General features: G+C 45.5%; 9 protein-coding genes and 1 long non-coding RNA gene across 24 annotated transcripts; 5 read left to right on the top strand and 5 right to left on the bottom strand.

Moving 5' to 3' along the window:
* Positions 1-8,529: 8,529 nt before the first annotated feature.
* Positions 8,530-29,899, top strand: ASIP (agouti signaling protein). 5 transcript variants are annotated; one of them, XM_085557935.1, is made up of 5 exons: positions 9,037-9,120; positions 17,637-17,667; positions 22,114-22,316; positions 24,393-24,454; positions 25,706-29,612. In XM_085557935.1, exons 3-5 carry the CDS (start codon positions 22,136-22,138, stop codon positions 25,880-25,882), a joined length of 420 nt encoding a protein of 139 aa, XP_085414061.1. In that variant the 5' UTR covers positions 9,037-9,120; positions 17,637-17,667; positions 22,114-22,135; the 3' UTR covers positions 25,883-29,612. The 5 variants fall into 5 exon arrangements, with proteins under 5 accessions (XP_085414059.1, XP_085414058.1, XP_085414061.1 ...); XM_085557933.1 differs by lacking the exons at positions 9,037-9,120; positions 17,637-17,667 and adding an exon at positions 8,530-8,823 and having other exon boundaries at positions 25,706-29,899; XM_085557932.1 differs by lacking the exons at positions 9,037-9,120; positions 17,637-17,667 and adding an exon at positions 8,573-8,813.
* Positions 29,900-39,266: 9,367 nt separating this feature from the next.
* AHCY (adenosylhomocysteinase) lies at positions 39,267-62,347 on the bottom strand. The gene is made up of 10 exons (XM_021540441.3): positions 62,260-62,347; positions 61,290-61,480; positions 58,568-58,643; positions 56,672-56,824; positions 52,272-52,384; positions 49,458-49,665; positions 48,566-48,653; positions 47,568-47,685; positions 43,229-43,423; positions 39,267-40,250 (listed from the first exon to the last, which is right to left on the bottom strand). Exons 1-10 carry the CDS (start codon positions 62,285-62,287, stop codon positions 40,119-40,121), a joined length of 1,302 nt encoding a protein of 433 aa, XP_021396116.1. The 5' UTR covers positions 62,288-62,347; the 3' UTR covers positions 39,267-40,118.
* An 11,722-nt stretch (positions 62,348-74,069) lies between these two features.
* On the top strand, positions 74,070-118,453 carry MMP24 (matrix metallopeptidase 24). Of its 3 annotated transcripts, none has more exons than XM_077787033.2 (9): positions 74,070-74,227; positions 76,605-76,753; positions 82,655-82,729; positions 84,733-85,037; positions 101,022-101,183; positions 111,822-112,036; positions 113,349-113,487; positions 114,392-114,658; positions 115,937-118,453. In XM_077787033.2, the coding sequence occupies exons 1-9, from the start codon at positions 74,129-74,131 to the stop codon at positions 116,272-116,274; spliced, it is 1,749 nt and encodes a 582-aa protein (XP_077643159.2). In that variant the 5' UTR covers positions 74,070-74,128; the 3' UTR covers positions 116,275-118,453. The 3 variants fall into 3 exon arrangements, with proteins under 3 accessions (XP_077643159.2, XP_021401975.2, XP_021401976.1); XM_021546300.4 differs by having other exon boundaries at positions 82,655-82,777; XM_021546301.4 differs by lacking the exon at positions 74,070-74,227 and adding an exon at positions 82,275-82,484 and having other exon boundaries at positions 76,614-76,753; positions 82,655-82,777.
* A 2,523-nt stretch (positions 118,454-120,976) lies between these two features.
* Positions 120,977-127,273, bottom strand: EIF6 (eukaryotic translation initiation factor 6). 2 transcript variants are annotated; one of them, XM_021546292.4, is made up of 7 exons: positions 127,223-127,273; positions 126,878-127,192; positions 126,714-126,799; positions 125,816-125,991; positions 124,424-124,600; positions 123,378-123,559; positions 120,977-122,282 (listed from the first exon to the last, which is right to left on the bottom strand). In XM_021546292.4, exons 2-7 carry the CDS (start codon positions 126,982-126,984, stop codon positions 122,273-122,275), a joined length of 738 nt encoding a protein of 245 aa, XP_021401967.1. In that variant the 5' UTR covers positions 126,985-127,192; positions 127,223-127,273; the 3' UTR covers positions 120,977-122,272. The 2 variants fall into 2 exon arrangements, with proteins under 2 accessions (XP_021401967.1, XP_085414050.1); XM_085557924.1 differs by lacking the exon at positions 124,424-124,600 and having other exon boundaries at positions 126,878-127,273.
* Positions 127,274-127,280: 7 nt separating this feature from the next.
* On the top strand, positions 127,281-134,273 carry LOC116184355 (uncharacterized). The gene is made up of 4 exons (XR_014949618.1): positions 127,281-127,358; positions 129,629-129,751; positions 131,829-132,175; positions 134,043-134,273. It is a non-coding gene; the product is annotated as an uncharacterized LOC116184355 (long non-coding RNA).
* Positions 128,027-157,728, bottom strand: SACK1C (scaffolding CK1 anchoring protein C). The gene is made up of 5 exons (XM_085557919.1): positions 154,357-157,728; positions 150,097-154,249; positions 142,987-143,154; positions 138,703-138,827; positions 128,027-129,384 (listed from the first exon to the last, which is right to left on the bottom strand). The coding sequence occupies exons 2-5, from the start codon at positions 150,649-150,651 to the stop codon at positions 128,454-128,456; spliced, it is 1,779 nt and encodes a 592-aa protein (XP_085414045.1). The 5' UTR covers positions 150,652-154,249; positions 154,357-157,728; the 3' UTR covers positions 128,027-128,453.
* Positions 157,729-158,524: 796 nt separating this feature from the next.
* UQCC1 (ubiquinol-cytochrome c reductase complex assembly factor 1) lies at positions 158,525-205,471 on the bottom strand. Of its 6 annotated transcripts, none has more exons than XM_085557922.1 (12): positions 205,181-205,471; positions 204,648-204,725; positions 201,196-201,300; positions 199,882-199,986; positions 195,043-195,150; positions 192,689-192,761; positions 192,279-192,380; positions 187,319-187,376; positions 181,358-181,466; positions 164,314-164,391; positions 162,831-162,944; positions 158,525-159,779 (listed from the first exon to the last, which is right to left on the bottom strand). In XM_085557922.1, the coding sequence occupies exons 3-12, from the start codon at positions 201,214-201,216 to the stop codon at positions 159,645-159,647; spliced, it is 903 nt and encodes a 300-aa protein (XP_085414048.1). In that variant the 5' UTR covers positions 201,217-201,300; positions 204,648-204,725; positions 205,181-205,471; the 3' UTR covers positions 158,525-159,644. The 6 variants fall into 6 exon arrangements, with proteins under 6 accessions (XP_085414048.1, XP_085414047.1, XP_085414049.1 ...); XM_085557921.1 differs by having other exon boundaries at positions 205,425-205,471; XM_085557923.1 differs by lacking the exon at positions 192,279-192,380 and having other exon boundaries at positions 205,425-205,471.
* Positions 205,472-221,596: 16,125 nt separating this feature from the next.
* On the bottom strand, positions 221,597-228,113 carry GDF5 (growth differentiation factor 5). Its single transcript, XM_021546294.3, has 2 exons — positions 224,776-228,113; positions 221,597-223,237 (listed from the first exon to the last, which is right to left on the bottom strand). The coding sequence occupies exons 1-2, from the start codon at positions 225,407-225,409 to the stop codon at positions 222,369-222,371; spliced, it is 1,503 nt and encodes a 500-aa protein (XP_021401969.1). The 5' UTR covers positions 225,410-228,113; the 3' UTR covers positions 221,597-222,368.
* A 1,262-nt stretch (positions 228,114-229,375) lies between these two features.
* Positions 229,376-261,887, top strand: LOC110479205 (uncharacterized). 2 transcript variants are annotated; one of them, XM_085557914.1, is made up of 31 exons: positions 229,376-229,527; positions 230,159-230,215; positions 230,909-230,991; positions 231,545-231,710; positions 232,369-232,475; positions 233,710-233,904; positions 234,465-234,561; positions 235,038-235,136; positions 235,891-236,052; positions 236,344-236,522; positions 236,964-237,146; positions 237,273-237,417; positions 237,695-237,841; positions 238,022-238,252; positions 239,587-239,780; positions 240,141-240,268; positions 240,447-240,616; positions 241,334-241,513; positions 242,123-242,257; positions 242,533-242,676; positions 243,139-243,419; positions 251,607-251,766; positions 252,346-252,658; positions 253,096-253,223; positions 253,486-253,606; positions 254,220-254,374; positions 255,317-257,833; positions 259,226-259,381; positions 259,771-259,884; positions 260,049-260,099; positions 261,123-261,887. In XM_085557914.1, the coding sequence occupies exons 1-31, from the start codon at positions 229,411-229,413 to the stop codon at positions 261,411-261,413; spliced, it is 7,206 nt and encodes a 2,401-aa protein (XP_085414040.1). In that variant the 5' UTR covers positions 229,376-229,410; the 3' UTR covers positions 261,414-261,887. The 2 variants fall into 2 exon arrangements, with proteins under 2 accessions (XP_085414040.1, XP_085414041.1); XM_085557915.1 differs by having other exon boundaries at positions 229,377-229,527; positions 259,229-259,381.
* LOC146765696 (uncharacterized) lies at positions 261,268-274,788 on the top strand. Of its 2 annotated transcripts, XM_085557917.1 has the most exons (5): positions 261,268-261,409; positions 267,238-267,375; positions 267,460-267,621; positions 267,965-268,054; positions 268,350-274,788. In XM_085557917.1, exons 2-5 carry the CDS (start codon positions 267,283-267,285, stop codon positions 269,457-269,459), a joined length of 1,455 nt encoding a protein of 484 aa, XP_085414043.1. In that variant the 5' UTR covers positions 261,268-261,409; positions 267,238-267,282; the 3' UTR covers positions 269,460-274,788. The 2 variants fall into 2 exon arrangements, with proteins under 2 accessions (XP_085414043.1, XP_085414042.1); XM_085557916.1 differs by having other exon boundaries at positions 267,238-267,621.
* Positions 274,789-284,221: the final 9,433 nt, after the last annotated feature.

The raw sequence follows: 284,221 nt of genomic DNA, 5'->3' as shown, positions 1-284,221 counted from the left end.
TTCTTTTTCTTTTTCTTTTTCTTTTTCTTTTTCTTTTTCTTTTTTCTTTTTTCTTTTTCTTTTTTTTTCTTTTTCTTTTTCTTTTTCTTTTTCTTTTTCTTTTTCTTTTTCTTTTTCTTTTTCTTTTTCTTTTTCTTTTTCTTTTTTTTCTTTTTCTTTTTCTTTTTTTCTTTTTTTATTTTTCTTTTTTCTTTTTCTTTCTTTTATTTTTTTCTTTTTCTGAAAACAGGATCAAGTCAGACAAGTTTATCACACAAATTTGAAACATTCAGTCTTCAGCTAAAACTTTTCCTGATTAAATATGAAAGTGAAAGAAGGTTAGGATTAACTGTTCACGGGCGGTTGCCATTATTAAATTGCATAATGAAAGGCATGATGGATAAAGTTTTTCAAAAAATGCTTTGCCTATAATTATTCCAATCCTAAAGTTCTGACATTCTCAATATTTTCATCATCAATACATTCCATTTCTTTTCTCAGTGATTTAAAGTATTTAAATTGCTGTCCGAGATTGAGAAGCAGGATGTTTTCTATTGCCATCAGTGTAGCAGTTGCATCTGGGCAGTTTTCCTTATCTCCTGTTAATGGGCCCATCAATGTCTCCCACATGGCTCAGAGGTGACACCCTGCAGGAGACATTTTCTATTTAATGGGTGATCAAGGACCCACCAGTGACTCAGAATGACATCAGCCCATGGTGAGATGCTCTGCCCAGGGGGGAGGAGCCAGGCATTCCCACCTAGATATATTCTGGGATTTCTAGACTGAGAAACAGCCTTCCCACAGGTTTCCAAGAGGACACAGCTGGGGTTTTCCACTGGACCGACTACACCTTTTCCACAGGACCACTGCTCCAACAGAAACCACATCTGCCACTCCAAGAGGACTGCAGCTACTCCAGTTTGGACTGGTACCAACACGCTGGCCAAAGGGGTGTCAGGTTGTATTCTGACTTTGTCAGTGGTCTTCCTTTTTTATCATTGCATGTATTTTGTCTCTTTTCCCTTTTCCCAGTAAATTGTATTTCTGACTTGGATTATCTCACTGGTTTTGCTTTCAAACCAGAACAATTGCAAAACAAAATCTTATATTGACCACAAAGTTCTAAAAATGAGGGTGACAGGTAAAGAAATTAAGACAAATCTGGCAGAAATATTTTAGATCATAATGAGAGTGAAAGACAACTCATGTTACAAATTTCCAAGCAAAGAAAAGGAATGAGAGAAGATGGGAAAAGAGTACCCAGAGAATATCAACAGGGAGTTTTACTGTTGAGATGGACACACACACACACTTGTGCAAAGACAACAATGGCTTCTCTTTGTTACAAGTTGTTCTTAAGTTTTATACCCTTAACAAAGTGTGATCGCAAGTCATTAGTTACATAAAAACAGCTCATTATATTCATTGGACAAAGCAATAGCTCATTGTACTTTATTGGTACAAAGCAATTAACATCAATAATTAATTGGTAAGAGTTTACAACAAATTATTTAGGCACATATGCTGCTCACTAAGGCATGTATCCTCTAACTCAAATATCCCTTATGTATCTATTTTATTGGTTTCCATGCTAATGGCCTTGCTTTCTTCTTTGCTATGGATAAACTCATATTTTATCAATTTCTTCTTCTGCTAATTCAGTTGTTTAGCCTGCAGACCAGCTGCTGAACCTATCCACAGGGAGTGGGAGGTTGGGGGTTTTTATGTCCCATAAACCCAGCAGTAAATCCAGTACCAACCTGTAGCTATGTGGATTTCAGCCCTTTTGACTGCTTCTGGTGAAAGAGCATCCTTTGATTTCACAGACTATCAGAGCAACGATTGGATACCAGAGCCTAAAGGTAAGACATCCACCTGAACTGTAGAATTATTACACCAAAATGCAATGCTTCAATTCACAATATTTTACTCAAAAGTGTATATCGGATTGGTTTCGCTTCCACTTCATGTGCCACTTCTCCCACTGCTACTGCTGAGGTTTCTCAGTGGTCTTCAAACATGTCCATCTTCTCCATTACTTATCACAGAAAAAAGTAATTTTACAGCAGTGCAAGTCTTCAGAACCAGCAGCAAGGGATGTGCCACTGAAATAACAAAGGTCTTAAACAGCTTTCCCCTGACCTTTGCAGAGACTGATGTGCATAACCTGATGTTTCTGGGATATTTGTTACATCTACTCCCATGCAAAAGCAAGAACTTATCAGATATAACCTGTTTAACCAAGCTGGCTGCTTTCAGGAGGGATCAGGAGCTCAGCTGCAAGAGAATGGGAGACCTCACTGAGTGTTGATAACCCTTGTGCAAAGGAGTTCTAATGACTCATTGTATTGTTCAAACCTCATCTTGTCATGATGCTTCAGATACTTTATCCCTCTATTTTTAATTGTTGTTACCTGTTATAAATGAGAATTTATTTTAGCCGGATTAAAAATCATTTTATTTGCGGTCAAATTCTATCTAGCCAGCCACACAGAAAGGACAGAGCCGAGCCCGGGCTCCACCCTGGGTGTGCAACAAGGAGTCAGCTTCAGCAGAGGTTTTCCCCTATGCCCACACACCTCTATCCTGGCACAGGGAAAATTCCTCCTGAGGCCAAGATTTTAGCAATCAGTCCTTTCTTCTATTCGGAGTCCATATGTTAATAAGGATTTCTTTTTGGTGATGAGGAGAAAAAATTAAATGTTGAGCGTTTAAGGGAAGGCTTCATTCACATGGATCTGTCTGAGTATTTCCATGATATCCATCTTGGATGATCAGCACAGACGATCAGCACAGACATGGCCCATCTCCCGGCCGAGCCACATCCGTTTACTTTTAAATCAGTTTCCAATATACACCCAGTCTCGCCTGCAAAAAAGGGGGGTTTGGGAGGGGGGGAGGAACTAATACAACGGGCATAATTTAACAAGCATCCAATATTACATATTTCATACAAGGAATGGCGCGAATTATATTTACTATACATAACATTACCCATTTTCACACATATGGATAAGGATTTTCTTGACAGTGATAATTTGCTCTTTTTAAAATATTAGGTGTAAAATCTGCATGTTTCTATTCTGATGTTCCTTCTACTGAAATGCTTTTGCTGTTTGGCAGCTCTTTCACGTTTGCCTTCCCAAGTCTCTAAGGAATGTCTCATTTGACATGGCACTGACTTCAGCTGATTCTCAGGGCACTGGGACCCCTAGGTCAGTCATTCTTTTTGAAGATGGAGGCAAAGAATGGATGATGGACCAGGGGGGGGTCTCAGGGTCCTCTGCTGAAGGACCATGACTGTGAGATTGACCAAATCCCAGCTGAAACTGTGTGTGATGTGTTACCCCAGACTGATCCCTAAAAATCAATGGGCCCTGATGGAATTTGTCCAAAGTCTTCAAAGAGGTGTTAATGTCATCATAAAGCCCCTCTCAATGATTTTTGAGTGATTTTGGGAATCCAGAGAGGTCCCAGCCAAGTGGAAGTAGGCAGATGTTGTCCTGATTTTCAAGAAGGGCAAGAAGGTGGACCCTGAAAACTATGGGCCTGTCAGTGTCCCTTGAATGCCCATGGAAAAAGGTTATTCTGGAAGTATTGAAAAACAGCTGGAGGACAATGCAGCCATTGGTCACAGCCAACTTGGCTTCATGAGGGTACAGTCCTGCTTGTCCAACTTCTATGGAAGTATGGAACAACACCTGGTCAATCTAGGAAAGCCAGTAGATGTAATTCTTTTGGACTTCAGCAAAGCTTTCCATACCGTCTTTCACAGGATTCTTCTGGGCAAAACATCCATCCCAACACTGGACAAACACATCATGGGAGGGGTGAGCAACTGGCTCATGGGTTGGGCACAAAGGTGACAGTGACTGGGGTGCCATCAGACACAGGTCATTAGTGAGGTTCCAGAGGGCTCAGTCTTGATCCCTGTGCTCTTCATAACTGACCTGGCTGCAGGACTGGAAGGGAAACTGAGCAAGGTCACAGATGATGCAGAATTGGAAGGAGCTGTTGATTAAAGAAAAGGGAGGCCCTGCAGGGAGAGCTCAACAAATGAGAGAACTGGGCCATCAGTGACCACATGGAGCTCAGCGAGGGGAGGTGCCAGGTTCTGCACCTGGCATGGGATAAACCTGGGTGTGTGGGCAGACTGGGAATGGGATGCTGGGAAGCAGCTGCAGGAAGAGCTCCTGGTCGATGGCAAGTCAGATGTTAGTCAGCTGTGCCCTGACAGCCAGGAGAGGCATCTCTGTCCTGGAGGGCATCAGGCCCAGCATCTCCAGCCAGGGAAAGGAGAGGATTGTCCTGCTCTGCTCTGCAGAGGCCTTACCTCCAGTACTGGGGTCAGTTTGTGCACCACAGGACATTAAGCCCTTAGAGAACATCCAGAGGAGGACACAAGGATGGGGAAGGGTCTGGAGGAGCCATATGAGAAGAGGCTGAGGGGGCTTGGTCTGTTTCGCTGGAGAACAGCCTGAGGGGAGACCTCATTAGGGTTTTCAACATCCTCATGAGGGGCAGCTCTGATCCCTGCTCTCAGTGACAGTGACAGGACCCAGGGAATGTCTGGAGCTGTGCCAGGGAGGCTGAGGCTGGAGGTCAGGGCAAGGCTCTTCCCCAGAGGTGCTGGCACTGCCCAGGGGATGGGCACATCCCCAAACCTGCCAGAGCTCCGGGAGCGTTGGGACAGCGCTGCCAGGGGTGCCCAGGTGGGGCTGTTGGGGGGTCTGTGCAGGGATGGGGCTGGGCTGGGGGGTCCTGTGGGTCCCTCCCAGCTCAGGACATTATGTGATTCTGTTCTATGGCTCTGTACACAAGTATTTTAAGTAGAGGACTTGCATTGTGCCTGGGTCTGGAGCACAGTGCTTATGTATGCACTCACTTTTATCTTTCTCTAGAAACCTTATATAAAATGAGATAATAATGCCTGGCCTGCTTATTTTCTTCTGTGATCCCTGGCTTAGACTGAACAGTTTCAGAGATGTGTTTGATCTCCATTACAGTGGTTGGGATTCTTGAAAGCCACCAGCACAAATTGATCTCTTAAATTACCCACAGGTCTTGATGCTTCTGTCCTGCCTTGCCTAGCAAGTTTTGACAAGTAAATTATCAGATTAATAGCTCTTCTCAAATGAGGCTGATTGAGAAAATGGGAAGCAGCTTCAAAGCACAAATGATCAATTGTCTCAAGAAACACAGGAGATCTTTGGAGGTGCTGAACCCAATTATCCATCCCTTCTTTGGTTAATATTTCAAGCCAATTACCCAGAGTTTACACCAATCTGGATATGAATTTTGTCAAGTTCTAATCAGCTAGAACTTTTGTTCTTTGGCTTTGTTAATCTCAACTGCAGTGAATTTCACATATGAGTTAATGCTGGGTTTATTTACATCACATCAGACTCATTGGATGACCAGGACAAGATGCTTCATAACCTGATATTGCACATTATTACTGCTGTCATTTAATATTAGAGGATGAAAGAAAGTTATTACTAAGTACAGAGGTTTGAGAGCTTGTTCTTCCAGGAGAAGATTTCAGCCTGGATTTAAAAAAAAACAAACCAAACCAAATATCAAAGCATGAAAATGCTGAATTTTTACTTTGCTCTGCCAGCATTTCCCATCCTTGTACTGTTTGACTGCCCAAAGACATACTTTCTTTTTCCTCTTAGCGGTGAGCAGCACAATCATATGAAATCTCTAAAGGTCCTTTCAAATGGTCCTTCCAGTAAATATCACCTGCTGATATTGGCACAGAAGCAGAGAACCTTCTGCCTACTGAAACCTGTGGCAGACTTGTAAACAACAGCATTTTAATTTAACTTTCTTATTTATATATTAGAAAAAAAACCCCACCTTTTAAGCCAAGATAGGAAGTTTTCAGAATAGCAATGTTTTCCTAATAAAAACATTTGCAACAGAGATTAAAGTTTAAAAAAATTTTAATAATAGATTCTTGCACTGTGCAGATGCAGCAAATCAAACTGCATTCTGTCAGGCTCAGCTGCTTTTTGTCACAGGAACGTGACTCCAAAAATCAAAGAGATGTTGCTGATAGAAGTCAGATCTCATATACCCATGAAAGATATCAAATCCTTTTATAAGATGGTACAAGGCCATTAAAACACACAATCTATAACAGTCCACAGACTATTCAAAGGGCTTTGAAGATGATGGATGCACACTCACCCTGGTGTGAATCAAACAGACCCCACATGTACCCAGATCCTTGTGGGGAGTCTTTTTGTCTCAACCCATTTCCAATGCCACCAATTGCATCTGCAAGAGATGCTCAGGGGAAGGTGCAGAGGGGAGGTGGCACAGAGGAGTCAGAGAACAAAGAGTGATGGAGGGCATGGTGAGGGAGCCACAGGAAATTATGAGGAGATGGAGAGGTTGACAAAATGTGGGGAATTGAAAGAGATCAAAAAGCATGGATATTGGGAAAAGTGATGGGAATAAAGGAAAGACAGATAAAGACAGGTGGATAAAGAAGAGTGTAAAACACAACAGAGAGGAAAGGAAATTTGGCTGGAAAATTTGGGGAAAACAAATAAAATAGAGGAAAACATTTGTGTACAGAACAGGAGGAAGAAAAGCCAAGATGTGCTAACTGTGGAACAAGGGGAATAAGAAAAGGCAAAATACATTGATTTTGTTGTAATGCAAAAGAATGGAAAATAAAAAGAGCCAAACAGGGAGAAAATGAAACACTGAGATAAACCCAAGAAAATAAGCCCAAATGTGCTCACACACTAAATTTTTACAAGACTGGTAGTGTATGCAAACCAGGTGTTCTGCATCATGTCTGACAACCCAAACCACAGTCTACCATGACAGTGGAGTTTCTTTACAAAGCAGCACAGAACAAATCCCTGGGATCTCTTTCTCTTTTAAATGAGAAAATTAATTTAATCCCATAAATGTATGCAATATAATGAGATTTAAATTCAGGGTCTCAAGGCTGGAAGGTAAGCTAAGAACAATTTGTCCCTAATTTAGATAACAGCAGTGTCAGAAAAACAGGGGGTTTGTAATGGGTAATTTAGACTAAGCTTTTATTTCAAGGGGGATTAAAAAATAAATTTTCAACATGAACTTTGAAATTGTACTTTCAAAAGGAAGACTGCTAATGCTGTCAATTCCCCTGCAGATATCAGCACATAATTCTGTAATTGGAATGCTTTCAAATTAAGTATTTGGTTGCTGTTAAAGATTTTCATGTCATAAATGCCAGTTTCAGAAACCAACATCCCAACCCTCTGAAATTCACCCAGTTCTACCAGTGTGCCCCATTTCAAACCCATCACCCAACAAAAGTGAAGCAGGAACAAGGGAAATACATCTCTCAAGAACCTCAGAAATTCCATATGTTCATGCAGGTCTGTGTCCGCCCTGCTGTTCCACGTGTCTTCACACAGCTCCTCTGAGAAGCTGCTCCGAGCACCACTCAGGTGTTTTTCTTCAACAACTTCCTTTCCACCTGGTCCCTCCAATGTTGTTTCTCAAGCACTCAGAGAAGTCCCTTTTTGTCCCTAATATTTCTGGTGACTGGACACATCTTGCCTTCACGCAGGAACTCCATTGGTGGGTAACCCCTAAGTGTCCCAAGATCCAAGCTAACATCCTGGATGCTTTTTGGAAAAAAAACAGGTTAAGAACTGTGTATCTCCTTTAGCAGACGTTCTGCACTCTAAAACAATGCAACATCATGAACTACTAGTACCTTCAATCAGAAGTAGTAAAAACTAAAATGAACAATTTCAGATATTTATGGAATTTTCTAGTTTGGGGGATGTAAGGAGTAGTCCTTGCTCCAAGGCAGCAATTCCCATGGCCCCATGTTTCTTTACAAATTTTTCAAGTCTTGTAAAGTCAGCTTGTGTTACCTTTCTATGATCTTTCTCACCTAAACTGCCACAGTTTGGCAGGCTGACTGAGAGAAACATAAAAAAAAAAAAAAAAAAAAAAGTAATAAAAAGACCTCCTAAAGAAGCATTTTTCCTTCCCCAGAATAGTCCAGATGAGATCCTCAGCACTAAAAAATACAGACTTGCTCATAAGACAGAAATGCAAAGGGGCTACAGTTTTATTTCATATCAGAGCTTCAACCCCTCAGTCAGTTTTTATTATACAACCATTCTGGAGGCTGTTAAATCAATTTTGATCATTCAGCTTCCTAAAAACTCATTGCTGCATTGAAATTCCTTCCTGTCAGAAGCTTTTGGTGCCCCAGGCAGCAAATGGGAACAGCGTTGTCAGCAGCTGAAGAGCTCAACCATTGCTTGTTTCTATCCCCTTGCACAGAACTCACCAAAGTAGGCATAAAAAAGCCCAAAAACCCAACCCTCATGGCACACATGACATGCACATGGCTGCAAAATGGCCAACAAAAAGCATTAATATACCATGGAGATGTATAATGTAACCCTTGAAATGATAAAGGGACATTTGATATGTCTTGAATAATCACACCCACATTCAGGTAAACTCATCTGGTCTTCATACATGCTTTTATCAAGCTCAAGAAAAATAGCTGTTCCTCGCATTTTGGCTCTTGGTGACTGCGCAGAACTATCCCCCTGGAGCGGAGCTAATGGGAACCTCCCAGCCCTGCAGCCTCGGGGATGGCTGAGGGGCTGGTCCTGCAGATGCCCAGCGCCCACAGGGATCGTGGCCCCTGCAGCGAGGAGCCCGAAACAAGCATTGTAGAGCACGACGGATGGGGTTTTAGCAGCAGGCCTTTCCCGCTATCTATCCTCTTCTACCTGAGTGACAGGAAAATCCCAGCTGGAATCGCCTCTGCCTGAAGACGGCCGGACCGGGTCTGTCCTGGTGGGTTTCAAATGGGAGGAAAAGGAGGGGCTGAGGGTCAACTTTTCACTGGATGTTTTTACGGTAAGACAGCGAAGAGAGAAGGAGGGGAAGGAAAAAAAAGAAAAAAAGAAAAAAAAATTGGGGGGCGGGGGTGGGGGGGAGGAGGTCGAGGGGAGAATGATAAAAAGCAGGAGTTGAAGCGGGGCAGGCTGAGCGTCGGGGCTGCGCTCCGCGGCGGCACGAGCGGCGGCCGGGCCGGGCCGGGCCGGGCCGGGACCTTCTGCTCCGGTAGGACCGAGCCCTGACCCTCGCCCTGCGCTTCCCCTGCGCTGCCCTCCCGACCCAGCCGGTCCCCTTGCCCGCAGAGATTCGCCTGCCTTCACCTCAGACCAGTCCTGCAGATCTCCCTCACGGGTCTGGCAAGCGGCAACGTTTTCGAACTCTCTTAACTTGGTTATTTTACCATTTTGTTCTGCTGCATTTATTTGCTCCACTTTTCTGTTCTGCTCCAAAGCCTTCTGTTCCAGGCACTGCCTGCGATTTAGGTTGTTTCGATTCTGTTTGGTCTTTCTGTCTCTTCAAATTTTTTTTTCTGGGTGCAAATTTTGCTTTTTCATTTAGTCTGCTTCTAAGTCTTTTTTTCCCCCTGAAATTATTTTAGCTATTACATTATCTCTCTTCACTCTTTTATTACATTATTTCAATAACGTACATTTGAACTAACTTACATTAAAATTAACAACTTACATTTCCTAAGCTGTATTTCTACACTGTTCCAATCGATTAGCTATATTATTTTCTTCCCCTGTTGAACTGCAGTAACTAAAATGATGATATAATGCTAAAATAAATCTCTATTTTCCTGAAACTTTCATAACTCCAGAAAGATAAGGGATTGAATTTTATCTATTTTAGGAGTGATAATATTTGTCTTTGAACATCAGACTGTAATTATTTTTCTGACTTTCCCTGTCAGCTTTTGCTGTAGCACCTCACAAAACGAATCCTACACTTCACATACCCCATTGTCCAGTCTTCCATTAGTATTCTTAATATTCTTTAATTTTGTGTGAGTTCAGCAAGCAATGGCTTCTTTACACTGTTAACAAGGTACAAAATGCAGAGATCATTTCTGACTGCTGTTTGCAGCACCAGAATTTTTCTTTCAACATCAATTTCTACTCAATTCTATCAATTTTATAGACCCTGCAGTCACTGGAAAATGAACAATTTTATTGGTAATTTTATTGTGGTTGTTATTTTCCAAAAAGGACTAATTTCTTTCTGTTGTCCAGATTGTTGTCTACTTTTCCCTGCTTTATTCTCTAGCTATACTTTACAGCTTTCTCTTTCTGCTGCCCTTCAGCCAAACCACGAAGGCAAAGGAGAGCTGTCTGTTCTGAAGTGCCTCTGGTGCTGGGCCTGGAAATTTTGGAGTTTCTGGGCATCTTCTTAATGTGAGAAAAGCTCTGACCAAAGCAGGGAAAGTCCTGCAGTGGCATCACTGGACTGTCCTCCTGCCTGTCCCTTTAAAATTCCAGGCATTTCATTTGGATAGGCTCAAGTTTGTCATTTTAGAATAAATCTCTTTCAGAAAGGTCTTTTGAAGCTTATTAGGGCTCAGGGGGGATTTTTTTGTTGTTTGGTTTGCATGGTGGTTTGGAGCCTTTTTTGTTGCTATTTTTAGTTGGGTTTGGTTTTTCTTTGGTTATTTGTTCTAGTTTGGGTTTTTTTCCCTGAGAACATCCCATGTTTGCTTTATAAATATCAGAGTTTCATTTCCTGATGCATTTCCCACTTCACAGAATAATTATTTTTTCCCCACTGAAGGAGGCTCAGAAAGCTTTCACAGCATTCTAGACCAAATGCAAAACTACACAAAACCCAGAGTGTTTTCTCTAATTATCTTCCCTTTTTCCTGTACATAAAAAACCCCAATTCACTGAAAACTAAAGGATTTTGCTGGCTTAAATACAGATTTTTTTTTTTCTTTAGCATTCCCTTCAATATGTTACACACAGACATAGGAGCAAAGATACACATTAATCAGTCCCCAGTATTTTGCAGACTGAACACTTACGAAAATCCTTGAATAAATAATTAACACCTTGTAAATTAAGTGTGCATGCTCATGGAGGATATTTCCATAGAAGAAATATTAACTTATATTTAAATTATTAATAACATTCCTTTAAAAAAGCAAATCTAATGGAAAAAACCCAACATAAGTGGAATACTCATATTTTTTTCTTTCAATCAAATCAGACAACTTCTCTTCAAATTTCTTTACTTGGGCAGTTAAACTTTTATTTAATTTGCAATAAGTATATTGAATTTGAGTGATCAGGAGACAAAAGGCAGCACTTTCTGCAGGGAACATTCACTACACCTTTTCCATTTGCTTCTCTCCGCATTTTGAAATGCTCATGCCATTAAAGAAAACAACCTGGGATAATGAGAAAGACATTACATTCCAAATAGTATTGAATTAAGTGTTTTGAATCCGTTCAACAAGATAACTTTAACTGTTTAGCAAAATATGAAGTATGAATTTTGTCCTGAGAACAGAAATATCCCAGTTAAAAATATCTGGGTGTGCACATCAGCCTCTTCGTATCTCCCTAGAGGGCGAAACTTTAAATTAATTTTGTCATGAACTTTTCAAAAGTTCCCATAACTGAGGCGTTTCCTGTGCCAGGGGAAAGCAGCCCTGGAAGGGGGAGCTGAGCTTGGGGCAGCTGGAGGTCCCAGGCCCAGCTCCTGGTGGCAGCAGGGACGTTCTTGTGGGGGAACACTCTGGGAAGGCTCAGCTGGCAGAGACATCCATGTATTTTGTGGGTGAAAATGTATTTGCTTAACAGAAAAATTAAAAAAGTGGCCAATTCCCAGTGGGGAACCATCCAGAGGCCCAGAGTGAATCATCAGATGTAACATATGTTACCACATATATATATAAAATTACATATATATATATATATATACACACACATATATACATATATGTATTTATATAGATTATATATATTTTATTATAATATATATTTTTATTCAATATAAATATATAGAATATATTTTATATTTTATTTATTATATATATACGTTTGTATTTTATTATATATTTTAAAATATATATTATATATGTGTGTAATAATATTTATTATTTACATATAACAGTAACAATAATAATAACAATACAACAACAATATGTTATTTATTTATATATATATAAATCATATCTATGTATTTATTATTTAAAATTCATGCTGAGCTTATATACATTTATATGTTGAATTTCAAGGCTTGTTCATTCAGTATATTCTTAAGATTTTGAAATGGACTGCTTCAATAGGTCTGATTCAATACCTGAGACTCTGGAGGTAAGTTTTGTTTTCCATGACCTAAAGCAGTTTTAGAGATATCAAAATGTAAGATATAAGAAAACCCAAACAAAACAAAAAAACAAAACAAAAATCAGAAAAAACATTGACCAAACAAAATAAAGCAAACAAAAACAAACATAAAAAGAAAATAAAAATTAAAAAAAAAAAGAAGAAAACACTTGGAAATAAGTAAGTAGAGAGGTAGGTCAAGTTGTAGGAAAACTGTAATGCCATAAGTGTAAAAGCAACATCTTTGTTTTATTGATTTTATGAGTCCCCAAAATTCCAGAGTTGAAGTGAACATCCACACTTGGCACTTGGGCACAGCTTGAGACTGGTAAGATGATAAATAAAACTGAAGTTCTAGTCATTAGTCCATAACACAAACAGTGATGTAATATCCAGCAATTTTGCTTAGAAGCTGTGTTTCTTAGAAAAAAAAAACAACCTTAAAAATCAATTTTCTGTAGTAGAAAGGCCAAAGGCAGAAGTTCTAAAGTACAGTTATTACTGAACCAGAATGGTCCAAATCCTGGAAATGTTTTGGACCTGGCTCCTACTTCTGGCAGCTTCACCCCATTAGAGCTTTGTCATCTTGCTTGAAAACTCATTTTTCACCCCATCCTCATTCCAATGCTGCCAAGCACATTCAGGAAGTGAGACACTCTCCGTTTTCCCACTGGAATTCCAGGAACTGAGCGCTGAGGCTCTTTTTAGACATACTTTTCAATTTCTTTGGTTTATCCAAACACTTTCGTGTTTGTGGAGCATCTTCCAGACACAGCCACACTGATCTCAAACAAATATCCCCCTCCTACTGAAGTTGTTCCAATTTTCCCATTTGAGAGCTCCATTTGCACTTTTGACAGCAGCGCTACACTGCGAGCTCATTTCTACATCAATGCCAAAACCTTTTGCATTCCTTCTTCCCAGAACAGCATTCCTCAGCCCAAATGCACAACACATTTTTTCCTGGATGTTTGTCCATCGTTACTTTGTTCATAGAATGTTTGCTATTTTCCTGTGGGCAGTTAGTCCATTAATAATGCTACTTGCAGAAATTTGTCTTCATCCTTACTTCCCACTTACGGGCTACACATGGATTTCCCTCCTTCCATGGAAAAGCTGTGCCTCACAGAGCTTTGTAGAGACAGTCCAGATCTCTCACTGATCTTGGACAGATACCCAAGATTGCTCCAATGTCTTCCTTTCGTATGGGACACAGCATCTGAGTCCCTGATCCCAGGATTTTCCACACACACAGACAAGAGCATAGCAAATAACCTTATTCTTGTTTTCTTTTTTCCTCTTTTCTGGTGGAGGCATATGAGTACAGCAAATAAAGTTTGCATCTACTCTATGTGAATCCAATGGCTCCAAGTGTTCTCAAATGTCTGTGCCACAGTCAGGATAACACAGCCTTGCTAGGATGTGGAAGGGGTGTCCAGAAACCTCCTTTTCTCCCCATCAGCAGCCAGGAAGGTCTCCCCTCCCTGCCACTCAGCACTCTGAGCTGGGACAGGCCAATATGTGTCACCAATATGCAAGTGGTGCCCTCAAGAAGAAATTGTGTTTACAAACCAAGATTAATTAGAGTCAGACACTCTCATTGAGGATGTCAAGGATACAGGCAGGGATAAAAATATGAAATTTAGAAACCCCATTACACATGGAACACAAAGACTTTTAGCATTCTCTTTTAAATTCAATCCCTTAGTCATAGCCCCTTCAAGTTTCCCTTCAGCAGGTGTATCTGCCATAAGCTAAGCAGGAATTCTTCCCTTCTGCCAGGCATCCAAGGGAAGCAGGGAACCCTGGGGGGCTCTGCCCCTGCATCCTGATCCCAGGGTACAGCTGTGCTGTATCAGAGCCAGCCCCATCACCTGGAGCAGGGAAGAAACACCCAGGGCCCCAAGAATCTGGGATGCAACATCCTGGATGGATCACCACGAGCAGCACAGCTGCACCCCATCAACCTCTGCCAACAGCACAGCTCCTGTTCCTCACTCTGCTTCCCACCCTCAGCAAATAGGTATCACATGGACCTCGGCACCTCTCCCAGCTCTGTCCTCTGATTGTCAAGCAAGATGCTTAAAACTGATCAGCAGGAACAGCCAGCAGCAAATTAATTTTGTTTTTACCCCCAGATATAAACTGATCATTGTTCTTAGTTGTCACATTAACCCATGGCCAGAAGGCTTCTTGTTGCCCAAAGGATTTCTGAGGTGAATCCACCATCAGTCTTCACCAGTCACAGACCAAATATTCCATTAAAAAAACAACTTCACATTTTAGATGTCTGGATTGTAACATAAAAGCCAATTTGTTTCTGAATGTACAAATAGAACAAACCCCAAAACAACAGAGCCTTCAAAGGGAATGCCAACAGGAAATCTCACATATCCATGTCAGTAAAGCCTGTGTCTAGTCATGAACTGGAAGAGAGGAAAAGGACCTGTCAAAAAAGTAATGTCTTACAAGACAAGGCAAGCTCTTACAAGATAGCAGAAGGATAAGTATTTAAAATAAGGGTTTCTCTGGAAAGTGAAAATGAAGCAGCAATAGCTTGACAACTTTGTCTTTCATACAATATTCCAAGGCACTTCCCTGGTTTCCCTTCTTACATGTTCACTCTTCTAGAGACAGTTCAACAGAGCTGGAAATCATCATATTTTAGATTTCCTCCAGATGAGCTAGAAAGACTTAAACATGCAGAAAATGAGGAACAAGAGAGAACACATAAAGAATGTTTTTAAAAATCCCCTAAATCTCAGTATGAAGACATGAGTACATTTTCAAGCAATTGAAGAGTCCTGTCCCTCAGCTCCAAACAACCCTGGGACCAAAATATTATATGAGGTTGATGGTATTAAAACAGAATGTTATAATTACTTAAAAGCAGGAAACAAAATGATACTGATCAGAGACAGCTTAAATTCCAATCTGCACCTTGAAGGAAGGCTAAACAGCCACCTCAGATCAAGTGCTAATTTTAAACTGGTGAAGCTGGGTGAGAAGCTTCTTTTCAGTGCAGCAGGGAATAGCCAGGTAATTATCACAGACTTAATGGCCCTGTCGATAATTAAGCCACAGGGATGTAAGCCCTGTGGATAATTAAGCCATGTTGTGGACATTGGCTTGACTCAAATCCTAGCAAAATTTTGGAGTAGAAGGTAGAGAACTTGATTAAAGATGACTTGAGTGGAGTAAGGAGATTTGGCACAGTCAAGGTCACTACCTCTGCTTGTAATGAAAAATTAGCAAGCTGCACAGTAGAGCCATGTGGATAACTAAAGAACTGGAAGAGAAGTAATTTATATTTAGCAATTCTACAGGCTCAACCTGTCCACCTGAGCTGGGAGATTATTAGGAAGTTACTTGCTCATCCAAGCACCTTTTAGGAGAGAAAAAGAAAGTAAATATATTTTTCACAACAAAGAAGAAGGTTTAGAAGGATTCAGTTCCTAGGAAATGAAATGAGACAAATTTACTGCAAAGAATTACCAGAGGTGTTCTCACTTGGTTTGGTTAAGCCTGAAATACTGAAATCTAGGCAGGGTCTCCAGCCTGTCCTGGAAAAAATCAGACCATGTGATCCCAATGGTTTTGTTTGCTTTTGCAAGCTGCAACTTCATTACAGCTTTTCCCCCTCCTAGGTATTTAGCAGCACTTTGTTTATCCAGTCCTGTTCTGGGGATTTCAGGCTACTTTCTCAAGGTTCCTCTAAATTATGGGTTCAGTAGTCACTGCTAAACCCATTGCAAACAGTAATGAGCTCTGGTACAGGCCATATCCCTGCAACCATTTACAAGAGACACATCATTCATCCCCATCCCTGCAAACAGGCGTTAGAATTCTTGATTCCCTGGGCCTTTTCTACCTGGGTAGAGCCCAGCTCACATCAGAGTTACTTCTTTCTAAGTATTTCTGTTATTTACCTGTTTCTAGTATTAATATTCACTCTTATCCTCAGTTGTGGCATCTGACCTCAGTATGGAAAGTGAGACAAGGATCCAGCCCTTGATGGGGCTTTAATGCACCATCACACTGGATAGTTCCTGGCCGAGTGCAGTTTTGTCTGGTTTGGGAGCTCTTTTTGAACCTGTGTTAGTTTTGAATATGAGAAGTGTCAGAGCAGACTGACTGACAGACATTTAATTTATTCCTAAATCTCCCTGACTTCAGAGACTGAATAACTCTATCCAGGCAAGGATTGCAGTGCTGCCCTACCCTGCACGTGGCAAAGGTTTCCCTTACATCTCCGCTGAACCTTTTCTCCTGTAATTCAAACTTTGGCTTGTTGTTCTGTCCATCCTGAACAAAGAACAGATAATCTGAGCAGGGATGGCTCCAAACAGGCAGCAGGAGAGAGGAGAACAAGCAGAGTCATTCATCCTAAGTTCTAGAGGCTGTGATGGACAAGTTTTCTTCTAAGAGGACTCCTTCTTTTCAGTCTGACCACAACTGTTTCTGAAAGCCAGTGAATCCGGGCTTCTCACTGCCATGAAGGTGATTCCTACCTTTTTCACTTGGAATTTGAGCTATGATGGCACAGAAAACTCAGCTGGAAATCCTCCAGAGGGAAATTTGTTTTCTTCATTTCCAGCTGATCCAAGCTCAAGCGGTTTTGGTTTAAACAGACTGGCACATGCCTAATTAGAGGGGGCTTGATAAACCAGCATAACTGTCAGAGAAAAATACAGACAGGATGGTTTGAAAGAGTGTGTGCTGAGCTGTCCCCTCCCTCACATACACACGCACAGTTAAAAATGGATGCATTTATACTTGTGTACACAATAATATATACAGCATCTCTAAATCAGGGGTTTTAAATATATGCAAGCCAAATTATACCTTTCATTGCATATTCCTGCATATGGCAAATCTTTTTCTATTGTCTGACCTTCCTATCTGCTCTGTAGGCATTAACGAGCCCCAGAGATTTGGAGATTATAGGAAGGATGATACAAAAAATGAAACTTTTGTTAGTGGAGTATAAGGAAATTGGGTGTAAAGCACAGGACCACCAGAGGTGTTGCTGGGTCACCTTTTATCTCAAGCAATTATTATTATTTGCTGTCATTCATTCTGATGTACACAGATGTTTGCTCCACATGGGTGACCAAAATTGGACATAATTCTCTAAATGAAGACCAGTATGTGCATAAAATTTTGAACATGTTCGTATTTCAGTTATGAAAATACTTTTATATTTCAGTTATAAAAATACTTCTCTAGACACACTCTAGAATTCAATTGTCTTTTTATACACAGATGCATCACATTCTCACTTTTGGTCATGCTGTGAACAATACTACCAGTTCTTCTATCATTTGAAATCCAGAAGTCATTACCTTCAGAAATTGGTGGCTTTTTGCTCTCAAGCTAAAGTGTTTGACTGTGGCCTCTGCACTGTTGCATCTCATTCAGTTTCACTGCTTCATTCCTCAGGATTATCCAGCTGGAGATGCTGAGGACAAAGGTAGGGAAGCATTAAAAGTGTGCAAAGGAAAAAGAGCTAAATACACGGCAGGCAGGAGAAAACTGCTGAAAGGAAATTCTGTCAAAAGTAACAGGGCACAGTGGATGGCTGAAAATAAAAGAAAACAGAAAGGAGGACTAGAAAATTGAAGTAAAAGGAGCAAGAAGGGTAGATTGAGTTCAGTAAGTTTAAAAAAACTTTGAAGGTCAAATTGCACAGAAACAGCATATAGCATCAAACACTATAGAATTCTCTCTGGTGCACTTCTGTCTGTGCAACAAACACAATTCATTTTAGTGAACTGATTGTGGGTCAGGATAGGAGAAACAGAGAAGAGACAGGGCCTCTTGGACCAGGCCCTTGTTCTTGGGAATGACAAAAAAATACACAAAAGACCAGACGGAGTCTGGAAGAAAGAACGAAAGGAATGAGAATGAGCTGAGAGAAGGCCTCCAATGCCACTTGTCAGTTTGACTTTGGTCAATAGTATGTTACAGGCTTTTTTTCAAGTTAAGGGTGAAAAGGAGCAGAAATCTGGGTGTAACACACTGGCATCCCATAGAAATCCCAATGCTTTATTTACATATTTAATATAATAATCCAAAGCAGAGAGGCAATGGCACAGAAAAGGGTACTGTGATCTCTGGTGACAGTCAGCAAACTTTCAAACTTTCAAAACTTTGTTTTGGTTTCAAATAAAATTCTGTCATTCCCTTGATAATCAAGACCACTGCAACATGTTAACTATTTCCTGACATAATGTGCTAAACTGCAGCTAAAGTTTAGTGCTTAAATTTCATCGCTGGGCAAGACTAAATCTCCAGAACCAAAAATGTAAAAATCATATGTTAAAGTTCTCCTTGCTCATTTTAATAACATTAGGGAAATCAGAACCCTCCTCTCAAGATTCCACTATTAAAGCTATTTATTCTAAATTTTTAGGGGCTCAAAAGGAAAATAAACTTTTAAATGTAAGTGCTTAGAGAGAAACAGATGTGAAGACAGCTAGAGGTAAAGAAAATAGTTTAATTGATTTAAGCAGCCTTTGATGAGTCCCAGAAGGAAATTAATGGGTAAAATGGAAAAGTAAACCCCAAATATGTGCCATTTCCAGGTTCAAACACTTACCCCAGGTCTGTACAATCCCTAGCACCCAAGTGCTTGTGATTAAAAACTCCCATGTGCACCAGGGTTCAAACCAAGCCAGGTTTGTATTCTACCCCAGCCATGGTTCAGGTGTTGCTGTTTGAAGTAAACAGATGTCAGCTGTAAAATTTTACTGTTTGCTTAGACAAAATCACATCCATTGTAATTTTTGCTGATATAAAGACATGGAAATGCAGAAACAACATTTTGGGGTGGAAGCTTGTTTAAATGGTACATTGGGGGCAGGCCAACGTAATGTCCATCAGGCAGCTTTGTGCCAGACAAAGTTCCAGGTGGGCAGCACGCAGTGACCTGAGCATCACAGGTGTCTTACAGAGCATATCCTGCAACAAGGCTAAAAAGTTGCTTTAAAAACTAAAATCTGCAGCATGAACACCACTATGTGCAAAGCAAAACAGCTTCCAGCCCACAGCTTGCTCTTATCATTCCAGCTCAGAGCAGGGAAAGAATTAGAGCCCGAATGTCTCCATCCACCTGCCACAGATAAGCCCTCAGTCATGGAATTTTGGAATAGATTGGGTTGGAAGTGACTTTTGAAAGTAATTTAGTCCAACTCCCCTGCCATGAGCAGGGATATCTTCATCTAAATCAAGTTGCTCAAAGACCCTCCTACCTGATCTTAAATGTTTTCTGGGCTCGGGCATGACTACTTTCCTGGAAAACCTGTGCCAGTGTTTTATCACCCTCACCATAAAAAATTTCTTTCTTCCCTTTAAACCTAGATCTGAAAAATCAGGAAACTTTAATGTATAGCAGACTAAAATTTTTAGGCAAGATATTATATTTGACCAACTGTATATTTGGAAAACATAACCAAGCTTTTGGGCACACAAATCATTATTTAATTCTTGTATAAATCGTGAATATCTGCCTAGAATATGAACATCACCAGGGGTAATCATGTTGGTAAAATCTGTTAGATGAAAAGAAGTTCCAATTGTGAGCTGAATGGCTGTGACCTAAGGGTTATTCACACACGTAGGTATGAATAGGAGCACTTTTTTAGGAAGCATCAGGAAATCTCAGTGAAGTTTGGGCATCTTTTATGAAGGGAGATGGGGAAGAGCAAATAAAAGGGAAACTCTTCTGAAGATAAGAAAAATATGAGGGTAGGATCCTGACCTAGCAAATATTTTCACATACTCCCATTAAAAATGGGCAATTTACACAGGCAAGGGTTGAGCTTCTGTACCAGAGTTTGCAAGATCAGCGTAGGTAAAGAATTAACACAGAAGTGTCACCTTGTTACTTGTTACTAAACTGCAGTAATTGAAAATTCCAGCCCACGATTTTACCATAACTACAAAAAATTCTCATGGCAGGACTTGTTCCTTTTGGTTACTGGAATTTTTAGAGCCTTCTAAACAAGGTGCACTTCCTCCTCTCAGATTCAGAATCAAATCAAAGGCTCTTCACATCTGATATGATAAAATTTGAATTAACCTATTCAAAGGAGACTCCTACCCACAGCCATGACTCTGGGGTCTGAACTTTCCCATCTGCTTTGAATGACTCCAGCTGTACAGCATTTCAGACACAGCAGCACTGCCTCCCCAGAGGTTAATCCTCCCCTGTAATACTTCAGGCTCAACATCTCTTTCAGTTGCAGCTCATGCAGATGTACAAACCACAAAGGATCCAGCACATGCATCCCTGCAAATTCCAATGGAGCCCAGACAGATCCAGGAGTGAATTATGGACTCTCAGAACAGTTTGGGTTGGGAGAGACCTTAAAGCAAATATGGGCAGGGACACTTTCCACTGTCCCAGGCTGCTCCAAGCCCCATCCAAGCTGGCCTTGGACACTTCAGGGATCCAGGGGCAGCCACAGCTTCTTTGGGCAGCCTGTGCCAGGGCCTCAGCACCCTCTGAGTAAAGAACTTCTGTCTCCAATCTAAATCTCTCTCTTTTAGTTTAAAACCATTCAGGTTTGTCCTATTACTCTCTGTCTGGATATGCAGTTGCTCTCCCTCTTTTTGATGAGGGCTGAAGGGGTTCTCATGCATCCCTGGAGCCTTGTCTTCTCCAGACTGAACCCCCCAGCTCCCAGCCTGGCCCCAGAGCAGAGGTGAGCATCCTCATGGCACAGCTACAGCCACCAGGGGAAGCAGCCTCAATGCCCCCAGCACTGATTTGTCACATGAACACGGGGTGCAGAACAGACAATTCCAGAACTGATCCCAAGCACTTGGAATTAGCAGCATAATACTGACCATCTCCCAGGGAGGCGTGGGTCAGTGGGGCTATAAAAGTAGGTGTAGAAGAGACCTGATGTAGCAGCAGTGACCAGACTAAAGCCCTCCCGAGGCAGAAACTTCATCTTTTAACTCCCCAGTAATGAAGTCATTACAACCACATTAATGGCACAAAACACTTGGTTTCACTCGCTCTTTTTATTGCATCCAGCAGCTTTTCACTGACACAAAGCCACCCGTAAATCTGGAGACTGGCAGTGCCTCTGGGGAGACAAGGCTCCCATAACCCTGACACCACAGAAAACTGATGAATATGGAAATAGAAATCAGCTTAGAAATACAAGGGAGCACAAGAAAAGGAGTCCAGGCTGGTGACACGCCTGGTGTACCCTGCAGGGATTGTCACCTCAGGTGAATGGCCATGCTCCACAGCTCAGGTGCCTCCATGAGTATCCCCAAATCCCAGACTCTGCCACATTTTGGAAGTTATTCAGTGTATAACCCCAAGGCACATAAACACTTTACAGCACTGGCCTTTTATATCTCACATGAGTTATGGATGTGGTTTATATGGGATTAGAGCAGTCACTTGGAAGTCTAATAAAACATGACACTACTACATGATTTATTTTTAAGACCAGAAAATTAACAGGAAACACAATTTCAGAATGGGGGGGGGAAATGTGAGAATGTGCTAGAAAACATAAAAAATAATGACAATTAAATAGTCATTATTTTTTATGTTTTTTAGTACATTTTTGTAGACAAGATTTCCTAGAAAAAAATTGATGATGTGGTTGAGTTTCTGCCCTTGGCCATATAATAACCATTATAAAGCTCAGTTGGGAGGACCTTAATGTCTTATGGGAAGTAAACCCTTTGAGAGAAGAATCAGGAAAAAATAACATCTCAGGGAGTTGTCTTTGAAATAGCATTTTTCCATTCTTACAACTACAATCTTAGGTATTCCAGTACCAGAAGCAAGGTACTGGAAATAAAATAATTGTTAGAGATTTGTTGCTAAAGCTTCACAACATGACAGAAAATCATTGCTGAGATTCATATCCCTGTATCACTTCTACAGGTTTTGGCCAACTTTGGTTTTCATGACAATGGAATTTTTCCTCTCCATGATGGCAAGAAAGAACCTCTTCCTCAGCCTCCTGCTCTGCTACAGCCTGTTCAGGCCTGCTGATTCCCACTTGGTCATTGAGGAAAAGACAGAATGCAACCTGTCCAGGAGGAGCAAAATGGACCTCTCAGATCTTCCACCCATCTCCATAGTAGGTAAGTAAAACCTGCCCTTCAGTGCCAAATTAACAAGATTTGCAGGAAACACTGCTTTTGATTATTATGAATTATTTGGATAACTTTGCTTGTCTTCATAGGGTGCAAAACTGTGGTGGCTGTAGCACCCAAGAATGACAGTGTGGTAAACCTCAGTTTATGGGAAAAAATACAATTTATTTCAGTTTTACAGGTTTCACTTCAGCTCCCATCACACTATAAGCCTTTTTATATTGAAAAGAAGTGGTCTTGTGCTAATAGGGGAAATAATCTTACTTAGAAAATCTTACGCATATGAGAAAAAATAACAATGTGATGGTTTAAAGGGTCAGCTCTAGTGGTAGAAAAACTAACAGTATTAACAGGTATTGATATAACCTCAGTTTATCTGGCCTTTAAACAGGGGAAGAAAAGAGCACTGCAAGGGAGGGCCAGGGGTCCTTAATTTATCTGTCCAAGACAGGACTAGCTCTGTCTCTACAGATGACCACCTGCCCTGTTTGGGAAGAGCCTCTTTAGGGTGATACTTAACTCTTTTCTTCACAAGATTCTTTCCTCATGTCTGCCTTAACTCTTCCATGTAATTTGCATTTCTCTCAAGAAACTCACAGGTGTTTGGAGATAATCAGGTACAGAACATTCATAACTGTGTCAAAATTCTAATAATTAAAAAAAAAAACCTTATCTTGTTTCACTCCTTTCTGCATGGTTTTAGTTTAAAGCACTGTGGTTCTTGTTTCCTGTGTTTGCTCCATGCTCTTGCTCAGGAAAACATATATTTAAGGAGAAACTGTTGCCCCACATACATTTCCAAAGAAATCTGAACCTTTGAATCCCAAGTTAACTCAGTGTTGTTTAACTGAGAGTTTAGCAAAGCTTGTGCTGTTCTACAGCCTCCCAAGCTGTACCATTTCATGGTCCTTGGGATCTTTGCTGCCTTCACTCTCACAATTCCCATACCTATTTTATGGCCCAGTTAAAATCAGAGTTATAAAATATCATCCCTTCAGCTGATCTCTCCATCTTCTCAATAAGTGAGCCTGTGCTTTTAACATGGCAGACAGGCTGAGCTGTAACACATTTCTCCCCACTGCTTCTTAGAGATGCATAACCCTAACTTAAAATGATACAAGGAAAATAAATGACGCCCCCCCCCCCCAAACCAGTTCAAAATATTTGTTCTTTATTCTGCAACTCAGTAAATCCAAGCAATTAGAAAATATTCAAACATATATTGATAGAGGATGCTGGAATAGATAAGGAGCCACCATTCATCAGTGGGGATTTGGATGTTTTTTACCTCCATCATCCATTACATACAGGTAGTGCTTATTACAAAACTCACACCCAGAATAAAGGTATCAAAAATATCTTGGTGAGCTGGGAAGTGTCTCACACTTTAATAGTCTTGCTATGTTAGAGCCCAAAACAAGCCCCAAAACAAGTAATGGAATTTACACACTTATAAATATCTAAAATTAGATATGGTGACAAATACATAGAGGGAGCAAAGTTACAGGCATGTGAATGAAACACCTTTGCAAGGAACATTATGTAAAACAAGGTCGTAAGGGGAGAAGAAACAAAGAATTGCAGAATGAAAGGTGGCATCACAGATGCAGAGTATATGGCAAATCAGCAGAGTTTTTGCTTGTGGAAAGCGGTGTACACTTGTAAATTCCTTCCAAAATTATGCATGTAGCACCACCTTTTAACAGAAGAAATTATGGAATTCTAAAGATTTTTCCTATTTTTGTTTTGTGACTATTGTGCCCTAATCTTTTTCACAGAGACCTTTAATTTTATTTCTCTGAAATAATTAATTGTTTGCATCTACTAAACAATGTGTAAAAAAATCCCTTCTAAAATACAAATATCAGTTGCTCTTCTGCTTCACACAAGCAGCAGTGACATAATTCAGACACTCTGAATTGAGATGCATATCACTGCAAAATATGTAGAAATGAGGTGGGAATGCAGGTTATCTGCCTCCTCTCTCACAAAAATAGGATTATCTCATTGAAATAAAAATCTCTAAAACTAATTCCACATTTTCCTGTGCTATTCTCATTGAAGATTTAACTAGAAAATCCCAGAAAGTCAGCAGGAAAGAGGCAGAGAACAAGAAATCTTCCAAGGTAGGTGGTTGTTCAAAAAACTTTGTACTGATTAGAACAGTTTGTTACTTCTAGAGTTTCCCTTGGTGCATTCATTTGAAAGGCTTTTACTGTCACTCCCTGTTTTAAGTAATTTACATACAGTTTAAAGCTCTAAATGCTGTAAAAATAGATGTTAAACAATAATGGTGGAAAGAAGATTAGAAGCTGTGGCTGCCCCATCCCTGGCAGTGTCCAAGGCCAGGTTAGACAGGGCTTGCAGCAACCTGGCATAGCAGAAGCTGTCCCTGGCCATGGCAAGGGGTGGGATGAGATGGGCTTTAAAATCCCTTCCCACACAGAAAATTCCATAACTCTGAGTTTCAGAAGTGCACAGGGTGCCTGCAGCTGCTGGGCTTCAGAGATCCCTCCCAGGTCCCAGGTGAGCAATGTCACCACAGGACATGTGAAAGCACAACGTGAGCCGCTGCTGTTGCAAGATGAAAAAGAGGAACTTTATTTTCTGACTCCAGCATTTATACTTTTTCAAAAGTGACAGTGGATTGGAGGGTGAATGTGCCACCTCTCCAATGGCATTGGACAAACTACTAGTACATCAAATTTCTCTGCCTCTATGGAGGAATGGTAAACAGATTGTTTACAGAAAGTTGTGTGAGAAAGTTCTCTACAAGAATGTAAACTCAGAAGACTTTAGAAAATCCTAAGAATCGGGGCAACATTGCAACCCAAAATTTTCCACCTTTCCACGTCCCTAGCAGAGAAGCTGCACTCCTAGGGGAAATGAGAGGCCTTTTTCCACTCCCTGAACTGTGTGTGCAGGTGAGGATTCCCAAGGATGCAAGACCACCGGGCTCAATGAGGTGGAGCATTGCCAGGTCACTGCTCTGCTCTCTCAGAGTCAGCCTAGCAAACGAGACTGACAGGGAGTTTTTGCTCATCTGAAAAGCTGAGAGATCCAAACATAACACCTTTATTAGTTTTATTGATAACTTCACCATCTGAGTACATTTTGGCACCCCTTTCTTCACTGCTGCCACTCTCCTTCCTAGAGACCCTTTCCAAAGCTCCATCCAGTAATGGTCAAATGAGGTTTGTCATTTTGCTCAGGGTCTTGTTTTCAAGCCACTCTTTCCCATTTCCCAGCCCCACCACACCTCTGCATTGCTAGCACAGCTCCCACTGCCACAGCCAGCTGCTCATTGCCCCGGAACCTCCCGCTGTTCACCACCCTCATTTCACCTGTCTACGAATTCTCATGTTTTTATCTTCCAGAAAAACGCTAAACGCAAGATATCTCCAAAGCCAAGGCCTCCACCTGCTGCTAACTGTGTGCCAACCTTCAAAACCTGCAAGCCACACTTGAATTCCTGCTGTCACTACTGTGCTATGTGCAAATGCCGAATCTTCCAGACCATCTGCCAGTGCCTGATGTTAAACCCCAAGTGTTAAGCCAAGTCAGAAACACAGCAAGCCTTCTGTCTTTCATTAGTTTCTCAAGTGCATATTTCAAATTTCCCCATGTCTATAGTAATCAAAATAGAGAGCTCTGAAGCTTGAATTTACGCTTCTTAAAATTTAATGGACAATCATTATTATGGGGTTCGTGTTACCACAAGCTGGATGTTATTTCAGGGAGCAGACAATGAGGGAGATTGGCACTGATTAAGCAGTTGTAGCAAAAGCGCTGTGTTTTATAATGAATTCTGGATTCCTGTGGGTTTGAGCTTTTATTTGAAGGGTCATATTAATGCCAGTCTGCAGAACTGTCTAACCAGCAGCACAAAACCTGCCCCCCACAGCACCCAAATGGCCACTAAAACAGGACTGGTTAGGCCAGTGAGGGATTAGAGCTTATCTTTGCCCACAGGGACATCACCAGCCCTCAGCACAGCCAAAGTATCAGGCTAAAAATGCAAGGATTGGGTTTAACTCCATTTTCACATACTCAACAAAAATCAGGACAAGAATTTATGTAGGTTATTCCGCCTGAAAAGAAGGACCCAAGGCTATAAGGACATTTTTTAATCATTCTCAGCTAAGCATCCACCATCAGGGCTTTCAGTCATTCTGCCACCAGGAAATGGTGTCATACTCCCGAGAGACATACATATATACTTAAAGGTATCCGTGCCTTGGAATATAAAAATCAGATTTTTTTTTTTCTCTAGACATGTCTGTAGGAATCAACTCTTCAGCCTTTCTTCCTCTGCCAAGAACACTTCCCAAAAGCAGGAAGACATATCTGGGACTTTGAGGAAGAAAGGAAAGCTCAGCAAAAGATGAATGTATATCCCACATGTACATCTTGAAGCAAACCATTCCGAGCAATCAATTATTTGCCCTTCCTTGCTGCAGGAGCTGCAATTCTGGCAGGAATGTCCAAGAGTTGCAGCAACCAGGGGAAAAACTTACATCACATGCTGTATCAAGAGTTAAGGGCTCAGAAAGAGATGGCTGAAGCTCAAATCAACAGAAGATTTCTTTATCTTGTTCTGGAAGCTCTTTGCCTTAAATTTGAGGTATCCAAATTGCATAGAAGGAAAACCCTTCTTGGTTAAACTCTCAGGAGAGCAAGGAGGGAGCAGACCCAGAAAACATCCCTGCCACTGAAGACTTTATTTGCCAGACTCCAGCTCTTGTTTTTTACCTCCTCTGTTCTGTACCTACAGTGTCTTTCCCCTGCTCCCTTACTGTTTTTTTTCTTCTGTGCCACTTCCTTGGTTTTAGCATTTTCCCTTTATCCAACTGCTATTCTTAGTTACCACAGGAACACTCCAGGGTTGACCCACATCTCCCATGTTCTCTCCACCTGCCGGCACCAGGGTCCCTTCCAGTGCTCTTCAGCTTTCACAACCAGGTTTTTCTAGCCATTAATTTCTAATCACGAAATCAGGAATTTTCTAATCCCCTATTCAGGTCTAATTGAGAAGACAGTTGTTTGCTGATTTATTTCTAAACACAGTTGAAGGCTACAAAAATTTTCCAAGCAGGCAGGAAATGATGATACAGAGGACATTCCAAAGGGGTCAAGCCATATAAAGGTTTGGTTTTTTTTTGGTTTTTTTTTGTTTTTTTTTAATTCTAATAATTAGTCTAAAGCCCAGAACTCAAAACTAAGGTCAGATATTGAAGAAATTTTTGTTCACACTATATATATATATATATATATATATATATTTCTCAGATTAATCTAAGAAAGAGCCCTAATGATGACAGGATGTCATTTTGTTCCTTATCTTTTATAAGGCACATCAATTGGCATGTCTGATATACACTTGAATTCTTGTAAATATATGTAAGTGTGTCTTTTAGCCAGATTTCTTGTCTCGGGAATCTGTAAGCCACTCCGTTATTATGAAAAAGGAGATGAGAAGGAAGAGCAATATATTATAATGCATTTCAGAATGTGGCTCCTTCTTTTGCTAGGTAAAGGTTTAGGTTCCATCAAATTTTTTTCAAAATTCTCATAACTATAACAAACTGTTGTTGATTTGATGCCTTAAGTTTGAGCTTTCATGTTTTCCAGATTCTGTACTGCATTAGTGTGTAACTCTGAACTTCATATAAAGTGGTGGCAAGTTCTCCTCACAGTCAGTCAGACAAAACAATCCCTGCCCAGCCCCAGAGCCAAGGACAACGCTGCAGCTTCAGGCCCAAAAAGTGTAAACAACAAAAAGGCCCAAAAGGCCCAGAAGGTGTAAACAGCAGCAAACTGAGGAGAGCAGTCTGGGAGATGGGACTGCAGAACCTGGAGCTGTAGTTGGACAATTAACACCAATATGGAAATGGATCAAAACTTATAAAATGTGAAAACTCGTGACCCATCGTCCATCTTGGCCAGGCTCTTGCACTGCCCAAGGTGCATCCTTTGAAGGCCTTTTAATAAATCCTACTTCATTCCTTTAACACTGTCTAGCTCTGTTCCAGGTAACCTCCCAAGGCATGAGATTGATACTAAAACCACACCAATAAGCACATTATTTCTTATATGGAAACAAGATCATTTTCATAACAGAAAGTCCAGCTGATCAGAAAAATTACATTTTACCATGGTCAAGGGGCATGGGAGCAGAGGGAAGGGAAGAAAGGAGAGCCCAAAATCCAACAAACAGCTGCTCTCATCTGCAGCTCCCACTCCAGCTTTGCAGAACCTCAGAATGGTTGAGGTCAGCAGAGACCTCTGGCAGCCATCCAACTGGACCTGCTTGCCCAGGACCATATCCAGGCAGCTTTTGAACATCTCCAAGGAGGGAAACTCCATCCCCTCTCTGGGCAACCTGTCCTGGTGCTCGGTCACCCTCACTCACCATTAAAAGCAGAACAGGAAATGTTTCCTAATGTTTGATTCTCTCCAGTATGTCCCTGTCTCTCTCGCACTGGGGAGCCCAAACTGGACGCAGCAGTCCCGGGATGAGCTCCACAGTGAGGAGGAAGGAGGGATCCCCTCCTTGACCTGTGGTGACAATGCTCCCAGCACGGCCCAGGGCACACTTCACCTTCTGGTGACTCTTGGTCAGCTTGGTGCCCCCCAAGTGCCCCAGGGCCTTTCCTGGCTCCCTGCTGGGTGCCCCCAGAGTGTCCTGGGCTTGCTCCTCCCCAGGACAGGACTTTGTGCTCCTCCTTGCTGAGCTGTCCAGCCTGGCTCGGTCCCTCTGGACAGCAGCACATCTGTCTGGCAGATCAGGGCTGCGTGAGCTCTGAGAGCTCCCTCTGCCCCACCATCCACATCATGATGGAGATGTAGCACAACCTGGGGCTCTCATACAAGGAAATCAAAGTGCCAAGACCCACCCAAGGACCTCCAGAAATGGCAGCTGACCCAGACAAGGACACGACGGCCTGTGCAGGCAACGAAGGAAAAAGCAAAAAGCTGTCAATGACAGTAAAGGGATTTGTTTTTCAACATATATGGACATATTTTTTAATATAGCATCTATTTGTAGTGTATTTTTTAAATTTGATTTACTAATAAGCCTTTTTTGTAACTGGAGTTAATTAGAAAGAGGCTTTGCTTTCTTTGCTGTTCATCTATCACACCAGAGAATACATATAATCAAATACTCTGAAATTATTAGCCTTAGTGACTTGACTTTTCTGGGTAAAGATCACATTGTATGAGGTACTGACACAGGATGCAGAAATCAGCAAAATATGTACACCAAAAATTTGTTTCAATGTGTTTAGTCTGAGCAGTTATTTATCCTGAGGGCATGTTTGTCAGTGCAGGAGTCTCCCCAGGGTCCCATCTGAAATGTCATCACAGATGATAAAACATGCACATGACAAAGATGGAGTATGTAACTTTTACACACACCAAAATGCCTCCACTGAAAACTTACTGGAATTCAAATGTAGAGACAGTCTCAGGAATGCTCTGTGACAGAGTCCTCTTACAGACTAATGGAAATTTTACCCCAATTACAGGTTAGCAGGATGAAACAAATAAATTACTGTTAGCTTTTCCACATATTGCCTGCCTTGTGTAAATTTAAAACAGATACTGTATTTTCTTGGCTTGATTGCTTATTGTCACACCCAAAGGCCATAAAATCCAAGTTTATCCTGATGGATAAAACATGTGGCAGAATTAACACCTTAATGGCTATACCAAACTACCTCTCAACATGTCATAGTTTTCCAAGCTAATCACTCAAATTCTCTGGAAGACTGCAAAAGGAAACCAACCAAAGCCCTCAGGAATGGCTGAGAGAAGGGAAGATTTGATGGAAAGTAAAATGACTTTTTCCAAGTTCTCTAGAAGAGTCAGCAGTGTCTGTGATGCTGCTTTGGCTGAGGGTGGTGAAAGACTGAATGAGACCCCTTTGAGAGGAGGACAGCGTTAAACCCATGATGAAAAGAAATATTGGAGCAGCAGAAGGAGATTTGTGTAATCAAACCAAGGGGCTGAAGAAGAACTTGTGATGTGCCAAGCTGTGATTCTGCAGGAGCTCTATTTTACAGGGCACAAATGACATTGTCCCAGTGCTACAGGAGGACTCTCAGAGCATGGTGGGACACGCTCCTTGTGAGGTACTGCAGCCTCCGGCTCACTCCCTGCGTGGGTGGGGACATTAAATGGTACTCAAGGCCAATGCAAAAAAACATTCAATCATAATGTATTTCAACAGAGCACTTTAAGATGAATTAGACTATTCTATAGCCAGAAGTGACTGTATAAACATGCTGAACAGACCAATTCAACACTTGTCCACATCCAGCGATCTATTTAACTCCAAGACATGCCTCCGAGTTGCACACTCAGGGCTGGAAAAGACAGTAATTAACAACGGATTGCCCTAGCAAATCCAGGAGCAATTTTTTTCTGTCTATTCCCTAACTCCAACCTGCTGCTCTTCTGGACAGTGCTCCCCACACAGTGATCTCCAGAACCCAGCAGGAAACACGAGATGTCCCTCTGTGGTTCCTGCACTCCAAAATCCCAGTTACCCCTGTCGTACCTGTAGAAGATTTGCCACAGGCACTTTATTTCCAAAACCAAGAATGCACAGCAAGCAGCTATTCATTGCCAACCAGAAATACAATCTTACATTTTTGTAGTACATTTAACAGTTGGAAAAAAATAATTGCTTTCTTGGCCAGCTGCAAACCACTTGAAGCACCATGTGCTTTTCTAACTGTGGGGATGAGAAAGTCACCAGTCACTTTTGGCAAGCTCTGGCCAAAGGCAATGAGTGAAGTCTCCAGCCTTATAAAGGCAACAGTTGGCAGGTCACAATGTAGTAATAAAAACACCACTGGGGACATCACAGGTGGGCAGACACACATGGGCAGTGCTGAATCTTGGCACTCCATGAACCATTCTTTCCTCTCTTTGTACAGCCTCCACTGTTTCAGCTTTCATTTTGCCAGTGTCCAGACTCCAACAGGTATTTTTCAAAGGCATCAGCAGCTCCTGGGATAGCACAAAGAACAGGAATACACACATTGGTCCCACAGTGCATTGCCTTGCTCTTAGAGTCACAGAATGGTTTGGGTTGGAAGGGACCTTAAAAACCACACAGCCATGGGCAGGGACAGTGGAAGCTGCTCCCAGCCCATCCAGCCTGGCCTTGGACGCTGCCAGGGATCCAGGGGCAGCCCCAGCTTCTCTGGGCACCTGTGCCAGGGCCTGCCCACCCTCAGCATCAAAAGCAAAGATCTTCTTTATATCTAATTTAGATCTACATTCTTCCAGTTTACAACCACCACCCCTTCTCCTGCCACAACAGGACCTGCTAAAATGTCTGACCCCATCTTCCCTTTAGGCCCCTTCAAGTACCAAGAGGCTGCAATTCGATCTCCCCAGAGCCTTCTCTTCACCAGGCTGAGCTCCCCCAGCTCTCCCAGCTCACCTTTGTGGCCTCCTCTGGACTTGCTCCAACAGCTCCATGTTCTTCTCCCATTTGTTATGGATGAGTAATGAGATGGTTTGCTCTCACAATTAAAAGGTGAACATTTCATGTATATTAAAAGAAGTTTTATAAATGTACAGTTATGTTACTGCAATGTGTTCCCCCCAGTATTGTTATCATGGGCTGGCCTTGGTGCTCAGGGCATTTGGGGAGGGTTGGCTTGTGGCTGTGGTAACACCTGACCTCCAACCAAGGTGTAAGAAAGTGATCTCCACCCCTGGACAGCAAGGAAGGAGCTGACTGACAGGACTTTAGGAGGGACTAGAGGTATGAAAGGTGGAGCATCCATTTTGAAGATGAGTCACACGGCTGGCAGTCATGGGGGGGACTCCCAGCACTGTAATTTTTCCTTATTTAGTCCTTTTGTAGTATTTTTGTTCAGGCTCAATAAACCTTTACAATTTTAAAGAGTGAGAGGTCATTTCTCACACATGTGAGCCCCCAGAGCTGCAGGCACCCCACAGGCAGGGTGTGCTGAGAGGGGAGCAGAGGCAGGGTCCCCTCACTGCCCTGCTGCCCACGAGTGGGGTGAGCCTGGCACACGGGGGGCTCTGGGCTGCCCAGTGCATGTGGCCACCCACAGTAATAGCTCTTAGACCTGTACAATGGAGTTTCACAGCTAGAAAGGGGTTTGGTGGGACATTCTTCCCCTTCAGCAGCAAATTATCCCTGATCTGGGGATGAAGACACCCCAATGTCAGTCTGGCATGATGGGTTCACGTTCAAGTATTTCTGTTCCTTCAGAATCAACATAAGTATTTTCTGCCTCTTGCACAGTCACGTCAGAGAGGGCTGGGAGAGGGAAATGAAATCCTGTCCCTTGCCTGACTTCCAGCAGAGGCCTTGTGCTGTGGAGGGGGTTTTACTTCTGTCAGCCAGAGAGAAGTTTGATAATCCATATTTACCCCTGAAAGAATTTTCTAGCAAGGTCATTGACATAGAGACCAAGAAAAAAAAAGGATAAATAAGAGAAACCTGCAACTGCCTGTTCCAGTGAGCACTTTGTCTTTCCTGACCAATGAGTAAAGTGTAAACTTCTGAGTTTTTAAAGACTGTATAAAAAGCATGAATACTATAATAAAAATGGGTTAGAAGCCTTCTGAAAATGGAGCTTTGCTTTGTATTGTGACTGTCTCAACTACAACACTGTGTCACACCAGGAGCACCCATGCCAGGCTGGCAGGTGTGACCTGGGACCTGGGGGACACCATTCCCACCTGGAGGAGCAGCACCAGGCCAGGGACACACGGGGCTACCTGAGAGCACAACCCCCCACCCTCAAAGTGCCCCTCTGAAACCTGTGGGGCCTGCAGATTATTTCCTGAGGTTTTAATGGCAAGGTTTTAATGGCAAGGTTCTCAGACGATATGCAGATGGCCAACATATGGCCAAGTCACTCTCCCAGAATAAAAAGGAGGTTTTAGTCATTTCTGCAAATTTTTTTTTTTTCAGTGAAATGACAAACTATTTCAATTGCTGCATGGCATATGCATATCTTTCCATCCAGGAAATCCTTTAAGATGAAACTCTGCCTGAAATATGGGAGCCCTAAAATGGCTATATTAATGTCATAACACAATTCACATGTGGTTTCATTTAATACAGATAAAGGCAGGAAAAAACAAAATACACCATTTCCTAGTGATCCACTGCAGGTCCCTCTGAATCAGTGGAAATTATATATTGACTTTAATATACTCTAATATACATTACCCCTTCATCACTCACGCTCTACATTTTACCTAATCTATTAGATTTACGTAACAGTGTTCATGTGGTACCCTTGTCATTTTGGGTAGTTTCCTCAGCTAAAATGTCATCTGGAATCTCATATCGGCTCCCCTTCACTGTGCAAAGCTGTCTCAAATAGATGAACAACAGTATTATGTAACTTACAACAGTAACAGCCAGAAATGAACCATGAGAATACACAGCCTCATTCTTCCTTGTGTTCCATAACAAATAAGAGTGGCATTAAAAAAAAAAAAAAGTATACAACAATTCATTAAAAGAATGGTCTTTCATTTGTTGGCAAAAAACCTTAGAGTCTTCTAAAGTGGAAATAAGAACATTCAAAGTAATTCTACACCCGGGGATCCCTCCTCCTCTGAAAAGACCTCAGAAATATCTGACAGAGCCAGACCACTCTAAACATGAAGGTTTTAGTATTTCAAAGATTTCCTTGCTATAAAGCTGTGATTCAATTCATATTAATTTCTCAGCTTGGGAAGCAAGTATTTGGAGCACTAAATGAGCAGAGCACATGGTTCGCTTCCCTGTATTCCCTTCAACATTTTCTATCACTGCTCCTTTAAGTTTGGAGTGTGGTCAGAGATGTTGGTTATTTATCTCCAAAATGACATCTCAGTGGCAGGACAGACCCCAGAAAGGGTCAAAGGAGTCTGCAGCCAGTTATTAATAAAATACACATAGGACATAAGTTTTGGAGAAAAGGAAGAACAGGACCACCAAATGTTTGTTCTTACTGGAAACAAGTTAATAAAAAGGCAAATGCTGACAGTAAGCCCTGGCTCAACCCAAAACCTCATGCCCAATTACTAACTACTTAAGGTGCCTGAACCTCTGCATTCTTTTCTGTTTACTTCCAAAATGCTGCTGCTTCATCAGGGAAAAGGAGCACATACCTATGAGGCCCAATAAATATTCCCTTACAGAAATGATTTTCCAATTAATGAAACCAAAACCAGGGTGCTACAGAAAAGTACCATGTTTGTTGAAAAATATCTCTGGACTTTGCAGATGGAACAAGAAGTAAAAACTTTACTACAAACTTTCTAAGTATCCAAAATAATTTAATCTTTCTGCTGTGCAGTTTCAGGAAATTAGACAAGAAGTTGGGGTGTCCCCATCCCATGAAAAGGATGCCGCAGAACCTTAAACCCATTTTTTTATCCCACTGTCTTCTGGAAGTACTTTTTCACAGGGTTGGGATGTTTTTTATTATTGTTCTGTCAGTCTGTTGTTTGTTTCTGCTTTCCTCAAGCTGGCATGCAAACCACAGGCATGAAGGAAATTTTAAAAGAGAAGAAAAATAATTGTAATTGTTACAGTGGTGCAAAGCTGTCCAGTGGCAAACAAAGCTACTGCAAACCCTGCTGAGGCTTCCCAAACTACATTTACTACATTTATCTTAGAAAAAAGCCCCACGGGCTAAAAAAAACACAATTAGCCTCCAAGAGGCTTAATATCATCTGCAGGAAGAACCACTGCTATGAAAACAAGCTCAGTCATGAATCTCAGAGTCATCAGTGCAACATCCATTCAACCCTGCCTTGTTCCCCTCTGCACTGATCTGTATTTCCTAAGGCAACCTGTGCACCTCCATCAATCTCCATTTCACAGAACTCCAGCCTCGCAGAAAAATAAAAGAGTAGGGCCTAGGAAGATGATATTGCAAATTTAAGAATCATAGAGTCTGGTATTTCTGGTTGAGATAAATGGAGAAAAATGTACAGCTTGTGCTCCTTTACCACTTCTGACTCAACCGTGGAGGGAAAACAGAGGCAGGAGGTGCTGTATGTACAAGAGAAAAGTATTTTCTCTGGTAACAATAAGGAAAGCATTAACAGAATGTAAGTCTGACAGACATTTGAGAAATACTTGATTACTTTTGGCCAAATCAGAGCTGTCTGATTGTACCATGAGTAATCTTTCATAATTAATTTCATTTCATCACCAGATTCTATCAATTTTCATGGACAGATTTGCCAGGATGACAGTGCTTGTTACCAGCCAGAACAACCCAACCCCACTGAAGGCAATGGGACAGTAAAAACCACTTGAAGGTGCTAAATAGTGACCTGAAATTGGACACAGCATGAAACAATAATTTTTCCTAGCATGGAAATAAATCTGGTTTAAACCTACTTTACAACTGAGGGTTTTTCCTGATCAAGTAGAAAGAAACAGCAGGAAAAGCCCTGCTAAATTAATAGCCAGGAATGGCTAAATTTAAGGAACAGCTATTAACTAGAGTGGACTTACTATTTCACTTCTCAGCCTGTGGTTGCTGGTATTGGGGAGATAAGGGGTGGGAGAAAGCTGCAAATCTGAGGCAGTTGCTATTGTACAAAAGAGAGCACACACAGCTCTCCTCATTCCTCACCCAGTACCCCACACCTTCCCAAACTGCACCTCTTTTGGACACATGGAAATCTCACTTCTTGCATTTTTGCCCTGCAAAATGAGCCTGCAAAACAAGGCTGGGGAAAGAGGCTGCTGAACTGTAGGTAGGGCTGCTTTGGGATTTTGTCCATTTGCCCAGCCTGGATGGGACAGGGGCCCGAGGGCTGCTCCGGGACAGCCTCTCACCACACCTCACCCAGGGAACAAACACTGCTCTGTGCATTCATCCCCTGCTCACCCCGACACCAGACCTGCTGAGCTTCACCAGGCTGAGACTGAATCTCACCTTTGCTCCCCACTGCCCCTGCCAGCCCTCCCTGCACTCACAGTGACCCAGCTCCCCATCTCCGGGATCCCCAGCCGGACCCAGGGAGCCCGTGGCTTGCATCTCACCCAGAGCTGGGACATCTGCAGTGCAGAGGCCCAGACGTGAGAAAAGCTGGAGCCAGTCACTGTCCTCTGACTCACCAGCCAGATGTGGGATGCCAGAGGAGCCCGTTTGAGGGGTTTTGGTGCTGGGGAGGGGACACTCCCCAGCCTGGGCACCTACAGACATCAGACTCTCCTCAGCGCTATTCTTCATTCATTTGCTCCTGCTAAAACCATTGTAAAGCAGCACAATGGCTCTGGCAATCTGTAGTTAGGCAGTCTAGATGCACAACCTCAGGCTAGAGTGAACTCTGAATTAATAGCATATGGATTGGAAACAAAGAGAGAAGAGGGGGAAAAAATCAGTTGTGAATGATTTAGCACAACTCTGCCATCAGCTGTGCTCTTGCCAATGAAGAGCAAGCAAGCAATAGGGCTGAGTGATTTCAGCGTCATTGAGGCTGGAAAAGACCTTTAAGACTTTGGACCGTGATGTCCAACCACACCCCCAGAACCTCCAAGTTTGCCACTAACCCATGTCCCCAAGTGCCACACCCATACAGATTTTGAACCCCTCCAGGAATGGAGACTCCACCACTGCCCTGGGTAGCTGTGCCAATGCCTGGCCACCTTTTCCATGAAGAAATTTCCTCCAGCATCCACCCTGACCCTTGCCTGGAACAACTCAAGGTCATTTCTTCTTGTCCCATCCCAGTTCCATCGGAGCAGAGCCCAGCCCCCTGGCTGTCCCCTCCTGTCAGGAGTTTTGCAGAGCCAGAAGGTCCCTCCTGAGCCTCCTTTTCTCCAGGCTGAGCCCATTTCCAGCTCCCTCAGCCGCTCCTGGGGCTCCAGCCCCTTCCCAGTTCCGTTCCCTTCCCTGGACACGCTCCAACCCCTCAATCTATTTCTTGTGAGGGGCCCCAAAACTGCCCCCAGGATTCGAGGTGGTGCCTCAGCAGTGCCAGCACGGGGAGCAGTCAGTGCCCCGCTCCTGCTGGACACACCAGGTCTGGGACAGCCCAGCTGCCCCTGGCCTCCCTGCCCACCTGGGCACGCTTTGGCTGTAATGTGGATTGTACAAGTTAAGAAACCAGTATGTAGTCACAACGTGGAACAGCAGCATGTATGTTTTAAAGGAAAGCAGCTGCTACACCAAAGGTCAGGTTTCAAAGACTTCCATTCATCCTGGAAAGCATCTGAAATGGAAGAGAAATCTGTGTATTTTACTGCAAATTATTCAAAATTGCCCTTGAGAAAGAGTTCAAACAGCACATATCACAGTGAGAACTAAGATGACCCCACTGAGGCTGAACAGCTGCACCTAAAGAATATGAAGTGCACAAAAAAAAGGCTGAACAAAAATATTCAACACACTCGTTTCCAAACCACTCTGCTGACAGGTACTGACCACAGCAGGGCTGCAGCCACCAAACCACAACTGCACTGGGAGGGAGGCAAGAAATTCTGCCAGTGGTTTTATTAGGGCCTGTGTCTGATCTGGTCCTCTTCAACAAATAATATAGCAAAATAATATTAACAGCATAATTAAAAATAAGCAAAAAATAAACACAAAACCTAATAAATACATTCCAAATATAAATTCTGCATTTTATCAAACCATTATAATCCCACACTGCTAACTTGTTCACAGTAGTGGATTTTCTGCAGCAGATCACATTTGCATTAGTTTGGTTAATGAATATGCTGTGCTGGAAGTCACTGGACAATTCTTGCTCTCACAGTGGTACTTTAATGCCCTGGCCCAGGGCCTTGAAAAGCAGATGAGATCTTTTTAGAACTGCTCTGGGCACTTCCCTGATTTGTCTGTGGAATCATGAATGTAGTGAAGATGGAATTAGCTCCCTCCCAGAGCCACAGAGGGAGAAAATGAAGCAGCCAGCACAGGTTGTAACACAGGAAATTCCAGTTAAATGTACAGAAAAATGCTTTCCCCAGAGGGTGGTTGCATTCTGGGAGAGAAGCCTAAGGAGATGATGTGATCTGACCCAAGACAACTGAAACTCTCCTGGGCAAGTTCATCTCAGCATGGCCCTAGTATGAGGACAGGGATGAACCAGAGACCTCCAGGTGGCCCTTCCTAATTTAATTTTAAGAACCCATGATCCAAGAGCAGAATTACAGCCTTGCACTTCAGCACAGCAGATTTCAGCAGTGAAATGGGTTGAGAAGCCAAAGCTCAAGTAGTGGAAACTAAGGAATACGGAGAGCAGCAGTCCTTATTTTCCTACTGCATTTTTTCTACCACAGTGACGTTTCATGTTACTCTGTGCCACAAGCACAAGGTGCACATCTAGATGTGTACTCAACTGTTGTGTCTCTTGAAGGACAATCACCATAAATGATTATGGAGTCATTTAATGGGACCCTAATTCAGTACAAATTGGTGCTTTTTAGAGGTCAATGCAAAACAAAACTATGAAAAAAGCTGAACACTGAGCAACATCTTGTGTACTCATCTCTTTTGTTTCCTCCTCCAACACTTCACACTCCAGAGCATCTTTTCCAACTGACCACGGAGGTTTGGGCATGAATCTGAGAATTCCAAGTACTTTGTAACATAATTCCAAACCTTCTATCTTCTTACATCCAGAAACAGAGGTGGCCTGCAATACAATGCTGGACTGAAGAAGACATTGGCAAGAAAGAGCATGGCATATGGAGGTAATTCTGTGTGGGCAGTGACCATCCTTAAGATTTAACCCTTCAAGTATTTCCTGAGAAGCAGCTTTTCCCAGCCCCAGTACAAGATGCAGAGCAGCCACAGCAAGGGCTTTTGCCTTGAGGACACCCCATGTGGGTACATTAAATATTTTCAGTACCTTAAAGATCACACAAATATAAACAAACCCATGACAAACCCCAAAACATCTCACTGCACAAAACCAGCCAGGCCACAGTCAGATCTTTAATAAAAGCACTTGAAGTCAGTGACAAACATGGTACAGCAGACATGACAACTCAGAGAAATCAAGTTGGGGGTAGCACTGTGCTGCTGGTGTCTGCAGAGGATTGAACAAGACCCCTAAACTCAGTGATCCCCTCAGTGGCTCCTCAGCTGCTCACAAAACTCTTGAAGGCCGCTAAAAAAGTCTTTCTTGCCTCACCCCTCCTCAAGCTGGTATAGCAGAAGCACAAAATGGTCTTAGTTCTAACCAAAATCAATGGAGTAAATTAACCCAGGAAAAAGCTCCAGCTCTAATCTCTGAACAGGAGGCTGAGTTGCTTTTACAGCAAGGAGACCAAGCAACCCATATCCTCCTGTTTCACAATATGCAATATTGTGAAATATTACCAGGGCACTGTTGTGGAGAGGGCCTGACACTGCCAGTCTCCTGCTGGAATTTACCTGACTGGAGCAGGGCATGGCAAAAGCATCTCCCTGTAGAAACCGTTCCCCACCTCATGGTGAACCTGTTCAAAGCTGTCAGCCACTTGTGTGGCAAGACTACACATTCTCGTTTAGCCACTCTGTCCTGCTCTCCCTTACTGGAGCATTACAAACCAACAAAAGGTGCAGAGGATCCTTTTCACTGTGACATTAGCTAAGTAACCAATTCTAATTCCAAGAGTCAGTGATCCTCGTCCACTGACAGGGCCCTGAAGGCTCTCTGGTAAGGGAAGGGGTTGTGCAGCACTGAGAGGAAAATGGCAAAAGGCTTGTCCTCAGAAGCCCAGCACACACAAGAGCTTTGCAAGGTTGTATCCCTGCACTTTGGTCTTTGGGTAGTGCCACCTGCTCAGTATCTGTAGTGGTCTGGCTTGAAGGGCCCATCTCTGGACAAGCCCAGGTATTTGGCCTGTTTGTCACTCAGCTTTGTCAGCTTCACACTCAGCTTGTCCAGATGAGCAGCAGCCACAGCTTCATCCAGCTGGAAAACAAAACATTGAGAAAAGAACATTAGAACAGAGTTCTATTAGTTCAGGAAGTCACAGTCCAGAGGGAAAAATGAATATGTGGAAAACAACAGCAGCAACAAGGGGGACTTACACTGACACAGCTTTTTTCCTGCCAACATACCTCACACCTGTCTGAGCACTGACCTGCACTCACATGAAAGAGCCTTGTGCTTTTGAGGGAGTCAGGTTAAGTGAGACAAAATTTTATATAATCAAACCTGTTTCAATCTCATTTACACATTCACATTCATCCAGCAAGCAAAGAACAAAGAGCAAACTCTTCAGATAAAAGAATATCCAGTTTGGTAAAATGATAAAGCCCCAGTTTCCACTACAAAAACACCTGGACATACTACACTGTCATCCTACAGTATTATGCACGTCCTAACACTGGAAAAAAATTCCTGCCCTCTCCAAATATCCCATCTTAGGGGCACATGAACAATGAAAGTCATTCCAGAATCTCCAATTCAGCAAGATTACTTGTATCCATTGGCACTGTCTTCATGAAGAATAGAACCAAGGTGGGCTGTAGGACACAAGCACAGAAAGGTTGATATATTTTCTCTATCCCAGAGGTGTCAAGCAGATATGTAAACTCAAGAAACTGAAAAATGTATAAAGTTATAAGGCAGTTAAGTGCTCCAGGAGCAGGTACAGGAGGGTCAGAAAACAAACAGGAGCATGCTGACCAAACTGCTGTGTCAGAGGGGGATGTACAGCCACAGGGGATATTCAAAGGTAGAACGCACAGCACAAGTAGGGATCAAGGACAAGTCTGACCATTTGCAATTCCTGCAAAAACCAGGCAATTACTTCAGAGGATACAGAAACAAGTTAAGTCTAAATGCCAGCAGCACAGAGAAGACCAGTAATGTTTCCCTCATATTAGTTAAGTAGACATGAAAGACTGCAATATAACTGAAAGGCAGTAGATCAACAAAACAATCAAGGGCCAAACCTGCAGCTTGTGTGAACCAGGGCCTAAATGATTCAAAAACTAGTCCTGGATTTCCCCCTCCAAGGACCTGTAGTAACAAAGCCACTACTCTGAAGTAATCCCATGCCATGAACCAGATAAAAAGCTCCATCTGCACAGAGTGTAACTCACTGCAGCTCAGCCTGCACACTGTGGACCTGCCTCTTGGGAACCAGGACAGCCAGAGGTGACAAGACAAAATCAGAAACCTAAGGGGAAATGGTTGAAATGGTGGCAGTGAACCATGAAATCCCCCAAAGAGTCAGGTAAATGATGAAAGAAAGAAAACCTAAGGGGAAAATCAGTGTTTAGAAGGGAAACAAGTATTTAAGCCTAGTATATCCTGTCAGGATGCCATGAAACAAAAAAAAAAAAAAAGAGGGGCAGAAATTGTATTCTCATCTGGTTGATTAGACTGAGGTGAAAAGCTCTCACAGGTGCATTCCCAGTGAATTTAAGACAGATTCCACCTACTTGAAAAAGAACTGAGTCTCTGACAATTCCGAGATGAGGTTTTCAAGCAGCAGCGGGGATCAATTGTTTCACAGCTGCTTCAGCTTGTGGACTTCAAGACTTAGACATAGAGATACACAAATTCAGACAAAGGTAAGCAGACATTCTCACCTTAAAATCAAAGCTAAGCAGGACAGATTTGGTGCCAAGAACATAGAGACAAGAGTTTTCCTGGATTTCCAGGAACACATATTGCAGAAATGTGCGCACATTTGTAATGGCCAATCAAAGCAATATTCTTGCAGTCAAAGAAACTGCACTGTAAAGTACCTGGTAATTGTTAAGTCTTGCATCTGGACCTTAAAGCAATTGCACAGAGCAAGGAAAGACATCAATCCAGAAAATTATCACAGGAAACTCTTTTGTTGGTTCTGATAAGGTGAATGCTTTACTCTTTGAATAAAGCCCTCTGTGAGGCACAGAGGGTCAAAAGTGTTTTGTCACAGTGGATGAACCTGAGATCACTGCCATATGCTCCCCTAACAGGCAAATTTACATTTAACTTCTTTGCCATTACTTCTCATTTCTATGTATTTCCAGTTCAAATATGCTTACTAAAAATTGTTATTCAGTGAGAGGATGAAGTCACATTTTATCAGCAATACTGGGATCTCATTTTCAAGAGAACTGTCAATAAGACTATTCCTTTGAAGACAATTATGTGTCCGCTCCTACACTGCATTTCTGGTATGCTTTGCTTGATCCTTAGCTGATGAGTCTGTAAACTTAGGTTCTTCAGGAAACACCTCCTTGGTAATCCCAAACATACACATTCTACTTCCCAAATGGAAAGTATTTTCACATTTATTCTCACACCTGGTTGTGCTCCAAAAGCAGTGGGATTTAACTCCAACATCTTTTTCCATGAGCAATCTCAAATTCTCAGGCTTGTTTGGGAAAATTAAAACCATGCTAGTTTTCTAAAAAGAATATACAAACTGTGACATGATCCAGACTTTTCCAAGAAGAAAGAATGCAGAGATAAGTTAAAAGGGAAATCTGAGGGAGTCTGTCATTAATATTTTGTGAAGTTATTAAGACCAGATTGTGATAAGTTCTCTCAAGTGCAAATGGAATCAGGACTCTATCAACCACAGTAAAAGGGATTCAATTTCACTCCAGCTTCTACTCTGCCCACTGCACTGTGCTGCTGGACAGGTTTGTAGAAGGAACAAGCTGGTTGACAGAAGCTCTCCAATTACCATGAGGCAGCACAGGGCTTCCCAGCACCTTAGAGAAGTCAAGAAGTGCCTGGATGTTGTCACAGGACCAGCAAGTCCCAGTTCTGCACACAAAAGAACAGCTCATTCACACCCAGCATGCCCAAAGCCAAACATCCTCTGAAGGACAGAACCACTTTGCAACAAAAACCTTCAGCAGGAAAATGAATTCAAGCACCAACAAAGCCACACCCAAAGTTGGCCTCCTGTGCAGCACCACTGTACGGCTGTCACTCACCTTCTTTGGCAGGAAGTGCACCCCCACAGCATATCTGTCACTGTGGGTCCAGAGCTCGATCTGAGCCAGGACCTGGTTGGTGAAGGAGTTGCTCATGACGAAGCTGGGGTGGCCCATGGCACAGCCCAGGTTGACCAGGCGGCCCTCGGCCAGCAGGATGATGTGGCGGCCGTTGCGCAGGGTGTAGCGATCCACCTGTGGGAGCAGCAGGGCCACGTCACACACGGGGCAAGCCTGGGGGCTCGGGGGCCTCCCTGCCCCTCAGCAACCACACAGACACCCCTCTCTCCATCCCGCGTGTTTGCAAAGCCTGCAGGAACGCTGGGCTCCACAGCACACATGTCCTGGCATCTGCTTCGTACTCAACCAGCTCTCCAGTTTATTCAACCAGCTCTCCAACTCTCCTGGCTTTTCACATGCCTGTAGTCCCTGCCAGCTGTGATGGGAATTTGCTGCTAGTAGTAGATTCCATTTCATCTGCACCCACTGGTGAGTGATGACAGGGAAGAGGGAACACCTCTGCATGAAGCAGTCCAGAACCTTGGCATCCTGAGACAGGGTAACAGCCAGAGCCCTCAGCCTGATGAGGGCCCCCTGGAACTGTTCTCACCTCTGCAAGCCCAATACATAAAATAAACAGCTGTCCTGGCTCCTGGTGTACCCTGCTTTGCTCTTGGGTCCCCACCGGCATGATCCTCTCCATGCCACCCCAGGGACAGCAAGACTCTGCACACAGAATCCAGGCTCAGATGGGCTAAGGAGACAGATAATGTCATTTAGCATGTGCCTCAACTGCCTGGCCAGACTGGACTCCTGCAATGTTAAACTTAACTCTACTTCTCCTTTCCAGCTCTCATTAGCTCTTCCCTGCCCTGCCTTCACCCTAGAGGAGGTTACAAAATTAAAGCAATAATGAAACACCAATATGGCCCATAAATTGCAAGAATATTCAGTATTAACTGGTATTTATTGCTCATGTCATAAAAGCATTTGGGAGTAGAGCACTTTGGAAATACTTAAAACATAATCAGCAACCAACTTTGACAAAATCTACTGCTTCACACCATTTATCTTCTGCTAGCACAGCAGAGCAACTGTGACAGACTTAAAAGGGTTTCTCCTCACAACTGTATTTAAACTTCAGAGGCTAAATGTTATTTAATATGTGTTTTACTTAAACACAACTTTCAATTGGCCTGGAAGTTAAAAGCCACATGTGATGAAGCTGTAATTGCAACAATACCCTCTTCTGAAAAAACATCCTTGTGCAAGACTTTAGCAGAGATGACAAGAGCAAACCAACCCAAACCATGTTTTCTATAACAGGTATTTTGCCTTCAGAGCAGATGTGTGCCTCCACCTGCCTGCCCCAGCTATCCTTCAATCACAGCACCATTTTCTGCTTAGGTTCACATGACAGATTATTATGATTTCAGCACAACACATGCAGGCAGTAACCACCTCGAAGAGCAGCCCTAAATTAATCTTGATTTCTCCTCCCCAAAAGCACTCAGAAGGTGGGATAAGAATGATCCCCCCCTGAGCAGCTGCAGTTGTTATTTTGGATGCCAATTCACCATTGTGGACCAGCAGTAACAGTGCTCAGTCCACCCAAAAAACACCATATGGACCATCACAAGATTATGAGAGGAAATAACAAAAGAAGGAACCCGATGAGAAGCAGAACATGAAAAATCCTGAGAACAGCTGCAGTATTACTTATAACAAACATTGCATTAACAGAGTGAACTACTTAAAAGATAGTTGAGCAGTTAAAGTAGCATTTCAGTTTTGAAGTCTCCATTGGGTGGTTTGGATGTCAAAATCTTATATCCTTACATAATATCCACACCACTTGGACAGCTGGTGGCTTGTGCATAGAACCCCACACCTTCAGCAACCTGTCCTGACATACTCAACGTGCAGGGGAACACAGAAAATGTAAAATTAATGCACAGAAATAAATACAAGATAGTAATGGTACCAGCAGAGGCCTAAGTCAGTACTGTGGAAACACATCTCATATACAGGCAGATAAAACAGTCTGATTCATAAGCTCAATAAATTGCTCCAGAAGTGAAATTCAAGTCATCCAAGCAATAAGCTGCTCTCTGCACTTAGACAAATGCTTCCTCCTTTTCCCCACTGGAATTTGTTTGGCTCTGGACTTTCTGGCTGCTTTGCACTTTCCTTCACATTATATGGGACTAATTTACAAGCCAAAGTTCATTGACTGACCTTTCCTTGCCCTCTCGAGTTGAGTTTGTGCTGCAGGTCAGTCTGATACTCAAACACAGCTGAGCAGGGCTGCAGTGCAAACCCAGAGGCAAACCAACCTGCCAGTTTTTCAGTAATAAACCTATTTCCTCCTTACCTGTCCTCTGAAAGCAACACATCAGTCACAACAGTACAGTAAGATATTTGTCTTATGGAAGTATTAAACATCTCTTACATCAGCACAGCACTGGTACTGAAATTTTCATGTTGGACACAGTCTCAATTACTTGGTACCTCCAGCTGAAGTTAACCACCCTCAGCCCTGGCATTAATCCTCTCATCACAAGAGATGCTCCTCATAGAAAGTGAACAATTTTTGCTCTTGTACTATGTTGCCCTCTCTGGTTCAGATACAGAAACTGCCAGGTTTTAGTAAAAATGTGAATATTTAGAAAGTTAGATTTCTTCAGCATTAATCTATATGGACAATCCTTGACCCCAATTCCATCCTTTTCAAAACATAATATTTTTTTTAACCAGAAACTTGTTACAATTTTCATACCTGGGACCACACTGCACCTTAATGCACTCTGTCATCAATGCCAGACTGGCTCCTCAAAGCAAAGCACTTAAAAAGGGATTTACTGCCTCTGTTCGGGGAGCTTGACTGGTGCCATATTAGCACCCAATTAAATCTTCAACAGTGTTGATTCTTCGATCAGTCCAAGGTTTAGTTTTAAAACAACAACCTAAGCTAGCAGAAAGCAGACTCCTGTGGAGAAACCTATGGGCTCCTCTAGGAGAAGAGCTCCTGAGCAGAGTCAGCTCCACTAAGGCCATAGGCAAGAACAAACCTGAACACAGTGAGAACTTGAGAGTTTAACTCCAGACCTGGTCAAGGCCATGCAAAGTGTCCCAACATACCTTTCACAAGTGCTTAGTAAGATTTTGATGTACCTGGCCAATAAGCCACATGGGAGTTATGAAAATTGGAAGGGCAGATGGAGATCTGAGAGGTATGTTTGGGTGTGGTGTTATTAAAAATGTACAAAACCTATCCCAAAATCGTGCTATCAGCAAGGGCACTCCCTCTTCAAAAGGTAACCAAAAGTCCCACACCAAGCCAGATAACACCTGGTTTGCTTTATGTGATGTTCTCTCTCAATCTGGGGTCACAAAATAGTTTTGATCTAGTTCACTTTTGTTCCTCTGCTTTAAGACACACAGTTGAAAAGTTGACACGTTCAGATTCTGATTTTCCTTGTGTAGCTACAGCCATAACTTAATACAAATACATGGTGGGCATGCAAGCTGAGCAAGGGTAAAACATCTTGCCTGGTCTGCCCACACAGGTTTCTAAAATGAAACCACCAAGCTCTGGAAGAGAAACCCAAGTTTGGCAGAGCTCCAGATAGGCTTTCCCGAGGCTTCAACTTCAGAGTAGATTAAAAAAACACACCACACTTTGAAGACAAAGAGGTGTGAATTTTTTCATACCTTGACAGAATCCCCAAAGTAATTCCATTGAGATTCCCTTAGGACTGTTCTGTTGCAGAGCAGTACATGAGCAAACGCTCCACAAGAGAAGATTCAGGTCAGGCACCAGGCAATCTATGGGTTCTGCTTTTAAGTTTTATAGGGTGTCTAATGGTTTGCTCTGTCTTTCTCATCTACCTTGCTTTTGGAAGCTGAGCTAAGGCATTGTTTTCAGCTCAGGGATATCAAAGCAAGCATATTTGCATACCCCCTGCCCATGCCCCAAACATCAAAGCTGAATGGACTTGATGCCATTAATTGTCTCTACAACCAGCACTAAGAGTAGGCTACTGTCTCTCAAGGAATTGGGAGCAATAGAGAAAGATGTGCCCATACCAGGCACCTCTCCTCAGAAATCACCCCGAGGGACTTGGCACTGGCTGGAAACAATTTCTTTCATGCCAGCCCAAGACAATCATGTGCAGTTTGTTCCTGGTTAGCAGGATCTGAATTCTGACTAGAGCAACAGTGGCTTCCAACAAAGCTAGAAACACCAAAGAACCTGAAGAGAAATACTCTCTAGAAATGGACACTAAGTAGCTACTGCTTTTTTCCAGCAGGAGAGACTGTGGAAAGGCCGCCTTACCTGAGGTTTGATATTCACTGCCTCCACTGCATTGTCATTCAGCCACTTGGCATCAACTTCCACATCAAAATGGCCAATATTACACACTATGGCATCATCCTTCATCTGCTCAAAGTGCCTGCAGAAGAAAAAAAGCTATATTAAAAGTTAATCCACACAGTTTTCCCCCCTCAGCAGATGCTCCAAACCACAGCCTGGCAAATGCCCAGCTCAGTAACTGCATTGATTCTCACAAGGTGTGGTAGGTAACCCCTCCAGGCATGGCAAGTCCACCAGAAAAGACTCTCAAGCTTCTGGGGAAAGGCATTTCCCAAGGATGTAAGAACTTACTGGAGATAAAGTATTTTCCCAGTATGGAAAGTAATAAAATTTTAATTGGTCAAAACAAATACCTACAGTTGTTCTCCTTCTTACAGAGAAGAAATAATTTTCTTAATGAAAACTTTCTTTGAAGTTCCCAGCAGTTTTACATCTCCTCCCACGTAATCTGATCTTCCATTACAACAACATGTACAGTCATCATGTACAGTCATCATGGCAAAGAAAGCAAGGAGTCTGTGTGGAGCTGGGGCTATAAACTGAGATCTAAGAAGCAGTAACCAAACACTGCAGGGCAGTACACTGAGAACAGGCTGGTTTCAGCTGCTGATATGCACCCACAGATGGAATCACTTTCAACCTTTACCTGCCTCCTCTTCTGTTCACACTTGTCTGGCCTAACACAAACTTCAGCCCTGATGCCTTCATTCTCCAAAAGTCAATCTACCTTTCTGCAACTCTTGTTTCTCCATCATTACATTCCATAAGCCAGGAACAACTGCAATGTGTCAACATCCAACCAAACTGACCAAAGACTTAATTACTCATTAAATTCATACTAAATTCTGATGTCCAGAAGTCAGACTGTATGCCAACTGCTGACAGGTTATGATTGTATTTTAAAAAAGAAATCTAACTGTACAGGCATGCTTTCAATAAAGCAAGTGTCTTGGCCATACCTCCCCTGCACAATGTCAGTGCAGCCAGTGGTGGTGACAAAGATGTTGCCCTCTTTGCAGGCCTCCTCCATGGTTGTAACTTCATAACCTGAAAAGAGAAAATGTTACTTCTCTACACAACCACCACTATTTATTAACAAGTGGGCTGTAATATCAGAAGTAGAAAAATACAGAGAAAGAATGAGTCAAATGATTCTGCCCACACCTGGCCTAGAAATGATGCAAAGTAGTGGGATACTGGTCTTGCTATACACCAACATGATAGAAAAACCATCCATCCCTCACCCTTTTCAAATCTGTGGATCTGTGCATTCAGTGTCCAAAGGTATATTCTGTTACAGCACTCAGACTGGATTCAGGGGGTCGAATTTGCAAAAGAAGTGCCCTGACAATACCTGCAGTTTTTGGCAGGTATGAACACAAATGGGATAAACTGGTACCAAGAGGCACAATTACAAGAGGCACTCACAGAAAGAAAAAAGCTCCAGAGAATGCCCTGAGCTCAGCTGGAGAGACAGAGCATGGCATTGCTCTTCAAAAAAACATATCAAAGGTAAGGTGTTTTTTAATATTTTAATTCCAGTCAAGCCTTGCCCCACACTGGAGATCAGAACTGCACAACTTGAGGACAATCCCTCAAGCCCTACCCCCTACATGGTCTCTGAATCTCTGAATCCTTGATTCCAAACACACTTTCAAGGCCTCTAGTAACAAACTCCTTCTCTAACTGCAAGAAAGAATTCCTACAGTTAAACTGGATTGAACTGTACCTCAGCAGGGACAGGGCTAAAGCCCACAGAGCCTTTCTTGGCCAGCTCTCATTTACTGCTCTACACTGACATGCAGAGACCCTGTCAGATGCCCCAGTTCCTGTTCTGCTCTCAGCTCCCACCTTCCATGGCTGCCTGGAGCGCGTTGATGGGATCGATTTCGGTGATGATGACTCTGGCTCCGAAGCTCCGCAGGGCCTGGGCACAACCCTTGCCCACGTCCCCATATCCTGCCACCACTGCCACCTTCCCAGCAATCATGACATCTGTGGCACGCTTGATGCCATCAATGAGGGACTCTCTGCAGCCATAAAGGTTATCGAACTTGCTCTGAGGGAGAAAATGGAGCAGTTTCAGAACAGATAAAAGCCACTCAACTGGAATTTCCTTAAGGAAAAAAAATGGACTTATGTGCAAGTACTACAAGAGTCACTTAAATACTTTAACCACCATGAGGGACAGGAAGCAGACATCCTGGTTTGATGTTTTTATTTATCCAGTTTCAATCTATGGAGTTACATCAGACAGGCTTCAACATGGTGAGAAGCATTTCATAAATACACTGTATCAACTGACCAGGGCTTGGACTTGCTAGAAACTTCTTAGAAGTAACCTGAGTGTCCTTCACACCAATGTAGGTCTGAGCTCCTAAACCAGATGCTCACCAGTTCCCTGCTGCTGTTTATCGGACAATGAACTGAACCAAGTGCCACAGGAAGGCAAAACACACCAGCAGCACATCATTTTATCTTTGCAAGACACATCCAACCTGCAGAGCAGCAAGCTGCCCACACCAACCAGGAGTAACTGGTTCATGCAGCCCCAGAAGATCCAAATTACATCTTCTCCCATGAAGAGTTACCCTAACACTGTCAGGTTACCCTAGCGCTGTCACTCACTATTGCTCAGACTTGGAAAAATTCAGCAAGAAGCCACTCACAAAAATGGTCACTGCAACCAGGACCCCCTGGATTTCATCTCCTAATGCCCCATCACACAACATCTTCCTACTGTAACACTGACACTAACAGCCAGACCCTCCAATCAAAAGTGCCCAGCTAAGTCAGACATCAAATATTGCCTTACCCCTTAAACACCTATCTAAACTCAAACACACATTGCTGTGCTGACTTTTGTAATGCTCCTTCTTCTTCTGAAGCCTTTTGTTTTGACCATGAGGAGGGGCTGTACAAACAGATTTGATTATGTGGGGAGTTACAGAGACAAAGAATTTTTAAAGAAGCTGGCTACTAATGTTGTGCTGTGCTTCCCAAGGAAGCAATACTAAAAAAACTCCATTCACAGCAGAATTCTGGTCTCAAAGTCTGTCCTGGCTTTCTATAGCCTTAGGGCACCAATCTTTCTTGCTTTTACTTAACACAGCACTGTCTGCTACAGGCAATCCTAAAATTAAATTCCCAGAGGCAGAAATCTGGTCTAGTGGAAGGCACACCTTCACCACCTGCAGTTCTTTTAAGTATGAATAGAAACGGGATGAACTACCCATGGCAGGAACTGGCCAAAGTGTAACAATTGTTACAGAAGTTCCTGACTCAGTGCCTATAACAATTGCCAGAGGCATAGCTGCCATGAATGTATCAAAAAATTGTGTTACCAATCCTTCAAATTCTAGAGCTAGTGCCAGTTGGTATCCCTCTTTCCTAGTCCTGCAGATTTTCCTTGTAGCATAGAGGAAAACAGCATGGTCAGATTTGATTCCTCATCACCAAATCCCCCAACTGCAGTCAAAGCCTTCCAGGCATCTGTGCATTCCCATGCAGGTAAGAGAGCAGAGTGTGGGATGCAGACAGCTGCCCCACCCAAAATACATTTGAGTGGCAGAGGGGAAGAACAGAGCTGGCTGCGCACCTGCCTTCTCTCTCCAAATGTTAGCACAGGAACCTGGCACCAACTGGAAATATCAAACTGGGAGAGCAGAATTTGTCAGCTCAGTTGTACGTTTTCTCAGAGATCTGTAACTGTGGTGAGTACAAATCTTGTACTGTATAAATACCAAACAGTACTTGAAAACAAGCACTTGCTTGGCACTAGAACCCCAAATCCCTTCAAGAGGCTTTGTTAGAAACATCTGAATTTCCAAATCAACTAAACAGTATTAATAATTATTATGCAAGTGGCACAAATCTGGGTGAAAAGGATGTGAAGAACTTCTTTCAACATTAACTGGATTCCAGCCCACTACCTATGAAGTAAGTGTCAGGTACATCTTAGTAAGCAGAAAGGAGACAGCAAACTGCAGAGAAGGCAGGCCAAACACGAGAACTGCCAACCCAACAGGATAACGTCTGTATGGGAACTTGAGACAGAGTCAGTAACTAGATTTAAAAAACATCAAGATGCATAGTGCACCTTTAATTCCCACTATAATTCATCTGCAGCCAAAAAGCACCACGACCCTTTAAAAAACATTCCACTTCGTTCTCAATTCACCAGGGTTTATCCTGGAAGCAGTACTAAAGCTAAGCAAGGGATAAAAATCTCCCTCCTGCCCTCTGTTTTGCATGTGCTGCTCACAAAGATCAGCCACAGGCTCACCAAGCAACCTTTACCAGCTCAAGCTCAAGGAGGTCACACTCCCTTTTCCAGATGGTGTCTGACATCTGCCTGAGGGGTTTAAGCTACTCGAGTGAGGACAGGCTTCTTGTCACAGGTACTGACTCATGATCTCCAAAAGTGTGTTCACATTATAAAACAGCAGAAGAATGGATGTCCTTATATACAAAAAAACACCCGATGTCCTGACAACAGGGCACTTACAGTGACATCAAGGGCTCACTTTTAGGATATGGTGGAAGTCTCTGTTCAGAACTAAATCAGGAGAAGCTCAGCAAGAGAAGGAATACTTTCATGGGAATGACAACATCCTAACACTAAGCTGGTCAGAGAGCAGAACACTGCAGAAAGGTCTGTATTACCTTGGTGACAGAGTCATTCACATTGATAGCTGGCACTTTCAGGGTCCCATTGGCCTTCATCTTGTACAGGTTGTGAACACCAGTGGTTGTCTCTTCTGAAATACCTCTAATTCCTGTTAGAAGAGTAAAAGTATTCACCTTAGTTGCAGTCAGTGCTGTGCAAATCAGGCCATCCAGGTGCTGGGAGGATCCCCCAGAGGCTTAAGTTAAATAATCGGGATCGGGGCCGGCCCGGCCGCGCTCCGCGGCGCCGCAGCGCCCTCTGCTGGCAGCGCGGGCCGGGCCGGGCCGCCCGGACTCGCGGAATGTCCTGAGCTGGGAGGGACCCACAGGACCCCCCAGCCCAGCCCCATCCCTGCACAGACCCCCCAACAGCCCCACCTGGGCACCCCTGGCAGCGCTGTCCCAACGCTCCCGGAGCTCTGGCAGGTTTGGGGATGTGCCCATCCCTGGAGAGCCTGGGCAGTGCCAGCCATTCCCTGGAATCCTGTCACTGGTCGCAGAGATCAGCGTCTTCTCTTCCCCTCACAAGGAAGTTGTAACTGCAATGAGCTCTCTCCTCAGTCTCCTTCAGCTGAACACCTCAGCCACTCCTCATATGGCTTCCCCTCAAGGTTCTTCACCATCCTTATGTCCCTCCTTTGGACACTCTCTATTAGTTTAATACTTTTTGTATATTGTGCTGACCAAAAACACACAATATTCAAGGTGAAGCTGGCCCAAGCCCAGAGCAGGGCAGGCCAATCCCCTCCCTTGACCAGCTGGTGAAGCCACCCATGACAGAACTGGTCCTTCTGGCTCCAGGGCACTGCTTACTCACAGATAGCAAGTGTGGTCCAAATCCATCCTTACTCCTCCAAAAATCCAGCTGTGAGCTGGTCCAAGCCCAGGCAGGAAACTCTCAGAGCAATTCAACACGGTTTTCACAACAGAAAAGACAGATTCCCCAATGGAGCCTGAGACTAAGCCATGAGACCTTCCCGTTGCTCCCCAGACCATTCTGTAGCACATGAAGGAAATGGGACCAGCAGCATTCAAATTGAAAAGGCTGATTAACTGGAGAAGGCTCCAGAGAGGTCACTGCAGCTTTTTAAAACTTGAAATGGGCTTACAAGATACAAGATGTTTAATATAGCCTGTTGCAACAGGACAAGGGGGAATGGTTTTAAATTGAAATAGGGTGATTCAGACTAGATATAAAGATACTTTTTTTTTTTTTTACAATTAAGGTGAAATAGGCTGCCCTGAGAAGTGCTCTAGGTCCCATCCCTGGGAATGTTCAAAGGGCTCTGAGCAATCTGAGTTGAAGATGTCCTGCCCATTGCAGGCAGGTTGGAATAGATAGCCTTTAAAAGTCCCTCCCAACCCAAACCATTCTGTGATTCTGTGATTTGGCTGACTGATCCTCACCACTTCTATCTCTCCACAGAACCCTCGACAGCCCCAGTCCCCTGCTGGTCACCTGCTGAGGGAATGCATTCAGGCTTTGGAATATTTAGGGCTTGCTTAGAGGAGAAAGGAGAGTTTAAAGTTCACAGTGCAGCCTTGTGCACAGTGAAATGGAAGATCTGTAGACAGTCTCCCAAAAGCATCAGTTTCCAGAACAACTGCCTGGATCATGGACAATCATCTCCTTGAAGAAAAGCTTTTGGAGGTCACAGCAGGAACCTCAAGTTCAAACCTGCCCTCTCTCTTCTTATGTATCTTGCAAGTAAGATATACATTCAACCTTCAAAGGCTCTCTAGATGAATCCTGAGCTTAGCAGATTGATTTTCCACAGCATTAAGCAGACCTCACAGCCTGTATGCCATCAGCTTCCCCTCCCTGGAGGCACCTCATCCCTGCCCCAGGTGCCATTCACAGCTGGTCTAAACCACTCTGCAGCTGCCCCAAGTGCTGCCTACACTACTCATGGTCAATGCCCGAGGGACTGGAGAGCAGAGAAGGGCTTGCAACAAGGACAAGTTTGAGTTAAATTGACACAGCCTTGCTCAATGCTCAGACCTGTGTTTGTCACCTGAGCAATGAGCACGTCTATCAATGAATCACAAATGAGCCAGTCTTCCCCACACAGGTCTTTTGCACAGATGCCAGAAACCTCCTTTGCACAGATCACTTTCCCCACTGGTCAACTCTCATTTTCCCCCTTTCTTCCTTTATTTATCTTGGTATTAAGGGCATTGGACTTAATGGAATAAGCCAATAGTACAAAGGCCATTCTGCCCTCTAACTGCAGGCACACTTCAGGAGAGAGGAAGCTTACTGAGCAGTTCCACACACACATCTAACACATCTCCTAGCTGGAGGAATACTACTGTCAATGTTAGCTGCACACTAGGAGCAAGCTATTTAAATTAGAAGCAGCTGAAGCATGGAAGACAATTCCCTCTGAAATTAGCCCAGAAAACTTATCCAGTCTTTAAATGGCAAATGGCATTTTCAGCTGCCTCATGCCAAAATGTCTCCCATGCTCACAATCCACACACTGTGCATGCTCTGCCAAGGTCACTCTCATTCCACCTCCACAGAGGTCAGATTTCCCCACAAGCCCTTAGGATATATTAGCCCCTGTTAGCTACAAGATATCAAAACTGGATGCTACACTGCTTCATTTAAACAGACTTTGCAGCAAAGGGCAAAGTCTCACAGATCTCAGATTAAGGAGATCAAGACTCTACTCCATGAGTCCCATTCTGGAAGTTTTTCTGTTTCCAAGGAGCAATTGACTGGAAGGTAAAACAGATCAAGTTTGTCATCCTCTACAGAGATCAGTCTTAACTTACTGAACTGTTGCAAGAAGCTTTTCAACTGCAGCCAATGCAGACAGCCACACATTTTGGGAAAGACTGACAGGTGTTGCATCCTCCCTAGACTCTTTAAAACCCCAGAGGAAGAGTAATTTCTATGAATTTAGGAAGCAAACCCAGACAGGCATGTTTTTTATCAGAGGCAGGCTACACATATATGCCAATACACGAGACAGTTTAAGAGCCATTGTCCTATACTGCAATGTATTACTCTGGTCCCTTCTCCACCAGGAGCACAAGACCAGCAGGAAGGTGAAAAGGGCTGGAGAGGAGAAAGAACGACAACAGGAGGGCTGAAAGTGTGAAAGGAGCTCAGCTCAAGTACCTCTGGGAACAGACACCAACGAAGGTGTATATGGTAGGGAAACAGCCCTTCAAAACAGAGAATGAACATGGGAATACTTTCTTTGGCCTCTGACAGCACCAGGAAGACAGATGACCAATTGTATTCCCGGGCATGAAACATGGGAAAAGTGAGAGGTCATGCATATCACAAAGAGGCAACCCAGGAAGCACAAGACCATTGATGGAAGAGAGGCTGAGCAAAGACCAATGAAAACCTTTCATCACAGTTTAAATAACACAAAGATGTTGAGTGTTGGATTATGGGTGACATCAGGCTGAAGATGAAGGACAAAGTGACGCTTTTCACAGAGGAAGTTTCCCTTCTTCTGGTGCCCCTACCTGTAGCAGCACATGGATGAGGAGCAGAGCCTCAGACTCCCTACAAACAGCCCTGTTCACAGCCTGACACCTTCAGATTATTTTCCTCCTATCTTCCTACTAAAGCAGAGCATGAGTCAGAGGAGAGCTGATCCAGCAGGCTTCTACACCAACCTCCCCTCTACAAATCCACCAACACACCCCACTGTATCACCACCCAAATTCCTTCACATCCCAGACCAAACGTGCCCTTTAACAACCCTGGGCACATGTCTTGCTGCAGCACAGCTGATGGATACTGGCAGGGCTCAGGAGAGTCTGTCATACTCACCAGGCACAGATCACCCTGGTCATGTCCACTTCCCTTCACATAAATTTTTTACATAAACACATGCTAGCAACACTACACTGATCAGTTTTACTAACTTGCACTGAAGGCAAACCAAGAGTTCCTGACTCCATCAGCATCTTCACTGACACACTGAATGGGTATTTAAGGTAGAAAAGTTCCTTTTCCACAGAAGACTACAGGTAGTCATGACTTCATTCAGAACTGCACTAAGATGATAGGTAAGAAATGCATTAATGTAAAACTGTTAATTGCAAACAGACATTGAGCAGTTCTAGAACAAAGCCCTCTTCCAGGAAACTTTTGGCATGACAGCAGAACTAAATGGCCATTCTCAGGTAATGGGCACAGTGAAGTTTGGCCAGGACAGGTCACTGCAACTACAAAGCAGAGGTGGAAACAGCCCCTGCAGGTAAGAGATTCTGTTCTTCAACGGTAAGGAATTTTTACAGCCTGTTTGCATATGCCTGTCCCTCTTCTCCCAACCGTTTTTACACCAGCAGCAAAATCCTGCAGAAACACCCCCACCCAAACAGCCTCCCAGGCAGAACTGTGCCTGCCAAAACAAAACACAAGTCACCTTTCAGCAGCTGTGGGTATTTGGTATGAACTAGGTTGGTAAGATCTCCACCATCATCCAGAATCATGTTGAGGGGCTGCCCATCCTTGAAGTACAGGGTCTGCTCAATGCACCACAAGTATTCCTCATCTGTCTCCCCTTTCCAGGCAAACACTGCATGGGAACAAACACAAACCATTAGCCAGTTTCTTACTTGGCAATTAGTGAAGCAGCCAAAGGAAGATTTCATCTGCAGCTCCCAGTAGCAGCTGACAGACAGATGATTATCTGCGCCTGCAGGCCAGCAAAGACATTTGCACTGAAAAATAGGCCTCAGAATAATCACTGTTCCAGGCCAGAAACATGGTCAAAATTTTTAGACTTCGTTGTTCTCCTTATTCTTGTTCCATGTTAGAAAGGAGAAGATAAAGCAAACTAAAGCAGACTCACATCCACAGTACCCCACTCAGACATAAAGATACAGATAAATGAAAACACAACCACAGCATTTTCTAGCACAGCAGAAAACTCAGAGTTCAGTGTGAGCTAAGCAGCAGAATATAAACACTTCAGCAGCTCTGAGTTTAAATTCTAGTCTCTAGCCCAGTACTAAAATCCAAGCTGAGGTGCCTCATCTGCTCTAATCGGGGTGTATTTCTACACCAGTACAGCCCCAGCAATAGGCTGCCACCTGGTATGTTGCATCTACTAGGATTTGTTTCTTTCCAGGCATCTGTACTGTCTTCATGCTATACTCAGTCCTCAGAAGTACTCAGCCACTCAAATATGTATTGGGCACATACGTATTTACACACCCCAACACTTGGCTAAATTGTCATGTTTTCAGTGTTTACACAGAAAACTGACCTTGAGCCATGAAGAGCCAATCATGCAACTGCCTATTCTGTAGTAATGTGTGTTAGGATCTCATATTGAAGCTAAAGGACCAGCATTCCTTCAGGGTTTCATAAATTCAGTATGTGAATTGCAATATTAACAAAAAGAGCAAGTTCTATAAATAAGGATACAAAGGGCAATGGCCACACACTTTGACAAACACTCAACCTGTAAATGGCTCTTCAGCTGAGTTTTGGGTATTGAAAGCAGTGAGGAAGACAACCCAAAGTCTAAAGAATCCCACGTGGCCCTCTGATATCGCATACCAGGGGCAATGCCTGATGCTGGTAGTGCCAAAGGAACTGATGAAAGGATCTCTTTGTTGCCATAGAATGTGCCACAGTTAGGGAACGACCTGTGATAATAATTAATTATAATAGAAATGAGAGACCCCTCCCAAAGCAGACTGCCAGAAACCAAATTTAGCCTCTGCCAACAGCTGGGCTCAGTTCCCAGCACTGAGGGTTACATTTCATTCAACTGAGTTACACAGCAGACAGCGTCAGGTATTTATGCTGATCCATGAGGAATTGCTCCTTATTGGAACATCACAGTAACAAGACAGTAGCATCCTGATACAGCACTTAAGGGATATTAGGCAGGAACACAGCTGGGCTAATACTAGCCTAAAAATATCTTGGGTATTGACCCTGCCACTGTGACAGGGTACATGGCAGTTCCCTTACCTTTCCCAATCCCTATTTAGTATAGAACTTGCTGGAAAGCACCAAACACCTCCAGCTATACACACCTACCTACACACCACTCCATTTTATCACCCAGCCCATTCCATCATCTTAATGAGATGTACCAGAGCCCAACAGCAGCCTTTGCTGGGAGACCTGTGCACAGGCTGATGCAACACAGCCTGAATCAAATGTCCTGGTTTGTAAAAACTATGCTTCTGATGGGCTGTTTCAACCCTCAAGCTTGCTCAGAAGATCTTGATGTGTACAGTTTCATTTAGCAAGAACAGGCAGTACAGCCCAACTCAGCCAAACCAAAACATGGAAAACTTACCAGGGATACCAGCTTTTGCAATAGCAGCTGCAGCATGGTCCTGAGTGGAGAAAATGTTGCAGCTTGACCATTGTACCTGGAAAACAACCAAGTTTTGTTTGCTGAACAAAGTTCTGAGATATCAGGGACTCTCTATCAAACACAGGACTTAAAAAGGGAGCAAGAGCAGAAAGAAATTAGTGCAGATTCCTGCCTTTTTCAGTAGCTCTGCAAAAATAAGGTGAGAACTAAGAGCCTAAGTCAAGGAAAATTATGCCACATGGAGAGAATGTGAATGAGCTTTAGCTATGCCATACATCCAGCAATCTCCTTGCTCACAAGCACTTCTCTCAGACAGCCAGAGCATACTCCAGATCTTCAGGGGTGCCCAACAGGCACAGGGTTGGGAAGTTTTAGTGAATAAAGGTCAGATTTTCAGAACAGCCCCATAGCAAGTGTCCACTGAGGGTATGGACATGCAGCAACACACCTGCTGGCATTCACAAGAGTCAGAAATGCAGCTGAAACATTACACTCAATCCAGGCATTCTCTAAGATTATGCTCACCCACCTCCCACTCTGTGTTCCAGTCAAGGAAGCTTTTCCAGCTGAGCTAAGTGTTTTCCTCAGATTTCATAACTAGGCTCAGGCACCTAGAAAAGCAACAGCATGTTGCTGAGTTGCACTGGAAAGGATCTGAACACCTATCTGCAGCTCACAGCACCACATCCCAGAGCCACATACCCTCTGCTCCCCACAGGGCTGACTAGCAGCTATTTGCATGTTCACTGGTTATAGAGCCTGAGTAGAGAGGGCAATAAGGCACAGTCATACCATCTGATCAGAGTGTGACATTTTGAAGTAAAGGGTGCAGTAGAAAGCAGCCTACACTACCAATGCTTGTCATGAAAACACACCTGGAAGGAGCACAGGAAAACTGAATCCACAACCTAAAGCTGCACCTCCTCACCTGGGTTTTTACAAGTTCCTCCCACACCAGCAGAGGCAACATCAGGAGGTGTCATGACATTCAAAGTATACAAAATACCTATATACTGTTTACCATTCCAAGGTGATCTAGACTTGAGGTAGTGACATAGAGCCTAGAATAATGGGAACACCTGATGGGCTCAGACCCTAGTATTTACATCACTGGTTATGGAAAGTATTTTTTTTTTTTTGTTACAAATGATGAAGCACAGAGTATTTATTCTATCCTTATTAACCCAACCAAAACATGGACACCAAGGTTACCATGCTGCAGTGAGCTACATCCTTATTACATGGGGTATGAGTTTATCAGTTTCATTCATTTGGTACCTCCCTCCCTGGCACCAAAGTTCTGACAGAACAGGCGAATCAGGGCTGAATCCAAACTCAAATCAAAGCCTAAACTAATCCACAGGCATCAGGACAAGGAGTTAACACAGCAGCACACACCTTTAAAGGTACAACTACATCTTGGAGAAACCATATGTCTGCAGGTACCTCCCTGAATGACTTGGATAAATCCTATATAACACTGATCTGGGGTTATGCTCAACTTCAAGCAGCTTGGCAATGTTTAACTAAGCACACAGCTCCTCCTAGGCCAGCCATACTGGGATGCAGCAACCAACAAGAGCAGCAAGGAGCTTTCCCAAATTTCAATAGCTACTGCTTATTTTTGAATCCTGTGGAGGGACAGGAGTTCCACACGGAGTAGCTGGAACAAAGCCAGGACTGTACCCCCACATCAAAGTTCTCCTTCAGCACTGCACCATTCGCAGCCACAGGACAGCTCTGCACAGGCTGGGGAACACCTGCATAGCAGTATGTACCTAGCCTAGGCTGACCTGGCACAGTGTCCATACCTACCTCCTCCTCTTTTTGAGGAAACACCTTCACTGCTATGGAGAAAACTCCTCCTCCCAGCACCTTTCAATCAGCATGACACTGCTCAATTCTTAACTGTTCCCAGAGAGGGATTCCACGTAGGGCACCTCTGGGCAGCCAAACTGCAGGAAGAAGGAACTTCAGATCATACACATACTTAACAATCCATCGAAATTCCAGTCAACTCCCTGCTCAGCACACAAGCAACATAGATTGTGCTCAGATACCTGGCTCTCCTCATGCCCTGTACAGCAAACACTCAGCTGTGATGTCTGGACTTCATTCAGCAAGTCAGTAAATGGCTTCTAAGTATCTCAGACTTTAATACTGATGAGAGTAACTGGTCCATAATCACACAAAAAATTCAGTGGAGATCCCAGCCCTCGGTCCCTGAGCCACAGTGCATCCCTGCTCTTTCCTGCACAGCTGAAGGGCCAGCATGAGCTCTCAGTAAACTTCATTAGATTTTGCTGACTTTACCAGAGCAGAGCAGGGTTCTTAATACAGGCTAATCTGTGCTGGAGGCAGTCCCTAGAGCTGCAGCATGAACACCCACAGCACTGCAAGCCTGAGCACAGCATGGGAACAGCTGTGGGCACTGCCCAGGGCACTGCACACAGGGCACAACAGACACTCAAAGCTGCAGCTTGTCCACAGGGAAAACACACACCCTACACCCCAGAGGTGCAGAGGGAAAGCAACAAGCTTCTTGCTCAAGGAGAGAAGACAATCCATCCACGTGGAGATTGCATCCTCACCCAAAAAGCATAGACATTTGCCAGGATTCTGTAAGGTGTTACATAAGCAGGAGCAGTGACCTGGCAGAGCGTTATCCAAGAGCTGATGGAGAAACTCAGAGCCACGTTACCTCAGCCCCCAGCACGATGAGGGTCTCTATGAGCACTGCTGTCTGCACAGTCATATGGAGGCAGCCGGCGATGCGGGCGCCTTTCAGGGGCTTGGATGCAGAGTACATCTCCCGCATCTTCATCAGCCCTGGCATCTCATTCTCTGCAATCTCAATGGCCTTGCGACCCCAGTCTGCAAGGCTGATGTCAGCTGCAAGAGAAGCAGGACAGGTGTCAGAGTTTGAATAGCTGAGACCTTGGTATCCGTTCACACACTTGTGGGTAGGCACTGGCTGCAACAGCTGAACTGAACACCCAGACAGGCATTTTGCGGCAGAACGAAGTCTGGGGCCACTGAAGTTATTGCACGTGCTAAAGCTGACTGGACCAGTCTATACACCACTAGGACTGAAAACAGGCAAGGAAAGGACCACAGAAACAAATATATCAAGAGGAGGAGGTTTAATCTTAACCCCGCTAAGGGCTTGGTAGCTTTAACACGGCTGCTTTAAAAATATCCTGCAGTATTTTGGTTCAGAGCCTCCAGGGTAAATTATTTATTAATCTGAGCCTTACACTAATGCTATTTGAATGAAGCCTCCAAGAAATACCCAACCATTTAAAAAAAACGGGGTTCTTTGTGAAGTTTCAGGTCTACAGAAATACGCGCCAAAACCTTCAGGGCGCATGAGTCAAAGGTTCCAGGATGGGAAGCGCTTTCACCTTCGGAGCTAAGCCTGTTCCCGCCAAGGGCTCCGAGCAGCGGGCGAGGGACGGGGCAGCCAGGCCAGGAGAGCGGCACAACCGCGAGCGGGAAGCCAGCGGCGCCGCGCCCGTTCCCGCAGGGCGGCGCGGCCGGCGCACGGGGGGCTCGGGCCCGGCTCCGCCCGGGCAGGACCCCCGTCCTCCCGCCGCGGCCGCGCTTCCCGCCCGCGCCCGCCCCGGGGAAGGTGCCGAGCACGGCGGAGCCGGATCGGGGCTCGCACTCACCCACTTTGTAGGGCAGCCGGTCCGACATGGTGCAGCCGCCTGGCCGTGGGCTGGAGGAGGCGGCCGCCGCGCTGGGCGCGCTTTAAGTAGAGGCGGCGCCGCTTGCGTGAGGCGGGGCCGGGCTGCGCTCGGCGCGGGGCCCGGCCGGCGCTTCCTCCGGGCCGCCCGCGGGCCCGCCTCCTCTGCGAGCAGCGCGGCGGAGGCCGCGGGGCTGGGCTGGGCTATCCCCGGAGCCTGCCCGGCCGCGGCACCTGCGCCCCGGCGCGCTCTCTGCCGCAGCGGCGGCCCCGTGCCCGAGCAGGCTGGCGGCCGCTGCATCCACCGCTACCGCTGCCAGCACAGGAGCCGGTGTTTAAATATGTGCAGCGATGGCTCGGAGCGTGGACCAGCTTCCGCTCCCTGGGACCCGGAGATAAGAGGCAATGAGCAGAACCTGAAGGAAGTTACACCCGAACATGAGGAAGAACTTCTTTATTTTGCAAGTGACCACTCAATGGAACATATTGCTAAGAGGTTATGGAGTCTCCTTCACTGGAGATACTCACTTCCAGATCCATGCTGTGGGATGGCTCTGTTTGACCCAGGATGTGGGACCAGAAGCCCCATTGTGGTCTCTTCCAACCTCACCCATTCTGGAATTCTGTAACCCAGAGCCACATGAAGCCACAGCAGGTCCCAGGACAGTGCCAGGAACAGCCCTGATTCCTGATGCCAGGCCTCGCCACATGGACACTGAGCAGACAGCACTCCCTGTCTCACTTCCCAAGGGGATCCCAGGAGATGATCAGTGTGAAGTGTTACCTGGGGCACACAGACCCCTCACTGCAGCAGGACCCAGGCAACGGGCAGGATCCAACTGGTGAGATGCCAGGCAGAGCTGGGGCCAAGATGTGAGCAGCTCTATCACCCTGGACCTTGGACTTGGCTGCAGGCAGTTCCCCTCCCCAGCCTGCAGCCCTTTGCCAGGTTCTGGGCAGGGCTGCCTGCCCCCCAGGCACAGCCAATGCCTGCTGCACATGCAAGAGGCACAGCCCCGCTTTGGCCTTGCCTGCAGGTCACATACACGTCTGCTTCTGTTCTAACATCTAAAATATGTTTTTCATAAGCCTCAGTCATGAACTGGGATGAACTTTTCAGTCACACTGTTATACATGTCTCCTTTAACCCATGAAATACATAAGAGTGAGGATTTCCTTATAATTACACAGAAATTCTAATTGAATTATTTTGAAAAGTTTGAAATAATTCTCAGTGCAGAGTTTATCCTGAGACCTCAGTTCCCAGCTGAGCCTGGGAAAGTAATTATGATGGTAATTATTTTTTCAGGTGAGCAGCAACTGATCTTCAGTGACTGTCCTACAGCGAACAGACCACAGAAAGACAGAAATCCCAGTAGAACGCCTGGACAGACAATCAGTACACATGAAAATGGCAGGATTTCTGTCTAATACTCAGAGTGCTGCAGGTGCACTGGCACACCTGACACCATACAAGAAGTTCTGTAAATCAAAAGGTTGATTTACAGAAATGTAAGGCTGAAGCACAGGCTTCATTCCTTTTATTTTATCCCTCAGCATCCAAGCACACTTAGTTCCCCTCCAGGGATAACACAGAATTCCCTGCTGGTGCCCATGATGCTGCAGCCCCTCCTGGGCTCATCCCTCCCCAGCTCTGGCATCCTGAGCATGGGAAGCACCTGGAGCTGTTGGAGGGAGTGCAGAGGAGGACATCCTCCAGAGATGATGCAGGGGCTGGAGCCCCTCTGCTCTGAGGAAAGTCAGGGAGAGCTGGGGTTGCTCAGCCAGGAGGAGAGGAGGCCCCGGGGAGCCTCACTGCAGCCAAGCAGGACTTGGGGGGCCCTGGGGACAGAGTGTTCAGCAGGGCCTGTAGCCAGAGGAGAAGGGGGCATGGATGGAAACTGGAGGAGCTCAATTTAGCTTTGAAATGAGGAAGATGTTTTTCTCCCATGAGGGTGGTGAGGCCTTGGAACAGGCTATGCAGAGAGACTGTGAAGCCCCATCCATGGGAACATTCAAGGCCATGTTGGAAGGGGCCCTAAGCAACCTGGATTGGTGGGAGGTTGATGAGGTTGGAACAAGATGGTCTTTAGAGACCCATCCAAGCCAAACCATTCAGGGATTCAATCATTTTACTAGAAAAAGCACCCAATCTGGAGGGCCCCTGGAACTCCTATAACTTCACAGCTCCCAGATTCATTGTATCACAGACAGCGTTCCAGGAGGAACTTCCAGAATCTCTTGATAAGCACAATGCAGCCATTGCCCTTGTACCCAGCAGAGCCTTCAGTCTGCTTGGAGACCACCCTTCACTCTGCTTGCGTCAGACTCTTCTCAGCTGCTCCTTGCTATTTACATCAGTCCTGAACTTTTCATGCTGCCTGGATCTCAGAACTAATCCCATCAAGATGTGCACTCCTCTCCTGGTGAAAGTACAGTGCCATTCCAGGGAGGGGGACAGTCCCTGACCGCCCAGGCAGGCTGGACCCCTGAATGGACATACAGGAATAACAGAGATGATGAACACAGTCTCTTCTGTATTTAGATATCTAAATTGTTAGAGTCTTCTGTAAATATGTTTATTAGATTCCAGGTGTTCTATAGGTCCCCTATACTGTAAATACATTTCTAAGGTTGTAGTTTTTATAGATGTCCTTTAGTCTGTAAATACATTTCTTATGTTACTCTTTTAGATAGATCTTCTATATTGTAAATATTTTTATAGATTGCTTTTGTCATAAGAATTCTTATACTATGTATGTTCTGTAGTTTGTTGTTTTTTCTGCTCTTGTGTAAATACATTGTCTGTTGGGAAGGATGAAAATTTGACAAGAAAGTCTCACAGATATGTATGCTTGGCAGAAAGATTTTTGAATGTAGAATATGAAGAAGGAATAGAAATGAAAGCAAGTTTTGATATAGAAGAAAAGAACTGCAGAGGCAGTCTTACTGGATAACTATGAAGGCAAAGGCTATGTTAGTTAGAAGGGTTTTTTTTGGCTTAGAGCAAAGATAAGCCCCTGCAGTGATGCCACCAAACCAGGCAGGAAACCTTCGGCCACCCTTCCTGCTGGAGCCACCCAGACTCCTGGGCTGAGCCACCATCGGGCCACAGGGATACAAAATGCAGATTCACACTCTGAAGCTCATGACAGGCTTTGAGTACTGCTGGAACCAGGATCTGGGGAGCAGCTTTTGCAGCTGCAGGGGCAAAGGCTTGGAGGAGCTCCTGCACAGCACACTCATTCCTTGCTGACCCGGAGCTTTCCTGAGGCGTTACTCCTGCGGGTGCCCTCAAGGGCAGACTGTGGCATTTGCTTAGCACAGTCCTTGATGAGGAGTCTCCTGTCCTTGTGGCTGTAGCCCTTGAGACCAGAGTGCAGGACTTGCTGTCCTGTAACCTTGCCAAGACTTCACTCTTGCAAGTGCCTTCAAGGAATGACTGCAGCACTCGCTGACTCGGACATTTTCCGAGCCACCTTCTCCTGCAAGTAGCCATGAATCCAGGCAGTGACGTAGAGCACAGACCTGCGAGCATGCCCAAGCTGGCCTGGGGAAAGAGGAGAAAGAAGGCCCTGGAACTGCTCCAGCACAGCGGCCTGAAGAGGTGGAGCAGTTCCAGTCACTGCAGAAGGGTGAGTGGCAGAGCTGGGCTGCAGGGCTGGTGCCTGCAGCCATCTTGGCTCCTTCCCTTCCCTTCCCTTCCCTTCCCTTCCCTTCCCTTCCCTTCCCTTCCCTTCCCTTCCCTTCCCTTCCCTTCCCTTCCCTTCCCTTCCCTTCCCTTCCCTTCCCTTCCCTTCCCTTCCCTTCCCTTCCCTTCCCTTCCCTTCCCTTCCCTTCCCTTCCCTTCCCTTCCCTTCCCCAGCCCCATCCCCATCCCCATCCCATCCCTTCCCTTCCCTTCCCTTCCCCAGCCCCATCCCCATCCCCATCCCATCCCTTCCCTTCCCTTCCCTTCCCTTCCCCATTCCCTTCCCCAGCCCCATCCCCATCCCCATCCCCATCCCATCCCATCCCATCCCATCCCATCCCATCCCATCCCATCCCATCCCATCCCATCCCATCCCATCCCCTGGGGCCATGCCCATGGACAGGATGGAATAGGGGCCGGGCAGACACCCCACAGCCGTGCTCCGTGCCCTGGGCCGTCGCGGGGCTATCCCTGCCTGGGCAGCGCAGGGCTGGGCTGTGTTCTCCGGCCTCTCCCGCAGCCCCTCAGCTCGGGCTGCGCTCGCTCTTTGCCAGGTGCAGCCGTGCAGCGCACACAAGAGCAGGAACGCAGCCGTGGCCGCTTCCGCAGAACAGCGCAGGTACCTGCAGCCATCCCCACCTGGGCTGGGCCTGCTGGCACTGCTCAGCCCAGCACTGTGCTCGGAGCACTCCATGCAGCATCCCGGGCTTCTTGCCCTTCTGCTGCAGATGGTTTGCAAATTCATGAAGAGGATTCGGGAAGAAGAGAGCAGCGCCATGGGCACCGTGCTCAGAGCGTACTCTCCCATCTTCAAAACCAAGACCAGCGCTGCCCTGCTGGATATGCTTGTAGAGGAGGGTCCTTCCAGCCCAAAGCAAGTGAGCAGCCTGTGGCCTGGCTTTTCTCCTCCCAGCAATTGCTTGGCCTCCTGAGCCACACCTGCTGCTCCCTGGAAGCCTTTGAGGCCATGGCAGTGTGGTGGCAAGGGAAGCACTTCTCTGGGGAAGCTGGGCACATTCTTTCCTCTGGCAGCTTTCCAAGTCTCCCCTGCCTTCTCCAGGTGCCCGCCATGGTGAGGTACATCCACCAGTGGCTCGTGGCCAATGAGTTTCCTGAGTACAATCTGTACAGGCCCCTTCTGGATCTGACAGAGGCACAGCCCTCTGACGTGGTGATGGCTCTCCTTCGTGTGGCCCCATTGTGTGACAGGTACAGGGCCCACCTGCCCAGAGGGCTCAGCAGCCCTTTACCCTGTACAAACTGTCCCAGGTGTCTGACAGAGAATTCCAGAGCCCTCTGGCTGCTCCCTTTGCCAGCCCTGGCTTGTCAGCCCACCAGTGTGCTGCCATGCTCCCTCCCTGCTCCTCAGGGGCCAGTCCCTACAGGGCTGGGCTGTCTGCATGCTCCCAGTGAGGGGCAGTGGGCAGAGGCAGGGCTGGCAGAGCAGCTCAGCTCCCTGCTGGAGCCCAGGCCACGGTGCTGTGTCCTAGAACCCCCTGAGACAGAGCTCTGACCCCCCAGAGCTGAAACCACTATGTGGGAGACCAGTGTTGCATCCCAAGACATAAAGAGGGATGCTGAAGTAAGGATGCCCTGGGAAGAGACACCCCTTTAAATTAGGGTGACCCAAGAAGATGTTCTCCCACAGTTCCTTGCACCTTTATGTTAATGATCAAAGTTATGTCATCCCTTTTCCCCTCCCCAGTTTTAGAAGGTTCCTCGCTCCTGCTTTCCTCCTTCCCTACAGCTCCTCCCTTGGATCCCAGGTGGTTGTTGCCCTTTAGTCCTGCCTTTTAACTGCCCCTATTCCCTTTACCCATTGGCCCTCCGACCTGATGCTCAGCCTCCCTTGTCTCATACATAACCCCAGAATTTCCTTTGTTCTTGGTTTTTTGTCCCTGGTTTCCTTCAGTGTGTGTTAATAAACACCACTGGAATACCATATGTAGAACCCCTCAAGCTTGTAGTTTCTCAGTTGACCTTTGAGTAGCATCATGTGACGTGAGCATCTGGTGCGTGCTGAGCTATCCCTTCCTCAGAGGGACGCTCTCTGGAAGGCGGTGGTTTCGGCAGCTCCTGCCGTGCCACTGCAGCTGGCACCCAAAGAGAGACCTTTTTCAAGTCGCCCTGAGAGCGTGTCCAGTGGACTCTTGTCCCTGGACACAAGTCACCTTGGAACTCCACCTCCCAGAAGGGCTCACCTCAGTTTTCTGAGGTGCTCTCCAAAGGGCCAGCCAACAACCTTCCATGATGCAGTTTGTGGATTCGCTGCAGAGGATTGGCCGGTGTCACCAGACCCCCATGAGACCTTTTCTTTTGACTTGTTGGCTTGGTGAGTGTTACGGGCACTAGGGGAGGGTGCCTCCACAAGTAATTTTCAGTTTTTCATTTTCCTTTGTTTTGTGGGTGGAAAATTTTAGTTTAACCACAATGATAACTAAATTATTTATTGGGTAGCGGGAGGTTTATGCCCAAGCTAAGGGGACCCTTGTAGCGGGAAATACTAAGTTTTCTAAGGGGGATTTAAAGTCTTTCATTGACTTTTTATTTAAACTCTTTATTTAAACTAGTCTGGGGATTACCCAGGAAGATATTGTTTCAATTATGTTTTGGGACAAGGTGGAGAAACGTTTATACTTTGAACGGGTTAAAGGGGATTTTAAGGCGAGGAAATATTATCCTTTGTGTGTTGCAGTTTGTGTTTATTTTAGTAAGTTCTATTAAGTTGATTGTTGAAGTGGTATGTTCTGTTATCCCCCATGTTCTCCTTAAGTTGATATTCTGGTTTGAAAACAAAAACAGTGAGAGACTCCAAGTCAGAAATACAATTTACTGGGAAAAGGGAAAAGAGACAAAATACATGCAATGATACAAAAGGAAGACCACTGACAAAGTCAGAATACAACCTGACACCCCTTTGGCCAGCGTGTTGGTACCAATCCAAACTGGAGTAGCTGCAGTCCTCTTGGAGTGGCAGATGTGGTTTCTGTTTGTGCAGTGATCCTGTAAAAGAAGGGTAGTTGGTCCAGTGGAAAAACCCCAGCTGTGTCCTCTTGGAAACCTGTGGGAAGGCTGTTTCTCAGTCTAGAAATCCCAGGATATATCTAGGTGGGAATGCTTAGCTCCTCCCCCCTGGATGAAGCATCTCACAATGGACTGATGTCATTTTGACTCACGAGGTGTGTCTTTGATCACAGAACTGGCTCCTGGAGAGTGTTATCTCTGAGTCATGTGGCAAGACATTGAGGGGCCGATTAAGAGGAGATAAGGAAAACTGCCCAAAGTGCAACTGCTACACAGATGGTACTAGAAAACATCTCATCTTTCAATCTTGGACAGTTGGTTTCTCCCTAAGTTGTATCCTTCTACCCAGCTGTCCCTCAAAGACTCTCCTCCCTCTTTTCCAGACCTTTCCCCTTCTGTCAAGGCAACCTGGCCCCTGGCCCCTTTGCCCTGTAAACCTAAATCCTACCCATTGTTCTAGAAAGTTCCCTGTCCGTCACCTCCAGGACCTATTCCAGATTGAACCCTCTCTCCTTCCTTTACCCTGATTTGTGACACCCCTGAAAACCACACCCTAAGAGTTACTCATTGGTTATCTCATTGTGTCCACTCCCTGTTTTTGTGAAGTTTTAAAAACCCTTGCACATCTGTGCTCAGGGCTCTGCTTGCCTGTGTTCCCTCCAGATGTCCTCTTTCATGTACCCTTCCTTCACCTTACCCAATAAACCTGCTGGATACCACTAGAGAGCCTCTGTTGACTTCTTTACTTGATCCCTGCCACACTGCTGTGGAGTCCTGAGTGCAGGGCACATGTCTCTAAGGTTCTGGCTCTGGCAATACACTGGCCAAGTCAGTTCCCCACACTTGCTGTTGCCTCTGGAACAATAGAGCAAGCCTGGGCTTTGGCAGGCAGTGGCATTTGTTTAATTAAATTTATAAGTTGATCAAGGAAAAAAGGGGAAAGTTTGGGAACAAGTTTACCCCAGTTGTCAACTTCCTCCCTCCCCAGTCCTAGTCTCTCTTCCCCTAAGAGTGGGTCAGGAGATGGGACCTGCTCTCTGGCACAGGAGCGTCATCTGCCTCCTGCCACCTCCTACCCCTCTCTGTCCCTTTCTCAAGTTGGCACTGCCCATGCCAGCTTGAGCCCTAGCCTCGCTTACTGCCCACCTGCACCCCCTTATCCCAGTTTTTTTCCCTTCTCTGTATTCTATGGGCCAAGATGGTGCTGCCCTTGGGAGAGGTCCTGGTCAGCTGGAAGGCTGACCAGGTCAATCCTTTCTCATCCTCTTCTGAGGAGGAGGACAGTGCCGATGACTCCCCAGGCCCTACCACCAGCCTGGGAGAGGTTGGGCATGAGTCTGGAGAGAGGCTATCAGGGTTGGTAATCTGGAGATGGCTGAGAAGCTACTGAGAAGCTCATGGCTCCAGTTTTCTCTGGAGATGAAGGAAACCCAAATGGGAGCAAGTGCCATATTCTGAACTAAACTGCAAAACAATCAAAAATTATGGCAGGAAGTCACCCTGCTTTAAAAATGTTCTTGAAGTGACTCTTCCGGGCCATATCCTCATCCCACATGATATCAAAGATATGAAAGATATCATGTCAGTCTTGTTGTCCGCCATTGAAATACTGTTATGGGAGTCTTTGTGGAAGAAGCAGTTAAGCCTTTACTATCCAAACACAAGACCAAGGATGAGAAAGCCTCATTGATGTTGGAGGAATTATGTGGAGAATGTGATTTTGATAAGCCCAAAGACCAGGCCAAGGATCTCACTATACTTGTTCTGGAGGACATTAAAGCTGCTGCTTGCACTGCTCTGTTCCAAACACCTGATGGCTCCCTATCCCAACAAAACATTTCTGACATCTGCCAAGGCACTGAAAAAAACTTTTATTAAGTTTATCGACAGGCTTAAGGATGCACTGGAGAAGCAGATTGACAACCCTCAGACCAGGAAGGAGTTGCTCAAGAAGTTGGCAGTGGTGAACACCAACACCGAGTTTGAGAAGGTTATTAGAGCACTCCCCCTGGAACCTGAGCTCACCATCTCACAGATGGTGGAGGCATGTATGAAGCTCAGCTCCATCAAGCACATAGTCACCCTGTCCATGAATAGGGGTATGTGGGAAGCCATGGCCACTCAGAACAACATCATATATTTCAATTGCTGCCAAGTGGGGCATGTGCAGGCACAGTGTCCATTCCCTTTCCCTGGGCCAAACAGAATACACCATTAACGCTACCAGCATCTGTCAGGAAGTGGCTTGCAGAGCACGACACAGCCCCACACAATGACAGGACATGGCAGATTGTTCTGCCCTCAGGAAGACAATGGTTTCGGCAGCTCTTACCATGCCACTGCTGACCATCACATGCTTGTGCAGGACTGCAGAGCCAGCCAATGATAGTACTCCTTGATGTGCTGGGTAACTGGCCAGAGCACAGCATGTGCACCTCTGATGGGGACCACACGGCTGTCCTTGCCCTGGCTGTGAGTTTCTTCAACTGGCCTTTACTCAATCCAAGCTCACCTCTCCATCAGGTCTCCATCCTTCCTCTACCACAGTGTCTCCCTGCCTCTCCTTGCTGGGGTGAAACCTGGCCTAAGGGCAGCTTCAGGGCCACCAGGCCACGTTCCCCTGCACCTCCCCTGGTTTCTCCCTCCCACGTTTGGGCCCTACCACATGGATACCTTGGCACTGAGCACTGTCTTAGGCTGCTCTGTCCTTTGCAGGCAATTGTGGTGATGTGGAAGATCCTCCAGATGCCTTGCATCCCACATGTAGTGACTGTGTATTTCCCCTGCCTCTTTGTGCATCTGCTCTTCCAAGTGCTCTTCAGCACTCTGGGTATGCCAGAGGAGGTCGATACCTTCTGGAAGGGATGCCAGCAGCAACACGGCCTTGTGACCAACCCTAACAGGTGCTCCATGCCAGTCCTCCTGTCCCTGCCATGTGCCCAGGGCAGAAGTCAGTGCTCCCAGCGTGACCTGGGCTTTGCTCTGCACACAGCATTGCAGAGCAGACCCTGAAGGCCCTGCTCTGCCAACTGCACTGTGACGATGTGGTGGTGGCAATGGAAGACAGGCATGCTTGGGAAACACTACTCTGTGCTGACACCCACCACTGTGCTGTGGGCGTGCTGGCCAGGTGAGAACCCCTGCTCCCAAGCTGCCCCTGGCATTTGTGTCCTTGCTACCCTCTTGAAGATGTACCCTTGGGCATCAGAATGCGGCAAGGGCCCAGCCCTTTTTGTTCTTCTTTAGGATATAAAGATAGTGCTCTAATACCTAGACTCCCAGGAGCTTTCTTTGGTGCCCAGTGTCCACAGGACACAGGGGAAGAGGGGAAAGCGGGTCCTTGTGCTCAGCAAGCTGCCCAGAGGTGCAGTGGGGAAGGGAAAATGGCCAGAAGCCCCTTGGCCTTTGGTGCTTTGATGCTGAAGCCTTTGTGCCCAGAGCGGCTGGGCAGGAGCCGGAGCTGCAGAGATCCCTGCCAGACTGGTGCCTGGAGATGGCCACAAGCCGTCGTGCCCAGCCAGGCAATGCCATCTGTGTCCTCCTGCCTGTGTTTGGCTGGCTGCATTGCTGAGGGCTCCGAGGTGCCTCTCGATCCGGCTCCTCTGGAGTTCCGTCAGGGCTGCGCCGCTGCCGAGCAGGTTGGCCGGGCTGGGGGAGACCCTGAGGGGAGGACGGGGCGGTGGGAGGCCGTGAAGGGATGAGGTGCTGTGGCAGCCCTGACGGCACAAAGCAGTGGGAAGGCACGAGGGCCATGTGGGAGGGAGTGGGTGACAGGAGCTCCAAGGGGACTGGAGGCCCCTGAGGGGCTGACCTGGTGGGAAGCCCTGAGGAACTGGGTGTCGGGGCATTAGGGATGAGGAGAGAAAGGGTGCTTCTGCTGAGGATCAGACAGGACAGAGTGGTGCCATGAGGAGCCCCTGCACAGCACACTCGTTTCTTGCTGAGAAAAAAATGAGTTTAACTCACACTCCCAGGTAGGTTTAATAATTCTATCATTTTGAAAAGAAAGATCAGTTCAGCCTTGTAGTCCATTGGGGTCACAGTAAGGATTCTCAGAACGGTCTGATAGCTCCATGTCAGCTGGCACAGACTGTGCTGTTGAGAGCAAAGGGTTGTTCCTGCAGAGCAGAACTGCAGGAGTTCAGTGAGAGTGGGAGGAAGTTCTCTGTCCAAAGTCCTGGAAGAGGCTGATGGTCAGAGAAGATAGAGGAACAGAGTGCTGCCTGCCTCCGTCTTCACAGCCCCTCTGGTTACACAGTATGCCCCAAATGGAATGTGGATTTGTCATTCCTATTCCACGACAGGGCATGAAAAAAAGAAAACTCAGAACAGAACCAAGAGTGATCTTGCTGAGCTAAAGCAGCAAAGGGAATATCTGGCTGCTGGTACTTTCCAGTGCCCACCTGGCTGAGAAGAGACTCCAAGGTGTCAAGCTGCTCAGGAGTAGAACTGGCTACCTGCAGCGAGCAATTCTTTCCCTGCAAGCAGACCAAATTACTGGGGAACAGGAGGGAGCTATGATTTGGCCTAGCAGGAGAGAAGGGCTCCTGCAGCCTGTGAGAGACAGGGCTGGTTGTGCAAGTGGGTAGTCCTGCTGATCCTGATGTGCTGGAAGTGTCCTGGGAAATGGAGTGCAATTGGAAGGAGAGAGAGTGGTGAAGTTCGGGGCTGAGTTTGAACGGCTGACCGCTACATCTGGTACAAAGCAGTTCGTCTGGGAAGGCCTTCCACAATCTAGAGCTGGTAAATACCTGCACGGCACAGCCCTCATTCCCTGAGGAATGTCCCTGCTAACTGCCCCTCCAGCTGTCCTGCTGTCGGCTACACGCAGCTGGCATTACATTCTCTTCGGAGATGCTCACACCAAAGAACAGCCTTTCTTAAGAAAATTTTGCATATTCCACGCTCTGCAACACGCCGGCCGGTCACGGCGACCCGCGGCCGCAGTCCCCGCGGGGCAGCCCCGCGCCGACCGGCAGAGGAAGCAGCAGATTCCGCTGCCCGCCTTCCCTTTCCCTTTCCTCTTTCCCCGACCCCCTTCCCTCTTCTCCTTCCGGGCAGCCGCGCAGCCGCAGCCGCGGCGCCGGAGCGCTCCGAGCCCCGCTGGTGCCGAGCCGGGCCGGGCCCCGCCGGGGCCATGGCGCGCTGCCCGCGCCGGGCGCTGGGCGCGGCGGGGCCGCTGCTGCCGCTGCTCTGCGCGCTGCTCCGCGCCGCCGCCGACACCAGCACCGGCCGGGTAGGTGGGCGAGCGGCGCCGGGCGAGGCCGCGGTGTGCGCTGGGTGTCTCGGGGTGGGCCGGAAAGCTGGGCGGTCAGCGGTTCCTTCGGTTCCTTCGCCTCCTCCGACAGAAGCCTTCCATCATCTCCCGCAGGGCCGGGCTGAGCTCGGGTGTGCGGGCACAGCTCCTTCGGCCACGCCTCGGCGGGTTGACCGGCCGGAGAAGCGGCCGTGCTTCTGCTGTGTGATCATAGGCTTCAGTGTCCGGGAGCAGCTCTCGGAGTGTCCGGGTGGCCCTCGTGTGGTGCCCCGTTCCCGCTGCCGCCTCCGAGTGCGGCCGGGAGGGAAGGGGCTACGCGAGGGCAGCCCTACTCCGAGCTGTTTTGGTTACTGTGCTCTGCTCTCGCTGCTCGAGGGCAGCTAATGTTGGTTCTAATGGAGTGTCCCAGCATTGTTCTGCTTGTCGGAGGCCAAGGCAGGGGTAGCAAATGGTCTTGGAACAGTTTTGCAGCTTGGCTTTGTCTGAAGCCATTGGTGATGTTCGTGTTTAATAGCGCTGTGTGTGTCCGTGGTGAATTTTGGCATGCCCAGTTCAGGCACTCGCGTTGCTTCTCTACCCGACCTGGAGCGCTTCCTCCGGCTCTGGTGCGCCTAACACGAGACCATTAAGGAGCTGCTGATGCAGGCCAGAGGAGGCCACGGATCTGAGAGCTGGAGCTCTACTGCTCTGAGCCAGGCTGGGAGAGCTGAGGGTGTTCACCTGGAGAAGAGAAGGCTCCAAGGAAAAGCCCCTTCCAGTGCCCAAAGGGGCTCCAAGAGAGCTGGAGAGGGACTTTGGACAAGGGTCTGGAGGGATGGGACACAGGGACTGGTTTCCTACTACCAGCAGGCAGGGTTAGATGGGATATTGGGAAGGAATGTGAGGGTGAGAGGTCCTGGCAGAGGTGCTTAGAGCAGCTGTGGCTGCCCCTGGATCCCTGGAAGTGTCCAAGACCAAGTTGGACAGGACTTGGAGCAACCAATGAGACCATAGTGGAAGATGCCCCTGCCTGTAGCAGGGAAGTTGAATGAGATGGGTTTCTAGCACTTCTATGATTCTTTCTCCTGCTTTGGAAGCAGGGCCCTTCCCTCTCCCTAATGGCTTTGGCATCTTCTTGTTGCCACAAAGAAACAGGGATTGTTCTCCCACTTTTTCTTCTCCTGACTTGAGCCCCTTTCCTGCTGCTGTGTTTTGTTAAGGAAGAGCAAGCATCTTCCCTCCCCCTTCCCTGAGTGATCATGCTGTCAGTGGGAGAACAGGTCATGCAGATGATTTATCAGTGCTTATGTGGTGAAGACTGTCCTGTGGGTCAGATCGATTGGGGAAAAGCTTATAGGATATATGCTAGTCTCATAATAATTCTGATCTAAGAATTGAATCAACCAGAAGAATGAAGCACTAAATGTATATGAAAAGTTAGGGGGAAAAGTTTATGAAAACAATTTTTTATTCTATTACTACTATTATTATTGTTGTTGTTGTTGTTATTGTTACTTAATATTCTGGTTTCTCCTCATGTCAAAGTGAGGGAGGGGAAGAGAGGAGAGGAAAAAAATCCTGGATAATTATATGTTTTTAAAAATGCAGTCCTTAGCATTTTGACAAGTTTGATATACAGTTTTATCTAAAACTGCATTTTAGGGTGAAGGCAGGGAAAAGGGACAGAAATCCTTGAGGAGAGTTGGCTATTTTCTGTTCTGACAGTTTGCTGGTATTAGGTATTAGTTGAGGAATCACCCACCTAATCAGGGTCTTCAAACTTGTGGAATGCGGTTTTTTTAATGTGTATTTTAGGTCTTTTTGGGGTTTTGTTGGTTTTGTTTGTTTGTTTTGGTACATTTGTTTTGGTTTTTTTTTAAGAATTATTCCTGTGCTCATTGCAAGGGCAAAGGTGAACTTGTGTTTTCAGGGATTTCTCAGGACTTTTAAGCTGTTTTCTCAGAATGATGGTCGAGAGACAGCAGTAGGTAGTGGGCTCTTGGGAGCTTGCTGCTGTGGGGACTGAGGAGTCTCATGATGGCAAGAGAACAGGGTGCAGAGGAAGTCCCTGGAACAAGAACAAAGCTTCTTGGGCATTTCTGGTGCTCCAAAGACTTAAGTTTGCCCCAGTTGCTCAATACAGATGATGTTCATTTTTAAGTGGCAGGTCTGCCTTGTCCTGTCACAACAGGTTATATTAAGCTGGGTCTTCAGCCCTTCCTAGGAATTATCTGATATTACCAAACCTAACAAAAAAAAAGAGAGATGGCTGAATTTTTTTTGGCTAGTTTGTCACTTTTTCTTTTGAGGAAATATTCTGAACTGTTATGCTGAAAACTTACTGTGGCATCTTACCATCTGTTTCTTTCTTTTTCAGGGTTGGTTAAAAACTTATGGCTACTTACTTCCATCTGACAGCCAAATGTCTCCCTTGCAGTCAGGAAAAGCTGTGCAGTCTGCAGTTGCCACTATGCAACAGTTTTATGGAATCCCAGTAACAGGAGTTTTGGACCAGACAACTATTGAGTAAGATTAATATAGGCTACTTTTGTCTTTCTATTTCTTAATGCATTGTCATATTTCAGTATGAAATATGTATTTCATACTGACAGTATTTTTTGTGAGTGTGAGGAGAAGCTCTTGTTACTGTTGTTCTTTGAGCACAGATCCCCATTTCTGGTGCACAGTCAAAGCGTGAATCCTGTGAGCTTCTGGAAGTGGAGCACATCAAGGGTTTAATTTACTTCCATCTCTCTCTGAATTTAGGTTAAAATTCTGGCTCCAGAAATGACTTCTAATCTATTTCCTAATTAATTTGATTTGTGTATCTCCACAGATGGTATTTGTGGAGATCCATAGTTAGAACCGAAGTGAATTACTGTAGTCTGATGACAGTAGTTAAAGGTACTTACCTGCCCGTAGTTGCCATTTGTTGGACATTAGATGTTCTCTGCTGTATGTTGGCCGTGTGTTGTTGTTTGTGATCACGGTTTTGATAGCTCAGAAGCATTAGTGTAAATCACCAGGGCAGGAAGGGCTTTGTTTTTTCATCTTCTCTTTAATGTGGGCTCCAAAGGGTGATGTGGAAGTGGCTCCTTGTCTGGTTGCCGGGGTGTCGTGTAGTGGCTGGATCCACCTGCTATTGGTTTGGGGTGCATCTGCTAACTAAAGCAAAATGCAGAGGAAGTCTTCCTAAGGCTTTCTGGGGAAAAAAGCGTATCATGGTGAGCAAAAAGAGAAAGCCCAATGGAACTTGCTTGGGCCCTCCCTAGTTGTCCCTTGCCGTTGCTACATTAGCAGACCCTTTCAGAGCATGCTCTGCCTTCATCTCTCCTCACAGGGCACACTGCTGGTAAAAGGGACATGGTAGCCCAAAAGAAAGGCCCATAAAGTAACCAAATAATGTAAAGAACAAAGGTTTTATGCCTTCTGGGCCACAAGAAGAGGGAGAAACAGAAGAAATTAGTGAATCGGACAGGAGGGGATCATCCTGGGTTGGGACTACCTCTCCAGTGAATGTAACATTCCCTCCTTTAGCTCACAGGAAGAGCCCCTTGTTTTCCATTGAGGGACAGAGAAAATCCTGTATGCTTTTCAAATTACTTGAAAACAAAAGTGCTTTTTAAAGGTGAGGATTTTCCATCTGAGATCTCTTTGCCATTAATAACATGGTTTGTAGGTGAATGTTGAAGCAGAGCCATCGAGCAATGCTCTGTGTGTGCAGTTGGTGTGTAGAAGCTTGGATTTGGGATGCTGATGATTTGGAAAGGAATGGGAAAAGAAGGGGCAGTGGCTGTGATATTGGGGTGCTAGTTGGGAAAGTTAAGGAGCTGCTTCTGCTGCCTTGCGGGTGACAGGAGGGGCACAAACTGTGACTGGCAATCCCTGCTTTATTAAGTAAATTTTTTCTGACAGAAAGGAAGGTGTTGCCCACGTTATACTGAGTTTGTATTTATGGGCAGGGCTTGATCAATGTATGAACATGCAAAGGTTGATGAGTGAAAAACCCAGATGGTTCCCTCTTCTGTAACTCAAATCTTGAAAACTTGAGACCTCAGCTCCAACCAAACACTGGTGTGCTTGGGAGGCATGTTGAGTTGCTCTGTCTCCATCTCTCCTGAGTCAGTGGGTCCATATGTTGTATGACAGGGTGGAATTTGCCTAGAATTTGCATGAATGGAAAAAGAGGTACAGATTGCTGTTAACAGTGAGCCTGTCGTTTGAGCTGGAGGGGCATCTGCCTGGGCTGTGTTGGGCTGTCACTTCTCAGACCTGGTTTTGGAAGCTGGGCAGAAGGAAGAGAGTTGCCAAGGCAGGCTGCCTCCAAGAGTTCTGAATTACTCAAGCATTTACTAAGCCATTGTTTCAGTCTGTGTTAGGAGTTCTGAGATTGCAATTTGGAATTTTTCTGTCACTTCCATCAGTGTCATAAGTTCTGTTTTGAAGTGATTTTAAGAATCAGAGTTATTTACACTTACTATGGAAGCCTAAAGTTTCTCATTTCCTTTCCCACATGCCCTCAAATCTGGAGCTTTTTTTTCTCCTCCAAAATTGATACCCAAGCATGTGGAAACTTCCATGCAGGTGCTGCTAGTGGGAGATGGAAAGAAGCACCACCACTGGTGATGCTTTTTGGTACCTAAAAGGAAGTTTGGGTGAGGGTCCATGGAGAATGCATAAAACAGCCTCCTCAGACCCTGCAACTGATGATGCCTCAGCAAATTTTGTGTCTGCCTGCAGCTGATGGGCTGAACTGTGGTTTTGTGAGCAGCTGGGCAAGGATATAATCCTGGAGCATGCTGGAGAGAAGACACACTAGTACTGAACAAAAATGGTGATTTGTCTTTGTCATAGTCAATCACGTGGCCTTGGAAGGGACCAAAAAATAATCTTACTTGTGTTGAAAGCATCTTGTGCTTTGTCTTGAGCCTGTTGTGCAGATCTCTCACCTTGGGGTGCACCACAGCTGTTGAAACATACCATTCCCACCAGCTGAAAAGTAGGGGATTGAGAGTAACAGCTCCCTCTCTTTAGGAGAGTCTTGTGAAAGGCTTGGAGCCTGAGCTGGGGAGAGCAGCTGTATCTGGACAAGAACTAGATGTCTCTGCTTTTGGAAATTGCTTGTTTCCTGATGCCAGGCAGCTGGAGGAATGCAATAGTCTGTGCCTCAAGTGTGCCAAGTATAAATTTTGATGATCCAGTGTTACTGGTGTTCCCATTTAAAAAACTAAGGAGAGGGGAAATCAACCATAAGTATCTGAATCTTGCTTACGGTAATTGTCTTTTGTTGTTTCTGATGTGATGATTTCCCCTGGAACATAGAGTGCACTATCCAAACTGCTCAGTAGAGAATGACTATCATAAAGCTCAGCTACAGATGATTAACAGCAGCAAGCTACAGCTTTGTGGATATTTTGCCACAGACCTGCCCTGCTGAGTGGAGGAGAGATGGCTGGATTTGTACCATGTGATTAGACCAGGGCCCATATGTCTGGGAATTAAACTGAATCAGGGATCTGATCCAGATAAACATTCTCAGCTTGACATTAGCTCAGGCTGATGACAGCTTGGGTACTGCTGAATTCCAACCAGGTAGCTGAGCTCTGTTCCTTCACTTCAGACAGGCAGTATCTGAGCTGTGGAACAAACTATGGTAGAATATGAGGTTCAGACAGGCCTAAGTGAAATGGGGTCTTTATATAGTTTAAATACTATATAATGAGGAGTTAGGGGCCATGGGCAGCATGAGTCTCAGCAGCTCTATCTTGGAATCTTTGGCTCAAGAAATCCTTGAAAGCCCCAGGGGTTGGTATTGCAGCTTCCTCTGGAATGGCCCCATATCCCTGTGCCTGTACCTGGAGCTGGCAGAGGGGCAGGGAATTTGGCTGTTGGAGGGAATTCTCTTTCTGTGGTGTCTCTGTGTAGTTCTGGCTTTGATAATAGAGGGCTGAGCTGTGTGGGGGTGAATTCATGTGGCCAGCTGGGCATGGGGCAAGTGTTGAGAACTTGGCAAGGTGTTCTTACAGGAAACAGATGATGAGATGTGAGGTCCTGCTGGTGTGTCAGCACTGCCCTGGACAGCCCCAGTGACTTCTCCACACATGCAGGCTGGTTTGGTAGTACTGCTCTGTTAATTCTTTGTCTTCCAGATGATACTAGTAAGGATGAAACATAAGGTCATTTTCTGACTATAATCAGGGCCTGATGACAGTAATGTTCAGACTACCGGGGTTTTCATGAAGCTAAAACGGTGAAAACCTGATTCAGACTATGGCTTGTGTAAGGTTATGATGAAAACATTGTATCATAACATATGAGTGGAACTAAAAAAAACCCTGAAAACTCAGGATATATTTAGGAGCATACAGGTGACAGTAAGCTTGAAGTGTCTTTAGGAAAGTGCTAGAAGCAATGCAAAAGAGCACAAATAAAGGACACTTAAAAATCACAGTGTGTTCAGGTTGTATTTATATTTCTAAAAGTAAATCTTAGATGTACTGCTTTTCTTTGAAGGTGGCAGCAGTTGTGTGGGCAAGAAAGATCCAATTTCCACAGGTTGCTTGGATTTCTGAAAGATGTAGAGTGCTGATAAATGTGAGGTGATGTAAGTGGGGAAGATCTGTGCTGGCTTTATATACACAGCTTGGGTTCTTGTCAGGTACAGTGCAATGTGTATAACAGCTCTCATTTGCTCTGTTCTTGGTGGGGAGATGATGACAGATGATTGCACTGAAATTTATAAGCAACCAAAATTACATAGAAGTGGAATCAGGAAAGGGTTGCGTGGCTGCCTAAAGAGCGAGCAGATGTGTGTGGTCTGAAAGAATTTTCTGGTGAGGTACAGTGTCTGTGTGTCTGGTTGGTTTTTATTTAAAATTGGTTTTTATTTAAAATTGTCCTGACAAAAAGTCTTATAAACCATCTACTGGTGGTGGGAGACTCTCCCTTCCTGAAGGTCTGGGGTTAGTATTTTTTAGTGAATAAGAGGTACATTGTTTAGGCACAAGTGTGGACTACTTGCCATTGGCTGGCTGCAGTTGATGGAGGAATGTTTGCATTTGGAGGCCAAAAGTTGTCCCCTGGGTAGCCAAGAAACCTTACTGAGGAGGGTGGAGAGAATTTGGTGTCCTGTGGGAAATGGGCAAGCACTGGTTAGAATGCTTTTCAGTGGCATGTCCTGCAAAGTGTTCTTAAGGGCTTTGTGTCACTTGCCTTTGCCATCAGAGTGAGTGGATCAAATGCATGAAATGCCTGAAGAAGTCCAGTGGCTGAGGCAATGCCAATCTGCTTAGGGGGAGGCTGTGGCCGGAGGTTGCTTGCATTATTCCTGGGCTCTGCTCTCCTGTCCTGGGATGCACTGCAGAGTCTTAAAGGATGTGACTGGGGACCTGTGGGGTGTAGTACCTGTAGTTCAGTTCCTCAGTCTCTGCCCTTGTCTCCTTCTTCCCCAGCTGCCACATACAGTGAGGGGCAGATTTGTTCCTCCATAAACCACTTCCAGCTTCTGTGGAGTGTGCCCACACAGGCAGGTGTAAATTAAGGATTTATCCTTGATTCTGTCTGAGAATCATTGAAGGAGTGTCTTGAGTTCCTCTACTCCAACCCTTTGCTAAAACAGGCTGCCCAGGACCATTTCCAGTTGGGTTTTGAATATCTTCAAGGATGGAGGTTCTGCCAATTCTCTGGGCAACTTCTGCAAGTGTTTGACCACCCCAAGCTGCTGTAAGAAAGAAACAAAAGATCTGTCAAGGCTGGAGGTAAAGGAGATAGAGAGACAGAGAGTGGACTTCTGTGATAATACTGCCTGGATCCCTGGGCAAGGGACAGCATCCTTTGCTCTTCCAGTTCACTTGGCAATAGAGACTAGAGTTTCCTACATCATGAGTGACATCAAGAGTCAGGGGTTATGGGGAGAACCTAATGGAATTTAGTGTGTGTGACCCAGAGACTGGAGGGATCTGGTGAAAACCTTAGTTATTATCTGGGAGGGTTGTGTTTGCACTTGTTCAGTTCTATCTAGTGAGATATGAACTGGATTTTTTTTCAGTGGCACAGGACCACTTTATCAAATGGAGAGTAGATCCAGTAGGTAGTAAGTGAGTTTGATCCCAGAGCACAGCCACCTGCGATTTTGATTTGGATCTCTCGTGGCATTATCATCATTAAGCTCTTGTCAAGCATAGAGACTATCTGACCTGGACTCTGTGTTTCCACAAGGAAAAATGAAGTGGATTTGCTGTATGGATTGCCAGCAGAGGTGGGTAGCACAGCCTTGTGCAGAGGATAAACTTGACAAAGGGAGGACTGAACCCTTCTTTGTGTCAGCACTGGCCATCTCTCAGAGGTCTTCCAGTCACCTCCTGAGTTCTTTGAAATCTCTTTTCCAAACTCTTAGTGTAGCTTGTTGGTTTTTTACTTTACTTGCAGGTGGATGAAGAAGCCTCGATGTGGAGTTCCGGATCATCCTCACCTACGTCGCAGTCGCAGCCGGAGGAAAAAGCGGTATGCACTCACTGGCCAGAAGTGGAGACAGAGGCACATAACCTACAGGTACAGCCTCCTCCCTCCCCCTTTTTGATGGGGAGAAAATGGTCTGTACTTGTTTGGCATGCAGAATTTGTAAGTACTTTTACATTGAGACTGGATCCTCCCTGTAATGTCTAGTCTGGGCTTTTGTTCTCAGAATGTGGTGGAGTAGAATACTGTCAGAGCACTGGAGTACTGAAGAGTCTGTTATCAATTAGAAAATAAATGTTCAGTAAAAGCACCTGAATTGCAGCCATTAGTTGTGTAATTTTGGCAGAAAAATCTTAGTAAAAGGCTCTTTTTCTTCTGTTAGAAATCTAAGGCTCTAGCCTTTAGATCATGTGTCACCTTTAACAAACCATTAAAGCAGAAGGAACATCACTGTTTGAGGACGAGTTGCTTTCTCCTTCTACTGATTTGCAACATTTATTTTTGCAGAGGTTTTACTTTTTCTCCTCTAGTAGAGCTCTTGCTTTTATACAGACTTAGGCCAGCTAGGGTGAGCTGCAGGTGTCAAGGGAGTGTTGCAGAGGGGCAATTGTTTCCCAGAGGTATTCTGAGTCAGGCTGTGAGGTTTTGGAAGGCAGTTGCTGAAAGATAGTCAGTGCAGATTTATGGCAATAGGAATGTCACTTCAAATTAAAATTAACCCACCCTCTAGTTGAAATTGCAGCCTTTTAAGTTTTTTGGAGGGGGAAAGGAGATTGCAAAGGAGTGAAAATTAGATGTGTAGTCATTAAGGAGAAAATCTGGGTAAGACTAAGATAGAAAGAAGGTCTGTGGTGAAGAGGTAGAAATGTGAGTGACCAGCATGGGAAAAGTACCAGAATGTGTAGGAAAGGACATGATGGTTTGAAGGGAAAGAGGATGAGGGACTGGGGCCCTCTGTCTCTTCTGTCAAGAATTCTGAGAAAGGAGGAGGATGCTTCAAGTTGCAGTGACAAGCTGCAGAGACTGGGAGGAAGGACTGGTTCTGGGGACTAGTTCAAAGCTTCCACCAATAATTGTTTTAACTCAGATTGTAAAGGGACATCTTCTGTATGCAAAGGTCTGAGAATCAGATCCTTCTGACATTTTTCTGGACCCTTGGGGAAAGTGGTATAGAATCATATAAATAAAATAAGTATATGCATAAGCAAGAGAAGCAGCTTGGCAGATGGCTGCGCTGCTGTCCTTGTCAAACTAGTAGTTGTTTAGCTTTCCAATTTCAGTATTTGCAGTGTGCATTCAAGTGATGGGTGTCTTGATTCACCACTGAATGTGTTACAGTGTGTTTATATTAAATTGAACCAGCTTCATTAAAGACTGAAAATTGTTCCCATTACATAGATACTTTATATTCCCCAAGTGAAGTTTAATAGATCGTGAAGCTATTATATGCACACGCACAAAACATCTCCTAAATACCATTTTTAATGTAAGGCTTAGAATTATGGGACATTTATGTGCAGTAAAATGCCCCTTACTCTCACCACATCTTTAGCTGTCATGGACTGGGCTGCACAAAACTGGCAGATCCATCACTCTTATAAGCTCTAGAATATTTAAAGTAGTTCGGAGAATGAAGCAGGTCATATAAGTAAGGTTGTGTAGCTTACTGGAAGTTTGCTTCTCAAAATGAACTTTAGTGGTCCTTTTTTTTCATGTAGTAGATTCCATCTTAGCATAACTTCAGACAAAATCTGAAGTAATTTATATTTTTTTAAAAAGTTACTCAGCTGTCTACACCCAGATTTGAAAGGTTTTTAGGAAGTGATCCAAAATCAACCAAAGCATTATGAGGATTCTTGTTAATAAATGTAGAATTCATATCAGGGTGGTAGTTCTGTTGATAACTTTATTTGTAACAGCAAAACTTTGCATGCAGAGAGTAGTGTCTTCAAAAAACTTCCCTTCGGAAGTTGAAACTGTGGTTATGTATTGATAAGTCTCAAATGTATTCTGCAAATTGAAACATTCCTTCTTTCTCATACCAACAGTGTACACAACTACACCCCCAAGGTTGGTGAGATTGATACAAGGAGAGCCATTCGGCAGGCCTTCGATGTTTGGCAGAGAGTGACACCACTTACCTTTGAAGAGGTCCCTTACCATGAAATTAAAAATGACAGAAAGGAGGCAGATATTATGATCTTTTTTGCTTCTGGTTTCCATGGAGACAGTTCCCCATTTGATGGAGAAGGTGGATTCCTGGCTCATGCTTACTTTCCTGGACCGGGAATTGGAGGAGACACTCACTTTGACTCAGATGAGCCATGGACCCTGGGAAATTCTAATCATGATGGTAAGAGTGCAGGTCATCTTTCCCAGCAAGGATAAGTTGGATGCAGACACACTGACAGGGTTTCAACTAGAAAGTATTTGATTGGTGGAGCTTTCGCCTCAGTACACTGGTTCAGATGGCTTCTAAATATGTATTCTATCTTAAATGGGAAAACAATAGTATTAATTTGTTTTTGGCTGTGCATGATGTGAATTTTAGGAGTAAACAGAAGAGTGTGTCTGCTGGCTTCTTACATCTCTCAAGATTTGGGCCTTAATTGCTACAAAAACCACAAGTCTGGGAGGGAAAAGATGAATAAAAGTGTGTGGAAATTGTATCAAATGGAATACTTTCCAAAGGCAATTGAAGTTAGTTGTAAAGGTGAATAGAAATTTGAGAGTGAAGACATTTGAATTGCCAATTTGTTTTGATCCATATTTGTTTTCTAACACTCTGGAGTTCCTTATCCTATCAGAGTTTGAGGCTGTCTGATTAGTTAAGGGTGACTGATGATTGGGACAACTCTTTTAATCTTACTAAGCATGAAGAGTTTCTGCATCTTTCTAGCTTTGTCTTACTCTCTAAAGTCAATGAGCTCTTTCTGTTCTATTTTCAAACCTTTGATTGAGCATAGTGATGCCTTGTAAAAAGTTTAGGCTGATAATCAGAATTTCACAGTGGCCTCACAGCATATGTCTCCAATTTCCACAGTCCTAATGGTTTGGGAAGAGAGAGGTGTCTTTAAATCTTTAGGGATTCAAAATCATGTTTTGATATTTTGATAAGGACTAAAAGTTTACTTGGACTGTAAATGTCTTGATTTTTAAATTGTATAAAAGCAGTAGTATAGTGCCCATGATGCCTAAGGACATATGCAGAGGTGATGTCTTTCTGTAGACCAAACAGTGTTGTTTTAAAAGAAGAAAAGCTTTCAGGCACACAAGCTACCTTCAGGCCTGGCTTAAAGGTGACAGCTTGCTTTCAGACTGGAGTGCAAATGGGGGAAATCCCTCAGAGTTGTGAGGAGGTATCAGATCATCTTTGACAGGAAATGGAGCTGTCAGGTTCAGCAAGGAAATGCTAATTTGTAGGAAAGCAGAAATCATACGATATTTGTCTTTGTAGGGAAAGAGAAGTAATGCTTCCTGGCATGTGCAAATGACTAGCGGAGGTGTAGGCTGAGAAAGGGAGGTGAGGTGTGGAGAGGGGAAGAGTGTGGAGACTGTGGGAGATTATAATGTGACTGAGAAGGAGTGTTCTGCTGTCTTGAAATGTTAGGAATTTTTATTCCTAAGTTTGTGGCTGGAGGGCTCCCTCCAGATTGGGAGTGACAGACAGAGTGAGTGGTTATCTTGTGAGAGCTGCAGCAGCAAGGTGTGTTTTTGTGTGTCAGTGCTCTGTGCCACTTCTGTCTGGTCTCAGTAGTTATTTGAGCTCAGCTGTGGGAGTGTGATAGGCCTAGATATTGGATATGACTTCCCAGGAAAGTTAATGTATGAGACCTGGGAGTGCTGGTGTCTGGGGTAGAAGGTCCTTCCAGGAAGGTGGAAGGGAAGGTTTTGAAAAGTTGTACTTGCTTTTTTCTCTTCTCATTCTCTGCACAAAATGCATCGTTCTGAGATAAGCTTAGCAAGGTTGGGAGCCAGCTTAAAGACTGGCAGGGATGGCTCTGCAGAAAATATTCCATCATTTGCTAGGATGTTCCACCACAGGTGGTTACTTCTTCAAGGGTTTTTTTTAATGCAGTTTTTAGGATGGTGTTTGAGTGCAATGCATACAATGAGTAGAGTGTCTCTCTTTTTAGAAAAGCTATTCTTATGCTATTCTTATCCCTGTGGCTCTTTCAAAGACATTATGTATTTCTCTGCTGTACTGAGTGACTGTCATGAGTGGTGTCCTGAAAGTTCATGAATTGGTATTTGAGGGGCTGGTGTGCTCTTTGTGTAAGAATTGTTAGAAGAATTGAGATTTCCTTTTCAGAGGATGTCACCTGTGCATTTGCTTTCAGATTACTGTGCTGCATAGACTGGGCTGCACAGTCTCTTTTAAAAGGTCACCAGTGAGGATGTTGAGAATGATGGGGTTGTATTTGACCCTTCCATCTGGGGGAAGTGTTGGTGGTAGAAGGGGAATTTGATGATTTGAGGGTGGCAGGGGTAAGGCTGTAGTCAGAGCATTATAGATGTGTTGTGTGAGGAATTTGGTTTTGCCTGCATCCTTATCTTTGGTGTGCAATTGTGAAGGTGTCCTGCTTCCTCACTGGATGATCCAAGCCTCTTTAGGGAGGGGTTTCCTTCTGTTTAACTGTTCCTTGTCACTGGAGCACTCACTAGCTTCAGGTTCTCACCTCTGATGTGTTCCATTTGAAATGCTTTTAGCAGGACTTTGAAGAGTTTCTTCTTGGTCAGAGGTTTCCTGCTCAGTTCACTGCCAATTTTCATTGAAAATAAAGTATTAGAGGGAACAATGTAATCTGTTTAACAAGAAGTGTTTCTTCAAACATGTTCTTGCTTGTCATTAAGATAATGCATTTTGTGGCAACAGGGTTAATCAGTCTGGAGTTGAAGAAGCCTCAGTGAAAGAATAAAAAAGCCCTAGCAGTAAATCATTAGCAAAGCTCTTTTTTATTCGCATGCAAAGGAGGAACTGGTTTGGCCATTCAGTATCTGTTCAATGATTATAAGAGTCTTGAAATAAGATTGAAGTAACAATAGTATCTTTTCATCAACTCATAGAATACCACAGTGTAAAATGTTCCATTCCTGATAAGAATGTGTATTAGTTGAAGGGAAAAGTTGAGCCGTCTACCTTGGAGCTCTCTTAGCCTTGCAATTGTGAAGGTAAATCTCCTGTCAAGAGAGCAGAATGCTGAAACTGGTGCCATAGATCCTTAGAACATTTTGCTGACCTCTCACCCATATAGTTTTATTACAATTATTCCAGTCTGAATCCTTGTTTTTGTGTGTCTGCATATGTTACGCTGTATTGTGGCACCTGCAGAGGTCCAGTCTGTGTTTGGAATCAGCTGTCACCCCACAGAAGACATGCTGTGCAGTCTTCACTAGCAGTACAAATTATACGGATAAAAGTGAAATGTTTCATATGTAATTTCATCCACTCAGGAAGAAATGAAAACGATTTGAGCAGATCTTTTTATGCAAACAGCCATCTCCAATTTGTGTATGGAGAACGTGGTGTATCCTGTTGATAAAAGCTTCTGTCTTGTAAAGAGACCTTGTGGTAATCCACTGAGTTATTGACAACTTTATCATCCCAGCCAGGATATAGTTGGTTGGGATTTATATGCTCATTATCATTTTGCATTGTTATTATTATACTGCTTTTGCCCTTGTGGACAGCATGACCACTACCATGTCCCTTAAAATTATTGGTGTAATCATAATAGCTGTGAGCTGTTGGTTGTCCTCTTGAGCCCTTGGTAATAGGAGCACATGCACCAGCCCTTCTATTTTCTTTTGCTGTGAAGAATGACCCCTGCATAGGCTTTCAAAGTGAATGTGAAGTTTCCTTCCCCCTGGATATTAGTTACAGTTCCACTCAGGCATTCAGTTTCTTTAGCTGAGTAAAACTGTACTTTCAATTTATGGTTGCTGATTTATCTTCATAATTGTACTGTCTTCTCTGGCGTTTTCATAAGCAAGTTCTGGAAGATTAATTTAGGTAATCTTATTACGAAGATAGGCAAAACCAGGTGTAAGAGATTAAACTCCTGGAGCAGCTCCTGGGATCATGGGATGCAGAATATTCATTTGTTTTCTGGTAATGGTGTTGATGAGAGCAGCTGGAAGCATGAAGCAGAATGTTGGAATTTGTAGGAACCAAGGGAAATCAGAGAAGTGATGCAGCAAACAAGATGCAACTGAAAAAGAGGGGGTGCATTTAGAGATAAATCATCCACACAACTATACATGAGGAGCAGCTGGCATGGTCACAGTGGTGGGGACTGACCTCCTGTTTTTCCTGGAAGGTGCTCTTCAATAGGAATGAAAGCAGCTGTTGGCTGCTTAGCTGGGCCCAGACTTGTTAGGCATTGGTGCCTGGCACATGGAGACAGGTGAAGCTGTGTTTGGGGTCCCTGTCTTTCAGCAGAACCTGGGGTGTAGCTGCTGCCTGGCTCCCCTCTTAGCTGCTCAGGCGCAGCACGTCTCAGCGCAGGCTCAGTGTCCCAACTGCTGGTTTTATCAGAAGGAACACCAGACTTTCCTGTCCTTTCTTGAAGTTTTGGGTATTTTCTACTTGAAATGTGCTGTAGAAACAGCCAAGCAGGCTTTGAACTGCCCACCTCAAGACTCACAACACTGACACATTGCTCAGGCAGAAAAAGCCTGAAAGGGGGTGCTTGAAGCCCTAAACAGACTTGTGAGTGCTGGGATCTCTCTCTCTTGGTTCCTAACTTGGCTCAAGCATACAGGTGATGCATGAAATACATTATTAACTGGCTAAATAAAGGACTTACTAGTCTTTATATGGAAATAATAATTATAGATGTGTATAACTCCAAAGACAAGAGGAAAAGTAATCCTGAGTGACTGAAAGTTTGTTCTGTCAGTTTAAATATCCACATGACACATAACAGCTCTTATACACCTCTGAATCTCAAGCATGATTTTAATCCAGGTTAATTACAGAAAGTAAATTTTTATCTCCCATTTAACATTACAAGTAGTATTAACAATAATCCCAGGCAAATCTCCCTTCTGGTATTTTAAAAGCAAAAATACATTGCTGTTGTGCATGTCACTAACACCATACCATTAAATCTGTGGTGTCTGTCAACCCCCTGCAGGTTGATTAGAGAATCTTTTTAATACTAAAGTGAGGTATCCATACTCTGCCAGGGATCACCAGATTTTATTTCATTCACCATGCCCAGAGTTGGCCTCTAAGACCCTCTCTATCATCTGTTGTCATGTGGCATTGTAGGCAGGAGTGTGCCCAGGGCAGCCACTTCAGCTCCTTCAGGAAACACCTGCAGCTGATGAATTATTTCTGTACCAACTTCAGTGTGGCTCAGCTTCACATCATGTGGTCACTGTACAGACCAGAGAGTTCATCTTTCAGTGTCTCTCTTTCACACCTGTACCAAGTTTTCTCTCTAAATGTTGGATGACCACTGTGGCAGCTTTTTAGATCTTGGCAAGAAATGCTGAGCTTTGCTAACAGCAAGTAAACAAATCTTAGAATTGTTCCAACTGATTGTGTCCCCCATAGATCCCGTGGGTTCCTGCAGAGGCTTCTTTGGAAAGCTTCCTGTTCATGGCTTCTAAAAGAAAGCAACCAAAAATACTGCCAGAGTTTGCAAGCCACTGGCAGAAGCAGTACAGGAGATGAGATTTCACAGGTTACCTTCAGTTAATTCAGTGCTAATTCAGAGCAGGAGCTTCTGCAGAAGGAGGAAAGGGCCTGAACCACTTTTGGGAAGGTTCTGTCAGCCACAGATGGAGAGGAACTAGACAGCTTTTTCCCTGTGATTCTACCACAAAGTGTAGCATTTTGTCAGTGGACATCTACCTTAACAGCAGAGCAAGCACTCCTGGAGTTGCCATCTGGACATGGCATATGTTCAGGAATCTGACCAGGACAGCCAAATTTTTCAGGACAGCCAAATATTGTCTAGGCAGACAAATGTGAATATTCAACAAGGATCTGAAGGAAAAAAAAAAATTATTGGGGTAGCTAATTTTGGAGCTTACTGACAGCCAGTGATCATGACAGACCTGTTTGGGAGAATGCAGAGCTTTAAGCCAACATTTATGCTGATCAGTGTGTTCAAAGCATTGTCTTCACTGGAGGTATACTGTTTTCTGTCGTGGCAGTAGTAACATCACAAACCTTGATTCTTTGGACATTTGTGTCCCTGTGAACAAGATGAAACCAGGGGAGCTGGGCTTGGTCAGCCTAGTGAGGAGAAAGAGGATGGGGAGGAAGCATCTAATAGCAGTCTTCCACCTGAGGAGGTATTAGAGAGGAGAGAGGCACACTCTCTTGATGGAGGAGGAACAGGAAAAGGAACAAAAGGCAAGGGGCACAAGCTGCATGCAACAAGAAAAACTCCACCTGGGGTGTATGGTAAAAACTTCTGCACCTACAGAGTGGTAGAACTCAGAGGCTGCACCTGGAGAGGTTGTGGGGACTCCATCCTTTGAGACTTTTGGAACGTGGCTGGATGATGTCCTCAGCATCCTGATGTAGTTTTGAGATTAGCCCTGCTTGAAGCAGAAAGTAAAACTTGGTGGCTTCCAGCCATGCATTTCAATCTACATTTTTCCATAATTCTTTAGTACTGCCATAGACAGAATTTGAGTTCCTAGAACTTAACAGCAAATTGTAGTTACTTCTCATGGCAGCTCTGAGCCATAACAAGATATTCAGCTCATAAAAATCTCTGTTTCTTTCGGCTAGTTCCCTTCTAAAAACAAGACTGTTAAACATTGAAATCTTTCATGAGAGAGGACCAGTGATGCTCACAGGTGCATGAAAAGGTAGCAGGCAATATTTTTTGCCAGCTGCTTGATCCTTTTGAATAGCCTGACTATTTTTTTGTTTGTTTGTTTGTTTGTTTATTCCATGCCTGAATGTTCTGGAGCATTGACTAGACTAATCCTATAAACATAGAATGTATGTTAGAATGTCCAACAGATTCCCTGGTATTAAGGGGGATGTATCAGTAGGTTTTGCTTTTTCTAGGTAAAAACTAGTCATACAATTCTTTGTTATCAAAGACTTCCAGATGTTTCCAGTCACTTTGGAAATATTGCTGGCTAAACATTATTCTATATTTTTTGTTTGATTACAGTTGTGCTATTTTATGTGGGGGGAGGGAACTAAGAGGAATGCAGAATATCCAGCTGTAGCTTTCTTTTTGTGTTTGAGATTTGTATTGACATCAGTTTTCCTAGGTTGACTCTCTGCTCTCTGCTTGCTCACCACTTAACTGACTTGTGTAAGTGCAGCACCTGCTTGGAAAAGAAAATGCACTTTAACCCCTGTACCTTCACCCAGAAAATTACCAGAACTTGGTAGTCTTTTCTCCTCAATTAATTCTTATTTCCTCTGCATCTTGCCTCACTTTGTCTCATTTCTTTCTTATTTTGTCACTTTTTCACATGTTCATTTTCTACTGAAGTACTGAGGCTGGCAATCTACAGAGTGTGAGTACAGTGAGTAACTCACAACAGAGAACATGTGTAATCTTTTGTGCTGTTTGGCTGCTAAGTAGATTTTTAATTTTCTTTCTTTGATTTCTCAGATACAGAACATCTGCAAATTTAAGAGTCTTGTTCTAACAAATGGCATTTTGAATCCATCATTATTTTTCAGGCTTTTGACACTGTTGTTGAAAATGAACATCAGCATTTTCCAGAGTGAAAACCAGAGCTGCTTTGAAGTTACTCACGTGTCCTTTAACACAGAAGACCTGGAAGACTTTCATGTACACGTTGGAAGTCAAGTGGGGCATAAACAGTATTAAAATTTCAATTTATTCTCTCAGGCCTTTTGATGGTACATCACCAGGTCATGCTGTTGCTTGGTATTTTGTTTATTGAAGACTAGTTCAGTGTTTAATCTCCAGGACATACCTACTTAACACTGGTTTCATCCTGTAGCTGCTTGGAGAGAGACTCCTTCCCATAAGCCAGAGCTGTCTCATATCCTATGCTAATGTTGAACAGATTTGAGCAAGGATATAGACACATGATTTCAAGACAGCCAGCCAAAGTAAAAGAAAATCAAATCAGGCAGCTTAAATGAGCAGCAGTTTCAGATTACACCCCTCTCCTGTCATCTGAAGGAGAAGAGAAGAAGCCCATCAGCACACAGGGAAGATTTCTGTCTTCAGATTCTCCTCTCCACCCCTGGACAGCCTCTCTGTAAGTAATGCTTTCTTTTAGTGTGTTTGCTGTCATTCTACAAACATGGCAGTTGCTTCACAATACAGGCTGGATTTTAAATCTTGGCAGTGCTAGTTACTGATTACAGCTGAAATTCATTAGTAAGGGTCATCTCCAAATTCCAAATTTTCAAAACACTGTACTTGTAAATACACTTAATGGTAGTTGTCAATACCTGAAGTTCACAGTGTTCTTTAAAGAAAAATGTTATCCATTGCATTTGTTAGTAGCCTTTCAATAAACAGAGTATGAATATAGTTAGGTAGGTATTTGGAGTCCTATTGATTTATGTATAATCAAAGTAAAGTATTTTACTTCTTTTCACAGAGAATGAAGTACTCTGGGATTCACAGGAAAGAGCCAGTAAGGATCAAAATGATGTGTCATTCCCTTAAAAAGGAAGAAAAAAAAACTGTGAAAAAAACAGGCCACAAGAATCAAGGTGAGCCAGAAAGTCTCTTTTTATCACTTTCTTTTTGTAAAGTCAAAACTGATGATGTGAAATGAGGCAAAACGGAGCCGTGTCTTTAATAAAGTTGTGGCATTCCAGTTGCTGAAGGGCAAAGGAGAAAAACAACAGGCCATCAGGAAGAAAAAAAGTAAAAATAGAGGAATTCTTGAAAAGAGTTTGTAGCTTGTAGCATCAGGCAGGGAAATGGCACCCAGTACTCTGATTTTTGACATCACACGTGAGCAGCAAACTTGGGAGTTGCTTAGATTTCTTTTTTTCTTTTCTCTAGTGTTTCTGAAGAAGAGCTCACAGTTTGAAAACAATTTTATTAGTATTGCCTTCTCTACCCAAATCCACCAAAAATATAACTCTGAGGGGGAGATCTCTTCCATCCCAGCTCTCTTATGTCTCAGTCCTACTCAGTCTTTACAGGCCCATTAGGAACTTCTGTGTTGGGGAGGACAGTGACAGAAAGTCTCCTGTTCTACAGAACACCCTTGCTGTGGCACAGAGCTACTCTTACAGCTTCCAGAGCACCACTTGCTCTATTGCCAGCATCAGGAACCTGATGTGCAAAAAAGGATTCCACATGTCACAGACTGGATTGTCCACACTGCCTATGCCAAGGCCTGGGGTTTTTTAGTTACCTTCCAGTGTTTCCACAGCTGGATCAGGACTGAATTGTGTCAGTAGACTCTACTGTGTTTAAATACTTCTAAAATACAAACAATAGCTCATTTTCAAGACTGAAACTAAAAACTAAAACTTTACTGTTTTACCATCTGTTCTATCAAATTCTCTGCTGGTATATGCAAATAGAAATTTTCATTTCGGGATTTGTTATTCTTTGATATTGAATTGTTTATGGAATTACAACCTACATTTGTGAAAGATGGGGTTAATTTCTCAGCAGAACACGCTTGCTCCACTGACTGTCAGGCTGCTGAGCAGCTGAAATGGCACAACTGCCCTCTCTTCGGCTGTCCACTCTGTCAATTTTGGTCTTACCATTCCAGACCATTAGTCTGTATTTTTCCTCTGAGTTTCTACAGGAGGTTGTCCTCATAGTCCCCTCTGTGCATGTCAAATAAAGCACAGCTTGCACCATTAGTAAGATGTATAGCACAGCTACCAGCTCTGATTTGCATGCTGCCTTTTGGTCAAAAAAGGCAAATTACCGTTCACATTGGTAATATAATGTGGTTCTTTGTCTTTCTGCAGTCCCTTGGTCTTGTGGGGATCAGTTTAACATGGTCCAGTTGCTGTTAAAACTGCAGATCACTCCTTCTTTCACCAGGGAAGCTGTTCAGACACTTCTCAGAGTTTTCAGTAATTCCTTAAGAAGCAACACGTGAAAATAATTGCATATGAACAAAGGAACACCTGTATTTCTTTTTAACATGTATTTTCTTCCTTTATAGATAGAAAAGCTGTTTTCCACAGAATTCTACTGAGCAGTATCACCTCATCTTCAGGGTCTTCAGAAGACTGGAAAGCTTTCCTTGAGCAGAGCGTGTTGTGGAGGTGAATGGAGGAGCACAGACAAATCACATGTTCTTCTGTTGGACAGGTCAGACCTACCAGGTCTGAAGATGCAAGAACCAAGGCATAGCTTAGAGTAGCCCTAAAGCTTCTTTAAGTTGTGCTTGGGAAACAGTTGTCTTTACGTGGCTTTTGGGGTGGAAGGAACATAAGCATGTTTAGTTCATACCATCTCTTCTGTAATTACCTGAGGCATGCTATTGTCACACACAATCAATCATCTGACTTCTTAAGTATCATTCTTACTTTAATAAAATTTCAAAATATAACCCTCATATGTCTTTTTGTGTCTTAGTACACTGCAATATGTAGATTTGTTGGCAGGGTGATACAGTTCATAAAATATAAAACTAACGTGACAAAGAGCAGAGATTCAGCCTGTTCAGATTCTGCTGTTAATCAGATATGCAGTATTATTTGTACTTCTGTTGTCATAGAAGCTGTGTCCTGGACTTACAGTCACCAGTACTGTGTGCTCTCCGGGGCGTATCCACATGCACAGCTGTGCTGAGGAACAAACACTGATGGCAGTAACTGATAGCACTGCCCTAATGGAGTCCTGTGACCTGCTGCTGTGTACTGACAGGCATTTCAGCAACCTACAGGAATTATTCAGTGAGTTATGTAGACAAATAAAGTGTTTTGTTATGGATTTCCATAGTTAAAAGGAATGACACTGTACAAGAAGGCATGTGTGGGCAACTTCACAAAGAAAAGCTGTCTCAAGGTGTTTGTTACCTATTGAATGGTTTTTCCACAGGAAGATTAAAATCAAAGGATCAGGAGGGGTGGATTTTGAGAGTTGAAGGAGGAAGTTCATACATAAATAGTTTATCTGACTCCAGTGTTCTCTGTTGCAATAAAACGTGTTTCTTTACTCTGCAGCGAAAAGTAGAAAGTTACAAACAATTTGAGAGTCCTTTCCCCAAAGATTGGGGTTTCATGTGGGATTATATTGCAGTTTATCTAAAGTAAGGTAGCTCATCGGGGAGCACACCAGCTAATGAGGTTTATCCTGAACACAGATTGTTTTTAATTAAGAAAATTAAACCTATGTTTCAAGTTGTATAGCGCCATTGAGCTGGATGTAAGGTAATGACACACCTGGTGTGTCATCATGATAATGGAGGATGCTTTTGTAGTGCTATAGGTGTGTCCTCAGTTGTCATTTTCTGTGGTGATAACATTGTGCTGGTAAGGAACACACATCAGCAACTTCAAAACTAAATTAAATGTATTTCTTTGTGTTTAGTATAGCAGGTCATTTAGTATTTCACTCAATGAGCTGACTTACTTCCACCAGTTTTACAGGGTCATCCTCTTTCTGATGCTTATTGGTGGACTTTGGCTGCCTCCTGAGAACTGGAAAGGAGGAAGCTCAGACAGGTCTCTGACCAGACCTATTTGTTTTGTACAGATGGTGCAAATGAGCAAAAATTGTTGTATTCCTCTTGGGACTGTTTCCTCCAAGTACAGATCCCTTCATAACCCTACTGTTTTACCCAGGTGCCTGGGACACTCTGGGTGCAAGTTTTTCTTGTTACTTGGTCTTGGTGGGGAGTGGGTTGAGCAGGAAATTAAGGAGCTGTATCCTATTCCTTGACCTTGTTTGCATAGGTAAGCATCAAGCTAGGCTGTTAGTTCTCCTCGTGAATCTTTCTGTAAGAAGATGGATGCTATGGGGAATGCTGTTGGACAAGAAATGTGGAGAACTGGGAGGTCAGAGATCTTCCTATATGTTCAAGAACCAACAGAAACAATGTGGGAGGTACAAGCTCCATTCAAGGTTTCTCCAGCTCAGCAGAGAACAGAGTTCTCACTGCTGAGAACTCAGCAGTGAGTGAACACAGAGAACACACAGAGGCTGAGTGCTGTGGAAGGAGAGAACCACTGAAGTGGTTTTATACCTCAGTATTTTCTTTTTAGAGCAAATCCTAGCCTACCCCTTCAAAAGGAATGTGTTCTCTTCCATGCTATGGAATTTGCTATCATTAGCAAATTAAAGGGAACTAGTTGCTTAACAATATTATTGAGTGAGCAACCCTTCAAGAGAACACAGGATGATTAATCCAGAGCTGGATTTTTGAGAACTCTGGGCTTCTGAAATTTTCTTAAGACTTCTTTCTCCCATCTCCTCCTCCCATGAAATGCTGTTTCACTTGTTCTCTGAGAATGATGTAGTTGTTTCAGACCTGGGACCCCCTTAGAGTGTGCAGCAGGATAGAGAAAGGTGATAACGGGCATGCTGGAAGGAAAAGATCAACAGATGTGTCTGGAAGAAGGCCAGAATAGAAAGATGAGAGCATTAAACAGTGGTGAGAAATTTTTGGCCAGGGCAAGGAACAGAAGGAGAGGGAGCTGTGTGTGCTTCTGCCATGACTACCTTTCAGCAAAAGGGGATGAGAAGCAACCACAGCCCTGAGAATCAGGGTACTTGGAGAGAGCTAAGATGAGCTTCTTGTCCTGCTTTCTGTGGAGGTCAATTCACTTTCTAGGAATTCTCTTGAGCTCTACTTCATCTGCTCCAGCTATTGCCCTGGGTTTATCCCTGCTTCGGGTGGGGTGGTCTCCTGGCCATGGAGGAGGAGGACTTTTCCATTCCACTGCTGACTTTCCTGCTGTGGCTGTGCTGGAACTGGGACAGTTAATTTCTTTGAGAGTTTCTTACCTCTAGTTGCCACAAAGCTTCCCAGCCAACATTTTCTGTGCTCTGTGACCTCCTCACACACAACTGCCAGCCAGAATGGTGGTTTAAAACTGGACAGCAGCAGCTGTTTTCCACAGCTGTTTTTCCAGGATCAAGTATTTCCTAAGCATAGCTGGGAAAAGGTGTGTATCTGTTCCATAGTGGAAGAGCTGGCTGGCCTGACCACCATGGTAGTTGAGATACTTCTTCAGGAATGAGCTTTCATCTTGCTGTTCATTGTCGCTATAGGACACATGAAAGCACAACGCGAGCCACCTGCTATTTGCAAGGCAAAGAAGAAGGTTTATTTTCTGACTCTAACTTTTATACTTTTCCAAAGGTGACAGTGGATTGGAGAGTGAACGGGCCACCTCTCCAAAGACATTGGACAAACTACTAGTACATCAAGTTTCTCCACCCCCATGAAGGAATGCAAAACAATATGTTGTTTATAGAAATTGTATGGGAAAGTTTTCTAATAGAATGTAAACTCAGAAGGCTTTAGAAAATCTTAAGAATCAGGGCAACAGTTCATGACAGAACTCTTACTGGTTATCTCACTGGTGATCAAAGAACAAGCAACCATGATCTGCTGGACCTGACAGCTGAAGAAATGTGGGTAGTGTGAAGATCCTTGGCTGCAGTAACCACAAGATGGAGAAGTTCAGCATTTGTGTCAGGGGAGGTGCATGAGATCAGTACTGACTAAAACTTGATGAAATTACATCAGTGGTGCAGCAGAGTGCACATTCAGCACGTTTGAAGATGACAGGAAAGTTGGAGAAGTGTTTAATAAAACTGCCCAGTGATGCTGTTCAGAGACCTCGAGAGGCTGGAGGAGCAGGCTGATAGGAACCTAAGGAAGGTGAGGAAGGGGAAATGCACAGCCCTGCCCCTGGACTCTTGGTGGCCCAGAGGCTGGAAGCAGCTTTGCAGAGAAGGACCTGGGGCTCCTGGTTGACAACAAGTTGAACATGAGTCATGAGCACAGAAGGCCAACAGCACCCAGGGCTGCCTCTGGAAGAGCGCTGGCAGCAGGTCAGTGCCAGCAAGGAGATGATCCTTCCTTTCCACTTGGCACATCTGGAGTGTCCTGGACATGGCTCCCCAGTAGGAGAAACTTGACATTCAAAACCTGAGCAGAGAACTTGCTTTATTTAACTTTGCTTGAGGTGGGCATTGGACCAGACAAGCTCCAAAGGTGCCTTCCAGCCTCAACCATCCTGTGCATCTGTGGGATTCATTTTCCATCTGTAAAGGGGGCTGACATTTATTCTGGGCAGAAACAAATGACTGAAAGCTATTTGAAACTAATTTAACTTAAGATAGTGCTTAATCTTACACTCCTGGTAAAGGATTAGCACATAGAGGCAAGTCACTTCCATAGATTTATATGTAGTTACATAGAGGCAAGTTCTACGTCTGCTGGCAGCACAAATACTGCAGGTACTTTAGCAAGGAAGAAAATGCCACCAAGGGAAGGTGAGCAGGGAAGATGTCCCTGAGCACAGGGACAGACTGTGAGCCTGTGGTGAGCAGTCTCACAAGGGCAGCTCTGTATTGAGTGACCTTTACTATGGACTTCATGTATGAATAGTTGTGGTAGCAGTGAAAAATTATGCTTTCATGAGCATTTAGGTGATACAGGAGACTAAGTTTATTCAGTTTTGCAAAAGGTCATTGATTCTCTGAATCCCATTTGGAGTCTGGGTGCATTTTCTAAGCTTGAGTGTTTTTGAAAACCTGTGAAGAATGATCAATCCTCCAAACTTTACCATAAAACTACTTCATGGATTTTATACTGGGCTGTTGGACATTGTATTAACTTGTTCTGCACACACCAGATTTTTCAGCAACAGATGAGAAAAAATTACTAAGTAGGTCTTTATTTGAATTTCCCAAATACAGAAATTCTAATATTTTACATATATATGTGGCTAAATTTTAGGCTATATATGTTTGGACAATGGTATTTGAAAATTTATTTGAAATGCATTTTTATATTGTAACATGTCTTGCATATTCAGATGCTTTCACCATCCAACTCAAACGTGTAGAGCATTTAACCATTTTGGGGTGGTATGTGTAGCTGGGGGAGCACTCTTTGGTACTGATTTCAGGTATCTTCAGATGCTGGCAAAGCTCCCTGCTGAGGAGGCTTGCAGACCCCTGAAACTGCTTTGTCATATTTTTCTGGGTAACAGTAAAGCAGTAACTATTTAAGAAAAAGAGATGATTCTGTGTGAGTCACTGTTGCAACTCCTGACTCAGGTAGAGCTCAGCACAGAACTGAGCTTTGTTCAGCTCGAGCTGTGAGAAAGCTCTTTGGAGGCTGCAGAGCAGCCACTGAACTGCCACTGACAACTGATTGCAAATGTCTGATTGCAAATGCTCGATTTCTGCCTTGCCATAAAAAAACAAAACCAGAGGAGCCCAAATTCAGGCACAATTGAGGGCTCAAACATTTTACTGCCATGAGGAGACCCTTACATCAGTCCTTGTCGGCTGTGTCTTCATCCCTACCTGGCATTGCCTGGATCATTTTCCAGTGCCCTTGTGGAGTAGGACATCCAAGGACCACACTAGATCAAAGAGATGATGGTCCCAGGGCTGTGGGACTGAAGAGGAATGTGTGCCTGTAGAGTTGAAGGTACCCCTACTCAACACTGCTCCCAGCTTCTGCACCAAACAGGGCTCCTCATCTCTTCTTCTTCCTGTCAGGAACAGTCCTGACTCTTTCCTTCTTCCTTCTGTCTTCTGCCACTGGGATCCAACCCAATCTTTTCCCTGTGTGGGAGTGGGGCAGGATGGAGCTACCTGTGCTCAGCTCCTGCACACATGGCAGTGCCAGGGTTCCAGCAGAGTAAAAGCACATTCAGGAGCTGCCCACATGGGACAGTGGGTGTTACCCTGGTCTTCTCTGTCCTTCCTTCTGCCTTGCCAGGTGCCTGAAGACCTCCCCTACCATTTGTTGGTCCAGGGCTGATCAGAGCATGGCACTAGAGGACCCGGAAGGGGCAAAAAGCACTCGCCCCACCACTGATTAGCAGACTGTCATGCTCTCACCTCTCCTGGCAGCACTTGGATAAGGAGCCAGTGGTATCAGAGTGACCATTTTGTTGGCCATTTTCTGTAAATTCTCTACAAGGGAGTCTACAGTCAGTATACTTTCACTCCAGGCACTGCCTGTTTTACCTGCTCTGGGGCTGGCAGCCTCTGGCCCATTCTTTGACAATGGCTAAAGGCTGTGCAGGCTTTTGGGACTAAAACCATCTCCAGGAGCTGACCCTGGCACTGTGACCTGCTGTGCAGTAGGAGAGCAAAGTATTAGCTTCTGGTTTATGGGCAAGAGGGGCTTGGGATGGGCTGAGGCTGTGGCTGTGTGCTCACCTGGCTGTGCCTTCCTCCCACAGGGAATGATCTCTTCCTGGTTGCCGTCCATGAGCTGGGGCATGCGCTGGGTCTGGAGCACTCCAATGATCCCAGTGCTATCATGGCTCCTTTCTACCAGTACATGGAAACACACAACTTCAAACTGCCTCAGGATGACCTCCAAGGAATTCAGAAAATCTATGGTGAGCAACCCTTCTTTCCTCCTTCCTGCTTCTTTACTTACACCAAGTTTGAGCCTAGTGAGTATTTTACAATTAGCCCCCGCATGCCTGCAGATGGTGGGCTGCATTTCCAGCCACAGCTGAGTGGGGAACTCTGTAAAGCCCTTGATCCAGGACTAAGATGACTGCACAAGTCAGGATAATCAAACTTCTGTGATCCCACTGCTGCTCCATCCCTCACTGTCTCCCCAAATCAAGGAGTACTGCAAAGGGGAAAATAGGCTTTGCTGTACCCAAGGTTTGTCCATTAGGAACAACCAGTGCAAATAAAGGAAAAGAATGCAAAGAGCCTGGAACATCAAGGAAAGGTAAAAAGTATTTTTACTCTTTTTTTTTTTCCTCATTATATATAAGGTAAGGAAAAGAAAGTTTGGATCTGCTTAGGGAGCACTTTGCTTCTTCAGTCTCTAGCTGAACATATTGTACAGCATGTGCTACAAAGATAATGGGCTCAAGGAAAATAGAAAAAGGGCGGACAGATTATGAGAGAAAACCTAGGGGTTGCAATGATGTGGTGCCATGTGATGCAATCATGGATACCAGGGTGTGAGGACAGGAATTCTCAGAATTATTGGCAGAAGGAGACTCTGAGAGGAAAGAGAAATCCAGGTTTTAGGAGCACAAGGGGAGACTGAGACTAATGGCCACAGTCTGTGGCAACCTGTGATAAATAGGTTTCATCAAACATCCCTGGTTTCATTCTTTGTGGAAAGTACAAGGTTGACAAGAGAGGTTACTTAATTAATGCAACACAGAGCAGTTGTGCTATGGAACTGTGCAGCAGAGCAGAAAAGGTATGAATTCAAGGTGAAGAAAATACTTGTAAGATGGTTGTCAGTGGGAAAGCTGGTGTTTCTCAGGGCTTGCTGCAGAGGTTGGTGGCAGGCCTGACACTCAGTGTTTCCATCAATGGTCTGCCAGTGAATCTGAAGTTGCTGCTAATAAAATGTGTGCAAGACCTGTAAGACTAAAGCAGTGTAGCAAGACATCTAAATTGCATCTCATCTGTTTGAGTCAGATTTGGTGTTTGTTTTCTGTGGCTGGATTGAGATTCATTGTTTAAGTGCAGATGCCTGGAAAAGTCTTTTCCTGGGCTAATTTCTCTGACTTGTGAAGGCAGTGGGAAAAAAACAGGCATTTGTAGAGAGCAGTCCATCCTCAGTGTGAGGCAGATATCCAAGTAAGGTCCAATATGTAAAATAAGATGGCTTAAAGTACACCCAGGGAACTATCTTATCTCATTAGTGCATCTTCTTATTGATCATTACCAGGTGAAGTTGAATGTTAATTGTCCTATGGTATTGTTTAATTATGAATACTTTAACACAGTTCATGGTCTGATGCTCAGGATAGCAGAGACTCTGGAGGGTTTTGAAATAAAGTGCTGGGGTAGTCAGTGTTAAACTTTCATTAAGTAATAGATCTGAGTGTTAAATTTGAAAGCTGCCAAAATGCCATTATGCTGTTTCTATTTTGAAATGTTGATTTAGTTCCTGTGAACTTTTATTAATCAGAAAGAAAAAAAAAACAACTTAATATATTGCAGACAGTGGAAGTACAATCAAGAAAAAATGATGGGTTGGAAAGGGAGCACATAAGGAACTGACAGCCTTCCTGCTTCACTTTTGGGATTCAAGCCAAGATCAGCAGGGGCTGAGCTGAGATCAGCGCTCTCCAGAATGGGGCTCTAAGGCCTTTGAGCTGGAATGGCTGGGGATGATGTTAGGGGTTGTAGAGATAACTCATCCTCTGGGGAGAGGAAGGAGCAGCTTCTGTAGCAGGAGCTTTCTTCCCCAGGTAAAGATTTTGGCCCTTGGTACAGAATTACAGTCCAAAAATCAAAGTTGAATTTAAAAACAGGTTTTATGCTTACGATTCACAAAGAAATTGTGGAAAATGCAGGTGATGTTTCTCCCTGGAACTAATGGTGAAAAAATAGAACCCTTCATCTGATCTCAAAACTGAGAAGGGCCTGCTGAAGTATCCTTCTCGTAGCTTTAGCAGGAACATTCAGCTAATGTATTTTATTTGTGCCACACTGCTTTGTTGTGCCTTGGGAATACCAAATGCCCATCTACCAGAGAACCTCTCCAAAAACCAAAATCTCCTGCTTTCTTGCTGCTTTGACATTCTCTTCAGTGCAGCAGCATGTGCTCAATATGTATTATTTAGTAACCAACTCTGCAAAGTCAGACACAGAGCCACTGTCTTGCCTGTAGCGTCCTTTTTAAAAAATAGTTATAATCAAAACTTCCAATTTTCAATTCCACTGAAGTTGCTAGAACAAAGAACAGAGGCTTTACTAAAGCTGAAGTCCATTTTGTCGCCTTTTGAGAATGAAGCATTTCAAATGTGGTTTATATTGTATCTGTGTTTATCCATTAGAAAAGAAACATGTCCACATCTCTCATATAATGATTTGTTGAATTTTTAATGTATTTTTTTTTCTGGATTTCTTTCAAAACTCACCCACAGAGACAGTAGGTGATGTGAGCTCTTGTTTGTGCTTCATGCTGATAAGTATAAGATCAATGTTTAAAATGTTACTTCAATTTTAAGCTACTGAGAGCAAGGCCAGCAACTCCCTGCATGACAGAGCTGTAACACAAGTCAATAATATTCCCATCTCCTGAGAGCTGCTTCCTGTAACATATTCCTTGACAAAACAAGGAAATAGCAGGGCTGTACTTTATGTGTGTTTTTCAGAAGGGTATCTCCCTCTGTATTTATGTGCCTGTGTCACAAGTGACATGCTCAGGAAGGAATTAAACTGGAAGTGATACCAGTTTGCAGGTCCCCTGGCTATCCTGTCGAGTTGCCGCTGAACTTTGCTAGTGTTGAAGCCAGGGCTGCAGGGAGCTGCACTGCAGGTGGAGAGAGGAGAGATGCTCAGCTGTGGCTGTGTCACAGAGCCTGAGCTGGTCACTCTGCAGCACTGGGCATCCTGTCCTGACGGGAGGGGCTCGGGATTCTCCCAGGTAACAAGTGACAGGAAAAAGGAAACAGCCTCAGGTTGTGTCAGGGGAGTTTTAGGCTGGGTATTAGGGGAAATTACTTTGCTAGGAGGGTGGCCAGGCATTGGAACAGCTGCCCAGGGCAGTGGTGGAGTCACATCCCTAGTGGTATTCAAAAAATGCATGTATGTGGCACTTGGTGACATGATTTGGTGGTGGGCTTGGCAATGCTGGGTTAAGGGTTGGACTTGACCACCTCAGAGGGCTTTTCCAACCTGAATGATTCTGTGATTCCATGTTTCTTCACATCCTGCTCTCCATACTGGTTTGAGGTGGGTGATGAAGCAGCCTCCCATGGGGAGTGGTTCTTGTGACACTGTCTGTGGAGCAGTTCCCTGACATGAAGTACAGGAAAAGCTCATGTGCACTGGGCTGGTTAACCAGGCCATTACCTTCAAGGACCTTTTAAAGCCTGAGGTCACAAAGGGGAGGAAGGTCTCCTAATCTCTCAAAGGTAAACAAGGTCATTAACCCTGGAGACAACCTCAAAGATGTGGGCCATCCCAAATCTCACTGAGGAAGTCTCAGCCTGACACATCTTCTGTGCAGTTGAAGAGAAGAGATCCCAGTCAGTGCACATGCTACACCCCTGAGGGCTCATGTCCAGAGTGGGCGTGAAACCACTTCAGCCCCTGGCTGAGGAGCTGGACAACACCAGCTCTGACATCCAGGAACAGGGGATCAGCAGAGCACAGTGTCATTGAGCAAGCAGGACCTTCTGCTGGCCTCACCCCCTCAGTGCAGCGTGCATGGCTTCCATCACCTCCCCCCCTTTTCCAGTGGCAGCCCATAGAGATTCTTGTAACCTACAGACCCTTGTGACCATGCCAGGTCACTTGTAAGCTACACCTAGGTGTGAGATGGCATGTGAGGGGACAGCAGAAAAACCTGGTGGAGAATTTCCATGTGGTGACACTGCACTGTGAGTGGGACCATCAGAGCAAGCTTTGTTGTCATGTGGGACCTGGAAATGTTCTCTGAAAATGTCCTCTTGGACAGGAAGAGGAAACAGTAACATCCAAGACCTCATCTGTGGAAGCTGCAAGATTTGGGACTTGTGGATCTGTGCCCCATGGTACTATACTCATTAGAGGAGAGAGGAAGGAAAATGCTTGGCAATCAGGAGTCTGGAGGGATGTACCCTGGTGCCACATCTCTGGCACATTGCAGAGATACCAGACACCCTCTCTATATTGCATCACTTCATTTGCACTTTTCTCCTGTCCACAGACTCTGTTGGACCCAGCAGGAAACACCAGACTTCACCTCTGGTGCATCCACAGATCCTCACTTGCCAAAAGCCAGATCTTCATTCCCACTCCTCTGAAACACTGGGAGCAACTGCCTGGTTCCCAGTACTGTCCTTGGGCTCCACATGATACCTGGAGGACTCTGCCAAAAGGGAGGCTGAGAGGGAGCCTATCTCTCTTGGGAGGTTTCTCAGCTGATGGAAAAACACTGGCGTGTGTTATGGCTGGGTGGAAAATACTTTTCTCATCCTACAGATTCTTCCAAGTATAGAAAAATGTTCTGTTTTTCTGTAGAGCAGATGTCAGGCTTCTGAAAGTTTTACCAGAAGGAAACTGGAGCATCTTGCAGAGCCCTAACGTCTCACCATTTGCCTGCCTAAGGCTGGGAATTTTTGACCCAGTTTTCTGGCACCCAAAGCAGAGAACCTCATTCCAGATCCCAGGAAAGCATTCCTTTGGTTTAGAGCAAGGATATCTGCTGTGGACACTTGTCTCTCAGGTGAATGCCCTGTCACCTGGGTGGCAGCTGGCATTCAGAGGAGAATGTCTGTGTGAGAAGGGCTCAAGAAACCCTTCCTGCCGCCCAGTGATGATCATGGGGGCTTTGACTGTCCACCCATTGTTCTGTGGTGCTGGGGCTTGTTCTGCACTGTGACAAGGACCCAGGCTAAGTGTGACATCTTAACTCACTTCATTCCTGAAGGCTGAGCCCAGAAGTGCAAAGTGTTCTGTGGGTGAGTCTGTCAAGTGAGTGAGGGAAAGGAGTCCTTCCTGCACTTGGAGTTTTGTGGACAATCTCTGGCCCCTGAGGGTAGCTTGTTGGCAGCTATATCATGTATTGTGAACAGGGGCCTCTGCAGTGCCCTGGAGCCTGCAGAGCAGCCAGGTGGTTTCTCATACTTTGCCTGGCTCTCTTGGATCATAGGCTTTAATTGGAAGAAGGCTGAGGAGCCATGTCTATGTACCTGGACAGCTGCTTCACTGCTGCAGAAACACGCGGGCAGCTCAACTTTTTCAAACCAAAACCCTCCTATGAGTTATTCAAACCATAACTGTAGTCTGGAGGATAGTTTTCTTCTTGGAGTGAATATTAAGAAGATAAAGACAGGCCTTTGTTTGCAAGTGGATGGTTCTCTCCCCTGAACTGACCCAAAGCCTCCTCTGTGCTGCAGGTTTGAGGAGCTGCTAGCTGGGACCAGGTGAGCCAGGAAGGTGCTGAGCCTCCAGGCAGGTGCTGTGCAGTTGAGGGAACACTCTGTCAATAGCCAGGAGGACAGTAAATTATATTTTGTCCTCAACTATCGACACAGTGGCTCCTAAATGCCTCCTCTCTCTGTGTTATCTTCACAGGTCACCTTGGTATTCAGATGGTCTGCGACAGAGGAAGCATGAAGGGAGGAGGCTAAGTGCCAGTGGTGGAAGTCACACTCTAAAGGTGATCTGCTGTGACCCAAAAGCTTTCTGACATTCTTTGCCTTGCTTCTGATAGAGAGGAAGAAACTCTTCTTCTCCACACAGTGTCTGTAAAGTCCCAGCAAGTTGCTTCCCTCCAGAATGTCGAGTTTCCAGCTCCGGGAGATTTCTTACCTGCTTCCCATGTGGAAGTGGCTGCAGGATTAGTCCCATGGGAGGACTTGGCTCTGGTGCTGGGATCACATATGATAACTAGATGACTGTGTCAGGCCCATTTGCAGACTCATGCAATAACCTCTCTCACTTAGATTTTTCTCATTAGATACTTTTCCTCTGTCTCATTCTCTGAAGCTGCTTGGAAGTGTAGCAGCAGAGGATATGGTTTGTGTGCTCTGCTGCCTGCTCACACTGGTGGATGTGATCAGTCTCTGTATTAATTACCACAGTTCCAGCACATCTTAAGTGACTCTTTGTTCACACACTCACCTCTGCTGCTGGTAAACCTGTTCCATCCTGCCTTGAGCTGTTTTGGAGGCAGGTTACTGTGATGGGAGTCTGGAAATAGGAATGACCACTGAGCTTTCCTAATGGATGGGGTCTGCTCATTCTGCTTTTGTGCCAGGTTGGACTCTCAGTGTCTTAGGTCTTATGAGGGAGCACTTTCTCCACCAATAGACAGGCTGTGGGTCTGCTTCCCATCCCCATAACTGTACACCAAATTCTGCCTGAATAGCACTTGGACCTGAGGATTTCCATGTTTTCAGTGTACTCCTCTGCTCTTTGCATGTGCACAGCTGAAGGATCACCTCCCGCCTTAAGCCACACTCAGGGACTAAGTGGAGGCAACAACTAAAAATGAAAAGGCAGTCTAGAGAGATAAATCTTCAATCAGAATAAATTAGAAGGCCTAGGTTATAAAAACAAAAATGAGTGAAAGGTAGCAAGGAAACACCTGTGCCTAGCAGAGAAGGACAGTAAGAGGAATATTTGAACTGAAATGACAAAGTCTGCATCCAAGCAGGTTGCAGACCACCTGCAGCATGTATGGGAAGCCTTGCCAGGGCTGATTTGGCCATGGCCAGCTCTGGTTTGGCCATGGCCAGCAGTGAGTACATACAGGGTCAGCTTCTCTTGTTGGGCCTGACTTGAGATCTCTCTCCACTGATCTAGCAAATGTTTTCCTTAAAGCAAATCCCTGGTTCATCTGAATCCTTGCTGCTTGGCATCGTCTTGACCATGGTGTGTACAACTGCTTCAGCCATGCCAGTTTATGTGGGCTGCTTCAGTGGAATTTTAGGGCTAATTAAAACCTTTACATCGGTGCCCTGGGTTTCAGGTACTGTTTGAACTTTCCTCTTCTCCACAGATGACTGTGACAAGCCCTGGGCACTGGAGGTGAACAGGGGAGCTGTACAGGAATGCCTGTACAGGGCAGGGCAGGCTGTGGCTGGGTACACAGGTGGTCCTCACTTGTGCAGAGACAGTGAATTAGTAACTCTAGTCATGGAGGTGTTAAATTTCCATCCTATAAGCATAACACTACAGTCCCTATTTGGCACCTTATGGTCAGATTCTTTGTGTGTCAGATTCTCTGCGTCCAATGGGTCTTTGTCAGACACATTAATCTTTTTTTTTTTTTTATATAGGTGCTACTACCGTCTCACCCTTTTTTTCTTTTTAAAGAGAGAAGAAGAAATTAATGTCATGTCCTCCTCTTACTGCTCATGGTCATCTCTGGTTTGGCATGGCAGCATTTGCTCCTTGCAAAGCGGGGGGAACAGCAAATTACACCTCTCTTGTGTTTCTGCAGCAATGGGCTACAGCTGACCCTTGTGCCAGGCTGTTAGCAGGGGAATCCTCTCAGGCAGGACAGGCATTAGAGGTTTTCCAGTGTTATTTACCAGCCACATCCACTCAAATCCATGGGGAAAGCAGCACAGGAGGGAAGGGGTCATGCTGCTGTTTAATGAGCTCAGTAAATCACTGAGGGGATTTTTGTCCCCTTGCATAGGCCCCAGTCAAGACTCCTCTTTCCCAATGCAGGCATGTTCATCTTCACTGAGCATGTGAATTGTTGGTTTTCAGGCTTCATTTCCTTGGGTTCTGTCACTGGCACCAAGTGCCATTTTTGACAATCAAAACTGGTGGTAGACCTCCTGCTCCTGCAGTTGTCCCAGGCAGGAGCTGAGCCCTGCTGCCACGTGAACAAACCAGAACCCCGGCTGTCCTTGGGCAGGGTCTGCCTGGGGCCTCTTTCCACTCCCAGCCCTTCCTGTGCACGTCCCACTGTACCGAGTCCTGCCTCCAGGAGCTTTCCAGGAGCCTCCAGGAGCCTGTGCCAGACATCCAGCTGACCTGCTGCTTTTGGGGAGGTGCCTTTGCTTCATGCCACAGGAAGGTCCTGTGGGTGTCAGCAGTGTCAGCGGCTGCCAGCAGGAACAGCAGCAGCACATGTGGACATCCAGCCACACGTAGGCATTGTGTGAAATAAATAAGATCCTGAGAATGGAGACACCCATGTTGTATATATTCTGAGGAAGGAGGTGGTTTTCTGAGTCAGCTCTTGCCATGCCCTGTGGTACCTGCTTGCAGCTGCAGCATCCTGGATGCACTCCAAAAATGCAGCTTCAAGTTTAGCTTGGTCCAAAAAGGATGTATTTAATGAACTTGAGTGTGACTAAAAGCACAGCAACTGCAGAGGCTTGGGCATGTCTCCAAAAGCACCTCCTGAGCTGCCCTGCATCACTGCTGTGGATGTGCCCACCCTGCCTGGTCCAGCCCTGCTGCTCCTGTCACAGACAATGTGTGGAGACCTCAGCTGCATCCCATTTGGGGGAAACCCACAGATCTCTAGCAGTAGCAGTAGCAGAGTTTAGAAATTTTATGGCCAACTAGAATACTGGGCACTGCCCTGGTAAGATTGGAGGGGATGAGAAATACACATTGTCACTATAGTATTTGTATCCATTTCATATAGAGAGCTTTCCAAGGATAATCATCATCAGCGAGTCCTTATGAAGTATTTCTGTAAGCAATAGCATGAAGTATTTCTGTAAGCAATATTTGATGTCTTTCATTAAAGCTCTGGAATAAAGTAAATAAAAATAGTTGGTAATAACTGCACATGGCACAAATTATCACATGATGAGGACAAGTTGCCCTGAGGAAATAGTTATCCATTTGAAAAGCTTTAGGAAAGAGGTGTAAGTCTCAAGATCTGAAAACCGAAAGCCATTGCAACAACAGACCAAAGGAACTGCTCTATTTAATTCATTAAGGAGAATTTTAAAAGCATTCCAGTCAAGATCTGTAAATGATTAAATGTTGAGACACTAAACATGAGAAAGAAAGCACTGAATTTAAAGCTGCACAAACTCACGTAATAGGTAAGGCAGACATCAGCTGCAACAGGGCTTAATCATTAGAGCTGTTTACTGTGCATTGTAGAGGATATTCTATGCTTGAAATCTGTATCTGCCCTGGAAACATTGTGCTCATTACAGGACTTGCTGGTGGAGGTTTCTGGCCTGGTACTGCAGGAAGTTGGACTTTACCATCCAAGTGGTACTTTCTAAGCATCATATCCATGAAACCTGCACATGAGATTCTTACTGTTACATCCTTATTAACAGTTATTGAGGTATCTTTCTCTGATGGCTTCTTTGTCCTTAGCTGTGAGGATGTTCCTAATCTGGACACCCTTCCTGGGCATGTTAAGCACTCATCCATTTTAGGAACCCTTTGAAAATGGAGCATTTAAGAGTAAAGCTGTCATGGGGACTCAGGCACCAAACCATTACTTCAGATTGAACAGTTCAAAATGTTTATCTGCAAAAGCTCTCTTCTAACTCTGCAGATGTGTGGACTCCATGGGTGCCTCAATCCTTCTTCATAAATCCCTTCCATGGCTATGGAGAACAGCCCAGCTCAGGGTGGCTCTTCCAGGCTGTGAGGATGAGCCTTGTCCAGGGCCAGTGTTCACCTCCAGCTGGGGTGCAGCACCTTGACCCCAAACTGTGACACTGAAACAGCACCTGTAACACCAGCCCCATTCTGCCCACAGGTGGGGGTTTATCCTACAGCCTCAGAATGAAATTTAAACCATGATCCCTGCAAATAAACCATATTCACATCTCAAGCCCACTAAAATCTTTGCTCTAGTGGCCTTCTGTTTATTGCCATCTTAACTCATGGTCTTCTCTGAGAAGCAACAAGAAATGTGACTCTCTGAGTGAGATTTGGTCCACATTTACCACTAACAGTTAATTAAAACATCCTACAGCAAGAGACTGAACCTCTGCTCCAGTCTAACTCACTTGTATTTTTATTTCTCTGTCCTTGTCAGATCCCAGAGCTGAGTTGGGGAAGGATAGAAAGGGAGAGCTGTGCTAGGAGGTTATCAGCTGAGTGGGATAAGGTCCCTTGTCACAGCTGTTCACCAGGGAAAGCACAAATTGGTCACTGCTGTGCAATAAAGTGCTCCCTGCAGTTCCCCTTACAATGTAGCATTGTTTTCCACACCCTAACTTTTTTTTTTTTCCTTCCTGGTTTTGCTTTGGTTTCCAGAGTTTTTTTGTTGCCTTTTTTTTTATGGTCTGCTAAACATTTCTATTCAAGGGTTACCACCTTTCATTTCAGTTGGGAACATGACTGGTGTGGCTCCTCCTTCCTTTTAGCTCCAGCCTCCTTGGGAAGACCTACAAAGACATTATGGCTCTTCTTCAGTTCTTATCATATTTCTATTTTGGGATAGTTTTCACGTGTGGATGCATCTTGTTCTGCTCCCCATTTTTAGGGAATGAGCTCTGCATCAGGAGTACGTAAATCCCTGGCAGTGTTGTCCATCCAGCCTGGAGCCTTTTAAAGCTTACAGAAAAAACAAGCTTGTCCACCTTGCTAAATATATTCCTTTTCACTTCTAGGTCCTCCTATAGAGCCCCTGGAGCCAACCAGGCCTTTACCAACTCTTCCTGTTCGCAGAATTCACTCCACTTCGGAAAGAAAACACGAGAGACAGCCACGACCTCCCAGTCCTCCTCTGGGTGATAGGCCAGCTCTGCCTGGCTCCAAACCAAACATCTGTGATGGCAACTTTAACACTGTGGCTCTCTTTAGAGGAGAAATGTTTGTTTTCAAGGTACTGAGAATTCCCACTTACCCATGAGTCTTCCCTTCATTTTATTGCTGGAAAAGGTTAATGGAAGTATTTGGTAGTGAGATTTGAAATGTCTGAAAATAGCTCTGTTCCTCTGGGGGTGATGACTGAGCAATATTGGAAGGAAGTGTGAGCAGATTGGTTCTGTAATATTTGGAAACAGTGCCTGTTGGGATTTACAAAGTGCCCAAGCATCCTGTGCTCCAGAGTGTGAACTGGGTGCATTGGCAGAGAATTCAGACACCACCAAGCCTGAGAGGAACCACCTATAAAGCCAGGAAGCAATACCAGTACCATGAGTAACCATGGAATCCTAGAGTGGGTTGGGTTGGGTTGGGAAGGACCTTAAAGACCACCTTGTTCCACCCTCTGCCACGGACAGGGACACCTTCCACTAGAGCAAGCCCCAACCAAGCTGGCTTGAAACACTTTCAGGAATGGGGCAGCTGCAGCTTCTCTAGGGGCAGGCCTCATTGTCTAGAGGTGACATGCATGGAACTGGGGCTCTGGGAGCACTCAGCCTACCTGGGGAGTTTGAGTCAACCTTGTAAACTACAGTCCTTTGCTCAATAACCCATTAGAGTACCAACAGAATATGGACATCCATGATCTCATTCCCAAAATACCACTAGTTTTCACTCTGCCCAATGGGTGTGAAGTGTGGAAAGGGACATATTGAAGGTTATTAAATGGACAAACCACATAAGTTGAAGAAGATTCCTGAAATTAAAACTAGTTGAAGGTGGGGATGGTATGTGGGAGAAGTGTCAAAGGTTCTGTCCTGCTCATGCTCATCCCTGAGCACCCACTGCAGCTTTAAGTAATGATCAAATATCTAAAGGGATATTTCATACTTCCTTTGTGCCTTTAAACCTTCTGTGTTTCACACAGTCACAAGGTGATGTTCAGGCTTTCTGGCTCTCCTGGGCTCCAAGAGCTAAGCTTCAACTGAACCAGGACAAGCCACAACACCTCAGTGACAAGACATGGAGAGGTTACAATGCTTACAGCTGTGGACTCGCTTTCCCCCTGCTCCTTTTCCCTCTTCTTCTTTCCACCCTTTTTCATAGCCCCATCAATCAACATTTCCCCCTTTGTGCTGCCATCTTTCCCCTACAGCACTTCCCACACTGGAGACAGTGTTGGGCTGGGTTGGAGTTGTCACCTGAAGCAAGACTCGTGTCTGTAATTGTTGTGGGGCCTAGGCAAGGATTAGCAGTGCTGGATGCAGGACCCAGCCAGGTCTGATGCAAGACAAAAGTACTCAGTCTCAAGAGGCTTCTGGTTTCCTCAGGATCGCTGGTTCTGGCGTCTGCGCAACAACCGGGTGCAGGAGGGGTATCCCATGCAGATTGAGCAGTTCTGGAAGGGCCTCCCTGCAAAGATCGACGCAGCCTATGAGCGCTCTGATGGCAAATTTGTTTTCTTCAAAGGTACAGTACAGTTCAGTATGAGCCAGCCACTCCTGCCTCAGCTCAGGCTGCTTTCATGGCATGAAAATGGTGAAAACAAGTACGCTGCACCCTTGCCCTTTTCTTAAGGGGGCACTTCAAGCAGCCACTGATCCTTAAAATACAGTTCAGTGTGGGCTGGCCTTGCCAGGACAATCTCTGATTAGAGTTATCATCAATTTGGGGATGTTTGCTTTCATGTGATAACAACAAACAGCTCCTATTTCCCAGGGAGTGCCAGTTCCCTGCTTATCTCCTTGAACACCTTTTGCCAGGTCACTGAGGCCTCTCCAGGTGCAGGGCACTCCCAAATCTCATTTCTGGACAATTGTCTCCTAAAGAGACAAAATTACCAACCTTGTGCTGGGGCCCTTTTAGCTCCTTGTATGGTGATGGCGCCTGAACAGGATCCTGTAACTTGAGAGCAAGTTGTGAGCAAGGAAGGGTGGCTGGAAAATATGGCCAGTGCAAAGCCACAGTACCTGGGCTTCTGGATTAGTGTCTGCAACTTCAGTACCTAAGCTTTCTAAACTCCTAAAATTTGAGAGGCTCAGGGAAAGGTGACAGAAATGTCTGAAAAGCTTGGGCTGATCAACTCCTCAGCCTGAGCAAAGGATGGCAGCCAGGGAATGAGACAAGTCTGAAATCATGACTGCTATGAGAAGGTAAATGGGAAAGGGCTGTTCAACAGCTCTCCCAAAACAAGAGCTGAAGAGCAGCAGATGAAATAAAGTTCAAAATTAAGTGGAGGAGCAGCTTTTTCACAGATTACAGTTAAGCTTGGAAGCTCTTAACATGATGCAGTTCAGTGTGGTTGTTTACGTTCATATCGATCCGACTCCTAACAAGACAATCTGTTTGTTGTTTGTGTCCCCACTACCTCTAGGAGATAAGTACTGGGTTTTTAAGGAAGTGACAGCAGAGCCAGGCTACCCTCACAGCCTGGTGGAGCTGGGGAGCTGCCTGCCCCGGGAGGGCATCGACACAGCGCTGCGCTGGGAGCCCGTGGGCAAAACCTACTTCTTCAAAGGGGACAGGTACTGGAGGTACAACGAGGACAAGAGAGCAACGGACCCAGGCTACCCAAAGCCCATCACCGTGTGGAGAGGAATCCCTCAGGCTCCTCAGGGGGCTTTCATCAGCAAGGAAGGCTGTATGTGTCTGCAGTCATTGCACCTGTCAGATCCGGAAGAGCTGGTCTGTGCTGGGAGCTGGGTGGTTGGATGTGGAGTGTTTTGAGTATTTTCTGATCCAGGAATCAAGTCTCAGAAGCCCTGGGGTCACCTGGGCTTTGTGAGCAGCAGCAGTCTGAGATCCTTCCTTACCCTCATCCCAACCCACACACTTCCTCAGCTGCTAAACTACATTGTGACAATCCAGCTCTGTGGGAATGGGACTTTTTCTGCCTCAATAGACCCTACCCAACTTTTCCTGGGCTCTGGTTCTGGGGTTGCTGGAACTTACATTTCCTCCTAATTTACCTGAAGTGAGCTCTGGCTCTCTGCTAAAGGCTCCAGCCTGTCTGATGTTAGTAGTTAGCCTTGAAGTTATGCTCTGAGTAGGGGATTGGAGCTCCAGAGGCTCCTTCAAACACATTCCTTTCTCTGATTTGAAAATTTCCTCCTCCTCCAGTTAGGGAAAGAGCCAACAGAAGGGGCTTGTGCCATTGAGGCTGTGTTCAAATTTGGAGCTGCAGTGTGAGAGGAGGGCTGTAGGGCTGGGCCAGGCTGGAGCGATGGCAGTGAGAGTCAGCTAAGCTGGGGAACAGTGCAGGAGACCAACACTTTTACCACAGCTGCCTTCTGTTCTCTTTTTTTCTAATATCTTGAGAGTCATTAGAAAATGGGTCATCTGGGGAGAAAGAGCTTCCAACAACACATAGCATAAAGCATCACCCTTTTATTAGCAGCAGGACAACACTGCTCCTTAACACATGCCAAATCCTTGGGATTCTGTGGCGAAAGGACTCATCTTACTCAGCATTTGCTCCCTCAAGCTGAATGAACTGAAACAGGGTGTTCTTCCAAACACAGTCATGCCCAGGCACATGCTGGCACCCTGCAGATGATGTTAATCACTTAGTAATGATGAACACATACTTACAGATGCCTTAGTAAAAAATAATTCACTGCAGAACCCTTCCTTTAAAGATAGTAGGGTTTTCTTTTTTAATTCTCAGCTTGTCTTGGCCAAGGGAAATGGTATTCCATGGGCAATGGTGAACATGCTAGCCAGGGTTACAGCTTCTCCTTTAAATCCCAGCTCCAAAATCACCTTCACTTTCCAGTGGCTTGGGAATGTTCTGGGTAAATGTGTTTTATTGACATAGGTAGTGTCCATCTTCAGGTTGTCCATACTCCCTTAATGTCCTCCCACAAGCACAGCTCATTAATGGGAAATAGTGAGAAATACTCTCTGTTTTGTCTCCTAGTTTACACCTACTTTTACAAAGGGAAGGAGTACTGGAAGTTCGATAACCAGAGGCTGAGTGTGGAGCCAGGCTACCCCAGGTCGATCCTCAAGGACTGGATGGGCTGTAACCAGAAGGAAGTTGAGCGGAGCAAGGACCGGCGCCTCCCGCACGATGACGTGGATATCATGGTGACAATAAATGACATGCCCAGCACTGTCAATGCCATTGCAGTGGTGATCCCCTGCATCCTGTCTCTGTGTATCCTTGTCCTGGTATATACAATCTTCCAGTTTAAAAACAAAGAGGTGCAGCAAAATGTTGTGTACTACAAAAGACCTGTCCAGGAATGGGTATGACACAGCCTGCTGCACATTTAAACTCACTGAGCTGATGAGGACTATGGACACACACAAAAAAGAGGAAAAAATGCATTGAAAAGCCTACCAAACAAAACTACTTCAGTGACCTACAAGTTTTGGACACCCTGGGATGGAAATAAGCAGGAAAACTGGAAAAAATACAGGCAGGCAGCCCTGCAGCATGGAGCCTCTTTCCTTTGTACTGCTTTGGTCACCTGCCAGTCACGGTGCCATCCACCGGCTCGCTCTGCCAGCACCAGAGTCTTCAAGACAGGTTTCAACTGATCTGGGAAACTCCTTCAGTTCCCTGCACCAGTGCTCCCTGTTAAACCCAGCATTCTCCAGTGTAGCTAAACCACCTCTGAACAGAACCATTTTTTAATAGCTGTCTCATAAATGAATTAAGATCATGAAATCTATGAACACGAACGATTTCAGTGTCATAAGAAGAAGACATTCTGATGCTGAATCATTCTAAAAAAACCTTCTTAGTTTATTAAAAAATCCAGGGATCTACCTGGATACGATTTTCCAATACCTGCTGGTCAGATGTTTTGTACATCCATAACTAATCAATGCTGCCACTCAGCACAGTGCACGAGGAACCACGGAGCACTCAAAGAGGTACCGGAGTGCGGAGCAGAAGCTCAAGAAGCACCAAACCAGACCTGGCAACATCAATCCCTAGACTGGGACAACCTGAATACAAAAAAAATTGGGTCTTAAAAAAAAAAAAAAATCATGGTTTTTGTTTTGGGAGCCACTCATGAAAGAAATACTTAAATGTCATGTAAGTTGGTTTAAGCTCCCTCCAGCAAGAACCCAGGAATCAATGGTTACCAAAATATGGGGAATGTGTATAGACAGACTGCACTCTGCCCGTTCAGATGCTGGGAAAAGATGAGTTGTTGTTCTGTGGCATGTGTAACTAGATTGTGGAATTTGTATGTTGGGTTTCGGGAGAACGGAAATGTTTGTTTGGAGTGAGGTCGTCATTATATTTTGCTGAAATAATCAAGGTTCCGTAAGTATTAGGCCTGTTTATAAAACCAAATCCAACCCCTGTAGATGTTACAAACATTGTATGCCTTCAGAATTTGGGGGTTTGTTTCGCCCACTTCTTCATAGGCAAATATTTGGCAAGGACCAAAGGAAGCATGCCACACAGTAGAATGAGTTTACCATGCTTGACAGAGCCATAAGAATCAGGTAAAGGCAAGAAAAATACCTTAACTTTCAGCTAGTGACTTTCCACAGATCTCTTCCTACAACAGTAGCTTCTGCTTATCCTTCTTACAGTTGTGAGTGGTTCAGGACATTTTGCCCTAGCCACAAAGTTTTGATTTTCATGTTGATGCTGATATTTTTACCATGTTGAATAAGAGTGAAAGAGCCTTTTGCAGTGCAGTGTTAACGGTGAAGTCCAGCACTACACAGAATGCCATCCATGTCAGCACAGGAATTGCTTTGCCCGCTCACCATGGGGAACAGGTGATTAACCTAAACCCTCTGCCTATAACTGAATTTTATTGAGTGCAATGAAGTGCAATGCACAGAATGTCCACTTAGTATAGAAAAAGTACAGCTTTGTAATGTCAGCTCTGAAAAAAAAACCCAATGACAACAAACACATTAAAAGTATTCCTAATTACAATGAGGAACAAAGCAGCAGAGAGATCGTTAGCATTCCAGATTGCTAATTAGTGCTCAAATATTGCTCTGGTGAAGCAGGATAGACACATAGATTAGTCTGGTGAAGCCCACTAGGACTGCATTAACATGTAGTCTCAAACTGTATTTTGTCCTTCATAACTGATTTCCATAGCCAAGCTGTTTATTGTGTTTAAACATAAACTATTACCAACATATTACAAAGTAAGTGAGAAGCTCGTAGATGCGAAACTTTGAACTGTAGTGACAAAATGTGCTAACGTCTCATGATGAGTGAAGGAGTGCGAAGGACCAAACGAAATCAGAGCTCCTGATCAGACACCCCACGCTACTCCGCGTTGCTCTGTGTACCAGGGGTGTGGTGGGACACCCCACGGCCACCTGGCACCTCGGTCTCATCTGTACGCTGCCATCTCGCCGGGACTGCAACAGCCCAAACCTTTGAGCAACTTCCAACAGCCATCATTTAAAAAAAAAAAAATATTAAAAAAAAATTGACAACTGAGAGCAATGTCTGGGTTTGTTTGTATTTTCTCCCCCTTGCCCCAAAGTTAGGTTTTTGACCTGCCCAAGGAACGAGCAGTGCAGTGCCTGGGCAGGCAGGAGGATGAGCCCTGTGCCCATGGTGCCTGCAGCAAGGTGAGCTGCTGCCCTGGGCTGCCAAAACCCAGCCTCAGCTGCTGTTCCACAGAGCCACAGAAATACCCCAGGGCCTTTTTTGCGTGCCCCGTGCCTGGCTCCTGGAGCAGGTGTTACATATGGGAGTTCCCAGAGGGTGAGGTATTCCAGGTGTTCAGGGTGTGACAACAGCCCTCTGCAGCCACAGGGGGCTGCAGGAGTGGAAGAAGCTTTCCTCCAGCACAATCCCGTTCATTATCACCTCTGTTTTGCTATGATCATCCCATGGGCAGTCCTGGGGTAATTTCTTATGTAAGAGACAATTCCTACCCGTGAGCTCTTCGCTGGGATCCTGTGTTGTGCTACAGAAGCACTGGACTCACTGCCCATCAGCCTGGCCAAAGCTCTCTGTGGGCTGGGGCTGTGTTCCAGCTCCTGTCCAGAAATGCAGGACATATTGTTCCCACACGGGAGCAGGGATCAGCATTGCTAATTTAACTCTAACAAGCAAAAGGCTGTTGTGTGTTCCTGTGATCTTGCTCTGCAGCACGGGGATTTGGACAGCCCAGGGACCTTGGCACACTCTGGACGAGCTGCCAGCCACACCCACTATACTGCACTCAATATTCTATTTTTTTCCAGTTTTTGACTACTTTGAATAAGTTCATCACCATTCAGGATCATTGTTAAAGACATTTGCTGGGATACATGATCACTACATTCACAAAAGCTGGTCCTCCACTAAGATAGATAAATTATTGCTAACTTACAATGCGTCATTAAACCTCAAGATCTCCACTCATAATGTGAGGACTCGGACATTTAGAAACCTCTGTAAAAGATCCTGACAAGTTTTTGGCTATTAAAGCACACACAGCTACACACCCCAAGACCTTCCCACTGAACCCAGAGTTATGAGGTTTCCATTTCTCCCTCCTGTCACATTCACCCCAGGGCTAAATTCCAGCCCTTCTCATAGTATCACGTATTTGTCCAGCACTCCTAAAGTTTCTCTGATCGTTCCTGCAACCCTTCCCAGCACCCAAAGTAACACGTTGTCTTTGACTGCCTGATGGCAAAGGTGCCAGGTGGCTTTACTCATGTTACATAACCCACACCTTTGTAGCTCAGCAATTTAAGAATCCCAAGAACCTGTGGGAACCCAGCCCTGGGAACGTACAATTTGATTTTATTGACTATTCCTTAACACCTCATGGCATCAGCATCACACATGCTGTGCTGCCTTGAAGATGAAAGCACATGGAAAAGGGGCAGTCAGGGGCTGCACTGTGCTTGTGTCCCAGGCTGTCATGCCAAGGGCCTGTCACCTGGAATCCTGCCTTTCTGGAACCCATCACCTGGGCTCTCATTTCACCCTTGCTGTGACACAGTGCTGCACTCAGCCTCCTCCTCAGCATCCTGCTCCTGCCAGCTCTGGCACTGCAGGGCAGATTTCAGGGCAAGCAATAGGCAGCAGCATGAGAATATCACCTCTCCCTTCCCCAACCTCTTTTGGACTTTGAGACCCAAAATTTAATGGAGATGAGCATTACCCCAAATCTATTTGCAGAAACACTTGGCAACCACTGTGCAAAACTTGCATCTCATCTATATATAGAGTTCAGGATAAAGATGCATCATGGATTTCCAGCTAATGCTACTTTGGGCTGTTTGGGCTTTGCTTTCCTAATTAGCTCCAGACATTGGTTGCTTTCTGGACCATTACTGAAGCCAGAGCACACCTGTTCCAAGATGGACCTTCAGGCAGGAATGTGCTCTTGCACTGATCAGAGTTCACCACTACTGGGTGAAATTTGGATTCTTAACCACAATGTGCTTCACTTCACACTCAGCTGCACTGAGTTTCCCCTTCTATCCAGTCCTCATCCTCACTAGTCAGTCAGTATGGCAGAAATTCCCTGCCCCAATCCATGGACTTTCCTAAACCAAACAAGAGTGCTTTCCTCATTCCATGGAATCACTCCTCCAGGGTCCCCAAATGCCTTTGAGCAACTTCCAACAGATTTTCTGGGCACAAAATCCTGCTAAATGCCTTTTGAAAATACAACAGTACAAGAGACCTTCTCCCTATCCCTGTGGACTCTAAATTTAAAGAGCTGCACAGATCTTCTGCCACTTAACTTGCTATTTAACACGTTTATCCTCTCTCATGATACATGTTTCTAAATTCATCTTTATTATAGTTTGTTTTCCTTGTACACAGGTCCATCTCACTAGCTCAGGACACCCACAGACCCACATTTAAAACAGGTATCACATTTGTTCCACCCAAGAGCTAAGCCCTGTGAGGTAGCCAAGGGGAAGCAGCTTCTCACTCTAAATACTGAGAGAGGCTGAGAGAAGACCTGGAGCCAAGACAGGTGGTGCATATTAAAGGTTTGATATCTGATCACAGACAATCATGGCAATCTTTATTTTGAAGGAGTAACCTTTTATCAGCCAAATCTTACAAAGCCTTCCCTGAACATGCAGACAGTAAAACAAAAATGGAAATTTACTCAATTTTCTACAAAGCTCAAAGCACCTGGGCTGAAAAGAGTTCTGCCCATACAGCCCACAGGTCATCATTCCCCAAGAGAACTCAGCTGAGAGCAAAGGCAACTGTGTGGAGACAAGCAAGAGCTTCCTCTTACCCTCAGGATGGGAAATGCAGGCACTTCTATGCCTTCAGTACATCCTTAATGGGCAAGCAGGAAAGCAACTGAAATGAGATATCACTGAGCAACAGCTGTGTAGAAAGAAATTACAATCTTCTGCCTGAAAGTAGCACCTACAGCTGCTTTCATCTGGCACAGACAGAGCTCTTCATGAGGAAGCTCCCAAATCTGTAGCTTTTGACTGACTGCTTAAAACCGTGCTATTTAACCTTTGTCTCCAAGGTAACTCCAGATAAGGTGGTCCAAATCTATTGGGATTTGCTGATTTCTAAGAGCTTCCCATTGTAGGAGGTGAACACCTGCAGGACAAATTAAGCCAACTGGCAAGTGTGCCTTTTGAGCCCTCTCCTGCAGGTGCCTCAGAAGCAGCACAGGTGACACCAGGTCAAACATTGGTCCAAGGACTCCCACATTGTTACTGTTAAAAGTCCTTGGATTGACACTCCAGTTTTCATCCAAGCTAATCACTTCAGAATCACCATCCCATGGGAACAGCTGCAAGTCAGGGCAAAAGAGCAGGTGATGATTTTTGAATTTTGTGGCAAGTAAACTACTGTATTTTTGGTGCTGGAGATACAAAGGGGTCTTACATGTACCTAGAGCAGAAACACCACTCAAGCAGGAGTGTGGAAAGAGGGCAGCACATGTAATGCCAAAACAAACTGCTGTGCAGCACACACTGGTGCAAGACTTAAGGCAAAATAATCTCTAGTGATCAACACCCAAGAGCCACAAGAGTAAATAGTGTGGGGGAATTTGAGAGACTCAGTTGGCATCACAAAACCAGAAAGCAGAGCTGAAGAACTGAGAAACAGGATAGAGAGCATTCCTTATTTGTATCTTATGCATGTTATTTGTCAGTTTTTGTGGTAACAGTTTACAAAAGATGACAAAAATTTAGTTTTGTAGCCTCTCCTTTGGGCCAGGCCTGTAGAAACATCATCAGAAGGTCTGGATGTCTGTGATCCAAAGTGCAGCTCAACACTTCACTCCTTAGGAGCTTTCTGGGAAGTAGGAACCAACACTGCTCATGTCAGGCTAAAAGACAAAACAGAAAGAAGGTTTAGTTATGTCAGAATGCAGAAGGCATTTCAAAATACCAGTTTCAGTCAGCTCTCACTTTCCCACTACAAAGGCGCAGAAGAAATTTCCCTTCCTAGGAAAGGACTTATGAACAGCCAGCCACAGGATCAAACCTCTCAGGCTGGCAAAGGCAAAATGCACATTCAGCCTGGCCCAGGTAATGGTCTACAGCTCAGAGCAGGTTTAATTACAGGTCTGATATGTTCAGAGACATCAAGACTTTGTACCCAAACTGTAACAGAGCAAAGAATAATTTAAAGTGCTTTCCACTGAAGGAACTCCTTATGACATAAACAATTCCCTGATTGTGGCTGAGAACTCAGCAATCAAGTTACAATGCTCAGGAAGTTCAGGAACGCACTTTCAACACCACATCAGTTGTGCTCAGGATTGTAACTCAAGGCCCAAAATCAGTTCCCACACGACATTCATCTATGTTTATGCCTAAATGTAAAAACTTTTGCTTATGAAAAACATTTACACACATTAATGAATGGGGAAGGTCCCATATCATTATCACTCCAGATAGAAAACAACACCTGCCTCACATTAAAAAGTAACTTGAACAAAGCCTTTAACAAAAAGGCTTAAAAAAAATTCAAATTAGCAGTTTTAAATGTAAGAGGTTTATGGCAGCAGCACCTGACAAGTTCCACAGTCTTTTTGGCTCCAGAAATGGTTATAGCAAGCATTTGAAATAACAGTTGAATAACTACAGTGATCTAAAGCCAAGATGACAAAGTCACTGCTATTTTAACTTCTCAAACAAGATTTGTTTTTAAAAAAACCATTCATGCTATAGCTGAGCACTGAACAGTTAGGAAAGATCTGACACTGAAATCTGAGGCAGATGTTAGTTCTCACAAAAAGGACTCTCACTACAACAGAATATTCCATAACCCAATGAGTAACTACTGCCAATAACCAACAAAAGGGGAGAAGTGAAAAAATTATAATTAAAGCAGATAGATAACTGTGAAACCAGCTGCTTTTATAATAAAATCTTGCCTGTTCTGACCACGATTCTGCCCAGAGGTGGATCCTCCCTACCTGTCAATCAGGGAATCCCTCATGTTGGTGGCAATGGTGCTTGGCTGAGCCTCGTTGAGCCTGAAGATGCTCTCGATGACAGAGAGCTCGGTGCTGGTGGTGTCCAGCCCGCAGAAGGCGCACCAGTCGTTGACCACCATCCCCGCTGCGATCACCTCGCTGCCGCGGTTCACCGTCCCCGCCTGCCGGACACAGCGGCCGTGAGCAGGAGCTGGCACAGCTCCCCACACTGCCCTGGCACAGCTCCCCACGCTGCCCTGGCACAGCTCCCCACGCTGCCCTGGCACAGCTCCCCACACTGCCCTGGCACAGCTCCCCAGGCACAGCTCCCCACACTGCCCTGGCACAGCTCCCCACGCTGCCCTGGCACAGCTCCCCACACTGCCCTGGCACAGCTCCCCAGGCACAGCTCCCCACATTGCCCTGGCACAGCTCCCCACACTGCCCTGGCACAGCTCCCCACACTGCCCTGGCACAGCTCCCCACGCTGCCCCGGCACAGCTCCCCAGGCACAGCTCCCCACACTGCCCTGGCACAGCTCCCCACACTGCCCTGGCACAGCTCCCCACGCTGCTGAAGAGAGTAACTCTGCCACCAGCAAAGTTCTGAAGGTGTCAGATAAAATGATTAATGAACAGCCTTTACTCTCTGCTGAGAAACTGGTGTGGCATTCAGTGACAGAGAATCCGATGAGCAGGAAGAATAACAGCATTCACACATCCAGCTGAGCAGGCACAGGAATTTCTTACTTCATCTTTTTAAACACCGGCTTCAGCCAAACTACAAACAGCCTCACATTCTGTATCTGAACAATGTGCATAATCCCAGCAGAGCAATATTTAAGAAGGCAAGTAAAACCACTGAGCAGCTTATCCAGACTCAGAAAAGACAGGAAACTGTCTGGAAGACTTGGTTCAAGTCTTCTCCTTATCTCCCATTCAAAATCACTTCACAGAAAAACAGTATCTGGGAACCCCTGAGTTGGAAAAACACTGCCCCTGAGTTGGGAGGGAATGGGAGGAGCAAACACTCCACAAATGCCTTACCACAAGTGGGACCTGCAGCAAAGAAGACAGCTCATCCTGGTCATCGATTGAAGTTTTGGGGTGCACAATTCCTCCTTGGTTACTAAAAACACAGTAACTTCCAACCAGCACCTGGTCTGCTACTGTTTGTCTGAACACCTCCACTTTCAGCACATCTGCCAGGATCTCTTCTGTCTCCTGCAAATTGAAGAAGGATAAAGCCTTCACCCAAACAGTACTGTGGAGTAGGAAGTCAAGCTATTCCTGCACACAGCCCTCTGCTGGGAGCCTCCCATGCTGCACAGCCCATTGCAACCTAGCCACGCTAACACACACAGCCAAGCTCCACATCCATGTTCCCAACTTCCTGTGTCACTATAAACACAACCTCATGCCTCTGCTGAGAAATGCCCAAATCCCTCCTCTCTGTTGGCAGTACATTGCTTGTATCAATTCTCAGGAGTCCTCTTCGCTCACAAACCACTGGGACAAAATGGTCTTATGCTCCTCATAACTCTAACAACCTCCTTCCTTCTCCAGATTTCACTGTGAATTATTTCCATTTCTCTCTCTCTGGCCATCTTCCTTTACTTTTTACACTTTTTAAAAACATATAGTGCAAAGCCTTCTCCCATTCCCTTATTTTTCCCTTTGCACTCCTGCCACCAAGTCTCATTCCTTTATCACCTTTAGCACAAACTGGAAGCAAACACTGTCAGGGCCTGCAGCCACACAACACATCTCTCTCAATGGTGTTAAGGTACCTGTTCTCAGATATAAAATAGGAGTGATGTTGTCTCCTTTGCCCTTATTTTAAACTCTCATACAAGAACCCTCTTTTTTTCTTTCAGGCCCCTGTAATGATGCACATCCATGGTCTCTTTCAGCTATAACATGCTCTGGCTCACTCAGATGTAGCTTGTAACTCCTCCTGTGGCCCTCACTGCACTCCTCCTTACGCTATTTATTACACCCCTGCACACTCTAATTCACCCAATTTTATGCACCCAAAGCAAACTGCACCCAATGATCACTGATTCACAGAATACTTTGGGTTGGAGGGACCTTAAAACTCCTCTCATTCCATCCCCTGCCACAGGCAAGGACACCTTCCACCAGACCAGGTTGCTCCAAGCCCTCTCCAACTTGGCCTTGGACACTTCCAGAGATGGGGCTTGGAGCTTTTCTAGGCAACCTGTACCAGGGCCTCACCACCCTGTCAGAGAAGAGTTTCTTTCCAATATCCCATCTAGCCCTGCCCTCTGTCAGTGCCCCCTTGTCCTGTCCCACGTTACACAGGACCCCCCCCAACTCCTTCCCTTCTCCAAAGCACATTCACCACCGCTGCAGCCTCAGCCTGGGCAGCGTTTCCCAGCCCCACTCTGCATGTGAAAGCATCCTGGAGCCCTGTACCCTGTCCAGATCCGGGTGGACCAGAGCCACGTAGTCATTGCAGGTGGTGACGTTGCCCAGGGCCGACAGCCGCTCCTCCACGCGCTGGATGCGCACAGAATCCGGGAGGCTGTTGCGGATGTGCTGCAGCTCTTGGTCTGTCGTGCTGCTCGGGACCAGCAGCCCGTGTCTGTTCCCTAAAATGACAAAAGGAAATAGAACAGAATGAAAATCATGTCTCCACAGGGTGTGTTAGCACTTCCCTGCTGTTCACACATGGCTTGAGCTGCTCTTGCTCTGTGCATTTCTTCCAAGCCCAGAATTTTGCCCAGGAGATGTAAAAATAACCAGCACCTCAGAAAAAGATGGGCACTATCAGTATGCCCTCAGTATGGGCACTATCTTTACTCCCTTCTCTCTTCCAACAGGACTAAAGGAGGCTCGAGGCTCTCAGTGGGATTCTTAACAAGGAACTCTCTGTGCAGATGCCATCTGCCCTACAAAAGGCCCAGTGCTACTGTTGTGTGACTGTGGCAGCAGAAACAAATAAGCAAGAAGCTGGTCTGACCTAAGGTGTCTCACCAGGAAGAGACACGTGAAAGGCTTTTCCCTGACTTTCCCATTCGGCAGTGCCTCCCCCTCCCTGGGCACCGAGGAGCAGCCGAGCTTCCCTGGCCCCAAGAGCCGACACTCCCGCACCCCGGCTCCTGGGCGAGTCTCTGTTTCCCTACGTCCTTCACAGCATCAGCCAGGTTGGAAAAGGCCTTTGAGGTCATCCTTCCTCCTCCTCACACACTCGAGGCATTAAACCAACCCTGGAGCGCCAGGGGCGCTGCCCCACGGGCTCCCCGGCCCCACTCAGCCCCGACCCAGCCGCGACCTTTCCCCGTTCCCCCGAGGCTCCCTCCGGCTCACGTACCCACACACATCCTGCCGATGATGCGGCAGCCGGCGATGGAGGCGTGAACCACCGGGATGGTCCCGAAGAGCTCCCCCTCGAACACGCTGCAAGGAGAAAGCGCCGCGTCAGGGCCCCGCGGGGCCGCGGGCCGGGCCGGGCCGGGCCGGGCGGGCCCCGCTCACCTGTAAAAGTTCTCGGAGCCGCCGATGGCCACGAGGCAATAGGCGTTGGTGAGCTTGGCGAAACAGCCCAGCTCGTTGTTGTTCTCGAAGCTGGCGCGGACCGCCATGGCAGGAACGGGAATGCGAGCGGGACCGGGAATGGGAAAGGGGCTGGAAACGGCAACGGGAATGGAGCCGGGAACGGGACTAAGAAGGGGGCCGGGACGGGAACGGAACGGAGCTGCGTCCGGGAAAGAAGCTGGAATGGGACCAAGATTGGGCTGAGAACGGGAACTGGGCGGGGTCGGGGTCGGGGCCGGGAAAGAGCTGAAGCGGAAGCGGAAGCGGGAGCGGGAGCGGGAACGGGAACGGGAACGGGAACGGGCCGCAGCAGCTCCGAACGCCTCCCCCGGAACCACGAGGCGGCGCAACTTCCGCTTCCGGCGGGGCAGAGCGGCACCGGCCGCCCTCGTTGGACACAGCGGCGCCTAGCGGCCGGGAGGTGAGAGCGCCCCGGCCCGGGCCGAGCGAGCGGGACCGGCCCCGGCCCGGCCGAGCGAGCGGGACCGGCCGCGGCGGCAGCGCCGCCCCAGGCACCGCTCGCCAGCCCGGGCCCTGTGGGACACAGCTCGTCCCCGTGTGCCCGGATCCCACCCGCGGCTGGGCCGGCCCGGGTGTCCCCACAGCCCGGAGAGGCCGCCGCGGGCCCAGGTGCGGCATCGCTGTCCTTGTCCCTGGTGTCCATCCCTGTCTCTGTCCCGGTGCCAGTGTGCTGTCCCTGGCCACTGTGGGCCCCCCCATTTGTGTACAGCCCCAGCCCATGTCCTGGTGCTCCCCAGGTGCTGTCCCTGTCCCAAAAAGAGCCATGCCTGGACACCCCTGCCTGCTCCGTCGCGGTGTAGGACAGCGGACATGTCAGGTGGCAGGCCGCCCACAACCCAGCTGCTCCCGTATAGAGGTCACCTGTGTCAGCTGCCACCAGTGTTCAGGTGTGCCCCGGAGCAGCCCCCATCCGTGTGCTGACACCCACCGATGTGACAATGTCAGCTGTCCGCAGATGCCAAACGTGTGCCCAGACATGTCCCTGTCCCCTCCTGGCCTGGCATGGCTCAGCACGGCGGGGTGCTGGCCACACTCAGTGCTCACCCCCTCCACCAGGACCCAACACAGTTTTTTCCAGCAGAACAACTCCTTTATTTTTCACACCCCCCTGCCTTTGCCCATTTCATTTGCACCATATGGCTGCAGGGAGAGGAATTGCTCAGCATGGAGAGAACCAGGGCTCACCCTGAAGACCTTAGTGGCCATATTCCAGGTGTAGCAATGGCTTTGCTGTAAGTTTAAGGGGAAATGGTTCTTTCCCAAATGTGCAAAAGGAATGTGGATGATATTTATGTGCTTTTCTCCCTCCTGCCACAATCATGTATTTGAAAATTTGAGCTGCAGTTGCTAATCTCATCTGAATCAGTCATGTACATAGATTAGACACCTTTTAACGGGAACAAGACTAATGTTTTGATTCCAAGCCCCAAGCATGATGATTGGCAGGGAAAACAACCCCTGAAAAATCAGAGCAGAGGCCAGCTTGAGGCCCAGGTCAGAGTTCGAACCGACTGTGTATATGTTTGGATTTCAATTTGTTGTACTTGGTGATCAGGTCCAGCTTGCTGTGCCCCAGAGTCATTCTCTTCTCCGCCCCGTACGCACTGTTCTTTTCCAGCAGCACATCCTCTGGGAACTTGTCATAGCAAGGCACTACAGACTTTTTATCCCGTTTGAGGTGATTGTATGGGGAGAAAAGGTCAAAATGGCCATGTTCAGGGCTTTGTCTCTTTTCCACCCCATAAAACACATTCTCATTTTCAGCTGGCAGCACCCCAGAAGTGGCCACAGGAGCTCTCTGCTTCAAGCTGGACCCATTGCTACTGGTGCCCTCTGACAGGGACTGCAGCAGCTGCCCCACTCTCGGCGGGGAGCAGTGGCTGCTGTTGGCCTTAGTGTCCCCCTGGTTACCAGGTTTATTGGAGGAAGTCTCCAGGTGCAGGAATGTCCTTGCTGTTATGAGGTTTGATTTGGGATTCAAGGCTGGGGTGGGTTTATTTGGAGGACTGTTCGCTGAGTCTGGTGGTTCTTCTTGCTGTTTAGGGCAAGTGGGCTTCAGGAATGTGTCCTCCTTCTCCTTCTTATTGCCAGAATCAGAGCTGGAATCTTGCTTTTCCTGGTGTGCACTGCAGCTGGAGTTTTTCATGAAGGGAGACACTTTTATGCTCCTGATGCTCGCATTGGAAAGGCTGCTGGAGGGGCTCAGGGTCTCAGTATCATTCCCCTGAGTGGGTTTTAGAAGACAGTTGTCAACTTTTGAGGTATTCCAGGAAGAGAGACATGTCCTGGGATCTGGCACACAGAAGCTGGTCACTGCTCTGGACTCTGCGTACAAGTACCGGAATTCCTTCTCAAACTCTGCAACAATTTGCCCGCGGAAGTGGGTCACCAGGCCAGTGTGGACTTGGCTGCAAAGCCAGGTGAAACTACAGGAAAAGAAACAAAACACATGTTAACTTCAGTTCACAGAGTGCCAAAATGCCTAGCATGGATTTTCACATTCCAGTGATGGAGTGCTACCCTATTTGTGTTGTTACAACTTTCTCTAAGTAGGCAGGTGGGAGATTGCTCATGGAGATGAAAGTGCTCATCAATAAGTACGAAAGAACAACCCTAAAGTGATTGTTTGATTTCTGCTCGGGGTCCCCTGCTCTTCTCTCACTTTGGCAGGAGCTGTGTTCTCATGTCCTGACATCCGTGATGGGCTTGTTGGAGCTGCTTGGGCAGGCAGGAAATAAGGAACTGCCTTGAAGAGTGGAGGTGTCCAGAATCCACAGGAATACCTCAGGACAGGTAGGCTGGTGATGTTTGCTATTGGTATTGCTGTGGGATTCCCAAATTCAATAGAAGCTGATTCTTGGCTCAACAAGTCCAGTCCCTGCCCTCACAGTTAAGTGTTTTTGGGATCTTTTCTGGGAGCTCGTCATATTCTACCTTAAAACCAAACTGGTTTTGCCTTAGCTGGGGAAGAACTTCCATTAATAGCAACTCTGCAAATTTTCCTTATGTGTTTAACCCTACCTCTTGTTTGTGCCTAAACTGTAACCTAATTAGCTCTTCCCCAGTATAGCTACAGATTGTAACCATATTCTCCTAATCTTCCTTTTCCTGATTAAGCAGGGAAGTTCCTCTTCAGAGTGGGATCCCCAGGCTCCTGGTTATCCCAGTCATCAGCTGATTTTGTATTCTTACTGTAGTCAGACCAGATCAGCGCACTAAATGTGTCAAATAAACCAGAATTTTCAAAGGTGGCAGTACCAGCTGAGAGCTGTGTTTGCTGCTAAAGCAAGACGCTGATTCTGAAGAGCAGGGTAAAATGACAGGAGCTCCAGGAGAGCAATTGTCATGGAAGATTACATTCTCAAATAAATGTCATTTCAGGACAAGATACTGGCACTGTGTTTTGGGACCTCATCAATGTTTAGCTCACAAGAAAGCTATTTGGGAATTTCTATAGGAAACCCACCTCCTGACCAGTCTCTGAGCACTCTGCAATTGTTTTAAGTCAGACTGATGTTTGGTATGTTTACACTCAGCAATCACACCACAAACAGAAACATAATATGGAAAAAATACTCTGCTGCTTCATATCATACCAGATAAATTAAATAAGAATGCAGAAGTAGTAAAAAACCAAAAATATCTTTGTGGGTGGCATGAAGAGTAATCAGAAATACCATGCTGGAGGCTCAAAGCAAATGCATCCCTTCACAGAGATATTAGGGTGAAAAAGCCAAAGCAGAAACTACCTGGGATGGGTAAATGACAGAGAAGAAGCTCCAAAGCCCAGAGAGACCATCTTTGAAAAAGGTTGGGTCATACAAAAGGGGAAAGAAGAAATATGCAGCTCTTTTTGAGGCACATGGCCCATGTGCAACAGGAGCATTCAGATAATTCCTCTGCATCCCTTTATTGTACAGGAGTTTGGGCTGCCCTGAGCCCTCTTTACACAGAATACAAGGGAGAATCAGTCTTCTGTAGAGGTCTCTGTAGATGAGATTAGGAAACATCAACAGAGCAAATATCAGTGACTGGGCAGGAGCAGGGATCATCAACATAAGAGCATCCAGGGAATGCCAGGATTAAATAGCTTAGATCCTTACCAGGATGTGCTGTCTCCCACTTGAAAGGGCTCTGGCTATCAGGAGAGCGGCAGGATGCTAATGTGATATAATGTTTTTAATGTTCTAGACAATTAAGTCTCACAAATTAGGTAGACATAAGTTGTGTATATACACAAATTAGTAGAGACTCTTCTAAAGAATACAATTAATGTCCATATAGGAAATAGGAGATAATAGGAAAGGCAGCTTTGGCAAAGGAATGTTATCTCTCAAAAAGCCCTGAGAGTTCTTTGAAGAAATCCAGTAGTCCAGACAGGGGAGATTTCATGGTTCGACATTGTCAAAGGCATCTGTCCCAGGGCACTTCCTGGCTCCACTGATGCCTCTTGCCCCAGTTTGGGCATTCCTTTGTCCCAGTTTCCCATGCTGATCCAATGGGGTCCTGCTCACTCTGGGTCGTGACAAGACCTGGAAGGAATCATCCAAATCCCCTTGCCACAGCACAGGTTTCCAGGATAGGACAATGTGGTCTTGCCAGCCATGGCTATTGCCATCGCTACAAACTGATAAAGATCTTTTCTTCCCTGACTGGCATAGCCAGGGAATGATTTCTGGTATAAAAATGAGGCACTGGATGAAGTTCACAGGTTAAAAATCTAATACAGACAGGAAGAGGTACTGCCTTGCACAACACAACACCCACGTGGGCTTTGGGTCTCCTCCTGCTGCAGGCCACCCTGGATGCTAAAAGATCATAAGAGCTTCTGAGAGCGGTAGGGCTTTCCTGACATTATTTTTCCCTATAGCAAACTGCTGCCCACAGCCGTTCTAGTCCCCCCTGGGTCACGAAGGAGTCTGGGAGAGGATGGCTGTAGGACAGGATCCCGTCCCTGCCCTGCTTTCACTCTCCGGGAGTGCAGCTCAGCCCTTGGCCGGGAGATGGAGGTGCAGCATCAGCTCCGGGCGGCGGGGGACAGCGCCCGGTCCTCGCAGCGCCCCTGCCCTGGGGCTCCGCCGGGAAGAGCACCTGCGGTGTTCCACAAATCTCCGTCTCAGCAGCATTTTCGACACCCGGATTAGTTCCCTGCGTGCCCCTGTACAGCTCTGCTTTGGGGTCACGGTGGCCTTTGCCTTTCCTCAGCTGTTTGAAAAGGTGACTCCGCATCTCCACATTCAGCCTCCCTGCTTCAGCTCTTTCCAACACACGAGATACCAATCTGCAGCAAAAGATTTTTTTTTCTTCTTTCAACAGTTTCTCAAACTTATTTTTATTGCTCTTCTGTCACTTGGGCTGTCACAAAGCCATTCTTTTCTTTCCATATGTCAACACAAACTTCTTTGTTTTCTTTTTGCTCATGTACCACATAACACTCATTACTAGACCTTTCATTTCAAGTGACATTTTCTTTGATAAGGTAACAACAACCTGCCTTTATTGCAGCAAGCTCTTTTAGCTTGCACCCAACACACCTGAAATAATTTCCATTCCTTTATTTTCATCTTCGTTTTGATCAAAACCAGTGTAATGTACTCAACTAATTGGGCACCCATGTCTGTTATCTCTTATTTCTTATTCATCCTTCCAGCAGCAGACCTTGTCTCTTTCTCCTGGATTCACTTTTTATTTACACACCCGAGGACTTGCTCCTCCCTGCTTCAGTGTGCCCAGCCAGGCTGTACATCACTCATCTGGCAATGTCACTGCATTGCTGCATGTGTCACTGGGGTTCCCTTGCTGATGCACTGTGCTTCCCACTCCTTACACACTCCCTTCCTGCTTCATTAGAATTTCTTTCCTGAGGTGAGTCCTCATCCAGCTAGATCTAAAAATCCCTCTTCAAAGCTCATTCCTCTTGCTTGGACCATGGATACCTGTGAGTATAAGCACCTTTCTTTGAAAGAAATTCCAGACTTCCTGGAACTCCTTTAGCTTCAAACCCATGTAACTTTATCTGTCCATTGCCAAACACTTCTGTACTTCAGTTGTATTTCTCCTGAAGCCATGTGTGGAAGCTTTTGTACTCTTGTAAACTTTCACCTCTCATTTTTGAGTTTCATCTGCTGTGTCAGATTCAACCCCAGATCTTGAGTTTCTCCCTATAGCAAACACTGGGCTCCTTCCTCTCTGTGCCCATGGCAGGACACACAACGATACCGTGACCATCTGTCATTTTCAGCAGAAAAATTTAATCTCCTCTAAGGCAACTCAAACAGCCACATGACTCCCTTTCAGGCTGACAATACCAGCTCTTTTCTCTGGTTCTAGTCTATATTTCCTGTTCAAGATCCTGTTTAGCTCTAGCTCCTATTGGCCCTTGGGTTCTTCTCACGTGCTGAAACAGTAAATATCTTAAGTGCTCAAATAAACACCCTACCAGAATAAACCTAAATAGCTATATATTTAATTACATTTAAGATTTTAGATTATTGCTTTGCCTAGATACCTTAATCTATTTTTTTGTCCTTCATTTAGAAAAAATATAGTGTTAAGCATTTAATCAGTATACACATAAGAGTTCAAGGGTCTAACCTAATTTGCCTACATTTGTTTAAGATAAGTGCTGTGAGCTTGGCTTCCATATTTAGAAAATGCTGCAAAAATGTGCTTGATGTGTACCAATTGGCAGCATTATTTAATTTATGCTCATATATTTATCAGAACAAATTAAAGAATCATAGAATTACAGAACATCCTGAGCTAGAATGGACCCACTGGGATCATGCAATCCAGCCCCATCCCTGCACAGACCCCCCAACAGCCCCACCTGGGCACCCCTGGCAGCGCTGTCCCAACGCTCCTGGAGCTCTGGCAGGTTTGGGGATGTGCCCATCCCCTGGGGAGCCTGGGCAGTGCCAGCACCTCTGGGGAAGAGCCTTGCCCTGATCTCCAGCCTGACCTGCCCTGGCACAGCTCCATGTGGTTCTTGTATGAATGAATAAAACCTGGGAGAGCAGAGGGACAGTTATGCTATTTCTGCATATTTGGATCCTTTTCTTCATTGCTCATCTCCTCATTGCAGAGCTGCCAGGCTGGAGTAACCCAATGGATAGCAGGGTGCCGTGGATTGCTGCAGACCAAGGCTGGGATGTGTAGAAGATCACACAGTTAGGGATCACCCACTTCACTTTAAAAACAAATGCAAGAAAACTGTATTCTGGTAAAAGGACAGGATAGAAATCAGTGACACTTGGGTAAGGAATTAGAATCATTGGAGAACATCTGAACAAATAAAGCTGTGTTTGGAAAAGTGCATGGTGTCTGTACTGAGAACTTTCTGACCAGTGCTGATGGTAAATAGGCCACATTGAGGGGGTGCTACGAAACTAAGAAGGCGGAAAGTAGAGGGATAAATGGAGATCCTGCCAGGTTGAATGGGGGCCACAATGAGGAGAGTTGCCAAAATTGCATTTTAGACACTATAAATGACCACTTTTTCGAAAAACTAACCAGAAAGGTAACAAAAGGAGAAATAACACTACCAGTTCATAGAGTTTCTTTGGAAAGGCCACTCAGCAAAAAATAACCATGACCTAGCCATATCAAATATTCTTTCAGGACCAAAATAATCCACAACAGTAATGCTTAACTTCAAAGAGAAAGTGAGGAATGCTATTAAAAAGAAATTTAAAAGAGCAATCAAATAGGTTAAATGCTTGAGGCGGCAAGAAGATTGTTTAAAGATGCTATGTTAGAGTCTCAGAGAAAATGTACCTATCAAAGACATTTTAAATAATCAGAAAATCTCACCATAGTTAAAAACAGGTACATTAAATGAAAATATTAAAGCAAAAAGCCTTCATAAACTGGAAGTCAGCGATTTTCAAATTATAAACCAGGGAATAACCTATCATTTAATATTGAACATAGTAGCAGAGGAATGAAAAGTTTTAAATCTGAACCTTTTAAAGAGCTCCTGGAAAACTACAACCCAGCCACTCCTATTTCCATACTGAACAGACTGGTAGAAGCAAATAGAGAGTAAAATTATTAGATGCATAAATAACCATAATTATAATGCTGAAGACTCAGCATGTTTTTATGGAAGGAAACCATACCTCAAAAGCCTCTTGTAGATCTTTGAGGGAGGCAGCACGCACACAGATGTGCTTGATGTATCAAACTTGAACTTTCAAAGAGATTTTGACATGGTCATTCAGCAAAGACAATTTTTGTTGTTAGAAAAATTAAGCAATCATGGAGTACGTACAAAGGTAGGTCTTCCCAACAAGTAGCAGTTGATTAAAGATACAAATGCTAGCAGTGGGTTTCATTTACCCACCAGAAACCCACAAGACTTGTGCTGGGATCCATGCTGTTCATCATGTTGAGGAAAGTATTAAAAAACTGTAGAAACTGTCCATGCCAGACCTCATGACAATATTATTGTGGATCAAAAGAAAACTGGATAAACAGAAGCTGCAAGAGGATCCTATGGTAAGGGGTGGAATTGTTACAAAATGATTGACAATTAAATGTCAATAAATTCCAACTCTGGATACAAGAAATTACTGAAAAGCCAAGGATACTTCACCTGGAGAAGAGATGGTTCACATGAGGGATTATAATGGAGAAGGACAAAATCATGGATGCAGTCAAGAAAGTAAATGGGAAACAGTGATTTCCTGTGCCCAGGTTGTGGGAATTTGGGGACATTAAATATAATTATCTGGCAGTATATCTACTGTAAACACCACAGACCACTTCTTCACACAAAACATAAACTGCATAACCCATTGCCAGAGGGTATCATGGAGGCCAGGCATGGTGGGAAAGAGTGTCCCATAGCAAACCGAACATAGAGAAGCACATACAACATAAAACCCCAGAGTTCTGAAACCTCTGATCCTTGCATACAGCATTGCTGAAGTGCAAAGCCTGCTGCTGGGTAAGAACACTTTTACCCTTGTCCCTGTATCATCCTGAGACACCCCTGGTTCCACCCTGGATCTTTGTTTTACTCAGTAAAGCCATTTTCTCATCCTTTGCATCTGGTTTTCCATCTGCAGGGATGGTAATCTGAATATCTCCTATACAGGTTGCACTACACCAGAAGCAGATATCCTGATTTTCTGCTGTGAGAGTGTTTCTGACAAGTGAACAAATTCCTCAAGAAGAGACCGTTTCTGTTAGTCCAGAACATCCTGTGCTTACTGGCACAGCACAGAATCAGATGTAAGACTCTATTCAACTGAAATCCTATCTTCCAGAATTCCAGCAGTTTCAGCTCTGCAGAGATTGTAGAAAGGGACCACATGACAGCCCCCAGTCCCTGACCTTAACAGCACAGGGACGAACTGACCCAGAGAGCTGCACCTGCATTTTAAGCAATACCTTGTCTCTGGGCCACAGGGAGATCAGATGTTCCTCCAGCTGTGCAGTTCAATCCAGCTGACACATGCTCAGATTTAGTCATCCAAAAATGAGTGATCCTGATGAGTTATGTAATGCCTGCCCCTGCAGCCAACGGAGATGGATAGAGGGATTTAAAAGACAAGTATATGTGACATGGGCTACTTGTGGGCTCAGCAGTGCTGAGGGAACAGCTGGACTCAAGGCTCTTAAAGGGCTTTCCCACCTAACCCATTCTATGATTCTAGCATCCTGTGTTTCCACACAGTGATTCACTCAATTTTTGTAAAATGTCTTAGTATGGTAAAAATGCCACCAGATACTGCTCTCCATGTTGTTTAGATATTTGACACAAGCAGTTTCAACCATGTACTCCCATTTTTCATTCATTTTGCCAGAGTTTGATGAGGTGAGACCTCCACTCTTGGGAGATGATGAAGTCAAGACCAGAGCAGAAGGTGCAGCTTGAAGTTACAGTGCTGATGAGGACACTGGTAGCCTCAGGGTCCAGGGTGTGCTCACAGAGAGATGGAAACTGAGAGAAAGGGAGAGGGAGAGCAATGTTCAAGGAGATCTGGTGGAAGGAGAATAAAAGTATTTCTCCCAAATTTGCCCTAAACCAGGACACCAGGACAACAAATTCACAGAGCAGGCTGTCCTGATGAGCTGCACTGTTTGTGAAGGATAATATAATGTTCAACAGTGTGAAAATACTGTGGGAAGGATCTGCACGTAGAAAACTAAATAGAGTCTAGTAATAAAAATACAGGACAAGAACAGTAGTCCTGACCCTCTGATCAGAACTGTGTGGAACAATGTTAACTGAGATCACAGGGGCTGCAAAATTAGGATGGGCAGCAACAGGGGGAGATTTCATCCATTGGTACACATACAGGTTAATGCTTCACTGGGATGAACCATGGAGAAAAACTTTTTGGAAGCAATAAATGATTACATGCCAGAATTAACTAGTCTAAATTGTTTGACCCACAAGAAAAGATGTGATTCAGGATGTGGTCTGGAATGGGGCATAAGACTTGCTTCCAGAGGCAGAAGTGGAAGAACCTGTTTGTAAGAATGATCACAACACAATTTTAACTCTTTAGTGGACAGCAAACTAAATAAATGCAGCATGTCAAGGCTCAGTTTCAAGAAAGGTAACTATGTAAAAATGCAGCAATTGGTCAAAAAGAGTTGAAAGGGAACAGACCAAAAATCCCCAGGATGACTGGGTGTAGGTTGTTCACAAATGCTGAACTGGCAGTCAAGGAATCAGTGGGCTCATTTGAGGCCTGGGTGTCAAAAGGGCAATGGCAAAGCCATAGCTGAGAACCTCAGTGGACTTCCTACATCCATCACGGTGCTGGTGACACTGAGATGTGCTTCACTCCTCTGTATCAGCACCACCAGAGGTTTCCCATATGATCCCACCTTACAGAGAGGGCTCTGAACACAGGCTTGAGGCCAACACACTCCTGGAGCTGCCCTCTACCCTGGGGTATGCAGAGCTTGCTGTGAAGAACAAGCTTCCTGCTAGCATGGAGAAGCACATACTCTTGGAAAAGGACAACAGGGCAAAGCCAAACCCAGCTCACCAACCCGCTGGAGTTTGGTGAGGGAACCACTTAGCACATGGATGCCCTCAGGCATGGACAGGGTGCAGTGAAATTCCCCACTTTGCAGGTGATCCTCAGGTCCTTCAGGTGGATGGATACTTCACTGAAGGTGAGCATATCCAGAAGAATCTCACTGAGCAAGTGGACAAATATGTGGCAGATGAACTTCAGTAAAGGAAAATGTTGTGTATCCATAGGGGGAAATCATCTGTATGATGCTGAACCTGGAACCGCTCAGGAAGTTGTCTGACATCATCAGCTCAGAGTGCCATGGCAACTAAAACATGCAGTGAGTATTTATCCCCACCAGCAAGGGCCACAATCACAAACCAGAGTCTGGGCATCTTTTACCCCTCTTGAACACCTCAGTGAAGTGTATCAGGGGGGCCACATGCAGTTCTTGTCTCTGCACCTCAAGAAGGAGGCAGTGAGGTCACAGAGGGTGCAGAAAAACAGAATGAAAAAGGCTGAGGGATGCAGCAGCCACTGTATGAGGAGAGACTTCTGAAAAGTTTGAGCTCTTCAGGTAAGAAAAGGGCAGGGAGGGTGGATAAGATGGAGGCTTGGAAAACTGTGAAAGCACTGACTGAAGTGAATGCTAGGTAGCTGTTGAACCAGCATGCAGCACCAGGAGTTACATTATTCAGTATTTTGGTAAGAAATATTTCCTCAGTGTCACCAGTCTCTGCCACAGTAGTTTCTGTATTTTCTTACCTGTATGTACCAGCAAGGACTTGGTCACAATCAACCAGGACAAACTTCTCCAGAACCTGGCCTGCAAATTTCTTGCCTGCTTTGCTGTAGTACGTGTCTCCACTCAGGCATCTTATGCGCATGTTCTGAAACCAAAGCAGGGAGAGTTGGTAAGGGGTCATGTACTGAACTGAACTGAGATGTTCCCTTGTGCACCACTGCTGGACTCCCTCAAGCTCATGCTCTGCACTGAGAGGTAGAACTCAGCAAGGCATTAAGTATTTCTTGGTTCCTACATACAAATATTTTGTCACGCTGCCTGCTTCTACAGGATAAAAACCAGCAAAAATTAACAAGTTGCACTTGAATGCAAATTCTAGTTTGAAAAATAACTTTGAAGAATCCTATGAGCCTATGGATCATTTCTGATGTATGTAAAACTATCCAATTTCTTCCAGATTATTAATGATATTCAATATCATTAATATTACAATATTAATGATATCCAACTAGCTGATGGCTCTGCATTAAGTAAATTTTGATGCATAACAACTAGCTAGATACTAATCAATAGAGTGTGCTGCTCTGATTTTATACAATTACAGGCTTAAAATTAAAACATCACCCAATGAAAAAAGACTTAGAGAGAGAAATATCTACATTTTAAGAAATTCCTTTTATCAATACATTTTAAAATTATATCAATATGTTCAGCTGCTATACTCAATTGAAGCAGACCTGATGATCCACTGCAAATACTTCTCTGATACAACATTGACTTGTAAAACCAACTGCCCAGAATAAACTGGGGAATATGGCTCTTGGTATCCATTGGGAGCCTCTTTCATAATGCAAGGCATTTGCCTGTAATAAAAGTTATTTGCCCCTCAGGTGAGGAAGGCAGAAGAGCAGAACAGTCACTGGAAACTGTTACTGACCTGCTCTGTGTGACAGAGTGCCAAACAAAACACCTGGCATGTAAATAAACATCCCTAAGGCTACACCTCCTCGGGACTGCCAGGTCATCCCTTCCTGCCCTCCAGGCCAGCTCCCCTGGTACCTGTCGCACCCGTGGTACAGCAGGAGCTGTCACCACCTGAGCTTGACCTGGCAGACCCCTCTGTCGGCGGCTCATTCCTGCCGAGCATCAGCCCAGCCACGGACAAAGCCCAGCAGCAGCCGGCTCGGCGTCGGGCCCACTTGCTCCTGGCAGAGCTGGGTGCTCAGGGAATGCGGCGCTGCCCCTGTGCCGCTCCGCAGACTCCGGCCAGGCACAGGCAAGGGACAAGCGCCAGCAGCGGGGTTCGCCTGCCGGCGCTGCCCGCGGGACGCGCTCCCGCGCCCCTCCAGCCCCCGGCGCTGGCCCTGCAGCCCCGCGCCCCCTTCGCCTTCCTCCCACGGGCTCGGGGCAGACCCCCGCGGGGTGAGCAGCGAGGCAGGGACCCTCTGCTGTCAGTGCCCGCGGGAGCAGCTGAGCATCCCTGCGGGAGCAGCGCCGGCTGGGAGCGCTCGGGTCTCACGCTGCAGGGAGGGTCTCCCAGCCCACCCAGGAGCACCACCACCCTCCAGGGCTGCACAGCAGCAGCAGCAAATCTGCTCCTGGCCAGAGCCCATCCAGGCTCTCTCTTGCATTGGCAATGGCAGCTGGGGACAGCAGGGAGAGGCAATCATTTATGATGCTGCCCCTAATATTGCTGCGGACCCTGTTTTCTGCTCCAGGGATTTTCCTGAGCTTCTTGTGGCTTGTCTCAGTGGGAAGCCTACCATGATCTCTTCTCCAAGTGCTGGTCTCTTGAGTTCATGGAAACCTCTAGCTAGTACAGAGCTGAAGCATCAGAATTTTGACAGTGTGGCTTTCACTTGTTGGCTTTTCATGTCCCAGAACATATCCTCATCTGCCACGTATGAGAAGAGAGAAACCTTTTCCCCATAATGACAGTTGTGCATTGGAACAATTTAGCCAGAGAGACTGTGTGGTCTCCTCACTTGGAGATCTGCCAGATGAGACCAGGTAAAGTGACCTAACAGTGGACACTGTTTTGAGTGGGAGGCTGGGTTTGATGACATCCTAAGGTCTCTGCCAACTTGCATTAAACTCTGATCCTCTGAAATGACACAAGTTGCTGATTCAGACCAAGATAACACTGGATACTTGGTGAGGTCTTCACCTTATCCTGTGGCCAGTCAACACAGGGATTTTTTCTTCCACTGGTGAAGTTTTAGTAATACTGGTTTTCACTGGGAGGGGCTTCCTCCTCCCAAACCTCCTTCCTGGAGAAAATAAAACAACTTCAGGTAAATTCCATAAATTTGTCACCACTCCATTTATCCTTTCCAAGGCTGGGTGAGCTTCTGACATCTGGTTCATTATCATCTTTTTCCTCTTGTCAATCCAGACCCTGAGAAATCCCAACCAGATGAGAATCCTGTAGTCTTGCAGTAAAGACACCCTGGTACTACTCTTGCTCCATCCAAACGTAGCTCCAGGTTCAGCAGACAGATGTTTGAAAACTCCAAGTTAAGGCTTCTGTTCTCTCTATTGCCAGTGATCCACACAGGATTTTCTGATGCTCAGCACTGGAATTTGCCACCAGCAGACTCACATGTTGTTTTCAGAACATGCTGGAGGAGCAATTACCCCAAATTCCCCATTCAAGCCCAAATTGTCACCAATTATTCAAAATGGAGATTTACTGCCACATCCTGTCACAACTTGGAGGCAGGAATAAAATATGTACCCTCATTCCACTGAGATGTGTATTCAGCCTGCAGGTAATGGACTGCACAGGTGCATCAGTGTAAGAGACACTTCAGATGGAGAGCTGCTAGTGAGTCATGGAATGGGGAGGCAAGTGTTAATTACCCACTCAAGCACACGACATGACATCAGGCATAACAAAGAGACATAGACATCTCCACAGATATAAACTCATTCTAATTTTAATTTTAAAAATGGCCACCTCTTGGACAAGAAGCAATAAAATATATTTTGGAGAGATAGAAATCATCTGAATGCACCAGGTCACTTCAGTGTGGAAGCTATTTATGGAAGCAAACCTGCTCCAGCACGGAGTAGTTTTCCAAGAGCTGCCATCTCAAGAGTCAGGATGAAATCAGTCTGGCTTGTAAGAAGCAAGACAGGACAGAGCTTCTCCAGCACAGTGGAAGAATCACAGAATCATTTAGGTTGGAAATACATTCAAGGTCATCAAGCCCAACCTTTTCAACTGGACCAGAGGACTGAGTGCTTCTCTAAAGAGGCATCTGTAAATTAACCCTTCTGTAGACAGGTTAAAAATTACGGGAAATTAAGACATCTGATTATTTTTACATTGTCCCTTTTGAGCTACCTGTAAAATTTCCAAGTGCTCACCACAAAAATGAATGGAAAACCCATGAAACTGGTGGCTGGAGTGAAGGAGTCAGTGCTCCAGGGAATCCTACTCACCTAGGGAAGAAGCACAGCCAGCACTGCTGGCCTTACAGGAATAACAAATGACAACAAAAAAACCAACCTCCATTGATAGGTGAAAATGGGGATCAGCAGGATACTGGGGTGCATCTCTGAATCTGCAAGTTCCCAAGAGAGCTTATGACACTATCACATTAATTTTTACTGTATATCTGCTCTGGGCACCACATGCTGAGTGATGTGCACCCACTGAGCAGGAATTGGGTTTTTCGTAAATCCAAATCATGGACCCACGACTGAATTGCAAAACCTAAAAGCAGATCTTAACATGAGATTTTTAACCTGTGGGTTCAGCAGAAGGAAGTGATGGGGTTTGCAGCAGGACATCTGAGGGGACTCACTTCTTCCCTTGCTCTCCCAGCTTATGCCCTGTAGCAGCTCTGGGCAGAATTTAAATCACTGAGCTCAGGGATCTGAACTAGGAGCAATTTAAGTCTTGCAATTCTATGTCCTAGAGCAGGAATTGTGTTCCTTCCCTTGCAATGTTCAGATGAGGTTCACATGAACTAAATTTCCAGGCCTCCCTCCTCATCAGCACAGCAAAATGTTCAGCAATTCACTGCATCCCATTGGCTCCCTGCATGGAAAACTGAAATGAGGAGCACAAAACACCAATACATGGGACTAGGAGGGTCCTGCATGCCTTCCTCTGTGCTTCCAGACAGATCTCAGTTTCCTAGAGCAAACAGCACTGGTTTTTTAGCCTGGGACAGGGAGAGAAGGGATAGATTCTGGGGAGAAGGGATGAGTCCTAGGGACCAGAACACAGGGTATATTGTTTTTATCAATTCCAAGACCTGTTTATCATATCCAGTGTGTGACTGAAAACTTACTGGGAAGCTGTCTTGAGTAAGAGCCATTTTATTGCACATTTCCACAAAATGCTTCAAGTACTCTTCATCCAGGATCAGGTAAACGGGGATGTGCCGTCTGCTTGAGGCCTCCAGCAGGTCACACAGGATTTCCATGTCTGTAAACAGATCCATCACAATTGCTATCACCTGGCCAGGAGAACAGAGGTGTGTGGGGGGGAAAGAAACACAAGAGAATGTTGAAATCTCATGCCCAAGTGAACTCTGCTTTAAATTATGTGCATTAAACTATTCAAACCTCCTGAGTTACTGAGACCCCGTGGCCACCTGAATGGATACGATTCTGGACTTTTGTATTTAACAGCCCTTACCCCCCTGTGGCAGCTAAAATCAAATTTTTTTAAGTTTGAAGGCAATCCCCACCTGGGTACCCCCTGTCTCATCTGCTACTTGCAGAAAGGAGTAGCTGAAAGGGTAACACATGCACAAACTCTGAATTTCAGTGGTGCAACAAGTATGTGTTACCTTAAGAAAATATGCCAAGAATAAAGCATATAAACAAGAGACTGAGACTGAGCAAAATCATTGTTCAATCAGCAAGATTGACTCTACATGACTGGCAGATTAATATGAAAAAGTACAAATTTTTTTCAGGATGGACACACTGGGGAGAGAGAAGGTATTATGATAAATTGCAATCCTTGTTTCAAGATTAGATCCTAGTGAAGATTAGATCCTATTCATAGTGAATAAGGTAACTGGTGCTTGTGAGTTGGGTGTATAACCCTCATTTGTGTTTCTGCACCTGCCAGAGAATGCCCAAATAAAGATGACTCAAAATCCACTAAATTTGAGTGAACCTCCAATAGCCTAGACAAAATCAGAGAATAATGTGTGTGGAAAGGATCCCTTCCCTTTCCCTGCTGGCAGAACTCCTGCTCATGCAGCCAGGGATGAAAGTGATGGGTATGAAACCCAACAAGAGGAAGAAGGAATAACGCTAAGATTATTAAAAAATAAACATATATGTATCTCAATAAAGATAAGGTCTTCAAGGAAGGGGTTTTAAATAGAAAAAGAATTTAAAAGAGAAATGCCAGTTCTTCAAAGAATGAGATTGAAAAAAAAACATGGCAAGCCATTGCACTGGAGATGGAGTGGGAGGCAGCAGAATGTCATGGCTACATGAATTCTCCAAAAACTGGAATGAAAATACAGAAAACAGAAGGTAAGTCATGACAAGCAGCTACTACAAGTGAGTTGCCCCAGGACCAGACAATTCAAATGACCTGCAACAAGAACAATGCATCAAGGGAAATCAGCCATAAACAGATTCAGATGGGATTGGAGACCCTTTTGCTCTGGTCCTCACGGAATGAAGTTGCCAGCAGACAGCACTGAGGGAGCCGTTATTTGGATGAGGAAGTGACTGTTGGGATCATCTGTTGGCTGTCACTGTCAGGGTCAGGGGAACACCTTGGAGAAGGAAGGAACAGACAGGAGAGCACTTGCTGAGCGGAATAATTTGTCACTGCACCTGAGGGTGCAGAGCACTTCATGATTGGGAACACACCACAGGATGGAAAAGGGTAGGGGACGATTTACCATCAGCCAAACTTCTTTTCAAAAGCTGAAAAAAAAAATAGTGCAACTACTGCCCAAGTACTTTAGTCCCAGACTTTACCATATCATAGTGAACAAGGTAACTGGTGCTTGTGAGTTGTGTGTATAACCCTGATTTGTGTTTCTGCACCTGCCAGAGAATGCCCAAATAAAGATGACTCAAAACCCACTAAACTGAGTGAAGCTCCAATAGCCTACTCTGCTTCTCAGTGTTCATGCCCTGCACCACACCTGACACAGAAAACACAGTCAAGTCCTGCTGCCATCATGGCCCCCACGAGGAGGGAGCCTGTGTTCCAACACCTTGGCTGCCTGTGTTATGTGCATGGCCACAAATGCAACTCTCCATAGCCCAAATCACCCGGTGGATCTCACCCCTGCAGGCTGAGCCTTCCTCTGCCACTGCTGCTCACCTGCTCCTCTTCAAACCAAGAGTTAAATGCAGAGGACGGCTGTGAGGTCAGCTTTTATATTGTGCAGTGATTCAAGCTTTAAATAGGAACAAGGGAAATTGCAATCATGGCATGGGGCTGGTCGGGAGTCGCTTCAGAAAAGAGGAGAGGAGCTCCAAGTTTAAGTGTCCTTGGATTTGTGCTCCAGACTGCCACACTGACCCAGATTGCTCACTGCCCGTAGCTCCTCTGCTCTGTTTTCATTAAAAAATTGCCTCTTTCCAGGCTTGCACTCATGGCCTCAGAGCAGGCATGGGCAGCACAGGGCCCCTGACCTTCCCCATGCTCACCAGCTCTGTCTTCTGCTTGGGGAGCTGGCTGTGCTCCGCCTGTACAGGCCAGGGAGAGACCCTTGCACAGAGCCACAGTGGAGAGGACAACAACGCCAGAAGGCTGATTTCTGCTCCCTTGGGGATTGAGCCCTTTTGCAGACGGACAGGATATTGTGGGCTCTGTTTTGTCCCAAAAACCCATCTCTGTGATGATGCACAACATACTGTCATTGGTCCTCAGCATCTTGCAGGAGGCCCCAGGCCCAGCTCACCACAGCAGGGTTTGGGGAAGAATCTTCCCAGAGGATGGCGTGATCCCAGACATCTATGTGGGACACAAGGCAGCTGTCAAGAGCTAAAAATCATTCCTGCCATCCAGGCCAAAACCACATCTCCATCCTCTCACCCTGGCCCCAAGAGATAGAGGCTCTAGAACCTGACTCCAAAGGGCACCTTTTCTGTAGCCCTTGCCAGAACTGTCTTCCCAGAAACCTTAGAAGGGTTTGGCAAACTTCTCCCCTCTTGAAATATGCCTGTCTCTCGTGGAGAGCAGAGTCAGCCCTGGAGGAGCTCTGCAAGTACTGAGAAGCATCTTCAACTTCCCAGATTAATGTTACTGCTATCAGCACAAGGTACCACTGAGACCCACAGTATAAAAGGACTTCGCCACATCTCTTCACACTGTCCTCCAGGCAAAGGCCAACTGCAATTTAGCCAAATTCTTTGATGGGTCACACATCCTCTGATGATGAAGCACCATGAAGAAACGATGGCCCAGACCTTGTGTAAAGCCTCCAGCAGGTCCCTCTCAGTCAACTTCGCCTCATGATATTCAAGCTCATCTCAAGCTTAGGTTTGAGGCAGGTATGTCCTGGGGAAGTCTGTCTGCTTGGAAAGCTAGTGTGATGGAGTCAAGGAAGACAGAAGCTCCTTGTCCCCAGATCCCACATGTTGAGGGGCAAGGCCTGGACCCAAAGTGCATAGGAGGTCCATACTACTTGCTTTCCTCTAGCAGTGCTTGCAGGCTTTGGCAGGACTGGTTGCCCAATTCAGGTTGATCCTTGCCCCAAACCAACACTGCCAGGGCCTCAGTGCTCAGCGTGAGAGGGATGGGGCTAAGCAGGCAGCAGCACATGGCACAGAGTCACCGTGGCAGCGATGCCCAAGCTGGATGCAGGTGGCCAGGCTGCGGCGTCAGCGAGAGCCCCAGGCAGCGGGGCCAGCTTGTGCAAGCTGGGTGGAGCCCTGACAGTCACACTCGGGCTTTCCAAAGCGGGTCTGGGCTTGGACGGGAGGTGGAGCAGGCTGCAGCTCTGCTCATGCCTTCCTTCGCAGCGCTGCCGGTGCTGGGCACAAGGACAGACCCAGTGTGTGCTGCAGTGGGGACAGAGGGGAGGCTGTGCCCCCACATGGGAGATGCCCATGTGGGGCTGCTCTTTCTATGGATACCAAGTGGGTATCCATAAGGGCACTGAGATTAGCAGATCCTTTTGGAAATCAAAGCAGGTAGATCTTATAATAACACCAGATCAACCCCAAAGCCAAGGAATTTTGGGGGAAGAAGACCCTGGAAGTTTTTTCCCCTCAAACCCCCTAAAGCACTGGGAGTTGAGTACCCAAGTACCATCTGCAATTCAGGCTCCCAACAGCTCATGTCTCACATTTTAAATCAATCAAGTCAATGGGGCCATACAAACCTAAACCTGTGTCAGTGTCTCCAGCCCCCCTGTTTCAGTGGTGGGGGACTGTAAGGCTGGCTTGGGGCATCCCTGCTCCTCACCATGCTCATCACGACCTCTGAGCCCATGGCTTGGCCTTGGCAGGTCAGGATGTCAAAGACACAGCTGCCCCACAGGCTTTAAAAAAATTCACACCTTGCCATTGTAGGGTTAAACCATGACATTCCCAAACCCACTTCTGGAAACTCACAATTCAGCAATTACTGGAGTCATCACTTTAGAAATTACAGCACTTACCAGATCCCCACTGGGGTTTGCCATCTGTCTGGTTTCTAACCAGCACAGCTGGTTTTACTGGTATTTGCCAATAGCAGTGTGGTTTGGGTCATTACTGCAGTGGTGCCATTTGATCTCTTTCTTCCCTGGGGACCATCAGGGACCCTTCTCCCACCAGGCACAGACACAGTGCACAGCCAGAGTCCAAGGGGCACAAGAGGGGTAAAAGAAGCAGCATGGACAGTTCAAACCAGATTGAAGCTCATCCACCAAGGGCAAAATTTTAACAGTATTATCAAATGAAGGCAAAGGTGTGGCTGTGCTGCATCTTCTTATGTCTGCAAAGAGAAAAGCTCAAATCTGAACATCTGTCTTCAAAGAGAGCTGGTTAAACACAGCAAAGGCGAAAGACCAGCCTCACAGCAAAAGATACCTATGAAACAAATGCTCCTTTTGCTAATTTGTCAGCACAAATATGCTGTTGCAAGAGATGTCAGCTGATGTTGTTCTGTGTGAGTCTACCAGGAAGAAGCAAACAGCCTTTCAAGACACACACCTCCCTGTCTACAGGACCTGGGAAAAGCAGTTGGCGTTCTCAACATCTTTCCCACATCACACCAGCACTGTATCCCCCATGGGAGGAGAAACTCTCTAAAAGAGGGATTGATGACAACAGTTAAATTCTAGTGGCAAAAATACTGGAAATGTAGAAACAGCAGCTGCAAACTGCAACACCAGGTGGTTCTTAAAAAGGTTCATACTGGCACTTCAAGCAAAGGAAGTTTTTACCTCTGGTTTTTCTTTTGTCATTAAGACATATAAATAACATTCTTTTGTATGGTTTGTTAGGCAAAATGACTCAGTAAATACTTAAATATGTATAACTGGGGTTGTGAATGAGCTAGAATTGCTATCAACCATGGGAAGCACTGGCCAGAGCTGCTAACCCAGAAGCTGGTAGAATACCAGTAATAAATCAGTAAGATACTTAAAAACTCATTCTCACATTTCACACAACAGTAAAAAACACTGTGGGAACCCTCAACTCAAACATGAAGGGTAAAAAGACTATTAGGGCTTTGTCAATCCGAGCAAAGAAAGCAAAAAGCTCAGAATGTACTGAAAGTACAATAAAGCAGCCACTGCCCAGGCAACTTGCCCACAGCAACTGAGAAGTTCCTGTGAACTGAGAAAGCAGCAAGATGTTTTTCCTGTGGCTTAAAGGATCATAATATCACTGAAGATCCGGGACATGTGATGAGTGATGGGAAGACACTTCTTGGTAGTAATTTACTCTGTGCATTCTACCATGACTGTGCCTTAATCCCCACTGCTGACAAGGAAAGGATCAATATCACAGAACTTTTCAGATCATTTAAACTACCATAAATCAGCTGCCTGCAAGGACAAACAAAGCTTTTTGCCACTTATTTCCTGGATCAAAACTTCCTGTAATTGCAGTGGAAGTTCAGGCATTAAACAAGGGCTGCTTACAACTGAGCAGCAGCTTGTGTGGCAAAATGGTCCTTTGGGCAAAAGAAAAAGATCCCCATTCACCTCATATCACGCCCAAACTTCACTGATATGTGGCTCTTTAAAGATGTTTTAATGCTCTGCAGCAATATGAGCTGCTGGGGACACATAAATTAATTTGGTCCACTCTGCTGAGGGTTATAGAAGATCACACTTGAGCTGCAGTGATCCAGGTGATTCCTTATCTCCAGCTTTTACACAAACAACAACGAATGTAAGGAGTGACTGAAGTTAAATAGGAAATTACTGGAGTCATAAGGGAAACTGCCAGAAGCTGACTGGTTAAAATGAACTTTGCTCTACATGTTTCCTCAATATCTCAACACAAATACTACAAAAGAAGATTGACGTGAAACAGCTGAAAAGAACCATGAAGACGACAAAAAGCTGAAAATGTGCCTGAGATAGTTTCTGAGCTGCTGCTTTCACAGAGTACAGTGGCAAAGCAAAAGAAACAACAAGCTGCATAACTGAATGAATAAATTCATGCCAGCATTGTGCTTGGTAGGCAGGCACTGTAATCATCCAGTTTTTATTGCATCCGAGGGTTGTAATAACACACCAGAAACTGTGCAATGAGGCAAAATGGGCTGATCTTACTCATCCCTGGGGAGGCACAGACATCAAACCTAGGAGACAGGATTCTAACTTAATTCAAACCACTGGCAGGGATTTTCAGTCCCACAAATTTACTCAGGTCATATGTGGTGAGGTCCTGGCCCAGGTTGCCCAGAGAAACTGCCCCATTCCTGGTAGTGTCCAAGAACAGTTTGGACAGAGCTTGGAGCAACCTGGGCTAGTGGAAGGTGTCCCTGCCCAGGGCAGGGCATGGAATGAGATGGTTCCTCCCAACACAAACCATTCTGAGATTTTCTCTGTGACAGCAGCTCACCAGTGGTATTGTCTTGTCCAGCTTAAAATGATGTCCAGGGCTGGAGAAGAGCCCCGACCATGCAGAGGGAGGAGAGATGGCTGTGACACAGAGCCAGGGACACTGCAGGCCCTTGCCACACACCCCACTGGGCTCTGGGACTGCTCTGCATCCCTGCAGATATGGACACAGGGAGCCTGCAGGGGCACTGCCTGGATGACATGAAATCCCAGGCAGAAAGAAATGACAAGAAAGGAAAGGGGCAGGAGCAGATACAGGTCTGCTGCAGAAAAAGCAATCACATCATGCCAGACATGTAGAGAGCAGTGACAGCATGGACCGTGTGGTTACAGGTGTGGGAGCAGCCACCAGCCCCGGGCACGGTGGCACGAGGCTCCCCTCGAGGGACACAGATCTGTACGTACCGTCCGTGACCGGCTGATCAGAGACCGGACCAAATCCTTAATGCTGTTCGTTTTGTTTCTTTGGAAAATCACAGTGGCCTGAGTCTGGCCAGACACCGTGAGGAGAGGAATCCCTGGCCACCCCAGCTCCAGCTCCGGAGGGTGAACATCAGACATGACGGGGAAGTAGGTGCCCGATGTTAGTTCAGAGTTGAGGGAGAACCTGTCTCCAGTGTCTGCATCACCAGGGTCAGCTTCTTTGTCTTTCGTTGCACTGGGGTCTGGGAAGCTTTGGTTCCTCTGACGGCTGATGTATTCCATGTCCAAGGTGGAAAGGAACGGCAGCTCTCTCTCCTCGGCGATGGCGCTCAGGTAGCCACGCTCCCCCTGCTCAAGAAAGGCGTCGATGGCCAGCCTGGCTGTCTCGCTGTGCTGGAGCACCAGCGGGGTGGGCTCCCTCCACCACGGCTTCTTCAGCTGCTCCAGGCGGCTCTTCAGTGGCCCAGACACCCCTTGCTGGCTCCCATAGCTGCGGTGGAGCTGGGGCCTCACCTCGACTGCCAGGTAGTTGAACATGACTGGAGCTGCTGATGCCGAGAGGTGTCTCTCCTGCTGGATTTGTCCTGTGTCTGTCTTCACGTCTTTTCTGCCCCTCCTGCACTCCTGAGCTCCTCCCAACAGGTTCCTTCAGGACTCAGCATAAGCTCAAGTCCTTAATCACCAGGTACAGCCTCGCACTCCGGGGGAGGAGCCAGCTTTCCCCAGCTCCCTCACCCAGCTTCCCCAGACACGCACCTGATACTGGGTGCCCAGTGTCCCTCTTGCAAGGGGAAGAATATCAGCTCTTCAAGCTGCTCCTTCCTTTTCCTTGTAACTGATTAATGTACTGTTCTCCCCTTCCCTTCCCACCCCTAGAGAGGTCCCCACCCTTGGCCTAGCAGGTTCTAACCTGTTTTGTCCCTCACTGTGCTCACAGTAGAAATGCAGATGCTGGAACTTGTTCCTGCTTGAAATTTGCTCCAAATCAAACATGCTGCTTAGTGTCAGTTATAATGAAACACAAATATCCCAAGTGGATAATCAGACTCGGCAGAGAAACTTACTCATCCCTGAGCCACAGATAATGCTCCTCCTTAGCATTTCTTGAGCCTGGCTCTGCTACACCAGCACCTGGCAGAGAAGCCAGAACAGTAAATTTCTTGACACACAGAGTTATGGTGTTTGTCAGAATCACAGCAGGAATCTTGGTCATTAGATACTGCAGGCGAGAAGAGCAATATTTCATGTGCTCATTTAGCATCTCCCTGGAAATCCTTCAAGTACGTTCAGCCTTAGGAGTCTGGTGCCGTGTGAATGATGATACTGCCACATGCTGCTTATTGAGGATTACTTAATTCCAGTTTCCCAAAAGCATAATGGAGTTATTTTTGGAGGAACAGTACAGGCAGACATTGCTATGTGAATTAAGGCACTATGTAGGAACACACCACAGAACACAACTTGTGAAGAGGAGCAAAGATCAGCTCACCCTGGAGCTACTGAACACCACACAGGCAACCAGGGAATGAAAACCTGGCTGGAGAGTTGATGTAATCAATTGGCCTTTTATCTACAAAATCCCCTGAGATTAAATTAAATTAAGTAATGTAAAAACTAAATGTGTGCCCTGGAATAATCATGGGGCAATAGTCAATGGAGTAGGGATGGCCATGCCTGAGTGTGAACCAGCACATCCAGACACCAGGCTATAAATCAGCTGGGATGAATCATGTCCCCAAAAGACTGTCACTCTCCACGGACTACAGATGAGTGGGATGATTAGTTTGGATTAGCTGTCTAGTCTCTGGATGCCTGAAGTCTGGATGAAGCCTCAGCAGGACTGCAAATGGCAAGAACATTACATTGATTGAATCAGAAAACAGAAGTTGGCTGCCAGTTGGTTGTGATGCAGTAGCAAAGGCAAAGTATGGATGGGACAAAACTGTTACAAAGCTGCTGGCACAGAAGTGTTACAGGTGAAAGTAAACATTAGAACAGCTTAAAGAATAATAAAAATATGAATAAATAAATATGAAATAATAAATAAAATATGAAGTGAACAGCCAATGCAGTGTAAGAAAGTTTGGGGAAGTAACAAAGGGAAGGAGCTGTAATGTGGTGGGTGTTTTTCTGGAGCTGCTTTGCAGAGTGGTAACAGTGTACCATCACCCTACTTTTTGCCTTCCTAAAGAGCTGAAAAGAGTGTGAATTTTAAAAATAAAAATATCAAATACATATTTTCTGCTGCTGATTCTGTAAAGGGGATTTGTAAAGGGATTTGCACTGTTTGGTAATGATCTGCTCTCCCTCTGGTAATTTCTCATGGTCCTCAGCACATAAAAGCACACACGATGTAAACATCTCCAGTCCAGCTTGTCAGGCTGGGCTCCTTTAGGGTTGGTGGGGAGAGGCAGAGACTTCCAGGAGTCAGTTACCTCACCCTGCAGCAGACACCTGGAACAGGTTGGATGAAATGTGCCTGGGAAGCTCTTATCTCCCCCCACTGACAGCTGGAGCTTGGGCTGCCCAAGTCAGTGACAGAGGTTTACCACACAGACTTCTAAAATTAGATGAGAGGTGACCTGTTCCTGCTTCTGGCAAGAGGGCTCTAACTGGCACTCCAGAGGCTGACTAGCTAACACGGGATGTGGGAATCTTTTTGCCAGCTAAAAGCAGGGATCTTACCTGGAAGTCTTGTCTACACACTTTCTGCAATCAACAGACAAGGGGAAAATTCACTTTGGCTGAACACACATCCCAAGTGCCACTTCCAAGTCAATGTCCCTGGGCAGTTCTGCTCTGGCTGCTAACTGAGCTCAGCCAAGCATTAGGCAATATTCTTCCATCCTGCAGATGTTCTTGGAGCTCAGCAAACACAAACACCTTGCCTGGGCTCTCCACAGAATGTACCTGCTTCTTCCTCTTCATGCACCCATGGGATGCAGCCTGCCAGGCTGTTTCCTGAAACACTCACCTGGGAACACAAGAAACCAGATTTGCTTTCTTCCCCTCTCTGAAACCCAGAGACTGAAACCCAATCTTCCATCTCGAAACATCAGGGTGCTCCTCAGTGCTGTACCAGCATTTCTGGAAGGCACTGCACAGCAGTGCTCCACTGCAGAATTCACTGGCCAGATGCACTCAGACACCACATCTGGATGAGAAAAGTCCCAATTTTAGTTCCTGCACTGAGCTCTGTCAGCACTGAACCTACAGAGCAAAGTCAAATCTCCCCATTTTTTGTCCAAGATTCCCAACCACAGCGTTACAGAATCTAAGCACAGTGGCAGCACACAAATTCCATGTTTCATCTTTATAATTCATTTTTTAAGACAATCTCAAATCAGGGGAGAGGCAGCCTCATACCTGCACAGCTGAAGGAGGACATTGGACACCAGTTGCCAGCCACAGGCCAAATGATCCAACCACAAAGGATGTCAGGAGAGGCAGGGACCCCCCACCTCTGCTGCACCTGCCCAGTGGTGTGCACAGCACAGAGGTTCTGTCCTGTTGCAGCTCCAAGGTCTCTACCACCCCTGTGCCATGCAGGGAAGCCAAGGTGAGTCCATGGAGCTGCTGTGCTGGCCCTGAGTGCAGCCCTGAGCTGCTCAGGGGGCTGATGCACAGCTGGCAGGACAAGGACCACAGTGTGCTGCTTCTTTCAGCTGCTTCCCTGTACTGAACATGGGGAAAAGCACTTCCAGACACCCCTTCTGTGTCTTCTTCCGAAGGGAATCCAGAACCGGGTGTTGTAACATCACTGAGTCTGGCTACCAGCAGGAAGAGGGTGCACAGGGAAGGATGTGGGACATTGAGTAAATCTGTCTAAGATGCCTGGTTTTGACAGGATGTGGAACAGCCCAGGAGCTGGCAGGTGGGATGAGGCATGAAGGAGCACAACTCATTGTGATGTAGTCATTAATGAAGGCTTTGAGTGTACAGGACTCCTCACTTCTACAATGAGCACGAAGGAGCTCTCACCTCTGGAAGAGCTGCAGCATCTCCCAAGAGGATCCAGGCTCAGCAGCTTGTGGAGTGTCCCACATGAACACACTTGCATGAGACAACAACAGGAGAGCATATGTTGCTGGTTACTGATGCTTTTTACATGACTAGTTAACCTGAGGAAGTTTGCCTTGGAAAAAAAAAAAAAAACAAAAACAAAATACCTTTGTTATACACAGAAGGTTCTCTAAAAGATTTTAAAAATTCAAGGCAGTGTTTGAGAGTGTTTCCACTAACCTGCCCCAGGTCCCTCTCGCAGATCTATTGCCACTTGACCTGAACTCCCTGGCTGCTCTCAACATAACACACCTGGAACAGCCACTGAGAAGTAACAGCAGAAGGTGGAATCACTCTCATGTGAGGTCTGCATTCCCAGTGGAAGGATGAGGCCCAGCCATCTATTCTGTCCCACAAATGAGCAGAGCAAGTGGCCCAGCAGGTTGAATGACTGTAAGCAAAACAAGTACTCCCTCAACATGTTCAGCAACTTCAGGAAGAACACATGTAGGATGCACAGGGCAGCCCTGAGTGCCTGGAGAAGGGGCAGTGGTCAAAAAAAACCCTCACCAGGTGAGTCTGGGAAGGATCACAGGATTGTTAATATGTAACTGCCCCATCAGGGTGCAGGAGGCCGGGCAGCCCACAGCACCCACAGGTGACAGTCCCTCTGCAGGCAGAGGAGGGGCAGGCACGGTGTAAGCAGCAGAGCCCACTGATCACTCACGCTGAGCCTCAGGGTCTTTCCTATGTCCTTTCCAACTTTCCCAGGCTCTCATGTAAGCTGCTGCCCACTCCTTGCCTTCTCAGACCTTCAGGAGAACATGGAGCATGCTGAGGGCCAGGCTGGGCAGACACGATGTGCCCAAAGATGGAGATCCTCTTCCCTGTGGCACAGTAACACTGTCACCCAGAGAGCTGGGACGGGTGTCCATTCAGCCTGGGAGAGCTGGACACAGTGCAGGTCAGTGGGAAGGACAGGACACAGGTTCATCACAGCCTCTTGCAGAGAAAAGAGCAAAGAAGCCTTGATTAGAGTTCATTAATCAAGGAGACAACAGTGATCAGACAAAGCAGAGTAGATGTGAAGAGGCAGATGGGGAGGAGCCCATACAGGGAGGTCTCCACTAGGAAACCTGGACAATGCTCTCAGGCACAGGGTGGGATTCTTGGGGTCCTGTGCACAGCCAGGAGCTGGACTCAGTGATCATGACGGGTCCCTTCCAGGTCAGGATATTCTATTATTCTGTGATTCCAGATTAGCTGCCACTGGTATCAACCAAGAAAAATGCTCGTGTGCATGGCTGTGGCCATGTCCAAACCCCACACTGGGGCCTGAAACAACCACTGCATTTGTGGCACAGCTCTCTTAGCAGAAGAACTAGGATGACACAGCAGTTCTAGGTATGGATTAACTTAAACACTTACAATTCCCTACATTGGGACTTTTCTCTTCCTGGAAGGAAGCACCCAGTACAGCTTTGGAGCTCAGTGCCTCATTCAGCACCCCTGGAGAGGGGATCAGCAAACCTCTCCAAATGCTCAAGCAGTACTTCAGCACATCCCTGGGATGCAGACAACCACCAGAGTTAAACCATTCTCCAACAAGCAGGACAATGTGGAAAATATGAGTGGGTCACAGGGTCACAGGGTAGGGCATGGCTCCCACTGCTCCTCAGAGTGGTGCCAGGCAGTGGCAGTGGCACATTTCACAGAGACCAAGTTTGCACAAGCAGTCCTCTCCCAGATGATGCTCACCCCTCCACAGCTTTGCTACTCTTCACCTACTCTACATTAATCTCATTTACAACTCTGGTTCTTGTTCTTAGTGTCCACTTTCTGCTTCCCACATTTGCTGAGGCACAGGCAGGGAGACAGGACAGTGGTTAATTCTGACTGCCAAGTCAGGAGCAGCAGTTCTGACCTAGGGCTTGGTGGGGCAGAGATACGACTGAAAACATCACCTTGTGCAAGGTGAGGACAGGAGGCACAAATCTGGGAAGTGGCAACTGCACTTAAACACTGGATAGCACAGGAAATGCAGAGACCATCGAGGATGCCTATGCTCTCAGCACTGCAGCACTTTGAAGATACAGGAGAAAACAGTTCCAACACCTAAAGGTGGTGTGAGCACAGCAACCAAGGTGACAAAGGAAAACATTTAACCACCTAAAATAGAGAGTGGGCATTGAAGAGTACCAGATGACTCCCCATAACTCCGAAACATCACAAAAATACCAGTCTAATGCAAGACTTCCCAAGTTTGATCCTCAGAGGCAAAACATGCTCCCACTCTCTCATGGTGCGAAACAGAAGAGAAGGAAGACAGTTGAGTGCTGATCTTCTACTCACAGAGAGTAACCCGGGATCCAGCTGAAATCATTAATGCTTCCTAGGGGCTCATGTCTCTTCATTTTAAGATACCTGGAAAAATTGAAGAGTAAATCCTTTGGAATCTCTAAGTGATGTCCAAATGCTGTATATGAGATAGGAGATGAGGCTGGATGACAAAGTGGCTCCTTCCAGAAGAAATTCATATGGATATGTTAATTTAAATACAGTAAGTGCCTCTAAGCTGATGGTCTGAGACCACTTTCCAAAAACCAACAGCATAAACAAAGAACTGTCCATAAGTGAAATACCTTCAATCATTCCCTCTGGAAAACCTTGAAAATAGGAAAAGATGGGCTTTAAAATGTTTGGTTAAACCCCCTCTGTTCTACTGCCCTTGAAGCAGAGCTGTGTATAGGAATCACTCACCTGCCAATCTCTGCTGCTGGAACACTTGCAGAGGGAAGATTTTGCTACTGGGAATGTATTTTCTTTCCTTCTGGCTGGAGAGATGTCTTATATAAGATACTGGCAATGGCAGCTTTCCAGGTCACCTTTCTTCACCTCTTGAGAGCAACAGGGGTCTTATTAGAATCCCAGAATGGTTTGGGCTGGAAGGAACTTTGAAGTTCATCTCATCCCACCCCCTGCCATGGGAATGAACACTTTCCACTGTCCCAGGCTGCTCCAAGTCCCATCCAACCTGGCCTTGGACACTTCCAGAGATCCAGGGGCAGCCACAGCTTCTCTGGGCACCCTGTGCCAGTGCCCTCCCACCCCCACAGGGAAGTACTTCCTCCTGATATCCAATCTAATACTGTAGGATCCTGTCTCTGGGTAACTAATGACTGGGAAGCAAAGTCTTCCCTGGTCCTGTGTAGCCTCCAATGGATTTTGCCTCTCTAACAAATTACCCTTTTAATTCAGAGACAGTGTCTGCCTTGTTTTTTCACCAGGCCCCACACACCCAAGCACACCCCACTGCTGGCTCAGCCCTAACAGTGGGTGGGTGAAGGCATTTCATGGCCCAGCCAGAGCTGTGATTACAGGCCTTTATCCTCTTCCTAATAAAAGGTGCAAGGGCAGATGCCAATGACTCTAATCCGGCACCATCGCCTGTGGAGCCTCCTGCCCATAAACACAGGGGAGGGTTCAGTTTGACCCCATGCTGTCCACATTCAGAGCACAAAGGTGCTCTCCCCTCCAGGCCAGCCAGCCCAAGAATTCCAGCAGCTCTCCAGCCTCCCCGCAGCCACGCACGGTCCCTGGGCTGGATGGTGGTGTGCTCCCAGCCCTGTGCTCCCATGGCATGGAGAACATGAGCTCAGGCTTAAATTACACAGCAGGAAAGGGGTTAAAGTTTAAATAACTGTTTTGTATATGAATTAATGTATGTAGCTTTGAGCCAAAATATCTACCATTAATTTTTCCACCTATTTCAGGAGCAGTAAGACACACAAAGTAAAGTTTATTTTGGTACTTGGTATACTTCACTCTCATTAAAAATAAATTAATCAGCAAATTCCTACACAGCTCAGCCTTCTTTTATGTAAATACAAGCCAGCTGTAATGAATTACAAGGTGTTATTATCTCACACACACTGTATAATACTTCACACATAAGAGGTTTCTCTGCTTAGCTCAGCTTTCAACAAAAGCATCTTAAATAAACTGCGAGCAAGTTGTTTGGGCTGTAATGTTTTCACAGAGAAGGGATACACCTCACACAGCGAGAGGGGCTCTTTACATGCCTCATTTTATAAGAAGTTAAACTGAGGAAGCTCATTCTGGAAAAAAAAAAACAAAATAACTTTTTTATACACAGAAGGCTCCCTGAAAGATAAAAAAAACCTCCCAAAAGCCAGTGTTTGGGAACCTCTATGCTGCATCCCACTGTTTTTTACATGAGGAAGGGATGGCAAATATTCCCCAACACACACACTTACAAAGAAAGCAACTTGAGAAGGAAGAATAGTCACAACCAGGCACAGTTTCACTTTCACCAGACTAAGGAGTCACAAATTAAGGATTAAATGCACAAATTAAGGATTAAATTCACAAATTAAGGATGATCACCTTCTACTTTTCCTTAATACTTTTATTAGGAATAAGTCCTGATTTTATAGGGCTTATTCTTATCACAAGCACAGGCATAGAAAACAAACACACAGCAATTTAACCCACACTGACATTTATTGTTGACTCAGATTTTGGACAGGAGAGAAATGAAAACTCTTTTTGCCACTGACCTGGAAACAGCATGGTGAACCATCCATCCACACAGAGCACCTCTGCTGATCTCATTAGTGCAGCTCCTGCTCCCCTAATTACTGTGTTGGCACCACTTGCCTGCACAACCATAGAAAGTTTTCACTGGTGTTGAAGGATCTTGCTAAAATGCCCTGGACTGCTGCTTTGGGGGACGAGGATGGCAGTCCTGTCCCAGGGACACAGCAGTGATGTTCTTTTCATAAAGGAATTCCTAGAGCACAATTCTACAAAGAATGTGGAAGTATCAGCAAGGCAGACTGAACATCAAGCTCTGGGGCAGCCTTTAGTGCCAGCCCAGCCACAACTGGGGCTTTAATCTCCCTAAGAAAACCGAAGTCACAGAGGATTGCTGGGGACTGTGCATTATTCTTTGCAAACTCTTGTCCTTGTGCAACAAAGCAGAGAGTTCCTAAAAGGGATTTTCACAGAAAACCCTTCAGAATGTGTTAAAGCAATTCTTAACTCCACTAAAGCAAAGATGGACTATTCCATCTTGGCATCAGGCATTTAAAATATATACTTAATATCTAAATATGCAAAGCTTAGATTCACATTTACAACCATTCAGGGAGCAGAGCACACCACTGTGTCTCTGTGTAGCAGCTCTTTGAACAAGGCAAGGGACAGAAATGTCTTTCTGAGAGAACTCTACGTCATGGTGAATACCTGGTTTCCTAAAGGCAGAAGGCAGCTCTGTCCATTTGTCAGCAAGGGTCCATAAAAAGGACAGAGGTTCTTAAAACAATGAGCATTTATTTGCAGGTGAAGATTTGGGAGTATGGCTGTCCAGGAGGCTACCGAGGCACCATGGATGGGAGAGCTAATGAAACGTTTTCCTTCCAACAGCAAACTGTTCTTCCCAACCACACAGCCTCAGCCCAGCCCCACTGCAGGCATGCTTCCCAAGCTGTTCTGGCACGTGGATCTCAGAGTCCTTCGTCGTTGTAAACGGGGGACAGGGGCTTGAGGATGCTGCGGGCGTTGCTCTCCACCAGCGGCCGCCAGCTCACCTCGCCTGTGAGCAGCAGGTCCTCCCCACTCAGCGCGTCCAGGTGCTGCACCTGCAAGCACAGCAAGTCACTGCCAGTGCCCCATCGCCCAGGCAGCTCCCTCAGCAGCTACACAAACACCCGTCCTTCCAAAAACCAAGCACAACTGGGAGATTTCAGCCTACGCTGCCATTTGTGTGAGGTGGACCTGAAAAGGTTGCTTCCAATTGCAAAGTGTCATGGGAAGGCCAGGATAAGGATCTGCAGATCCTCTGGAGTCACCTGCAACACTTATACCTCCTCTGAAGGTTTGGCAACAGGGCAAAGAGGAGCCACAAAGCTGCCGTGAGTCACTTCATCCTCCTGGTGGTTACTGCAGGGAACACTGCCCGGACCAGAACCCCACGGAGAGCTCCCATCCTGCACACAAGCGAGGCTTCAGCTACAGAAAAATGGCCTGATCAGCAGGGAACACCTGGGATTTATCACATAAAAGCACATGAGCTGGAAGAGGTGAACATGCAATGAACGCTCATCCTCACAACAGAAGAAGTCCCTGAATGGTTTGTGTTGGAAGGGACCTTAAAGTCCATCCAGTCACACCCCCTGCCATGGACAGGGACACTTTCCACTATCCCAGGTTGCTCCAAACCCTGTCCAGCTTGGTCTTGAACACTTCCAGGGATCAGACATCCACAACCTCTCTGGGCAAGATAGTTGGGATCTAATGTAATTTTAAGGTGTAACGTAAGCAAAATTAAAAAAAAAAAAAACCCTCTCATCATATAGCAGAGGGTCAACTTGCTGTCACTGGTAACCTTAGATATAGAAAATGGGAAAAAAAAAAACAAGTCGTTCAAGGATGAGTCAAAGACAAACCCAACACCATTAGCTCAGGAAGTCTGGGAGACCTGACCAGGGACACAAGACATGTTGTCCTGTCAGTAGGATCTCCTCTGGTACCCACTAATAGCCTGTGTTAAAGACAGGATGCACAAGAAACTGTGGGGACAACCTGGTACAAAATGTTACTAGAAACAAAGAATAATTGGACAAGGAGTTTCTCAACAGGAGAAGGAATGCACTCATGGCCACAGAGAGTCACACTGGAAAGCCACCTAAGCACAATGTCCTGTTCCTGACAGTCGCCACCAGCAGCCTCCCCAGGCAGCACACAGTGCTCTTTTCCTTGCTCATTTTCCCTCCCTCTCAAAATCTGTTCATTCACAGATTTTGAATCTGAAGTGGCTGTGGATTTAATAGCCCTGGGCAAACTTTTCTGCCATAAATCTTGCCAGTGGCTTTGGAACCCACGTGCAATTGTAGCATCCCAATCAACTATGGCAATGTTCTGGCCCCACATTCCTGTCTTCCTGAATGCCCTTCCTTGCTCACCTTTCACACATGCCTTCAGGACTTCCCAGAGATGTCTCCCATTTTTTCTCCCATTCTTTTTTGGGCAAGGGACTCTACTTATTGCTAATAAAGGAGCAGTTTCACTGTCACCCTTAGTGCTCCTCTCTGAGCCTTCTTCAGTTAACATTTTATCTGTCCTGGTGGTCAGCACCCAGACACATTATTCCAGTTTGCAATGGCACCAGACATGTAAAATGGCACCACAGAAATATTTTATCCTCTATTTCTTCCCTAGTAGTTCTGAGGATTTGTTTTACATTTTTTTAAACACTATGGAGTGCTGAGCTGACATTTTTATAACAGAACTGTAATCTCAAGGCCTCATTCCTGTGTGGTAACAATTCAGAGCTCATTGGTACCTGTGTAAAGCTGGGACTGTTTTCCTCAAGTGCACTTGTCTGCACAGAACCTGTGCTCATTCCTCCCCAGTGTGCCATATTTTCCTGGCTGATCACTCTTTCCTATTCAACTGCTGATTGCTTCAGACCTACCCTTTGTTTAAATACCCAGAAGTGCAACAAATTCCCCATCTGGCAAGAAATTATCCTGAATTATACTTTTTATATCTGTTTGTCCCCAGCAAACTTTCCTACAGCTTCACCATTGAACATCAGCAATCTCAGCATTTAATTAAGCCAGTCCCTCCCAAGAACTCTCTGGCATTCCCAAAGTCTCCTCAGCCCCTTAGGAAGCTCAGCCCATTATTTCCCATTTTCTCAGACACACACTTAAATACTGTCTCTCCATACCTCTATCTGATCCTGAATATGGTATTGGAAACATTACAGAGAATGATGCTGTGAAAGTTCTGGTCCTCAATTCCCTGTCCAACACTCTTCACTTTTACTCCATAACCTCTCTCACCCCTTTTCTTTGGTGCCCACATAGACTTTATTCCACCAACATTTCATAGAGATCTGGTTCACAAACCTCCTTGGGGCTGAGAGGACAAACACTATTCAGTGTTGTCTCCTCCAGGTAACAACTGAAAGAATCAGAAATAATTCTGGGAAACAAATCTGTTTGTTTCATTTCCTCAAAGGTCACCAAGAGACTTTCAAGTTCTATATGCTATTTTGCTACGAGGAGAACCCCAGCTCTCTAACATGGATAACAATTCTACAACAAGTTGCAGCCTATTTCTGGCACATTTTGTCAAGCCACCACTCCATAGCACAATTCCAGAACCAGGTGAGCAGGATTGCTTTCAATATTCTATTAATTTCTCTGCAGCCATTTGTCATCAAACTGCAGTAATGATCTGATCTCTCTGGTGACCAGGGACAGGACCCAGGGAATGGCTGGAGCTGTGTCAGGGGAGGAGGCTCAGACTGGGGATCAGAGCAAGGCTCTTCCCCAGAAGTGCTGGCACTGCCCAGGCTCCCCAGGGGATGGGCACAGCCCTGAGGCTCCCAGAGCTCCAGGAGCATTGGGACAGCGCTGCCAGGGGTGCCCAGGGTGGGGCTGTTGGGGTGTCTGTGCAGGGAGAGGGGCTGGGCTGGATGACCCTTGAGACTCCCATCCAGCTCAGGACATTCCTAGACTCTATAATAAATACCATCCAAGTTTAATATTTTTCCTTTTTTCTCCTTAATGATCACTGAATATTAAAATCAGATTTATTTATGAGAAGTGAGCTGCACAAGCAAGCAATAGAAGCAAGCACTCCCCGTCCTGAAGCAGAGGCTGAGGAGAGCAGGGCTGTACCTGTTTGCGCACGTACTCCACAAGCAGCTCCAGGTGCCGAGGGTCATCACAGTTCCTGTTAAAAAGGTTTCTCCAAAGAGCTGATGCCAGAACACGATCATCACACAAGATTCCCTAAAGGGAAGGACAGAGAGGGATTAAAAACTGCATGTGAAGAAGGTCTGAACACAAGACACCCCCATCTGTGTACTTGGCCCCTGGCCACAGCACCTGTCCCAGAGCCTACAGCTGCCGTGGGCTCTGCACATGGAAAGGCAGCAACATCACTCTTTCCCAGAATGGAAAAACAGCCCTGGCCTTAAATTAATTTACAGAGCAGCCTGTAACCAATTTTCTGGCAAGTTAATTTGGAAAAAATCTGGGTCAGGGTATTCCTAACGTCAGAGTTGATAACTGCATTTCTATGTTATGAAATCTTTACCATAAAAATGGTGATCTTACAGAGAAGGCAGCACCACCTCATGGGAACATGTGAAGCCTCTGACACTTTAAAAAGAAAAAATAAAGGATATTTAATCCAATGTTGCAGAAGTCTGGAGTTTGCTATTTTTCTTTGGTTTTTTTTACTTTTCATTCTAAATGAGAGAGAAATGCTGCTCATCAAGAACTATCTAGATTTTTTCCAGTTAAATCAAATATTAGCTCTGGTTTATACAAGAACCACATCCATTAATCTTTTTTGTCCAAATTCTCTTGAACTTTTATTATCTTTTTAGATTATGTGGTGTTGTCAGCACAGGCTCATAATTCCGGTCTTCTGCTAACACATTTACCAAAGGCAAAAGACTTTAAAATATTCAGTTAAAATTTTTTAAAAGTCAACATTTGTCTTTAATGAAAACAAACATTTTGTTTCCAAAAAGACTGTCAATAAAGCAAAAGCACACACATCTTGGATAAACTTAAAACTAGATTAAACCTTGCATGTGTAACACTGTCCACAACTCTATAAGGTTATATTTACAATACAATAATAATGCAGATAACTGTGTAAAAAATAATATCACGATGTGAGTAAGAGCATCTGAAGACTAACAGTCACAGGAGCAAAAAAAACAATGTAATTGTATTTTCCTCTTGAAGGTCCTGCAGACACTTGTGCAGAGTGGTGCTTTGGCCTCCCTGTCTTATTAAGTACTGCCTGTAAATATTCTCGCATAGATTCCCTATAAATACTCTATAAATCCTCTTTTTGCTTTCAAAGTACAGCTGAGTAAAACAGGATTCAGAGGGAGGAAATGACTTAGTGGTGGCCAGTAAGGTATGGTGAAGCAGCAGAAAGAACACCCTACCTTCCACACCCCATGGCTTGAATCCATATGCTCTGCGCAGTTTTCTTCTAAGACTTTCATTCAAGGCTGCTTCCTTAATATAATATTTCTCCAAAGAAATGGGCAGTAAATGTTTTACCCATCTGGACTATTCTGTGTTCAGAAATTAGATGGTCTATTTGTTGTACATTCCCTGAAAACAGCCTTCTTACCTCATCGTATCCAAACAGAGCTGCATAGAAATTTTCTACCATCCTTTTCAAGTCTTCTTTTAGAACAGTAGAATTAATCTGAAAAACAAACCAGAAAACCATCAGTACAGGCTCTAAGGAAGAGGTGAGAAGAAGTGCCCCAGTCCTGACTGAGATTTGGCTGCAAGCAGGAGTCAGTCACTCTGTACCCCCTGTGACACAGCTCCATTAATTCTGACACAGCTGAGGTTGGTGTTACTCAACACACAACTGGCAGGAACATCCCAGCCAACAGCTCTGCCACCAGCTGCAGGAGTGGAGACAAAATACTGCTGGGGGAGTGTGAAGCAAGGCTGCCCTTGCAGTGGCAGCATAGCCCAAGAGCATGGAGACCCCTCTGTAGCTTAACTATTGAGCAGCTCTCCAGACCTTCATTCATCCATAGAAACTCAAAAGTTTTTTAATGTTTTTTTGTCCCCAAAGCACAGACTGCAGGTATGGATGTGCTACTACAGTGGAAGTACTGGAACGCTAAAAGAAACACCACTCTGCCACTGCTCCTCCTGTCTTGTCCAGACTGACTCTCAGCCAGCAAGAACACAAATTCTGCCTCTCCAGCATCTCTAGCAGCTCAGACTCCTAAGTTTTTGACTATGATTTAACTTATTTCTGAGTCTGTGATGACACAGCAACTTCCCCCATGCTCTAAGTGTGACTCAGTCAAAGTTCCACATTGACCTTTAACTAAATTTAGTAATTGCTTAAGTATTTGCTGGGTTGGCCTAAGCCACCCATTGGTGTGAGAACTGACCCCATGTGAGCTTAAAATGGGACTGGACCAACTGCTGGATGCAGAGGGATGGCTGAAATGCCTCCTGTGCATCTCCCTCACCCACACTGTCTGCTCCTCTTGCCTCTACTCCTTACCTCTGCCAACAAAGTGATGCAGCTCCTCTCCCAAGGGCCCAGCTACACTTTGGTAAAGCTTCTTCTTTGTTCTGACTCCCATGAGGGATCCAAGAGACACAAAGCATTTCTTTTCTACAGCTCTCATATTCTCCAGAAGTACAAAAGAAAAGGCCAATAAGCCCTGCACACCAGCAGAACACTCAGGTGTGACACTGCACTTTGCAAAGACAGGATTTACACACATGAGACACCAGCCTATAAAACTCACCACACTGGGAACCCCTTGTCCTGAATTCTCTCTCAGTATCCTTATGAGTATTCACCTTGGCAATTACACAGCAGCTTTTCTATCAAAATATACATTAGTTTCTGTCAAGTGAACAAATTTCCAGTTCTCATATATATACTCTTCCCTTAAACCACTGTCTTTTTTCATCTGTTGATTTTTATAGCAATGCACATAGTGCAAAGACAAGGAAAATTCCTTTTATGTCAGTTACTCATATTTTTCCATTAATATAAACTATTAAAATTCATGCAGATATTTTATAGGCTATCAAGATTTGGAGACTGGTTATTACTGAATGTTTAAAAAAAGAACTAAACATACGAAATCAGAGGGTTAAATGATGACTGCAACTTCTGTAATGACTTAATTAAATTTTTATTGAGTACATAAACTATGATGTCATTTCTACCCAACCATGCTCAAACCTTCTATGCATGTCAGAGATCGTGGTTTTTCTCAATAGAACATACTTCTAAATAAGCTGCACTTCTACAGCTCTAATAAGGGGGAGCAGGTCTCATGTAACACACTCAATAAATTATCCTTCCATTTTAAACAAACAAATTCCATGAGTTATTATATATTTGCCACGCACTTTTTATGACATAATAAAAATGTTACCTCAAGGATTACTTAACACATACTACAAATGTTACAGCAGGCAACTGCAAGGGGCAAAGAAAACAAACAGTCCCATTACAGAGACAAGTCCTGGACTATACATCCCTGGGGAAACAGCTTTCCCTACTAAAACCAAAGAGCAGCAGCTTTAAGTTAGCGAGAAACACATTGATGAAGGAGATAAGCAAGTTAAACGAAAACGGCAATAAATACGTCTTAAAAGACAGTTTCAGATATAAAATCTGAGTTTGGGGATGGAGCTGTATCTTATGCAATGAAATGATAATTAAGGAAATATTGCCATTTCTGAAGAATACAACTTGGCATCAGTAAAGTACAAACACTGAAGGAAAAAATCTTTCTTTATATATCAAGAAAAATTAGCAAATCCAAAGCAGTGTTTGCTGGATGCGCTTCCTCTTTCAAAGCTTGTACAAGTTCTTACCACTGGCAAGTTTCAGGATCTGGTTGGTCATGATTCTGCTGACTCTTCCACAGTTTGTTATTAAGAAGAAAAACTGCTGGAGAATTCCAAGTGAGTAATTGCTAATAACAAGGGAAAAATCAGTAACATCTGGAGCTCTTCTTGGGACTTTGCCCCTTTGCCTTCCTTGGAGCAGCTCAGTGCAGGGCTGTCACTGGACAGATTTACGTGCTCAGTGACACAGGACTGTGTTAGTTCAAAACCCAAGGAACCCATTTTTGGTACACATCTCACCTTTACAAGACCTCTGAAACAAGGAAACGTACAGCTAACATTACTCCCTGCAACAGGTCACAACTGTTCTCTGAAAGGCTCCGTGAGCCTTTCTGTGGGAGCCTTTCTGTTCTGCCTGTGGGACAACTGCAGCAAGCAGCTGCTGGATTTTCCATGTCACAGTGAAGAAACCCTCTTCAGCCTCAGGGAGTTCATGTGCATCATCCAACAGCCACGTGCTGAGGGTGACTTTGCAGCAAAGTCTCACAGAAGGTTTTGTATTCTAAGATTTCTAGGGAAGTAAGAGCACAGTGCTCTCCTGTACTGTTGGACACATAGCAAAAGACCTAACACGTGGACATGGTATTTAAAGTGAATGCTGCTCTAGAATTAGTCCATATCAGTGTCCTGTGAAGGACCAAGAGCTTTCTCTGGAAACGAAATCTCCTCCTCCCCACTTGCTTTGGCTCACAGTGCAGAGTAGGATCAGTGTGCACAGACTGGAAGGTGACAAATGACAGGACAAGAGGAACTGCCTCAAGTTGTGCCAGGAGAGCTTTAGACTGGACATGAGGGAAAAGAAACAACAGAAAATACTTTTAAAACCTTGGCACAGGCTGCCCAGGGCAGTGGTGGAGTCACTATCCCTGGTTCAAAATACGTGTGGATGTGGCAGATGTGGACACAGTTTAATAGTGAACATGGAGGTGGTGTTACACCGGCTGATGGTGACCGGTTATCTGAATGGTGTTTCTCAATCTTTAACAATTCCATGGGCTCTGATGTGCTCTGCCTGCTCAGAGCCATCAGCCCAGGGGCCAAGGTGCAGCCCATCCCCTCAGAGCAGGACAGGGGATCCCTGGCAGTGTCACTGCACACCTGTGTCCTGCCAGCACTGCCCCAGCTGGGATGGCCATGGGCTGCACTGCAACAGGAGTTTCTTTCTGCTTCAGCTTTTGCCAGCATGTGTTGCACCCCTAAGCTACTTTAACATATTAATCCTTCCATAGACTATAAAGCCAGAAGGGGCACTTCTAACTGCCTTGTACAAGCACTAGTCATTGAATTCCAGGCAGCAATTCCTCTCTTTAGGCTGTAAGTTATGCTTGAACTAGACCTTTTTATGAAGATATTTCAGCCAGAAGAAATGATTAGATCATAGAACCTGACCCTCTGCATATCACAGACCATTACATTTCACTGAGTTCCCCCTGTACTAAGCTCACTAAGTTGTGTTTGGCTGAAGCATATCACCCTCACAGTTGAACATGTGTATCTCATTTCATATTTGAATTTTCTGGCTTGGGTTTCCACCCCCTCATTCTCATTATACCAATCTTGCTAGAATAAATACCCTCTTCTATACAATGTGTTTGCTCCTGTACCTGTACACGACGGATGTGCCAGCAGAGTCATCTTTTCAAACCAGCACTGCGCTCTTCCGGTGCACTGTCACACCACACCAGCAGCACACTCCTGGAGTGGTCAAAGTTGCAACAGCAAAGCAGTGGTTTATGTTGATACAGTAAAAATGAATCCATCCCTAGTGCAAAACAAGTTCCACAGGTCTGAGTACACTCATCTTGTCACAGCTGAGTCCGCTCTGGGGACTTCTGCAGCCCCACTGCCATAAACATCAGCCTCTCTCACTGACACTTCTGACTGCTGGAGCAGGAATATCAGCAGAAGTTCCTGAAGGAGATACAGGACCAAACTTTTATGGTAAAAAATGCCACTCCACAAATATTTAGGCTTTTTTATGCCCCTTCTGTCAAGTGGCAATAGGACAGAATTACTTGTAATACGGTTTATGTTATTTGTAAATAATATATAAGCACTTACAGTTATATATGGGCTTTTTTAGTGTTTGCTCAAAATACTGTGTTAAAAGACACATGACATTAAATGGGCAAACACAGCCCTTTTATACTACTGCTTGCAGGACAGTAATTTTGACATGATTGAGACTGTAGCTAGAATCAAAAAGATTAAATTAATAAAAAAGATTAGGAAGATTCCTGTAGCAAGAGGCCCTAACAGCCAGTTCCTTCAGGCACATACTTGTAAAATGACAGAGATATTGAAGAAATTATTTTTCCAATCTTCAATTTTTGAACCTTTTATTAACTGCTACTTTGTCTGCACAGCAGATCACGGCTTGCAATTAGCCACAGCTTGAGTCCTCTATGTTTTAAATATTAACTCTTCTGATAAATTCTCTATTTTTTAAAATTAAAGTAATTTTGTAATACACCTCCATAATCATTAACTTCAGAGACCAATCTTTAAAGCCTTCTTCAATATTCAGTGATAACCTACTCCAATATTCTTTTAACCTAGACAAAAGGTAAATGTTGGGTTGCAGCAGAGCCAGCTCCTGCCAAAATCTTCAATCCATAAAAAACAACATGTTAATGGAAAATGTTGTGTGTGCTCTACCTTCACAACAATTGTGTAATCATCATTAAGGCTCCTCAGAGCAAGTTTATTCCAAGAAAGACACAGAAAAGCAAGTTATACAACATTACCTACATCTTTCAGCAAAAGCAGATGCTCACCCCTACCTTTCTGCTACCCAGAAAATGAGGGTATCCTATCTTTCAGTTTTTTAATTTGGAAGATCTGCCATAGTAACAGCTACAGATGCGGGGGAGATCACAGTACAATCTGAACTGTATTCAATGGCTTATTCCAAATTCCTGCTTCCCTGCAGAACGTGGCTGGCAGAGCTCACTGACAGCCTCTCAAGAGAAGGATCAGGGAAAAGAAGTCAAATTGTTGAGCTCTGTCAAGTTGTGCTGATTCTCTGTAAGGTGAGCAGTTGTCAAGGGGCTTTCTGTAATGCCTCTGAAAAAACTAGCTGCTAAAAGCCAAAGGCTAACCAATGTGCTTCTGAACACACCAGAATCAGGAACTCAGCCTGATAAACTGATAAAGGAAATTTCAGAACCAAGTTTGAAAGAAGCACTTGGAAAACAGAGTAGTAAAGGTAGATAAATCATTAAGCTAAATATGCGCCGTGAGCACTCACAGAGCTCCTGTGAAGCTCCAGCTCCTCACTGAGACAAACCTCAGGAACTGTCAGAAAATGTCACACACCAGGAACACTGACCAGACCAAGGGGTCACCTACCAGGGTATCCTGCCTTCCAACAGCAGCCAGAATCCCTGAGAAAAGGCCAAACCCTAGAAAGGCTGATATATACTTCCTCCAAGGATTCACCCAACCAATTTCAGCTAAGAATACTTCCCAACTCTTGCTATTTGTTTAGAGAGTAACCTCTGAAAAGTCTCTATGTCCAGCAGCTTGTCCAGGGAACTTTTTGCACTCACCATGTGCTTCAGCAAGAAGCACCCTGGTCCACTACCCCTGAGGATATCCGTCTCCTCCTGTGGATCCCCCCTAAATGCCTCCCGCTGGTTTCAGCTGCTGGCCCAGTCCTTCCACAGGATCAGGCAGTGAATACTCATTGCTCTATCATCTTCTCACAACACTCAGGATTTTGAGAGCCAGAGAATGATCCCAGACTGGACTGGGTTGGAAGAAGGGACCTTCAAGCCCATCCATTTCCACCCCCTGCCATGGACAGGGACACCTTCCACCAGACAAGGCTGCTTCAAGCCCTGTCCATCCTGGCCTTGGACACTCCTAGTCCATCATATTCCAGGTGATATGACCCACCCATAGAGAAAGGCTTCTGATAACTTAATAAAAGTCAAGAACAAGAAAATTCCAGGTATCATAAAGTACTAAATGAACATAACATAAACTAAATGAAACAGCTAATATTACCAGGGCTGCAGAGACAGGAAAGGTGGCATCCATTCTGAAAAGTCTTTCAGTAGAAACAGATAAGTACAAATTAGTAGAAAATACAGTAAATGGAAATAAAAATCACAGACAATTATGACCAGTGATATTCAATGCTGATAAAGGTACTTGTAGTAGGGTGTTTAAAAAAAATCCATAAAAACTATTGAACAACATGCACACATTTGGCAGCTAGTTTTGAAATGGACCTTTAAGAGAAAAAAATTAAGTTGAACAATTCAATAGTGAAGAAAAAGAGAAAATATTTTAGGAATTATTATGAAAGAAATAGAAACCAAAAGAGGAACCCTATTCTGCATAAATCCATAATGTATTGCATATAAAATGGTGTGCATAATTTGTATCTTTTGATCACTGAACAAACGCAAAAGTAGTAGAAAACACACAGAAAAGACCATGATGACACATAAGACCAAAGACTCAGAAAACTTTTCAGGATGAAGTAAGGAAGAAGAGATGACGGAGAGGCAAAATTATGACTGGTATCAAGCACATAAACAAGGAATTATTGTCCACTGTTTCTCATTAAAAAAGATGTGGAAACAAATCTAATGAAATGACCAAATAATATTTTAAAATATAGGTGCTTTCTCATGCAATACATTTAAGTGGCACAGGGCATTAAAGAGCAAAAATTATGGAAGAGGTAACAAAGGGCTGCACATTCCTGGAGGATTCCTGTCAGTGATCCTGAACTGGCAGTCCCTGTGCAGCTCTCGGGTTACTCCTCAGTGATTGCCAGGAGAATGGCAGGAGGAGAACTGACCCACCAGAAGGAACTGATCCACAGTTCTATTTCTTATCCTTTATCCCAAATCTCTCTGGACATTGGCAGCCACAGCACACACTGGATCTTCATCTGAAGGAGCAGGAGCTCTCAGCATGTTCAGCTTCGTGCATTTTTTGCTGACCTTTGCAGATATTGGCTGGTATCCCTCCTCTCTGGGTCTCTGTTCTTTCCTGCCCTGACTTCCAGCAGGACAGGCACAGCTCATGAGATGATCCTGGACACCAGACATCAGGTCACTTTGCTGATTTGGCAGGAATTTCACCTGAAAAGTGCTAGTGCTATTAAAAAACCTGCTCCCTTACCATAGCCTTTAATACCCTCATGGGAAGAGGCCATATTTTATGTAGTAATATGAGCAAGAATGATCCTGCTCATACGAAATGGGTCAGCCTCTCCTAGGGGAAAAATAGTTAAGAACATAAAAAAACCTTTTTTTTTTTTCTCCAGACTTTGGGACCAGAACAAGCTTCTCTTGGAGGGGAACAGCAAGGCACCCATCTCCTCTCCAAAAAAGACTGTCAAAAAAAAAAGTTTATTTCATTTCAATTGGACTGACAATTGCTAGAGTCCATACAATTAGTCAGCAATTAACTAGTTTAATCCTTACTGCTACAACCTTTATCCAGTGACAGAGGCCAGGATAAATGCATATACTCACAATTACTATCACCTTTTCAAATTCATTTCTGTATGCCTGGCAGACTGGCTGATTTGTGTTTGCTCCATCAGCCTCCCCACTCTCTCCTTGAAGGGCCCTGCTCATACATGACCTGTTTGACATTCTCCCACCAGTTCCACATTTGGGTAGAATTCTAATTTGAAGTCACATTGCTTTCACCTTCTACCAATATTCTGCACCTTCTGGTTTCAATCATAAGCTGAGAAAAACCTGATTTCCCCAAGCATTCCTCCTCCCCAGGGCTTCAAACACACGCAGGCCACAGAACAGTTAACAGTTAAATATTTTCTTGCCAATATTTTAAGAGTGCAGAAGGTTCCAAATTGCTGGTAAAATAAACAATGCCAGACTGTGAAAACTCCTGCCTGCCATATACTCTGATGTTAACAAGAGTTTCTTTATTACTGTAACCTTTCAGAAGAGAACAAAAATTATTTCTCTACCCTAGTTCTGCCCTCAAGTAAAAGGCAAAGGAGGAAAGCGAACCATGAAAAGGCTGCACGGTAAGATATTGTGAGTTTTCCATCTTACTTCTGCATTTCATTCAGATTCGATGCTGCCGTGAATAAATAAACTTCCAGAAGACCCTAAAGACATGGGCAAGGATTTTTTCCTTACACAGTTTCCTGAATAACATGGATTAAACTTATATATGGGTTATCTTTCCTCCAGCAAGGACATAATAAAACAGGAAATACAAATGGGTAAATTTAGGATGCTCTCAAGGAGACACATTATTTTTAAGCTCTTGGTACCTGGCTTTGTCCTCTGGGGCTTTAGTCCTGGATTTCTACCAATTACAGAGGCTCTGACACTTCCCCACTTTTAAAAAATGAAGTCTTCAAACAGCACCTCCAAACAGAATTGCTGGTATTCACCATCAGTGAGACAAGTAACTCCAAAGCTCAGGGGACATCCCCTAAAACCCCTGCTCACCCACAGGCCTGCTTTCCGTTCCCTGCCAGATCCCTCTGGATGCCCAAGCCCTGTGAAAACCCATTCAGACCAGGGTTGCTCATTTCACACTGAGAAAGACTGTAGTGACCCCATCTCCCATCCATGACATCCCAACCATAAAATTGTCTCTTTTATGTGCACTTGCTCTCCTGGCCTCAAGGCCTCCTGACTAACTTGAAAATCAACATGATGAACATTTTGCTACCAACTAAGAGAGATCTCCAAGATTAGATATCTGGGTATTTTAAGCTTTGGCATTATTTCCTGACCTTTGAAAACAATAAAAACATTCAAGCTCTTACAGAAGTGTAATCGGAATTAATTTATAGAAATAAAGCAAGTGCTGTGTAAGACCAGAAAGAGAAGAGGAAAACTGAGGACAGAAAAAGGAACAGAATACACTGATATTCCCAGATCAGAATGGAAAACAGAAAAGGACCTCAATTTCCCTAGATGTGTACAGAAGTATCCTATGCTGTTGCTTTACTAGGGTTGTAAAAGAAATCAGAGGAGTCAGCAATTGTGGAAGCAGGCACTGGGATAACTGCAGGGATTGCACTTGCACTTCCTGATCATTATCTTTTCTTCTCTTGTGGGAGCAGTTAGCAAAGGCAGTCAAAACCAAAAAGAAGTTTCAAAGAGCTGCCAGTTCTGTAAATGAATAAAATGGGCTAGAGAAATCAGAAAATGGAAGCAAAAAATAAACAAAGCTCTAGCAATAAAATACAAGACTCACTCCTGAAGTGGAAGCAGAATGTGTCAGTGACTTTCTATCTGCAGAGAAAAGCACAAGCAACAAACAATGTGATTAAAATGTTTGGGAACAACAGAGAAGCTCTCAATGGTTTGCTTGGTTTGATTTAGAACAGCCTCTGGTCTTGGTATTATTTCTGTTTTTATGAAGGGGCTTGAAAATACATCCTGGGGAAAGAACCTTTCCCTATATAATGGACATAGAGTAATATAATATTGAAACATACATAATACTGAAAAAAAGGTATCTCTAGAAAAGGTGCCACAAGGCAGCTTCCAGTGTAATTCCTGCAGGCACTCAAGCAAGGCACAGAACAGGTCAATGACACCACCTTACAGTAACAGGATCCAACATATCTGGGAAATTTAGAATTATTGTTTTTGTGCCAGAATTGATTTTTTTATGCCAGAAAACTGGGGCAGGCCAGCTGAAGAGAACCCAAGCATTTATTGTATCTTGATTTCAATACCAGGTATCCTCAGCATGCCCAAACATTTCACCCAGGTGTGTTGATTCCACCTATACTGTTTCTAGAATAACTATATCACAAACAACTTGAGAGACACATATTTCAAAGCTCCATGTGCTGCTAAAGCTACATTTGCATCATTACAGTTTGTTCCAGACATCATTACAGCTGAGATAATTCAAGGTAACATTCCATGCACGTGCGCTGTCCTACATATTTAAGTTATTAAGATTTCCAGAATCAAATTTACTGAATTTCCTCTGGAAAAGTACCTACTATTATTCATCTATGAAATAACAAAGTACTGGAAACTAAGTGTGAACTTTCAAGCTCTCTGAGAAAAGATCAAGAGTTGATAAACTTTTTTTTTGTGATGTTTTTGAAACAATAACTTCAGGTAAAACTAATCATACAATGTCTGGTATCCTATTAAAAAAACCCACAAAAACTATACAGAACACTTTTGTACCTCACTACTTTGGTAAAGGTTTAGTTTCTTTGTTGTTTTTAAAGGGAACACTAGAAACTGGCAAAATTTTATATATTCCAAGTGGTCATCAAAAATCATAACATTTTTCTCCTTAAAATGTCCTAGTGAAGTGTTTCAAAATATACATAGATAATTTAAAACTCAAACTTCTCTTCTTTAGTTTTATAGATTTTTAAAAGCCTTTTTCAGCTGTACTGAACACTATCCTCTGTCTCATATCCCAGTCCATTTCCTCAAACAAAATCAGTACCTTCTCTGCAATGTTTTGCTTCAGTACATTCCCTTCATCCCAACTCTCCATTCCAGCCCCAAAATACTGCACCCACTTTCCTCCTGCCCCTTTCTCTCTCAAAAATGTAGTTTCACTCCTGTGCATCCAAAAGTGACTCCATGACTTCCCATTAGATTTTAGAGGCATGCCTGGAGAGGATCCCTGAACATCCCAGGACAGCAGCTCCCCACTTCAATTCATGCAAAGATCAAGTTCTGTTTTAAAGCTGCATCCATTTTATACCCTGTCCTCTCATCCTCTAAAGCCATTCTACAACTTGCTGTTCTCACCCTGACCATGCCTTCTTTAATCACAAGGCTCAAACTTTTTGCTCTCCACAGTAAGAAGAACCTAAACAGAATCAAACTGAGTTCAGAAAATTCTGTAGGTCCTGTAAGGAAAATAAGCATTTTTAATCAACTGAAATTTTCTAATTGTGAAAAGAGTATCAAGACAGAAAGTGGTTCAAGTTCCCAGAGCCAATTTCAGCTCTCAGTTACATGTACTGATTCTGATGCTGTTACTTCAGATGTACAAGAGTGTAATTGAGAGCAAATTATGGGTCACTGGTATAAACAGCTCTAGCTAAAAGTGTAACAAAGGCTGTATTGTGCTACACAGAGCAGAGCCAATAAACGAATTCAAAAGACACCTAGATGTGTTCCTGGAAAAAAAAAAGGGGGTCGAAGTCTTAAGTGGCCTGGTGGGAAAACAGGAAAGTGAGATTATGACAAATTAAAACAAATTTGGCACACTGGGCTGGACAGCCCCACCTAGTCCTCTCTCTTTTAGAAAATGTATTTATTATAAAATTAATTGGCAGCTCTTAGAACATTTATTAATTATAAAATAAATTGTCATTTTGCACTGATAACAATTTTAATTCATTTCAGCATCAGAATACCACCACAACAAACACAACCAAGGCAGATAAAGTGATTTTACAACCAGTTACAAGTACTGGAATAAAGCCTGGTGGATCTTCCTGAGACACAACAGGATTTGCACCCAAAAGTATTAGTGTGGGGTGCTTGGAAGAGGGAGAAGGGGCGTGGAGGGTTTTTTTTGGGTTGGGATTTTTTGAGTGGTTGAAAGTCTGTTATTTATTTATTTATTTAACCCTTATATCTCCTGTCCTGTTATCAGCTGAAATCCTGTTCCAGGGAATACCTACATGTCCTTCCCATCAACTCTGCAGTTTCATATAAGGGTACTAAAACATATTTAAACTTTTATAACGACTTTTAAATCCACACAGTTACTAAAGCACAATACAGAGATCAACCAGGTTAATTCTCAGGTGGTTCCAGAACTCCCTTAGGGAGAAAACAGCAGCAATGTCTAGTCCTGAGAGAATTCCGTTTCCAAACTGATGAGGCAGAGGCCAGCTTGCACAGTATAAATCTATTCCCTGCAAGCCACAAGGTGGAGATCTCTGGCAAAGCAGGATCCAAAGGAAGTCTTTTACCCAGCCTAATGTTACTATTAACACTTGGAGCCATTGCATCAAGCCAATTTTTCTGTTTGTTTTTAAAGTTTGATAGAAATGTCACTAGTGGAAAAATTAAGTAAAGAGCACTGGTTAGCCACAGAACTGGACACACCTGGCTGCAAACCCACCAAAAGAGACTGACTTCATTAGTACTAGGGACAGCAGAGTAAAATTTATATCTGAAATATGCCTGCACCAGTAGAATTTGCTGAGGCCACAGACTCTCCGTGTGTTTTTACAGCTGTGTCAAGTTTGGGTTTCTGACTCTTGCCGACATTCAGGAGTGCTGAAGGAGCTCAGGCTAACAGGTCCCAAAACTTTGTAGCAGAAATTTAGATCTCAGCAGTTTTAACAACCAGGTTTTGAAATAATACAATCTCAATTTGAAGCTGGAGCTGATGTAAATTTGCAGTTAAAATGCTTTACATTCTGCCCCTTTCAGCTCCAATGAACCAGTTCAGAGCAGAAGGCACATTTCAATAAACCATCAGTATCACCTCAGGAAATATAGTGTCCATTTTCTGCATCAAGTGCTGGCATTGTTGCTAGATTGGAAGCAAGCTAAAGAACTGCAACTTTGTATGTCAGCAAGTTAAACTAATTGCAAACAGGCAGCAATTCCATCCAGGTGCTCTGTCAGTTGTACCACAATACAGGATTCAGAGTTAAATCTTGACCTTTGATACACTGCATGAGAGAAAAGGCAAAGAATGGAACTTCCTAACCTCCTAGGATCTATGCAGACAATAATTTAGCTCTCTGAATGTAGTCAGTAAAGTTTCTTTTCACTTCCCTTATTTCTGAGAAAAACTCAGATTCTGAAATTTAAAAGCATTGACACAGGAACTTTAATGTCATCTTCTTTTTATCTACTATTCTTGATGCATTTGACCACCTTCTTTTGGAGGCAGAATACACTGACTGCAGGACTACATTACTTGAAAATACATTGTTGCTACACATATCCTTCCATTAGGTTACAAACCCTCTGTCATTACCTCAGCTTCAGTTTAAAAAAATCATGAGGGATACAGAGGTCAAGATGAATAAAAAGAATGTAGCACTTGGGAAACTGCCCTTTGGTAACTCAAAACTCCTTGCAATTGCAAAAGGTGAGAAGTGAGAAAGACTTCAGTCAGGATACAGCTCTGTGAAGGGAAGGAAGGTGAGTAGAGAAAAGTTAACAAGCACAGAAAAAACAGAGCCCATGCAGGGGCATGTGTGAAGCCAGAATTACTGGCAATGATGAATGAAAATGAAGCAGTGATAAGGAGCAAAGGAACTGGTCGCATCTTCAAACATCAGGGCATAGATAATTTTTATCTAACATAAAATAAATATTGTAGAAGAGACCAAGAAGTTTGTTAATCTCAGCAAAATTCTAGAAATTTTGGGTTGAAGGTACCTCAAAGCTCATCCCATTCCACCCCCTGTCATGGGAGGGACACCTTCCACTATTCCAGGTTGCTCCAAGTCCCATCCAACCTAGCCTTGGACACTTCCAGGGATCCAGGGGTAGCCACAACTTCTCTGGGCACCTGTGCTAGGGCCTGCCCACCCTGACAGGGAAGAATTCCTTCCACATGTCTAACCTAAATTCCCTCCCTTTCAATGCAAAGCCATCTGTCCCAGATTGAAAGGCAAAACTTATTCCACTTGCCATCTGTATGGCAGTTGTCTTCTGTTAAGTGGACAGTTTTCCTCATCTCTTTCACAACCAATTCTCCCTCCGGGGAGACATTTGCTGATAATGGGATATTGAATGTCACTGCATGACTGATAAGAGCTATAACATCCCATTGTGAGATGGTCCACCCAGAGGGAGGAGCCAAGCATTCCTAACTGGATATAATCTGGGTTTTTGGGACACCAGACTCAGGCTTTTTAGCTAGATTTCCAGGAGGACTGCAACCATTCCAATTTGAACGACTAACAACACCCTGACTAAAAAGGGTGTCAGGTTGTATTCCGACTCTGTCAGTGGCTTTTCTTTTGTATTATTGTATGTATTTTGTATGTTTTTTCACTCTTCCTAATAACGAGTATTTCTGACTTGGAGTCTCTCACTGGTTTTGTTTTCAAACCAGAACACCAGCCCCCCTTGTCCTGCCACTGCAGATCCTGAGGAAGGGTCCCCCTCTGGCTTCCCTGTAGCCCCTTCAGATTCTGGACAGGTGCTAGGAGGTCTCCACACAACCTTCTCCAGCCTCAACAGCCCCAACCTCCTCAGCCGGTCTCCATAGTGGACTGACTACGAATAATGACTGAAAGACCCGGAATAAATAAAAGATTAAAAAACCAAACCAAACCAAACCACTGCAGATAACGAAAGCCCTCACTAAGACTACAGTGAAGAGAATAGTCCTGATTTCCAAATTCACCCCCCAGGAGAGTCCACGCTGCTTTCTCATCCCCTTCAATGCCTGCTCGGGTGTTCACTTCTCACCCAAGGAGGCTCATTAAACCAAGGGGCCCCTGTGCAGCTCAGCTGTACTAAATACACACACAGGTATAACTGCCTTGCAGATTAATCCCTGAAATGTGCATGTTCTTCCTCTGAGCATCTGCTATGGCCATGTAAAGGCTGTGTTAGCACCAGATCACAGTCTGGTTTATTACAGGAATCACAGCAGTGCAAGCTAAGCACACTGGATATTCCACTGCAGGATCATTCCTACAAAGACTGCACAATTTAAATTCAAGGATAAACTGACCAGATGCCTAACCTGACAAGGCAGTGAATGAATGGCATTCCAGCAACTTCAGAGCTCCTTGCAGTTGCATCACACAGCAACCATGCTACTGCAAAATGCATGTATAAACACCTCAGAGTATAGACTGGATGAAAAGTTAAAGACACTGATGGGTTTTTTTATACTTCAAGGAATTTCATGGGAAATTGAATAGTTTAGCTTGCATAAATGGAAACCCTGTGCATCCCTTTAAAAATAACTGACTGCAAACACTATATTTTTCCCCTAAGGTTTACTGTAAAACTCTCAATACAGGCCTAACATGCAGCATTTTTCACTTTAGAGCCCTGCATTGCTTGGAAGGGCAGCAAAGGGCCAGCTCTGCTCCTCATTTCTGTCTGCTCTTTCCAACCCTGCGCAGAAAACTACAAGGCAGCACTTTGTTCATATAAGACAAAATTAGGGTCAAAAGAAACAGACAAATAATTTTCTGTTCAAAAGGTCATTTTCTCCATGGAATCAGACAGATACTTTCCGGTGCTTTGGAAGGTGACATGTTTGGCCAGGGTTTGTTTTGGGGTTGGGGGTGGGTGGGGTTTTGCTTTTCAAGAAGAAGAACCTTACATTTACACCCAGAGTAAAGATCTGAGCTGATCTGAGCTCCTAGAGAAAGCAGAATCAACCAGAGGTATGATATGGATAGCCCTGGATAAAGACAAAAATGCAGAAGCTCTTTCTTTCAGTCTTTTTCTTCAGTACATCTGATTTATCAGGCTCACACTGCCCTACTACAAAGAGGAGATTCCCACACTAGAATTTATCTAAGCACATTAATATAGCAAAACATCCTTAGATGTATGAATTTGGATTTAATTCAAAACAAGATTAATAGGACGTCTTGCCTTTAAGAACAACATAACAAAGTAAAGCTAAGGAAGTCCTAACAACTAGGAACAAACCCTATTGCTAAAGGAATAAGTGAAGTTATACCAGAGCCAAAACCTTCTAAAGCCACATACAAAATAAAGAATCAGAGTGAAACTTCTTGAATTTCTAATATGATTGCATCCCAAATCCTAACTCACTGGTTAATTTACTTGTCTGGCACCACCAGGAACATCCTGGCATCTTCTCCAATAGAACTGACAGCTAAGGCTTGACAAATAAGGAATTAATTACTGCTATATGAAAACTGTCACTTCTCTAACAGCATAATTTATTTTACTCATAGACAAACCTCTATTTAAAATGCTTTACATTTTAAATGTAAACAGCTTAAATGCTGAACAGTTCTTGTCCTTTTTAACAACATAGATCTTTGCCAGCCCTGTTCTCCCACAGAAGTGCCCTGAACACAGGCAGCCTCACCAGTATCAGGTCTGCTGTCACCTACTTCCACTGCCTCTGCAATGCCTTCTCTTGTGCAATCACCAACACAGGGCTGGAGAAGCACATTTTCATACTTGAAGCACAGGAATTATCATTACAACCAACTACCATAACCTTCCTCAGAACAGGCCAGAATGATCTAATCTTTCTCTTCCTTCAAACTTGCAAATGCACTCTCCTTGGAACTACCCTTTCTTTAGAACTTTTTTTTTTTTTTTGTGATAAAGATCAGGTATAGTGAAAATCCAAAATGAAAAATACACTAAGGACTAGGTATAGTCATGTGCAGGAACTTGACAAAAACCCCTGGTTGATTAACTTCCCATTTACCACTTTAGATACAGAGAACACTCAGAGCTCTGCTGAAATTACTGAAGTTGTAGCTACAGATTTGGCACCAGTCATATTCCCTACCACAGCTGCTTATTCCTATTCCCATTCTGTTGTAGCAGCATCCATTTCTGCAATCACATGGCAAATCATGTAGGAAATTAATGTATTTCAGACAAATCAATACCTTTATCCAGGCCACAATGCACTTCCAGAAACAAGGAGAGTGGCTCAATACAGCAGCTGAGGGAATGAATGGTCAGGAGCGAGGGCTGCAGGTACCAGCATAAGCCAGTAAAGGAATCAACCAGCTGGATTATCAGGCATTTTTCTAAGATATTTAAATCCAAAAAAGCATTGAAAGATGGGAATCATCAGGATTAACACCAGCAGAGAGGACTTACCCCCATCACCTTCCCACGCTGTTCAACATCCTCCCACATGCAGTGAACGATGTAGCGACACATGTACTTCCCCGTGCGGCCCTCCTGCTTCAGCCGCACCAGGCACATCCTGCAAGAGCACACACCACTCAGCTCCTGGGCTTTTTTTAAAAGGGAGAGAGTAAATTAAATACATTCCAGCTCATTTTTCTTATAGTATATGTTTGTGATCAGGAGAAAAATACACATGGATTTTTTTTATTTTTTTTTAATAAACCACTACAAACATTGCCATTCTGTACTCAGTAGCTGTATCTGCTGGATTTTGGCCAATCCAGGCATGGAAGAGTGACAGTGGACTCTATTCTTGCTGACAGTACTGTAATCTAGTTAAATACTCCTGCAACCTAAATTCCTCAGCCTTAAGAACACCTCACCCTCTGGAGCAGGAACACATGCCTTGCCTAATTGCAGGCTCTGAGCCAGCTGTAGCTCAGTTGGTGCACTCAAGTGCTCAAGAGCCCAGCTACCCAAGCTGGGAAAGCTTAAGCAAGATACAGACTTCAACCAATCCACATTAGCAATGTCCTACATTACTTCAACTACAGGAGTATGAGGATACATGTCCAGCCACCTGGCAGAACCTCCACATGCAAGACCAGCTCAGAGATTTGTAACTGCATCGTGAGATCTTAATGAGAACATCAAGCTGAGTTGTTTTGCTTTGTTTTTAAGTATTAAAGCCACTTAAACTTCATTGCTGCTGCTCTGTCTACAATATAAATGAATAATTTTTTTTTGCCTCTTATAAAACATCTGTAAAGAGCACAAACTGAAGCCCAGGCTGATTCCTCACTGGGCTGGGACCAGTCCCATCACCTGTTCCATCTTCTCTACCTCATTCAGCAACTCTGCTCCTGTGCTAAAAGACAAAAGTGGCTGTGCAGGACTGACTGAGTGACTGCAGACAAGGTGATGCTCAAACACTGGAACTGAGAGAATCCACTGCTTTTCATAGACATGATAGGAAGGAGACTGCTCCCTGTAAAACCAAGAGAGCAGAGCTGCTGGAGGCCACTGTGGAGCTGGTGCACACTAACATTGGTGAATGTGCCACAAGAGCTAAAAGGAAAATATGATCATTTATTTGTTAATAGGTTCATTTCTTTAGTGAATATAAGATCTGCAGGCATTAGAAGTATTTGGTGACCCATGAATCCCAGCTCCACAGGGAAAATCGCAAACACCTGAAGTGTGCTGAGATGACTTGTAAAAGGACAGATGTCCATCTTTATGAGGGGTTCTATCTTGAGTACAGATTAGTAAAAGAAACATATTTTTCAACCTGTTAAAGAAGTAAAACTTACTGCCAGGGACAGTCAGAGACAAAAACTGAAGGTAGCAAAACCTGCAGCAGTCCAATATTCTTCTTGCTAGTCAGAACCACTGTCCCACCACACAAATGCAATTAAGACGGTACCAAAACCAAACCCTCGTTATCCCAGAGAAGGATGACAAAGCTTTCTTTCAAATAGTAGTTCAGACAGTAGTCAGAGAACAGCTGTCCAGGTACCATACCTTTCCAATGCACAAAGAGCTTAAAACTTTCAGTTTACTTCTACCAGTTTCAAAACCTTTGTTCCTCTTGTGCACTTCCACAATTGAACTGTACAAAAACTGAATTGAAAATTCTTACTCACTCTTAACAAGTCAAAGAGGAAAAGACTCAGTAAAAAAAGACTAATTTTGAGCTAAGAAAAGCATTTTTATATTTTTCTTGATGAACAGCTGAACTCAGGAGTGAAAAACTCAGGAGCAAGAAAAGCTCCCCTGAGCTTTTCTTAATAGTGTTTCCTATCCTGTGTGCCTTTGGTGGCGGAGAAGCAGGAGAGAGCAGTGCAGAGACCAACAGGCAACAACTGGTCATTGATGAGCAGGACTGGACTGGTGTGCAGGGGAAAACCTGCTACTCATGGAGCCTAAAAGGCAGCTCTTGTGTTTGGATGCACAGTGCTGTCACAGAGCTGTTCTGCAGCAGCACGAGTGAGATCATGGAATTTTGCAGCTTATTTGGAAGTTTGGTAGATTGTTACTACACCTGCTGTCTGAGGCAACACAGACTCTTTAAAGCCTATAAACCTCCTAACTAGATCACCATGGCATGAAACATTTTACCATTTCATTGCACAATCTGTTCTGTAGTTTAGTCAAATATTGACTCATCTTCATCAAACCCTACAATGAAAATTACTCCAAAGTATCTTTAGAAAGCTGTCTAACTCATGTTAGTTTGGTAGGATAATTTTTGCTGTATTTAAGTTATGCAGAGAGATTATCTTAGAAGAAAATCTTAGAATCTTAGAAGAAAGGATAGCTGAATAGGATCAGGAGCATCTGTAACTCAACCCATGTCAGCTGAGATATTGTAGTTTCTCACAACGGCCTCAGCCAGCTTCTGTCAGTATTCCCGGAGTGCCAGACTGGCCTAAACACCAGAAGTGGTGGTTGACTCCCCCCTGATCACTGCTGTGAGATGCCCTGTGCCATCCATCAAGGTGTGATGAGCCATTAAGGGTAAAGCCCATTTGGACCTTCCTCTACCTGGCCACTCATTTCTGCTTCCTCACTTGCTCCAGACCAACTATTTCTGCAGCTATGCTATAGTTGCTCAAAGAAATTACTGTGGCTTAACAACACAAATGTCAACAGCATTTTTGGAAGGCTTTATTCTGTTTAACCCACTCATTAACAGCTATCAGCTTGGAGGATGACAGGAAACTCCTGAACTGACTTTTCCATCAGCTCTGTTGTGACATTACACTTCAGGGAATGATGATTACCAGCAGAATTCTGAACAGGTCCTAATTAGGTTTGCATGTTCTCCTGTGCTCCAGCCTGGCCAGGTCCCCAACACAGCTCTATCCAGCAGACAGAGCCCAGCCTGGCTGTGCAGCCTCCGCTCCCCTGGGGCCTTTATTTAGGCTGTTGTGCCATTCACTCACATTTAGGCAGGAGCAACTAAATGCTGGAGACATTCCAAATAAACTCATTCTTAAAATCCATCTCAAGCAAGACTATACTGATGTGATTAAGACACAAAACATAGAGTTTATTCCCTTTCTTCTGAAGCACCCCATTTCGAAATAGTACTGTGTCCTCAGGCATCTCTATGCATATCAGAGAAATCTTTTCTGGCATGAACTGTTTTCTACATATACTCGGTAGTTTTCATTCACCTCTGGACTTCCTGAGGCCAATCAAAACTTTCCTAAGTGCAGATTTCCTTACGAAAAACAATGTTTAGGTGAACTTTTGCAATGGGTGTCTGAGTCCTTTGGAACAGGAATTGTAGCACCACTCTATTTTATCCTAAATACTTCAGAGATGTCACCATGCTTGGTCTGGTGAAAATATGAAGGGAGCTCTAGGTATCTACATGACAAATACTGAACCAAGACATTCGTCAGTATTAACACAAGTAACTTCTTTGGCAGTTTGGTAACAGCTCTACAGTCAGCCGATACTCCATTTACATGCATGGGAAAATGCAAATCCAGCAAAAGAAATAAAGAGCTTTTCTAAAGGTCTGGACTTCTAAATATAAACCTAGAGTCCACCTGACATCAGAGGTGTGAAGTAACAGAAACAACCTATGAAAATGTGACATTCAGGAAAGAATAATCATGGGTTGGTTTTCTAAATAATATTGATGGGTTGACTTTTTAAAGCATGACTTTAACACTGCATTGGAAGGCACTGGAGTGTTTCTAAAGAACATTATCTTAAAAGAAGCTTGCAACAGCAGAGGCTAAACATGAGAGCCTGAATTCCTCTTTTTGAGTGGGGTCAGTAAGAACATTCTATTCACAGACAAAAAGAAGTAGGAGCTAGAGATTCAAAGAGAACCCATCTCTTTGTGTACACACTGTTGTGTAACACAACAAGGTGCCCTGACAAGCACCGTAAGTCTGTAAAAGCTGGGATGCAAAAAACATGGAAAAATTGACTAGATCATGCTGGGCAATGGCAACAGTAAGAAAAGGAGACAAAGTTTACCAAAGCAGGGAAAATTCTCAACTTCTCTGGCTACAGAAGACACTCTAAATCAGTTGAAACTAAGCTGCTGAATAAGAAGTAAGAAGTATCTAAAAAAGTTGCGCAGACTGCTCTGCTAGGGGGAGCAGGAGCAGATGGTGATCAGAATCTCCTGGCAGGCTGTTGGCCACCAGATCAGGAAGATTTCTAGCTCCTGAGGCAAACAGTCCAGCAGGAAAGATGAGAACTGGAGCCCTCACACAGGATGTCCTTGACCTTGTCAAAGCTAGCAGAAGCACTTCTGCTTCCACTTTACTGAGATCAAACTGCCTAGAGGAAGAGAATCTCAGAGAACATAGCAATTAGCCTGCCTGGGAAAGCAAAGGATGCTGGTCACTGATCTCATTACAGCAAAGCATACAGCATTTTCCAACAAGCCAGGTAGCGAGCAGGCCTGTCACAGGCTTCTCTGTGTCCTGGGATAGCAAACCAGATCTCTGATTTGTGGTCCAGAATGACAGTGCTGTCAGGAACACAGAGGAGCCAGGCTCATAAACTCGAGAAAAATTAACCTCTAGTGCTAACCTCATCACCTAAATTTTCACTGCTGCCACAATGAGACAGAGGGATTTGGTTCTTTCCTGCTTGTGCAGGATATTGCTGTTAACCTGTCCACCATATCTCACATGTAAGAGTATTTCAATTCTCAGAACATCTCCACATAGCATCACCAATTCAAAATGCAGCAACTCTTGGCCACCTTCAAAATAAGCCAGTGTAGCTTTGATCTTAGAAACTTGTGCCTAGCCTATACCAATTTAATCTGTCATAGTTCTCTTGTTGATTTTTATAATTAATCTTGAATTTGATGCTGTGTATGGATTTTGGGATACATTGTCCTGTCAATGAGAAATCAAGATGAAAAAAAGTGTGTTCTCTGCAGATTCATCTTAACTCTCTTTGGTTTTCCCAGATAGTTACAAACAGTCTGGTTTTTAACAATCATTGGACTAGTTTTCAAAATACCTATATGAATTATTAGCTTATCATTATTAGCTTATTTCCTACTGTTCCCACAGGGAACAGTAGGAAATAAATAAACTGCAGATTTCAAGGGTTGTCTTTACTTTGTTCCATTGATTTCATTAACTGAGTATAATTTCAGTGGTTCTGCTCATTTATTCACTCTTTAGTGTAATGAGCTGCCCCATCTTTCACTATATTGAGGAGTCAGGAAATTAAAAGGAGAGAAGGGGAAAAGGAGGAGGCAAGGAAACAAGAGGCCTTAAGTGCAGCTATTTCAGTACAAACTTCCTTTCAGCCTTTGGACAGCTGAACCCAAGTCTATGGACTTCAGTTCCCTGAAAGATCTGGCACTTAAAAAATTACTGTACTCCCTTGTGCATCCCCTGACCTTTATAAATATGTAACGCTAGATGAAAACCTGATTTTTTTGGCTACTATTTTCACAAACGAAAAAGGGAAAAAACTTCACTTTTAAGGTGTTAAATATTTTTACATGCAGCCAAGCTGGCATTCACTACCCTGCATGTACCTTTCAGAAGTGAAAGAACAAATGCCAGTGCTATAATTTGTTAAATGCTTCTCATCACCACAAATTCTCCCAATTTAAATGACTTTTACATAAATTTAAACCTTTCCTAAAACACGCAAGTAGGATTTTTCCACATAGCCTGAGCAAGGCTTTTAGAAAAACTCATGGCAAAGATCATTCCATTAGTGAGGAGTTTTGAGATGTAAGAGATGTCAACTTCTCTACAGGACTTATTGTTCTTCAGCAGAAAACAGCTTAAATTCAGTCATCAGTAAAATTAATATAACCTGTATTATCAACCATGGACAGAAGGCTGTACTTTTTCTCACATTAAGTTGTATATAACTCTATTTCCTGAAAATAATTGTATTACTATTTTGTCTTTCACTTACCAGACATGAAGCTGGGCTACTAGAAACCATGAATTCAAAGTATCAGGCATTTGGCACCCTTGATGGAAGGGAAAAAAAAACCACAAAACCAAAACAAAACATTAAAATTAATTTAATCACATTTTGTGCTTAACAGAAATTCACTGCACCAAAATCTAAAAGCATTTTAGTAATTTATTTTCAGCAATAACAGTACATACATACTGGAAGCAAATATCATTTACTGTCATGTTTGTGCTAACACTCTAGAACATACAGCCACAGATACTGCAGATTTCAGGTGTTAGAGCTCACTTGGATAACTTTTACAGAGGAGGAAAATTCCACAATGGAGAAGAGACAAACATGTGGCTTCTAGCTTGGAGAGTCTCAAAGCAGCAGTGACTAACACAGAGGAATCAATGGATACTTTGCTCCATTCTTACACTCTTCCTTCCCATGTGCTGCTGTCTCCTGCCAGGGACAGAATTCTGTGTTACCTGCGTCTCTGCTCCCACCCCACTGGTTGGATTCACTGCATGGCTGCACAGCCCACAGCACTCTGAGTGTTCCAGCTAGGCTACATTAGGATTTAACCCATCAACCAACCACAGAAACAATCTGTTTCCAGATTCAGCTCTACTCCCACAGTCACTGTTTTCCCAGAGATGGCTTGTCCATATGTGTGTTCACATGATGGACTTTCATGTGCTGTTAGGATGTGAGGCTGGAGATTTAGGCCACGTGGCACAAAAACCATATTCCTCTTCCTCATGCTTGAAAAAAAATGAACCTGTGGGTTCTGTGCATGCCAAATCCTTTAGTTCCTGTCAATCTCAAACCTTCCTCCCAGGGACACTTCTGCCTCTGTTTCCTGGAGAAGTTTTTAAGGCAAGTCCCTAACGAGAAGGATCTGAAGCAGTCACCTTGGCCTACCCAGCACTTGGTGTTCTCTTCTGAGCTGTTCAACCTAGCTGGAAGAAGGCTAGAGAGCCTTGAGAAAGTGACTCTACAGTCAGATGTGCCCTAGGGAAGTCAACCTCATATTTTCTGTGCTGAATAGATTCCTTCCTGGCTCCTATACTTCTTGGCTGTCAAGTATTACAAAGGAAATTCACCCAGATCATGAAGCAGTGCTTTCACAACCTCTTTCTTTTTATATGCCAGCTCTGGTCAGAAGAACCAAACAGATCACCACTATTCCTCCCTCCCCAGAGAGAAGACTCCATCAGTCCTAGGAGGTGCCAATTTTCAGCACCACTGCCCATACATGACCTCTACGACAGTACAAAGACACTAAGAGTCCATGTTTGGAGATTAAACACAAGTCTCCCTCACCCTTCTACCCTTTTGGCTCTCTCATTCCTATTAGAAATAATTCCTGTGCCTAGAAATGACTACTTTGACCTAAAGCCATGCCAAGGCATCTCTAACTAGGGCAGGAGCACACAATGCCTGCATTAACCAAACCATCTCAGTAAATGAAGGCTCCACAGGCAAGAGTCAAACACTCAGTTCAGACAGAGGTTTCTCCAGAAGGAGTTCCCATGGATCAGTCCCCCACCACAGAAATCACTCTGCAGTGGAAAGCAAAGCTCACACCTCTACTCCTGGAAACACGGAAAGTTTTTAAAGACCCATTCAGTACCCAAGAGGCAAGAATTTTTTCTCTAACCTTTCCAAGAGTTGCAATTCTATTTTTATAAATCATTTTTAACTTCTATATTTGGACTGTCTGCATGGTAAATTCAAAGGAAGCGTGGCTCCTTTAAAGCAGTAACTTTTTTGTGATGGACCATCTTTGCCACTACCACAACTTTAGGAAGGACACAATGGAATAATATCCACACATCCTGCAAAAGAACAGGTGTGCTGTGTCAGTGTTCCCCTGAGTGTGGCAGGCAGCAGCAGGAGCCTGGAAGGCATTGAGTGGGGTCTGGGAGACATAAGAATAAAGAGTCTTGTAACCTCCAGTCTTTCTAAGCTGCACTGAGCCCCACTAGGAGCCATCCAAAAAGCTGATTTGGTGGGATGAGCTCTCTACTGCTGCAGCTGCCTGACTCTAGAGAATTAACAGCATTAATAGTTCAAGTTGAATTCAAGGTAACTCTATAGTCCATATTCATCAGCCAAACTCCACTTCAGCTCTGAGTACTACCTGCCTGATCCTAAAACTTCTTTTGACCTTTAAAGTCTGAGGTCAGGCATGAAACACAGGCTGCCTCCTCTGTTGCATCTGAACTTCTCAAGCTCTGTGCCAAACCTGGCGCTAGCAACTTTGTTATTCCCTCTGCTACTTTTCTCTTCTCCTTTAAACAAGAAACAGCTGACATCCTAAAATAGCTCCACTTTCCCCCTAAGCAGCACAGTGCAGGCATTTGGGATGTGGGCTCTAAAGCAGAGTTCCCAAAGTTTTGTCCTGGAGTGATCCAATATTGAGAGACAAAGGGATGGCAAGCATAATAAAATTAACTGCAGTTTTATACTCTAGAGTCTCAATTAAAACACCTTCTTTATATCCTACAGCAGCCTCATGACTTGCATACCCATAGTCTGTATTTTGGGAACTGCTGTTCCAAGACATATACCGAGACAGGCAGTTCACAGGGCTCTCATACTGTGCCACAAAAAGTCTCAGAAATTCCACTGGGCATCAGCAGGAATGCAGTGAGACAGAAAAGAGCCCATAAGACATGAAATGCTAGCACTGTCCTAGCCCTCCACCACACTATCCACTCTCTGAAGTGTCACCTCTGTAAGACAGCTACCCAACAAACTCCCCACACCAATCTAAGTTCCAGAAGGTCACAGTGCAGTTGTTCCTTATGCCACAACACAACCACACCACAAAAGCACATCCAGAAAACACTGAGGAGGGCTCTGTAAAGAACTGGTTCTGCTCACCCAGGTTAACGAGGCCACGAGTGGTTTCACACATGAATGGCTGGCTGAAGGTTTCCCAGGTCAGCTCAGCAGGTTAACAGGGCTCACACATGGCCGGAAAGGAGCTAATAAGCTCTCCAGAGAGCAAAGCTGACTCTGAGCAGTTCACCTGATATCAACACCCTCCAGTTAGAGCCAGAAGGGCAGCAGAGCACAAACACAGCACAGGTCAGCACATGGCTCAGACAGCACCGTCCCACCCTGGGGCTCCCCATGGGCATGGGGAGGGGAGTGGCACCCACAGAGCACAGGTTCGGGCACTGCTCTGCTGCTACAGCACCACGGCACAGTTCACAGCCTCCTGCTTCTCTTCCTTCAGGAGCAAGCAATGGGCTTTAGCAATGTCCATCTTTAGTTGCAAAAGGAAAAAACAGTTTGATGAAGACACGGTAAACTCAAGCGAAAGTTGGGTATCTTGCTCCAGGTCATGCTCCCCTCTCAGTTATGTGCTCCCTAGCACCTGCTTTGTGCCACAGCTGCTCTGCACCAGACCCTTCCATATGCCACTTCAGCTCACCAATACAGCAAACCAGGATGTCAGTAAACTGGACTGTTCTCCTTCAGTGACATGAACATTCACCAAGGCCATACCTGCACAGCCCAGAACAGGGGCACAGAAAGATGGAGATGTGAGACTTTCCCTTTTGGCTGCTACTTCAACTCAGCTGCCCACAGAACCACACTCTAAAGCTTCTCTGTGGCAAAATCCTGTTAAAAGCTTCCCACCCATCCCACACTGCTTGTGTTTTAGGGGAACTGCTTTTTAACATGGATCACGAGCCTGTTAAATTTTTGAGCTAACACCCCAAAACAGCTTAATGTCTATGTGACAGAAGTAAAAGATACTTCTTTTACCTGTTTTGATATAAAAACAATGATTTTTTGGAACCACAAGCACTGATTCCCACATCACAGGTGTTACAGCACCAATGGGTGCATCCATCCATCTCAGAAAACTACCATGTTCCTTAGGCAACAACTGTCTCAAGTCCATATAAACATATCCTACTCTTTAAAATACATGCTTTCTTTTTATTACAGTAGGACAACATCAGAAACAGAAGAGAAGCTATAGTAAAATATTCCATATTGACCCTGAAAATCTGTACCAGTATTTTTTCCACAGACAAGTTTAAAAATTCCTTTAAATTTTAAGCTAGGGCAACATTTATAGATTTTTGTACAATTAAACAGGGACAGTGAAACACCAGTTAAAGACAGCAAAACCCTTGTCTGAAAGGTAAATACCACAAACAGAACAGACCCTATCTAAGCAAGCCTGGGAGGCACTCAGCTGGGAGAGGGTGTGGACAGGCAAAATCAGGTTCTCAAGTTTTGATCACTAGTGATGAATCCTACTGCTCACAGACTTCTCTCATTCCTGCAACTGCCAAAACCACATCACAGGTTTGGAAAATCTTCTGAAAAACACTTGAAAATTTTGTAGTAGCAACACTGTAACAAACCACCCTCAATAAGCTCTGCACTGGATGAAGGTGTCCCTTCAGCTGATCTCTCATGAGGCAGCAGCCCCAACCTGTGCTGTAAGAAAGCATCTGGTAGCTCAGGAATCCAGGTGACAGGCCAGATCCAGCTAATGGGTTTACTACCAGCTAAATCACACTGACATGGAAAATAAGTCACGTAAGAAAAAAAAACTACTGCAGCTTACATAAGTCTCGAAGTACATCTTCCCCCTTCACCAGCCAGATTTGAAACTATTCAAAGCTGCAACAGATTTTTTAGCTGATAGTTAAAAACCACTGTGTACAACATAAAAAAAACCATCCCAATCCAAGCCACTAATATACCTATATACTTATAGAAGGGACTTGAATGTCTGCTCCAGTCATACTCTCTACCCAGTCAAGAGATGTGTCCCGATTTGATGCTGTCAGGGTCAGTAAAAAATGCAGAACGTCTCTTAAGTTGTACCCAAACCTGCCCCAGCCATGACAAAGACAGGTGATCCATGTGACCTAACCAATCTGGTATCATAAAAAAGTTGTGCATTAGTGGATGGGGGTGATTCTCTTACCTGCATCCCAGTTATACTGAGGGTGGCACAGGGTAGGACACAGAGACCATCTGACCGCTATAAAAAGGGAAGGGGTATTTGGATTCTTAGTATATCCCATCCCTGGAAATAAAAAATGGCAATATCCCTTGAAGCCCAGGATATTCCAAGTTCTTCCCATCCCATTCCTGCTCCTGTTCTCCACTGCAGCAAGGAAAATGTAACAATACCAGACTCCAGAGTCTGCCCTTGCACCCCTGTCACTCCAGAGCTTAAGGGAATGCTTCAGCTTCCAGCTGACTACGCCCTGGTAAGGTCTGACAAGTCTTTCTGTTGTTGCATTTATTGGCACAAATATATCCAGTGACACAATTCCACTGTGTGCTCTCTTACCAGGGCAGCAGCTCACACACCATCAGTCCAGCACTTACTGTTAAAGAACTCCTCGTAGTCAGTTTTCTCCACACAGCACGTGTACATGCGCAGCGCTGCCACCTTGAGCTTCTGAACAAAAAGAAGAGACAATACTTGAAGCATTCCTCATCCAGAGCTGGTGAACACTGCTGGCTTTGTCCCTGAACACTGTTCCTTTGTCCCACACTGCCATTTTCTGAAAACACTTTTTTTGAAAATCACCATCACTTGAGATTTTCAGGAGCACATTAAACTATTAGATCTGCCAGTAATGGCATGAGTATAATTAATTCTGCCTTGAAGGAAAAAAAAATATTAAATGTCTTCCTGAATATCCTTCCAAATCTAGTGTGTTAAAATACTTGATATAATTACAGAAAATATAAATTAAATTGTTTTCCTTACAGAGTCTCTGAAGATCCCAATTCACAACTCCTTGTTTCCTCCAATAAATTTAAGTGATGTATACCACTAAGAGTGTTTTGTGTAATTTAAGTTTTAAATATTCAAGAAGTCACATACCAGACATGTCCTAAAAATAGTTTCTTTTTTTTTTCTAGAAAAGTGACACTTGACTGATTATAAAAGTGAGAAAGGAATCCCAGATGATGAACAACCTGAGCTATTCCTGCAAGCTTTGGCAATTCTCATTTTGTTTCCAGCATGCCACTGCACCCAAAACACCTCCAGTGCATAATCTACAACACAGACACATGTGCTGAAGCTTCAAAGAGCACAATAACTAGTAGCAAAAATCTTAAAGAGAAATGGCATTGGATTTGGATTACTCTGGTTTGAATTTTTGTTTTTTCTAGTGACATATACCAGTGATCATCTCAGTGCTCACCATGCTGCAAGGATAAGCACCCTGCCTGCTAAATGGAAGTTCAAATCACCAAAGTAATTATTTGTGTCTCCTCCAACCACAAGGAAATTAAAGAAGTTGCAACTGATTGCTGAGAAAACACAGGACCTATTATTTTTCTTATTCAGTAATCTTAGGCTTCTGTCAAAAATCAAACATACATCTAAACTTCTTGAAGTAGATGTTTTACATTGCTTACAGCAGTTCTGAAGGTCTCCCTTTTAAAGGAAACACTGCCTGGCCTGTGAGCAGAGATCTTCCTGGTGAGAGTCACTACCCCAGAGCAGGCATTGTTAGACATTAAAAACATATTGTAAAAAACAGTCCCCACAATCCAGCCCTTAAATAATGCAGGTAACAAAGGAGAAACTGATGAAATTTAATCATGGAAATTTAGGGTGTAGAAGAAGCATGGGGGAAGGGAGAATAAAACAGAAAAAAAGAAAGAGAAGTATTAAGAAACTTCCCAAAGATCTCCTAGAGAGCACGGGCAAGGCCAAAAATGAACTCAGGTCTCTTGGGCCCTAACCACAAAATAACTCTCTCCCAACCCAGGATCCCTAGCCAAAAGCAGGCAGTAAAGAGAAGCAATTAAGGAGAACTCTGAAATCAACACTTAGAGCTAACAAGAACCTTTATTACAACAATATGTACACAAGCACATGGGAGAGAAACTACACTCTCAAGAGGTTTAGCATCACCTGATTAAAGCAACTGATTTCAACCAAAATAACTGAGTCTGTTACAAGTCATTTATCTTTGCTTTACACTTTCTGAGGAGAAGCATGCAATCAGCAAGTGTTTCAGATCAGTCTCTGAAGAGCTGCACTCTACCTTGCAGCTACTCAAAGCACCTTAAAATTTCCATTATTTTTATTTTTTTATTCAAATAACTGGTTTTAAGTTCAATACAATTGAGCTCAGTCCTTCTTTTGAGCTGCCTTCTCCTCTTATTCTTTTGTACTCTTCCTTAGTTCAGAGAAATTATAAATTTCATCTTTTTTCTTTCACATCAGGAACCAAAAGCATCTCTCACAAAACTGCACTCACTTAGTCAATGTTAACAACCATTTTATTAAAGGGCTATTTAAAAGTAAAAGGAGAAAGAGAATGACCTATTTGTGACTCTGCCCTTGTCAGCTACCACTGAACAGTGATTTGAACAGCAACCACACCATATCTCATCACTGACTGCTCAGCAGACCCTCCTGGTAAGGTTCTTACTCTGTTCTTTGGTGCACAAATGAAGTAAAAATCAGTTATCTGAAGAAATTCAAGAAGGATTTAGACTCTACCAAATACAGTATTGTTGCATATGTCAATGATGGCAATGCATAATGGAGGTTCAAGATCTGGATTATTAATTCCTTACATCAGAAAACAGGAATTTACATTAAAATTTATCATTAAGTACTACTCCTATCATAAGAAAAAAATGTGGAGTGGTTTTGGTCTGCTTTTTAGAACTATCAAACAAACAAAAGAATTATTAAATTACTGCTTTACCCATCTGTTATACTTGAGTGGTCCTGTGAACCCCATTGCTTCTATTATCCTTGTAAAAGCACCCACTTTTTCTTCAGATGGCAGCAAGGAATCTTTTGCAGAAAGATGCTGTAAAATTGAAATAGGACTTATTTTAGTCTCAGCACTTAAATCTGACACATTTTAGTTAGCAAAATTACAAATTAAACAGAGAATTTTAGGGTTTTTTGCCTGCTTTCTTTGTTCAACAAAACAAAACACTGTTTAGCTCTCCCCTGAAGATATTCCACTGGTTTTCATATGTGCCATTCCTCTGTTTATGAATACAAACATTGCATAACCATTGTGATAACAACATCCCATTGGAAGTTCACATTCAAATACTTACAGAAACCTGCTTTCCAAAATATGACTCCTATCCTAGACTCCCATATTCATTCTAGGTGTCTTTACTTGGGTTTAAGTCTTTTGCAGATAAAATGAGCAAAAAAATCACAGAAACAGAGTAAACAAAGCTAAACTTTCATATTCCCTTTCTTCGTCTCACAGGCATTCTACAGTAATTATATAGTACACAAACCAATGAGCTCTATTTTAAAACCAATGAAGATACATGAACCCACCATTCTTACCAAAGAGCTCCCCAAGACTCTTATCCCCCTTACAATTAATCTACAGAGCACTTGCAGAAAATCCAGATCAGCAAAGTACTTAGTCGGCAATAATTTGCAGTGTCTGCAAACATGAAGATAAATGTTCTCTTCCAGACTCACTACACATGTTAAACACCCCTGGGCTGATGCTGTGGCTTTAGCCCAGTGGACAGGTGGGGATAGGGGAGAGAATTTGGAGGGTAAAAGTGAGAAAATTGAGGGGTTGAGATAAGGGCAGTAAAACAAAAGCCAGAGACACAAGCAAAGCCAAAGGAGGAATTCATTTCTCACTTCCCCAGAGCAGGCAGATGCTAAGCCACCCCCAGGACAGCTGGGCTCCATCAGAGCAACATCACACCAATGTCCCCCACTTCCTCCTTCTTCCCACTTCCTCCTCCTTCCTTCCTTCAAGCTTTATATGTGAGAATGATGCTGGATGGTCTGGACTGCCCCTGGGGTCAGCTGGGATCAGCTTCCCCATTGTGTCTCTGCAATTCCTTGGGCACTCCCAGCTACTCCACTGGTGGGGAGACAAGCAGGAAAGGCCTCGGCCTTGTGTCAGCCCTGCTCAGTAACTCAAACACACCTGGGATGTCAGGGCTGTGTCCAGCACAAATCCAACCCACAGCCCATACCAGCTACTAGGAAGAAAATTACTCTCCCCCAGCCCAAAGCAGCACAACTGGTAAGAAAACTTTATGGCATTCTGCCTCTAAGCACCCCAGCAGCAGCTATCAGCCAGCTGTAATCACCACTGGTACTCCAGCAAATAATTTCCATTAATTAAGCATGCAATATAGATTTTTTGCTATCAACAAATTACTTTTAACCTATCTATTGCAGATGAAGCTCCTAGATATGACTTGAGGAAATACAGCTGAGAGCCATTATAACATATGAAAGTAATGAGACCAAGATGCCAGCTCCAGCAAGGATTAGGAGCAGACTCTTGGGGATGACATAAAAGCAGAGAAATACAGCACACACCACCCCAGCCTTCTGGGATGTACCTGTCCAGCTTTTGACAGACATTCCTGCACAAGAAAATGTATCTATTAATTTTTTTTGTCAGGTCCAACTGGCTACACCTGCAGTATCCTGGCATTTGAAACTATTTAACCTCAGTAACACAAAGTTGTGGTATGTTGGGTTTCACAATTTAATCATGTTAAAAAAAAGTCCCTTGTGCCTTTTTAAAATCCAACCTTGTAATTTGGACTAGATGACCTTTAAATGTGCCTTCCAACCCAAAGTATTCTATGATCCTTGGATGCTCCCAATTTTCCCATAAGAACCTGCAAACAACTATTTCCTAGCCCACTTTTCAGTAGCCTTTATTACTTTTATAGGCCAGTATCATATATATATTCCTTAGTTTAGAAGGGTCCTAAACTGGGCTATTCCCATATTGAAAGCTTTTCCCCTTTCTGATCATTCTCTATAGACTTCCTAGCACTAATATATTAGTTTTTGAAATGGCATGAATGGTAAATTAATACATATTAAGATACAGATTAAGATACAGATCAATACTCTGCACAAGTTTCTGTAATTAATTAAAAACTAACTATAAAGGTGACAAAATTATAGGTCTGACACAGACTCCATCCCTGTGTATATCCACACACAAGCCTGAGCATTTGAGATAAAACACTCTGCACTTGTACACTGACCATGGATGGCTGCCAATGCCTTGAATCCTGACATTCAGGTAAATGGGAGAAACACAGCCAGCACCATTTAAATATCTGCCAACCTCCCAGACAGTGTAACACTGCCCAGGACCTCCTGTGATACTCAGGTCCTCCTCTGAACGCTGGTCATTAAGCCTGTTCACCATGTCCCCCCTTACCAATGTCTGCAGAGGCACATCCCACCCTCTGCCACACATGATGGATCCAGTGATTCCCCTGACACGTCGTGGGTATTTAAACCATAATCCTCTTCAGGATTATGCAATGCAATACTCCCTGCTACACTACAAATGGCTCCTAACCTTCCATCATAACTCCATAATGCCCCTCCAGGAACTGCTCAAGGTAGAACTTGTGTCCAATAATTACTGCCACATTCACTAAATCAACATTCATCTCCTCCACAGGAATTCAAATCACACTGAACCTCTAATGAACCCAGGCAGAACTTCTCTACATGCCTCTTATCTATAAATGCGTATGAAGTCTCCCTCTGTACAAGCTTTTTATTATGCAGAGAAAGTTAAAAACCAAAATTATTTCAATTCATCTGTTGTTAGCTCATCACTAAAACAATGGCTAGCCAACAAGCAGGTTTTTCTGGAAAATGCCATGTTTCTTGTTTCATTCTTCTGCAAGGCAGCCTGGACTAGCTCAAGAGATGGTGAAGAGATTTAGGCAGAGAGTGCTTGGTTCAACCTATGGACAGAAGCCTGCAGCTCATCCTGCCAATACCAGCACTGCAGCCAAATGCAATTAAACAATCCTATAAGCATCTGTAAAATCAGATCTAGGGAACACTGGGCTGAGGAGGTGGAAACTGTAAGGTGCTTAGTTACCAGCTGGGCTAAAACCACAACACAGAGAGAGACAGAGAGAGAGAGAGAGAAAGAAAACTTTTAAAATGTATTTTATAACTCGCTCAAAACAAGCTCATGAAGACACTGTACAAGGGAGACAAGTCTACCTCAGGCTTATTTCCTGCTCAATACCTGAAAGGCAGTGCTTAAAGCAAACAATCATTTCAACTCTGACACCAAACATAAACTGAAACATCTGGAGTTCACCATTAATTCCAAACCACTTTCCCACCAGGACTGCATAGTCAAGTTCAGATTTCAAAGATGAGTAAGTACTTCTCTATTCAAAATAATGTAGCTGCAGTCCAAAAACCCACCTCAAACCTAGTGTTGTAAACTGCTTCCTCTCTGGTCATAAATCCTGCCTAGCTTCTTACACCATGGCTATTTTAACTGGGAAGTTTCCCCATCCATCTTTCAGCCCTTGTGCCCCTCCCCTTGCCCTTTCCAACATACCAAAAGCAAATCTTGAGTCCTGCCTTGAAGATCTTCATGGCACTCCTGGTTTGTTTGAGGTACAGTCTTGTCACCCACTGCTCTCCCATATCCACTCTGTAAGTGCTGCCTGTGCAGGGCTCAGAGCAGTGCAGGCAGGAGTGGGGATTAGGAGCATGCAGACTCTTTGGGAGTCTGGATAACAACTTTAGCTCTGGCCATGATAAATTGTGCAATCCCTTTGTATATGCTTCAATCCCTGTCTGCAAAACGTTTGGTTTATCTTAACAGCTGAAAAATACTGAAAAATTGACTAGAAGAAGGAAAATCCCTAGTTAAGAACTAAATGCAAAGAGCAGGCAGGGTTTCTTCCCTTGCACACTTCTGGTTTTACTTCATTTTTTTCTATCTATGTCAAAAGAACCTATTTAAAATGCTTCTTATTATGTACCTCTAACTCCACACCCGGAAAATGCACTCTTAGCTAGATAGCAAACTGGGATTATTGTTTTCATGGAAGTTTTACCTATGACTTCCTAACTCTTTTTCCTTCTGTCCTCTCATGTATGTGTTCTATTTTGCCATTTTCTTCACACTGGATTAACAAGATACCAGGATATTTATTATTTGAGAGATGCTAACACCCATAGTTTAAGTTGTGAACTGATCTTATGAAGTTGATTAATGCCTCAGAAAACTTCTACTCCAAGACAAAAGACAATACACGTACAAGACACATAGACCACAGATCAACAAAATAGTACAGATGAACAGTAAATTACTACACAATAATCAGCTGTTATTAGTAGACTGCATGACAATTTTCAGTGTTTAGAAGATAGTGAAAATGTCACCATACATTATTTCCAAACTAAAGAATAAGGAAACATCTTGTAATTTCTAACATGTGGAAGGAACATCTGCCCCCAACACTTTGACTTAATTTCTTTCTTGTCTGCAAGGGAGCCCTCAGTCTTGTCAATGAACCTTCACCCTGATAATCCAACTGTAACTGCACTTTCTTATGCCAGCCCATTTTTCTGGAAAGGAACAGAATTCCTTCTCCAATTACCAGACTCACTGTTCACATTACACTAAAACATCTTATAGGAAGGCTGAATCCTCTCCTATGCGTTCTGAGAAGTGTTTTGCCTCCTGTCTCTGTAGAATCCCTAGCACATGTGCCCTCCAACAATAAAACTTCCCAACCCTTCTCACCTTATTTGTATTGTAAAAGGATCTGTTTTGCTGTGTGATGGCTCCATTGGCTTGAATCAATCCACCACAGAATTTAGAGAGTTGGAAGGGGCCAGCCTTGTGTCTCTAGTAGAAATGATAAAAAAAAGAAAAGTAATTAAGAGACAACTGACTTAACTTTACATCAACCACCCATAGTTTGCTTCCAAGTCAATTAATTCTGGCTAATCTTGAAAAACTCTGCATCATAAATAGCACAAATTTATTTTAACAACTGTTACAAACAAAATGGCTGTCTATGCTTAATGCTGCACACCACATTTTCCAGTGTTCCATAAATGTACTGATGGAATGGACTGGTAGAACACTATACTCAAAAGCCACAGCCTCTCTGCTTTGACTCTCACATTACTTCTAATTATGGGGTTTGTCTCTTAATAAAGAATAATTGTTTTTTCTGACTTAGCAGACAAATTTTTATCTATAAATTTACAGCCTATTCATTTGTCTTTGTGGCCAAGACTTGAGAAAACACAAATTGCTGTGTAAAAGCTACCACTACAGCCCCTATAACTTCAGAGCTCATGTCTTCAATCACAGATCTAGTACTAGGAACAAATGGGCTCCCCAGCCCATAAATATGCTGTTCAGAGCAGTTATCCCCAGATGTATACTAAATGTAGAGTAAGCCCAACTTCATTAATAATGTCACAACTGCTCATTTCCACCTCCAGTCCCGACATCAGGTGCTACTGGTGCAAACTGGTGCTTTAACAGTAGGGTTAGCATCTATTCCCTTTTCCTACACATTTTTCACCCCTTTATCATTAACTGCTGTTACTTGATGCTCTAGTGGATTTACTCTGAACAGACACACTCTGGCACTATGCTGGCTGTCCCACAACAGTGAGCCAAACTGCAAAGCTTCCATTGGAACAGCACGAAATGTGCTGTGCAAGGTAAACATCCATCAGTACTAGGAAGTCCATTTTTATAAAATAAAATGTTCTCTACAATAAAATACTGCAAACAGCATACAAACATGACTGGCTTGTAATAGCTCATTTGGAAAAGTAACACTTCCATTTGGACTTCTGCATTTAATCTTCTAATTACAGATCATTTGGATCTATTAGAAGACACACCTGGACATGTAACAAGAGTGGGAGCTCACTCTTGCAGCAGCAGAGAGCTCTAGAGTTGCCTTGGTCTTTCCAACAATAGACAGTGAAGATATCACTTTCGGAAGCCTCTTTATTGAAAAACCGCTACTTTTTCTTGGTAATTTAAGATCATTACATTTTTCAGACACTTTAGCATGCTGTGATGTCTTACCTGCAAAACACTGCAGAGCATCTGCCTACAGCAGCCTGGGACTGCGGCGGTCTGTAGCAACCCACGGCACCCTGCTATCCACTGGGTCACTGCAGCCTGGCAGCTCTGCAATGAGATGAGCAGTGAAGAAAAGGACACAGATATGCAGAAATAGCGTAACTGTCCCTCTACTCTCACAGGCTTATTCATTCATATGACAAAAACAACATGGAGCTGTGTCGGGGTGGGGGCAGGGGGAAGGGTTTAGGTTGGGTATCAGGGAAAGGTTCTTCCCCCAAATGATGCTGGGCTCTGCCCAAACTCCCCAGGGAATGAGCAAGGCCCCAAGGCTGCCAGAGCTCCAGGAACATTTGGACAATGCTCTCAGGTACAGGCTGGGATTGTAGGGGTCTCTGTACAGGGCTGGACATTGGACTCAATGATCCTTGTGGGTCCCTTCCAGCTCAGGATATTCTATGATTCTAACAATCTACAGATTCAACTCCCAACTTGTGCTTGACAAGAGTATAAATTTTGATTAAGAAAATATTTTGCCTTCCAGTTCAAGTATGCAACCCAAGTCTGATGGCAGAAACAGATGAACGGAAGGAAATGGTGGGCTGTCTATATCATAAAACCACACCACAACTTCTCTGTCTATATAATAAATTCAAATGCTTAAGAATCATTCTTGAATTGACTGAGTAAGCTCTAAAAAGCCCTCATCCAACTCAGGTTTTATGCATCTTTCTCTTATTTTACTCAGCTACAGCTAAGAATTTTCATATTCCAAAAGCACATATTGTCCCCATAAATTTCAGTGAAGATAATTATTTTGTCATGAAAATGTCAGCAATACAAGAAGAGGTGGAGCTTTTTCTTTGCCTGCACCTTTCTTGCATCTTTCACCTTCTGCAATATTCAAGTTAGTACAGTATTTGCCTCCTTCATACATGCACTACATTAACACTGGAAATAACGTATGGAGATGACATTTTCTAATAAAAATAGCTTCATTTTTGGTTGGCCACAAAGATGATTAAGAGATTGGAGCATCCAATGTATGAGCAGAGAATTAGTTTTCAGAAACGAAGACTTCAAGGAAATCTTATCAATTTGTATTAACATCTGGTGGGGTGGGCAGTCAGACTGTCCCTGGGGTGCCCAGTGAAAGGACAAGCACGAGAGCAGCAGATCTGCCCAGAGACAAGAGGAGCCAACACAAACCAACCCGAGTTCCTGTCCCCCTCCTGTGACCTGCACAGTCACCGCTGCCCCTCAGGTGTGGCCATCAGCCTTGCAGGCTGTCCCTCAACTCCAGAGCTGCACTTCAAATCCATGAAGGGAACTGGTCTGGGATTTTAAACACTGTAAAGGGAGAGATGCTGTCCCATGACAAATGTGGTTAGTGTTCACTGCTACCACACCTTCCCACTTCTACTGCAGCAAGACTACTCAGTCTTCTGATCTTTGCACATAACATCACTGTCAGCAAGTGAAATTATGAAAATGATACATTTTTATCCAAAAAAACACTTCAGCCAAGTCCCACAAAGTACTTCTTGAAATAATCCAGTGTTCTGACCCAAAAAGTTTGACAAACATTTCAGTTAGCAAGATGTTATCTTTTTTTTGTGAACAATTACTACAAGATTCCAAGGACCTGACAGGACATTTTTGAGGCTTTTTCTCATTAACATGCCCAGGCTATGGCTTAGAGCTTGAACATACTGAGGTTTGGAACTGCTGAAAAGCACAAATGCAACAAAATTGGATAGAGACATATGAAAACAAAAAAATAAGCATAAGCACACTTAAAAGCTGAGATGTGACAAACAATCCAGTAATAAAGAAAACAGACACCAGGAGATAGCAGGGAATATGAGAAGCTAAGGAATTTTCTCTAAGCCAGCATCACTCTGCAGAACACAGCCTTCCTTTCAAATTACAAGTGCCTCTTTTGGTTCTCCCCTGGGCTGAAAGAAAATGTACCAAGCCTAAACTGAACAGGATTACTTAGGAATAGTCTGCAGACAGCTGCCTTGTCAAGACAGACATGAAAGAATATCACCAGTCTTCTAAATCCTCTTGGCAACCTTTCAGAAAGTCTTAGGTGTAGCAGACAAGCTACTTGTCAAGGTATCTTGGGCAAAAGCCAGATTTATCATAATGCCATCATTAAGGAGCAGAACTGAAATGTCAGGGCTGTATCATATACAAGGAGCTTAAAGTCAGACAAAACCCAAATTTTCCTTATTTCCAGTAGAAGGAATAAATACAGAAAGTTCAAAGACTCATTTTCATAAACTTAGGAAACCACTAAATTCAGAAACGAGTGCTGAGAAATGCCAGGGATGAGCAGTTCTTGAGCTGAAGCCGAGCATACTTCAGATTACAAAACATGGCAGGTAACTACATCATCTCCTCTCGAAAGAGAAACCTTTCTGGTCAGGCTGAAAAATCAAATCAACTTACTTTGCCACATGAATGCCAGCAGCAGTTGGCAGAGGAGCTGCCAGTTAACAGGGACAGGTAAGCCCAGGAGGCAAATTCTTCCCCTTCAGAAGCAGTTTTCATCGCAAACCCTGCCCTGGGGGTGCAGCTCCACAGACAGCTGAGCCCTTCTGGTGCCTCACTGCTTCCCTACTGCTCTCCCTGCTCCCCTCCTGCCTGGCTCCCCCCTCCCTGCCTGCTGATCATCGATTCTTTAATGCTTTCAAACTGCACAACCTGTTGTCACTGTTCTGCTGCTCCAGCACTTGGACCACGGGGGCCAAGAAAAAGGCAGGCAACCGAGCAAGGACAAAGCACAGAGAAAGGTCAGGGGTGGGAGGAGAAAGCAGGATCTCAAGGTTGCTGCATTTCAGCTGCTCTCATCTTGATACTGGAAAGGGCAGAGCTCAGCACGACTGGGGAAACCACACCCTGAGCCATCGGCTCGGGGTACCTGGGGGACTAATTTCGGAAGTGGATATTGCCCCCATACTAAAGGCCTTTCCTGTTCCTGGGACATCTGTCCCCACTTAGCAGCACTGGCTACGCTGTGTGGTGATAGAAGATCATGCCCAGGTACAAAATTCTGTTTCCTGGAAAATATGCTAAAAAGAGGAACTCTGCCACAGATCCTTCAAAGGTTAATAGAAAAAAAACCACACATGAATGGGAAAGAAGAAAGAAGTGGAGGTGTTGGAAACCCACACTTTCACAGGAAGCCAAACATTTCCAATCTGAATCACAGAACCACTAGGGCTGGAAAAGCCCTCTAAGGTGATCAAGTCCAACCATTACTAAACCATGTCACCAAGTGCCATATCCACATGGTGTTTGAACACTTCCAGGGATGGTATCTCCCCCACTGCCCTGTGGTGGTGCCAGTGCCTGAGCAGTAACATAGGAATTGGAATTTTTACATTATCCTTGCTATCAAACACCTCCAGAGTGAGAGGGGAAGGTCCCATAAAGTCAATGCTCACCCATTAGGGCACACACTGAGTCCAGCAGGAGTCCCACTGGCAGGCATGTGTCTCCAGTTCCCACCAGGAGCCCAAACCCTTACACAACAGAATCACAGGATCAATTAAGTTGGAAAAGAACTCTGAGATCACCAAGTCTCTGATATCACCTAGTTCAACCTATGACCGCAACACCACCATGTCAACTAGACCATGGCACAGAGTCCCTTAAACACCTCCAGGGATGGTGACTCCACCACCTGCCTGGGCAGCCCCTTCCAATGCCTGACCACCCTTTCAGTGAAGAAGCTCCTCCTGATGTCCAAGCTGAACCTCCCCTGGCACAGTTTGAAGTTGTTTCTTCTCATCTTTGTTCCCTGGGAGCAGAGCCCGAACCCTTCCTATCCGCACCCTCTGGGCATGGAGTTGTGCAGAGCAAGAAGGTGCCCCTTGATCCTCCTTTCCTCCAGGCTGAGCCCGCCCAGCTCCCTCAGCCACTCCTGGTGCTCCAGGTCCTTCCCCAGCTCCGTTCCCATCCCTAAACAAGCTCCCACCCCTCAGTAACTCTTCTGCAAACACAAAACTCCGCAGGAAAAGCTCGCCCCGCTGCTTCGCCAGACATCGGGTGCGAGGCCACAGAGCGGGAAGCGCGAGCAGCCCCCGCGGACACCCCTGGGGCTGCGGAGGGAGGCCGCCACAGGGGCGGCGCGGGGACAACTCCGGCTCCACAGGCCGCTCGCCCCCTGAGCAGCAGAGCTCTCTCCCCTCCTCCCTCCCCTCCCTCCTCCCTTCACTCACCGGGGCCCGCGCCAGCGCCGCCATCAGTCCCCGGCGCCGCTTCCGCCGGCGCGGCCCGGCCCCTTCCGCGAGCAGCGCCGGGCGGGATGGCGGCGTGAGGCGGGCGGGCGGCGCGGGCTGCCCCGCAGCGCCGGGAGCCTTCCCCGGCCTGAAACAAGCCGGCAGTGGCACGCTCGAGAGAGTAATCATGTGACTGTGTTTCCATGCCAAGGAGAGCACCTTCCCCTCGTATTTAAAGCGTAGGTTATAAACTACCCTTGGGAGGTAAGTGACCATTCTGTAACGCCCTGGCAAGTCGCACTGCCAAAGCTCGGACACTTTCACTGCTGGAACCGAAGCCCCTCAACAGTGGTGGGCTCAAATGAGCCGAAGGGTGGCCCTGCATTCCCCACTCTCACACAATCAGACCAGGTTTCCCACAGCAGAGTCTATGTCTCGTTCCACAAAACAATTTATTTGCCGCGCAGGAACACAGGAACAGCCAGTGCCTCCAGGAGGGACTGAACCCCTGGGCTGTTAGGCCTTCACAGTCCGAGCACAGCAAAGCCTCAGCTCTTCCTCGTGAGTCTTTGGCTCCTGTCCTCCTCCGTGTCCATCCACTTCCCTGGCTCCTGCTGTGTTTCTCAGTGTCATCACCTGGGCCTCTCTTTGTGCCCTGTGTTAACTAGAGGCTGGCAGCTCATGGCTCCCACCCAGAGCTCAATCTGCATTTCAGTCTGCAGTTTGCAGGCCGAGTTACCTGGACCAGATTTATTTCTCAGCAGTAAAGCCTAGCAACATTTTCTGACCTCTCACGTCTTGTGTAGGAGCAATCCCTGGAGCAATTCAGTTTTGGAGCAAATTTTGCAACCAAATTGCAGAGGTCCAGCCCAGAAAGTGAATCAAAGCACCTTTCCTTGGAAAGGGAAACACCTATTCCTCCTGCTGGTGCTGCAGGTGATCATCTGCCTAGTGGTGGTAAAAGCCAGCAAGACTTCTGCCTTGTAACCTTTTGTGTGTGAGCAATCTTTGGATGTATTCAGTATAACAGGTAGTACCATAAATTTTGGTGACGGACCCCTGCATGGAAATGGCTGTGCTTTTCCATGGGAAGGAGAGCAAGCAGCCCCAGTCTTCCAGGCGCAGATGATGAGCTGCCCAACAGGAGGTAAAGGCCAGAAAGATCTTTCTTTCTTGGAACCTGTTGTGTTGTAGCAATCCCTGGATGTGTTCAACCTTGGAGCTGAGTTCCTGATACCAAACTGGGATCTGCATGTAAATGACACCACCTTTCCTTGAGAAAGGAAGCACCTAAACCTGTTCTTGGTGCTGCATATGATCATCTGCCCAATGGAAATAAAGGTCAGCAAGATTATTTATTTCAGAGTTGTGCAAGCCTGGGAGCTTGGTGATATTCAACAAATCCAGCATGCCCTAGCAGAATTTGCACCACATTTTTTAGACATGGAAATTCAGAGTTAGTAACTTCCCAAGTGCAGCCCCTCTGTTAGGATCGGTTAGTAGTTTCCATACAGTTACATAACCCAGGAGCCTTTTTGCCCTGTAGGCATGATGTAGGTATTACAATGAACATAGTTCACTTATGGGATACATGTACCTTGAGTATTTTGCCAGGTTAGCAATGTAGACATAAACATACAACAATATCTTGATTTACTGTGATCTTAAAGCTTGTTAGTTATAAGATGTCCATGGGTAGGGGATGCTCCTGCTCCCTGTTCCACTGATGGGGTCTCCTTTCTTGATCATTAGGCTTGAAAATATACAAAGACCTTGTACCAAAGAACATCCTGACTTAAGATAATCTTGACATATTCTACATTTTTGCAACAGCTGGGGTTTGGTTTGGAAGGGCCAGAAGTGGCAGATGTGTCTGCCCGCTGCTGTCAGCCATGTCCTGGGGGACAGTGGCTCTGCCCTGGGGTAGCAGGGAGAGCAGCATGGAAACAGTGGTAGCTCCCGTGGCTGAAGTTGGTGTGGCCATCCTGGCCGCCTCAGGCGTCAGTGTGAGCCTGCATACGTGTCAGCACTGGGATAGTACCAGGAAAACATGGCAGAGTCCCTCACCCAGAGTCCCCCAGAGCCAGCAGCTGCTGTCAGGAGCCATCCCACCTGTCCCTGGTGCATATTCCCTGCCAAGAGACATCCCACCTGTCCCTGTCGCATGTTCCCTGCTCCTGGCTGCTGCTGGCACCAGCTTTCATGAGGCCACAGAGTGAGCCTGAGCAGTGACCCAATGGGGTGAAGCGAGCTGGCTTGTTTTGCCAGGTTAGGCTGAATCTGGATCACATCCACATCACCTCACAAATGCCAGTGCTGGTGCAGATGTGAGCAGCAGCAGCTGGGGCAGGGAGCGAGGCTGCGCAGCCAGCGGCAGCGCTGGCTCAGATGGCTTAAGGAACTGTAATATTCTCCTCCTCTTTCCCAGCACGTTAACTGGGATGTCAGCTTCTCAAGAGGGCAGTAGCAGCTGCTTTAATGGACCTGAAACTTCACAGTAGTCCTTAGAAATCTTTCATATGTTCTTAAATATCAGGCCTCAGGGGGCCAATGGAATCACCTGTCTGGACTTCTTATCTACAGGCATCCCAGTTCCCTGTGCTTGCAGCTGGTCTTTCCTGAGATGTTCTGACTCCCCACAGCTATCTGCTGAAAGGGGTTTAACTGTGTCTGATAAGCTGTTTAGTGAACAAGTTGTTCTGACACGAGGCAGGATGTTGAACAATGCAGGGAACAGTGGGATCTCTGTTGGGGAAATGCTACATTTCATTTTGTTCTTGTCCCTGCAGTGAATTCCAGGCAGGAAGGTTAAAGCTGGTTTTGTTGTTTTATATTTGCTTAGCTGCCCTTCATGCATTATACTCAAATCAATGTTAAATACCATTGTTAACAGAAAATTTTTTGTGTGAAGGCAATGGAGATGAGTGATTATACTTTTCTGAACCCTCTTTGCCATTAATGAGTTACAGCCATTAAAAATTATGATACTCAAGAGGCCCTAAAGTGTGTAGTCATGCAGAGAAAAGGCACTTGCCACCAGGAGTGTCTCTCAGTGGTGTGACATGGTCTGTCCACCACAGTGAACACTTTTCAACTCAGAGCTGTGTCTGATAAATATTGACACTTACCTGGGTTTGTGTTAGTCCTACCTAATGATGTTCTGACACACTTCAGTTTCTGACACACTTCAGTTGGAGAAAGTTACTGTCCCACCTAAGATTCCTCTGCCTGTCACTGCTCCATGTAGCACCAAGCTCTTTGCCTGTCAGTGTGTCTGAACACAGCTCTGTGAGGGAACAGAACAGCACAGCCTCTGATGGGACATGAACCCAGAAGAATTTGCTGTGGACCTGAGTTTCAATTTTAGTTTCAGTTCTGAAAGGATTCCCTCAGTGAGAGCACTGGCAATTTATTCCCCTTTACATACATTTTTTCTGTCCTCAAGCTCCTCCACTCAGCTCCGCTCAGTGGGCAGCTCCACAGTGGTGTGGGTCTTACATCTGAAATAATGAATCTTCCATGTGGAAGATTCCCTCTTCCTGGGAGATTGTCACCTGAGGTCACTAAAGAGGCTGAGAAACTTGCTGTCATGTGTTTTCTGAAATATGTTGGGGAACATCAACAATGACCTCGAGTGTCCATGTGGCTGAACAGGAAAGAAGAATCAGAAAGGATATAATGATGTTAAATGTATATAATGAATTATAAAATAAATTTCTTATTATTTATAATACTAATTCATTTATTAATACATTATATTTAATGGGCCTCTTGATTTGTCCTTAATCCTGTCTTCTCTTTAACCTTTCCCAGGCTGGTTTGGTGGTCATTACTGCAACTCTCTTTCCTTTTTGTCCAAATTAGCAAGGAATGATAAATAACTTTTAAACAAAGACATTTAAATATTCGATCTTCCTGTCCTCTTCAGTCCTCATCAGCACATAAGTTTCTTTTGAATGTTAACATAGCACATGCTCTTCCTGTTTTCACACAGAAAAGCAGGCTGATCATTTTTATGAAGGCCTGTGCTTTTATATTTTTAAATGTTGAATATGCAGGTTAACTGCCCATCTTGAAATAAAGTCCTGTAACAACATCTTGTATTTTTCTCTTCTTGGACACATGAAGAATCAAAATCAACTTGATAAGGTAATTGTTAGCCCAACATTTGCTATGGGGAGCTCCCTCCTCTGAAAAACAAACAGGGCTTTAAATCAGGGCAGAAGTACAAATCTTTCAACTTTGATCTTTCCTCTGCTCATTCTCAAATTCCTGTCTAAGTAAAGATTTTAAATTGTATTGGTTTTCCTTCTTTAGCACCTGCTCCTGCTTCTGCAGAAGTAAAGTCAAAGGAATCTCAGGGTCGTGTGAGGAAAAAGGATCTGTCCATGTTGCCTGGGACAAGCAGGGCTGGGACATTCTAGCTAACAAGGAGGAAAATAGTCCATATGGGTATTCCAGGTCACTCTGGAGATCATGATAAAAAGAAACCAAATAGAAAAAACTCAGTTCAAGTCCAGCAGGTCTTATTAATTCTGGTTGTGTGCCAATAGTGCAGAAGTGCCAGCTGGCCCCCACAACTACATGAGTGTCTTTCCCAGTGCTCCAGGTTCTGAAAGGGTTGTTCTGTGTGTACCACCGGAGCCTGTGTGGACCTGGCACTGCACCCTGTCTCATGCACTCCTTTAAGACTGGAAGTGCAGATCAGTGATAACATATACCTTGGAGCACTGGTATATGTGGATTGACTCCTTCCAGAACTTTCCTGGATGTGACTGCCCTGCTCTTAGCAGAACTCTGAGTTCCAGCAGAGTGGTGAGGGGCCATCTGACCGCACAGGGAAACCCGGGCTCACTGGATTCCGGTCTCTGGCTGTTGCTGAAGGAAAAGGGCATTTCGAAGCTTGAACTGGTATTTCATAAACAAATTTGTCATACTTTGCTTTTGCAAAATTTTTCTCCTTCTCATATGGAGTAAATCTGAAGGTTTGGTTTTGAGGCCAAGTCCACCCTTAGGAATATGTTACAAGCTGAAAAAGGACTTTTAATGGAAGAAAATTATATTTTAGCAACATAAAGGTGATTAGTCCTCCCCATAAGACTCAGTTTGGGGTGTCAGCGTGCATACATTTTTCTATTGCCATTTCTCAGGAAAAATGCTATTTAAAAATATGAAATTAAGATGTATTTTTCAATAAAGATACAATGCTTACAATTCACTCTGGGCCTTAAAAGGTTTGGCAAGTATGAAGATCAGTTCCCTGATCTGTAATTCCTTGGCTAGAGGTGCAAAGCAGTCCTTGCTCTGGTCTCCAGAAGGGAGTTACCCCTCTTCTACACCAGTGATGCAGGAGGAAAACCAGACATGAAGCAGAACAGGCTTCTCAGTGCTGCACCTCGCTGAGTTTGGTGAAGCCTGGCAAGCACAACCTGAACTCCATGGCTGAACTGCTCAGGAGGAGTAGAAATAGAACCTGCTTACTTTTTCCAGGCTTTTATATCCTAGTGGCTGCTGTTACTGTTGAATATGATAAACTCCTATTTGTTCACATTAGCCAGCCATCAATACTCTCTGTTTGCTGGGCAAGCCCAGGACGTTCCCCTCCCCACCTGTCAAATCTGGAGTGTGCCTTGGCGCCCTGCCACTGCAGAGCCTCAACAACTTGAGCAGAAATGAGACATCCCAGTACTTAAGCTGCCTCTGTTTCACGAGCTTTTCTTCCCATCTGTCTGCTTTCAGAAGAAGAAAATGTTTGCTGGTCAGAGAGGTTTTCCACTTGTGCCTCCTTCAGCTTTCCATTACCTCTCTGAGGTTATATGGGGTGCAGGGCTATACACTGTACTGTACTATATGCAGAGGTGTTCAGACTTAATTTATTCCCTTCTCCTGGATAAAGATTATTGCAGCTGTGTGTTTTGGAAAACTATCAATGAAGGGAGTTCAGCTCATACAACACACTTTCAATAGGGTACTGTACTCTATATTTCCAGGTTCTGTTTTAATTACACTTGCATATTACCTTGGAGGAAGCTGAAATCTGGAAAATGTTTTCTCATATACCATGTCTTAAACCTTCCTGACCTTCTGTTTTATACCAAGTACTTTTATGTTTGTGATGAAAACCATATAATATGGGGCAAGGTCTTGCTATCCGGGATAATCTACCAGAGACTGTCAGCCCTTCCTAGCAAAGACTGGGCAATTCTAACTGAGAAATGTCCCCACCATCCCTCATCCTACCACCTTCCAGCAGTCATTCCTTCTTCCCTCCCTTCACATGGCTCCCAGCAAGAGCCCCATGCTGTGAATAGGGCATGCAGTGGCAGGGACAAGTTCCTGCTCCCCCAAAGAATCTTGAGGGACTGAGTTACAAGACAGCTCATGCAGTGCCAGTGTCCTGCCTGTATCTCAGAAAAACAAGGAAAAGGCTCAGACTCATTAGAGGGGCTGTGTCCAGCAGAGCAGTCCTACAATTTCTCAGAGGCTGGTGAGCCAGCGCAGCCCAGGAGCTCTTGGGGTGCTTGAACAACTCTTCCTGGGCCAGGGAGCAGATGTTGTTTGGGGTGTCCATACTGCCTCACTGGAAAAGAAAAAAAAACAACAAAAAACCCTGTGTCCAGAATTTAAACCTCCTCAAGACAGCTGATACTGTGCTGGGAGAGCATGGCATTGGTGAGAATTCCAGCATGGCATGTGCTCTCTGCCAAGAATAAGCAGGTTACAGAGGTGCCCTATGGACTCACAGCAAGAGGTGCAAACCTCCAGCAACCTGAGAGCATGTGGTTCCCAGGGCTGACAGCAGAACAAAATGTGTAAGAACCAGGCATCTGGTCCAGAGCAGCTTTCAAGCAAACTTTAAATCCATGCCAAAGAGAGCACATCTTGATTTTCACATCCTTGGATTGTCCAGAGAATGTCCTGGAACAAAGGGTTTTAGCAAATATGTGTGAGCAGCACAGGGTTTGTCAGTCCCCTGCCCAGCTCTTGAAGCCCAGCACCTCACAATTCCAGAAGTACAGATTGCTGCCTGCATCCTTCTTCTATGACTTCTTGAGGAGCTTGCTCCTCCTGGAGGCATGGGATGGTGGCAAACCCTGCAGCCTGGGATCTTGAGTTCTGCTCTGGAGCCTGGCACTTACAGGGCTCATGAGGTCCCACCTTCGCTTGTCCCAACACCTCATCCTAAAAAGCAAAGTAACTTTTACTTAATAATGAATAACAGGAATTACATAAATCATGTCAAGCAGAGACTTTTTAGTGGCATTGTACTGGTTTTTAACTCAGCTGTAAACAAGGATTTTCAACTCTGAGGCAAGAACTTATAAAATCGAAAGCTTTTCATTAGAAAGCAGTGATTATGGAAAAGCAGGGTTGGTTGTAATAGAAAGCTGATTCTGAGCTCCTACGTGATGCTGGAACTGAGAGGGAAAGCTGATCCCCAGACTGTAAAGGTCAAAATCCAGTAAAAGTAGAAAGTTAGAAGTGCCTCTGTGGTGTTGATGAGACTGTTACTGCAACATTGAATGAGTTCTGGTGTTTACATTCTAAAAGTATTTGGAGAAGTGAGAGCCTAAAGGAAAAAACCCAAGAAGAAAAAATCTGGTAATGGAGGTGCATAGCAAAAGCAGAACAAAGTCGATCGACCTCTTCCGCAGAAAATAAGAGAAAAACATTCATCACAGTCTGCACAGGTAGAACAATGCCCATGGGAGTAAGTTTTTTCAAACAGCAGACAAAGAAGCCAATTCAGTAATTCAAAGTGGAAACTGGACAGTAAGTAGAAATAGCTGCTTATTAAAAAATGAAGTGCTAATATTCCCAGAATTAGCTTAGAGCTGAATGTGGTGAGCTTTTTAAAACTTTCGGTCTTTAAATCAATCCTGGATCTCTCTTTCCAAATATGTAATACTCAGCTATTATATAGTCATTTAATTCCACTGAACTCTAAATATAGGGTCTTTAAAAAAATAGATGAGAAAAGAGACACCACATCAGAGAGCCATGCTCCTCTAACAGGACAGTGGCCAACCCCTTGTAAGTCCCACTGGTTTGAGCCACGACATCCCATTGTACCAGTTTACTCCGAGTTTTGGGCTTCATGTGGAAGAATGGTTTTGCCAAGTTAGACCATAGATCCCATGGAGCTCATCTAGAGGGAACAACAGATCCCTACAAAGAAAATAAAGACAGGACAAATGTGCAGCAAGGTTTTCTTGGCAGAGCTTTTGAACTTCCAGCTTCCAGGGGCTCAGAAAGTCACATGGATTCATGGTCAGCAGCTTTTCATGGCTTTTTCTTCCTTTTTATTATTTTTAAACATATACAAAATTTATCATCCCAACCAGGGTGTGCTCAGGACTTCTGCAGCTGGGCAACCCTGAGGGAATCAGTGTCTTTGTGCTTGCTTCAAGTCTGTCCTGAGCCTCTATCTTTTGGTGTACTGTGGTTCTTGTTTGGGAAAAAACTTGCTCCCTGTTCACATTCTTAGTCCTCACCACTTTTCCTTCTTGCCCCAGACACTGTTCACTGAAGGGCTCCAGTCTAATTACTCCTCTCACTGTTCCATATCTCCTGTCCTTCTTACTGCCCTTTTCCAGCTCTTTTGTATCCCAAAGTGTTTCAGAGCTGTGTGCAGTGGTTGCATATTGTCTTCTCATTTATTCTCTATTTCCATCTCAGTCATTCCTAAAGTTGTATTTGCTTCCCTCATTGCTGTAAAAACTGAGCTGACACTTCTGGGACTCAGAAATAAAATTTTTTACCTGGGGTAAGCAGAACTCATTCAGGCCAAATGATCCTCATTGTTCTTCTTGCCCTTATCACCTGCAAACTAAATTGCCACCCTTCAACCACATTATTAGATTCAGTCAGTATCAACAGCCCCATAATTTGCTTATGATTGCCAGTTCAGAGCAGTCACCCTTCAAAGTAATGAATTAAGTTCCTTTTCTCTTGAGACTTCCAAACCTCTGGAATTTTCCCAAAATCCAAAGATTTATTAAAAATCAGTAGGCTTACTGGTGCAGGTTAAATGTTTTAAAACTCTGACAATGCCAGCACATGCTCCTCATCACTTTCTTATCTTACTGGCATGGGGAATATTTAATTACTGTTGCAAGAAGTGAATTATTCCTTATGGCTTTTTCTCTTACCAAAAATAGAATGTTTTGAGAGACAGACAGCCCCACTGTGTTTTGAGATAAAGAGCAGGTCATTTTTCTATAATTCCAAAGATTCAATTTATGTTTAAAGTTTCTGTGCCACTGGAAGATTCCATCTTATATTTTCTGGAGCTTACTGATCAAATATTATGCTCCTGCCAGTTCTCAAGTCCTTTCTTTCCTCTCTCCTGCCTCACTCTCAGTGTTTCTTGCCTGTGTCTTGGCTAATCCAGCAGCTGTTCTCACGATGTTCCTGAACCACCAGCTGTTTACCTAAGAACAGAGGAAAACCATCAGTTAAATGTGGAAGCACGTACTTTAAGTCCTTCCTCGAGGTTGTATCAGCTATTCTCCAGAGGGTGTACAGGGGTAGGTGTCTGTCTCAGCCCTGCTTTGCTTCATGCTTGTGAAGCACAGGTAGGAATGTGACTTCCCCAGTACCAGAGGGAGACATGGGGAGTTCCCCCTGCTGGTGCCTCCAGCCAGGCAGAAGTGCAGACGGAAAAAGGAACTGGGCCCAAGCTCTCATCACCTTGGCAATTGAAAAACCTCCCAAGAAACGCAGGGACTCTTGTGTTTCATAGGCGCCTCTCCACTCCCTTTTCTCCTGCACAGTAATATCCTCTTGTGCCTACAGCTGAATCCCAACAGGACAGAGGGACCCAAATACCAGTAACTGTCCCCAGCCAGGAGGCTCCTTTGGGACACTGTGCCTAGTGTTACTCACCAGCTCCTGCCTGACACAGACACTTCAGCTCATTCTCCCAGGGCCTGGCTCTTCCCTCATGCTGTTGGGAAAGCTGGTTAGTGCTCTGAATCAGCTGCTGGAGCCAAGGGCTGCTGAGAAAAGCACAAAAATGCCAAAGTTAAGCACTTTGTGAAGTCCAGAGCTACCTTTAACCCCAGGCTGCACGTACCTAGGAGAAGGCAGACTGCTTGTGCCTGGGACCCAGCTATGATACCTGTGATCCACCTGAAGGTCTCATAAATGAAAGTCCCTCATCCTCCAAAGTCTAACCCCTGTGAGTTTGAACTCCCACCACAGCACACATGGCCACAGTCAGTGTTGTGGGGAAGTTACTGCCAGTACAATGCCACTGTCAGAAGTTATTTTCATCTACTGAGCATCTGAAGTATTGTACCAGCAAAGGTGTGGCCAGCAGGACCAGGGCAGGGATCATCCTCCAGTGCTGGGCACTGGTGAGGCTTTGCCTCGAATCCTGGGACTAGTTCTGGGTCCCTCATGACAAGAAAGACATTGAGGGGATGGAGCATGTTCAGAGAAGGACAATGGATCTGGGGAAGGGTCTGGAGCACAGTTGTGATGACAAGAAGCTGAGAGAGCTGGGTGAGTTCAGTCTGGAGAAAAGGGGACTCAGGAGGGAAGGAAATTGTAGCCAGGTGGGTGTTGGTCTCTTCACCCAGGTAATAAGTGAAAGGACAAGGGAAAACAGCAAGGGAGGTTTAGGTTGGATATTGGGGTAAATTTTCTCATGAAAGGGGTAGTCAGTCATTGAACAGGCTGTCCATGGCAGTGGTGGAGTCACCATCCCTGGAGGTGTTCAAAAACGCGTGGATGTGGCACCTGGGGACATGGGTTAGTGGTAAACCTGTCAATGCTGGGTTAAGGGTTGGACTCCATGATCTTGGAGGTCTTTCTCCAAGTTTAACAATTGTGTGATTGCATGATCCAGCAGCCCACTCCTGCCCTAAGCCTTCAGGAGCTTCTGGCATAGAGCTCTCGGGAAAGCCCTGGAAGCCACTAGCATGGGAAGGACAGACAAGTGCTAAGAAAGAATTACTTGCACCAAGCCCTCAGAATAAGGTTTTTTTTTACCTGGTAAGCACATAGAGAGAATCATAGAATCATTTAGGTTGGAAAAGACCTCTGAGATCATTGAGTCCAACCTTTGACTGATGCCCCTACCTTGTCAACTAAACCATAGCACATGAGGTTGTTTCTTCAACAGCTCCAGGGATAGTGACTCTAACACCTCCCTGGGCAGCCCCTGCCAATGCTTGACAACTCTTTCTGTGAAGAAATTCTTCCTGGTGGCCAACCTGAACCTCCCCTGGCGCACCTTGAGTCTGTGTCCTCTTGTCCTGGTGTTTGTCACCTGGGATATGTGTGTTCCCCCAGCAGCACTGCCACCCACCCACCTCATGTACACTTGGAGGTGCATCTACTCTACAGTTCCTCCTGTGTTTGCCTCACCATAACATTCAGTCTTCCACCCCTGTGGAGGCTGCCTGTCTGTGTCCCCCCGAGAGCCACTTATCCCCAGGTCCTCTTCCCCAGCCACATTCCCTTAGAGCACCTCCTCCTGCTTCTCCCCTCACTACCTTTAGCCCTTAAATCCTCCCTAGCTGGATTCCTGTAACCTGATCACCAACCTTAGGAGTTAATGACTTCTTTGCCATCTGAAGTTTATGAGCCTTCTTTCACCTTTGCAGAAAAGAGAGCTGTGGGGAAGGTATCCATCCCCTTCTCTCAGCATGGGAAGGACCCAAGATGTGTTTCTCTTCTAAAATTCCTGGAAAAATATTAATGTTTTGAGGGCATTTTGAGGACTCATAAATTTGTATGAGCAAACTGAAATGTCTATGGTTTTATCAGTTAAAACTTTATTTCTGACTTTATATCACAATCAATGGCATTGTGTAAAAACAGGCAGATGGAAACTGGATGTGCAGAAGCAATATCTTCATTTTAATTCAATTTAATTAGTTTAATGGCATTTATCTGGCAGTATGATGGGCAGAGGCCGCTCAGCCTGGATTCCTGGATGGCAAATTATGGCTTAAGATATTATATCAAATAAATTCTGAGAGAAAAAAAACAGTGAAAAGAACATTTTCTGTCCCCTAGCAGAGGGTCAGCCAATTAATCACTGTTATTGTTGACTAAGTAATTTTTTTTTGACAGCTATGCCCTTCAAAATGACATCAGGGAAAACTGAATCCATTTGCATTACTTCAGCTGGCCAAATCACTGCAGAAAGTTGAAACTAATTCTGAAAAAAAACAACCAGGCAAACAGGGACATCAGTGAACTCAGAATGACAGAAATGGGCAGTTCTGAGCACTCAGCAAAGTGCATTTACTGCTCCGTGTTTACTGTTTTTCAAAAAATGTTAAGATTATTGTTTATTGGATTTGTTGAGAAGCAATGAAATCTCCTGCAATTTTATTTTTAAATATCATTTTACTACCCAACAGCAATAGTAAATCCATAAAATAACACGATTGACCAGGACTACGGAGTAAAAAAAAAAAATTGTTTGCTTTGTACATTCTTATTAGTCTTGGCTAAGATGTTATAAAAGCAGTATCTTTTAACACCTTTTATTATACAAGGGTCAAGGGGTTTTTATGTTTCTTAAAGAAAGCTTCCAATAGCCCACATAGCGGGTTCCTGCATCTTTCATATGGCTGCTGTATAAACAAGCCCATTTTACACAGGAAATGACATAACCATGTAAAAGTGTACATGGAGTTTAGGCACATATTCAAACACTAATGGGAATGCATTGTTTTCAATGGCATACTTTTATGTTTACCTATTGAGCTTAGTACCCATATTTTAGCCAAATACAACAAAAATTATCCACACATACCTGTCTTATAGTGTACTGTTTATTTGAAATTTGGACCTTCACGAAGACTCTCATGGGACAGATAATGACCCTAAAAAGTAAATACACATGAGGCATTCTCAGTGAGAGAGTGAAACCTGCCATCATAAAGGTGGAAAGCTAAACTTTTAACCTGTATTGCTTTACAGCTCAGGTTTCTGCCATCCAATTGCTCACACCAACTCACCCATGGGAAAAAAGCCGTAACAATAATTTAGGGTGTCTATCTTTGCACATTATATAATGACTTGGCTAAAGAAAGTAGTGCCAAACTCCTGCAGTCATAGAATCACAGAAAAACTCAGGTTGGAAAAGGCTTCCACTAAACCACATCCCCAAATATCATATCTGCTTGTTTGCTGAACTTCCAGGGATGGGTGGCTCCACCACCTCTTGGCCAATGTCAAGGTTCCCTGTTTCTCTCCAGTTTCTGTGCTGAGTGTCAACTCCAGGGTGTGCCTTATTCCTAAACCCCTGGGTTTGGAGGGGAGTGAAGACTGAGTGAACCCTGCCTGGGTCTTTCTTTTGGGCTCCTCCATGCCATTCACGTACCTTGGGAAGTTTCAGTGCCTGTTTCTGTCCACATGCCAGTAACTGAAACTGCAGATTGTCATGCAAGGTCTTGACAAGATTGGCAACAATTTGTGAGAAGACAAAAGTTTGTGCCAGGAGATTCCAATGCCTCCAGCAATGTACCAATAAAGCACCTATAGGCTAGTATGCATTTACACCATGGGCAAAGTCACTAGAGCATTCCAGAATAAAAGAGTGTTGAACTGCAATTTCCAGACTTATCAAACAATTTCAAAATGTAACTGCAAAAGAGTACTCTGGACATCATAATACTGGTTTATAACTAATGGTATAAACCAAGAATGCTCCAATTTTGACCTAAAGGTGAAAAAAACCTACCTTATTCCTATGCCCACTATTATAAACTCTTCATTTTAGAGCTGAACCAAACTTGAGTGGAGCCAGTTCTGTTCCTTCTGGATGTCACCACATTTGAGAGACCACCCAAACAAACTGAATGTCATTTTACCTCCTAACCCTGACACTTGGGCTTAAACTGCTTCTGTTTTGGCCAAAGCTGTTTTTGAAGCAGTAATAATCCATTACAATTCCAGCATTTTACTCTCTGTTGTTTCAAATTTGTTTAAACTGATATTACAGACCTACTGGTGGTTTGGTTTTTTATTTTCCTTTCTAGGTATAACCCCCACCAAGCAGAATGTAGGCTTTTGAATGATTACCAAAGGGTGTTTTTTAAGACTTTAGTTTGACAGTATTTCTTTTAATTTTTCCTCAGATCATACTGTTTGCTTTGGGATAATTGCAAAACCTTGGCATATTTTTCCATTTAGATACTGATACATGCTCAATTTAAATACCATTTACCTGAGTCTTTATCTTACTTTATTCCTGCACTGAAAAACTCATACAAGAACAGCAAGAAAGAACCTCAGAGAGGTTTACACGTATTAGGTTTTTGAAAATTGCTATCGTGACCAGCCTCACCAGGACTCTCAGGCTGGTCACCAGCTCTGCAGTGTGAACCAAACAGGAATGTTCCTCCCCCTATTTCCAAGCTATCATGCCTCATGTGTAACACCAGTGCTCCCGTCCACCACAGTTGTTACAGCGCTTGATGAATCTAGGTGCTACTGAAGCAAACTACCCTGTGCAGGCAGTCCTAATCCCAGGAGTTAACTTGTCTTATCTTAGATTTGTTTCAAGTGTATTTAAATAGGCAGTATTTGCTATTTTAAACTGATCACCTTTAGCCATTGAGGAACGTGCCTGTGTGTTTAGTAACTGGTATGGCACAGATGTCAGAGCACATGTCAGAGCAGAGATTTCCTTGGGAATGTGCAAACAGCATTCCCAGAGTAAGAAAGGAGACCATCCTTTGTCATGGTCATCTAGCAAACCTCTCCAGGAGATAGCTGAAGCCAGTGCTAGAGGAAGCTGCAAACACACCTGAGAACAGACAGGAGGAGGAAAAGAACTGCTTGAACAGATAGTGGGGGGGGAAAAAAGCCTGAGCTGCCCTCCTGGCTTTGGACTTGGCAGGGGAATGTTTTCCCTCCTACTGCAGCAACGGTAAAAATCAGCAGTATATAAATCAGGTTTTGAAAAGCTTAGAGTTGTCGGTTTGAAAGACTGGCTGGTGATAAGCAGTTAGTGCTGGGGGTCAGTAACTGCTGCACCTGGCCTAAGGCTCCATGAGGATGAGGAAGAGCAGGACCTGGGAAGGGACACTGAGAGTCCAAAAGGGAGATGGGGAATCCCTGTGGGCAGCCCTGACACACCAAAAAGGCCCATAAGACACCCTCATTCTACGTGCCTGCTGCCCTGCATGCTGGGCATTCACCGTCCGGGCAGGGGCAGCTTTCTGGTCCCCGGGTTTGCAGCAGGTGGGCAGTCCCTGCAGGCAGGAAAACCAGGCAGTGTCAGCCCCTCCAAGCCAGGCAGCGTCAGTCTTTGCTGGCAGGAATGACCACTGAGCAAATTCCACAGACCAAATCTCCCTGCAGGGCTGTTCTGCATCCCTGAGCTGCAGGTGAGGGCACAGGGCAGGTCCCCTGCACAGGGCTTCCCCAGGTGTCTGGCAGCAAGTCTGCTTATCCAGATACATTAAGCTGGTTAAAGGCTGAGCTGCCCAGAGAGTGCAGGAGGAAGGGCAGAGATTTATGTCACTGTTTATGACCATTGACCAGGAATTTAGGATGGTTTGCTGCTGGCATGAGTTTGAGGATGTCTAGACTGGGGTACTGAGCAGAAGGACCTTGGAGACTGTACTCAGCTCTCTGCCTCTACCCACACCAGTGATGCTGTGCAGACCCAGGAAATTCTATGACTCAATGGTCTAAGTAATATTAAACCTTAGCATTTATATTTTGTATTACTGATTAAATCCTTCAGTAATTTCTGATGGTTCATAGGACCTTTCTGATCCGTCTGTAGTTGAACATTTGTTATCTACTTTTGTGGGTGGAAACATAGAGGGACAATCCCATTTATAACTCATGTCTGTAATAGATAACGGGGATATACAAGCACACAGCCCTTAGAGGTTGGAATAAAAGTATACCAAAGCTCTTTGCAACCCTCTGCATAACTAATTTTTCCTCCAAATACATCAAGTCATAGTGTCATTCCCCACCAGATCAAACCAGGTCTTCCTTTCAGATCTTTTTTTCAATGTTTCTACGGTTTTTCTCTGTGGCAGCAAAATACACAGACATGTTGTGCATATCCGTGGTATTCTGCTCCATGGAAAAGTCCCTTTCACATATTTATTGTACAAAAACATAAAACAATTTCTTAATTGCATTATAATTATGCAGAGTTGGACAGCTAGGCACAATGCAGCACTGTGTCAATAATTTATTACATCTTATTCCATAATTGAATGCTTTTACTATGAGCACTTGAGAACAACTTGGACCTTATACAGAATAATATATTTTGCTACATAATAATGGAAAGGTGGATACTTAAGAAAGATGTGTAGCTTGGAGGAAAACATACATGGAAGCAAATACCTCCTGCATCACCTATCTTTATGTAAAACTTAAAACTAAACCAACATATTATGTTTAATGACCCCTTTTTATATATGCATAGTTTCAAGAGCTAATCAGAAGGAAATCATATTACAGTACATATTTACACCAAGATGGGGGTACATCAGAACACAATTCTTCTCAACATTGGGATTCTTTTCTCACATTTATGAATGGACAAAGGACATGGGAATCAGATAGAAATTCATTATCAAGAACAATGTTCAAGGAACAAACAGTTCATATCCACAGCTCACTGATCTCATCTCTATCCACTACCTTGCAGCTAAAAGCAGGAGATCTCAAGGTGTACAGGAATCATCTTCTCTGTCATGGACTTCACATAGAGTCAGTCCTGTGTTGCCAGCAGCACAAGGCCTTAAATCCAGCTGAGTGACAGCATCCAAATGCTACTGAAAGATGTCCATGGAGAGACACAAAAACACTGGATTTATTGCTACATCCTTGTAAACATACTTACCCTAGGGGTAAGAAACCTAGTTAACCTTGTTTGAGGAGAAGTTATGTCCAATGTGTCAAATTGCCTTTCATAACATATTCACATAAGCAACTGTTCTGCTACCTACAGCCACAGGACTCCACCACCATGTCCTCGTACTGCTTGTAGACCACGTTGTTTGCAGAGTCAATGAAAAGGATGCTGATGGGGCTCAGCCGGGTTGGGACACAGCAAGTCGGGGGGGTGGACTCGGGGTCCATGGAGTTCATTAATGTCTGGATAACTGCGTGGTTGGTGGGCTCCAGGTGGGATCGGAGGGGGAATTCACAGAGCCCTTCGCAGTGATATGCCTCATACTCCAGAGGGGCTATTATCCAGTCATCCCAGCCCATATCCTTAAAATTCACGTGGAGGGCTTTTCTGCTACACCTCGCCTTCAGGTTCTTGGTGGGCCTCTTCCCTTGCCGTGTTGCTAGAGGAGCTCTTCTCTTCCGCCTCTGGTTGAATAAGTACTCATAAACAGTTTTGTCATCTTGGCCAGACCTAGCTTTGATTTCATTGAAGAATAAGTCTCTTTTTTTCGTCCTCCCAAACACCAAGAACAGAGCCTTTTCATTGACCTGTCTTCCTGTTCTATTAAATCCCACACTCCTGAGATCAACAGCTCTCCCCCTGTCAAAAGTTTCCAGTTCAAAACACAAGTTAACCAAGTTTTTAAAGTTCCTGAAAAGTTTCCAGATGTCAAACACTTCCCACTTGGGTGTATCGGTGATGCTGACAGTCCGAGAGTCCAAGAGTGTTGAGGCTTGTCTGTTTGTAGAGCAACTAAATAATTTTACTTGGGAAGTTTTCCCAGAAGAATGAGACTTCCATGTATCAGAAGGTTTTTTTCTCAGTATTCGAAGCTCTGCTCCCAGCAATCCATCTTTTTCTAATGCACTGATGTCAAAAATATATTTTTGTTTTCTTATAGTTGGTGCTCGCTCATCTGAAAAAAGCACACAGATTTTTAAATGTACATCAAACACAGACCAATATTACTTATTCAGTTCTTAATGGCTTTCCTCAAATTTGCTCATAAGCCTCAAAGTTTACCCACTGAACAGAAAGAGCAATTTTTGTCTAAGGGATCAGCCCCATGCAGGGACTCAGAAGAAATCAGGGACTCACCAGAGAAATGAGTTTCCAAGTCTGCCTTGTAGAAATCCCATTTCTTTCACCAGTGGGCATTTTCTACCTTCAAAGTTGTTATTAGCCAGTTGAAAATTAATACTTTTTCAGGACTGAGCATTCACAGGATCTATTTAACACTTATAACCTACTTAAATTACAGAAAGAGAGCTTTAGTGGTGGCCAGGCCTTATGCTGGCTCCAAACATGAGTAAATTTACCCTTAGATGATGCAATAGTGAATTAGTCCTTTAAAACCAGTATCCCCAGGAACTGCTAGACATAAGGATAATTGCCTCATGAACTAAATCCCACATGATTCAAAATTTTTCAAACTGGGCAGAAAAAAATCCTCCCTTCATCCTGACTTTACATTCACTTGCTTCAGGTAGTGAAGAATATGGCTGAACCATATTCATTCCAGTGATGTGACATTAACAGTGGCTTCCAGTGGCAAGCTGGGAACCTGAAGGCAGCACCTGTGAGCAGCGCATCCCCCCTTCCCAGCAGCCAAGCTATTAATGAAGAGATGGCTAACAAATCCAGTCCTGGTGAGTCTTTCATCACAATTCCTTCACCAGCTGTGTTGCTTCCTTGAGAACATGACAAAACTCTTACAAATGTCACTGGAAGCAAGATGGGGCTCCCAAAGAAGGGTGCTGAGGTGAACATCATTCATTGGGAGGCTGGTTATTTCTCCTATGAAAGCAGACACTAGCCCAAATTTCTGGAAGTGTTTGGAACAGGAATGTTGAGCTGCAAGTTCTGGGTGTTATTACCCTTGGTAGCCTGTGCTGAGCTGTGGGCTCCTTGGTGCTACCTGAAAGTTTTAAGCTACTACAGATACTCTCACCCCACAGGATAGTGCAGTGTAGTTCCTCACAATTCTACCTTGAACAAACCAGACTGGCCCTTTCATACTGAAACTTGTGGGTTTTTTTCAAAGAATAGCTCTGTTCTTAGCATATTATATGTTTTTAGGCACACTACAATCTAACATTAGCTGTTTCCATGAGCTAGTTTCCAGACAGCTAGAAAGAAAATAAGGCAAAAATGTGAAAGGTTTTTAAACACCTAAGCATGCAAAGACTGATTGATTTTCAACAATATGCATCTAAAATATTTCCCAAATGTTTTCTTTGGCTTCCACACAACCATCTAGTTCTGCCTGTAAATGAGTTTTCCAAGATAATGCAGGAGGACAAAATCTGCAGCAAAGTTGTGATTTCATTTACATTAAAAAGAGCTATTTGACTTTACTGAAATATGATTATTTTCCAATACTTTCTACATTTATAAGCACACTCAGACATCTCTCTCTGTCCACACTCACTCACACACAAGCTTCTTTCTTACCTTGTCCTTTGTCTATAAAGCTGGTTATTGTATTGGCAAGTCCAGCCTCCAGTTTTACACTTCCATTAACACCCTTTCTTTCTGCATCTGAGAGAGTCCTGTACAAAGAGAGCATGTATTCATGTGGCGTTATTGGGGGATGTCGGAAAGTTTCCTTAGCTTCCCTCTGGGTTACAGGCTCTTTAGTCTTTTTGGTTTTGAAAGAATCAGTGTCAGTACTGCTTGTGCCAGTTTTTTTCAAAGCCACCTTGCTGCTAAGATTTTGAACCTTTGGAGTCACTGTCCTTACTCCAGAAGGTCTGCTGGGGAGATGTCCTACCTTGCCCTCTGCAGCTGCTGTTCTTGAGGGAACCTTCTTTGAGTCATCATTCTTGGCCAGCAGAGCTCCAGCCTGAGCAGCACTGCTTTTAGTCCTGGCCTTTGAGGTCCCAGCACTGTATCCATGGCTTGAAGTCCTCAATGTACCTGCTCGTGCGGAGGGATTCCTCTCCTTTCCTTCTGCTTTCAAAAAACCTAATTTAGATCCTGGATTACCCTGGCCTGCTTCAGAATTACTCAGCACTCCAGGAACTAGATCCAGAGACAGCCAAGTCAAATGCCAAAGCAGTAAAGTGAGAAAATGCAGGATTTTCATCCTCTGGTCTTCCTCTGAATGCCACTAAAGAAAAAATCAGAAAAGGTTCCTCCAGTTTGGCAGAAGAAAACATGAAAGAAATTAAAAACCAAAGTTAGCAAAAATGGTTTTTGTTTGAGATTAAAACATTTCAAATATTGTTGTTCAATACTTGTATCCAGTCCCATAGTGGAAATGCTCATGTACTCAGATACGATCTCCCCTGACTTCAGTTAGCAGCTATAAAGAACTTGTTCTTGAAAAGAGAAAGTTTACCACCTCGTTTTCTTCTGTAAAACTGACTGAAAACTTGAAGGAGTCTTGTTTAAATCCAAGGTTTTTTTTTTTTTTTTCCAAGAAGGAAGAATGGCGTAATGCTGCCTCTGTGTTAAAAGGTTTTTTTAAAGTTTTGAGTTTTGAATCCTTTCCAGTGAAAATATTTCACACACAGAGATCTGCAGGTGCTCAGAAATCTTTTACAAACCTGAACTCTGGAATTGGAAACGGAATTCCAACAAACCTATTTAATTACTCTCTGATGTCATGCTGTCTAAACTAATTTTACTGCGATATATTTCTTAAAAAAAATCTTCTTTACCCTTTTCATTAGCATGAGTCATACTCTGCCTCATGTGAAACAGCTCCACAGGCTCAAAACTCCAGAGGATGCCTTTTCAAGTGGCAGTATGACCTCTGCCTTAGCCCTCGATGAACTTCACGTTTAGACAGGACAAACTGCAAGATCAACAACTGAGACCTGTCACACAGTCCACTGGACACATACATAAACTAATTTAGAAATAATTCATGTAGCCTTTTTTCCAGAGAGCTTGTAACAGTGGCTTCACTCCGTCCCCTTGTGACTGAAGGGCTGCGCTGGAACGCAGGCGCTTAACGAGGGTAACATTTAATTTTACACAAACTCAACAGGGCCGTGCCCACAGTCAGTGTATTTTGGCTTATTTATTGCTGTGCTTAAAAAAACCCGTGTCAGCCCAGCTGGAGAAGCAGCTCCTGCTGGAGGGGATGCCCCGCGGGGCGGGCGCGGTGCAGCGAGGCAGCAGTGCACCCTGCAGGCAGCCATCCTCCTCCTCCTCCTCCTCCTCCTTCTTCTCCAGAGCCACTCGGGAGCTGGAGGCAGGCCGAACCCTGTCCTTCCTCCCGAGACTGCTGAACACCAGCCTTTGAATTTTAGATTCAAAATGTCCAAGAGCTGCTGACCCTGGGGCCCCAAGAAGGATGCAGGTCAAAACAAGCACTCCTCATGTCAAGGCTGTCCTGCACATTTCAGCCAAATCTGTCTTTCATAACCTGCAAAAAACGAGCTATTGTTCTAGATCAGCCTTCGGGAAAGAAGGCGCTGGACTCAGTAGGGATTACTGGGACTCATCTCTCATCTTGCATTGATGCTACACCCAGTCCTTCTGCAATTGCTTTTCTTTGAGTTAAGATGAAATGAAAAAGGTACACCACCTTTTGGCTTGTCCTGTGTGTGCTGTAGCATTCCCCACCCACCCTGACCAGTATCAGAAACACTGAACTGCTTTCATAAATAACAACCTGCATGACATAAGAAGCTCTGAATGCTTCACTTATTTTGATGGAGGAACTGAAGGATAGAAGAGTTCAGTGATTTTACAGATGTCACAAATAAGGTAGATTCAAATCATGATTTTCCTGATTTTGATCTAATAGCCCTTCCTCTGATGTCAGTTTGCTTTTGATATTTCCCTACAAAATAAAGCAGCTTCTCCTGGGAGTTACCTCTAATGAAACCATTCCCCAGCAGTCATTCCACACCATCCCATGGCCCTCCCAGCCATGCCATCACTTTATCCTTCCCATATTGCCCACCTTTCTGCTGGGTGATGTGCTGTGTCTGGTTCTGCACCATGGGGGCATTGATCAGCTTGCCAGTAAGCCACAAAAGAAGCTAAATGTTGAATTTCCACTTTTAATCTATCCAGCTTCCAGTTTTCACAATGTTTGTAAGAATTTAATATATTTAAAAGTTTGTTTGCTCTATCAAACTTGGCTGTGATTTGCAAACAGATTTAAGAGATGGGAGGTGAAAGAGCAGGAGGTTGGACAATGTGATTACATGGGCATTGTCTTAGTAAATCAAATTAAAACATGATCATTGATATGTTCAAAGAATATTTACATGCCTGAGATTAAAAAATCTTAGTGGGCTGGACAGAGCTAGACAGAAAGAAAAAGGAAAAGCAAGTAAAACAAGCAAGCAAAGGAAAAGAAAGTAAAAAGCAAGTGCAAATTAATCTCTCTCTTTAAAAGAGGCTGTTTTGAAGCAACCACAATCTCAGTGCTTGGAACCATGGGAGCACAGATGCTGTAGAGTGCACTGAGCCCCACAGACCCCAGAATGGAATGCTGACCCTGAACAAGACCCACAGACAGGGGAGTTCCTATGAACCCTACACCAAAGTGGAGTCATTCCAGCTGGCTAAACTCAAACTCCACTGATATGTTCAATATGTAGCTAGAAACCCTCCTGCTGGTGAGGCTCTGGACACAGTGGAAGTGGTGTTCCAAGCCTCTCACTGCTCATCACAGCCAAATTTCTGTGCAACCTCAAGTGGCCGCGTTCATGTAGCCCACCTGTCCTTCTGAGCTGTTCTGTGACAGCAGCTCCTCCCTCGCACGGTGTGAGTATGGATTTGAAAAGGGAGGGCCACCCGTGTCCCTGCTCCCTGGAAGTGCCTTGCCTCCTCTCTCCATATCCTGAGATATCCTGAGTGTTGAAAACACTGTCAATCCCTGCAGATGAGCAGCTTCATTGGATATGTGATGCCAAGAGTTACAATTTGCTCTGTGCCGCTTACTTGCAGTTGAAGCTGCACATGGAAGTTTTTATAGTGATCTATCAGGAAATTCACTGTCCTTTCCCAGGTGGACTAATTTCCAGAAAGGACTTAAAAAACTGAGCTAGTGCCATATATTAAGCTATTTGCTGTCATGTTGTTTTGCTGATTGAATCTAATTATCATTCTGTTTCTGTGAGGATTTAGACCTTTGCACCATAGCTCTTGGGCAACTGTTTTCTAGAAGTATGAACTTAAAATTTATGAAGGAAATTAACAGCTCTGTGCTTTTCAAAAGGAAAGAATGACACAAAACCTACAGATGCAATAATTAAAACTTGCTGGTCTTGGGCCAGGGCAAAACAAATGTAATGATGTTTTCACTTCCACGTGAAGGTAGCAAAATTTAAAACACTGTGCTACCATGTTGTGATGTTAAATAAAAAATTGCAAGTCCAAAGAAATAATTGTGTCATTGGTTATCAAGAAACTTGGCTACATCTGCAAGCAGTAGTGAATTGCAAAGCACAGAATCATAGAAACATGAAATATCCTGAGTGGGAGTGTTATTTTTGTTTTTTGATTCCTACAGATGTACCTAATTTCCCCAACTCTGAATTAAGGGGGAATTTTTTCCCCCTAATTTTTGGTATCTCTGCCTGTTATCATTTAGAGAAATTCAGGGTTTGTTTCAAGCTTCTTCAAGCCTATTCAGTAACAGAGTCCCTCCATTTGGTATACAATGTTAATTTCCCTGAGTTGCCTTTGATAGGTATTGTTCATCTTTGCAATAGAAGCATATTTATATGATTCAAGATTTGAGAGAGAGATCCTGAGATCCCAAACTACTTTGCTGACAAAGAAAATTTTGATGGCAATTCATTTATTCCACCTCTTTAAAAAAACCCAGAATGTCAGCGCTGAAGCATTCGCTGTCACAGGAAACAACAGGGAGTGAAAACAAGCCAGCGTTATTCAGCAGCCAAATACAAAATGAAACATATTTTTAGCAATGGGCTTAACCAAGTCTCAGGACAATTCCCGATGACATTGCGGAGGGTGCACGATCACTGTTTCTCCTGATTACGTTCCCCGCGGCAGCAGAGCGGAGCCCCCAGGGCGGCAGCACCGCCCCGCCCTCACGGAGCCTGCGCTCCGGCGGGCGGCCCGGCGGGGCGGGACGCTGGGGCCGGGCCGGCCATGGCGGGCAGCGCCGGCGGCGGGGAGCTCGGCCCGGGCGCGCTGCGGCGGCGGCTGCGGAGCGCGGAGGAGGCGCAGCAGCGCCAGGCGGGGCTGGTGCGGCAGCTGCAGAACGAGGTGAGGAGCGGGCGGTGCCCGGCGGCGGGGAGGCGGTGCAGGGCCGCCCGCGCTGCCCGGGGCACTCGGCGGGAGCCCGCGGGGCCTCCCGGGCGGGCGGTGCCGAGCGCGGGCTCGGGGCTCGGGGCTCGGGGCGGGGAGGCCCCGGGAGCGCCCGTCCCGCCGCGGTCTCGCTGCCGAGCCCCTCCCGATCTCGATCTCGGTGCCTGCAGCTTCGCTGCTGCTCGGCCCTGTTAGCGGGGTTTGTCCCGGGCAGGAGTCGGGCCGGTTTGTTTGCAGAGCAAGTTTGAAAACTCGTTTTGTTCGCTTCAAGGACCCCCTTGAACAGCCCCCTTGAACACTTGGCTCGGGGTACGTGGGGGCCGTAGGTCAGGTAGAGAGCTGCCCGCACCTGTCCCATCGTTCTGCTTGCTGCCGCTGTCTCAGGTGAGCAGACAGTGCTACGGTGAAAGAAACCCTGCCCCAATCTCTGTCATATTAAAGTGACGCTTCCCGATATTGCAGTGACTTCTTGCTGAGTGTATCAGAATCACTGTGCTTGGGCTCGACAGAGTCAGAGAAAAGTTAACGTGAGGTGAGCAGAGTCTATTACAAGCTGCTTCTCTCATCTGTAATCTCTGTATCCATTTAGGTACTGCAGTACCAGACCTGGTGTCGAGAGTTGGAGCAGCAAGTGAAAGCTGGAGGGGTGAGTGTGCTGCAGGTTGTTAACTAAAAAGGGTGTATATAAAGTTCCCAAATGCAGACCAATAAAAACGCTCCACAATCCAATTACAAGAAAGCAGGTTTTTACTGTCTGAGGGTTTAGAGAAACACTGTGAGTTTTCCCATCAGTGTTTTGTCCAGTTGCCATTCTTAGAGCAGTCAGTAGTCCCAGAAATGACAGTCCAGAAAACCCAGTTGAGGATTTTAATTTTGTGAAAGAGTGCTTCATTGGAGTTACATTTGTCCTGAGTCTCGGGAGAGGACTGTGCTGCATGTTACATGATATAGCTGTCCTGGAGAAAGAACCAGTTAAAACACCATTTTGGAAGTCAGGAAGGCTGGTGGTTAACATACAGAACTGGCTCTATGCATTTCTTTCTGCTTCATAGCTAAAATAGATCTGGAAGCCACAGGGTGGAAGAATAGGAGAGCATTCCCAGGCTTCAAGTCCAAATCAGCACTTGAAGTCATGAAGTGAGGACCCATAGCAGTGGGAGAGTGAGGAGAGTTGCTCACACTAATACCCTTTCCTTCCTCCCTGTAGTCACAACACTGTTACACCTGGAAGAAGCCATGAGCTCCTGAGATACCCAACAAATGAATGGGAAAGTGGTGGATGCTGACAGTGGTGAAGCACACACTATCATTTGACTAAACATTTCCTTTCTTCTTAAAGGGATCCCTTCCAGGCAGGTGGGAAGCCACAGCAGACCACAGCCTGGAGAAAGCACTGCTTCAGGTGGAAGAGGAGCAGCAAAGGTACAAGAAATAAGCATTTCTTCATATTTGGTATCCTGGATGCTCATGGAAGTGAGGGAAAATCTGTTGGTGTTACCCGGTCTCCCCAAGGGAAGCGGTTGGGCAAGGTGCAGGAGAAAGGTCCACAATCTGTTTTCTGTGGTGCAGTAACAGTGCTGTGTGCTTAATGGCTCTGCTTTGAGTGGGGAAGTGAAAGGTCCTTTCTGAGTGAAAGGTCCTTTTCCAGCTGAAATTATTCTCTGGTTCTAGTAGGTGAACAACTGTGGACAGTGCTATAGAAAAGTGATACATCCAGTGACCATCAGCATGAAGAGGGGGCAAATTGTTACATGTGGGCATTGTCAGGGTTGAAGGGGAAGCCAAAATCATGGATGGAAATTGAGGGCTCAAAGCTTTAGTTAGATGAGGTTTTCAGCACAGAGAGATCTTAGTTAACCCTGTAAAGTGCTTGTACTGCCTCTCAGGCAACAGTCAGTGTTAAGGGAGCTGGAAAAACACAGGGATGCTGGAGAGCTGTTGTTCAGCAACCTCCTTGTTTCTCTCTTTTTTCTAGGTGTGAGAATCTGGCAGAAGTAAACACTCTCCTGCGGGAGCACCTCGATAAAGCCAGTGAGGTTAATTCTGCCCTCAAAGAAGATGTTGGAAAACTGACAGTGGATTGGATGAGGGCCCGGGAAGAGCTGGAGGTGAAGGAGAGTGAATGGCGCAGTGAACGTGAGGTGAGATTGGGCTACAGGAGTGCCAGAGGGGAATGGGAATGCATTTTGTTCCTGGCATGGAAAACTTGCTGTGTGGAGGCTTTGGCTCTGCTGAGGATGTACTGGTGCTGGACAGGGGTGTGGGAGGGAGGAGTGTCAGCAGAGGGTGCTGGGAGCAGATGCCCACCTTCTGTGACTGCACTGCTTGGTCGAGAAGATAGAGCTGGGCACTGTTGGGCGGTCACAGGAAGACTTGTTTCTTTAATAGTTCCTTAATCCTTGTTTTGAGCAATTGAGACCAGAGAGTTCCGTGTGTCTTCAGATTCAAAGAGGCTGACACAGGAACAAGATAGACCTCTTGTACTGTCTGCCTGTTGTAAGCCAACCTGGCACTGGGCTTGAAGGAGCTTGTGTTGGTGTTCCTCTGCTGGGGCTTTGTGGTGATGAATCATGATCAGCTTGCTTGCTGCTACCCACTCCTACAGAAGTGAGGGTGTTCTCTTCTGGGCAGGTGGTTCCCTTCTGTGGGCCTCTCTGGTGCCTCTTCAGTCCTTGATGCCCCTGGTACAGTAGTTATTAAAGGACCCCTGGTGATGGTGATTTACTCTCTCCTGTCTGAGAGAGATTACAGTGACAGTAAGGGCTGAATTGGCATTTCTTTTTGTCTTTGCATGTTTAGTTTTATGACAACTACTTCAGAGGGGAACATAACCGTCTGCTCAGCCTGTGGCGGCAGGTGGTGACCTTCCGCCGCCATTTCCTGGAAATGAAGACTGCCACAGACCGGTGAGTGGAAGTTGAGGCGAGATCTCCTGCAGCAAAAGTGTGGCTTGCTTGCTTTTCGGTCCTGCTTTTTGAACCTCAATGTTGTGTTAGTTACAGCAGAGATAGGATTTCTCCTTTGGTAGTCAGAAACAAAGCCATTCAGCATGGCTTTGGGCTGAACTTAGAAGAGTTGTTGGCTGCTGATCTTCAGATAAAGCTGAAGGGCTTGGGCCATGAGGACAGCAGAGTCTCTGAGCAGGTGATGACTGTGGTGACGTGTGGGCCTGTGAACACAGGCACAGAAATGCATGGACACCTGGTAAGAGACTCATTGAAGCAGTACATGCAGCATATAGAGTGGTCCCTTTTATGAAATTATAAAAACCTGCCTTTAAAAAATCTTACCAGGTTTCTTTTCCCACTGCTTCTAAGAGAAAGATGATTAATGCATATTTTTTCCCTTTTCATTTATTCTGGTCAGTTTATATCTACTTACTCCTTTTCCAGCATTGCTGAGAGAAAGAATAGCTTCTCTGCCCTGTTACTGCATTCATCCAATTTATGTTGCTTAGTTTGATAACTCTTTTTATGATTGTTTCTTATTCTTGGGCTCTCTGAGTTTTTATTTTTCTCGCAAGAAAAATAGTGTAGCTGTAATAGTACTTTCTGGTGTCAACATGCACTTTCAAACTCTGGGTTACTGTAAGCCATTTGTCTTATTTGATTATAAGTCTTCCCTATTGTGTAGAGTCTGCCTGACCTGCTATTTAGTTCTTGTGTTGTTTGTGCTTTTATGTTACAGCATTTCAGGCTGATTCTTACACCACTTTTCTAAAATGTTTCATTATATAGGTATAGTCTTGAGCTTCTTAGCAGTCCAAGTGGGGATCACAGAGCACTCAAGAGCAGAGTGTGTAAAAGCTGGGGATGTTGGTAAAATTCCCAGTTTCTATTAATGATAATTACAGTATGCTAATAAGAGTTAATTAGAGGTGCTTGAGGCCTTCTGGCCTGTGCCATATCTTACTTCTTATATCTGAGAAGAAAACAGACCCCACACTTGGCTACCCGGTAAAATCATTTTTCAGCTGTCAAGATGTGTCCTGGTCCCCAAGTGTCAGATGAATGACTTGTTCCCAACAAAATTGTCACCTTGCCTGCCAGCTCTTCCTGATGCATGATTGCATGCTTCAGAAGTGAATCAGCTGATAAAGATAGTGGAGTGAAGATTGGCTCTTTTTTGGTTCCTCTTCAGAGACTTGTCAGAGCTGAAGGCAGAACAAATGAGGCTTTCTGGATCTATTCTTGTGAACTGCTCTCGCCTGAACTCCTGTGTGCAGCTCAGGGAGTCCATACCTCTGGGTAAACCTCTCCTGAAGGATCAGGCAGAGCAGGAAGTGATAGCCTTTCCAGTCAGGTGTGACATGGAGAAGAAAGAGCTTCAGGACAGGTAAAGGTGTTTTAACTTTGCTATTTCCAGCATTATCTTTTGTGGCAGCTTCTTGGGTTTACAGATGGGCTGTGCTCACATTTAGCTGTCTCCAGTCAAACTCTTGCCTTCAACGGAAAGGATGGAAAAAAGTATCTGCCTGACAGGAATTCTTCCAAGTAAGACAAGACTGAAAAAGAGATAGCCCCTGAGAATGCTTTTGCTGTTAACTGATTCTTGGTGAAAAACTGAATTCAGCATAAAGAAAGTTGTGTTTCTTGTACAGCCCTTTTACTTCTCAGGGCTGTGCTGAAGGAGTTGGGAGGAATTTGCCCAGGGCCACCATAAGCACTGCAGCACCTCTGTGCTGACAATTCCTTGCAAGACTGGGTGCAGAGGCCTTTGGGCCAAGAAGTGCCATTTTGCATCATCAAGCCTATTAACCTGTAGAGATGAATGCTGCCTTTGCTGTGTTTCCTGGGTTGAACTTTGCTATGCTATGCTTTGAGGAGGTGCTTGGCTCTTTAACAGGTGCTGGTGTGCAAAGCTTTTGGAATGGCATGTAGACCTTCTCTTCTCAGGGTGATGGAGCTCTCAGCCTTGCTTGTACAGTCTCAGAAGCAGAACGAGGAGAAGGAGAAGACCATGAAAACACTTAACGACACAGTGGAGATTCTAGTATGTTTTACTTTTACCTGGGAGATAGCCCAGAGTTTGCTCCCCAGCCTGAACACAGAGGTGTGGCTTCCTCAGGAGAAACAGTAGTAAAGATGCTCAGTGTATGGGAACATCAGGCACCTTGGCAAAATATTCCTTGTGTGTTTGGCAGGTGTGGAGTCAGTCCAGATGCAGGCAGTGCCAGAGGAACTCCAGACAGTTCAGGTGTCTTTCTCTGAGGGAAAATGTTCTTCTGCCTGTGACTTTAGGTCTCTGGGGTTCATAGTTCCTTGGAACTGACCATTTAGTAGCAGACTGTAAAAACTAGCTTTTGGTCTTCCTTATAGTTTTAGTAGAGAAGAAATGGAATAGATATGGACAGGAATATACTGGAATCACTAGAGCTGAGACTTAGCAGTGTGACTGCTACTGAGGATGGGAATGCTGCAGATGGGAGAAGCTGTTCCATGCCCACCCTTTCTTTATTCTGTTCTCAGGAATCAAGTTGGATAGAGAAAGAATTTGCAGCTTCTTTGACTAACAGTGCCAAGGAAGAGAATCTTTTCCTTCAAAAGCTCATTAAAAATATCACTGAGGTGAGTACAGACCTGATACAGGGACCACATCCCTGTATATTTGATTTTGAAGTATTTGAGGAAGGCAACAGACTGGCTTAGGGACTAGAGATACATATTGTGTACTATCTGTGTTAACTGCCATTGCATGTTTAATTTTTAGACTACTTTTCTGACACAGAACCTGTTCTAGCTTGTGAGTTGCTGTCCTGTGACAATTCAGGGAGTCAGCAGAAGTTTCAGTAACTTTGCCTTCACCACCCCATTAAGGTCTCTCTTGGACTGTGTTTTCAGAGTGTGCTACTTGACATTTGTGTTCCCGTGTTTCCTGGGCAATTCCCTCACCCTCTTTGAACAATGAGTCTGTTCTTCAGATCTTTGTGAAAGGTCACTGACTCAGTTGATGCACTTGCCAGCTCTGCTCCTTCCCTCAGAACACTGACCATTATAATCTCCCCAGAATCACAACTTTCAGGGGTAACCTTACCTTAGCCCTAAAGTTCTCTTAATAGAGATGGGTTTAGTTTTCAACTCTTCTACACAGCTGCAAGAAAGTGAGTGTTAAGGTGGCTTTCAGCCACTTCATGCTTGTGAAGAGTAGCTGTGTTCAGAAATCCCTGGAGTACTTGTAGGCACAGGGACAAACCTTTGTGGAATGAAGAAACAAGAAAATTGAGTTTTTAATGACTCCAGGGTAAAGTGTGAGGAAAACGAGAACAAGATAAAGAAAACCAAGTAAATGAGCAAAGACTAACAGCTGGATATGGGCTTTCAGATGGTGTTAGACAACAGTGACAGCATGGTCAGCATTATATGCACTGGCAATTCCCAGCATGCAGGCTCTGGAGACATCTTCTCAGCTCCGAGATCTGTTGATACAGGGCATGCCTTTGGATTGGTTCTGGAAGCACTGGCAAGGATGCGAGGGGCAACACGGGTGAGAACTTTGTGTCTTCCATGATAGCTACAGGCTCAGTGCTGAGGTCTTGCTCAGCTCGACATCTTTCCATTTGTTCAGCCACTTGAGGCACTTTTTTGCACCTTCTTGCTTGTGCTCCTGCACTGCTTTGCTGTGTTCTACTGCTTTTCTTTCCTTGATGCCCACCCTGTCAGCACAACTTTTGCATTCAGAGGAACTGTCTCTGCTAGCAGTTTCTTCCAGCTCTCTGGAGACACCTTCCCTGCTCTTTATTGCTCATTTTTGCTCCTTCCCTATGTGTTCCTTCAGGCCCTGAGAGAAGAGCTTTCTGCTAGGCAGGACTCAAACAAATTCCTGCTGCAGCAGCAGAGACATCAGGAAGAGAAGTGCAGGGAGGTGCAGCAAAGGCTTGAGCAACTGGAGGACAAATGCAAGAAGTCCAGCAGCCACCAACAGCACCTTCAGTCTTTAGTAGAAATGCTCAGAAGGTGAGTGTTTCTGCCTCCTCCTCCTGCATTCCAGAAACAATCTGCTGGCAGGCCTGGGAGTTCAGAGGTGCCCTGGGTGAAGAAGTCACCTGCCTACCATGTGTAGGCCTCAGTGTGGCTCTCGAGCATTGTCCTGTCATGCTCTACTGTGACTCCCAAGGCTGTCTGGGAGCTGCAGAGCCATGTTGGAATAGAAGACCCCTTCTTCTTGCCGTGCTGCTTCCTCGAGTACTGTTCTTTGTGCACCCCTGCCCAGCCACTGCTTCTCACTGAGGGAAGGCAAAATCCTGCCTTTCCCATTGCCTCTGGAGGATTTTCTTGGGAGGGAAAGAACAAGGTCTTCCTTAGCCCACTGCCCCCAGCTCCATCCTGGAGTGCTGAAAATGGCATTGCTGACTCTTCAGGCCTCTTGATACTTCTGACTGAGCCTTGTCTCTGCAGTGACTGTACAAACCTTCAGAAAACTAGGGAAGAGCTACAGGAACAGCTTGGATTAAGGGAGCGAGAAGCCTTATGTCTGCGTCAGAGTAACGCTGAGCTGCAGATGAAGGAAGAGTCAGCTCAGGCAGAAAAGGCAGAGCAGCAGGAGAGGATGGAGAGAGCACGCCGTGAGCAGGAGCTCCTGTGAGTGTTAAAGCTTTCTCTGGCAGTGCTGGGCTTGAGGAGGCCCAGTGTGAAGGAACGAATGGCCTGCTCCTCTCTTGTAGCATAGACTGTTTTTCTATAAAAGCTTCTTTCCCCTCCTCATAGAGCGAAAGACTTGGCTGCACTTGAAGAAAAACACTCATTACTGCAGAGCGAGTTGGTAGTCAAGGGACAGACACTGGAGAAATTGCAGCTTCAGAAGGATCTTCTGGAGCAAGAGAAGGATGAATTTGCAATGGCTCTGGAGAAGGTATGGACACCTTATTCCTAGGCAGCACTTGTGAGAGTGGGAGCTGTGACACCAAGATCACCCGAGATGTTGCTTCTGGCAGTAGAAGAGAGGGACAATTTTGTTCTTGAAAAATGGTGATTCAGCCAGACAGGCTCTTCGGGATCATTGGTCCCCATGATCTTACTGGGAGCTCTGCCCTAGGAATAAGTCAAAGACATCCAGGGGAGGTGGAGTGGCTGCCTGCAGTCCAGGATTTTGCTGCCCTTGTTGTCCCATTGTTCTTTCGCCTCTCCAGGCAGAACGGTCAGTGGCAGAGCTGACAGGGGCTCAGAACAAGCTGAATGCTGAAAGAGCTGATCTACAGGCTGCAGCAGCCAAGATGAGCAGCATCAATGAAGCTCTTGCATTGGACAAAGTACAGCTGAACAAATATGTGTGGCAGGTGAGCAGAGTTGCCAGAGATGTGCCAGGTGTTTGTCTCCAGCTGCTGCTGTTTCTTAGGCTTCTTAGCTTGGCACAGTCTGCCCAGCTGACTGTGACTGAGTGTTCCTTTTGTGTCTGAGCCAATCTTTCATAGTAATTCTTCCTGTACTTTATTTCCTCTATGTTTCTGTGACTCTAGCTGGAGCAAGAGAAGGAAGTTTTGTCTGCTAAAGTGGATGAGATGGAGAGAGCAAAGATATGTGAGCAGGAGAAGCTGAACTTCTGTGAAAGAGCAGACAAAGAGCTCTATGCAGAGAAAGCCCAGCTAGAGCAGCTGCTGAAGGAAGCAGAGGAGCAACGGGAGGAGCTGTGGCTGGAGCTTAGGACACTGGGAGAGGAGAAAGCAGAAACCCTGGAGAAATTCTGTCAGGTGACCAAAAGTATGGTGCATTCATGTGGGCACTGGGCTGCTTGGATGAGGGAAGCATTACCTGATGGATTCTGCAGTGGTTTTGTCAAGGGGACATGTGATAGTGCTAGAGGTCACAAGGCTTTGCTTGCTCCTTTTTGGAAATGTGTGGGTGGCTTGCAGAGCTGTTCCACAGTTGTCGAAGTTGTCCTCTGCTTCTACAGAGTCTTTTACTCCATCTGTCTTTGTTGGCTTCTTTTTTGGCTCTTGGTAAGCTTGGAAGAGATAATTGTGTTGTCCATTAATCCGAGTAGGTGGCAAAAGAATCAAACTGTGGCAAAAGAATAAAACTCCCTAGCTCTGAATCCTTTTTCTGAAAAAAAAACAAACAAACAAACAAACAAAACAGGTCTGCATGTTTCTGTTGATGCTTTTTGTCATTAATTTGGAGCATGTCCAGAGAAAGGAATGGAGCTGGGGGTCTAGAGCATAGGTGTGACCAGGAGCAGCTGAAGGAGCTGGGGGGGCTCAGCCTGGAGAAAAGGAGGCTCAGGGGGCACCTTTTTGCTCTCTAGAGCTCTCTGTGACAGGAAGCTGCAGCCAGGTGAGGGTCAGGCTCTGCTCCCAGGGAACAAGGGCCAGGACCAGAGGAAACTGCCCCAAGGTGTGCCAGGGGAGGTTTGGATTGGGTGTTACAGGATAGCTGCAAGAGAAGGCTTTGTTTCTGAGGATCTCTGTCAGACAGTCTCAGTTCTGGGGAATGTGGTAGGTTTGGCAAATGCACAGCAGCCAGATGCAACATCAGCCAGACTGTAATGTCCATCAATCACTAAATGTCTGCTCAGCACAAGAGCCACTTCCCTGCGAGGCATCTTCTCTTGCAGAGAGTTGCTTTGAATAGGTGAGGAGGTGATGCTGTGATGTGAGTTTTGTACTTGAAGGGAGAAATCCTGTATATTTTCTCTTGATTCAGCAAGCAAATTTGTTTTCCCAAACCTTCCTGAAAATGTCCATCAAAGAAATAGCTCCAGAGAGAAATTCTGTTTGCCAAGTGGCAGTTGTGGAAGATGCAGTGTTTTTGGGTGACAACGGGGAGTTTGGAGGAGGGATGTTTGTTGGGAAGGAGCTGTCTGGTCCCAGGCAGGACAGCAGGGCCTGACACAGCACTTCCAAGGGAACAGTGCCAGAGGCTTTTGGCAGCCCAGGCTATCAGAGCTGCCTAAGACAGGTGCTGTGAAACTTTGAGCCCAGAGCACAGGTGCTCCTTCTCCTCTGGCTGCCTGCGAGGTGCCACTGGCTGGCTCTGCACAGGGCTCCCGAGGAAGGGCTCGAGCTGTACCTTGTCCCACTTGCAGGTTTCCCAGGAACAAGAGTCATTGGGCAGGGCTCTGGAGCAGCTGCGCCAGGAATCCTCTGGCCAAGAGCATGAAATGGCTCAGGTGTGCAGAGAGAAGGAGCTGCTGGGCCGGGAGAAGGCTGCCCTTGAGGGTCGACTGGCAGCCACAGAGCGCCACCAACATGACCTTTCCAAGCAGCTGGCAGAGACCAGGTAAAGGCAGGGAGCAAACCCTAGGCAGGACAGGGCTGAAGAGCTGTAATGATAAAGGTGGTAAACATTACACAGGCGTTTATAGTATTCTCTGTGCTTTTCAGATGTAGATTTGGCTGTTGAGGCCAAGTTGGGCTGGGCTGTCTGTGCTATGTCAGGCCATAGGGAAGGCCTGGGCAGTCCCTCCGAGGGCCCTGCTCTGCTGTTAAAATGGCACAAATGTGCCTTGTCTGGGCGAGTTTCCACTTGACCCATTTCCCATAGTCAGATGTTGGGATCTTGAGCCACGTTGTCCTGGAATAACCAGCTGTGGGAGTCTGGAGTAAGCAACTCATGTCTCTCTGTGTGTGCAACTTGTAGGTCAGCAAAGGAGAGCCTGGAATCCAGGCTGTTTGCTGCTCAGCAGCAGATATCTCAGCTGGAGGTGACCAGGAACCATCTGGAGGCTCAAGTGCTCATAGTCACACAGGCCAAGGAAGTGATAGAAGGTGAGAACCTCGTGTGCTTTATTTGTGGTGCTGCCCCTGCTTAGAGCAGCTAAGCACCCTGTAAAGCTGCCTCTGTCCACAGGGCTTCTGAGGAGTGGTGGGGCTGGTGGCACTCAAAGGGCCTGAGGTCAGTAAAGTCAGTAGAGACTCTGACTCTTGCTGTTGGTCGTGCTTGCAGGAGAAGTGAAGTGCCTGCAACATGAGCTGGAAGCAGAGAGAGCTCTCAGGAGGCAGGAAAGAGAAGACACAGCTCAACAGCTCCTGCAGGCAGAGCAGCAGCATCACGAAAGCCTCAGGCTTCAGGGAACTGCTCAGCAACTGGAAATAAAGAAGCTCCTGCAAGACCTGGTAGGGGACAGTACACTTCGGAATTGTCCAAGCCAACCCTGTGGGTTAGTTTAGCACAGGCAGAGCCTGAGGGTGTGAAAGGGCAGCAATCCTCTGCCAGAGGCCTCCCGCTGCTGGGCCGGGCAGCAGAGCCAGCAGCTCAGACTTGGAGGTGCCTGAAGGCCGCCAGGATGGTGCTGGGACAGTAAATGCAGCCACAGCTTCAGTGAGGGTGTAAGAGGAGTTCCAGAGCAGGTTGGGCAGTGCCCACCCAAAGCGTGGCAGCCCTGGGCAGGATTGTCCTCGAGTCCCACCTGCCACGGAGCAGATGCCAGCGTGGAGCAGATGCCAACAGTGCTGCTGGCTGCAGGCATGGGAACTCGGTTCCTTTCTTGCTGTGCTTCCACAGTGGACAGAGGGATTAGCTTTGGGCTGGAAGCAAATGGAACAGGCCCCTTATCCCTGGTCCTTCAGTCCTTGTGACTGGGGCATCAGAGAGGGGAATGTGACACGTCCTTTTCTGAGTGCTTGGACTCAACGCTTGGGAAGGTCTTTGCCAACAGAAGAGATTCCAGGAGTCTGTGATTCTTGCACCTGCTGAGCCTCCTTTTGAATTCCATGACAGGACACGGTTTCTGGAGTCTTTTCCAGTTGGGGGTTGTGGGAGGGATGAAGCTTCACCTGTTTCAGCAAGGAGCTTGCCTGGGACTTCATCTTGCAAATTTTTCCTCCCATCAGGCAAATGAGCATGAAAGGCACCATGCAGAGATGCAGGAGATGCTGGAGCAATGGGAAAAAGAGAAGGCAGAGAGAGAGCAGGAGCACAAGAAGGTACTGTTTGAGATGAGGCAGAAAGTTGCCACCCTGCTGGCCCAACAAGAAGAGGAACGAACTAGATTTGAAGATGCCAAGCGAGAGGTAATGATTGTGAGAGGAGAACTGGTGTGATTTTTTGCAAAGCTGGAGTTGTGGGAGATGGCAGGACATGGGGCTGTTGGGCAGCATGCCCTCTGTGTCTTCTATATTGAATTAGGGGAGGTGAAAGCTGAACGAGGCTGTCTTTGGGACCAGGAATGAGCCCTCTCATAGGAAGCCAGGCAGAAACATCAGCTGTCAGCTGAGATATTTCTGCTGCTCTTGTGCTCTGTTGTTCTAAGATGTACCTCAGGGTACCTTCACTGTTCTCTTTCCTCTCCCCTTTTGGTGTTTACTGGCAGGTGTTCGTAGCCAAAGTGAGTTTGTAGGTCTTTTCTTATGTGGCAAAGGGGAGGGCGCAGCAAGAATACTGACAAAAGAAAAATCTATTCAAAGACTTGCCTGGAGTATTTCTGAACAGTAACGCAGAGATGTCCTTGTGGCTGTGTTTTAAGTCACTTCCTGGGAAGCTGTGTCTGCCCCGGGGCAGGCAGTGGCCCAGGTGAGCAGCAGCCCAGTGCTGTGAGAGCACGTGAGCCCATCAGTCTTTGCCTCTGCCACACGGATGTTGCAGGAGAAGTGTGAAGCCCTCTGCTCTTTCCTTCTGTGCAGGTGCTGCTGGAAGAGCAGAAGAAGAAGAGTGCTTTATCAGAGGCAATGCTCCAAACTCAGGGAGAGCTCAGCCGAGCCCACCAGCAGGTCCAGCAGCTCAGGCAGGAGCTGAAAGAGCAGCAAGAGAAGGGGCAGGTCAGTGTGAGTAGGCAGCAACAGAGGGCAGGGCAGTGAGAAGGGCACCAAAGGCAGCTCCTGGCACTGAGGAGGCCAGGGCTGCTTCAGGCCCTGGGAGCACAGAGCCTGGTAAGCTCCAGAGCTCAGCCTCAGGAAGGAAGGTTGCAGTGGAAGCAGAGCTGGGTAGAGAAGCAAAAAGAAACAGCTGAAGCAATGGGATTTTGAGGCAGCAAGTTGAACAAGCTGAGCCAGAGGGCAGGTCCCGGGAAGTTGCTCTGCATTTTGTTTTCCAGACCATTGAGGCAAATCTGCAAGCTGAGCTGCAGGCAGCTCGCAGTGAAGTCCAGGCAGCACAGAGGAGGCATGAGGAAGAGCTACAAGGCCTCAAAGAGGAAATGAATCTCCTCCTTGAGCACAGGGAGGCTCTGCAAAAGCAGGTGAGTGAAACAGCAGTGGCACTGCAGCCATGCAGGGAGGGGTCTGTGGCATTCTTGCTTTTCCATGGCAGAGCAGCAGCTGATGGGGTGATCCCTGGGGCTGTCGCAGGCTCTGGGGGCTCCATGGCAGCTGCTCTGAAGGACACCCAGAGCTCTGCTGAATCTCAGCTGCTGCTCTGGACAGCTGGGCTAGTCCTCTGGGCGGTTGGCCAGCAAGCATCAGCATGGATTCCTGCTGGCCTCTCCTTGCTAGCCTTGGTGTGGGAGGTGCTTTTTCAGGTGCCCTTGGTGGTGGGCCACTTGGAGACTGCAACAAGTTGTCCATATCCAGTGTGAATCTGGTGCTCTCAGGACAGGGAGAAATGGAGAGTTGTCCTCTGCCTTTCCTCACAGCCTGTGCTGTGGCTGACAGTGACAAGCTGTGGCTGTAGCTTCTGACTGCTTTGTTCTGTTTGACTGGAGGTGGGAGAGTTGACATCTCAGCTGGCAGCCTCCCAAGAGTCCCAGGAAATGACTGTCCAGAGAGCCCAGCAAGATGTGAGGGAGGCCCAGGAAGAGTCCAGGCAGAAGCAGTTGGAGGCTGAGCACACCCAGAAGATGCTGGAGGAGGCAAAACATCAGAACAAGGAGCTGCAAGTGCATCTGCAGAACATGGAGAAGGAAAGGAATAGATGGGAAGAAGTGGCTCAGGAAAATTCAGAACTGCAGGCTTCTGTGAATACTCTAGAGAGTGAAAAAGCCAGGTAAATGAAAGCCCGTGGGACTCCGCATTGTGGTGAATGGATTCCCTCTTTGCCATCTTTGCACCTGCCGGGGGTTCTGGCAGCATTTCCTAAGTGGCAGATTCTGAACTCTGGGTGCAGTCACTTCTCATGGTCTGGATGTTGTCTTTCATTTTCTTCTAAGTCTTCAGCTAGAGTTTTTCTGCAGTCAAAGTCTTTTGGGGTAACCCTTTCCCTCTAAGGGGTATTGTGTTGTTAGGTGGGGGTGTTGGCACTGCCCGAGCTGCATTGTAAGGAGCTGGATCCATCCGTCAGCCCCACCTTGGCTCCTGTACCTTGAAGCCTTTGGGATGTGGATCAGCTTGGCTTCTGATGTTTTTTATTGACATAAGACATGTTAAACCCATGATTTTTTTATCTAAGCCAGATGAAGATGATCACAGAATGGTAAGGCTGGAGGCACCACAGTGGCTCATCTGGTCCCACCTCCCTGCTCACACAGGGTCATCTTAGAGCACATGGAACAGGATTGCATCTAGATGGTTCTGGAATGTCTCCTGTGAGGGAGCCTCCACAGCCTCTCTGGTCAATCTGTTCAGTGCTCGGTCACTGCACAGGAAAGAATTTCTTCCTCCTGTCCAGGTGGAACTGCCTGGGGATGGCTCCCTGCCCGTTCCTCTGTGCCATTGCTGGGCCCCAGGGAGCAGAGCCTGGGCTCTGCTTTGCCCCTCCCTGCACACCGGGACACCCAGGGCTGAGGCCCCTCTCCCTGGGGCTCCTCTCCAGGCTGAGCAGCCCCAGCTCCCTCAGCCTTTCCTGAGCACCGAGATGCTCCAGGCCCTTGCTCAGCTGCGCAGCCTCCGCTGGCCCTGCTCCGGGACCTCCCTGGCCCTGCTGTGCTGAGGAGCCAGAGCTGGACACAGCACTCCAGATGTGCCTCACAGGGCTGAGCAGAGGGACTGAATCCCCTGCCTGACCTGCTCTGCAATGCTCTTCCCAGTGCTTTCCAGGATCCCAGTGGCCCCTTGGCTACAAGGACACACTGCTGGCTCATGGAAAGTTTCTTGTCCACCAGGACCCCCATGTCCTTCTCCACAAAGTTGCTTCCCAGCAGGTTGGCCCCAGCCTGTGCAGGTGCCTGGGGCTGTTCCTCCCCAGGTGCAGGACCATGTCTTAGCCCTTGTTGGATTTCAGAAGGTTCCTCTCTGCCCATCCCCAGGCTGCTGAGATCCCTCTGAGAGGATGCACAGCGACCCTGTGGGAGGGACTGACCACCTCATCCAAGTCATTGTTGAGCAAGTTCAACAATAGTGGGCCCAGGAGTGAACTCTGGGGGACGCCACTAATGACAGGCCTCTAATGAGCCCCTGTGCCACTAATTACAACCTTCTGGCTTCTGCTGTTCAGCCAGTAACTCAGTCCAGCCCATTATCCACTCCTCCAGCCACCACTGCCTGAGTTTCCCAAGTAGGATGTTGTGAGAGACTATGTCAAAAGCCTTGCTGAAATCCAGGTAGACAATATCCACTGCTCTCCCTTTGGCCACCCAGGTAGATGTTTCATTGTAGAAGGCAATCAGGTTGGTCAGGCATTATTTATCTTTAGTATATCCATGCTTACCATTCCTGATCACCTTTTTGTCCTTCCATGTGGGGAAGAGGGGACCTCCAGCATGAGGTACCCCATCACCTTTTCAGAGATTTAGGTGATTCTGACAGGCCCAGAGTTCCCTGGGTCCTCCTCCATGCCCTTTCTGAAGACCAGAATGACATTTGCTTTCTTCCAACCCCAGGCACCTCTCCTGATCTCCATGACCTTTCAAAGATAATGGGGAGTGGCCTCACTTTGGTGTCCACAAGCTCCCTCAGCACTCATGGACACATCCTGTCAGGGCCTAAGGACTTGTGGATGTTGAGTTTGCCCAGGCATTCACCTAGTCCTCCTTGAAAGGAAAGTCTTGCTAAGGTGTCACTGCAGGCCCCCAGCTGGGTAATAATTAGCATTGACTCCATGATTGCAGAAGGATGAACAATTGCTTTATTATATAATCTTATATTATACTATACTATACTATTAAGAAATTCAGTAACCTTTACAGCCAGTCTGATACAGCTTTGACCTAATTGGTCAATTCATCCAAACACCATTCAGTGTCCACTTAAAAAATCACCCTTTGGTACACAAATCTCCAAGACACATTCCACATGTGCAGAACAGCAGGTGCAACAAGTGGAGATAAGAATTGTTTTTCATTCTTTTTTCTGATCTTCTCACAGCCTTCCCTGGGAAAATGCCTGGGAAAGTCTGTGCCTGCTCTGTGTGGCCAGAGAACTGCTACCACACTAAGGGATAGTCTTCCTTCCAACATTCCTTTAGCCTGGTCTCCCGGGCCAGAGATCCCCGTGGGCTGGTCTTAACCAGTACAGACCAATGCAAAGAAAGGCACTCAGGAACTCTGCCTTCTCTGCATCCCCTATTACCAGGATCTCCCCTCCGTTTAGGAACACACAGAGACATATCATCCTTGGTTTTCCTTTTGTAACTGATATATTTAAAAAAGCTCTTCTTGATGTCCTTGATGTCCTTGCCAGGATTTAATTCCAAGGTGGTCCTTAGTCTTCTTTGTGTAATTTCTAATTACTCCAACAATCTCTATATATTCATTCTAAGTGGCCTGAGCCTGCTTCCATCTTCTCTGTACTTCCTACGGCTTTTGGGGGTCACTTGTGGCTGTCCCCCTCCCCTCCCCGGCCCCCCGGGACCCTCCGGCTAGCTGTCCCCTCCGGGGCCGGGGTTTGCCGCGGTCCCGCTGCCCTGGGCTTACCAGGCAGCGGCTGGGTTAGCACAGTCGGAGCACCGGTGTTGCCTCGGTCGCCACAAGGAGTCGAGATAAAGAGACAAAGAGAGGTTAATTGTGTGCAGTCCAGAGAGATTGTATTGCCTGAACGGTTGCAGGGACAAAAGACGCTGGGCTACTGCCCAGATACAGTTTTATACAGCAAAATTAAGAGATAAAGTCTAAACAATAGAGACAGTGTCCAGCCTGGGCACATCAGAATCACCCCAGGGGCCAGGTCCAATGGGAACTGCTCAGGGTTGGGGAGAAGGAGGTTACAGAAAAATGCTGAAGCGAAACTTTCCTGAAACAATGGGGCATACATAAATGTATTTTTTCCTCAGTTTCCCATTCCCAAGGCCTTTCTAAAACCCTTCCTCCACACTACCATGCCAGCATGATAGCAACATCTCCCTCTTCTTTACTTAATAAGATGAACGGTGCCTTGGGAGAAGGTAAAACTGTGGCTCTTAAACTGCGGTGTCAATCTGCTTGTCATCTTCCCACCAATCACTTTCCGTGGCAGCAGCAGCGATGAAAACCGGTGCGGAAGCCTTCGGCTTCGAGGTGATGACCTTGGAGATGATTCACTTCAGAATCCCAAATGCTAACAGAACTAAAAACAATGCAACTAGAAAGTAAAAGATGTCTTTTAAAAGAGACACTGCCCACCCCAAAAGGTCCCAGTCTTTGAATAGATCTTTAAACCAATCCTCATTTTCCTGCTTCACACTCCCAATGAGGCTTCTCATTTCCTGAATGGACGAGTGGACACTCTGACCTTTAGATGACAGATCAAAGCAACACAACCCAACAAACTCTTTACATCTATGACCATATGCCAACAGCAGGAAATCAATAGCTGCCCTATTTTGGAGGGTAGCCTTTCTGGTTATTTCTTTATCTTCTAGGAGGTCACTCAGGGCTGCTGATGTTAAATTTGCCTGCTTTGTCACCCAGCATTCTAGATTGCCTAATTCACTCAATGCTTTGGCTGCCGCAACCCATGGTAAAAACACAGAATGGCAACTCTTTTGGATTTTGCCCAATGATAAATTTCTGCATCACAATGTTCATCAAATTGACTTGCACTCTGCTTAGTAATTTTTGTCTCGCCTTTTGCTTGCCCGATTGGAATTTGGGTCATGTTGGGGGAAGCAAGGGTCAGATGCCCAAAAGTGCATGGACCTCCAATAAGACGAGAGGGGATTCTTGGGTGTGCTCTGTCCCCACAGATAAGAAACATTCCCTTGTCCAGCTTGCGTGGACGGAAATCAGTGGTGGATGCAAATTTCAGCTTGTAGACAGCTGTGCACCATTGACCTGCTCTACCTTGTACTGTTTGACATGCTCATATAGTTTTACTTTGGTTGGGGAAAAATCAAATTGAATGCAATATTCAGCTTTTGTGGAGCCCAGGAGTTCTAATTCCTGGGGCTCTCCCTTGGCAGTGGGCAAGTGTAGGACCCATCTTTGCCACAAAATGAGGGGGTTTCACACTGGTATTTTAACTTGTTCTACAGCTCCTTGGCGCCTGTAGAACTCTGCCCACGCCTCAGGTGTTTTATTTTTGTTCACCTGCTTTTGCAAGTGGACCAGACTGATTGGGAACTCATCCCCCTTACTTGGAACCCCTACTAAATATGTGGACATCGGATTTTCTGCTGAGGCAGTAGACAAACGCATGTGATCTTGTTTCAAGGCTTGGGTGAGTGTGACCCACACATTTTTCTTGGGCTGTGGAACAATCCACACCTCCACCGTGGAAGGGTAGATGGCCGTTCCCTGGAACCAAATGATGAGCAGGAATGTGGAAATTGACATTCTGCTAGTCTGAAAGAAAGATAAAATCATACAACAAGGTAAACTAACTCTGAAAAAGATACAATTTGCTCTGCCAGTATAAAGGAAAACAGGAATTATGGGTCTCCTCCTTCCTTGTGGCGTTTTGTTTGACGCAACTGTGTTCTCTGTGGGATTCCCCTGAGCATCAGGGGGGTTACTCTGTGGTGGGCTCACTCCCTGTTCAGCAGTATATGGTCTGACCCATTTCTTAGGAATCCACCTGAGTCCGGAGGGTGTGGACACGCACGCATACCCCTGTCCCCAAGTGGTCCCTGGATTTCTCCAGAGTCTGGATCCCTAATTAACACTGGAGGTCTCTCTTCGGGTCTGAGCTGCTGATGTTGTTTAAAATGACGCAGGACTGGGGGTTCAAGCCTATCAAAAGAACAATTTAAGAAGTTAATGGTGAAAAGGGCTTTGCAGAGCCTCATCTGTGGAGACATGGCCTGAATATCTCCCCACTGGCAAAGGAGGACCTTTTTTAAGGTCTGATGTGTTACTTCTATCACAGCCTGGCTGGTGGGGGAGTGTGCAATTCCTGTCTGATGGTTCACCCCCCACTCTTGTAAAAACTCCCCAAATGCTCTGGAAATATAGGCTGAGCCATTATCTGTCTTGATGGTGGTGGGGACCACCAAGGCCACAAATGCCTGCATAAGATGTTTTTTGGCATCTGCAGCTCTCTGTCCACTGTGGGCTGAGGCAAAGACTGGTCCGGAGAAAGTATCTACTGAAACATGTACATGTTGGAACCTCCCGAATTCCTGTATATGTGTGATGTCAGTTTGCCACACTTCACAACTGCGGAGTCCCCTGGGGTTCACTCCTGAACTCACGGTTTGTAGAGTGGACTCCTGATACTGGGGGCAAGCAGCCACGATTGCCTTGGCCTGGTCATGCCGCAGTTGGAATTGGCGGACCAGTCCTGGGGCATTTTGATGAAACGATGGCTTATCTTGGCCTGCTAAGGATATTTGGTTGACCAACCAGCTGCAGAGGGGTGGCCAGTGCATCTGCCCTACAGTTACCTTCTGCTATAAAACCTGGGAGATCGTTGTGTGATCTCACATGCATTACAAAGAAAGGCTGCTCTCGTTGTGAAACCAGATGGATTAGTTTTGAGAACAAACTGAATATCACTGGGTTGGAAACCTCTTTGAGCACTGCATGTTCTGCCCTGGACACCACACCTGCCACATATGTCGAATCTGTAACTATATTAATTGGTTCTGAAAACCTCTCAAAGGCCCTGACAACAGCGTCCAGCTCAGCAACCTGTGGGGAGCCCTCCACAACCTTTACATCAGCTTCCCACTGCTGAGTCTGGGGTCTTTCCATGTGATCACAGATTTGTGGGACGCTCCCGACGCGTCTGTGAAAACTGTCAGTGCTTTCAGTGGTTCACTGCTCTGGATACTTTTTGGAATCAAATGAAACTGCACTTCAAACAATCTGTGGCCTGGATGGCTGATGAGAATTTGTCCAGTGAAACTGTCTAAGGAGAATTGCAAGTTTTCATTGGTCTGAAACAGGTGCTCAAGTATTTCCTTGGAGAGTCTCCCTGTGGATATTCTGATAGGGAGATGAATGCATGCGAAGTCACACCCCACCAACACCTGCAGACGAGCTCTGGCCTGCATGATCAGCTGGGCCATCAACTCTTGTGGCTTGGTGATACTTTGGGACAACTGATGACCAAGGAACACCCACTCTATAATTAAGAGGGGATCCCGTTGGTCTATGTCCCATTGAAAGATCAATCCATGGAGGTGTGGCAACTTACCAAGGATGACGAATCAGAAGGGCAGGCCCTCACGACACCTGTGGGCCTGTCTGCTAGGGTGGACTGAATTTTCTCCAAAGCAGCCCTGGCCTCCTGAGTTAGGGCCCTCGGGGAGTCTAACTCTTCTCCCCCCCTCAATAAATTGAAGATGGGAGACAACTCTCCCATGGTGAGCCCCAGCCAGGGTCTGACCCAATTTAGAGACCCACAAAGCTGGTGGAGATCCCTTAATGTTTTTGGATCATCATTTATCATTGGTCTCTGGGGTGTGATGGTTCTGTTACCAATTTCAAGGCCCAGATACTTCCAAGGCGGCAGGTGCTGCACTTTTTCCTTCTGCAACTCAAATCCAGCTGTCCTCCAACGCCTCTGCAAGTACGTTGTCACTGTTGGCACAGACAAGGACATAATCCATGTAATGATACAAAATGCAATCTTTCCACTTGGCACAGACTGGGGACAGAACTCTGGCCACATACCACTGACAGATGGTGGGAGAGCATTTGAGACCCTGAGGAAGGACTGTCCAAAGGTAGCGTTTCATGGGAGCCACTCTATTAAGAGAGGGCTTAGAGAAGACAAAGCATGGTGCATCATTTGGGTGTAGGGGAATTTGAAAGAAGCAGTCTTTGATATCAAGCACTGCTAATTTCCAATTTTGGGGAAGCATCGATGGGGAAGGCATTCCTGGTTGAAGAGATCCTATGTCCTCAATGACATTATTAATTTTTCTCAGATTGTGGAGGAGCTGCCACTTGTCTTTCCCCGGTTTCTTAATAATGAACACCGGAGAATTCCAAGGGCTCTGGGTTTCTACTATATGTCCCTTTGCCAATTCCTCTTTTACAATTTGAGAGAGCGCTCTCCTTTTTTCTGTAGCCAGCGGCCACTGTTCTACCCAGACGGGTGTATCTGTGAGCCACTTAAGTTTTTGGGGCGCGATAGCAACACTTCCTGCTTGCGCTTGAGGAATGACAGGAGTTCTTTGCTCATCCTGAGACTCAGGTCTCTTTCCCCCTTTGCCCAATTTCTTGCTCACTAGGATGTATTGTTGTTGAGCCTGGAGGGAGTGATCCTTGAATATCACCTTGTATCCCTTTAGTCTGCAGGGCCTGTTCTCATGTGCTTCTTTCAAGAAGGTCCCTGGAGAGACTGCAGTTTGCTCTCAAGAGGTCTGTGGTTGTAATCTTGCTTGGTGCCCTGCTTTTTCCTCACCCCCAGCTGAACTCCACAATCTCATTCATAGGCAGTGCATCCAAGGGTGACCTCAAGCTCACATCTCCAACAAGGCCTTCCCTGATTGTTAGAGTAAGGTTGAGCAGCATGCTGTTCCTTGTGGGATCCTCCACTGCCTGTGACAGCAAGTTTTCATGAATGCTTTCCATAAACATCCTGTACTGTCTTGCTTCTCTAGCTGATGGCAGGGAAGCTAAAGTTCCCCACAAGAACCAGGGCCTGTGACTCTGAGGTTGCTTTATGTTGCCTTAGAAAGCCTTCTACTTCTCCTCCTGTTTAGGTGGCCTCTAGCAAACACCCACAGCAATGTCATCCTTCCTTGTCTGTCCTTTAATTCTGACCCATAAGCTCTGGACTCACTCATCATCTACCCCAGACAAAGCTTGACACATTCTAAATGTTGCCTGATGTAGTGGTCAACTCTATCAGTTGAGTTGGAGTTGACCAACTCTGAGGCACCCAAGGGATATGAATGTCTCTCATGGTATCTGTTGGCCTTGTGCTACAGGCTAACTCTGTCTCTGGAAAAAAAGGATCTGAGCCTCAGAACCCTGGAAGAAAACAACCTGGCCCAGATCAATCAGGTGTCTCAGCTTCGTTCTGCCCTTACCCAGGCTGAGGAGCTTCACTCAGAGCATAGAAGAGAAATGCAGGAGCGCAGCACCCAGGTAAGCTGTGCAGTGGCATCCTCTTCTCCAGGGACACACAACACCACCTTTGGCTTGGAGGCCCCAAGCTCTTTCCCCTCCTGGCAGCATCCACAGCTGCCGTGTTCTGCCTGGGGCTGCTGCTGCACCCTGAGGCCCAGGCTGGATCTGCTGTCTGCTGCCGAAGTTTTGCACCGTTCTCTCCCGGCTCCCAGCAGGAAATCTGGGAGGGGAAGCAGCAGCAGCCTCCTCTGGAGCTCCTCTGTCCCTCCATGAGCAGTGTTGTCCCAGACAGAGTTGGTGCCTGTGCTGGCACTGAGCAATGTGGGGACACAGAGGTGGCTGTGGCAGGCTGGGCAGGGCACTTCCAGCACAGCCATCTCAGCCAGCTGCTGTTCAGGGCTGCAGCCTCAAGGATGCCCACTGCCTCCCTTTCCCTCTTTTCTCTACATTTGTCTCCATTGGAATCCTTGCTTTTGTGCCTTCTGGTTTTGGCATGGCTTTTGCCTGAAATAATTTCTCCTTCATTCCTCCCACTACTCCCCCTCTGCGGCCTCAGGAGCAGCCCTGTCCCTGAGGCTCTGTGCATCCATCTTCCAGATCCAGGCCCTGCAGGACACACTGCTGCAGATGGAGGCTTCCCAGGCAACTCGAGAGCAGCAGCTGCTGCAGGAACTGGAGGAGTCTCGAGCAGGAGAATGTGCCTTGAGGGACTCTGTGGACGTGCTGGAGGCTGAGGTGTCTGAGCTGCGTGTGAGGCTCCAGAGCTCCGAGAACAGAGCAGAGACCTTGGCCATACAGTGTCAACAGGCCAGTGATGCCCACCAGGAAACTCAATCCCAGCTGGACAAACTGCTGTTGGCTCTCCACCAGATGATCAGGGACAGCAGAGACTTGGTCACTTGGAGCTCTGGCAAGTGTGGGAGGCTGGGTGAGCAGGTGTGGGAGAGCAGGTGGAGTGAGTGGGTGTTCCTGGTCACCCTGGTATCACACACTCACCCTGTCAGTTTAGGCTGACTCAGGCCTTGGGAAGTCTTGACAGTTTGACTTCCCTGTAGAGACACAAGTCCATGTTTGTATGTAGAGAAATGATCAGAGTCATGAGAGAAGGAACCAAGTCCTGTCAAGCTCGTGCAGGGGCCAAGTCCATGTCAAGCCCAGGGCCCTTGCAGTTGTCTCTAAGGCAATGCTGACATTAGTGGTCATCAGAATAATGTCAGCCTGTGCCACACATCCTGCTGCAAGGTGAGCTCTAAGACAATGACAAAGGCACCTCCTCCTAGGTAGAGAGGCCTTGTTTCTTGGAGACCACTGGATTAAATCTTGAAAAAGATTGTCTTCTCTTTTCAGAAGAGGGTCATGTCATGGGTCTAACTGCTTCTCAGGCTGGAGATGTCCCTGCAGAGCTCACGGTGGACAGAGTGGCAGCAGCTCTGCAACACCTGCAGCAGCACCTGGAACATTCCCAGAAAGATCTGGTAATGTGTGCCCAGTGCACCCAGAAATCCTATATTGCTGTTGGGCTGCTGGACAAGCACTGTGCCAAGGCCAGAATGGGTGTCAGTCCTTGTAGGGAGCTTGGCTTACTGGGATGGGGAGGAAGGAGGATCACAATCACATCTACCACTACAGTCCAGCTGTCCTTTCCCACATAGCTATTTCTGCTTTAGTGTTTGTAACCCTTTGTCTCCTGCCAGCAGTGGCAATGACATGTGATTCTTCTCCTCTTATCTCTTCCAGAATGATGCAAGGAACAAGATACAGGCCTTGGAACTGGAGCTGAGCACAGGGCAGGATCAGATAGACAATCTCAGAGCCAGCAATCAGGAGCTGCAGATACAGTTGCATGAAAGTCAGACAGGTACAGCTTCTCTTCTCCCACCCACTGCCCCATTCTGTCTCTCCAGTGGGGTTCTTTGATGTCACATAGAAAAAAAAAAAAATGGCAGAGGGGAAAAACAACCAGCTACCACACTAAGGTATCCATCCAAGTGCCAGTGAAAGCTTTTTCTTGAGAAAGATGCTGTGGCTTGCAGAGCCATCTGGCTGTGCTAGGGCTGGTCCTGGGCTGGAGCCTTTCATGGGCCGTGTCTCTGTTAAGGAGCTGTAGCTGGGTGCCTCAGCTCGATTCCCCCAAACTCCAGGCCCTGCCAGAGCCTCCAGGGCCATTGGCCTCTCTGAGCAGGGCTGAACAGGCATCCCCTCTCCTTTGTCCCTCCTGGATTGCTCACTCTGCACAAGGCCAAGAGCAAACACACATTCCTAGCCCTCTGAACCTTGCCCCTTTCATTCCTGCTTTTTACTCTGCCTGGAAGTTTCCTTCATTTCTGTCAGCTTTGGAGCCCTTGTGTGCTTAGGGCCTGGCAAACACCGGCAGGCAGAGAAGACAGTGCTGTTGTCTCTGCAGGATGCACATCAGTGTGACTTTGCTTTGCTTGTCCCCTTCTCCTTCTCCTTCCCCTTCCCTCCTGCAGCAATGTTGAGGGCAGAGCACCAGAAGACCTCTCTAGAAAATGCCTTGAAGGAAGAGACCATTGCCTTGCAGGAAGAGGCTGTGACTCTTCGTCAGGAGGTGGCATCTCTGAAGAGGAAATTGGAAAACCTGGAGAAGGAAAGGAAGGATGTGCTGGTGAGATTGGTAGATGCCACAGAGGGCCATTTCCTAGCTATGTTTGGACCTTGTGTTAATAGTTCTAAGGAACAGCTTTTTCCAGTTAAACTCTTCTAACTACATTCTTCTGAATAAGGAAGAAAAGATGTTGTAGTCATGCCAAGGCAAATTAATGCTAGGGCTGCTGATTTTCCTCCATGCTGGGCTTCTGTGCTCTAGAAGCTTTAGTTCTCAATATCCACACTGTCTCTGTGGACATTGCATGGTTTGGGGAATTCCTTGTGTCCAAACCCTTGTCCAGATTCCTAAATATATGGAAGGGTTAGAGGGGTGAGTTGACCAAGTTTGCTGTTAATAGAAAGGTGTTTGGCCTTGGCCATCTGAGAGCAGCCAGTGGGGAGAGAAGAGAGGAAAGCCAAGTGCTGATCCACACCAGGACATGAGCCTGCAAGGGGAGAACTCGTCCTGAGTGGCAGCAGGGAATGACAGACTGATCTGGCCATTGCTGCTCCAAGAGAGGGCAGTGGGGCTCTCGGGGATGGAGCCATGGAAGCTCTATATGGGAGAGGTGGAACACCACTCCTGTCAGCCCAGCCCCAGGGAAGGAAATGCTGGGGGTGTTTGCTCTTGCCTTCCTCCCTGATGGAGAGCACATCCTCGTGGCACTGCCTAAATCCTACTTAGCATGGACTTGAAATCCTGGCTGCAGTTCTGGCAGCTCCTGCCCAAAGGAGCACTGGAACTGAGCTGCAAGAGGTCGGGGAAGGGCAGAAAGGAAGCTGGGACAGGCTGAGCGAGCTGGGCAAGAGCAGCATCAAGGGGGGAACCAGCAAAGGTCTGCAGCATGCCGAGGGGCAGAGAGAGAGGGGCAGCCTGTGCCTGCCCCTGCAGCAGGAGTCCAGATCTGCTCTGAAATGCAAACCAAGAGAGAGAATGAATCTTTTCCCCCTTGTTTTACAGCATGAATGGGACAGACTGCAGTCAAATAAAGAAAAATTAGAGTATGAAATAAAACTTCTGAATGAATCAGTCACAGCCTCTGAAACCCGAGCAAATACAGCAATAGACAAGAATCACTCCCTTGAACAAGAACTCCAAACTGCCCTGTCCATGTTAAAAATTAAAAATGAGGAAGTGCAAAACCAGGGGAAGAAAATGGAGATTCTTCAGAAAGAGGCAGCAGAGACCAATGCTTTGCAGGAGCATCTCACTCGTGTGACTGCCATCCTGTCAGAGAGGGAGGGAGAAATGAAGTTGTACCAAGAGCAGATGAGACTGTTGGAAAAGCAGAAAGAAATGCATAAAACTGCTCTTAATCAGGTTATTAAGGATATAACCGAGAAAGAACAGAAGACAGAATCCCAACAGGAACAGATACAGGAGTTGGAGAAGCAGCAAGAAAAGCAGAGGATCATTTTAAGCAAAATGAGCCAAGAGCTGGAAGAGAAGGACCAAGAGATCAGATCCCAGCAAGAACTGATAAGGGAGCTGGAGAAGCAATTAGAATTGCAGAACTCTGCTGTCAGCAGGGTAAGCAAAGAGCTGGAGGAGAGACACCTGGAGATCAAATTCCAGGAGGAGAAAATAATGATTCTAGAACAGCATGGTGCAGTACAAGTCAGAAATCTGCTTGTGGATCTTGATGATATGAAAGGAAACCTGAAGGAGAAAAGGTTGGAGCTTCTTTCTCTAACTCAACAGATTCAAGAACTGGAAAAGGAGAGAGAAGATGTGAAATCTCTAAATGCTAGCCTTGAACACCTCAGGACTGTTCTTAAGGACAGAGAGAGTGAGTGTGACACTCAAAGGGAAGAGTTAAGGCTCTTGCAGCAGCACAAGGAGCAGCAAGACAGGCATCTGCAAGAGCTTCTTGGTGAAGTAGAAATCATGACACTTTCTTTATCTAAGAAAGATCAAGAGCTTGAGTCACAACAAAAGCAAACGCAGGAAGTTGAAGAAGTCATGGAAATGCAGTTAAAGACTGTCCGTGACCAACTGGAGCAGACCTTAGCAACCTTAAAAGAAAAAGAAAGACTTATGGACATCCAAAAGCAACAAACAAGGAGCTATGAGGAAAAAAAAGAGGAACAGATTAATGTCTTGCACAGAGACTTAGAATACTATAGGACAATATTGAAAGAAAAGGATTTAATGATTGAATCTCAGAAGGAACTGATTGAGACCTTCCAAAAACAAAAGCAAGACTCTGAACAGCAGAAACAAATTCTGCAGTGTATTCAAATGGAACTAAAGGAAAAAGAGCAGGAAATTTTGTCCCTTAGAAAGCAATGTGAGGCATGCAAGGAAAAGGTGGAAAAGCATGAAGCTGAGCAAAGACATTTCCAAGCAACAAATCTGACTCTGAAAGAAAAAGAAGACAAGATTTGTGTTCTGGAGGATGCCATCACAAAGCTTCAACAGCAGAAGGAAGAAACAGCGGTGCACACTAAAGCCATACTGCAAAAACTAGAATATGCTGAATCTTCTCTTGAAGCTAGACATCAAGAGATAGTATCTTTGCAAGTGCATGTCCAGGACCTACGAGAGCAGAAGGAGGTGGCAGGCAAGCAGGCCAAAAGTCTAGAGCAGGATCTAGACAAAGCAAGGCAGATGTTGAAGAAGATCAATTTGGAGTTCCTCAAGCAGACAGAGCAAATTAACACATTCCAGCTTCGTGAAGAAAGCATGAAAGTAGCACTAACATCATGCCAGAAGCAAGTGACTCTATTTGAGGAAGTGGTGAGGAAGAAAGATGAGGACAATGACACTCTTAGGCAAAAACTCCAGCATGTAGAAGAAGAACTAAAGACTTTGCAGAATCTCCAGCTTAGGCTAACTGAGAAGAATGAAGAGGTTAGACATGATGAAGAGCAAGAGCCCCTGAAAGAAACCTTCCCTGAGAGAGAAGGAGAGATCATGGCTCAAAGTGAGCAAAAGCAGTTAGAAGTGGAAGTAAGAGCTCTTCGGGAAGATCTCCAGCATGTTCAGCAGACTCTGACAAAGAAGGATAAAGAGATCAAGGACCAGACAGACAGAATCAAGTATTTAAAGAAGACTCTGATAGAGAGAGAACAAGAGCTTAGGAGGCAGAGTGAGCTCCTGAAAGAATTAACATTGGCTTTACAATGGAAAGATGAAGGGGAAACCCAAAAGAAACAAATTCAAAAACTCCAAAAATGGGAGGAGGAAGAAGTAGAGAAGAGGAAAATTCTCCAGGTGAGAGACCATCTCTTGCAAAGGCAGAAGGAAATTACCCAACAGTTGGAAGCTGAGAGGGAAGCCAATGATGAAGAGTTGGCATATGTGGCTGCTGCTTTGAAGCAGAGAGAAAACAGAGAACATGAATGGAGAGAGAACGCTCAAGTCATGAGTGCTGCACTGAGCAAGAGTGAAATGGCCAATGGGAATCTGAAGAAAGAAATAACCATCCTGCAGAGAATGATTTCAGAGAGAGACACAGACCTATTTCATCAACAGGTAGGCACTGGCATTTATCTTCAGTCTACTCCAGTGTCCCTGAACTATTCCAGTGCTTCTTCCCATGAAGAGGTGGGTCTCTATCCCCGTCACTCCAGGCCTGCTTGGGTAAAGCAGCCTGGGCTGCAGCAGGCAGCCTTGTCTGTCTGCCTGGCTCCAGCCAGAGGCCACTGACTGCCAGATTGTTTCCTGGCTCGCCCAGAATGACTGATCCAGCTCTGGAGCTTGCTGCTCAGATCAGATCCAGGCCAAAAGCTGGGCATGGGGAGCTGCTTCTCCTATGCCCATGCAACATATGGGGGTTTGGATGTGGTGTGGGAAATAATGGAGCAGATGAGCAGAGTGATGAACTAAACTGAGCAGAGTTTTTTACCAAGAGCTGAAGAGCAGCTGCACTGTTTCGAGGATGCTTCCTGAGATGGAGATTTCTGAGCAACAACTTTTCCAGTGTATTAAAGGAATGGGATTTCTTTTATTGCCTGGTCAGGTTACTTATGGCTTGAGAAATATTACTTGCAGTCTGATCCGGGAATGCTGTCACATATTGAGATCTGTTGATGGGAAGTAAAGATGTGACAAGAGCAAGAAATGTGAAAAGAGCATGAGGTTTCAGTTACATCCATGTAGGTCAGGTATGCAGGAAGGTTCAGTCAGGTAATGCAGTGGCATCCATACAGGTTGATTTACTGCTGATACCAAGACTGCATTTATAGGTGCTCCAAGGAGCAGTTCATTAAGAAAAGCACAAAGGAGGAGGAGGTGGCTCCTGACTAAGTTTCAAGCAATGCTTATTGCCTGATTGATAACATGGTATTTTCAAAAAGCAGTTCTGTATGAGGATGTAACAGGTAAAGTGAATAGAGAAAAAACTGTAGTGTTTTATCACTGCAAATATGTATGCTTCACCAACATCTTGCATGTTTGGTTGTCTAAGGACAGAGAGTAGAACTGTAGGTAGGAGAATTTAGTGATGATCAAAGAGGATGACCAAAGATGGTAATTAACTTCCCCAAGGGGAGTAAAGTTTAAATATTTACAACTGACAAGAAATGGCTGAGAGAGAGGTAGAGACATTACAGAGCTTTATAAAACTATGAAGTGTCTGGATAGGAAATTAATGCTTCCAGTCTCTCAAAACCAGAATGGGGAACACTGAAAACAAAACTAGCAGGAAGCAGATCCAGAACAAAGTACTCAATTCTCCAAGGGGATTTGGTGGAGGGGCCCTAGAGAGAGAGTGTGTGTTGTTTTGGCCTATGGACAAGGAGAAGAAGAAGGACCTTAACACTGTCCGTTCCTGCTGTGGTCACTCTCCACCGTATATATTGATTCTGGCACCCTTCTAACATTTATGTGGCACCAGCTCATGGAATCTCCTCTCTGAATGCCCAGCAGGCTGTTGCTGAAGGGGAGCAGCTGTCATGGCTGTCAGAGAAGAGACTCATGTTGCAGAGCCTGGAATGTCTGCAGCGAGCAGTTGCAAAGCTGGAAGATGATAAGGTGGAGCTCAAGCAACAAAACACTGAACTCAGGAGGACTCTTGAGCAGGTAAATTGAGCTTTTGCTGCCGCTGCAGAGCCTCAGGCTCCTCTGGAACTTGGCACCTCAGCCCAGGCAGTGCTTTGGAGACCTCTGCTTGTTTCCTTGCCTCTCCCTGTCCCTGCTGTGGGTTCACCCTTTTGTTTGTTCCCTCTCTTGGGCAGCCCATGGCTTTCACAAGGGCACCTTCACTCCACTGCCTCCCTCCCTGGCCCTGTGTCCCTGCACACACACTGGCCTCTCTTGCACAGCCCCCAGTGAGGGCTTTTTGCCCTCAGTGTTGTCTAGTGCAATTTGAGGTCTCAGAGCAGAGATCTCCTTGCCATGATGCCCAGGGATCCTTTTGTGCCATGTTTCCTGACAGGTTTCTGTGATCCTCTCTCCCATCCAATGTGCAGGTGGAACACGAACGGAGGAAACTGAAGAGATGTTTTAGGGGTCGGTTATTCCCAGATGCCTCTGGATTTTCTCTCTCTGAGTCTGACCAGTGCAAGTTGCCTGCTTCTGGACAGGTGAGAACAACATGTTCCTTGGTATGAGGAGGCTTTGGTCATACAGAGGAATGATGGGAAATCCCAGTGGGAGCAGCCCTCCAGTACAGACCTAATAGAAGTTGAATATTGCCTGTGGCTGTGACCAAACAGACTGAAAAAACATCCTTTCATTTTCTTCACAGGAGGAGTCTCATGCTCACTGCAGTCAGCGCTTAGTTGAATTACAGAACCAGGTGAGGAGTAGGTAAACTTTCATCAAAGGTTGCTGTGTCTGTACTCATGGCCACAGCTGTGCATGCTGCTACAGCCTGAGTTGTGTTCAGCTCTCAGGAAGTGAGTACTGCATGTGTTGTCAGTTGTGCATCTGTTGGCAGCAACCAAACATCCTTTACCTTGGTCTTATCTCTGATCTGTCTAAAATCAGGTGGTGGGAGAGAGAGATGGAATGAAATTCAGAACACTGGAAGCCACCTGAAAATATCAGAATCATAGAATCATAAAATGCTTAAGGTTGAAAAAGCCCTTTCAAATAATCTAATCCAACTATTAAACCAGCATGGTCAATCCCAACACTACCATGGCCTGAAGTGCCACAGCCACACGTTTTCTGAGTACTTCCAGGGACAGTGATTCCTCTACTTCCCTGGGCAGTCTGGACCAGGATGTTCTCCTTTGTTGCCTGTTTCCATTTTCCCTTGACTCTGTAACAGTGGAGCTTGCATTTTAGCAGAAATGCAGGGACCTGAGGCAATGCCAGAGGCTTATTATTCCTTTTGGCTTAGTTGTCCACATTGTCCTCTACTCCTGTCTGGAATGCTCTGAAGTTTACGAGAGGGAGAGTTTGCTCCCTGTCCCTCAGCTGCCTGTCCCAGCAGCTCAAGTAGAAGAGTCCTCCAGGAACTCAAGGGAGCAGCAGCCCTCGTGCTGAGGCACAGCCTGTGGAGAAAGGTCTCCATGGCCCAAATGTGTGCTTTGGAAATCAGAGTTGGGTTCCTAAATCCCCTCAGAACTCTCTCTAACAGACCCGTGGTGGCTGAGGGATGTACGTGGGAAGGCTTTGCTGGCCTTGAACTGGACTTGTTGCTCATCTGAGCTCTGTTCTGTCTGGGAGCCTGTTCCTTTCCCCTTGCCCCAGGACAGAGTGTTGGTGAGGGCTGGAGCTGGAGGCTGTGTCTGCCCCGGGAGCCGGTACCGTGGGGCTGCAGCTGCTCCTGCCAGCGTGGGCTTGTCTGAGCCGGGCCTTGTGCCTCTTTCAGGTGTCCCTGCTGCAGGCACAGCTGGCCCAAGACCGACAGCACTGGCAGAACTACACTGAGAGCTGTGCAAGGACCAGCCAGGAGCTGTCAGACCTTCATGAGGAGCTGTCCTGCTCCTTTGCTGCTGTGCTCAAAGAGCCCAGAGCTGCTGTTCTGGAAGAAGAGGCTCGGAAGCTGGATCGGTCTCTGAACCTGAACTCAGCACTGACATCCCTGGGCCATCAGTCTCTGGAGAGACAGCCAGAGTACCCAAGAGCCAGACCTGCCAGAAGCAATGATGACCTAAGGTAACAGCATCTCTGGTCTCCATTTGAATGGAATGATTTCTCCTAAGACAGAGAGCTCATGGATGTGAGAAATGGAATCAACTCCTCAGGGCAGGGGTACTCCCTGCCTTGAACATTGGTTGGTTTCACATTTATCTCATGTCAAACCTCACCTTATGTTAAGGATTAGGATCTTTGAAACATTATTTCATGAAGTAGGTGATTTCTGGGACCAAAATATGAATATATGAGAACAGCAACACAGGTAAGGAGAGAGAATGATGCATGGAGAATGAAGCCCGAACAAAAAAAGAATAATACTTGACCAGTAAGACTTGTGGGTGACATCTGTCCAAAAGCAGCTACTTAAAATAAAAGGACACAAAGACTGCTCTACAAGCAATTAAAGTAACATAACAGTTTGTGGTGTTTGCATTAGCAAGCATCTCCTAGGAACAGGCATTTAAATTTTTTTAATAAAATGTTTTCCAGAAGAAAATTGTACTCATTTTCACTGGCACAGTAATGCTACTGCAAGCTCTTAGACAATTTCCCTTCTTGAGGGCAGAAGTGTTCCCTGCAACAAGTAATAGGAGTTACTTCAGAAAGGGGTGAAGAGCACAGCAGAGATCAAAGTTCAGTGAGAAATGGGGCTGCCTTTCCCTTCTCCTTTTTCTTCCCATTTTCCCTCCAAAGCACTGGTGACTTTGCCCCAACAGTGAGCCTGAGGGATAGCTCAGCTGCTCTCCACAAGCTGTCAGTGTCCAGCCCCAGCCCTGCCACAGCCCGAGGCCACAGATACGTGGGGAAGGTGTCCTGGGCAGGGGGAGCTGCTCTCCACCAGTGGCTGAATCGCCTCCTTCCCATGCTGCCCACGCTGCTGAGAATGCAGCCCAGGACACAGGTACTTTCTGGGCCAGTGCAGGGATAGGTCTCCTCTGACACTTACCCTTTCAGAATCTTACCTTATTCTCTTAGTTTAACTATAAGCCCAGCAACCCTGTATCTATAGGGTCTCTAGGTCATCTATAGGGTCCCTGAGGAGCTGGCCAGGCTCAAACACAGGTGAAGGAAGCTGGAACCCTCTCCCTGGTCCCCTCATACAGCTGCTTTCCTGCCCTAAATCCTCTTTTCTAGTGCCCCCAGGATGTACAGATTGCAGGGAGGAAGAGCGGAGCAGGATGTGGCTGGGCGGATGTCTCACCTCTCACCACCAAGTGCAGGGTGTTGCTGGCAGCAGACCATTCTCTCAAAGCATTGAAGGTGTAGCACTGGCAGCTGTAGTGGCCGCTGTCACCTTCCTGCACGAGGGAGAGGTTGTAGTCCCCTCGTTCCCTGGGGAGTAGCTGGGCTCGGATCTGGCCCTCCAGGTACAGGTAACAGCCGGTGCTGGGGTACGTGGTGGTGCAGCGGAACATCACGTCAGCTCCTGGAGCCACCTTGTGCCCAGGCAGGACTGAGAGGCTGGGTCTGGGCAGACGGAGCTCTGTGGGGACAGGAGAGGGAATGAGAAGGTGCAGAGAGCTTTGGTGTGCCAGAAGCACCAGGATCTCTCTGAAGCCACCAACTGGCTCAGGCAGAGGTGAAAATGGTCCCCAGCTCTCCAAGCCAGGGAAGAGGAGGAAGAACCTTCCCCATCATGTGGATATGAAAGCCAAGTGGCTGTGTACATCCTGGTGTGCCTCTGGGGTGTGTGACACCACAAGAGGGGAAGCAGCACATCCCTCACCTGCATCACCATGGCCTTACTCCTATTGCCAGGTAGCCCCAAAAGCTGCATACCCGTGGCTATGGTCTGATGTCCCTGGGCCTGTAACCATATCCCTATGTCCCTGCCCCATAGAAATGGTCTCCTCACCACCCATGAGTCTTCCTGCTCCTCTGCAGCTGCTATTTCTGAGATAAAAATGCCACATTCCTGTGTGTGCAGCAGGGAATCAAAACTGTTGGGCCAAGAGGAGATGCCAGGGCTTCAGTGCAGGGGCAGCAGCAGCTGTTCCAGCTGCTCCAGGAGTGGGCAGGGGTCCCCCGCAGTGCCCACCATGGCCCTCAAGCAGCCGAAGGCGTGAGTGGGTCTGGGGGCGCCTCTGGGTGTTTGTGGGGGAGACAGGGCATGGCTGGAGTGTTCTGGGGGTCACAGGGGCCATTGGTGGGGCAGGGGGCTCAAGGGGTGCTGGGGAGAACTGAAGGGTGACTGAGGGAGGTGGGGACTGCAGCGGTCAGGGCTCACAGGGAGGGTTTTTCACTGGGGGCTGCTGGATGTCTTGGTTTTAATTGGGAGAGAGATAATTTTCTCCCCAGAAGCTGCTCCAGTGCTGTGTTGGGGATTCAAAGTGAGAGCAATGTTTGTAACACGCTGAGTTGGAGCCCTGTTGAGCTCACTCCAAGTCAAGACTTTTCAGTGTCCCGTGCTCTGCCAGCAAGGGGGAGCATGGCCAGGAGACCCAACTCAAACCAGCCAGAGGGATATTCTGGACCACCGAACCTCTTGCCCAGTCCAGAAACTGGGAGGGGGTTGGCCAGGAGCCACCGATTGCTACTGGGGAACAGGCTGGGCATTGGTCAGTGGGTGATGAGCGACTTCTGGGCACTGCTGGTTTCTCTCAGGTTTTATTCTGTTCTCTCTCCTTCCCATTACTATTAATAGTAGTAGCAGCAGTAATGTCAATATATTTAGTCTTGTTTCAGTTATTTAACTATTCTTTACCATTTCTGGATTCTCTCCCCCATCTCACCAGAGCAGCAAGCAGCTGTGTGGGATTGAGTTCCCGGCTGGGGTTCAGGCACGACAGTCCTTCTTGGTTCTCAACTGGGGCACAAAGAATTGAGATAACAAAAGATCTGAGCAGAGTGTGTTAAAACAAAGTTGTTGTGAGCATCTCTTGTATTTCTTTAACAGCTGTGGTCACAGTTTGGTCTCAGAGTTCCTGCCCATGCACTCACAGGTGCACTTTATAAAAACCCTTCCTGGTGCGTGCAATCCCGTGGGAATGTTCATCCTCCCTGGCTCTGGGCTAAGGTTATCATTCTGTTGTGGTTGGTAACACGGGAGAGAACGGCTGGAGCTGAATCGAAGCTGCCGGCTGTGCTCAGCATTGCCGTCCCCGCTGGGCTTCGGGAGCCATCCAGTGGGAACTGTCAATAATTACACCTTAGGCTTTTCTCCAGAGAGAGCCAAGCCACGAGACAAGTCTTCCACCATGGTGTTGCCTTTGCCTTGCCTTGCCCTCCCTTTCCTAGCGCTCTGCACCTGCTCAAATGCTGAGGCCAAGTCCAAGAGGATGAGCACACAGAGCGATCGGACAAAACTGGGGTGTGGTTTAACTTGTTCCATTTCCTTTCCTGCCTAGTAGCCTTCCCCACACCAGGGCATTCTGCTGCACCTTTCCCTGTTTCTTATGGGCAGAGCCCAGCAGGTGCATGACCTGGGCTCTGCTCCAGCTCTCAGGCAGCCCTGTTGTTAAGGAAACGTCCCTGTCTGAGCACCCCCAGGCACTCTGGCAGTCACACTCCCATCACCAGACTGCTCCTGTTGGGACCAAATCCCCTTTGCAGTGGGTGGCTCAGGTGAGCCACTGGTACCCCCAGTGACTCCCTGCACTCCCCCCACTCTCACACAGTCAGACCAGGTTTCCCACAGCAAAGTCTCACATGTCTCATTCCACAAAACAATTTATTTGCGGCACAGGAACACAGAAACAGCTTGAGCCAGTGCCTCCAGGGAGGAACCTTGAAGCCCATGGCTGTTACGCCTTCACAGTCCGAGCACAGCAAAGTCTCAGCTCTTCCTCCTGAGGCTTGGCATCTGCTCTGTCTCTGAGTGGCCACTGGCCTGGTTGTGCCACAGGTCCTGGGCTCCTTGTCCTGCCAAGGGTCAGCAGGACGTGGGCTCTTCCCTCGGGCTCCTGCCAGCCAGAGCTCAGCCTGGAGCTGGCACTGCAGCTGCAGCCCGAGCTACCTGCCCCAGGTGTATTCCTCAGCACCTGTGCTTTGCAGCTGCCAAGGAACTGCACACAGAACCTCCTGCTCGGCCTCCGGGACTGCACGCTGGAGATGCTGGAGCTGCCTGAGCACTGCCCCAGGTGCGGGTGTGCATGAAGGCACTGCAGGGCCCAGGACCCTCGTGGCTGAGCAGGACATGTGGCCCAGGGAAGCTGGGGCACAGCCAATGCTGCTCCTCCCCTGGCCAAGCTGGAGAAGAGCTGCAGCTGGAGCGTGTGCCAGAAACTGCTTTGGGAGCAGAGGAACAGTGTCTCTGCGCTGTGCCCCTCGCTGTTTCCCAAGAGCCCCGTGGGGCTCAATCACTGCACCTCTGACAGATTGCTCTTTGTGCAAAGAGCGAGGCTGGCAGGGCTCTGCAGTGTAAAAGCTGCCCCAAGGAACCAGACGGGCTGGAGGAACAGGCACCAGAGACCTCACCAAATCCAGCCAAGAATGGGTGGGAAGCGAGAGTGTCACCAAACAGGAAAAAAGAAACTTATCCAATACCAATTGGATGTGAATAAGCAGACACTTCTTTATTCAGGTGCTGGGAACACAGGGATAACTCCTCTGGAAATGTGTTCCACTTAACAAACAAAACCATCCATTTTATTTACTTGTTCTGCTGAATCATCATTATGTGCATTCTTTTACATGCTACACAAACTATGCCCACTCTTAAATTTAACATTTACATTGATTGGTTCTAATAGTTAATAACTTCATCAGTATTCTTACTCTAAAACAATCATTGGCCATCTCTCCTGAGGTCTACTGACTGGAATCCTTAATCTTAAAATCGGGATGGGAAGGATTGTGGGTTTCCAAGCAGTGTTACTGGTGAGTGTGACTGCAACAGAAGGGTCCAGTATTTTCCTGGGGAGGTTTCTACGGTTACAATCCAAACACAGCCCCCCTGATATTTCTGTACCTTATATTTCACATTTGTTTACTTACAATCATAGCTAACCCTTTTATATTATCTGATTGTTTGATCAAAACATACATAACAAGAGCAGACAGGAACAGCAGAAGCCAGGGCAGGGGAGACTGGAAAGACAGCAGAGAGGTGTCTGGGCTGAGGGGGATCCTGAGGAAAGGGGAGGAGAAGGCTTTCCCTCAGCCTGTGCTTCTCTTTCTCAAAATGTGACCAAGGAATCTCATGTTGCCAGGGATGGGCCAAACATCCAGTTTGCTGCAATTTCCCCAGCTGTGACTGCTTGGCCATGACAGGGAAGAAGGTCTAAAAAGGGAAAGGAGGAAAAGCAGCCCCCAAACTGGGCATCTTTGGAGTGGCAATTCCTGCCATTCCTTCCTGTTGGTGAGGAAGCTTTGCCTGACAGAATGACACAACCGGGGACAGGGGAAGGGGCCTGTGGACAGCAGCTCTCACAGCTGGGTCACCCAGAGTGGGGGTGGCCCACAGGGCTGTCCAAAGGAGCCTCCAGGTGGGCCCCCCTCTCCCCAGGTGTGGTGGACAGTTTCCATGTGACACAATGTCAACGCAGTGATGTGACAGTGCAGTGATGTGACATCACCATGATGGAACAATGCCCCATCGCTGGGAGACCTCTGGAGCACAAGGAGTCAGCGTGGGATTGCAGCACCACAAGAGCTCTTGGAAGCAGCTCTGGAGCTCCATCTCACTGCTGGTGTCCTGCCAAAAGGAAGAGTCACTGCTGAGTGTTCTGGGAACTACAGACAGGAAAGCTGTCTGTAGTGGGCTGATAGAGAGAGCTTAGCTGGTGAGTCTGGGGCTTAGGGGTCTGCTCTAGGCCTAAGGACCCTCAAGACCCTCAGCTCCTTCTCTTGCACCTGCTGTGCAGGAAGCTTATTGAGCTACTGCCCGAGTGTCTGTGTCTTCACAGATTGGCCCCAGAACTGCACACCTGGGAGACTGAGCCACCAGGCTGATGGATTACCTGCTGGATCTCCCACTCGGAGTCAAGATCTATGTGAAGCCCAAGTCCAACTCTGTCTTCTGCAGGGGAAAGCTGGGGGAAAAGGTAAAGGAAATAAAAGAGTACAGAAAAGCTCTCCTCTCTACTGCTCTCCTGCCTCCTTCATACTCTGGGAAATGTCTCTTACAGCTTCACTGGCAATGTCCTTCTTTCAATCTGGATGATCCCTACATGCATCACCTGAACCTGCAATACAACTGCCTGCATGACCCCCACCTTCAGGACTACCACATGCGCAAGGACATCCTGCGGATGCTGAAGAAACAGGGCTTTGTCACCAGTGACAACAAGGTAGGTTTGGACTTCAGGCTGATCAAGAACAGCCCTCTTCAACAGGGCTCCCACAGCCCTTGCTGCAGCCGCCTGCTGCTGCCAGAGGACAGAGGCGTGCGCTGGTGTCCCTGGGAGCAGAAGCAGCACCAACATGGGCCTGGCAAGCCCCAGGCCTGCCCTTCTCAGCCTGCCCCACGCTGCCTCTTCAGCCCTGACTGGGGGGACATCAGTGGCCCCAACACCAGGGTATGGGCGGAGGGCTTGGGGGCGGCTCCTCTCCTGCTGGGGTCAGGCTGTTTTGGGGAAGGCCGACTGCATGGCTTGACAGTTTCTGGGGGATTCTGCCCTCGTCCCTCCACAGGTGATTTGCACTGTGAAGGAGTTCAACGAGTACAGGCAGTACCTGACCAGGACCAAGCTGCAGTCAGAGCAGATCTTGGGGCAGAGAGAGGTAGGCAAAGCCTTGTGTTCAGGGCCATGGGACTGTGCAGGGCTGTGCTGCTGGGCTGGGCGCTGTGGTGACGAAAGGACTCCACGGCTGAGAGCTGAGCCAGCGCAGGGCGCTGAGCTGGGCACGGGCAGCAGGGCCATGTGCAGGCACACCCCGTGTGGAGGGAAGCCCTTCTCTCCTGCCCTCGTGGCCTGGCCGAAGCAGAGGGCCAGCCTGAGCCTGCGGGGAGCCTCAGCACGCAGGGGCTGAGTGCTCGTCCAGGCACCATGACCCACAACCTGGTGTCACCTTTCAGGAAGGGCTTCTGCCTCTTTTGGCCAAATTCAAGGATGGTCCCAAAGTGTCAGGAACCACTGACACTTCCTGCAGGGCACAGCAGCAGCTGCAGCCTCAGAAACCTTCTTGTCCACCTCCACAGAAGAGCAAAGAGAGCCCCCTGAAATCAGGGAGATTCAGAAGAGTGAAAGTACCTTTAGACAAGGGCCAAACCCACTCCACAGCTGAGCTGGGTCAGGAAGATGCCAGCAGAGCCACTGGCTCCCAGAGGAAGCTGGACAACACTGCTGACGGCCTCTTGAAAGCTGTCTTTGAGCAGCTGACCACAGCAGAAGCCCAGAAGCTCCAAGAGCTGGTTGAGACCATTGTGTATAAAGTGTTTGCAAGGCTGAAGGTTCCTTGGGACCAGCGTGTCAATTTTTTAAGGAACACTGCTCAGGGGATCAGAGGAAGTGCTTTTGGCAGCTCCGTGAGAACAGAGCCTGCAGAGACACCACTAGACCGCCGACAGGAAATAGAACTGGTGGCCAAGGAGCTTCTGGCGATGGTGTTGGAGATCTTGGGGGACCATCTGGAGTCCAAAGCTTCTGAGTCAGGGAGGGCAGCCAGGCACAAGGAGCAGCTTGTTGATGGGGGAGCCACCCAAGCAGACACATCCAAGGAAGCTGAAACAGACAGAGCACGTTTAAATGCTTGCCTTGACTATCTCACCATCCAAGTTGTTAAGAATATTTGCTGCCTCTTGAAATCCATGGTAGCTTCTCAGTTTGGAGGAGACTGCAGCTGTGAGTACACCGAACTCCTGAAGCTTCCCAAGGGTAAGGTCACCAACAGACAGATGCAGCCGGGATTCCCTAGAGCATCTGAAGAACAGAGCCAGGAAGAAAGCGCAGGAGTAAAGCTGCCTGCCTTAGGACCACAGCTCCATGCAAAAGGGGCTGGCTTTGACAAAACCAAGGAGCCTGAGAATCCTGCAATGGTGAAGGGGAGCTTGGTGAGAGAAAGGAATCCAGCAACCTCAGGCAACACTTTGGACACAAGGACCATGGCAAATCGGATTGTTCGGTCTGTATTAGGGCAGGTTGTTCGGCATAGGCCTGCACCAACCTGCAGACAGAATTTCCAATGACCTGTCCCAAACCCAGCCTCATGCCAAGGCAGAGAGGAGAGCTGTGCTGCTGAGGACACTCTCCCCTCCTTGGACCCAGAGTTTTCCCGACAGCTCGTCCCTCCAGAGGGTCCAAAGCTCCCTGCCCAGGCCAGAGCACGGCTCAGATCAGGGCACTCAAAGCTCATCTGAGGCGAGCAAGGTGTGTGGCAGGAGAGCTGAAGGGCCTCTAGACAGCAAACTTCACACCCTTCTTCTGGCAATAAAGAGGTTACCCATACGACCTTGCTTGTGCTTCCTCCAAACCAGGCCAGACTGCATCTGCTTATTTTCCCTGCTGTAACCTGTCCCATCCTCTTCCTTTCTACAGCCTCAGCCACATTGAAAGCCAACTTTACAGGTGTCTTAGATTGGAAATGCAAGTTGTGGCTGGGTGTGTGTAGTCTACTGCCATGTGTTAGACGTTGGGGGAGTTATCTTCTGTTACCTACCCACAAGGTATTTGTTAATTATGCAGTTTTCTTTATCTCTTCCACACATAATCCTGCTTCTGGAAAGTACCTTCTGTTAATGGGCCATTGAGTATCCCTGCATGACTGATAAAATTACATCACTCCATTGTGAGATGCTCCACCCAGAGGGAGGAGCCAAGTATTCTTACCTAGATATAATTCGAGGTTCGGAACACCACAGCAGCCTTTTCCCACTGGATTCCCAGAAGAGTAGTTTTCTTTTCCACTGGATTTCCAGGGGAAGACCAGGCCCATCTACACTACCACTAGATGTTCAGAGCAAAACTACATCCTTCTACACAATCACTGCTTCAATACAACCACACATGTCACTCCTGGAGGACTGAAGCCACCATTTAATCAGACTACTACCAACACACTGACCCACAGGGTGTGAGGTTGTATTCTGACTCTGACAGTGTGAAAAACACGTTTCACTCTCCTGTGAAAATTTTAAAAGTTTAATAAAGGACAATAGGAGACAAAGACAATAAAGCAAAGATTAAAGCCAGGTGCATCTTAGCACTCAGCCAAGAGCACACCTGCTATTTTGGAAACACCCTTTATATACCATTTCTATTGCATCAGCATGTTACATATTCATAAGCAATTTTGCATAGTAAACTTTTCCCAAAATGAGTTTACATATTCCAAGAACTGTTTAGCATGGCTCCGCCTTTTTAGAGGATGCCTATTCCTTGGCTGTTGTTTTAGTCCATTCTTATCATAACCTTCAGCTTTTGGGCCTTTGTCCACACTGCCTTCAGACAGTGAGTGCTGATAATTGGCAGATCTGTAGCAGGTGTCATCATCCTGTGTTCATTGGATGTTATCCCGTTCAAACAGGAATTTTAACAAAAGCATACTTACATCAGCTATTTCACTACTATGTCTAAGCCTAATTAACAATAGAAATAAAAACTGTATTTTTATGTGGGAAATGACTGCTCACTTTAAAAATGCTAAAAGGTTTATTAAACTTTCACAAAAAATACAACAAAAGGACTAAATAAGGAAAAACAGGCCTGGGAGTCCCACCCCGTGGCTCACTCACAAAATGGCTGCTCTACTTTTTATACCTTGGTGTTGCATCAGGTAACCCTAGTCCCTTCCAAAGTCTGTCTGTTAACTCTTTGTCACCGTCCAGTGGTGGAGCTTTCTTGCAACATGACTGGAGGTCAGGCGCTGCCATGCTGTGCCTTTTAGTAACAAGCCTGCCCTCCCCCTAAATGCCCTGACCACTAAGGCCATAATGGGGGACATATTACAATAACATCACTACACATCTTAACATACACATAATATGTATCTTGTAATTTTGAAAAAAAAATTTGTAAAAAACCAGCCAGCTATTGCATTACTTATCTATAACAGACCCTCATTTTCCTTTTCTATGAGTCATTTGGCTTGAACAATTGACTGTCATTTTTGATTCAGATAATCTACCCTCACTTTTCTGTCCTGGTTTAGGGCAAATTTGGGAGAAACCCTCCGAAAGGGCACCCCCCCCCCCCCCTCCCCCCAGTTAGCAAACCCACACGTCCCCTCCCCTCAACCGGTTCAGGAAAAATTTCCTCAGAGGGAAGTGGATAAAACCTGTTTATTTAATAGGAAAAACACTCCACAAAAAATGAACAATACCAAATGACAAAACTCATTCGTGGCTCTGAAGATATGACAAATTCAGAAAGTCTCTCTTGTGAGTGGTTGCTCTGTTATCAGTCCCTCTGGCACTGGCAAAGGCTGCTGCCCAGAGTAGCCCCCAGTGGGCCACAAAGTGCAAGCTCTGGGTGCTTCCCGGGTCCCAGTCTGGAGTAGGTTTGAACAGTTCCAAGAAAAGGGAAAGAAGAATAAACAGTCCAGGGAAAACTTTTCCGCCTTAGCTAGCTAAACTAACTAAAAAGAAAAGGAGTGCTCTGTCCTGCTCCATTGATGCCCAGACAACAACAATCCAGCAGAATGTGGAGGAATGAGTGCGGGCTGATAGCTGTGGGAGGATGTATTGTGAGAGAATAGAGATAATGCGGAAGGCAATCTTGCACCTGAGGAGTTGCAACTGTACTGATTACCTAAGAGTAGGAACAGCCTTGTCTTTAATAGGCCACAGCTGTGTCCAGTAAGGATGGGTGTTATAAAAGAGTTGGGTTAGCTAGTTGAGAGTAGAGCTGGAGTCAGTTGGTTGTGCTGCTGCCAGGAGCAAGGGTCAGGCAGTCATGCTAGGGGCAGTAAGAGTTAATATGTGCTACTAGGGATATAAAGGGTTAGGTGGTTGTGCTAGGGACAGGAAGAAGTCGGCCAGCTGTGTGGGACAAAGAGAAAAGGAGTCAGTGTTGTAAGGAGCTGCCTGTGAGAACTCACAGAGAGAAGGTATGAAAGTCTTACAGTAGGATGATAAAGTGACAGTCAGTCGGTGCCAAGCACCAGTGTTGACAGATAACAAACTCTATGCTTCTTCTCCCTACCTTCACTCTTAGAGCCAGTCTCAAAGGCACAGAATATAATATCCAGCATAAACAGAACACACAACTGGGGATACAAGCATCATAATGTCACCCTAGGACATTTTAAAAAAATTTACTTGAATCTGTTGGTGTGGGCAGGGACAGTGGGAACAGGACAAAATCTTAAGTTTCTTAATGGTGAGAGCAGAGGCTAACCCAGTGTTGCCATTTAGTCTCTGTTGTATTAAGAGACAATTGAGGAATGATAAGAGGTCTGGTATGGCTTTCTTGCCTCTTACCATGACTGTGGGGTTGCTACCCACAGCAGAGTTATAATCTTCCCAGTGGCAGACACGGGCCAATCCATTCTTGACCTCTTAAATGAACCACCCCAGCACTTCTTACTGTTCCTCATGTACTTCCCTCAACAAAGACTTGTAATCTTCATTTATTCAAAATAGGACAATTGTATTAATGACTAATACAATTAAAATTCTCTGTTCAAAATGTTACTTAAACAGTTATCTAAAGCATGCAGAGTAGCCCTGTGAGGCTTTCACTTGTCTTTCAGAAAGCACAGCAATAGGGGGACAACATTAGTCCATCAATCTACAAGAATGAGTTCACACATTTGCAATCTCTAACAAGTCTACAGCAAAATTAAGGCACAAGGTAAGAATATAAGTAACAGCAGTTTGAATGGGCTGGTTTGTAGCCATTCTTCTCAGAATGGCTCAGTGGAAGCAATTTATCTTCTTTATGATCTGTGTCAGTGTACCCAGTCTCTGGGGTTTCACAGAACTTCTAGGATTTCTGCTCCTTTGGAGTTCTCTGGTGGGTGTACTCTCACTTTGCAGTCAGTGGTAGGGACTTAAGAACGCTTTTGATTCTTGGAGTCAGGAGGCTACAAGGCCGTTGTGGGGGACATATTACAATAACATCTCTGCCTAACTATCGCCCACCGGGGGCTGTGTACAAATCACCAACGGGACGGGGCTGCTGAGGAACGCATCTCCAGCTGTTTGTTTTTTAGCATCAGTCTCATTACATGGTTATGACAATGGGAAGATGCCAGCAGCTCACATCCAGGCAACAGACCAAGAACTTAATGTTACAACTTACTTTAAAATCTTTTTGACCAATCACACAAAGCAAAAGCATACTGACAGTAGTTCTATCCAATCACTATAAATACACGTGCCTTTGGTTAAAACAATGCTTGCTTATTTCGAATACAATACTTGCTTGTAAGCCTCAAGATACAATGCACAGAGCTCCATTATTAAGCTTAGAACTTCCTAATATCTCACCAGAGATACTTTTCTGCAACTTAGTGAGTTATTCTACCCAAGCGTTAATACACAGACCACTGTTCTATTTGTTCTTTCTTTCTACTTCTTGTATAATTTTTCTGCTGACAAAACTTATAGCTACTGCTTATCTCTAATCACCATCCTGCTGTCTCTGAGGCCTGCCTTTTGCAACGTGCCCAAAACTCTCTGATTTTAAGGAATCCCACACCTAACATACACATAATTTTAATCTTGTAATTGTGAGAGCCAACTATTACATTACTTATCAATAATACTTTATAACACAGTTACTTTAACACCACACATATAAAATCCATTTTGTGAAAAATGCATATTATATGATTGGCTCTTCGCAAATATTAAAATGAATACTATATGTGTTATGTTTGAAAGTAGTGTTGTATTAATCCTTTTTAAAGTAATATTGTATTAATAATTTTAAGTGGTGTGTTAAGTATATTTTTAGGCTATCACATAATATTGAAATAGAAGCTATATTATGTAAGATACCTTTTTGTGGCCAGCACAAGGAATGGATGAAATAATCAATTTCTTCACAGAGATAACAGCAAGAGTTACTGCCTTCATATTGGCAAAGACAAACATCCTTCCACCTCCTGTCTTTTAGGAGCCACCAGGATTAAGGGGAAAAAGTTGACAAAAACCAGAAAAATCCCTAGTTTGCTAGGAATTTATGCATAATCTATGAGATATATGAATATACAACAGGCTATTGCTTTTAAGGATTAATCCTTTTTACACAAGGCATGCTTTTTGTGGCTTTAGTGCCTGAGAGCATACAGACGTCCATAATTCTTTGCTTTTATTGCCCTTTATTGTCCTAACTCTGATTGTCCAAATTCTTATTGCTCTAATTTTTATTACTGTTTTTATAACTATTTTATTACTATTAAACTTTTAAAATTTTAAAACAAGTGATTGGCGTTTTTCACGCATTTTAGTATTTGCAAAAAGCCAGTATTATACTATGTATCTATAATAGTCAGTATTGTTTTGTATTATTGCATTTTTATTTTTATATTTTCTTTTAATTTTTTTCCTAATAAATGACTGTTATACCTACTCCCATGTGTTTGCCTGAGAACCCCTTAATTTCAAAATTATAATAATTTGGAGGGAGGGTGTTTGCATTTTCCTTTTCAAGGGACGCTCCTGCCTTCCTTAGCAGACGCCTGGCTTTTCAAACCAAGATGTAATATATGTTACGGAATAATTTGTGGTTATGTAAAAAATATATATGTAATAAATGGTGCTTGTATGAAGAATCCTTAACATTTTAAACCACAAGCCGCAGCTGAGGAAAGGCTGCGAAACCACAGATGGCAGCAAGCAGAAAGAGCTCATTTACAAACGAAAAAGCGTGGCTCTGTGTGGAGATGGTCCCTTTCCTGGACCATCTGAGAGACACCCAGCGATGAATACATGGGAGTTATCTATGATCAAGATAGTCAGAGTCACCAGGAGCATCATCCCTATACCAGCTTCCCGTAACTCAACATCAGCATTCATCGCTTCCCAAAAACGGCTTTGTCCAGCCCAGCACAGAGAAAAGGAGACCCCATTGTCTGAGTTTGAGAAGCAGGATGTTTTCTATTGCCATCAGTGTAGCAGTTGCATCTGGGCAGTTTTCCTTATCTCCTGTTAATGGGCCCATCAATGTCTCCCACATGGCTCAGAGGTGACACCCTGCAGGAGACATTTTCTATTTAATGGGTGATCAAGGACCCACCAGTGACTCAGAATGACATCAGCCCATGGTGAGATGCTCTGCCCAGGGGGGAGGAGCCAGGCATTCCCACCTAGATATATTCTGGGATTTCTAGACTGAGAAACAGCTTCCCACAGGTTTCCAAGAGGACACAGCTGGGGTTTTCCACTGGACCTACTACACTTTTTCCACAGGACCACTGCTACAACAGAAACCACATCTGCCACTCCAAGAGGACTGCAGCTACTCCAGTTTGGATTGGTACCAACACGGTGGCCAAAGGGGTGTCAGGTTGTATTCTGACTTTGTCAGTGGTCTTCCTTTTGTATTATTGCATATATTTTGTTTCTTTTCCTTTTTTCCCAATAAACTGTATTTCTGACTTGGAGTCTCTCACTGGTTTTGCTTTCAAACCAGAACACCCCTGAATATGTGAAGCAACAAGAAGAATAGGAGAACCTCTGCCCCAGGTGGAAAAACCTGTTTAAAAACTGACTGGACAGAAACAATACTAGTGAACAGAGGGGATCCGATGTGGTAGAGGTCGGATTAGTGTTCACCCAGTGGCAATCCTGGGCTTGGTGCTGTCCTTTTGATTGAGGCTATCAGAGACCAAATCTCAGTCATGAAATAAAAATCGATTTTATTAATTATTATTTTGGCTTGATCATTTTTACCTGTAACAAAGACAAAGGGGAATCTGAGCTAGGGAAGTGAGGAACAGCCAGCATTTTTGTCTCATACAGCAAGCTTTGCTGCCGGGTGAGTGGAGGGATGTATCCCATTGGAGGCAGCCTGGCTTTCACCTTTTGTGAAGGACAATTATGTCTTTGCCTTGCAATCCTTTTTGCAGGGCCCTTTCTCAGACCAAGCTGCCCCAGAAGCTCTGCAGGAACATTCAGTGTTGCTGTGCTGGGTGAATATCTAATGAGGGGGTACCAAGAGGCTGAAACCAGCCCTTGCTCAGCACTGCCCAGCAATGGGACAAGAAACTTCAGCAGGAAGTTCCACCTGAGCATGAGGAAGAAATGCTTTCCTATGGGGAAACCGCCTATGGGGGTGGCGGTCAGAGGTTTTGGAGTGTACAGGTGACCTGTGTCATTTGGAGGTTGTCACCTTTGACCAGTGCAGGGACTCACACTAATGACAGGCTTATCACATCTACAGGGAAAAGGACAAAAGTCAAAAGGATGAGAAGAAAGCTAATGTCTTTAAAACAATTTGATGGGTAAAGGTTGCTGTTAATGTCTTTGAAATGGGCCTTAGTGTTTCTACTAACTTTGCATGTTTGTTGCAGACTCCAGACAGCTTGACTCCTAAAACAGGCAAGGGTCTGCACAAGCCTGAACAAGTTCTGAACTTTGGGGTTCAAGTGACAGGGTCAAGGGGAGGATGTGGTAGGTGGTTTGGGGAGGCTGTACCTTCCTAGTACCTCAGCCAACGGGCAAAGGAAGAGGGCAGCTCCCAGGGCATGCAGCTGGGAGTTAGGATAAAAGGAGGCTGCACCCTCGGAAACCAAGAGAGAGAGAAAAGACCACAGTTGTGTTCCCTGGTGGATCCCTTTATTCAAATAAAGTTGAAGGACTCCTTTGTCTCGTTTTTGGACATAAACCTCTGGTGTTTGTGGATTTTCCTAGCAACTGGGGGACCTGTCCGGGATCCTTCCACTGTCCAGGCACCCCCCACCCAGATCCCTGGGGAACAGCAGCTTCAGGAACACCACCCACTGGTTTTGGGAAGATACTGCCTCTGCGGAGCCACTGGAGCTGAATCCAGGGATTTGGGCAATCTCTGAAGCCTGCAAAGAGTTGGAGTTGGGGGATAGGAAGAGCTGGTGGCTGGAGCAGGGGTTTGGGAAGCATGGGTGGTGGACTCTCCTGACCTGCAGGATCTCCAGGCTGCTCTGGACAACGCTCTGGAAGGAGAATATTTGTGGAACTTCAACTTGAGAAGGGGAGTGGGGAGGGGGAGTCTTGGAGGTCCTCCTTCCCTCCCCCAATCCTCCTGCAAGGCAGGGGGAGCACCACCAAACCCTTGGAAACTCCCCAGAAAAGGGGGTTACAAGTCTGAGGCAGTGGCAGACCAAAGCCTGGCCTTTACACAGATACACAGAGGGATTTTGTTTGGGTCACTGGAGAGGCAAGTGATTTTGCAGAGAATTCTGCAGCTGTGGAAAGGTGAGAGCCCAGAAGCAGGGGGAGCAGGGACTGAAGAAGTTGCCAAGTGGGCCTTTGCAGGAATTTGTTAGAAAGGCACCTCAGGTATATGATTGTTAAAGGTGTCAGGATCTGCTATTGTACTAGGGGCTCACAACACTGGAGCCCTTGAGCTCTTACTGAACTGAGAAGTGTGTTCCCTAGCAGACATGTGAACTTCTCTATCTAATTTGAATTTTATGCCAAAGGGGGAATAATTGTTCAAATGTTCTTTTCTTAAGTGGGAAAGATGAGCAGGTTTTTTCAACCACTATTGGTAAATGTGTATGTGTATATGCAAGTTGCCTCTGTGTGTGTTGAGTTTTGCCAGCAAATAAAAGTAACATGGGGACACTTGTGAGAGTTTGCTAAATTTGTGAGAGGGGTTTGAAAAGAGGGGTTTGAGTTTCTGATTATTCCTAGTTGTGATTGTGGTTTACTAGGAGGGGATTTGATGACTGGAGTTGGGAATGTGAGTTGGTGTTTTAAGGGGTGATGGGGGGACCAGCGCTGTTGGAATATGGAAAACTGGATGTGGGGCCTCTCCAGATTACTCTGAGGTGACCTGGACAATTGGTGTCTAGGAAGCAATACCCTCTTTCAAAGGAAGAAAAGAAGGGGTTGCTGCCTATTGCTGAGATAAAGGCAGGTCTTTTGAAGCTGTGTATGTCTCCCTGTAGCACTCCTATCCTGCCAGTTATGGTGCAGGACCTAAGAGTAGGCTTTTAAACCCTGACATTCCACTGTCTAGATCCTTGTACTATCTTGAGTTGGGTTCCTTCCACACACTGCTAAGGGATGATTTCTGGGGATACCCACTTTCAGAACACAGTAAACAGTATTTTGCCTTTGAGTCAGAACAAGAGGGAGAATAGGTTAATTTATTCCATCCCTAGGAATTAGGTTATTGCAGTATGTGAAGGACTTGCTCCTATTGGAAGAATGGGAGGAGGCCTGTTGTGGTTTGACAGGAAAGTTGTTTGTTTACCCTCTCCTGCTACAGCTGAGCAGAGGAGAGGGAAAAAATTAACAAAGGGCTCATGACTTGAGACAAGGACTGGAACACTCTAAGGGCAAAACAGGCTCAAATTTAAAGGTATAAATTTATTATTAACAGAGGGGGATATGAGAATAATGAGAAGCAAACTAAGCCTTTAAAACACTTCCTTCCTTCTTTCCTTGGGATCTTTTTCTGTTCACTCACAGAGAGGAGTCTTTCTCCTGCTGTGCTGTGGGGTCCTCCCAGATGCAAACAGTTTTCCCCAAACTGTTTTGATGAGCATTACTCATCCACAGGGACTAGTCTTTTAAGAATAGGCTGCTCTGGTTTGCAAGCAAGGACAAGGGCCCTTTCTCTCACTGGATTACCCTGGAAGCAAGGGTCTCCCACTGGATCACAGCTTTCTCTGGCATCCACCTGCTTTTCTGAGAGCACTTTTCCCACAGGCTGTGAGGGGATTTTTGCATTCCCCATGGACTTCAGGCATCATGGGAACAGTTTGTCTCACCATAGTCTTTACCATGGCTTGCAGAGGAACCTGGGCTCTGATGCCTGGAGCACCTCCCTCCTGCTTTTTCTTTTCCACTAACCTTGGTGGCGCATTATTGTTCTCCTTCACACGTCCTCACTGCCTCCTCTTCCCTGACTGGAAGAAAACCTGCTGCTCATAGATACCATTGCCAACAAGTTCCACTAATTCAAAGATTCCTGCAGTATTTCACAGTGCCAGGAGTTTGATCTCTTTAGGTTCCACACTGGGGAGCCATTCCCCATGTTTCTGCCACTGGCCAGGCAGCCGTGCCACCGCTGCATGGGCAGTGCCAGCTGCGTTGGCACTGGCGCTATTTAACACCTCTCTTCATGCAGAGCTGGGAAGGAGAAGCTGCTGCTGCCGCTCCTGCCCTTCCGCCTGAGGAAGGCTATGGGGAACCAGGTAGGCAAGGCTCAACGGGCCAAGCCAAGGGGGCGGCGGCTGCAATGGCGATCGCCGTGGCTGGGCAGGGATGGCCTCAGTGGCGGCGCCTCACCACCCCTAGGAAAAAACCTGCCTGTGCCCTGTTTTTATTTTCTTCTTAAATACGTCAGAGGCGTGACCAACCTCTCTAATTGGGCCAGCAGAATGTCCATCTTCAGAACCATCGGAGATTGGCTCTGTTGGACTTGGTGGAAGCTTCTAGCAGCTTCTCACAGAAGCTCTACTGCTACCAAAACCCAGGCTGTGTCAAATCAACAGGTGTGCTCACCTTTGCTGTTCCAGGGCACTGCTCCAAGGCGACCGCTACAGTCCAGCCACCCAGAGCGGCGCCAGGCCGGGCTGCCCCTGCTTCACAGGGGAGTCATTTTCTGTCTCCCATCACCTGCCGCCATTGCCGTGCGCAGAGAGGCGGCCGAGCTGCGCCACAGCGCCCCCTGCAGCCGCGGGGGAATCATCGCCCCGCCCTGCCCGGCCGGCAGCCAGCGGCGCCCCTGCTGGCTGTGCCCGGAACTGCGCCGCAGGGGAAGGGGCTGAGCCGGGAGAAGGCTGGCGCCGGGTCTCTGCCTCTGCTCGCTGTCGCTGCCGGGCTTGGTGTTTGTTTGCCTGGCTATGCACACACACGCTAGGAACGAACTGCTATTCCTTTGCCCGTATCTTTGCCTGAATGCCTCCTAATTACAAAGTTATAATAATTAGGAGGGAAGGGAGTCATGTTCTCCATCCAAGGTAGGTTCCCACCTTCCTTGTCAGACACCTGTCTTTTAAATCAGGACACTGTCTCAGGTCCCTCCTTATCTGTCATGTGCCTTAACATTGCTTCCATGAGGATCTGCTCCATGATCTTCCCAGGCACAGAGAATGAGGCTCACTGGTCTGTAGTTCCCTGCATCTTCCTTTCTCCCCTTTTTAAAAACAGAAACGTTATTTCCCTAGTTGCAGTCCCCAGGGACTTTGTGTGAGTTTTAAATTACTGTTGGGAGGGGCTTGGCAATGCCATTAGCCTGTTCCCTCAGGATCTTGGGGGCCATCTCATCAGACCCCACAGACTTATGCCCAGTCAGTTCCCTCAGGTGATCCTGAACTTTGGCACTGGGTGGGATTCTGCTCTCCCAACACCCATCTGGAAGTTAAGTGACTTAAAAGATACCCTTATACTTTGTTTAATTCGTATCTCAGCCTTTAAAGGTTACTTTTATTTTTCCCAATCTCCTGTTCTCTAGGGGAGAAAGGAGGAAGAGGTGGGGGGTGAGTGAGTGGCTGTGTGGTGTTTAATTACCAGCTGGGGTTAAACCACAATGATGGAGACCCAGAATTGTGCACATAAGCTGCTTGAGAAGCCCATGCCAGGGCTCACCCAAAGGGGGGGCAGTGGGAGCAACCCCTTTCCAACAGGAACTCGCTGCCCTGCTGTGCCACAAGCTCGGTCTTTGGTGGTTCATAATCCTGGAACTTCCCACTAACAGCCACAGCCATCCCAGATGCCTTCCTTAGGGCCACAGGAGCAACATACCTGGGCAGTGAGGATGGTGACAATTGACCACATGGCATGGCCAGTGGATGAAGGACAGCATTGGTTCCTGTGCAGCTCTTGCCCACCACATTTCCAACTGTGCCTGCAATTGCAGCTCCCTCATGACAAGAAATACAGTGCTAAACTGAAGCAAGTCCCAGGGACCCTCAAGGTGGAGAGGGTCTGGTGCACACAGCTTGTAACATGGGGCTCTGGGAGCTTGGCTTACCCATCCTGGAGACGAGGGGGATCAGGCGGCCCTGCAGCAGCAGTGGGTGGGTGGTTGTCAAGAGGGGACCACACAGGCCAGTATCAGTCACAGCCTGTGTTAGAAATCATCGGGTGACATGTCACAGTCTCATGGCTCTAGTTGCTGGTGGGTGCAGTGTAATTCTAGGCACACAGTTTGTGGTTAATTGGGAGTGGAGCTGTGGCCCAGCTTCATCCCTAATGGGCTACAAACTGCACAAGACAGGTGAACAGTACTGGAGGTAATGAGACACGCCGTGCTGAGGTGTGCTGACTAACCACAAAAGGGTAGAGAGGGCACACAGGTGCAATGCATCTAAGATGAAGGGTATAAAAGGTTGTACTGAGGAAAAATAAAGGGCTGATGCTTGAAGCCATCTTTGGTGTCAGTTGTACCCCCTACAGCAACAAGTAACAATGACCTAGGGTGACTTTATGATGCTGAACTGTAGTCCCATTTGTCTGTTTAGCCCAGAAGTAAGTTTTGCACCTTTAAAACTAGATTTGAGAGTGAAGGGGGGAGAGGGGGAAGCAGTGGAATGTCTAAGGTGGCTGTATTCAAAAACATATAGGTAAGAGCTTCAGCTTTTCTTCTCTCAGACTCTGTTGTCAGCAGCACAGACAGCAGGAGAGAGTTGTCCTTTGCTTTTTAATTAGATTTTCTTAGCTATTTTTTTTTTTTTTTTTTTTTCTTAGCTGAGCCAAGGAAGTTCCCCAGACCTTGGATTTTCTTTTTCTTGGAACTGATTGTCCCTGCTCTGGACTGAAAACCCAGAAAAACACCTGGAACTCACACTTGTGGCCCACCAGGGCCCAGGAAGTGGCATTTTCCAGCACAGGAGGGACTGATAAGAGACTGAGTGAGCGAAGTTACACCCCATGAAAAGGACTTCCTGAATTTGCCATCTCTTCAGAACAGCAAGAGGTTTTATTAATGTCATTAATTTCTTATTCTTGTGAATACTTTTCTTGTTAGATAAACAGGTTTTTTGCACTTTCTCCAAGGAAATCTTTTCCTGAACCAGTAGGAGGACGGGCCACTGGAATCTGCTTTCTGGAGGGACCCCTTTGGAAGATTCCTTCCAAATTTACCTTAAACCAGGACACATGCAGAGGCTTGGCTGAGGTAACAGTGATGCTGTGAGGCACAGCCCCAGTGCAGTGCAGCTTCACCCCAGGCTCTTGTAGGGTATCACTGTGGGTGGCCTCAAGATGAATGGACCAGCATCAGGATGTGCAGCTCTGTGCTGAGACAGATGGGGGGCTGGAAGTGCCCTCTGAAACTGTCACGCTCATCCTCAGGTCTCCACCATCTCCTCTGTCCTGAGGGAAATGATCAGCATTACCTTTATATCTTTCCTTGCTAGTGCTCTGCCCTACCTAACCTTGTCTCAGGCTCTCCTGCATTCTGCTGTTCCCAGAGGAACCTCAGCTTCCACCTGCCCTGGTGGTTGCATTGTTTGGCATCAGTCATACAGCTGTGCCACAAAAGCTGCATGGCTCAGCCCTGGTCAGGCTGGCTCCACCAGCTTTGGGGAGTCCCTGGAGCCAGTCTGGCATGTAAATCATCCACTAATCAAGCAATGCCTGAAGCAATGCCCAGAGGCATTAGCCCACAGAAAGCCCAAGCAGTTGGTTGTGTCAAAACACAGCACTTCCTGGAGGTTGCACATAAAAGGACAGCAGAGCAGGGTGGGGAGGACAAGGAAAGGACCCACTTTCATCCCCCATGTGGAGAGGAGGGGACAAGACAGCAGCAGTCCCCTTCAGGGACCTTTGAGAACCTGCAGGTATGAGAAGACAGGCCATGCAGATCCCAGCTGAATGGATAAACAGCTGTGTAAGAATGAGCAGGGATGCTGGGTGCCCCTGAGGAGAGACTCCAGGTGTTACCTTTATTTACAACTCAATGGGAACTAAGGGCAGAGTGGAAGAACAGAGAACAGCAAAGAAGTGCCTGGAAAGAGTAAGAGGAGAGATCCTGGAACTAGTCAAACCTCAAAGACAGTATCACATGGGAAGCAGCCCGGTGCAGCCAAGTGAAGGACTTGGGGATGCTAGTGGATGAGAAGGTGGACATGTCCTGGCCTTGTGTGCTGGCACCCAGAGTCTCCTCCATGTCCTGGGCTGATCCCCAGTGTAGCAGCAGGAGTGGGGGAATTCTGCCCCTCTGCCCCACTCAGGCGAGACCCCACCTGCAGAGCTGCCTGCAGCCCTGGGACCCAGCACAGGATGGATGCGGGGCTGCTGGAGCACATCTGCATCTCCTTTAGCACCTCTCATGGGCTGACCTAGGGCTGCTGGTGTACAGCCCCCATCAGCTGCAGCACCCATCCCGCAGGGAGCTGGATGGGAGAGGACTCTCCCTCAGGGACTGGAGTTTAAATATCATGAGGCTGGTGCAAGGGGCAACATCCACAGCTGCTCCAAATGCCAGGACCAGCAGGGCAGCTGTTCTCACCTACACTCTGCTGGCAGCTGTGCTCCAGCTGGCTTCCAACATCTTCCTGCAGTGCTCTGTTGGATCTGTCCCTCACACCAGCTCCTTTCTTGGAGAGAGGATTCCCTGTAAGAACAACACAGTGAGCTGTAACTGAGGCAAGCCCTAAGTTTTTTCAGTGCCTAAACCATTTTCTGCTGGGCGGTGCAAAGGAAGTAGAGTGAGTTGAGGAGCAGGGAGACACTGACCAGCCAATTTCTCCTGGTAATTTCTCCAATGACCAGCAGCCCCTGCCTTTGCCTGGAGAACAAATCTGATGGAGTACTCAGGAAAAGCCACAATTTCCTGCACTGCTCAAAGCTTCCCTTAAAAACAAACTTTACAAATGCCTCCACCTCAAGTTTTTGTTCCCAAATGA

The sequence above is a fragment of the Lonchura striata genome, chromosome 20 (genome assembly GCF_050655825.1).
Source record: "Lonchura striata isolate lonStrDom1 chromosome 20, ASM5065582v1, whole genome shotgun sequence".
NCBI lineage: Eukaryota > Metazoa > Chordata > Aves > Passeriformes > Estrildidae > Lonchura > Lonchura striata.
Note: the sequence above shows the minus strand (reverse complement) of the source record. Positions and strands in the feature narration are given on the sequence as shown.

What these genes read in the sequence shown, in the direction of transcription:
- EIF6 (XM_021546292.4), bottom strand. Translation starts at nt 126,984, where the DNA reads ATGGCGGTCCGCGCCAGCTTCGAGAACAACAACGAGCTGGGCTGTTTC. An exon ending in GGCTCCGAGAACTTTTACAG is followed by an intron (nt 126,800 to 126,877) that starts GTGAGCGGGGCC and finishes TTCTCCTTGCAG; the next exon opens with CGTGTTCGAGGGGGAGCTCT. An exon ending in CATCGGCAGGATGTGTGTGG is followed by an intron (nt 125,992 to 126,713) that starts GTACGTGAGCCG and finishes TTGTCATTTTAG; the next exon opens with GGAACAGACACGGGCTGCTG.
- SACK1C (XM_085557919.1), bottom strand. Translation starts at nt 150,651, where the DNA reads ATGTTCAACTACCTGGCAGTCGAGGTGAGGCCCCAGCTCCACCGCAGC. An exon ending in TGATCAGCCGGTCACGGACG is followed by an intron (nt 143,155 to 150,096) that starts GTACGTACAGAT and finishes TCTCCTGGCCAG; the next exon opens with GTGATAGCAATTGTGATGGA. An exon ending in TTACTCAAGACAGCTTCCCA is followed by an intron (nt 138,828 to 142,986) that starts GTAAGTTTTCAG and finishes CTTTGGTTTCAG; the next exon opens with AACATGCGCATAAGATGCCT.
- AHCY (XM_021540441.3), bottom strand. Translation starts at nt 62,287, where the DNA reads ATGTCGGACCGGCTGCCCTACAAAGTGG. An exon ending in GCTCCAGGCAGCCATGGAAG is followed by an intron (nt 48,654 to 49,457) that starts GTGGGAGCTGAG and finishes TTCTCTTTTCAG; the next exon opens with GTTATGAAGTTACAACCATG. An exon ending in CAGTGAATATCAAACCTCAG is followed by an intron (nt 43,424 to 47,567) that starts GTAAGGCGGCCT and finishes CTGCTCCCACAG; the next exon opens with GTGGATCGCTACACCCTGCG.
- UQCC1 (XM_077787034.2), bottom strand. Translation starts at nt 205,448, where the DNA reads ATGGCGGCGCTGGCGCGGGCCCCG. An exon ending in CGGCGCTGGCGCGGGCCCCG is followed by an intron (nt 201,301 to 205,424) that starts GTGAGTGAAGGG and finishes ATCTCATTGCAG; the next exon opens with AGCTGCCAGGCTGCAGTGAC. An exon ending in GTAGCCCAGCTTCATGTCTG is followed by an intron (nt 181,467 to 187,318) that starts GTAAGTGAAAGA and finishes GTGCTCTTGCAG; the next exon opens with GATGTGCCTGGTGCGGCTGA.
- ASIP (XM_085557933.1), top strand. Translation starts at nt 22,136, where the DNA reads ATGACAATGGAATTTTTCCTCTCCATGATGGCAAGAAAGAACCTCTTC. An exon ending in TCCACCCATCTCCATAGTAG is followed by an intron (nt 22,317 to 24,392) that starts GTAAGTAAAACC and finishes TTCTCATTGAAG; the next exon opens with ATTTAACTAGAAAATCCCAG. An exon ending in AGAACAAGAAATCTTCCAAG is followed by an intron (nt 24,455 to 25,705) that starts GTAGGTGGTTGT and finishes TTTATCTTCCAG; the next exon opens with AAAAACGCTAAACGCAAGAT.
- LOC146765696 (XM_085557916.1), top strand. Translation starts at nt 267,283, where the DNA reads ATGGATTACCTGCTGGATCTCCCACTCGGAGTCAAGATCTATGTGAAG. An exon ending in TTGTCACCAGTGACAACAAG is followed by an intron (nt 267,622 to 267,964) that starts GTAGGTTTGGAC and finishes GTCCCTCCACAG; the next exon opens with GTGATTTGCACTGTGAAGGA. An exon ending in AGATCTTGGGGCAGAGAGAG is followed by an intron (nt 268,055 to 268,349) that starts GTAGGCAAAGCC and finishes GTCACCTTTCAG; the next exon opens with GAAGGGCTTCTGCCTCTTTT.
- LOC110479205 (XM_085557914.1), top strand. Translation starts at nt 229,411, where the DNA reads ATGGCGGGCAGCGCCGGCGGCGGGGAGCTCGGCCCGGGCGCGCTGCGG. An exon ending in ACGACACAGTGGAGATTCTA is followed by an intron (nt 234,562 to 235,037) that starts GTATGTTTTACT and finishes TTCTGTTCTCAG; the next exon opens with GAATCAAGTTGGATAGAGAA. An exon ending in CTTGGTCACTTGGAGCTCTG is followed by an intron (nt 252,659 to 253,095) that starts GCAAGTGTGGGA and finishes TTCTCTTTTCAG; the next exon opens with AAGAGGGTCATGTCATGGGT.
- GDF5 (XM_021546294.3), bottom strand. Translation starts at nt 225,409, where the DNA reads ATGAAAATCCTGCATTTTCTCACTTTACTGCTTTGGCATTTGACTTGG. An exon ending in CTTTATAGACAAAGGACAAG is followed by an intron (nt 223,238 to 224,775) that starts GTAAGAAAGAAG and finishes TGCTTTTTTCAG; the next exon opens with ATGAGCGAGCACCAACTATA.
- MMP24 (XM_021546300.4), top strand. Translation starts at nt 74,129, where the DNA reads ATGGCGCGCTGCCCGCGCCGGGCGCTGGGCGCGGCGGGGCCGCTGCTG. An exon ending in CCGACACCAGCACCGGCCGG is followed by an intron (nt 74,228 to 76,604) that starts GTAGGTGGGCGA and finishes TTTCTTTTTCAG; the next exon opens with GGTTGGTTAAAAACTTATGG. An exon ending in CAGAGGCACATAACCTACAG is followed by an intron (nt 82,778 to 84,732) that starts GTACAGCCTCCT and finishes TCATACCAACAG; the next exon opens with TGTACACAACTACACCCCCA.